General features: G+C 37.5%; 6 protein-coding genes across 13 annotated transcripts; 5 read left to right on the forward strand and 1 right to left on the reverse strand.

The window, feature by feature from the left end:
* Positions 1 to 684: 684 nt before the first annotated feature.
* LOC106080985 (solute carrier family 35 member F5) lies at positions 685 to 21,434 on the forward strand. Its single transcript, XM_013242640.2, has 9 exons — positions 685 to 1,454; positions 1,525 to 1,665; positions 11,489 to 11,542; positions 11,610 to 11,858; positions 12,306 to 12,488; positions 16,041 to 16,191; positions 16,258 to 16,417; positions 16,482 to 16,733; positions 20,908 to 21,434. The coding sequence occupies exons 1-9, from the start codon at positions 1,365 to 1,367 to the stop codon at positions 20,954 to 20,956; spliced, it is 1,329 nt and encodes a 442-aa protein (XP_013098094.1). The 5' UTR covers positions 685 to 1,364; the 3' UTR covers positions 20,957 to 21,434.
* A 3,066-nt stretch (positions 21,435 to 24,500) lies between these two features.
* Positions 24,501 to 28,853, forward strand: LOC106080984 (peptidyl-prolyl cis-trans isomerase 6). Its single transcript, XM_013242637.2, has 3 exons — positions 24,501 to 24,718; positions 25,033 to 25,157; positions 28,066 to 28,853. Exons 1-3 carry the CDS (start codon positions 24,629 to 24,631, stop codon positions 28,466 to 28,468), a joined length of 618 nt encoding a protein of 205 aa, XP_013098091.1. The 5' UTR covers positions 24,501 to 24,628; the 3' UTR covers positions 28,469 to 28,853.
* Positions 28,854 to 39,349: 10,496 nt separating this feature from the next.
* Positions 39,350 to 48,947, forward strand: LOC106080965 (UDP-glycosyltransferase UGT4). Its single transcript, XM_013242602.2, has 4 exons — positions 39,350 to 40,082; positions 47,049 to 47,307; positions 47,371 to 47,832; positions 48,029 to 48,947. Exons 1-4 carry the CDS (start codon positions 40,062 to 40,064, stop codon positions 48,907 to 48,909), a joined length of 1,623 nt encoding a protein of 540 aa, XP_013098056.2. The 5' UTR covers positions 39,350 to 40,061; the 3' UTR covers positions 48,910 to 48,947.
* Positions 48,948 to 53,369: 4,422 nt separating this feature from the next.
* Positions 53,370 to 53,839, forward strand: LOC106080971 (mitochondrial import receptor subunit TOM7 homolog). The gene is made up of 2 exons (XM_013242619.2): positions 53,370 to 53,576; positions 53,650 to 53,839. Exons 1-2 carry the CDS (start codon positions 53,477 to 53,479, stop codon positions 53,712 to 53,714), a joined length of 165 nt encoding a protein of 54 aa, XP_013098073.1. The 5' UTR covers positions 53,370 to 53,476; the 3' UTR covers positions 53,715 to 53,839.
* A 5,851-nt stretch (positions 53,840 to 59,690) lies between these two features.
* LOC106080969 (myosin light chain kinase, smooth muscle) lies at positions 59,691 to 231,319 on the reverse strand. Of its 8 annotated transcripts, XM_059368420.1 has the most exons (27): positions 231,079 to 231,319; positions 217,445 to 217,643; positions 177,837 to 178,128; positions 172,139 to 172,623; positions 171,966 to 172,057; positions 171,331 to 171,543; positions 148,527 to 166,622; positions 140,224 to 141,003; positions 139,095 to 139,844; positions 137,237 to 138,880; positions 132,348 to 133,058; positions 132,111 to 132,283; positions 131,520 to 131,607; positions 120,995 to 122,333; positions 118,145 to 118,277; positions 102,241 to 102,409; positions 98,486 to 98,531; positions 97,038 to 98,381; positions 96,582 to 96,945; positions 80,325 to 80,726; positions 71,245 to 71,519; positions 66,234 to 66,466; positions 65,886 to 66,168; positions 65,424 to 65,765; positions 65,079 to 65,361; positions 63,992 to 64,925; positions 59,691 to 60,251 (listed from the first exon to the last, which is right to left on the reverse strand). In XM_059368420.1, exons 1-27 carry the CDS (start codon positions 231,278 to 231,280, stop codon positions 60,043 to 60,045), a joined length of 30,081 nt encoding a protein of 10,026 aa, XP_059224403.1. In that variant the 5' UTR covers positions 231,281 to 231,319; the 3' UTR covers positions 59,691 to 60,042. The 8 variants fall into 8 exon arrangements, with proteins under 8 accessions (XP_059224403.1, XP_059224399.1, XP_059224398.1 ...); XM_059368416.1 differs by lacking the exons at positions 137,237 to 138,880; positions 139,095 to 139,844; positions 140,224 to 141,003 and adding exons at positions 135,395 to 136,147; positions 136,262 to 137,005 and having other exon boundaries at positions 59,691 to 60,248; XM_059368415.1 differs by lacking the exons at positions 137,237 to 138,880; positions 139,095 to 139,844; positions 140,224 to 141,003 and adding exons at positions 135,395 to 136,147; positions 136,262 to 137,005.
* Positions 100,410 to 102,175, forward strand: LOC106080970 (uncharacterized). The gene is made up of 3 exons (XM_013242616.2): positions 100,410 to 100,627; positions 100,686 to 100,888; positions 100,941 to 102,175. Exons 1-3 carry the CDS (start codon positions 100,497 to 100,499, stop codon positions 101,963 to 101,965), a joined length of 1,359 nt encoding a protein of 452 aa, XP_013098070.1. The 5' UTR covers positions 100,410 to 100,496; the 3' UTR covers positions 101,966 to 102,175.
* Positions 231,320 to 232,103: the final 784 nt, after the last annotated feature.

Below are 232,103 nucleotides of genomic sequence, written 5' to 3' on the forward strand. Positions count from 1 at the left end.
ACCACCCCTAAACCCAGCAATCACCAGCCTAGCGGCCTTCCCACTCCCAAAATCATAAAGGAAATATCGGGCTCAAATAATGTATTTTAAGAGTGGAGTACATTTAACATCCAAACTTAAATGGCCCTTAACCCTTCGAGCGAATTTGTAGTACAGTAAAGATAATCTGCGATTCAGATAAAGACATTTATATTGTTATGCTATTATTCAAGCGATAAAGTAAAAGAAGAAGCAGCGAAGCGAGCCCGGTTCAGCTAGTCTCTTATATCCACAAGTACTGTCGGATGGAACTTTAAGTCCAATGACAACAGAACTCCCTTTTTATAGCAAAGTCCTATATTTCCATACCTGAAGACCTCCCAAATGTCCCCAGTATTAGCTATGGTATACTTGAAGCCTTTTCAGAGTTAGGCAAAATATGAGTAAAAAAGCCTGGCCATTCGAGTACGAAACGTTTCAAAGATTTTATACAAGGCTTCAACATAATTGAGGTAACATGCATTAATTTTGGACTCTAAATTTAATTTAATCCTGGCAACACTATTACACTGACCCTTTTAAGGCATTTACAAATTGAGATGCTAATGTTTTTTAAGTGCTTTTCTCATTTCCTTCCTATGACTGTATTCTTCTTCCTTTCAGAATTCAAATGGCACATTAACTGGCAGCCTATAGTTTGTGGTGGAGGTGGTGGCAATAAAACAAAACAACGGACGACAACGACGACGACAACAGCTAAACACTTCAAAGTACATGAATACGCTATTTATCAATGACAACGGCCTTTCGTTATAATAGTACATGTCGTTCCTCGGTCTGTAACATTGCAAAGTGATAGAAACGCCAATTGACAAGCAAAACTCTGGAGTAAGCAACCAAAATAAAGCGGAACAAAGAGGAAGTTTGGGGCCCAAGAAACAAACAAACAAACAAAAAGAGTCATTTGAAAAGCGGGTGCTAATATTTACACAAAATCTAAATGCCAAAATCCATAAGGGTATACCGTTGTCATCCGTCATAGAAAACCAGCGTGGGGAGAAAAGGCCAGTGCTACAACTAATTGAAGATGATATAAAGTCGAAGCAAGGCCTGCATGAACTACAATTAATAATAGCCCCTAAGTAAAGAGTAAGAAAAAGGCAGCACAAAAACTAAATAAGAAGAAGGAAGGCGCCATTGTAACGTCTTCTTAGACTCCTAGAGAACAAACGAAAGTATTTTAGTAAGTAAGACTAACAGCAAGGACGGCCAAAACCCCCTACAATAAATCGACCGAAGGTAACACAATTATACTCCCATCTTCAACTCCCTCAAAATAGGGTAAACAAACTTCCTTGTACCAAAACTCCCCTCCCCCAACGAAGATGTTAACAAGAACCCAAAAATTAATACTCGGCGTCAGCATACTCATACTGGTAGATGTCATTTGGGTTACCTCAAGTGAATTGACTAAGGTATCTTTAAATTCTGACAATGGCTTAAATTTTGAATTTTTATTCCATTTTTGTTTGTTCTCCATTTCAGTTTCTCTACGAAGATGAACACTTTGAGAAGCCCTTCTTTTGCACCTACTTCAAAACCTCTATGTTTACAATTTATCTGCTGGTGATAGGTCTTATAGCACCCTGGAAAGAATCCTGTGAGAGGCAAAATGGCAACTATTCGGTAAGATGGCACAACAATTTTTGAACAAACCTAATCTCTTTATTCAAACTGAGTTTTTTATACCGAAATATTCCTCTAAGACCCCATATAATCTTGATCGTCATGACGCTTTAAGTCGATCTAGCCAAGTCCGTCCGTCTGTCTGTTAAAAGGCGCCGAAAATTTGGCACAAATACTTCTTATTAGTGTAGTTCGCTTGGGATTGTAAATAGGCCTTATCAGTCCATGTTTTGATATAGCTGTTATATAAACCGATCTTGGATCTTGATGTCTTGAGTCACAAGACGGCGCAATTCTTATCAGATTTGGCTAAAATTTAGCATGAGGTGGTTCAAATCGGCCGATAACCTGATATAGCTGCCATATAAACCGATTTGGGATCTTGATTTCTTGAACCTCTAGAGGGCGCAATTATTATCCGATTTGCGTAAAATATTTTGTTTTGTCTCGCAAAAAATATGCCAAGCATGGTCTAAATCGATTTATAACCTGATATAGCTTCCATACAAATCGATCTCCCGATTATATTTCTTAAGCCTCTAGAGGGCAAAGTTATCCGATTTGGCAGAATTTTGCGCAGTGTTTTGTTTTGTCTCGCAAAAACTATGCCAAGAATATATAACTCCCATACAAATCGGTCTCCCGATTATACTTCTTAAGCTTCTAGAGAGCGGAATTATTATCCGATTTGGCTGAAATTTTGTTCAACGACTTCTCCTATGTTGTTGGTGTTGTTGTAGCCATATTTTCATGTGGAGGTGGCGATCCTTGTCAAGCACTTGTAGGTGAGCAAGCTCGCAAAAACTTTACCAAGTATGGTATAAATCTTTTAATAACCTGATATATCTCCCATATAAATCGATCTCCCAATTATATTGGGTTGCCCAAAAAGTAATTGCGGATTTTTCATATAGTCGGCGTTGATAAATTTTTTCACAGCTTGTGACTCTGTAATTGCATTCTTTCTTCTGTCAGTTATCAGCTGTTACTTTTAGCTTGCTTTAGAAAAAATGTGTAAAAAAAGTATATTTGATTAAAGTTCATTCTAAGTTTTATTAAAAATGCATTTACTTTCTTTTAAAAAATCCGCAATTACTTTTTGGGCAACCCAATACTTCTTATACCTCTAGAGGGCGCAATTCTTATTCGATTTGACTGAAATTTTGTTCAACGACTCCTCCTATGTTGTTGGTCTTGTTGTAGCCATATTTTCATGTGGAGGTGGCGATCCTCGTCCAGCTCTTGTAGGTGAGCAAGCTCGTTCCGGTCCAAAGGACCGATCGCCGCGGGAATAGATTAGTCATTGCTTATTTGAAGGCGCCAATAACTCGCCTTGTTATATCGAGCATCGTAGGCACTCAGTATTTGTGCAAGAGCCGGTGCCACCCGACCTCTTACAGAGACTCTCCGCTCGATACCGCTGATTGTCCGCCACTGCAGTTACAGCTATTCCGTATGGAGCATTCCACTATCCGCAACCTGTGGATGCGTCCGCTCACAGCTAAGCCTCTCGTGACAGCAGTGAACACCACACAGATCGGACCTTAATGTTCCAACTTGTGTGGTACTCACAGCTATCCCGTGCCAGGTTCTCCTATGACCTTCAACATGCATGCCAAACATTGTCTGAATCGGTCTATAACCTGATATAGCTCCCATATAAACCAATCTGCCGATATTACTTCTTGAGCACCTATGGCACGCAATTCTTATCGTAATTGGCTGAAATTTTGCACAATGTAGAAGTCATTGTGGTTTTCAACCTCCAAATCAAATATGGTCCGGATCGGTTCATAATCTGGTATAGCTCCAATAGCATCGCAATTTTTACACATTATGCTTTGTTTGCCTACAAAGAGATACCGGCCAAAGAACTTGACAAATGTAATCCATGTTGGAGGAAATATAAGATTCGGCTCGGCCAAACTTAGCACGCTTTTACTTGTTTTTTTTATTTTTGGTCTGTGGATGAAAAAGTGCATTAACGATCGACGTCGCCTCTATCCTTATGGTGAGCTCGAGAAGCAGGATATGTAAATCGCTTCTGAACTGCTCTCGCATTACTTCGAGGTGGATCCCCTTCTTGCACTTACGCCATAATTCCCAGTGTTCCTGCGTCTAGGTGCCCTTTCCATATAGCAATCGCTATGTCAATGATGTCGCGTCAAGGTCTCTTTTCTTTGACCTGAGTATCTTTTCGGTAAAACTTGTCACGGCTCTCCAGCTTTCCTCTCTTCTGTCCATCTTAGGTTTTCCACTCTTATTTCACCGATATACTCTTCTAGTCGCGCCAGAGGTGATAGCGGAAGACTGTGTGCTCTGCATTATGCACCAACTCTTCTTCCTCGTAGATGCAGAATGGTGAGCTGCATTTTCGCATTTTGTGTAGGTACTTGCGGAAATATCCGTGACAAGATATTGCCTGCGTCACATAGAAGTTTGCGTTCCCTTTCTTTCTACAGATCCATTGCCGTATGTCGGTGACGAACTTAAAAATACAACATCTGTCTCGCATGTCATATATTCCACCTTGACCTCCAAATGCTCAGCGTGTCTTGTCGAATATCTTCCAATATGAACTCCTGTTGGGAGTTCAGTTTTGCTTCATATATTTTCATCCGCCCTAAGATCTATGGGCTTCATGCCAGCAATGACGAGAACTGCGGGTTTAAACATTGTTCGGTAAGTTTAAGTAACTCTTAAACTTACCACAATCAAAGCCTCCTCCATAAAAAAGAATACTACTGCAGGTCTCCATCATCAGTTTGCGCATGTTTGAAAGAATTCCTGAAATGTCCGTCTTTAGTCGCCCTATAGGGCCGTTATCTTCGCCGCTGGGCTTTAAGCGTGAGTTTGGTGTCGAGTCATATCCCCAGATATGTCACGTGATTTCTATTGGTTAAGACGAAGTCCTTGATCCGCATATCTATCTCTGTGGGGATGTGTTTCCTCGTGAGCAGGAGAAGTTCCGTCTTTTGCATTGCCAGCTGTAGCCCGTGAAATTCCAACCAATGTCTAGTTCTGATCATGACCTGCTGAAGTCTTCTCTGCGACTCGTCCGTATTACTTGCTCTGACGACAGCTGTAATGTTGTTGTTGTTTTAGCAGTTTGTTGTGTTCTATCTATCGTCTGCTTGATTCTGTTGATTGTCCAGATCCAGGAACTCTGCGACTAACTTGGGTTACGTCCCGAGTGATATGGGTCTGGCTGGGCAGTTAAACAGGTGACGTGTGTCGTGTGGTTCCAGGTCACAATCGGGACCCACATCCTGCACGTTGGCATCATTTCTTGCTCTGTAGTCGTTGAGGCGGTTCAAGGACTTCATACACCCGGTAGCTATTTAGTGCATCTGCGACTGTGTCTGCATGAATGTTGTCTAGACCCGCTTGATCTCTTCTTCTCTCTTGTAGTGCTGAACCTCACGCTCTAGATTATGAAGGCTTCTGGGCTTAGGATAGGCACCTTAAGGCTTCTGGGCGGTGGATACCTATCCTCAAGATGATGATTTGGATGGTCCCTGCGTTAACAGCTCGGAAGCTATTGTTAGGCAGCATGTTGTTATTGTTGTTGTAGCAGTGTGTTGTACACTGAGGCGGCAGCCCTTGCTGATAAAGAACTTCATCGGGTCAATCCGATACGTACAACCGGCTATCATGGGATGTGGTTGTGTCTTTGCACGGGTACATTTGTGTCTCCTGATGGAGGTGGTTCATATAAGAACTGAGGTGGCAGCCCGTCGCAGTCCGAAGAGCGTCATCCTGACAGATCTGAATATTTTTCCACTGCGTGTCACATAGCTGACGAGAACACATTGGCGCTGCATAACTTACCACAAATCGGCCGATTGCTTTGTACGTGGTCAACAAGGTTTCTTTGTCAGCATCCCAAGTGCTGCCGGCAGATGACTTGAGGAACTTGGCGACCACACAGATAATTCGCCAACCAGTATTTCAGGCCTGGCTGGAGAAATGCTGGTAGCCGATGTCCTCAAATAATTTGGCATAGCTGACCGTTTCGAATGCTTTCGTTAGGTCCATTTCCATAAGGACCGTCCTATCAAATGGTCTGGGCTAGCTGTGAGCACCACACAGGCTGGAACACTGAGGTCCAATCTGTGTGAAGTTCATTGCTGACACGGTAAGCTTAGCTGCGAGCTACCGAGCGCGTCCACAGGTTGCGGATGGTGGAATGCACCATACGGGGTAGCTGCAACGGCAGCCGCGGACAATCAGCGGTATCTAGCGGAGAGTCTCAGTGAGAGGCCGGGCGGCACCGGCTCTAGCACAAATACCGAGTGCCCAAGATGCTCGATATGAAAAGGCGAGTTATTGGCGCTTTAAAATAACCAATGGCCATGTTCCCGCGGCGGTCGGTCGTATAGACCGGAACGAGCCTGACGAGTATCGCCACCTCCACATGAAAATGTGACTACGACAACAACGTCAACAACAACCGGTACCTAAGTTACATTGCTCCAAGTGTTTCAGCCACAAATTCCGCTTATGTTTCTTGACTACCCTGAGTATCTCTAGATTCAGATCGTTTATTCTGGGATTAATGGGGTCCGTACAAAGAATCCCATCACGCTCGTTTGTGAGTACCACTGCCTGCGCTGGAAAATTGGGTCGTTCTTAGGGTATTCGACCGGCTGGTATAATTGGAAAACGTCTATCTCGGCAGTTCCAGATTTTAGAGCTTCTACTCTATATTCCAAGTACGGGCCTCTAGTATCAAACGATTGCGTGATAGTTCTCTACTGCACAGAATGGTGGTTTCTGGACATTTATTTAGAGACGAGATGAACTTATACGTCTCCAATTCACTCACAAGCTCCTTCTATAGAGCGGACCTGCTGACGCTGTTACCAATTCGACTAAATCGTACAAACCAAATGTAGGCCTCGTTGGACGACCTTTATGTTCATCTTGTTGTTGGTCCTTCTTGCAGACCACAGTGGTGCAGAGGTTACAATATCCGTCAATGACGTTATACGCCTCGATTTGAATCCTGGCGAGAACATCAAAAAAATGTTTCTGCCGTGATTATCTCCTCACTAAAAATGGCCACATATCTGAAGTTATCCGTTCGCACACAGCAGTAAAAGAAGGTACCTTATTTTTTAACTTAAACTTGATCCGTAGGGCACTCATTGACATAAGAGGAGTATCCCCTTTGTTCCTTAAAGAAATGTTCTTTGACAAATGGGCATGTGTAGGTCTGTTGAAATATACGAAGTACTCTGCTATAATTGTACTGTATTTACTATTAGAAATATTAGTTGTTGTTGTTGTTTTTCATTTGTACATTTTAGTCTTTAATAAAATCTCTCTAAACTAACAATAGGTTATGGACCCAGCTCCTAACTGTGTTTGAAAAGAAAAAAAAAAAGAAAATAATTTTTTGGAGCTGCAAATAGTGAAAATATAAAGAATTGGACATGTCGGGAAATGTTATGCGAATTGATCCGTTGAACTCATCAAATTACGACACATGGAAGTTGCAAATGAGAGCAATTTTGATTAAAAATGATTTGTGGTCGTATGTGGACGGTTCAACATTGTGTCCAGATGGGGATACAGCCGCGAATTGGAGAAAAATGGACCAGAAGGCATGTGTGGATTTACTTTTGTCGATTACGCCTTCAGAATTGGGGTTGATTGCCGAATGTTCAACATCGAGAGAAATATGGCTGAAATTAGAAGACACATTTCAATCAAAAGGTCCAGCAAGGAAGGCTACATTGTTGAAACGGGTTGCTCTAGCCCGTATGAAGGATGGTGACAATGTTCGAGACCATATAAATGATTTTTTCGACGCCGTAAGCAAGCTGAAGGAAATAAATGTTGCCATAGGAGACGATCTTCTTGCTATATTGCTGTTATATAGTTTGCCTGACTCGTTTGAGACATTCCGTTGTGCCCTGGAGACCAGGGACGAACTTCCGAAACCAGAAGTTCTAAGGGTAAAAATTTTGGAGGAAGACCAGTCTCGTCGTGCAAAAGTGGAGAGAGACGATCAAAACGCGTTGTACGCAAAACCAAAAAGAAATGGGGTCAGTTCAAAATTCTCATACCGGTCAACAGAAAATAGGACAGATAGAGGTAAGCAAAAGGAAGGCTGTTTCAAATGCGGAAAATTCGGGCATTACGCCCGGAATTGTCGGTCAAAGCAGAATGCCAATTTGGTTCAAGAAGGAAGTCAAGAAAATTCGATGTTCAATTGCTTCGATTCGCTGTTTAACTGTCTTGACATTTCGCATGAGTGGTGTTTGGATAGTGGGTGTACCTCCCACATGTCATCGAATAAAGAAGGATTCACAACAATGAAAAAAATTGACAAGAATTTGTGCTTAGCCAATGGTGAAATGAGCAAGATAACAGCCGTGGGTGACGTTAGAATTAAAGTTGTTGGTGATAGACAAGAGGAAAGCTTTATTGTAAGAGATGTAATGTACGTCAAGGACTTGCGAACAAATTTATTGTCTATTTCGAAGCTGGCAGACAAGGGCTATAAGGTAAAATTTAACAAAGATCATGCTCTTATCCTGAAAGAAAATAAAGTAATGTGCAAAGCTGAACGAAGAGGTAATCTTTATTTCTTGAAGCAAATATCAGATGTGGCAAACTCAGCGGTAGTGAAGCCAAACGACATGGATACGTGGCACCAAAGACTAGGTCATCTGAATGAAAGTGATCTGAAACTACTTGCGGGTAAAAAAGGTGCACATGGAATTAACATTCGTCGAGGTCATCAGTTGTCACAGTGCAAGGTATGTTTGAGTGAAAAGCAAACACGAGAACGTTTTGAAAGTGGACGTGAAAATCGCACTAGTGAAATGTTGGAGGTGGTCCACAGTGATGTTTGTGGTCCTATGAAAGTAAATTCACATTCCAATTCAAGGTATTTCGTCACATTTATTGATGACTATTCAAGATATTGCGAGGTTTATTTTCTCAAAAAGAAATCAGAAGTTTTTGACGCATTTAAGAAGTATAAGAATTCAGCTGAGCTTCTCACGGATAAGAAAATCAAACATCTACAGTCAGATAATGGAACAGAGTATATCAACAAGGACTTTAACAAGTATTTGGAACAAGCTGGAATAAAAAGAAGATTAACAGCCCCTCATACACCCCAGCAAAACGGGATTGCAGAAAGGAAGAACAGAACTCTTATTGAAATGGCTCGGTGTATGATGAAGCAGGCTGGTGTTCCGGAATCTTTTTGGGCCGAAGCTATTAATACGGCATGTTACTTGCGGAATAGATGTCCAACTAGATCTCTCAACGGACAATTGCCTATAAAAGTTTGGACAGGAAAAACACCATCAATAAAGCATTTAAGACCGTTTGGAATCCGAGCCTATGTATTGATAAAAGACAAGTCAAATGGAAAATTTGATTCTCGCTCGGAAGAATGTATATTAGTGGGATACTCAGAAGTGTCAAAGGCTTACCGTTTTTGGTCATCGCGGAAGAAAAATATAATAGTCAGCAGGGATGTCAAATTCATAAATGAATTTTACGGAAAAAGTTTAGAAAACTATATTGAGATCAATTTGGATCCGCAAGCTGAAAGCGACACGCCAGAAGACGAGCAAGTAGAAGATGTGCAAAAGGAAATAAACCTACGGTCGCAAGGTAATCAAAATGTTTTACCACAACAACAAAAAAGTAATAGAGGAAGAAAACGGATTCTTAGAACTGGCGGGCGAGGCCGACCACGGAAGTTATCAAAAATGAGTACTGAAATTGTTCCTAATAATGAACCAGAGGAGTCTGTGGATGATAATGAGGAAGCGGACTTGCTCATGGATTGTGAACACACAGATTGCTTTTACAGATGACCCAGTCACATGTGATGAAGCTATGAATTCCGAAGATGATGCGAATTGGCAAAAAGCTATTGAGGACGAATATGTTGCCCAAATTTTGAACGGAAGTTGGAAAATAACGGAAAGACCTCAAGGAAAAAATATTATTGGTAATAGATTTGTGCTTCGAACCAAAGCAAACAACAAACGGAAGGCACGTCTAGTTGCAAAACGCTGCTCCCAACGGCCAGGGGAGGATTTTTCCGACACGTATTCTCCAGTAGTAAGATCTAGCACTATTCGTATGGTGGCAGCTTTGGCAGTCGAGAAAGATTTTGAAATTCATCAGATGGATTTCGTTACTGCGTATTTGAATGGAAATCTGGATGAAGACGTATACATGGAAATTCCTGATTATCTAGAAGACGTTCTGCAAAATTTGATAAATGGTGAGATTGTTGGGACATGTGAACGAAAAAGCAAATTGGCTAAAGAAATAGCGACAAAATGGATGAAAAGTTTACAAAAATGTCGAAACCCAGTATGTAAACTCGAAAAGGCTCTTTATGGGTTGCGCCAGTCAGGTCTGAAATGGTATCAGAAGCTTAGTCAAAAGCTAAAGGAAATGGGACTGGAACCATCGAAGTTAGATCCATGTTTGTTTCTAAGCAGAAATAAAAGCATTATGGTAACAGTTTACGTGGATGATCTGCTTATAGCAACGAATGATAAAAAGCTGTTGAATCAAATAAAGAAGTCGTTGGCAGAAACGTTTGAAATGAAAGACCTTGGAAAGGTTAGCAAATACGTTGGAATTGAGTTCAAGCAAGATATGAAACAAGGAAAAATAACGATAAATCAAAAGGAGTACATTGAATCAGTTCTGAAACGTTTTTATATGCAAAATTGTAAACCGACTACGACACCAATGGAGTTACAAATTAAATTGGAGAAACCTTCAAAACCAGATCCAGAAGTTATGCAGAAGTACCCATATCAAAGTTTAATCGGTGCACTTATGTATTTGGCGGTTAATACAAGGCCAGATATAGCATATCCAGTGAATTTCTTGAGTCAATTTAATTCAAATTATAATGCTCAACACTGGCAAGCGGCTAAAAGAATTTTGCGATACTTAAAAGGAACAATTAATCAAGGCCTTCAATACAAGAAAAGCAACGTCCCACTGTATGGGGTAGTAGATGCTGATTGGGGATCAAATTTAACAGATAGACGATCGTATTCTGGGTTTTCATTTATAATGTCTGGGGCAGCAATTACATGGGAAGCTCGTAAGCAGAGAACAGTGGCTCTTTCTAGTACTGAGGCTGAACTTCTTGCAATAACAGACGCTGTTAAAGAAGCATTGTATTTAAAGCGTTTTTTCGAAGAAGTAGGAGCAACAAAAACACCAATACATATCTTCAATGATAGTCAAAGTGCTCAAAAACTAATTCAAAGTATTGGCCACCACTCACGAACAAAACATATCGACGTTCGGTACCAATTTATACAAGAAACAATACAAGGGAATGAAATCAAATTGGAATATCGAAGATCAGAAGACATGGCGGCTGATGTACTTACAAAAGGACTTGGATTTACAAAACACAAACAACACATTCAAGAACTAGGTGTTGCTGAAGTCGCATAGTCGCCGTACTTCGAGGGGAGGTGTTGAAATATACGAAGTACTCTGCTATAATTGTACTGTATTTACTATTAGAAATATTAGTATTAACATAGTATACTCTGATTGTTATGTATGTAGTTAAAATATTTTCTTGCCTGCATACATACATTTTTCATTTGTACATTTTAGTCTTTAATAAAATCTCTCTAAACTAACAATAAGGTCCTTCTCATGAACTATAGCAGTTCGACCAATGTGCAATCCACAGTCTTGGAAAATAGATTACCTGCATGAAGTCTCTCAATAATTTTTATGTCACAGCATTACCTATAAAAATATTTTAAACTTTTTTGCCTCTTTTATTATCCCATTATAGATGATGGACCAGAATTCCGAAGATGATAGTTATTATTCCCACCATCCATCTTTGGTATGTATCCATCTTATGTATAGTATCGTTTTCAATTTTTCACCTATAAACATTTTGCTATTTTCAGAGTGACCCTACCTTTGTGCCCATACGTTCGGCGGCTAGTATAGGCAATGGACCCATATCGGGAACAGAAAGTGATGATTCCAGCATACGTTCGGTGCGCTTTAGTAAATTGGCTGAGGTGCGCGAAATGTCCGCCCATGAGGCTACTGAGGCGCTAATGGCACGCCTCTCATACACGGCGAGTATGCGTATTAATCGCCAAAAATCCCATCATAAAACGGCCAAGACAGCTTTACTATTTTGTGTATTGGTAAGAAAGAGAAATTTTTATATATTAATGGGTTGCCCAAAAAGTAATTGCGGATTTTTCTGATTTCTCCATAATTGCATTCTTTCTTCTGTCAGTTATCAGCTGTTACTTTTAGCTTGCTTTAGAAAAAAAGTGTAAAAAAAGTATATTTGATTAAAGTTCATTCTAAGTTTTATAAAAATGCATTTACTTTCTTTTAAAAAATCCGCAATTACTTTTTGGGCAACCCAATACCATTCCATTGCAAAAGGATTGAAAACTTTGTTCCCACAAACATCCCATTAAAGTAAACAGGGAGAGACTTCTGTTATATTTTTAAAACTGTAAACTATTTAATGCTATCTGGTGTATCTACCAATGACTTGGAATGCTTGGTTTCGAATTTTGTGACAATATTGGCATTTTTTACCAATTATTTGTTTTTTTTTTTTCTTTTCTTTGTTGCAGTGGTTTTTGGCCAATTATTTATTTCAAGTTTCATTGCAAATGACTGAGACAGCTGTGGTGACTTTGTTAAGTTCCTCCTCATCACTTTTTACACTGGCATTGGCAGCATTCTTTCCCTCGGCGTCGGGAGATAAATTTACCATAACGAAAATTATAGCGGTCATTTTGAATATAAGCGGTGTGGTAAGTATTTTACTGTGGTATTACAATGGACCACAATTTTATAAATGATAAAAATTAAAATTTTTTTTTGTCAAGTTTGGTTTTGCCTTTTACGGTGAAGATCATTCAATTTCACAATTTTTCGTTTGTTTCTCTTTTGAGACGAGCTAAACTATCGGAGATTTTTGCAATGGAAAAGGAAAGCCAGAGATCGTAACACACATCAACCACTATGCGACGCGTTTCGTAAAGTAACCTCGTAAAAGAAAATCAATGTTAGGAATTCCGTGCTACTTACAAAAACTTTAATTGTTTTCCATGCCATTCCCCAAAATTAGTTCATGTCCGGTATAGTGTCCCCACCTAAGTGCCGTTATCTGTTAGACGCGAAAGCCGGGCAATGGCAAAGGAAATGCTCCAAGGTCTCATCATCTTCCCTGCATGCTAACACTTGCCACACATGCTATCATTTGCCACACCGATTTAACATAAGTGAGCTCGTAGTGCTATGTGTCCCGTTATGATACCGAGAGCTATAGAATCCGCCTCTTACTTCCTGTCAGTAATATCCTCGTCTTCTCACGATCTGGATCTTCCCATAGGATTTTCGCCGTCCCACCGACCGTTTCGCTGTTCCACAGGGTTGCATGCACATTCGTCGCCCATGTCCTTAATTCGGACTGCGTCAAGCCGAAAGGCTTCGGGTTAACCAAGTTTATTGACGGCAATCCTCTGGCCTTCACCGCCAAATCGTCCGCTCTTTTCTCCCTTATGATCCGGCACCCAAACGATACGAATTTTGCCATCCTCAGAGAAGGCGTTAATTTTCTTACACTGCAAGACTGTTCATGGCCTTACCGTCCTGTCTATTATTGCCCTCATGGCAATTTTACTGTCCGTAAAGATCTTCACACCCCACGTCCTCGCGTTAGTACCACACCACCTCACGCATTCTGTCAATCCCATGGCAGCCGGTTGGACGTACCGGATTGACCCGATGGAATTCTCCATCGGCAAGGGCTGCCGCCTCAGTGTACAACACACTGCTACAACAACAATATCAACGCATTCCGTGATCGCCCGGATATCTGCCTGCAGGACTGTATTATGGTCAGGCAGTCCAAAGCAGATCTCAGTTCTTGAGTTCTCACGCACTTAACTCGATTTGCATCGACGCGAAAGGCTACGGGTTAACCAAGTTTATTGATGGCAGTCCTCTCGCCAAATCGTCTGCCCTTTTATTTCTCCTTACTCCGTTATGGCCCGGCACCCATACGATGCGGATTTTGCCATCCTCAGAGAAGGCGTTAATCTACTTCTTTCACTGCAAGACTATTCGTGACCTTACCGTCCTGGTTGTAATTGCCCTTATGGCAATTTCTCTGCCGGTTAAGATGTTGACACTCGACGTCCTCGCGTTAGCACCACACCACTTCACGCATTCCGTAATCGCCTGGATCTCCGCCTGTAGGACCGTATTATGGTCTGGCAGTTTAAAACAGGTTTCAGTCCCTGGGTTCTCAATGTAGACCTCCAGGCCCACTCTGTCCTCTAGTTTTGATCCATCCGGGTAACATGATATTCCAGATGGCAAAACTACGGTTCCGTTAATCTAAGACTGTATCGATGGCAGCTGTGCCTCGCACTCGACTTCAAGGTTCATCTCAGGTATCCGATCGGAAACCTCTTCCATTTCATTCAGGTTTCTTATCGTCACCACGATTAAACCGCGATGGTATGAGCTGCTCTCATCCTCAATCCATTCTGCCATCGCCTTAAGTCTCATAGCCGTAGTGGCTGCCTCACACTTAATCTGTATGTCAATGGGTCGGATACCTAGAATAGTCTCCAGTGCCCTAGTAGGCGTGGTCCTCATTGGTCCGCCTATGCCAAGACATGTTCTCTGAACCTGGTGTATGGTCCTTATGTTGCACTTTTCCTCACATTTCGAGCCTAAGGCCCGTCTACATAGTGTCCAACATCTGTGAGCCTTCTCAGTACGCTCCAGAATGTGACACAATTCAGTTTCCTTTTCAAGATCACACCTAAGTATTTGACCTTGTCAGAATACTCATCGCAGCCGGTTGTATGTACCGGATTGACCCGATGAATTCCTTCATCGGCAAGGGCTCCCGCCTCGGTGTACCACACACTGCTACTACAACAACAACCTTGTCGGATATCGAAATCGTCTTATTGAGGAAACGTGGTGCGTTAAATTGGCTCACCTTCGTCCTCCTCGTGAATAGATATATTTCAGTCTTCTCTGGGTTAACATTAAGACCTCTGGGTTTAGGCCAGTCATATGCAAGACCAATTCAGTTTCCTGTCCAAGATCATACCTAAGTATTTGACCTTGTCGGATATCGAAATCGTCTTATTAAGGAAACGTGATGCGTTAAATTGGCCCACCTTCGTCTTCCTCGTGAGTAGGTATATTTCAGTCTTCTCTGTGTTAACATTGAGACCTCTGGGTGTAGGCCAGTCATATGTCATATACAAGACCCTTTCGGCTTTTCTGCATAGCTGGTCTACATAGTGCTCAACATCTGTGAGCCTTCTTAGTATGCTCCTGAATGTGACACTACCAATTCAGTTTCCTGCCCAAGATCATGCCTAAGTATTTGACCTTGCGGATATCGAAATCGTCTTATTGAGGAAACGTGGTGCGTTAAATTGGCACACCTTCGGCTTCTTCGTTAGTAGGTATATTTCAGTCTTCTCTGGGTTAACATTGAGACCTCTGGGTCTAGCCCAGTCATATGCCATATGCAAGAACCTTTCGGCCCTCCTGCATAGTTGGTTCAAATCCTTACCCCTTAGAAGTATTATAACATCGTCTGCGTAGCGGACAGGCTCAAATCCCTCCTCTGTCAGCATCCGTAATAGGTTATTTATGGTGGTGACCCAAAGAAGTGGCGATAAAATGCCCCCCTGTGGCGTGTCTTGTGCCACTTTCTCCCTTATATTTATGTTATGGGGCCCGAAATTTATTCACCAGTTCCTTTGGATATGGTTTTGCCAGTCTCTAAGGACCTGGTTCATCCTGTACTGGTCTAAGGATTGTTAAAATACCCCTCGATGGCAATGCATACCGACAGTGTGTACGTTTTGGCATCGAAGGATTCTTCTGTTTTATGCACAACATCGTGCAGAGCGGTCTCCTACCTTCCCTTGACATAGGCATGCTGTTTGTATTTAAGCAGTTCGCTGGATATCCTACTCTTTATCATAGTGTCCACAATACATTCCATAACTTGCCTTGCCGAGCAAGTTTTCCGATCATATTAGATGTGGAGGCTTCAAGGGCCATACATTGTGTTATTCTAACCAAATGACAAAACGCGTCCCATAGCTGTTGGTATGTGTGTAGTGATCTCTGGCTATCCTTTCCCATTGCAAAAATCTCCAATCATCAGAAACATACGAAACATGACAGCCGGTTGTACGTACCGGATTGGCTCGATGGAGTATTTCATCGGCAAGGACTGCCGCCTTAGTTTACAACACACTGCTACAACAACAACAACAACGAAGAAATTTAACTGTGTTCTTTAATATTCCCTGTTTTAGGTGACCATTACCATTTCGGATATTCATGATACAAATTTTTCACGCGGAGCTCTATTGGCTTTGTTCAGCGCATTCTTCTATGCAGCCTATTTGGTGTTTGTGAAAAGAAAAAGCGATACAGAGGAAAAAGTGGATATACCCTTATTCTTTGGTAGAATCAACATAGCAAATTTAAATTTTTGGATCCCCTTCTTCTAATTTCCTTTTCTTCTTCAAGGTTTCGTGGGTCTATGGAACTTGCTGCTTATGTGGCCGGTGTTTTTTATTTTAAATTTTACCAAAATCGAGAAATTCGAATTACCAAATCAAAATCAATTTGCCATTCTATTTTTAAATGGTCTAATTGGCACTGTAATTTCCGAAGCATTATGGTTATGGTAAGATATTTTTTTTAAATCTCGTCTATAAAAATCCTTTTAATTTATTTTGTTTTATTTTCAGGGGATGTTTCCTCACCTCCTCACTAATAGGCACCATAGCCATGACCTTGCAGATACCTTTGTCAATATTATTTGATGTCATTCTTAAACGGAAGCCCTACTCACCGCTCTTCTATATAGGCTCTTTGCCTATATTTTTTGCATTAATACTTGTGGCGTTACTAATGCGCAACGATGAATCGGATCCCTTGATGCGTTTGTGCAAGGTGATCTATAGGAAATTTTGCAGTTGTAAAAAGCCAAATATTGTTAGGTAAGTCATTAAGTATTCTTTATTTACCTTAGAAAATAAAATAGAAAATTTCATAAAAATGTTTGCATGTGTAATATATTTTACTCGTATAAACGGAAGATCTCGTCGAAATTTTTTTCCAAAGTGGTAAAAAATTTATTTTTATAAATAAAATTTTTCGTAGAATATTTTGTCAAAATTTTATTTTTATAGAATATTTTCTAAAAATTCTATTTTTAAATAAAGTTTTCTCAATATTTTTTTATAGAAAATTTCATCTAAGTTCTATCAAAATTTATTTTTAAAAAATTTTCGTTAAAATTTACTTTTAAAGAAAATTTCGTCAAATTTTCCTTTCAAAAAATTTTGCCAATTCGTGCGCCCATCTGCCACTTGAGCACAAATTTGAATGACGCACTCTACTCAAAAAATCTAACACTTGATTTCCCATTGTTTGAATGGGTCAAATAACCTCTATTGGAGGCGATTTAAGGAGCTTAGCACCACGTAGATTCTTGGACCAAAGTTTAATATCATATTCGTAATCTGCTTCCTTCTTTTTCAGTCTCTTCTAGCTACGATCGGGTAATATTCCCATTTGGGCAACTTTGTGGTTTTGGGCGACCTCCAATTACTTGGACCGCATTTTTGATATCATATTCGTAGTCTACTCCCGAATACCTTTCATTTGAGTCTTATATTGATATGTACGTCCAATATGTTTGTTTGGGCAGTTTTTGAAGTTGGGTGACCCCTTGGATACTTGAACCCAATTTTTAATGACATATTCATATTCTGATCTCCAATACTTTTCATTTGATACCCATATTGTCCATATCGGTCAACTTTTGATTTAGGTGGTGTTTTTGGGGTAACGGGGGAGGTTCCGCCCCCTTCCAATATCAATTAATTATATAGGCTATACCTTCCTGACCATATTCTTAATATACTCACAAATACCCTTCATTCAAGTCGCATATTATTTTGTCATTATCGTCCAATAAACCTATTTTATGTGGTTTTGAGTCGGGGCGGCCCCCATTTACTTGGACCCAATTTTTACTATGAAATTAATTGTCTACTCCTGAATACTTTTCATTTGAGACACATATTGTCCTGATCGGTACACTTTTATTTTTGGGTAGTACTTTTGGCATAAGGGGTAGGGTCCGCCCCCTTCCGATATCAACAAATTATATAGCCTATGTTTCCTTCCAGACCAATCTACACAATCTGTGAAAATTTCAAGGTAATCGGGTCAGCCGTTTATGAGTCTATACGGATACGCATATTGCAGGATGAGGCGTCCCCCAAACACATGGCCCCCAAATAGGTTATCAAATTCGTTTTCTAATCTCAAATACCTTTCATTTGAGCCACATATTGGCATGGTCGAAAATTTTTAACCCTTTGGGGAAGGGGTGATGCCCTAAATACATGGTCCTACATTTGGAAATCAAATTCGTATTTTGGGAAAGGGGTAGACCCCAGAAAATTGGTCCCGAAAATGGGTATCAATTCTTGCTCTACCTAGTCGGTAAATATGCCAAATTTAGGGTGTTTATATCTATACATCATTTATTTTTACCCCATATTGCCATTGCCCTCAAAATTGGGTATCAAATTCGTTTTCTAATCTCATTTAAACTCCTTATTGCAAAAGTCAGCAAATATGTCCGGTTTGGGGTATTGGCCCTAAAAACTATGAATATTTAGTTCCACTCTCTTTAATACCCAAATTGTCTTGGTGAGCAAATACGTCCTATTTGATGGTTGTTATGGTGGTGGGACGTCCGCTAGACAGTTGGCCCCTAATGTTGATATCAGATAGGTGGTCTACTCCCACATACCTTTAATTTGAGCCCCATATATCCATAGTCGGCAAACATGACCGGCTTGGGGGGTGTTTTGGGGGATGGGCAGCCACTCAGTGAGTTGCCTTGAAAATATATGTCGGATTCGTGTTCCACTTAAAAAACCCTCTTATTTGAGCCTCATATTGCAATAGTCAGAAAATACTTACTATTTGGGTGGTGTTGTGGGGATGGGGTGGCCCCATAGACACTTTTCCCGAATATTGATATCAAATTCGTGCTTTACTCCCAAAGACCTTCCATTTGAGCCCCATATTGCTATGGTCGTAAATTTGTCCCCTTTGGGGGATGTTTTTAGTGAGAGGCGGTCCCCAAAACACTTGGTCCCATATTTGGATATCAGATTCGTGTTTTACTCGCAAATACCTTTCGTTTGAGTCCCATAATGCCATGGTCGGTAAATATGTCCGATTTAGGTGTGTTTTGGGGGTTGGGGTGGTCCCCCAAACACTTGGTCCGACAATTGGATATCAGATACGTTTTCTGATCTAAAATACCTTTCATTTGAGTCCCACATTGTCGTGATTGGTCTAAATACATATTTGGTAGGCTAGGGGGGTGTAGCAGCCCCCATAGGTACCCTATCCAAATTTGGATACCAAATTTTGGTTTTTAGATTACTATAAGAGAGCACACAAAATTTGGTTTAAATCGCACCACCCATTTCCAAGATCTGGCGTTTCTGAAAACGAGTGTAAGGGGGAGGGTCCGGGCCCCTTCAGATATCAAAAAATGTAGTACCCTATTTTCACCACGGGATAATTATGCAACATCTGTGTAAATTTCAAGAAAATCGGTTCAGCCGTTTCTGAGTCTATGAGGAACACACAAACATACAAACAAACACAAATTGATTTTTATATATAAGATTTTGTCAAATTTTATAGAAATTTCATTTTTATAGAAAATTTTGTCAACATTTTATCAAAATTTTACTTTTATAAAAAATATTGGGAAATGTTATTTTTAATGTGCATTTTGTTAAAAATTTATTTTTATTAGAACATTTTATTCAAATAACTTTTATAGAAAATGTTGTCAACATTTTATTTTTTTGGGCAACTTTATTACAATTTTATTTTTATAATAGATTATATCAAAATTTTATTTTCATAGAAAATTTTATAAACATTTCAATTTTAAAAGAAATTTTGTCAAAATTTTATTTTTATAGAAATTTTGACATTTTATTTATATAAAAATTTTTTGAAAATTTTATTTTTATGTAAAAAGTATAGAAAATTTTGTTTATTGATAGAGAATTTTTTCAAAAAATTTTCAAAATTTTATTTTTTATAGAAAATTTTGTCAAAATTATATTTTTTAGAAAATTTTATCAAAGTTTTATTTTTGTAGAAAATTTTATTAAATGTACAGACAGTTGTCAAAATTTTGTTACACAATTTTTTAATAGGGATTTTTATCCATTTTTTTATAAGAAATTCTTCCAAATTTTTTATTATAGAAAATTTTTCGCAATTTAAGTTTTATAGGAATTTTTGTCAACATTTTATTTTTATAAAAAATTTTGTCAAATTCTTATTTTATAATTTTTTTTTATATAAAATCAAAATTTATAAAAAATTTTGTCAAAATTTTATTTTTATAGAAAATTTTATGTTTAAAAAAATGTTTTTAACAGAAAATTTTCGAAAATTTGTCATAATTTAAGTTTTATAGGAATTTTTGTCAACATTTTATTTTTATAAAAAATTTTGTCAAATTCTTATTTTATAATTTTTTTTTATAGAAAATCAAAATTTATAAAAAGTTTTATTTTTATAGAAAATTTTGTGTTTAAAAAAATGTTTTTAACAGAAAATTTTCCAAATTTTGTCATACAATTTTCCTGGAACTGTAGGCCGGTCAGACGGATGGCCATAGTTCACGATAATGCCGATGAGATGATGAAATCCAATTATCGAAACGCGACATGTGTCCTGCCACGTCTGAAGAACTGGCAATTTCTTTTCTTCAAGACTCTTTTAACAATCTCTTCTTTGGATGTTGCATTCGCTTGATCATTAAGCTCGACTTGAAAAAAGATGAAGCAGAAATTTTTTTTCTTAAAAAAATTTCGTTAATTTTTTGTAGCAATTTCGTTGAAATTTTTTTTTAGAAAATTTCATCAAAATTTACTTTTCCAGATATTTCCATCGACATTTTTATAGAAAATTTGTGGAAAAATATTTCGTAGATATTTTTCGTTATGTAAAAAATTTGTGGAAAAAAAATTCACCAACATTTTTATTTTACAAAAATTTTATTAAAATTTTATTCAACTGATTGTAATTATCATTGTCCTCTTTCTTCTATTTCAGAATAAATGATGAAGAACAACAAGAATCGCTTATTGGAAGCAATGACTGATCCTTATACTAAGTTCTCTTCCATGAAAAAAATGTCCATCACAACACACAATCACACAACCACACAGTGAATGCCTCCAAATTTGCTCATTTAGACGAAAAAGAAGAAAAAGTTCAAAACTTTAATTTGGCTGTATTTTTATGAATTATTTCACCTCCATGGGAGTTGGAAAACTCTAAGATTTTCTTTTATTTCATTATCGGATCTCTATCTCTTTTAGTATTTAATTTTACATATATATGCATATCTTTCTTTAAAATCTATTGAACAAATAAAAATCCTCCCCTCCTCTTCCCCTACCTAATCCTCCATGTGCACCCTTCTGTTTCGTGTTTTTTTTTATATGAAGTAGACAAACAACAAATAAAAACCATTGTACAAATTTGTAAATTTTTTAGCTTTTTTATTACTGATTTAGTGTAATTACTGTATGTATGTGTACTCATTGTGTATTTAATATAATAATGATAAATTTGTTTATTATCTTCTTACCATGTATGATGATGATGAGAACGATGTACTATGTAATTGGTAAATGTTTGAATTTAAGCTATTTTCTATTATGATTAAACTGAATTAGGCTTAGACAAATTAGCATTAGTTAATTTAAGAAAACGCAACAACAAATGCATAACATTTATATTTTATTTATATTCTTTTTTTTCGATAATAACAAAAACAAAATTTATGCTATACGAAATATACAAAACATACCCAAATACCAACAAAAACAAATATTAAGAATTTTTTGTTTGAAAATGAATAATTGCAATAAAAATAGCGATTGATTCGTTGAAAAGAAAACTTTCTGTGGGAAGAATTTATTTTCTATAAAAATTATAATTTAAAAAAAAAAAAAAAAAACATTTTATAAAAACTAAGCTAACGCATGGGGTGAGGATTAATCAGAATTTTATAGCTTAAGATGTCAGATCCGCAGATCGGTCCATATCGCAGCTTATATGCACCATACATGGTTCGGATATCCGGTAGCCTAGAGCAACTCCAAGTTCCAAATTTATATCAAAATATGGTCCAATCTGGATCAAAATAAATTTCTAAATATGGTCCGATCTGGACTTTGTTCAGGTTAGACAATGAGAGGCCTAGTGTAACACACTGTTCCAATTTAAGCGAAATCGTATAACAAATAAGGCTTTTGTGGGTTTAAGACCCTTAATTGGCAGATCACTCAGTATGGCAGCTATCTCAATTTGTGTTTATGTGTTCCTTATAGACTCAAAAACGGCTGAACCGATTTTCACAAAATTTCAACAGATGGGACATAATGCTCTCGTGGTGAAAATAGGGTACAACATTTTTTGATATTTGAAGTGGGGGGAGGGGGGACCCTTTCCCTTACCCTAATTTTCTGAAACGCCAAATTGCTCTCTTATGGTAACCTAAAAATAAAAACATAACATCCCTAAATTGGACATATTTACCGCCCATGGCAATAAGAGACTCAAAAGAAAGTCATTTGCGAGTAGAATACAAATCTGATGGCCACCGTAGCGCAGAGGTTAACATGTCCGTCTATGACGCTGAACGCCTGGGATCGAATCCTGGCGAAACCATCAGAAAAATGTTCAGCGGTGGTTTTTCCCTCCTAATGCTGACAACATTTGTGAGGTACTATGCCATGTTAAACTTTTCTCCAAAGAGGTGTCGCACTGCAGCAGGCCGTTCGGACTCGGCTATAAGAAGGAGATCCCTTATCATTGAGCTTAAACTTGAATCGGACTGAACTCATTGATATGTGAGGAGATTGCCCCTGTTCTTTAGCGGAACGTTCATGGGCAAAATTTGCAAAAATACGAATCTGATATCTAAATGTGGGACTAAGTTTCTGGGGGCTCGTCCCTTCCCCAAAACACCCCCCAAACAGGACTTATTTACTGACCATGGGACTTAAATAAAAGGCATTTGAGTATAGAATACGAATCAGATATCCAAATGTTGGACTAATTGTTTGGGGGGACGCCCCTCCCAAAAACACCCCCAAAGAGGACAAATTTACGACCATTGCAATATGGGGCTCAAATGAAAGGTCTTTGGTAATAAAGAACGAATTTGATATCAATATTCGGGGAAGTGTCCATGGGGCCACCCCACCCCCATAACACCACCCATATAGGACGTATTTGCTGAACATTGCAATATGGGGCTCGAATAAGAGGTATTTTAGAGTAAAACACGCATCTGATTTATATTTTCAGGGCCAAGTCACTGAAACACCCTTCAACCAGACATGTTTGCCGACTATGGAAATATGGGGCTCAAATGAAAGGTATTTGGGAGTAGATCACTAATCTGATATCAATATTCGGGACGAACTGTCTAGGGAAAGTCCAACCCTCTATCAACCCCGCAAATAGGACGCATTTGCTCAACATGACAATTTGGGTCTTAAAGGGAGTGGATCTCGATATTGATAGTTTTTGGGGCCCATACCCCAAACCGGACATTTTTGGGGACTTTTGCAATAAGGGGTTCAAATGAAGTTATTTGAGATTAGAAAACCAATTTGATTTCAAATTTTGAGGCCAATGGCTATATGGGGTTCAAATAAATGATATTTGAGAGTAGAGCACGATGGTGATATATTTTCAGGGCTAAGTGTTTGGGGGACCAACCCACTCCCTAAGACACCCCTAAATGGGGCATATTTACCGACCACATCAATGTGGGGCTCAAATGAAAGGTATTGGCGAGAAGTGAACGAAATTGATTTTCTCTAAAACACCCCACAAACAGCAATTTTTTACTGACCATTGGAATATGGAGCTAAAAAAAGGTATTTGGGAGTAGAATTCGAATCTGATATCCAAGTGTTGGAACCATATATTTGGGGCACCGCCCTTTTCCCAAAACACCTCCCAAAGAGTAACAATTTGGGGGCCAAGTGATTGAGGACGTCTCATCCCATAAACTCCACTCTTCCAGTTCATCGCATTTTTGTAAGGCGGTAGTGTCAGCGTTGTATACTTTTTTTGTATAAAGTTTTACATTCTTGGTGTATTCACACATCATAGTCCTTAATTTCGGTCCTAAACATTAGCAGCGTCTTTTCTTCTTCATGTTTCTGATATTTTCAAAGTATTTTGCTGAATATTTTTACATAAACGAGGGTATTTTTTCCCATCTATTGGAACCTTTGCCAATCGATGGGAGAAAAATGCCTGTACATTTGTATAAGCTGTTAAATTGCGATAACAATTTTTTATAAAATCTGGCGGCAATTGCCATTTGAAATAACGATTTTTCGCGTTTCTAATTATTGAAGAGAAATTTAAGTTTTCAGCGCCATCTTCAAAATTTCCCTTTATTTTTCGCAATTTTGCTTCATCTGTTAGCATGCTCTATCACATGCACCCAAAGAATGACGTGTAAATTTCTCACTAGTTGTCTCGCTTTTTCAGCTGGAGAGGAAAAGATTAACCTGATAAGAATGACACATATATAACACTCTTCTTCTATTTCTTTCATTCACCTACAATGATGACACATAAATTGTCAGCGTTTTTTGAAGCTAACCAACACATAAATTTACTCAGGGGGACATAATAAGCGGTTACACAAAGAGCCTTTTACTCAATCGTCAATAGCATTTTCTCCCATAAACACCTTGTGCGGGATTTCATAAACAGGGAAACAGGGAATATACTCATCATGAAATTGTTTTTAAGTTTGTGCTTAGTGGCATTAGCCGCCACTGGTATCTGTGCTGATGATAACAAAGGACCCAAAGTCACTGCAAAGGTAAGGGAAAAATTAAGGTTTTCGAAAGACCAATTAATAAAAGAGCGGATTAGACTCGTCGTAAAGAACTTTACTTTAACATTTGTGTGTGCAATGCTGTCGTCATCATTAATATAATCGCTTATTATGTGTTAAAAATAAAATATTAGCTTATATTTTGCATATTATAGCCACACAGGCATATATAGACAAACATAAATACAATTTGACAAATTTTCTAATCTGTATGTATATGGCTTTGTTTCTTTCCATGTTTTTTTTTCTCCCCGTTTCTGTGATACTGATGCCTTTTGGGCTTTTGTTGTTTCAAATAGGTCTTTTTTGACATCACTATTGGCAACGAACCGGCCGGCCGTATTGAAATTGGTTTGTTTGGCAAAACAGTGCCAAAAACTGTAGAAAACTTTAAACAATTGGCTGAAAAACCCGCTGGAGAAGGGTAAGTTTAATATGCATTATTAGCTACACCACCATCAACATAACCAAATGGTCATAAAGCATATCTCAAGAAAAAAACGGGGTCGGGGTAGGGTATACAAAAAATCAGATTCTTTGTTGTATGATTCTTGGCTTCATGTAAGCATGTATGTATGTGTGTGTTTTGGGGGATTGGGGGAAAGAGAGAGAGAGTGAGAACAATTTATGGATTTTAAAACTGAGTTGTTGGTTCTTGTGTGTTTCTTTTTAGGTTAGTTTTAATCAAGCCTGAAGTTGTTTTTGTTGGCTTTGTGTGTTTGTGTGCATTAAAAATTTTTCAGCATAGATAACTGTACAGCTATGGGCTATGAAATAGCAAAAATTACAACAATAATTTAAACGAAAGAGCTCATACGAATACATTTGCATATGTTAGGTAGAGCTTACAGTGGTTGTCAAAAAAAAATGGTCTGTAGGAGAATGATAGAATCGTAATTTCTTGTAGAAGTTGAAGTCGAAAGCTGCAAACTACCAGAGAGTGGGTCGGGTCTGAGTTCATACCTAACAAAGAGTATAGCTGCTTAAACCATAAATAGTCCATGCCGAATTGTAGTGGTACAGCAGGACTTTAAATTAGGGACGACTGTGAGAAAGCCTTTTTAGCCAATTGTAGTGCGTATAGGCTACCACCAAGTCCACGCATGAGTTATGAGATATAGAGTACCGCACTCTTTAACACTCTTGTGTGATAAGAAAGTAGTAATCCATTGAAAAATTCAGACCTAAACACGAAAGAAAGAAATGCGATAAAAACGTTTTCAGGAGATCAGAGACAACTGCATCATGCAAAAGAAGCTCGATATGTCCCTCCCTGACATAATGAATAATAACAAGTGCTTGCGGGAGCTCATAGACTATTTTCACAAAGTCGTCCAATCCCATGGCAGCCGGTTGTATGTACCGGATTGACCGGATGGAGTCCTTCATTTATCAGGGAGTAATACTTTAAGCTGGCCGTTGCGAAGAGTTCTGAGCTTTTGGAAGTACAATATTATACTTCACTCCTTTTTTCGTATTAAAAAAGGATTTTTCCAAACAAAACATACCAAAAGAGACCCGAAAATCTCACAGTACTATCGCATGAAAAAAAATAAATTTTCGATTAAAGCCCAAGCAGGACCCAAAACTATACAGTTCAATAAATAGTAGCAGGATTTTTACAGTCCTCTCTTGGTCAGCTGTTATATGCAAATAGATACAGAGAGCAAAGAGGATTAACAGTTATGCAAATTGTTATTGGGAATTGAGCGAACAGAGCAAATATTGTAAATGGTATAGCTTAGGAACGGTTCATGTACGACATATTAAAAACAACATTTGAAAACTAGAAACTTTAACTTTAAATTTAAAGAACCTTTTAATGTTGAAAATTCCATACAAAATACGATACTAAAAATTGCAGTATTTTCCCTTGCTTTTTTATACTCCTTGGTTCTATTGATTACGTTTTGAAGCACATTCTCAGAAAATCAATTTCTTTTGGTGTTAATTTTTGTTCGTATCATGAATGGTCTACCTTATCTATTTTGTTTGGTGTTTGTGCTGCTTATTTCACTTAGGTTTTTTTTTATTGTTTTTCGAATGGGCCACGTCCTCAGAGTGAATGTGTGGTGATGAAAGCTTCTATTCTATATCATTTCGAGAAGGTCGACCCTAGTGCTCATTTACAAGTTTATTGTTAAGGTCCGTTTATTATTAAAACAAACATTGAAATGCCATAGACAGTTTTCTCGTCGTTCCTAAAAATAATCTTGTATTGCACACAATTTGCATTGAAGCAAATAATCTCGGTGAACACTTGTTTGATACTCAAAGATTTTTTTAGAAAACAAGTGGCCCATATTTTAAAATATAGTATTTTGTACAATCTTTGATAGTGAAAAATAAATGGGTCAATATTTAAGAATTGTTACCACTCAAAAAAAATGTTGAATAAATTAATTAAGCTATGATCGCTTATAATGAATTTTAAAAAAGTATTTAGTTTTTTACATGTTGCAAACGATGTAAATTTTATCTTTTTTAGACATGAATGAGTAATTTTTTATTCATTTTTGAAGTGGAGTTCGGCAAACTTCAAGACAACTGCAAAAACAAAATTCCCTTAATATATTCAAATCAACCTTTATGAGTAGACCGAGTAGAGTAGAATATGGACCAGTTGCAGGAGAATAAAAACAGCCTTTACCAGGGATGGGAAATATAAAATTTCAAATGGTACTAAAAAAGTACTTTTTGGATCGAAAAAGTACTGCTTCTCTTCGTCCTGCAGCAGAAGAAATTGACCAGCTTATTCGCAGAATTACTTAAGTCCTGAAGTCGTTCGCCTACTTTTTATTTGCCAGCAGAAGAGAGCGGTAACTGAGAGCTTGCAAATTTCTACTGGAGGTTTTATTCCCCAGTTTCGAATAGCGGTTTGATGAAACAGTATCGAACGGTTGTTTGGTGAAAACCAGCTGTTTAATTCAAATAAATATCGAAAGAGAATAAAGGTTGATCTTACTCTCCTACAAAATTTTAGGGTATTTTTTTTTACTGGAAAAGTACGCGAAAAGATCTATTCACTATTTAAGGTATTTTTATCGCCATGGTATATAATTTTTATACCCACCACCATAGTCGAAATATTCAAATTCGATTTAAGTCGATCTTTAACGCTCTTTAATTCTTTTTCTACTATGTAAACTAAATGTCTATAAAAGTGTGTCATCTTCTTAATCCAATACCATATTCATCGTAGAATTACAATTTCTTTAACTCAATTTAGTATTTGACTAAATTACTAGAGAATTCTTTTGTAAACTAATCAAAGTGTAAATCCAAGCACATATCAAATCTCTATCTCTTTCGTTTTTTCTATATCTTTTTAGCTATGCTGGCAGCAAATTCCATCGTGTCATCAAAGACTTTATGATTCAAGGTGGTGATTTCACACGCGGTGATGGCACTGGTGGCCGCTCCATTTATGGTGAACGTTTCGAAGATGAGAACTTCAAGCTGAAGCATTATGGTGCCGGTTGGTTGTCCATGGCCAATGCTGGCAAGGATACCAATGGTTCACAGTTCTTCATCACCACCAAACAAACTTCCTGGTTGGATGGTCGTCATGTGGTATTTGGCAAGGTTTTGTCCGGCATGGATGTGGTGCGTAAAATTGAAGCTTCCTCCACCGACGGACGTGATCGTCCCGTCAAGGATGTTGTAATCGCTAGCAGCGGCTCATTGCCCGTTGACGAACCTTTCTCTGTGGCCAAGGCTGATGCTACTGATTAAATATCTTCACTGCTGTTTGTCCATTAGGAGATATTTATTGTAATAAGTTCCCTTATACATCTTAGTATCTCTTTTTGTTTAAAAAAAGAAACATTTTTTTTCTTCTTGTTCATTGTCACAGAGAGCATTATTAACATATATTGTAGATTTAAAATGAAAAATGAAAGAAAAAAACCCAGAGAGATAAAAGAAAAATGTTTATATTAAGTTACAAAACAGAGAGAAAAAGTTTTAACAAATTGTTGCATTTAATTCTCATTAAATTGTAGAAACCTAAAAACAAACAAAGGGTACTTCGCCCCCTCCATACAGCTTTCCATGGTGAGCTAAGCATCAAGTGATCTTTTGAAAATCTAAATAAAAAGAAAACTAATATAAAAGAAAACCAGTCTATTGTTGTTTGTATTCTATCTAGGTTTTGGGAAGGCATGGAGCAACAATCTCTGCCATCGAAGTCATTGAACTCCACTATCGTTCAATATAATAAATCATAATGATACATGTATGGGTCTATGCTCATTTATTTGCTTAACAAATCTTGTATCGACTATGGGCTTCATCATAACATTTACCCTCTGTGTTTATACTTTCATTCTTAAAGAAAACTTTAAAGGGTGCACAGAACCTGTTTGTTTCGATTAAACAAAGAACTGCAGTCTTGTTGATTGGGCCCCAAAACATCTGCCCTCCTTTATACCAGTCGATTTCGATCGACTTGTGACTTATTTTGTGTGTTCATATTTTTTGTTTGCTTTCGGTGGTATTTTTTTTTTCTTTAATTTCTTGTTTAAACTTTGATGTAGCTCTTCTGTTTTGTTTGTCTGATTGTTTAGCAGCAGTATTCAGTCCAAAAAAAAAAACAAAACAAAATTGCTAATAAATCGTGATGACAATTTCATATTGGTACAAATGCTATATACATATGTACATAGATAGCATGGTTTTGTGTGTTGTGAGTCTTACATTTTAAGGTCAATAAGACTCAATTACTTTTTTTTATTTCTACGCAAAGGAAATCTGGAAGAATTGAAAAAAAAAACAACAACAAAATTAAGGAATATTCGCCCAGGATATTAAACTGGAAGGGTCACATTCGACAGCATACTGAGAGGCTCATCGATGTTGGATACTATGCAGATAGGCGGAAATGGTGCCTGAATTAGCCACATAAGGATTATGTTGTTGTTGGTATCGTTGTACATAAATACCGGACTGACCCGATGGAGTCCTTGTTGTTGTTGTAGTATTGTGTTGTAGACTGAGGCGGCAGCCCTTACCGATGAATGATTCCATCGGATCAATCCGTTACCTATCATAGAACTGCTAGGTTGGCATTTTTCTGATTTGGGGTATACTCATAACAATTTGTTGTTAGTATCTATCGCCACCGCTGTGTGAAGTGAAGAGAATTTGTAAGAGCTGTGACACCAATTATTTTGGGACACTTGATGGTCACACTTGATGCCACAGGAATACGCAATAAAGTCAAAAGTTGAAACAAGGTCAAGTCACTTACCGGCAGCACTGACCAAGAAACCTAGTTCACCATGTACAAAGCAATTGGCCGGGCTGTGGTAAGTTATGCAGCGCCAGTGTGGTCTCTTCAGCTCTGTGACACGCAGTGGAATAAAATTCAGATCTGTCAGAATGCCGTTCTTCGTACTGCGACAGGCTGTCTCCTTAGTTCTCACGTTCACAAGACCATCCAAATCATCATCTTGTCGATAGGTATCCACCGCCCAGAAGCCTTAAGGTAGATCTACATGATCTAGAGGATAAGGTACAGCGCTACAAGATAGAACCAGATCTAGATCAAGCGGGTCAAGACAAAATTCATGCGCACACGGTAGCAGATGCGGTGAATAGCTACTGTGTGAATGTGGTCCTTGGAGAATGACCGCTTCCATTGCATCTGAAGCAAGTGACCTCCTCCGGCAACCAGAGTAGGTTGCCTCAATTACAATTCGGCAGATGCAGCCGCCTCAACTCCAACAGAGCAAGGATTGATGCCAACGTACAGAATGTATGCCCCAATTGTGACTAGGGACCACACGACATACATAACCTGTTTAACTGCCCAGCCAGACCCTCTTGCCTAGGTCCCAGATCCCTCTGGACGCACTCCATCTTAGTCGCAGAGTTCCTGGATCAGGATACTCAACAGAATTAAGCAGACGAAAGATAGAACACAACACACTGTTACACCGGCACGCGATAACGGTGAGCACCACATGGGCTAGAACATGGAGGTCCGATTTGTGTGGTGTTCATTGCTGTCACGAGAAGCTTAGCTGCGAGCTACCGGGCGCGGTGGTTATCCCTTATTAATGCTGGCGACATTTGTCAGCTACTGTACCATTTGGTATGGCAGACATGTAAAAATGTCTCCACAAAGAGGTGTCGCACTGCATCACGCCGATTGGACTCGGGTTTAAAAAGGAGGCCCCTTATGATTGAGCTTAAACTAGAATCGGATAGCACTCATTGATATGTGAGAAGTTTGCCCTTGCTCTTTAATGCAATGTTCATGGGCAAATTTGCATTTTGCATACAAATATACATCAGCACCATCGTAAAATTATTTTCGAAATGAGCGAATATCGATAGTAACTCTAATTGCGGTACACCGCAAAAATAATTGTCTTTTTGAATCAATGCAACTAATACAACCATTCAACTCCAATCAACGCAAACGCCTTGTACGAAACCACAAATAATTTTGCGGTGCTGCTGATCTGTATGTGAATGTATCTCTCGATATCACTCGATACATTCGATGTTTTCTTCTTAACTATCGATAGTATCAACATTTTTGTTAATTATATTATAAAATATTCATATTTTCAAAAAAATCACGCAAAAGCACATAAATTCGACTGGGCTGAGCTACATACCTGTACAAAAGCCAATCAGCTATACTCGACCTATATTTGAGAGATTAATTGGCCCATCTTCGATCAAGCTTTTATTAAAATCGCCTTACAAATGTCGATATATCGATGGCACTATCGATTCTATCGATAGCCTGACCATAATACAGGCGGAGATCCGGGCGATCACGGAATGAGTGGTATGGTGTTAACGCGAGGACGTCGAGTTTGAATCTTAACGGGCAGTAAACTGATGATCAGAGCTTAAACATCGCGAATGGTAAAGTCACGAAAAGTCTTGAAGTGTAAGAAGGAGATTAACGCCATCTTACTTTTTAGTATTTAGGGCGTACATTGCAACGCAAGAGATAGACTTCGGTTAGAGTTTCTCCCCGGGCCGACCGGTTTCCTACATTTTGTTCTTGTGAGTTGGTTTTGTTTTTTTTTTGTCGCCTCTACTGTCCTGCATCTTCCTGTCTTGCATTATCTGCGTTTTCTCAGAAACTCTTCTATTTTCTTCAAGGGAAACCTAAGGTCTACGAGTGAAGCGGATTGCAACCGAGGTCGCAAGTCCCGTGCCCTCTAGCCTTACGTTGCGGAAGTCATCATGCAATACATCAATAGAAACCATCATTTAAATTTCTTTGAAAACGTTTGAAAGTTGAGCTCTCTGGGACTCAAGAAGACAATAGATATGTTCCAACAACTCGTGGTCCTCATTGCACTCTCTGGGGCTCAAGAAGACAAATGGTATGTTCCAACATCTCGTGGTCCTTAGTGCATGCCTTATACATCGTCTTTGGTTTTTTTAAGTGCAATGTTTAATTATTATCCAATCATATTCCCTGTGCAGACTAGTGTAGACAATTATAACCAACGCCTTAGGTTATGCAACTTTTTCTTTTTGGTTTTTTCCCTCATTGACTACAAGAGCAAATTAACTTGAAGTAGAGTTTGAATATATTGCAAAAGTAAACAACTCTAATCACGACTTCACTACACAAATGACCCAACTCATTTTGCCCTTTGGCACTTGTGAAAGTAATTTCGTTTCATAAGAGATCATTTTGAAGTTAAAGCAAATAACCTAAAGGTTGAGGATAGCGAAAAGCAAAATATTATAAATTATGCATCAAAAGTAAAAAATATAATGATTAGCTTTGAATGTAATATTAAATTAATTAATTGTGATTTCAAATAATGCAACTATGATTTTAAATAATGTACAACAAATAAACAACGATCACATTTATAAAGTTTATTTTAAATTTTTAATTCTTTGGACGTAGTTACAGTTTAGGTCTATTTTGTAGAACAAAATATTGATCTTTTTGGTAGCCCTATCGAAATATAGACCGATCTGAACCATATACGATACGGATGACGAAGAGTCTAACATAACTCACTGTCTCAAATTTCGGCGTAATCGGACAATAAATGCGCCTTTTATGGTCCCAGAACCTTAAATTGAGAGATCGGTCTATATGACAGCTTTATCCAAATTTGGACCGATCTGAGCCAAATTGAAGAAGAACGTCGAAGGGCCTAACACAACTCACTGTCCCAAATTTCGGCGACATCGGACAATAAATGCGCGTTTTATTGGCGCAAGACCTTAAATCGAGAGATAAGTCTATATGGCAGCTATATACAAATCTGAACCGATGTCGAAGGGCCTAATACATCTCACTGTCCCCAATTTCAGCAAAATCGGATAATAAATGTGGTTTTTATGGGCCTAAGACCCTTAATCGACGGATCTGGGCCAAATTGACGAAGGATGTCGAAGGGCCTAATACAACTCACTGTCCCAAATTTCAGCAAAATTGGATAAAAAATGTGGCATTTATTGGCAGATCGGTCTATATGGGTGCTATATCAAGATATAGTCCGATATAGCCCATCTTCGAACTTAACCTGCTTATGCAAAGTTTCAACTTAATATCTCTATTTTTAAAGACTGTAGCGTGATTTCAACAGACAGACGGACGGACATGGCTAGATCGTCTTAGATTTTTATGCTGATTAAGAATATATATACTTTATAGGGTCATAAATGAATATTTCGATGTGTTGCAAACGAAATGACAAAATGAATATACCCCCATCCTTCGGTGGTGGGTATAAAAATTAATTGATTCAATAATCTTTTTAATCGAATCTTAAAGAATTTTCAAACATGGTGCTTAAGTAAACTCAATTAAATGCTACAATAAAAAGTGAAGGAGATTTCAAAGACCCAAAAGTCTCACATTTCGACAAATCCATAGTGCCGGATTAACTCGATAGTGTCCTACTTCGGCCAAGAGCTGACGCCTCAGTGCACAACACACTGCTACGACAACAAAAAAATCTAAAGGGCACCCTTACCCGACATCCCAAATATTTTTAGAGAACCCCCGCAGAGGATTTTTTATACGGCTGCCCACGGAACTTTGCCCAAACAACGCACCTCAAGTTCATGTTCTGGGAGATAAACATCTGTGTACCAAATATAGAAATTAATTGAAATTTTCAAAAAATTTCAATCATTTTTAAATTGGATCTTTAAAAAAATTAATTGATGATTTCAAAAATGTCAATCATATTTTAATTGGATCAATTAAAAAATCAATTGAAAATCATTTTCGTGATGGAAGCAGTTTCAATTAAAAACCTAATTGGATTAATTAATTTCGTGATTGAAACCGGGTTTTATTTTTATCCGTGTACATTCATATTAAAATAAGATTGATTATTTCTGAGTGCTCCATTTAAGTCATATGATTAAAAAAGGCATTTCATTGTTTTTAGCTTTTTTCACATGTTTTTAGCTTATACGTACATCGTGTTACGAAATCAGTGAGCCCTCCCCAGCGAGAGCTTCTTGGTCGGGTGGAGGCCTTCTACGACGATCGCGCGTATGAAGCGTTGCTTATCCTTGGGCTGAGGAGGCATGATTTCGGGCTGTTTATAGGGGTCGTGAGTGGTCACCGCATCGCATTGACATCGTGCTGGACGCAGGAAGAGGTAAACTTCTGCAGGGTGTGCAACGACAGGGAGTTGAAGACAGTTAACTGTAGAAGCCAAAGTTGGCTAACTCCATCATACTCTCACAGTTGAGAATTTCTTTCTCGTCCGCTTTGTTTCCTACCAAAGAACTGAAAGCTGTGGAATTTTTCTGATTTGCGGGTTACTCATTAAAATGCGGTTTGGTATCTATCTCCACTATAATTGGTGTGGTATTATGCTCAGCACGTTGATATGAGTAGCGATCGTATGAATACTTGTGTAGCACCGCCTTTAAAATCGTCTTTGTCCATAGGTGCAAGACGAGAATGGAAACAACGCACAACCCCTTTTATGTAAATAAAAATGTATTTTAATATTTGCTAATATTTAATTTCCTTGCTGAATGCTCATTTTCTCCATTTTTTTTTTGAACTTTCTTATGTTAAAATTTAAATTGCGCTGTTTGCGTTAATTTTTGTCAAACACTCATCATACTACCGCATATACAAGAGACGCATGAGTATTTGTATTTGCGGTGATAGTTTTAACTCAGGTGTCACCGTTTGCTTCATAGCGCTACATACATGCCCTTCAGAACCAAGAAAAATCATTTGTGTTTCTATACAAGTTTTTTACGTTGATTAGTGTTCAATGGTTGCCTTAGTTGCGTTGATTCAAAAAGACAAGTATTTTTGCGGTGAACTGCAAATGCGATACACCGTTGCAGATCTCTGTTTCCTACCTTTTGTGTCTTGGCTTCATTTTTTTTTTGTCGTTTCTGCTATCTTGCAACGCGGTATGGTACAGCTCTATCTGTGTTTTCTCTCTTGCCTTCTTCTAGGGAAAATAGAATGGACCTAAGGCTAGAGGTTAACGGTACACAGATTCGAACTCTATACTCAAAGAGTGTTTGACCTTTTCTTATATCTTTTGGAGTTGGTCCGACCGCCCTTATATCTTTATAGCCATAGGAAATTTATATACGCCACCACTATTGTAGTACTAAGCCGGAACGCAGCTCTAACCCAGCCGACTCTGGATAACTGTGAGCACCACACAGGCTGGAACCTGCAATCAGTAGCAATACGTCAGATGGAGGTGTCAGGAGAAATGGAGAGAGGAAAAGCGTATATTCCGCAGAAAGAACATTAAAAGCGTGCTAAGTTCCGCCGATCCAAATCTGCAAAATTTCAGCTAAATCGGATAAGAATTGCGTCTTATAGGGGGACTCAAGAAGTAATGTCGGGAGATCAGTACATATGGGAGCTATATCAGGTTATAGACCAATTCAGATCATTTTTGGCATGAATGTTGAGATCTAGTGGAAGTCATTGTACAACATTTCAGCAAAATGGGATAAGAACTGCGCCGTCTAGAGGCTCAAGAAGAATAATCGGGAAATCGGTTTCTATCAGAGCTATATCAAGTTATGAACCGATGTGGACCATAATTGTTGGAAATCAAAACAAAAGACTGTGCAAAATGTTTGACAAATCAGATAATAATTGCGCACTTTAGAGGCTCAAGAAGTTAACATCCGCGATCGGTTTATATGGCAACTATATCAAGTTATTAACCGATTTTGACCGATTGAAAGTCATAACAAAACTCCTCATACCAAATAACAGCCAAATCGGATAAGAATTGCGCCGTCTCAAGAAGTCAAGATTCAAGATCAGTTACATGGCAGCTATATCAAAACATGAACCTATTTGGCCCATTTACAATCCCAACCGACCTACAGCTTGCAAAAATTCAAGCGCCTAGCTTTACTTTTTCAAAAGTTGGGCTTTCCACAGACAAACGGACGGACATGGCTAGATCGACTTAAAATGTCATGGCGATCAAGAACATATATACTTTATGGGGTCTTAGACCAACATTTCGATATGTTACAAACGGAATGGCGATGTAAGTATACCCCCATCCTATGGTGGAGGGTACAAAAAAGAAATGGAAAGACGTGAGTGTGCGCGAATTGAGATCTACAGGAGTCAGAATGAAGTCCGAAAATGTTACCAAAGATTCAAACACCAAATCGATGGCTTTGGTGCAGGAATCAGAATGAAGTCCGAAAATTTTACCAAAGAATCAAACGTCACATCGATGGCTTTGGAGCAGGCACATCCTCCTACAGATAAAAAGAAGAAAATCTGGTAACTAATACAGATAATGTGCTTGGGATATGGAAAGAAAAATTTTCCCAGCTTCTAGTGTCCGACGATGGCGGCGAAGAGGAGAGTCAATCCCTAATGATGGTATGGAAAGTTTACCTCCTTGTCAGAATGAGGCCCTAGTAGCAGTGACCCTACTGAAGAACAACAAGGCAGCAGAAGCCGATGAATTGCCCGCCGGTCTTTTCAAGGCCGGAGTCGACACACTGATAAGGTGTATGCATCGGCTTGCCTGCGCGATCTAGCTAAAGGAATGCGTACCCGATGATTGGAAACTCAGCATACTATGCCCCGTACGCTAGAGAGGAGATAGGACGGAATGTGCCAACGACAACAACGATAAGTCTTCTCCCCATCCCATACAATATACTATAGAGCGTATTATGTAATCTTTCACCCCGGACCACCTAGGTCATTTTATAGACATTTTGCACACAATCTCGCTAACACCTCAGCTCTAACCATTATTTTTTACTATTGTAGAATGTTCAAGTGCGCAATAAACACTTATTGAGCACTGTTTCAGAACAAAAGAGTGTTCTTCACCGTACTCAATAGTCTTGGGGTATGTAGGGTACCTTTATCAATTTGACAAATGTGCTGATGAAGTTATATGGCGTAACAGAAATCATGATACACTAGCCAGTCAGTGTTTTAAATAACAACACACACTTGCTCAACTTTTATAAGTTCTTTGCTATTCTGTGAGTAGAAAGCTGGAAGAGGTTCGAAAAATCACGAAAAGATTTTAAAGGTCAAAATAAAAGAGCGCAAACAGACTAATTTAATTTTAAATAAGCATAGGAAAGTTATTTTTGTAACACCTCGAAATATGCGTCTAAGACCCCATATTATTTACATATATTCTTGATTGTCATATATATATTTAAAAGGCATTCAAAGAACTTGACAAATGCGATTCATGCTGGAGGGTATATAATTTTCGCCCCGGCCAAACTTAGCACGCTTTTACTTGTTTTAATTTATTTTTATTCCCACCATCGAAGGATGGGGGTATATTCATTTTGTCATTCCATTTGCAACACATCGAAATATGCATTTCCGACCCTATAAAGTATATATATTCTTGATCAGCGTAAAAATCTAAGACGATCTATCCATGTCCGCCGTTCTGTTGAAATCACGCTACAGTCTTTAAAAATTAAGATATTGAGTTGAAACTTTCCACAGATTCTTTTTTTGTCCATAATCAGGTTAAGTTTGAAGATGGGCTATACCGATATCTTCATATAGCCCCCATATAGACCGATCCGTCGATTTAGTGTCTTAGGCCCATAAAAGGCACACTTATTATCCGATTTTGCTGAAAGTTGGGACATTGATTTGTGTCAGGCCCTTCGACATCCTTCTTCACTTTGGCCCAGATCGGTTCAGATTTGGATATAGCTGCCATATAGACCGATCTGTCGATTTAGGGTCTTAGGCCCATAAAAGCCACATTTATTATCCGATTTTGCCAAAATTTAGGACAGTGAGTTATGTAAGGCCCTTCGAAATTCTTCTTCAATTTGGCCCAGACCGGTCCAGATTTGGATATAGCTGCCATATAGACCGATCCGCCGATTTAGGGTCTTAGGCCCATAAAAGCCACATTTATTATCCGATTTTGCTGAAATTTGGGACAGCAAGTTAAGTTAAGCCCCTCGACATATTTCTGCAGTTTGGCCTGAATCGATCAAGATTTGCATATAGCTGTCATATAGACCAATCTCTCGATTTAAGGTCTTGCCCCCATAAAAGACGCATTTATTGTCCGATTTTGCAAAAAATTGGGACAGTGAGTTGTGTTAGGCCCTTCGACAGTTTTCTTCAATTTGGCTCAGGTCGGTCCAGATTTGGATACAGCTGCCATATAGACCGATCCGCCGATTTAGGGTCTTAGGTCCATAAAAGCCACATTTATTATCCGATTTTGCTGAAAATTGGGAAAGCGAGTAAAGTTAAGCCCCTCGACATATTTCTGCAGTTTGGCCTGGATCGATCAAGATATGCATACAGCTGCCATATAGACCGATCTCTCGATTTAAGGTCTTGCGCCCATAAAAGGCGGATTTATTGTCCGATGTCGCCGAAATTTGGGACAGTGAGTTAAGTTAAGCCCCTCGACATATTTCTGCAGTTTGGCCTGGATCGATCAAGATTTGCATACAGCTGCCATATAGACCGATCTCTCGATTTAAGGTTTTGGGACCATAAAAGGCGCATTTATTGTCCGATTTCGCCGAAATTTGGGACAGTCAGTTGTGTTAGGCTTATGGACATTTTTCTGTAACTAGGTCCAAATCGGTCCAGATTTGGATGTAGCGGCTATATAGACCGATATCTCCATTTAAAGTCTTGGCCCCATAAAAAACGCATTTATAATCCGATTTCACTGAAATTTGACACAGTGACTTATGTGTCAAGTATTTCGACATCCCTGTCGTATATGGTTAAGACCGGTTTATTTTTATATATAGCTACTAAAAAGTCTAATATATTGTTATACACAATTGAACAATGACGTGTACTTATTAGTATTTGGTACAAATCGGAACATATTTTGATATAGCTGCTATAAGGTATGCATTTTTCACCGGATTTTCACGAAAGGTTGTTGACATATATACCCGAAGTGGTGGGTATCCAAAGTTCGGCCCGGCCGAACTTGACGCCTTTTTTATTTGTTTGTTTTTCAGTTTTTGGTGCAAATGTCTTGTGCGATACTGTAAATGCATCGCCCGCTTAAGGATTCTTCTTCATCGTCATATTAACTCCTCATCTCTAATTTCACATTTACAAATTCAGCATTTTTCTTTTCGAAGTTCGAATGAGCAAAACAATCACAATTGCTAGTAAATTCGCATAAATGAGTTCTCTGACGAGCCCATAAATCATATCTTCTTCCTATGTATGCTCTCAACGACATATTCTTTACTTGTTCGATTCACTTCGTTCCAGCACAGAACAGCGAGTAGCAAACCGCAAGATACTTGCACAATTTCTAGAGAGGGGGGTCCCCCCACCTCTCTGTACACTTCGTTTCGCCAGAAGCCCCAAAAGCAACAGACGATGATCAACAAAATGAAAAAAAAAAAACGCTGTAAACAAATTGATATGGGACGGCGAGCCACAGAACAAAAAAAACATGAGAATCAACAGCCAATGCTGCCATAATACAAACGTTCCAGATGGACTCCAAAGCAAGGAAAAAGATCTGAATGAAATCAGTATAGAATGCGAAACCATAAGTGAAACATGTGAAATTCAAATACATAAATACAAAAATTTAAGAAAATTTCCAACAAAAGCTTATAAAAAAAATATTGTGCAATTGTTTTTATTAAAAAAAAAAAAGAATTGTAAATAAGCAAAGAAATTTCTTGTCTAGTGAACCTAAGTGAAAAAAAATTCCAGAACATCCATTAAGGAATGTGCAATAAATAGTGCATTAAAAAGTATTCGTCATCCGGGATACCCCACAATCACTTCACACCCACCGACCCCAACAACCACCGCCAAACAAACAACAACAACAACATAAGCAGCTTCTCCACAATGCAACATAATTTTGAATTGGTATTGTATGCCGACCAAACGACCCCTTAAACGAAATGCATTTTGTTTTTAATTTTGAAACCATTAAAAATGCATTTAACGAAAAACAAATTAGAAAACACATGAACATGAATTAAATTCAAATTAGAAAATTTTGACACACAATCATGGCTGGCAGTAAGTTCAAATCTTCATCAAAGCTGATAAGAAGACTCACCCCAATTGAGTGGGTATGAGAGCGGCGGACGTGAATGAGATTACTTGCACTACATTGTAGAGTCATCCCGTAGAAGCAATGATGTGTCCCAATAGTCAAAAATTTTGTTTATATTTGGTTTGTTAGATTTGGTTATGATGTCAAGGTGCCGTCATCTTCCAATATCATGTTATCAATGAAAAGTTCAATGTTAATCGCGATTATTGGTATTTTTGGATTGGATGTAAGAGAGATGCTCATAGTGATGACACATCTAATTTAAGGGTAGCCAAACCTGTGATGGCCTTGAAAATTTATGCAAAAAGTTGCAAAGTAGCAAATAGTTCTTCGATAAAGCCATGTCCGTCCGTCTGTCAAAAGTACGCTAACTTTCGAAGGAGTGAAGCTAGGCGCCAAAAATCCTCTGGGCGATAAGAAGTTTCGACCCTTTTAAATGTCTTATAGACTGGTTCCCTGGCTTAGGGAGATATACTCTGCTTGTATCAGAATGTCATATATACCTGGAGATGGAGGGACACGAAGGTAATTTTATTCCGAAAGCAGGAAAACCCTACCACACGAAGTCGAAAGATTTCAATGTTAATCGCGATTATTGGTATTTTTGGATTGGATGTAAGAGAGATGCTCATAGTGATGACACATCTAATTTAAGGGTAGCCAAACCTGTGATGGCTTTGAAAATTTATGCAAAAAGTTGCAAAGTAGCAAATAGTTCTTCGATAAAGCCATGTCCGTCCGTCTGTCTGTCGAAAGCACGCTAACTTTCGAAGGAGTAAAGCTAGGCGCCCCTTTGGGCGATAAGAAGTTTCGACTCCTTTAAGTCGCTAGGCCCTGATGATGTATCACCGGTTGAATTACAAGCTGTGTCTGATAGACTGATTCCCTGGCTTAGGAAGATATACTCCGCTTGTATCAGAATGTCATATATACCTGTGAGATGGAGGGACACGAAGGTCATTTTCATTCCGAAAGCAGAAAAACCCTACCACACGAAGGCGAAAGATTTTCGTCCTATTAGTCTGTCATCCTTTATGGTGAAGACTCTTGAGAGATTGATAGAAACTTATTTTAGGGCAAAGATCCCTGGAGATGAGTCCACCGTAGCGCAGAGGTTAGCATGTCCGCCTATGACGTTGAACGCTTGGGTTCGAATCCTGGCGAGACCATCAGAAAAATGTTCAGCGGTGGTTTTCCCCTCCTAATGCTGGCAACATTTGTGAGGGACTATGCCATGCTAAACTTCTTTCCAAAGAGGAGTCGCACTGCGGCACGCCGTTCGGACTCGGCTATAAGAAGGAAGCCCCTTATCATTGAGCTTAAACTTGAATAGGACTGCACTCATTAATATGTGAGAAGTTTGCCCCCGTTCCTTAGCGGAATGTTCATGGGCAAAATTTGCAATCCCTGGAGATCGCCTATCGCGGCAGCAGCAAATCCACTGAAACAGCCCTTCACGACCTAGTCGGCTACATAGAGGTTTCTCTCGCTGTCAAGGAATATACAATGATAGCATTTCTTGACATTGAAGGTGCTTTCAAACCGACGTCAATAATGAAGGAGTTGGCGTTTTTAGGCATCAAATCTACTGTAACTCTCTGCTGGCAACCTTCAGTCTGTCAGCATGTTTTCCGATTAGAAAGTGACCTTTCATGACGGACACAATGACTGAGACGTCTGCTCTAGCCAATGACAGCAAAGCAGTAGACCTCTTCAAATCGAAATAAGGCCACATAGTTTTGGAATGCTCCCAGCCTCTCTTTGTGACCATCTATCATTCGTTGTCCTTCGGGCCTGGTCCTGAAAACTTAGCTTACATGTCGCTAGAGGCATACTCACAGATTCCAGTATCCCTGGAATGTGTAGGGTAGTTCCTAGTCTCGCAAGCTCGTCCGCTTTACAATTTCCTGGGTTATCTCTGTGGCCCGGCACCCAGAACAGGTGAATTTTGAACTGTCCAGTCATCTCATTGAGAGATCTGCGACAGTCGAGGGCGGTTTTTGCGTTCTCCAGGGATTTAATGGCTGTCTGGCTGTCTGAGAAGATATTTATGCCAATCGTCGTAATGACATTATATCTTAGCCATTCCACCACTTCTTTAATTGCAAGGATCTCCGCTTGATACACACTGTAGTGGTCGGATATGATCTTTAAAGTACACCCCAAAGCCCACCTTGTCGTTTAGTTTGGAACCATCCGTACAGAAGTCTATGTAACTTCTGTTACCAGGGATATCGTAGTTCCAATCGGAATAGTGGTACAGTACTTTTTATCAGAAAGCGGGTCAGGTAGTGTGTAATCCACACTTCCTGGAATATGGGATATTGTATCAAGCATAACACAGTGTTCGTAGCCGCCACATGACCAATGAGAAAGCTCCCTTAACCTCACGGCAGTGGTCGCTGCAATTTGGGTAGCCACAATGTCGAGAGGCATAAGATGTAGCATTAAATTCTGTGCATCAGATGGTGTCGTCCTCAGTGCGGCTGTGATGCGCAAACAAGCCAGCCTTTGGATCCGGTTAAGTATTGAGCAGTAGATGGACTTTTAAAGCGCCGTCCACCAGACCACAACACCATATAGCATTATAGATCTGACAACTGCAGTATATACCCAATGCATGACACGCGGTCTAAACCCCCAACTTTTGCCAATGGCTCTCTTGCAGGTGTTTAGGGCAAGAGTCGCCTTTCTTTCCCTTTCCAAAATGTTAGATTTGAAGTTGAAGTTCCTGTCCAGCAAAACACCCAGGTATTTTGCGCTTTCTGTAAACGAAACATTCTCTCCACCCAAGGAGACAGATTCCACTGTTGGCAACTTATATATCCTGCTGAAAAGAACTACTTCTGTAGTGCACAGATTTATACCTAGACCACTTTCGGTAGCCCAATTTGCTGTTGCACGTAGAGCTTCCTGAAGTATATCTCTTAGAGTGCTGGGAAACTTTCTCCTAGCCGCAATTACCACGTCATCAGCATATGCCACCACTTTTACACATTTCTCTTCCAGAGACAATAATATATTGCTAATGGCTATATTCCAAAGTAGAGGAGACAGTTCACCTCTTTGAGGTGTTCCTCTGCCGACCCATCTTTTTAGATTCACAAGGGACCAAATCGGTCCATGTTTCCATAGACCCCGGAATTCTTATCCGATTTGGCTGAAAATGTAGGAGGTGTTTTGCTATGACTTCCAACCATTGTGCTAAGTATGGTCCAAATCGGTTCAAAACTTAATATAGCTGCCATATAAACCGATCTCCCGATTTTACTTCTTGAGCCTATAGAGGGGATAATTTTTATGCGATTTTGCACGTTGAGTTTTGTTATGACTTTCAACAACTGCGCCAAGTACGATCCAAATCGGTCTATAACCAGATATAGATCCCATATTTTAGCAGAATTTAAGGTGGTGGGTTTCCAAGATTCCGCCCGGCCGAACTTAACACGCTTTTACTTGTTTCTGATGTTCTCGCCAGGATTCGAACCCTGGCATTCAGCGTCATAGGCGGACATGATAACATCTGCGCTACGGTGGCCTCCGCTGTTATGGACTTAAGACACTAATTCGGCAGATCAGTCTTTATGGCAAATATATCCAAATGTAGTCCGATTTTGCCCATTCTTGAACTTAACCTGCGCATGAAAAATACGGGTCTGTGCCAAATTTCAGTTCAATACCTCAATTTTTAAAAACTGTAGAGTGATTACAACAGACAGACAGACAAACTGATGACCAGAAATATACAGGGTACCCCAAAGAAACTTGCGAGCGGTGTGTTGAGCAGGGAGGGGGTCGAACGGCGGCGCATCTAAGGAGGGAAGTCTCCAAGTTTGTTACTCTCTCTAGTCAGTTGCCATTATGCTTTGGTCTAGGGAGCAGCGGGGCTTCGCCTTCGAGAGCTTCTTTTCGTGCACGTGCCAACATGCCTTGCGCGCTTGCTTTGAAATTCCTCCTTATAGGGCTGATCGAGGATTTTTTCTTTAAAGCCTCGAAGAAATTAACGTTAGAGACGATGGTTTCAGCAAAATGGAGCCTCAGAAAATCTCAGCCAAATCGGACAAAAATTGCGGCTTCCAGGAAGATCGGGAGATCGGTTTATGTGGGAGCTTTACCAGGTTATAGACCGATTTGTACCTTATTTGCACGGTTGTTGAAAGTCATAACAGAACACTACATGCGAAATGTCAGCCAAATCGGACAAAAATTGCGGCTTCAAATGGCTCAAGAAGTCTAATCGGGAGATCGGTTTATATGGGAGCAATACCAGGTTATAGACCGATTTGTATCGTATTTGGCATGGTTGTTGGAAGTTATAACAGAACACTATATGCAAAATGTCGAGACGATCAAAAATATATATACCTTATGGGGTCTAACACGAATATTTCAAGGTGTTACAAACGGAATGACTAGATTAGAATACCCCCATTCTATGGTGGTGGGTATAAAAATTTGCAGCGGTGGTTATCCTCTCCTAATGCTGGCGACTTTTGTGAGGTACCATTTGGTATGGCAGCAATGTATAAACTTCTCCATAAAGAGGTGTCATTCGGAATCGGCTATAAAAAGGAGGACCCTTATCGTTGAGCCTAAACTTGAATCGGACAGCACTCATCGATATGTGATGTTAATGGAATGTTCAGGGGTAAAATTTGCAAGCCCATAACAGCAGTATTTGTTGTCCGATTTTTGAGGGCAAGCCCTATCAAGCCGTCCGATATCCCAATCACTGATTCAGGCTCTTTAGCCCATAAAAGCCGCATTTGTTGACCGATTTCGCAGATATTTCGAACAGTGAGTTTTATTAGGCCCGTCGGCATCCAAATCGAATATGCTTGTGATCGGACCATATTTGAATATAGTTGCCATACGATGTTTCATATCGGTTCATATTTACATATAGCTGCTATATAGACCTATCTACCGATTCAGGGGCTTATAAAACCGATTTTATTGTTGAAATTTGAAAAAGTTTTATTAGCCCCGTTGACATTTGAAACGAATATGGTCCAGATCGGACTATATTTCAATATGTAGCTGCCATATAGACCCATCTGCCGATTAAGAGTCTTAAGCGCATAAAAGGCGCATTTATTATGCAGTTTCGGTGAATATTTCGGGTTTTGGGCCGATTTGGGCCATGTTACCGATATTGAAAGTCATAAGATACATCCTACACCACTGCTGTGGTATAGGGTCTTATAACTTAGTGAATTTGTTTGTAACACCCAGAAGGAAGAGAGATAGACCCATTGATAAATATACCGATCGACTCAGAATCACTTTCTGATTCGATTTACCTATGTCTGTCTGTCTCTCCGTCAGCCCATGTTAATTTGTGTACAAGGTATAGGTCGCAATTTTCATCCAATTGTCTTCAAATTTGGCACTTCCTTGGTCCTAAAGATAAAGTCCATTCAAATTGGAAAAAAATAGGTTCAGAATTGGTTATAGCTTCCATATTCGTCCGATTTGGACTAAAATTGCAATTATATCGTCATTTGTAAACCGATTCTCACGAAATTTTGCACGGGGGATTCTCTTATAAGTCTCGACATTATTGGCGAATATTATGGAAATCGGTTCAGATTTAGATATAGCTCCCATATATATGTTCGTTAGAGTTGGACTAAAATTACAATTAAATCGTCATTTGTAAACCGATCCCCACGAAATTTTGCACGAGGGATTTTCTTATAAGTATCGACATTATTTTGTAAATTTCATAAAAATCGGTGCAGATTTAGATATAGCTCTCATTAATATGTTCGTCCAATTTGGACTAAAATTGCAATTATATCGTCATTTGTAAAACGTTTCTCACGAAATATTGTACGAGGGATTCTCTTATAAGTCTCGACATTATTGGTGAATTTTTTAGAAATCGGTTCAGATTTAGATATAGCTCCCATATATATGTTCGTCCGATTTGGACTAAAATTGCAATTATATCGTCATTTGTAAACCGTTTCCCACGAAATTTTGCACGACGGATTCTCTTATAAGTCTCGACATTATTGGTGGATTTTATGGAAATCAGTGCGGATTTAGATATAGCTGTCATATATATATTCGTCCGATTTAGACTAAAATTGCAATTTAATCGTCATTTGTAAACCGTTTCTCACGAAATTTTGCACGAGGAATTCTCTTACAAGTTTTGATATTATTAGTGAATTTCATAAAAATCGCTTTAGATTTAGATATATGTAGCTCCCATACATATGTTCGACCGATTTGGACTTAAATTGCAATTATATCGTCATTTGTAAACCTATTCTCACGAAATTTCGCTCGAGGGATTCTCTTATAAGCATCAACATTATTTTGTAAATTTCATAGAAATCGGTGCAGATTTAGATATAGCTCCCATATATATGTTCGTTCGATTTGGACTAAAATTACAATTATATCGGCATTTGTAAACCGATTCCCACGAAATTTTGCACGAGGATTTTCTTATAAGTATCGACATTATTGGTGAATTTCATAGAAATCGCTTCAGATTTAGATATAGCTCCCATATATATGTTCGTCCGATTTGGACAAAAATTTCAATTATATCGTCATTTGTAAACCGATTCTCACGAAATATTGCATGAGGGATTCCTAGGACTTAGGAGATCAAGGCGATCGAGAATATTTATACTTTGTAGGATCTCACATAGTTATCGTGATGAGTTTGTACACCCTCTCCGACCTATGGTGAAGGTTAAAAAAACAATTAATATAAAAATGTAAAAATATATTTAAATACCTCGACATTGCAGAAAAAACCTCCCTTTCTAAAATGGCTTAAACTACTTCTGCTGCTGGGATATGTTTCAAATCAGCCTACATATGCAGCAAAAATTCTCGGATTATTTCCCCATGCCAGTGAAAGTCATTTTATGGTCATGAGAACTTTTATGATGGAACTAGCACGTCGGGATCATAATGTCACCATTTACAGTAGTCACCGTTTAGATGATCGCTTGGATAACCTCAAGGAAATTATAATAGAACCAGAATTTCCATTTTGGAAAGAAGGTATGTTCTTCAAATTCTTTATACCTCAGCAAAAATGCTAATATCGAAATTTGATTTCCTTAGTCCAGAAACAAGCGGGGGCAAAGGACCTTCTCGAGTTGAGCAAGTTAAGCGATGAGAAACTATCAAAATATTTGGCTCAAGCAGGTGCAGCGTTAATGGATAACTTTTTGGATAATTACCAAGTAAAGGATCTACTAAGTCTCCAGCCAGATGATTTCGATTATGATCTGATAATAGTGGATATGTTTTATACGGAATCTCTATTGGCGATGGGTTATTATTTCAGAACTCCCATTGTTGCCATAGTAAGCAAAGATTTTTCAGACTACATGGAACTAGTTCAGGAGATGCTGGTACCAACTGCTTGTTTGCCCTACGACTTGGAAAACTATGATGCCAATTTGGGTTTCTGGCAAAGACTGAATAACGTTAAACAATGTGTAAACAGGCGCAATAGCTTCATAGAAGACCATTATGGCAGTCAGGAGAAAATTATAAAGAAACATTTTCACAAAATTCAAGGTAAGTTCGAACTTAAAGCGTTTAGGTTAGCTTAAGTATGAGTGGCAGTGAGTGGCAAAAAAAGCGTCAGACCAAAGCCTCTGGTAAGAATTGAACCCACGACCCCGCACTTTTAATCTGAGCACACTGCCAACTCAACTACCAGGCCCTCAATATGTGCCAAAAATTGTTTTAACAGATTTTTTCATCATTCTAGGTGGCCTGCCCTCTATTATGGATCTGCAATCGAATTTAGCCTTGCTTTTGGTCAATAACTACTATCCCTTGGCTGCACCTAAACCCTTAGTGCCCAATATAATACCTGTTGGAGGTTTGCAGATCAGGGCCCCACGTGAACTACCCTGGCAGATACGCCGCTTTCTGGATGAGGCTCGTTCTGGAGTGGTCTACATTAATATGGGTGATGAACAACTATGCGGAGACATACCCAAAGAAAAACTAGAGGCCCTGCTACACGTCTTCAACAAACGAGAAGAACGTTTCCTTTGGACTTGCCATGACATACAGAAAATGGAAGGCCTTCCTAAGAACGTCATGTTGCAACATTTAGTACCACAAACCGATATTCTAGCTCATCCACATGTTAAAATTTTCATAACTAATGGAGATTTGTTGGCTCTGCAAGAATCCATAGTTCGCCATGTCCCCATAGTGGGTATTCCCATGTTCAAAAATGAATTGGAAAATGTGATAATGGCCGAAAAACTACAAATCGGCTTGCGTATAGACTATGCAAATTTAACTGAAACTTCATTGGGCTGGGCTTTGGATTCAATGGCCTATAAGGAATTTTATATACTCAACATTAGAGATATTTCCAAGATCTTTCGTGACCGACCTTTGGGTGGTTTGGCTAATGCCCTCTTTTGGCTTGACTATGTGGTACGCTATGGCAATCAACCTTTGAGGACTAATGGCATAGGAATGCCTTTGGGAGAAATGCATTTAAATGATTTAATGATTTATAATTTTATGATCACCCTACTGGTATTGGCATCTTTGGTGGGCCTTTACTTTGTGGGCCTGTTTGTGTATCGAAAAAGACAAACGGAAAAAATGTTCTCTAAATTAAATTAAAATAAGACAGTTTTGAAAAATAAAATCAATAAAAACCAGCTCCAGTGATATTCAATATCATGGCCATACAATCAGTGTCTCTCCCATTTCAGAGATTTAATTTTCATAGAAAATTTTGTCAAAATATTATTCCTATAGAAAATCTTGTCAAAATTTTATTTCTATAGAAAATTTTGTCAAAATTTTATTCCTATAGAAAATTTTGTCAAAATTTTATTTCTATAGAAAATTTTGTCAAAATATTATTTCTAAAGAAAATTTTGTCAAAATTTTATTTCAAAAGAAAATTTTGTCAAAATTTTATTCCTATAGAAAATTTTGTCAAAATTTTATTTCTATAGAAAATTTTGTCAAAATATTATTTCTAAAGAAAATTTTGTCAAAATTTTATTTCAAAAGAAAATTTTGTCAAAATTTTATTTCTATAGAAAATTTTGTCAAAATTTTATTTCTATAGAAAATTTTGTCAAAATTTTATTTCTATAGAAAATTTTGTCAAAATTTTATTTCTATAGAAAATTTTGTCAAAATTTTATTTCTATAGAAAATTTTGTCAAAATTTTATTTCTATAGAAAATTTTGTCAAAATTTTATTTCTATAGAAAATTTTGTCAAAATTTTATTTCTATAGAAAATTTTGTCAAAATTTTATTTCTATAGAAAATTTTGTCAAAATTTTATTTCTATAGAAAATTTTGTCAAAATTTTATTTCTATAGAAAATTTTGTCAAAATTTTATTTCTATAGAAAATTTTGTCAAAATTTTATTTCTATAGAAAATTTTGTCAAAATTTTATTTCTATAGAAAATTTTGTCAAAATTTTATTTCTATAGAAAATTTTGTCAAAATTTTATTTCTATAGAAAATTTTGTCAAAATTTTATTTCTATAGAAAATTTTGTCAAAATTTTATTTCTATAGAAAATTTTGTCAAAATTTTATTTCTATAGAAAATTTTGTCAAAATTTTATTTCTATAGAAAATTTTGTCAAAATTTTATTTCTATAGAAAATTTTGTCAAAATTTTATTTCTATAGAAAATTTTGTCAAAATTTTATTTCTATAGAAAATTTTGTCAAAATTTTATTTCTATAGAAAATTTTGTCAAAATTTTATTTCTATAGAAAATTTTGTCAAAATTTTATTTCTATAGAAAATTTTGTCAAAATTTTATTTCTATAGAAAATTTTGTCAAAATTTTATTTCTATAGAAAATTTTGTCAAAATTTTATTTCTATAGAAAATTTTGTCAAAATTTTATTTCTATAGAAAATTTTGTCAAAATTTTATTTCTATAGAAAATTTTGTCAAAATTTTATTTCTATAGAAAATTTTGTCAAAATTTTATTTCTATAGAAAATTTTGTCAAAATTTTATTTCTATAGAAAATTTTGTCAAAATTTTATTTCTATAGAAAATTTTGTCAAAATTTTATTTCTATAGAAAATTTTGTCAAAATTTTATTTCTATAGAAAATTTTGTCAAAATTTTATTTCTATAGAAAATTTTGTCAAAATTTTATTTCTATAGAAAATTTTGTCAAAATTTTATTTCTATAGAAAATTTTGTCAAAATTTTATTTCTATAGAAAATTTTGTCAAAATTTTATTTCTATAGAAAATTTTGTCAAAATTTTATTTCTATAGAAAATTTTGTCAAAATTTTATTTCTATAGAAAATTTTGTCAAAATTTTATTTCTATAGAAAATTTTGTCAAAATTTTATTTCTATAGAAAATTTTGTCAAAATTTTATTTCTATAGAAAATTTTGTCAAAATTTTATTTCTATAGAAAATTTTGTCAAAATTTTATTTCTATAGAAAATTTTGTCAAAATTTTATTTCTATAGAAAATTTTGTCAAAATTTTATTTCTATAGAAAATTTTGTCAAAATTTTATTTCTATAGAAAATTTTGTCAAAATTTTATTTCTATAGAAAATTTTGTCAAAATTTTATTTCTATAGAAAATTTTGTCAAAATTTTATTTCTATAGAAAATTTTGTCAAAATTTTATTTCTATAGAAAATTTTATTTCTATAGAAAATTTTGTCAAAATTTTATTTCTATAGAAAATTTTGTCAAAATTTTATTTCTATAGAAAATTTTGTCAAAATTTTATTTCTATAGAAAATTTTGTCAAAATTTTATTTCTATAGAAAATTTTGTCAAAATTTTATTTCTATAGAAAATTTTGTCAAAATTTTATTTCTATAGAAAATTTTGTCAAAATTTTATTTCTATAGAAAATTTTGTCAAAATTTTATTTCTATAGAAAATTTTGTCAAAATTTTATTTCTATAGAAAATTTTGTCAAAATTTTATTTCTATAGAAAATTTTGTCAAAATTTTATTTCTATAGAAAATTTTGTCAAAATTTTATTTCTATAGAAAATTTTGTCAAAATTTTATTTCTATAGAAAATTTTGTCAAAATTTTATTTCTATAGAAAATTTTGTCAAAATTTTATTTCTATAGAAAATTTTGTCAAAATTTTATTTCTATAGAAAATTTTGTCAAAATTTTATTTCTATAGAAAATTTTGTCAAAATTTTATTTCTATAGAAAATTTTGTCAAAATTTTATTTCTATAGAAAATTTTGTCAAAATTTTATTTCTATAGAAAATTTTGTCAAAATTTTATTTCTATAGAAAATTTTGTCAAAATTTTATTTCTATAGAAAATTTTGTCAAAATTTTATTTCTATAGAAAATTTTGTCAAAATTTTATTTCTATAGAAAATTTTGTCAAAATTTTATTTCTATAGAAAATTTTGTCAAAATTTTATTTCTATAGAAAATTTTGTCAAAATTTTATTTCTATAGAAAATTTTGTCAAAATTTTATTTCTATAGAAAATTTTGTCAAAATTTTATTTCTATAGAAAATTTTGTCAAAATTTTATTTCTATAGAAAATTTTGTCAAAATTTTATTTCTATAGAAAATTTTGTCAAAATTTTATTTCTATAGAAAATTTTGTCAAAATTTTATTTCTATAGAAAATTTTGTCAAAATTTTATTTCTATAGAAAATTTTGTCAAAATTTTATTTCTATAGAAAATTTTGTCAAAATTTTATTTCTATAGAAAATTTTGTCAAAATTTTATTTCTATAGAAAATTTTGTCAAAATTTTATTTCTATAGAAAATTTTGTCAAAATTTTATTTCTATAGAAAATTTTGTCAAAATTTTATTTCTATAGAAAATTTTGTCAAAATTTTATTTCTATAGAAAATTTTGTCAAAATTTTATTTCTATAGAAAATTTTGTCAAAATTTTATTTCTATAGAAAATTTTGTCAAAATTTTATTTCTATAGAAAATTTTGTCAAAATTTTATTTCTATAGAAAATTTTGTCAAAATTTTATTTCTATAGAAAATTTTATCAAAATTTTATTTCAATAGAAAATTTTATCAAAATTTTATTTCTATAGAAAATTTTGTCAAAATTTTATTTCTATAGAAAATTTTGTCAAAATTTTATTTCTATAGAAAATTTTGTCAAAATTTTATTTCTATAGAAAATTTTGTCAAAATTTTATTTCTATAGAAAATTTTGTCAAAATTTTATTTCTATAGAAAATTTTGTCAAAATTTTATTTCTATAGAAAATTTTTTCAAATTTTATTTCTATAGAAAATTTTGTCAAAATTTTATTTCTATAAAAAATTTGGCAAATTTTATTTCTATACACAATTTTGTCAAAATTTAATATCTATAGAAATTTTGTCAAAATTCGAAACTGGGCATACGAAGCAACAGCAAGAGCCGTTGCCATTGCCTAGCGTTCGAAACCATCAATACAACTTCCAACAGATGCACAGAATCATGTGCACCATGGAAGTAGTGTAATTGTCGCAGAAAAAAAATCTGTCATTGCAGAAAAGCACATGCATTCGGTAAAAGTACAGCTAATAGATAGGGTTGTCGAGCGTGCTTAATGAGGTAATTGTATCATAGATGCGTTTTCGTTATAAATACGATTCAAATTCAACGAGCCAAGGCACTCTCGGGCCGTGCCTTCACACATAATATGTCAAAATATTATTAAGAAAGGCTATTTATTTTGCTTTTTGTTCTAAATAGAAACAAAAAAAAAAAAACGCTATTGGTTTCAGCTGAACAAATAAATCCAATACATACGCAACTTTGCGCATTGTTTTGAGCACATAAAGGTGAAATTGGAACGTTTGAAAGAAAATGCTGCCAAAGTAGGACTGAAGGTCAAGCAAAGATGAAATTGATGAGGATAGGAACGTCAAATTTGAGACCATCAACCATCAATTTCATAGATGTTATTAATTTTTTTTTACACAAAATTTTGGTAATATTTAAATTAACATTTTGTTTCTAAGAAATTATTTCTCAAAATTAAATTTTTTAACGGTTACGGTAATACATCCCTGGAATCAAAAAACATCAATCTGGCAACATTGGTATTGTTAAACTGCATCCAACTTCACTACAATTGAAAACAGCTGATTCAGACTCGCATGTGGACAATTTCATTGTACATATTTTACTTGCCATAAGCAGATAAATAGTAAATAAAATAAATTAAATTTAAAATGGGTTTATCACCAGGAGTTAAGGAACGTTTGGAAGTTGTCTATGAAATCGCCAAAACCACATTCCATTGGGGTTTTGTGCCAATGGTTTTGTATTTGGGTAAGCACAAGTCAGCCAATAGCAATGACAGTGTTATGTATTAAACATAAACATGATTTTTTTTTGCTTGCAGGTTTCAAGAAAGGAGCTGAACCTGGTATGCCACCATTAACTATTATGAGCTTATTGTGGCAATAATTGGAAATGGCATTTATTAGTTCTTAAAATTTGGGTTCTGGGCGGGTTTATTCAATGTGTACCTAAACACTACAGTAATGTAGATCATCTGTTGGGTTAATAAATCAATTGTGATTGAAAAAACACGTATGCTTTTATTTAAATGTTAAAAACTGAAGGCAAAATAAAGTGTGTAGAAGCCATTAGAAGTCAATAGATTAAAACATTTTCGAGACTGATAGACTACTAAACTTATCAAAAAAAAAATTCTAAGTTTCAATAACTTCAGTCAAAAACATCATAGACCATCACTCTTTGGTTATAGAAAGATCCCACTGATCTATAGGTAAATTCTCCGGTAAAACTATGTGTATATTGTTGTTGTAACCACATTCTTACGTGGAGGTGGCGTTCCTCGTCAAGCTCCTGTAGGTGAGCAAGCTCGTTCCGGTCGAAAGCACCGATAGCCGCGGGAACAGAGTGGCCATTGGTTATTTAAAGGCGCCAATAACTAGCCTTATCAGCATCATAGGCACTCAGTATGTGTGTAAGAGCTGGCACCGGCTCACCTCACCTCTCACTGAGACTCTCCACTTGATACCGCTGATTGTCCGCGTCTGCTAATAAAACTATTCCGTATGGAGCATTCCACTATCTGCAGCCTGTGGACGCGCCCGGTACCTCACAGCTAAGCTTCTCGTGACAGCATTCAACACCACACAGATTTCCCGTGACGGGATGTGTTTATTGTTAACATGAGAAGCTCAAATAAGAGCTTACGGGCGCAGGCACAGATTGCAGATAATCGAATGATCCCCGGGTATGGATCGAATAATCCGCGGGCAATCAGCGGTATCAAGTGGCTCAAATAAAGTGTACCGATGTTATTCGATATGACAAGATGAGTTATTGGTGCCTTTAAATAATCAATGGTGTTACCGCGGCGATTGGTCTTTTGGACTGCAACGAGGTTGCTCACCTAAAGCAGTTTAACGAGGATCGCTACTAAAACAACAAGAAACTAGTTAAATTCTATTATGAAAGGTCGGTTATTTGAGGATCCTTAGCAACAACATCTACCGGTCTGCAGAAGAATAAGTATTTAATAATTTTTGGCGGCGTTGCAGTGACTGATTCGAAAACAAGTAACCCGGCACGGTATAACAATGAGCATCACACAGGTTGGAACTTTGAGCTACGCCCTGCGTGGTGTTCATCATTATCATTAGAAGCTCAGCTGAGGGTTACCTGGCTCGTCCACAGGTTGCGTATAGTGGGATGCTCTGTATTTATACGGAGTAGCTACAACTGCAGTGGCCGGACAATCAGCAGTATCGAGTGGAGAATCTCAGTGAAAGTCGGGCGACACCGACTGTTGCTTAAACACAGAGTGCCCATGGGACATGGTAACGAACTTGCCAACTTATAACAGCTTGATGAGGATCGATGCTTCCACATGCAAATATGTGGCTAATATAACAACAAAAACAAGAGAAGCGCTAGAATTTGTTAAGCAACTCGCGGGTGATAGCGGGAGAAGAAGAGACATATAAACTAACTCCGAGTCATAATGAGCGAAACGCACAGCCTGTTTCCCTTCTTTTGTCAGTACTTTTTACGATTAAGGCAATACTCGTCCCGGAGTAGCTCCAATGGAAAGTTTCCATGTGGTGAGCATAAGCATGCCCTACCACAGGATGGCCTTAGTGGTAAGTAAAGGTTCGTTGTCTAGAGCATAGTGTCAGACCTTTAAACATCAATCGAGTGACAATTAATTGAAACTTAGATGTGGAAAGACATCTTATAAATTGGACATACATAAATTAGTTAAAAAGGGGCTTATCAATTAAAGCGTTCGAAACAATTGTTGGGTTACAAAACCATATATTTTATCACAACCATCTAAGGGGGTCCAACAGAACTTTATCCCTCCCAAGATATCTGACTGGAGTGAGTTAAAGGAAGGGATGTGTGAAGTTATAAGTAAAATGCAAATACACTTACTAAGGATAGTACAAGCAAATATAAAAATAAATGGAACTTACCGTCTCGTGAGATTTTTTAGCTGCATATTTTTTTTTTTAAATCACTTTACTTGTATCAAATTATAACGAAAACTTGGGTCATTATAAAATCTTACCGTGATCACTGGTAAATAAGAGTATGAGGACACTACTACAAAGTTTTCTTTATATTCTCGTCAAGTATAAACGCGCCCGTTAGTAACTAACTTGTCTGCACAGATGAATTTGTATAAATATATGTATAATAAACGAATATCTTCATTGATTTTGATTTTATAGAAACTATTTGTTGCACATTTTTATTTCACATTAAACACTTGGGCCATTTTCTTCTTTTCACTTTTGGCATGACATTTTCTTTTTAACGCCCGTATAGTTCTGCGATTAATGCGATCCGTTGGTTCAATTTCACGTACATACACATTTCGATAATTTTTTGTAATCCTTTTGATTTAACAAAGAAAATCTTGATGCCTATTTACCCACAAACTTATCAATTCTGGCTGCTCACTTGTAATTGCTTTTCACTTAGGCCTTTTGCTTTATTTGACCATAAACAATTCAATCAACATTTTTATCCAATTTGGAGGGAATAAGATTTTTCCAATTAACAGTTAGAAAATTTAGTGATGCCAGATCAACAAAAATTTTGTAAATGTGGTTTTAATGATCGAAAGGGACGTTCACACCATGATTCAATACTAGGGTGGCCCGGCTCGAGATAGCTGCGAGCACCACACTGACCAAAAACAAATGACGGCATTTTGTCCCGATTTGGAGGAAATAAGATTTCTGCAATTAAAAGCTAAGAAATAAAGTGATGAAAGATCAACAAAAATGTTGTTAATACGCTTTTAATGATCAAATGGGACGTACACGCAATTTATAATTCAATATTAGAGTTTTCGTCTACTAACGTTTTCTCGTAGTTAAAGGCTGGTACAATGTTCGCCTTTTGTGAAATATTTTCGCGATTACTTTTTTTTAGATAATACATTTTAAAACAAAAAAAAACTAATTTCTTTCAGTTGGACATTACCTCATATTTTACGAATCAATTTAAAAAAAAATTATATATATCTGTCAAGTTACCTGCACACGTACGCATACGAACGCAAATTTCTTTTGTTGAGTTAAGAACAATGTCATTTTTGAAATGAGATCCTGATGACGAGTTGGAATTGCACCATACAATTTGGGATTTTTGTACAAATGAGACCACCTGCAATGGTGTAACCACGCCAAAGATCTAAATATGGAATGATAGTATATATCAATTACGCCTTTTAGATGACAGATGTCGTTATTAAAAGAAACTATATTTTAGTTAGGAGTAGTGTTCAACAGGGTCATTGGTCAAAACGGACCCCGTGTACATTTGTCATTAAATCCGGAATTAAGGCTCTGGTCAGCTGATATTATAAAGGGAAAACAAAAGATCGAGCCATTATATCCGGATTTGAAGAACAGCGTAAACGAGTTTTTATGTACGTTTTACTAAATCAAGATATTTTGTAACTAAAAGTTCTTCACATCTAAAACACAGTACCCTGTTATACAGCTGGTATGGAATACTTACGTGGGAACGATACACCACATGACTAATTTAGAAAATGCGATTGATCTGGCATTGTTTATATTTCTAACTGTAAACTAATTTAGTTGGTAAACATCCTTTTATGTATGACTCTAGAAAAAGTGGTCAATTGTGTAAAAACTGTAGTGGTTAACAATGAATGAATATATTTTTGTAGTGATCTGTGTATTTGATTTTATTTTCGGGTGATTTGTAAATATAAAATGTAATCTACACTTGCAATTCGTTATAATTGATTATAATATTCGCGATCGCACAGTTTATCAAAGTGGTGATTTCGGTAGTGAATAATTTTAATTATGGTGCTTAATGATGCAGCCTAAAATCAGCGAATAAGTTCATCAAAAAGTAAGGTATGTAAGTTTTTTTCTGTAATTGAGTAGTAAAAATAAGTGCTTAGTACGAAATGTTGCTCCAAAGACCATAATAAATATATTTTGAATACCAAATTCCGTGCTCCAAAACTTTCAGTTAAACTAAAGCAAAAAAGGAAGACTGCGACCTCGATTCCAAAAACTAGTTTACCAAAAATCGCTATACCCATATCCCTGTGTAGGTGACCGCAAAAACGAGAACAATATCATAATTTAGTGAATAGCAAAATTCCGCCCTGTATCAACAGGTCGAAACCTGTTGATACAGGTCCTTTGGACCGGAACGTGCTTGCTCACACATTAGCTTGACGAGGATCGCCACCTCCACATGAAAATGTGATGTCGAAACTAAACAAGTAGCAAAGTTTTTTCAACATTTATGACCGCTTCGGCTAACATATTCTCGTTAATGCTAGTTATATCCGCATGACACGCTGCTTGGATTATTCCTTTTGGGCGCCCCGATAGCCGAGTTGGTTGCGTGCTTGGATTATCAGTGCTTGGTCTTGGGCTCGATTCCCGCCAAAAGCCTTGGTCTGTCGCTACTGTGGTATCACAATGGACTTTAAATTGTCTAAGTGAGTTTCTAAAGGACTGCCACTCGTACCTAACCTAACCTTTGTAGCATTGAACATCTCTCTCTAGATCATAATGATACAACCTGACGTCTCTGGGATGTGGTGTCTCATCCGCAAAATCATGATGGGCGTTGCAAAATTTACCACTGACCAGTCTTATAAGGTTTATTTATACCACCAATTGGGTGACTTGAAACCTGTTTCTACTTCCGACTTTGTCACAAATTGCATTAGCAGATGCATAGAATCTGTAAAGGCTATCAAAAATTACATGTATTTTGGGACCTTTGGCGTTTGGAATCTTTATGGCTTCTACTTCCAACTGCCGACGTACTTGCGATCTTCATGCAGTGAGCAATGTGGATGATAATGAAATTTCGAAATATCAACAAAGTGATCATTTAACGTATCGCAGCTGACATCAACTAGGTGGCTCAAGCTATAATCGTACATAAGATACAATCTCCATGCCGTAGAATAGAGGCTGAATGAAAGTGAAATAATGCCTGACATATCACCATACACAGGACAACTCCATGTTTTACTCTCAAAAGCCTTTGAAAGTCAAGAACCACGAGGACCATCCAATGTCACGGTTTGATCTGGTGGAAACCTTCACTAACATGGGCACGTGGGCGTATATAGCATTCGTCGCGTCATAGAGAAGTGATCCGATCCTAATGAAATGATGAGTTCCCAGAATACGTCATTGAACAGACCGGTAGGTGAAATGAATATGTCTGGCGTGTTACTGCAATTCCACAATTCTGGTGGATGCGTCATTATTCATCGTACAAAACGTGGAGCTATCGATCTAATCTGTCAAAGTTCCGCTCCTCTATAGATTGTCATTATTATAACAGTTTCAGAAACCATTACTTCCAATCTACTCTCAGAATCGATTTCCAATCAGACAGCGGCTGGCCAGAGAAGAGAAGAATCCATCTATTCAAAGGAAATCAAAGCCGATCTATAGATACTGTCCTGCCTGTCTTCTCTTATATCGTAGGGTCTACAATTTAAACCTAAGCATGAAGGGGGCGCCGCATTTTGACACCTCTTCACAAGGTGGGTTAACATCGATGAAAGCCCAAAAAATATCACTTTGATTAGGATATGATGTTGTTGTTGTAGCAGTGTGTTGTATACTGAGGCGGCAGCCCTTGCCAAATCCATCGGGTCAATCCGTCAATCCTACTATTTAAACCTAAGCTTAACGTGGGTGCCTCATTTCGACACCTCTTCGTAGTGTGGTTTTACATGGCTGAAAGCCTCACAAATATCACCTTGATTACGACATAATAACTCATGCGACATCGTGGCATGCATATTACCTCAGTTTCTGCTAGAGTCAAATGTGTTTCTATTTACTTAACAAACTGAATTTTATACCCTAGATGACCCTTTTCAAAATAAAACTCATCTTATGTTTGATTTAGTACAAGAGTTTTTTTTGCAACTTATTTATATTCGAGTTTTTCCATTCATTTCTGTTTTTGTTTTTGATTGGAGGGATATGGGTTTAACATTTATGTTTTGTTGAAAAATAAAATATTAAATAATAAAAAAAACAATTATAGTTAAAACGATGCCAATTCGCAAAACATTTCTTAATAACAACATTTCTTAACTAAAACTATTATTTATGCATATATTATATGTATTGTATGTATATTAAAAATATAGAGAAAACAAGAAAACAAACAGTAAGAATTAAAAGCAAGCATTTAAACAAATAAAAAAATATGTATACTTTCAAGGTTTCAAGATTTTTGATTAGTATTTATTTCGATTAGAGATTTGTGTTCGTCTAGCCTCGGTGCAAACGGTCTGTTGCTGAGCCAAACGATCGGTAACTTCTCGAACTCGATCGCTTAACCGGAACGTAGTAATCGGAGACGTCTTTCGGGCTGGTATTGGAGAGCTGGGCAATGAAGTTGAGTAGTGGCTGGATGAGCAGGAAGTTGAAGTTGTTGTGGAGCCTGCTGAAATGTTGGCAAAAGTAAAAGATTTTAGTATGGGGAGGTTAAATTATTTGATAGGATTGATAAGTCTAGAATTTTTTAGAGAAAAATGCGTTTTTTATTTTTGTAGAGATGTAAAACGAAATTCGATTTAAAAAAAATCTAAATTGAATTACATAGAAAATTTGTAAAATTTTTTATAAATATTTTATTTTCAATAAAATTTTGAAGGCATATCACAGCCAAGTCCGGGAAGGCCAGTTATGCGACGCGAATCGCATACAGCAGACCCATAAGCCTTGTTTACTTCCTACAAAAAACTATGAATTGGACGCCATGGTAAAGGGTAGGATACCCAGCGAGTCCTCAAGTACATACAGCACGCCTATGTTAAGTGGAGTTCGGTCGAAACAACCCTACAGTGGAGTAAGGATTAGATGATTCATTCAATGCTAAAATGTAGACATTGGTTGTGTGCATTGGCATTCAGTAGGTCTTTAACAATGTGAAGACCGACACACTTGTCCAATCCTTAGACTAGCATAAGGTCAACCAGGCTCTCAGAGACTGTTTAAGTCACTTGCTTAGAAATATAAGGATAAGATTGAGGTCTTATACCTAAGAGGTGGGAGACAGGGTGTTAAAGGTCGCAGGGTTTTCTATCACCGGTCCTGTGGGTGATTACTATAGACAACCTCGCCAATGAGGGATTCGAAACAGGCATAAAAAAAGAATCCTTTTTTTTTGTAATGAGGTCGTAATGGTCTTAGAAATAACACTTCACTTGACCAGATCAACGTTCATCCTGAGTTAACATGGATCTACTTGCTCACTAGGAAGATGAAAATATGACAAACACTGTCAAATATCTAAGGTTGATTTTGGATAATGCTTTGGTAGTACTACATTCTGCAGCACGGGATAGCTGTGAGTAACACACAGGCTAAAACATTGAGGTCCGATCTGTGTGGTGTTCATTGCTGTTACGAGAAGCTTAGCTGCGAGCTACCGGGCGCGTCCACAGGTTGCGGATAGTGGAATGCTTCATACGGAGTAGGTGCAACAGCAGCGGCTGACACTCAGCTGTATCGAGCGGAGAGTATCAGTGAGAGACAGGGCGGCACCGGCTATTGCACGAATACTGAGTGTATATGATGCTCGATATGACAAGGCGGGTTATTGGGGTCTTTAAATAATCAGTGGCCACACAGGTCGCGGCGATCGGCCCTTTGGACCGGAACGAGATTGCTCACCTATAAAAGCTTGACGAAGATCGCCAACTCCACATGCAAATGTGGTTACAAAAACAACGAAGATCGCCACCTCCACATGCAAATGTGGTTACAACAACAACAACAATGGATTATAGATGTTGGTCACTATATAGTCAAGTCAAATAGGGACTAAATTCCAAAATGGTACAATAGTCCTACAAATGTCTGGTCAGGGCGTTTCTAATGTACGCATCGCCAGTATGATGGAACGTAACGGAAAGACGTTACAACAGTTCCGATGGACATGTTGTCTTGGTACAAGTAGAGCTATAGGAACCGCGTACACTAGGGCACTAGAGACGATATTGAACATCAGGCTAAAAGATATAAAAATATATTATGTATAAGGCAGCACTTGCCTCTTAGAGACTAAAGACGATAAGGGCATGAATTGAAGATAGGAACAGTTCGCACCAATGTCGGATAATTGGTGTGACCATAGAGGAACGGGATGGAACTGTAGAATGCTTAGGACAATTGAAACACGAATACCTGACAGCTGCTGCTACACGGATGGTTCGAAATTGGGGGAGCCAACGGTTATCTGTGCTTACTTTGACGATCAATACACCGAGCGATAACGGAATGAGTGAACTAGTGCTCTCGTTTAGTCCAATGGCTTTAGAGACGATAACAACCAGATCGGTCAAATACCAATTTAGAAAAGTGAACAACGATTGCCGATGTTAATATTGGTAATCCTAAAACCATTCGTGCCAACGCACATGTTAACATTGGAACGAAGAGACTTTCGAAAGGTCAGCAATAATCCAATGGGGGAATCGAGACCGGGACAAGACGATTCGGGTAGGAGATCGGATAGGAGATCATAAGGGACATCAGCGAGGAAAACACATTCGCAAAACTTTGTCGAATTTTTTATTTGTATGGAAGCAAATTAAAAATTTGATTTTTATGGAAAATATTGTCAAAATTTATTTTTGTCCAAATTTTCGTCAAAATTAGATTTCTATTCCATTTTTGTTTTGAAATTTCGTTTTTATACAAAATTGCGTCAAAGTTCGCTTTCTATAAAAATTCCAACCAATTATTTTATAGAAAATTTTGTTAAAATTTGTTTAAGGAAAACTTCATCCAAATTATATTGTCATAGAAAAAAAAGTTTTTTCTTAGAAAGTTTTGTCGAAATTTTATTTTTCCAATCAATTTTTTTATAGAAAATTTTGTCAAAAACTTTTTTTAAGGCAAACTTCATCCAAATTATATTACCATAGAAAAGAATTATTATCGTAGTCGAAATTTTTTTATCCATCAAAGCTTTTTTTTAGAAAGTTTTGTCGAAATTTTATTTCTATAAAAAATTTCGTCGAATTTTTTTTATAGAAACTTTTGTCGAAATGTTACTTTTATAAAAAATTTCGTCAAAATTTTATTTTTACAAAAACTTTTTTTTTAGAAAATTTTGTTAATTTTTTTCCACAGAAAATTTCCAAATTTTATTTTTTTAAAAATAATTTCGTCAAAATGTTATAAGAATAGAAAAAATTTTATTTTTAATGAAAATTTTGTCGAATTTTATTTGAATAGAAAATTTTGTCGAAATTTGATGTTTATAGAAAATTTTGCCGTAATTTTATTTTTATAGCAAATTTAGTCCAAATTTGGTTTTGAAAGAAAATCTTGTCGAAATTTGATGTTTATAGAAAATTTTGCCGTAATTTTATTTTTATAGAAAATTTAGTCCAAATTTGGTTTTGAAAAAAATTTTGTCGAAATTTGATTTTTATAGAAAATTTCTTCAAAATTTTATTTTTATAGAGAATTTCAAAATATCGTCGAAATTTGATTTTTATAGGAAATAAAAAAAAATCGTCAAAATTTGATTTTTGTAGAAAATTTCGTCGAAATGGTTTAAATAGAAAATTTCATAAAAATCTGAATTTTAAACAAAATTTCGTCGAAGTTTTTTTTAAGAAATTTTCTTCAAAATTGAGGAAATTTTTCGTTGAAAAACTTTTTATTAAAATTTCAAAGAAAAATTATATTTTTTAGAGAATTTCGCCGAAATTTCATTTCTATAAAAAATTCCGTCGAAATTTTCATACGAAATTTCGACCAAAATTGGTTTTTAAAGAAAATTTCGACAACATTGTAAAAAATTTCGTAAAAATTTAGTTTTTTAAGATAGTTTCGCTAAAATTTTATTTCAATAAAAATTTTGTCGAAATGATATTTTTTTAAAAAAATTCAATTTTTATTGAAATTTTTTTGTAAATAATTTTTCTTGGAAATTTTATTTAATTTGATGGCCTAAATAGAATTTTATGGAAAATTTCCGTAGAAGTTTTATTAAAAAAATCGTAAAAAATTGTTTGTAGAAATTTTTTGAGGTTATCTTTTACGAAAAGTTAACATAAAAACTTATTTAAAATTTTTTGCCATACACATATCATAATATGTTTTAAAAAGAAAAGAATAAGTCAAAGAATAAGAAAGCTAAAGTTAATAACAAAAAACAATAATTACTTTGTTTAGAGCAAGCATCGGTTAAAACTTTGCGTTTCAGCTTTAAAACATCCATGCAATCTTTACTCTTTGCATACCCACTGCCGCCGCTGGCTGCATGTGTACTCACTTGGTGTTCCATGCACGAGAATTTATTCCTTAGCATATTTACCTTTCCGGATTTATCGCACAAAGGAGGCTTGCTGCATGGCTTGGGCTTTTCTTTAAGTAAACTATTTTCGAGAGATTTCTTACGCATTTGTATGGTATTGGTGAAATCGGAACGCATAATCATGGGCCCCCCACTTGTCTGGGGGGTGTTGGGGTTGGTGGTGTTTGAGGATGAATTATTATTAAGTACTTCAATGTGATCTTCAATGACCGGTATGGAGGGATGATTGTCGTTAGCTGCAATATTCAGGGTTTTCAATTCATTTTGATTTGCATCGAGTTGTGGTGTCTTTGCCGTTGGCACTACCAACTCCAGTTTGACCTCTTCAATGTTATGATCTGCCTGATGGGCAATTTCTTCAAGTTTCAATTTTAACAAATCATGTGGCACAGATATGGAGAGATCTGGCAAATCCGGTGGAGCATGATCCACATTATCCTTGCTGGGACATTGACATTGCAGACCGGTGGCGCTACAATTGGAGCACTCACTATAGCCTGAATCACTGCGTTCGCTGCATTGGGATTTTGTTACCACCTTTGGGCTGCGACGGGTAATTTCGTGAACAGCATTGGGTAATTCGATGCTAAAGTCATCATCTTCTTCATGTAACGAACCCATGGGGGCAGATGTTGTATTTATAGTGGGATTAAACATTGCCATGCCCGATATCGAAGGCCTGGGGCTACTTGGCAAAGAGCCGGCCGTTGAGATTGCTGAATTACGACGCGAAGCTGATAAAGTGGCCATGCGACCTAAGGCTCTGATAGCATTGCCAGTTTTCTAAGTCATGCCACAATAAGAACAACAAAAACATAAGCAAAAACAAAAGCATATAACAAAGGAGTTAAAGGCAATAGGGGCAATAACAAGTGTTAGGTCATGCAACCAGCAAAAACTTTGCTGCGTTTTACTCTGCAAATTTCCCATACTTACTTGCCATTTACGTCGTATAATGAATTTCTTAAGTTTGTCGGTACATATTTTCTTATTGCCCAGATTTTCGTCACGATGACCCTGTTGCAGCCACGGTGACTCTAGACATTGTTCGGCGGTCCAGCGATCTTCTTTGCGGTGTACCAAAAGATTTGAAATGAAATCTTTAGCCAATTGTGAGACACAATCAAAGGCATCATCATCAAAATCGTACTCAGCACGAGTAATATTGGAAAATGTCTCAACATCAGTATCACCCATAAAAGGTGAGAGGCCAGATAAGCTGTAAGCAAAGCATCGGCGACGTTAAAAGAAGCGTTTTTTTTTTAATTTTGCAAAACTTACAGAACATAGCATATGACACCCACGCTCCACATATCGGATTGAAAGCCTATGGGTTCATAACTGATAATTTCAGGTGATATAAACTCCGGCGTACCAAACAGAACTCGCACTGGGGAACCCGTGTTAAGCCGCTGGGCCAAACCAAAGTCTATGATTTTAATTTGATGGCATGTTCTGGTCTTGCACATAATATTCTCTGGTTTCAGATCCAAATGTACTATGGACTGGCTGTGCATGTAGGCCACACCTTCACAGACTTGGCGTACAAAGAGTATGCAGTCACGTTCTGTTAAAGTGAAATCATCGGCCACCACACGCTCGAAGAGTTCGCCACCGGTAATACTAGAAAAATTGTAAAAGTTTTGAAAACAATAACGAAAGATTTTTAAGATATTTTTAAACTGATTAGTTTCTAGAGCGTAAAACCAGTATTCCAACTCGATTCTCCATATTGATACTTACTACTCCATGACCATAACAATTTCCCTGGGGGTCTCAAACGAAGCAGCCAATTGCAATAGTTTAGGATGTTTCAATGACTTCATTATGGAAATTTCTTCCTGAACCTTTACGCGATCCTTAGATTTAATGCATTTAATCATTTTAGCAGCCAATATACGATTGGATTCCTCTTTCTCTTGAACTTTGTAAACGACACCGAAACGACCTTTTCCCAATTCTTCGAGAATGTGAAAGCGATCCTTAAACTCACCGCCAGCTTTAATAGAAATTGGCCTTTGGAAGTCTGAAAAGAAAAACCATAGCCACTCTTAACCTCTGAACATATTAGAAAATTTAATTTCCCTTTACCATCTGTTGAGTCTTCTGAATCTTCTGCAATATGCACAGGATCGCTGGGTAAACCAGGTTCACTGCGACCATGTATGTTCTCAGCTCTTACGCGGAATCTGTAGGTAAATGAAGGCTTTAGATTTTTTACAGTATATGCCAAAGAATCCACCACACTGGCAATTTCCATCCATGATGATTCATTTTCTTGTTGATCAAGTGGGGAGGAGGAATCAAATTGTTGTTTTTCAATGCTGTTTAAGATAAAAATAAAATTGTGAATATATAACAAATATTGAATTTACTAGATAACGATTCTACATTCGACTATATAACGATTCTTTTATTTTATACCAAAGAATTATTAACCTCACCAGTGAAAATTTCATGGTTCCAGCAATCAAAAAAATCTTAAAAAACCACACGATGTGCTAAAAAATCTAAATAAAAATTCTTCAATTAAAAAACTTGGCCGCCCGAAAAGTCCCAATGCTTTCGCAAAGCAAATGTTCATTTTAATTTGAAAAGACAATATTTAAGAAGATACACATTTTAAGTTATTAATTTCCCTTGGGTTGATTGTTAAGGAGTACAGATATAAAATCTTTTCTGTTAAGGAGATGAAATCATTTAAGTTATTAAACATAATTGTAAAGAATTTTGCGCTTTCTGAACCAACGGCTCGAAAAAGGATCATTGCCCCGAGGACACAAAATATGGCTCGCACTAGGAAAGGAGCTTCATACCGATACTTGGGTGACAGAAACGGCACTCGTACCATTGATGGTAAGGTTGCAGAATTGAGGAAAACAATGCAGTTGCAACATGTATTGTAATGTGAAAATATCGAACAAACAAGTGAATGGAAAAACATCTCTTCCACAGAAAGAAGATAGGCACCGAAAGGAAATCCGAACATTTTATCAAAGAACAAAAATTTATCTGATAACTTTGGTACTGGAACACCTAACAGTAGATATGAATATGATAATCTTCTAACAGATACCAAGAGTATACCGAAAACATGAAAAGATCAATTTGCTAAATGATGGTGACAAGGATACTTCGAACTATTCCCTAACTATCGCATTTATTGTATACTGCATAACCAGAATGAGGTCTAAATAGCTAAAACATAAAACGGTACTGAAATTGAGCACGTTTGGTATACATTTTTCTGTGGGTGTAGTCCCTATATTTATATCTGATTTGTATTCTACAGTCAAGGCCTTTCATTAAAGTGGTGACAATTTGTTCCTAAATTGTTGTACAAAATTCGTTGTCTTCTTCCTTAGTATTTTATTTGATACCCATTTTGTGTCGATGGACATGTACATGACCGTTTTGAGGGTTTTAGGGGGTTGGACGGGAGGGTTGTACTATATGTACTTCCAAATTCCTTTCATTTGATACCCATATTGCCCCAATCGATAAATATGCTCGTTTGGGGGGTGGGGTGGCTTCCAGAAATCTGGAGCTAAAATTTTTAATCAGAGTCTTGCTGTTCTTCTAAATACATTTCATATGGGTATCAACCACTTAAAAAAACACGTTTTACAAAAAGGAATTTTCGTACGAAAAAGTTTTCTGCCAAATGTCTTGTTGATAAAATTGTTTACCATAGTTCCCAGCATTATAATTAGTTAAATATTTTAGGTGAATATCTTATCCTAACTACATTACTGTCAGTTTGCGTAAATGAAATTTATGAAAAGTTATGTAGACATATCTGTGCCACTGTATATAATTTTTAACGGGTCCTTCGAACTTTTCGGGCCAAATTTTTATGTCGTATTTTGTTATTTGTGTTACTTATAACTTCGGGGGTTTTGTGAGTGGAGAACTCCTCAGGTCATTTGACCCCTAAGTTGTTGCCAATTTTGTACTTTTGGGCGACCATTAGGACTCTTTAACACTCTTTACTTTAAAAGTAACAGTCCCCTTCTTACACTCCAATACTATCGTAACCTAACCTTACCGTGGAACAGCGAAACGGTCGGTAGGACGGCGAAAATTCTATGGGGGGATCCAGATCGTGAGAGGACGATGCTATTACTGAAAGGAAGCAAGAAGGAGGTCAGTATAGCTATTGGCATCATAGCGGGACACATAGGACTACGAGTTCACTTATGTAAAATCGGTGCTGCAAGTGATAGCATGTGTAGGGCATGTGGGGAAGATGATGAGACTTTGGAGCATTTCCTTTGTCATTGCCCGGCTTTCGCCGGGCAATGATAGTGGTACTTAGGTGGAGACACAATATCAGACATGAACCAACTTAGGGGAGTGACATTGAAAACAATTAAGGATTTTGTAAGTAGCACGGAATTCCAAACTTAAAATTTTCTTTTAAGAGGTTACTTTATAGTTTTTAGAGCGCACAACAAGCCGATTACTGGTTTAGGTGTATGCCGAAAGTGGCATGTGCGGATTAATATCTGCACCCTCTTTTCAACCTAACCTAACCCTACCATCTTGGTTGCTATTGCTCTGGTGGCCAGTTTACTGTCCTTAAAGATATTCATGCCCAACGTCCTCACGTTAACACCATACCACCTAACGCATTCCGTGACCACATGCAGGACAGATTTAAGTCCCTGGTTCTCAATGTAGACCCCCAGGCTCACTCTGCCCTGCCACTGAATCTCAAGTGTTGTTTCAGGTGTTTCCTTCGAAACCTCTTCAATTCATTCCAGGCTATACCGCGATGGTGGGACCTACTCCTATCTTATATCCATTCTCGCATCGCCTTAATTCTTATAGCCACAGTGGCTGTCCCACACTTAATCTGCATGTATATGGTCTGATGTCGAGAATAGCCCTCTCGTGGGCGTGGTTCTTATCGCCTATGCCAGGTTCTCTGAACCTGTTGTATTATCCTTATGTTGCACTTTGTCTCCAACGTAGACCACTTAACTACTGAGGCGTAAGTAGGTATTGGTTTATTCACGCACCTGTCCTATACTCGGATTCAAGTCCCATTTCATAATATCCTCGGAATAAGCCCCATTTCGTGCCTACGACCGGTGTACATAGCGCCCACATCTGTGAGCTTTCTCAGATCGACACTAAGTGTTTGACTTGGTCAGATTTCGAAGTCGCTCTGTTGAGGAAAAGTGGTTTGTCAAATTGCCCTAGCTTGGTCTTTCAGCAGCGGTTATCCCCTCCTAATGCTGGCGAAATGTGTTAGATACTGTACCTTTCGGTATGGCAGCCACGTAAAAACTTCTCCACAAAGAGGTGTTAAATGTTCATGGGCAAATTTTTAATTTCCACCCAAGGGACTGGGGATAAAATGTCCTCCTTCGGAGTGCCTTTCTCTCTTATCTTCATGCCATGGGACCCACAATTTATCCTCTCTCTAAGGCCCGGTCCACTCGGTACTGGGCTAAGGATTGGATCCTTGTGTATCGGTCCTCATATTGTTGAAACGCCACTCGATGTGAATGCATTATGCTAATGTGTACGTCTTGGCATCGAAGGATTCTCCTTTTTTATGTACAACCTCGTGCAGGACAGTCCCCACCGACCTTCCTTTGACATAGACATGTTGTTTGTACTCGACCAGTTCGCTATATGTCCTACTCTTTGTCATGGTATCCAAAATACGTTGCATGGTTTTGAGTTGAAAGGACGTAAGGTTTATATGTAGGTCTATAGGTCTTTGGTGTCGCATAACTTGCCTTTCATGGCTTGGGTATAAATACCACTCTTATATCCTACCAGGCTTTCGGAGTGTTTGCAAGACCTAGGCACTCTGGGAAAATAGAGGTCAGATGAGATTTGTAGTAATGCCGGATTCCAAAAGGTCCGTGTGACTTAAATAGTTGGAAGCTTCTCAAGACATCCTTTACCATAAATTCTGTAATGGTGGTGTTTCCGAGATACCCGTCGTATCCTATAAAAAAATGCATTTTCATCAAAAGCCTCATCATATCCTCTGTTGTCTCTGCTCTCAGGCCCATGTCGTTTACTAACGTTTCAGTTTGGACATGGGCTTATGAGAGAAAAGCTTCCAGGGGGAATCCGAACAAGCAAAGCCTTAGGAAGACCAAGACAACACTGAATGTTAATAACTATAACTTTGAAATAGTCGAAAAAGAATTAACTGCACAAGACTGTAGTACTTGGCCACATTTCGCCATCAAGTTATGGATTACGTTTTGGATTCTTATGACAAAAAGATTAAATCGATTAGATTAGATTAAAACTTTGTGGGACTTAGATTTCAGGAGCTGTAATCATTTCAAGTTATTGAAGACAGAAGATCGTTATCTTTAAGGAGATATTGGCATTATAATTTTTAAAATAAAATTTTAAAAGCTTCACTTTAAGTGACTAAATAAATGTAAGGAATTTTCCGTAATTAAAGTCGCTGTGCATAGGCTAGTGTTAAAGGCCTAATTTGTAATCACCGTCAGAAAATTAGCATACATTGACTTCCGGTCCTATTGAAATATAAATTACTCTAAATACCTAAAATTGCACTAAGCGTAGGAAAAGAAATAAAACATCTTTCGTCTCGGCATAAGGTTAAGAAATTTGGTTTTAGACGACTTTTCCAATAGCCAAAACTCAAGGGGTTTCTGCGTTTAGAGATTCAAGTACTCTGATATCTTAATAACTTTTTGCATCACCTTTAGATAGAGAAATAGGAACATAGAAACAGAAAAAAAGACTCTCTCATCTTCCCATATATTATGGATAATTATATTTGTAATCTGAATATGTTATCGTTCACCCAACTGGGTCTTTTTATAGCCCCGAGACATTTTCAAGATACTTGTCAAAGATCTACATTTTTTCATTTCCGTCCATCATGCTATATGAGTTTGATTTCATTTCCGTCCTTCATGCGATATGAATTTGAAGGAAAAAGTCCTATCACAAGTTCACCTTGGGGAAAGGTACAGAACTTAAAGCTGCACATTTTTTTAACTACAATTGGTCTTAAACCCCTTTTTGTAAAATCAAATATTACATTTTTCTCTTAGCAAAATAAAATAAATAATAAAAAAAAATCTGTACTTACATAAATCCAGTTATCATGCAACCACCATCATATGGTGGACCACACCATGCTATTGCCACACGATCTGGTCCTTGAGATATGCTCGGCTTGCCGCTTGGTGGCTCTGGTGGTCCCTCTACGGCTACCGAAGCCGAAGCAATATCGACGCCAAATTCATTCATTACCTCTACCGAATATTTGCCACTGTCATCGGTATCTATATCGGAGATCTGCAGCACAGATTTTCGTGATGATGTATTGATGATAGTATTCGAAGTCTCAACAATGGGACGGCTCTATGGTTTTGGGGTGAATAAAATCAAAATTAAAAATTATTGATAAATTAGGCCAATAATTAATCATGTTTTGTTGTAGTAATGCATGAATATAGGTGTGTATATGAATGAAGTAAAATAACACATTGTAAAATTTTTTGTTATTTGCGGTTTGCAACGAACGAAAAGCACAACAACAAGAAATACTATTACGCTGAGCTTTACCGCAACCTATGATCGCCACACGACGATGTTCAGATCTCCTCTTTTAGTATAGAAGCAGTTAGTTGCCTCTATGCAAAATAGTGTGAGATATATACACTGGGGTGGGACATTATATGTGAGCGAAAAATGTTGATGGTGTTAACTCCTTAAGATAAAACAGGAGATTGTTAGATTCCACTTAACGCGCGATAGCATATGACGTCAAGTAGATAGCGTGACTGAATTATTAGTGTCATTGTTGATTCTCACTAAAGGCTTTGATCTGTTGCTACTGTGGTCTCAGAATAGACTCGAATTGTTTGTAGGACTCACCACTACACTGAAAAAATGTTTGTCCTAATTTTAAAAATTCGAGCCAAAGATTAGCAAGCTTAATTTTCCAACTTTTGAAGCAAACATTCCGTTTGATGAAAAATATTTTCCTTCATATTAAGGATTTCTTACTTTAAATGGTAGGATAATAAATAGACAATAGATGACGTTAAAATCATGAGAGGATAATCAAGTTGATTCACTTTCTTTCAATTCTAAAAGTAGTTAATCTGGAAGATCTTACACCTGGCTGAGCCTTATCTTAAGATAGTAATAAACATTTATTTTAGCTTTCTGGTAGATGGCTCTACTTCAACAACGTTGAGGTGCCTCTCATTTGAACTAGATTAGTATTAGTACGTACTGTAGCATATTGGGCCTTGCAAAGAGTTCCTTATTCATATCTGTTTTTAATCTCCAAAATTTTAAAATAGTCACTAAACATTGCAGGCTACAGCCAATGAAATGTAGACTAAATTTTTTGACAAATGTTTACATATCATTGACTATAATTTCTGCAACACACTTGTAACCCTCTTGCCAGTTTTTATTTCGACTAATCCTAATGTTTACTCTATATTCGGCTAGTTGGTGTTGTTTATTTGTTATTCTATCGCAAACAATTGCCTGTGTACGTTTTTACGCATATATTATATGCCGTAGATCTAAACATTTAGCGTGGCTTTCATTCTAATTGCTTTTGCTGACTTGGAAACACTACCAGCTTGGAGCAACGGAATGAATGGTAGATGGATGGAGGCGACAGCAACCGCAAACTAGTTCAGTCCAGACAATTTATGAATGTAAATTGCATTCACAATAGTTTATAGGCCTAATTTGAATGTCGAACAACATTTCAACAAACTTCTCTCACGGAAGCACACCTAAAATTGCAACACGAATGAAGTTCCAAAAAAGAAGTTAACTTTTATGTGAAGGAATGAAATGCAGCTTAGACAAAACTGTATTTGGTTGGTAAAATAAGTAGGCTTAAAGATTCCCATGGCCTTCTTCAAAGTTCGGTCAACATAGACCGTTCATGACAATAATGGCCTCAAAAGGAAGGAATTTCCGACTGGGGTGGGAATCAGTTATCCAAAGTAAGGACCATGCGTTTGGGTAGCCCCATTTCTCCAAAGAAGAAACCCCCCAAGTGGACATGGAGACCTATAAGGAAAGTATGAAACTAAATTAGAGGTACTTGGGAGTAGAGTACACAATTGATATCAATAAATGAGGACTGGTATCAGGTGACCTGTTACATAAAAATAAAAGTGTTGCGTTTTGATTGTTTGTTCGTTCCGAGTAGACTCAAAAACAACTGAACCGATTTTCATGAAATTTTCACAGACGGTAGAGTTTAGAAAAAAGGGTGCTTTATTTTGCGATATGCACGATATATGTATGAAATGAAAGGCATTTGGTATGACCCCAGACATACTTAAAAAACGCCAACCGCACATAATTATCAAATGGGTAAATTTTCACATAAAACAATGTCGTTCAAGGGTTTGGGGCTTCCCATTCCCAAAAACGGTCATGTATGTCCATCGAGACAAAATGGGTATTAAATGAAATATCTTGGGAAGAAGACTGGGTTGCCCCGGCCCCTAAAATCGCAGGACTTGTAGGACGATCAGGACAATATGGGACTTGAATGAAGGGACTTTACCAGTAGAGTACTGTGCTGATATTAATAATAGGTACCAAGCAGCTGGGTCATATTCTGCCCTTCAACAGGACATGTATATTTCGACGATAAGGGACACATAAAAAGGAGACCAACTCCGAAACGTAGATGTGGACCGACCAGGACTATTAGGTACACGAATGAAAAGACTATGGGAATAGAGTACGAATCGAAAGAATCCAATCAAAGAAAACATGAAAGACGACCGGGACAAATGAAAAAATAACCATCAAATTAACACGTAGAACATTCAGGACAAATAGCATCTTTGACAATTTTATATCCCATTTGGTAGCTTTGTGATATGATTTTGAAAGTAGATGACAAATATAGAAATATCATTAAGAGTCGTTCTGAAATCGACTCATTGCCCTAAATGTCTTCTTAAGCATTTTATACATAAATACATTTTCAAAAAGTAATTTTAGGGTTTAACGAAGCGCACCGGTCAAGCTAGTTTTCTATAAAATTAAGTTACTAATGCCAGATCTTGAAGATAGGTTGTTGTTGAAGTTACTAATGTCAGATCTTGAAGATAGGTTGTTGTTGCAGCAGTGTGTTGTGCACTGAGGAAGCAGCCTTTGCCGATGAAGGAGTTCATCGGGTCAATCCAGTACGTATAATCGGCTGCCATGGGATTGCATAGGTGGGTTTGTTTTACCTCTTATACAAATAGCTACCTAAAGGCAAAAGTTTAGAATCCAAATATTGGCTTGGTTGCCAGGGGAGCCACCTTATCCCCAAAATTCACCATATGGATATACAGACCAATTACAACAATAACTTACTTTAATGAATGGTATTCGAGCCTAGAAAAAGAATCTGATATCCAGTGCCAACATGGGCCTCAAATGAAAGTTTTTGCGAGTAGAGCACGAAATCGGCATCCACTTTCGGGATCAGTATCAGAAGGTCCTCTTCACCGCCAAAAAAGGAGGTCACAAAGTGGGGGTTGTGAACACTCCAAAATTATGTGGCCTAATCTAGACTTAAAACGGTCTTCGCAGTCGCTATCTAAAACAGACGTCTCAATCATTGTGTCCGTTATGACAAGTCGCTGTGTGATCCGAAAACATGCTGCCAGACTGAAGGTTGCTTATAAAGACTTCTGCAGAAGCTTTGAGGACGTCGAAGAGACTATAGAACATCTGCTGTGTGTGTGCCTCGCACTGGCAGTCAGAGGGAACTCCACAGAAAGAGGGAGTTCCACAAGTCTACAGATAGATGTAAGGCAGTTTTATGACTGAGATATCGACCATTAAGTAAATGGAGATGTGTGCCCCTGAGAATGTTTACATTTCATGATCTATGCCGCCCACCATAGGATTGGGGTTTACTAATTTCGTCATTACGTTTGTAACACATCGAAATATTGATCTAAGATCCAACAAGCTATATATGTATGTTCTTAATCAAGTTGCTTATTTTCGGAGAAAATTTTGCATAAATACTTCCCATTAGTGTAGGTGGGTATCTGTCGATGTTTTGATATAGCTGCCATATAAACCGATTTCGGATCTTGACTTCTTGAGCCTTTAGACGGCGCAATTTGCACAAGCAGTGATTTGCAAAAACTGTGACATGTATGGTTTAAATCGGTTCAATACCTGCCATAAGTGTAAACCGATCTCGCATCTTGATTTTTGGGCCTCTATATTGCGCAATTATTGTCCGATTCCCATGAAAAGTTTTGTTTTGCCTTCCAACAACTATGCCACGTATAGTCCAAATCGGTTCATAACCTGGTATAGTTCCCATATAAACCAATATCCCGATTATACTTCTTGAGCCTCTAGAGGGTGCAGTTTTTATCTGATTTAGCTGACATTTTATACATTGACTTCTCCTACAGCCTCCAACATACGTGACAAATATGGTTTGAATTAAAGGACTGCAAATGTCACATTTTTCCCTATTAATGCCATCTGTCGAAAATAAGTGCACTGCTACGATATGCAATGATATTTATGGTACTTTTGAAATATGTACTCCATATTTCTCACTTCCGTTTCTTTGCAGAGCTCATTCGGGAATGAGACAGCCTATGGCAACAAATCACACTTGATGGCATGCTGTTTTATTTTTTATATACCTAAAATTATCGTGACCTATATGTCGCTGTTATTGCATTCCATGCCTCTCTTGAACTTGCCTGCTAACATTTATGAGTGTAGTAAGCGGGTGTGTTAGCCTGTTGTCTGTTAGCTATATTTTTTTGTCAGTTCAGTATTTTAGCAGGTTTTTGTATTGTATACAGCAGATTTTGTAAGTCAAAATAGCAGATGGTAATGTTTACTAAAACATCAGCCCTTTGTTTGATGAAACAGCAATCATGTTAGCTTTCCCATTATCAGAAGACAAAAACTGTTGTTGTAGAAAATCTTTTGTTATATTAAAAAACAAATATCATTGAGTGTATTGTTAAAAAAAAAAACAAAATCTACATCCAAAGCACACCCGTATTGCATACATAATGCATTTTGAATCCCTTCCTCTTTTCATCATTTCACATCTATAATATTCCTCCTTGTTGTTAAATTAATTAGATATTAAACTAAAAATGGGTGTGCATAAATTGAATTCGTTTGATAAGCTATTTTTTGTTTTTAATTTTGTAATCATTTAAAACGTTTTATATTAAAATTGTTTTACTACTATCAAAGTATAATACCGACAAAAAACGCGTTGATCCATTACATGGATTTACTTTCAGCATTGACATTTTAATGTTGGACCGCCGAACCTTAACATTCCAAACACTTTTAAAATATTAATCAGTTCTAAACTAGAAAATTTAGCAGGGGCAATTAATATTTGACTTTTCTTTACAAAAGGATATTGAAAGATCTTTTTGCTAGGAATTGATTCTTATAGGTCCCCAAGAAGTTAAATCAGCTACATCGGCTAAGAATTGCGCCCTCTAGAGTTTCAAGAAGTAACATTTTGTGATAGGTTTATGTTGGAGCTACATCAGGTTATGGGCCGATTTGAACCACTAGGTTAGATTTTGGAAACCATAGCATAAATTATCATCCAAAATTTTAGACAAATCGGGTAAGAATTACGCTTTCTAAGGGCTCGGGTTTTATGCTAGCTATATTAAATTATGTACAGATTCGGATGGGTGTTAAAAGTTATAACAAAGATTGTGATTGTGATGATGTGCCAAATTTCAGCCAACCCGATAAGAACTGCGTTAGTTACGGCTTCAAAACGTCTTAATCGGGAGTTCGGTTCATTTGGGAGCTACCAACAATCTCCAATGACCTCCAACGATAAGAAGTAAAAGGCAAATTTGCACATTCCATTAAGAACCAAAGGAAAACTTCTCACATATCAATGAGTGCTGTCCGATTCAAGATTAAACTCAATGATAAGGGAACCTCCTTTTTATAGTCGAGTTCGAACGGCGTGCCATAGAGCGACACTTCTTTTAGGAGAAGTTTTTAGATGTTTTCTATGCATGGCATAGCACCTCACAAATGTCACAAATTAGAAGGAGATAAACACCGCTGAAAATTTTTTCTGATGTTCTCGCCAGGATTCGAACTCAGGTACGGTTGCCTCCAATGTCAAATCGATCAAGAATAAACACATGTATTTATGAGGTGTTATATCGAAAATTCAAGGTGTTTCAATGGAAGTAGTATATCCCCATCCTAAGATGGGATTATAAAAATTTGAAAAACCTCTCAAGATTGACACTTAAATCGTGTGAATAAATTTAATTACAGCTATAAATATTCGATAATTTTTATAAAGTCATTTAATCGAAAAGAAAGTAATTGATCGATAATCCGACATAACAACAATACCAGACGATTATCTTCAATTGATGAAATATCTCTATCGATGCTATTACAATCTCAAGCTTGGGCGGATTATTTTTCAAATATGAATCGAGATGTTAATAAAAAACCCAACGCAATGACAAATATTCCAATAATAAAAAAATAAATTTGCATTGTTTCTTCCCATAACACCTATATCACATCATCATCTGTCCCCATAATCTTTACTGCTAGATAAAAACATGGATACAGATGCAATGTTAACTGTCATTGGGAGGTGCCGCCACCTTATTTCAGATGCCGCCATTACAGATGTAACCTCTTACCAAAATTGTCCAACATTTGTCTATGGTTTTGTTTATATTGGCCAAAAATGGCAAATCAACTACCCTTGAGTTTCCAGACTCTTGTCTAATGAGATAAAGATACATATTAATGAACTTTTCATTGACGTCATTGAAAAAAATATTATTATAGTGCACAAATATAGAAAAAAGTTCATACAAACACTTGGATCAATCAGTGTTTGAATGTATAAGAGAAAATATCCCATTATGGATCACAAACAATGATAGGGTTGCCACTACCAAAATAGATAAATTTGTATACTACCTTAGCCCAAGAAGATATTTTGATCTGAATTTAGGTTAGATTAGGTTTAATTGGCAGTCTGCCATCAGACTCACTTAGACGTTTTCGTCCCTTGTGATACCACATGAACAGAAGAAGGAAGATGCCTCCTAGTTCCTGCCGTTGAACCATCCAAATCGATTTAAAAAGCCCATTAACTTGCGAATGTTCACATCCGTTAAATCAGACAGGTTCCCAAAGAAATGAAAACCTAAAGTGGAACTCCTTCTAACTGCTAGTGACACACACATACAGAAGGTGCTCTATAGTCTCTTCTTCCTCGATGTCCCTACAGCTTGTGCAAAAGTCGTTGCTGGCAACCCATAGTCTGTCAGCATGTTTTCCGATTAGACAGTGACCTGTCATGACGGACACAATGATTGAGACGTCGGTTCTAGCCAATGACAGCAAAGCAGTAGACCTCTTCAAGTTTAGATGAGGGCACATAGTCTTGGAATGCTCATAGCCCCCTCTTTGTGATCATCTATCATTCGTTGCCCTTCGGGCCTGGTCCTGAAAACTTACCTTACATGTCGCTAGAGGCATACCCACAGATTCCAGTGTCCCTGGAGTGTTTAAGGTAGTTCCTAGTCTCGCAAGCTCGTCTGCTTTAGAATTCCCTGGGATATCTCTATGGCTCGGCACCCTGAACAGGTGAATTTTGAACTGTTCAGATCTGCGACAGCCGAGGGCGGTTTTTGTGTTCAGAAATACGTTCTCCAGGGATTTAATGGCTGCCTGGCTGTCTGAGAAGATATTTATGCCAATCGTCGTAATGACATTATATCTTAGCTATTCCACTACTTCCTTAATTGCAAGGATCTCTGCTTGATACAAACTGCAGTGGTCGGGTAACCTCTTCGATATGACCAGTTCTAGATCTTTAGAGTACACCCCAAAGCCCACCTGGTCGTTCAGTTTGGAACCATCCATCTATGTAACTTCTGTTACCAGGGATATGGTAGTTCCAATCGGTTCTATCAGGAATAGTGGTACAGAAATTTTTATCAAAAAGTGGCTCATGTGGGGTATTGGATATTGTATCAAGTATAACACACTGTCCGTGGCCGCCACATGACCAATGAGAAAGCTCCCTTAACCTCACGACAGTGGTCGCTGCAATTTGGGTAGCTACAATTTCCACAGGCATAAGATGTAGCATTAAATTCAGTGCATCAGATGATGTCGTCCTCAGTGCGGCTGTGATGCACAAACAAGCCATCCTTTGGATCCGGTTAAGTATTGAGCAGTAGGTTGATTTTTGAAGCGCCGTCCACCAGACCACAACACCATATAGCATAATAGGTCTGACAATGCATGACACGCGGTCTAAATCCCCAACTTTTGCCAATGGCTCTCTTGCAGGTGTATAGGGCAAGAGTGGCCTTTATTGCCCTTTCCAAAATGTTGGATTTGAAGTTCAATTTCCTGTCCAGCAAAACATTCAGGTATTTTGCGCTTTCTGTAAATGGAACATTCTCACCACCAAAGAGACAGGTTCCACCGTAGGTCACTTGTATCTTGTATGGTGTAGTAGTGTCATAATCTATATAACAAATTTGGTGAAAACTCTCTTGGTCGTTTTTTCCACATAAACCATTAACGATGAATGAGTAGAACATTTTTCTTTGAAAAAGTGCAGCTCTAGTTAGGGAAGAGGTATTCCAATAATTCGTCTCACATAAAGAACATTTTTGACAAGTAATCTTCTTTTGTGAAAAACGTTGGACTTGGTTTACAATGAAAGCACATGTTTTTTTGCGATAAATTCTTGCAAGAATTTGTGAAAAATATAAATTTTTTACCCTGCCCACACCTTTCATTCGTGACATATAAAACATTTTTTTTCAATTAAAAAATGTACTAAATATCACCAAAATCCTGCGAGGAAAACCTAGAGACTAAATGAGTTTCACAACACGTAGATCTGGCATTTTCGAACATCAAATAGGTGGGAGTGCCCTACCAACCCGAATTTTTGTTACTGTCGAATTTTGCTTCTATACAAAATCTCGAAATTTGATAGAAAAACCAATATTTTTTTAAATTGCTCTAAATATTTATTTTTTTGACGGCAACCCTATTCCCAAATTAGTAAATACGATATGTATGTAGATATGGATGATAATGCATGGAGGATGGTTTGCTTGAATGAATGACAGCTACATCAACACTTACCGCCTTATACCAGATGACTTGCGGTTTTGGTAATCCTTCATAAATGACAGACAGACGAACGCAACCTCCAATTAGCGCTGTACAATCTTGTGGACCTTCCAAAATACAGGCGGGTAGTTGTTGTTGTTGCTGTTGCTGCTGTTGGAGTAGTTGATCTTTGGCGTTTTCTTTAATGGGCACGTGTTCCTCAATTGTGTTGTGTAGGTTATGGTGCTGGTGCTGTTGTTGCTGTTGCAGCTGCTTCGTGGACGGTTTAGGTATTACGGCCAAAGTTGTGTATGCTTTAAGACTGGAGCATGGTTTACCAGGATGTGTTACGACCAATTGAACTTCTCCGCTGTGGGCCAAGGTAACATTGTTTATGTGCAAAATGCGCAAACCATCGGTGGGAGATGACTCCAGCTAAAACGACAGACAGACAGCCAGACATAAAAACACACATTAATATTGAAACTTAAACAAGAGATAATAAAATGATATGTGTGTTTTTGGTTTTCCCTGGGGAATGTTTAGTTGATTGCATAGAAGATAATAAAAATCATATTCATGATAAAGGAAGATTATTAATTTTAGATTGGTAACATTAAATTTATTTGAGTTTATTACTATTTTTAAATAATTTTTTTTTGTGTTAAGTTGAAATATTTCATTTATTGCAATTTCAAGGATAAAATTAAAAAAAAAATTGATTTATGCGTATAATTTTAGATTAAGAATTTTTTTATTTCCCTTTTAATATTTTTTATCATCTCTACTATATGAGCCAATGTTCATCAATACGTTCGTTCGTCGAAAGTCTTCTAAACCAATGACACTATTCATATTTCCGAACGATGATGCTGGGGAGCAAAAAAAAAACACCGATTTTTCTGATTTACGGATCCGATGAAAGAGGGAGAAAATAGTGTTATCAGTAAATAAAGTAAGTTCATAAAAAAGTGATAAACAATACTGATCAACGTTGGTAACTGCAATCACAACAGATTGCTTAAAGATGGTACCTTCGACAAAGCAAACAATTTAAGAACTGTCATTGGACGTTGGAGCATTACCTATGTCATTGCCCGGCTTTCGCGGGTAACAGATACCGGAACTTAGGAGAGAACACAATACCAGACATGAACATACTTAAGGAGTATGGAAAACAATTAAGGATTTTTCGAGATTACTTTTTAGTTTTTAGAGCGCACAACAAGCCGATTACTGGCTTAGGAGTATGTCTATAGTGACATGGGCGGATTAATATCTGCACCCTCTTTTCAACCTAACCTAACATGACAAACGAAGATTAAAATGTATATGATACTGTAAGGAAACAACCATCGTGGCGTGCGTTGATGTCGTAATCTCGATACATATGTTGTAAAAGTAATTATTTTGGCATTAGGTCGATTATTTAAATAGGGGATATATGTATTTATGTATCTTATGGATAGGGAATATATATACAATAAGATGAACATAGCCGCAAAACTGACCTTCAGGAAGCTTTTCAGCGAACAGGTCTATAGCGTTAATGAAACCGTCAAAGTTTCCCTCAAAAACTTATGTCAAAACTGTAACGTTAGTAGACGTCATGTTAGTTAGACCAGTGACTATCATGGGAGTATGAGTAGAGGTCATGTTCCGCGGGATACAAAGAACACCCGGAAACATTGGAATTCGGGAATAATGAGGTTGACCGGAGCTCATCATATAGGAATTTGAGCCCAAGAAAGCCTTGAGAAGCTCTGAACCATTTAAGTCACCAGGACCTGATGAATATTTCCGGCGTTACTGAAGAGAGAGGCGGACCAACTGGCGCCTCACTTGCCGCTATATTAACAACGTGCCTGAAACTTTTATTTACTCCGAAGGACTAGCAAGAAAAAGGGTGATGTTTATTCCCATGGCAAGTTATGCGTCAGTATACGTCAAAACCACGCAACGTATTGCAGATACCATGATATAAAATAGAGCATACAATTGCTAAGATATAAGCAGCATGTCTATGTCCCAGGAGTCCCAGTAGCAGTCAGGAAGATAATCGCCGAGAAAATATCAGAAATGCCTTTGAACAGCTTTAACAGATGTTTGTCAGAAGGAATATTTCCAGATGTAACAAAGGCTGGTTTTTATCAGCAATGGGAAATGTCTGTGTGTATGCTGGACATAGCGGGAAAGCTGATAGAGGAAGTCGTCGCAAGAGGCGGACTCTTAAGCCAGCAACATGTCTTCCGCCCAGGGAAGTTGGCAATAGGGCCAATTTGGCCAATTTAAGTCAAAGCTCCGAACAGTATGCCGCAGTGCGACAACTCTTTGGAGAAAAGTTTTTCTCAAATGTTTCCAGCATTAGAAGGGGAAAACCACCGCTGAAAATGGTCTTGTGAGGATTCGAACCCAGCCGTGCAGCGCCATAGGTAGACATGCTAACTTCTGCGCGACGGTGACCTCCTGCAATAGTATTCTTTTATTTGGAAGCGAGATTTGGGGTAAATCCCCACAGACCAGAAGCAGGTTTAAGGCGCTGCATTCGGTACAGAGGGCGGCCGATCTAAGAGTTACGTCATCTTACCGAACAGTGTCTGTACCCGCTGTTGTCGTCATTTCCGGAATGGAAGGCCCTAGAGCGGATGAAAATATATGTCATCAAACTGAACAGGACTCCCAACAGGAGTCGATGTTGGTACAAAGAAAGGTGACGTAAACTTCTATTTGACGCATGCAACATCTGGACACGGGTACTTCCGCAAGTACCTACATAGAATGGGAAAATACCGATCATCATTCTGCATCTACGAAAAAGAATAGGTAGTGGATGATAGCGACTACGCTCAGTCATCCGCTGGCACTACAGCCGGGCGCGACTAGAAGATCAGAAACGTGAAATAAGAGCAGAAAACCTAACAACGAAGATGTGCTGCAGAGAGGATAGCTGGAGAGCTGTGGTAACTTTTGTCGAAGTGAGGACGGACACACTGATCCAATCCTTAGACCAGTGCCAGGTGGAACGGTTTCTTAGAGACCGGATGAACTATATGCTTGTGTGTCCCATGACGTAAAGATACAGGCAAAAATGAGCCAAGGCACAGGGGGGCATTTTACCGCTACTCCAATGTGTGACTACCATAAGCGTAGAAAGGCCTTTAGGGGATGGACTAAGCATACCACAGAAAAGGTCACGCAAAAAGTCGCTTTTTCTTTAAAAATTTGTTTTCTAAAAAAATAGCCGCACAATGATTATTTATCATTTTACAAAAGAATAAAAACAACGAAGTCGGGCGAAGGCGACTTTATAAAATCCTATACCATAGTGAAGATAAGCCATGTCTGTGTTCGGTTTTGAACTTCAGCAAAAATAGAGACCATTCAGTACCAAACGAGGTTAGAAAACACGAGACAATCGATCAAGTGATCTTTTTCCTTTACCTCTTGCTTATAGAAAAATTGAGGCAAACAAATGTTGACTGGCTTTTATAAGATTCGAAGAATATGGTAGAGCCAGAGAGACATGTGAATAAACACCTGGCGGTTCACAAAGACAGGAAAAATCAAAACATGGAGCGGAGGCAGATATCTTGAAAAACAGTTTGATAGTAAAGAAGAAACCACCAGACACCTTTTGGAAATGTTTCTACGTTTAACTAAAAATAATTTTCTGGTAACTGCATAAAAGTCGGAGTTTTATTGAAAAAATCGCACATTTAAGCAACAATTTTAAGAAAGTTTCAATATCAAAAGGTTACACAAACGTCATTTGACTTTTAAAAAGGTCAGAAATTCCGCCTTTAGTCGCACAACGGTAACACCTGATTGAAGTTTAACCTCAATGATAAGGGGCCTCCTTTTTGTAGCCGAGTCCGAGCGGCGTGCTACAGGCCCGATTCCTCTTTCTGAGACAAGTCCTTACATGACAAAATACCTCACAAATGTCGCCAGTATTAGGAGGGGATAACCAACGCTGAACTATTTGGAGAGAAGTTTTTACATGACTTCTATGCATGGTATAGGACCTCACAATTTTCACAAATTATAGCGGCTTAGCCACCGCCGAAATGTTATTCTAATGTTCTCGCCAGGATTCGAACACAGTCGTTTAGCGTCATAGGCGGACATGCTAACCTTTGAGCTACGCTGGGTAACTACCATAAATAACCTATTAAGGATACTTCTACCAGCGTAGCAGACTGGTTTACTACGCAGACGATGTTATATTATTTCTAAGAAGGCGAAGGTGAACCAACTTGATGCGCCACGTTTCCTTAGGAGAATGATGTCGATATCCGATATTGTCAAATATTCAGGACAGGTTATATTTACCAAATTTCAGTTAAATCGGATGAAAACTGAGACTTTTAGAGATTCAAAAAGTCAATTATGGCGATCGGATAATGGGGTGATGTTATTGTAGCCACATTTGCATGTGAAGGTAGCAATCCTCGTCAAACTGCTTTAAACGAGCAAGCTCGTTCCGGTCCATAGGATCGATCACAGTGGGAATAAAAGGGCGATTGGTTATTTAGAGGCGCCAATAACTCGGCTTGTCGTATCGAACATCATAGGTATTTATGAACGAGCGGATCTCGACAGTCACAGATCTCTCCACGAAATGGCTTAATAGTCCAAAATGCACTCTTTTTTTTGCCGGGCCACAGTAATATCCATCCAGATATCAGGGCATTGTAGAGCATACGAGCTTGCAAGACTAGGACACAAATTAGACATTGATGGAACTGGAGTCTATGGATAAAGTGGATAAAGCTCAAAGGGCCACGAAAAACATATGGTCGCAAACTGAGTGCTAAAAACGTAGCAAGATTATGTAGCCCAATATAAAATTGAAAAGTTGTTTTCGCTTTGATTTGAAAACATGCGAATAGGCTAAAGTTTGTAAACAACGACTTCGAAATCTCCTCTTAGTAGCCGTGCCTCTGTTATGACAAACCCGTTAATTTTTTTTTCTATAGAGGCAGAGCATCCAATATTTATCCGAATTATCAGTGTCATAAGGCAATGAGTTGTTTATTAAGATTTAGTGTGAGACCTTCTCTATACATTATTCGAACGACAGAATAAACATGTTACGGTTTACAAGTATTAATTAGGCACTGATTTTATATAAATTATAGGTTGCCCAAAAAGTAATTGCGGATTTTTTAAAAGAAAGTAAATGCATTTTTAGTAAAACTTATAATGAACTTTAATCAAACATATTTTTTTTACACTTTTTTTCTAAAGCTAGCTAAAAGTAACAGCTGATAACTGACAGCAGAAAGAATGCAATTACAGAGTCACAAGCTGTGAAAAAATTTGTCAACGCCGACTATATGAAAAATCCCAAATTACTTTTTGGGTAACCCAATAATTTCGTCATTCTGTTTGTAACTCCTCGAAATATTCGTCTTAGACCCCATAAAGTATATATATTCTTGATCGTCATGATATTTTAAGTCGATCTAGCCATGTCCGTCTGTCGAATGCACGCTAACTTTGGAAGGAGTAAAGCTAGCCGCATGAAATTTGCACAAATACTTCTTATTAGTGTAGGTCGGTTGGGATTGTAAATGGAATATATCGGTCCATGTTTTGATATAGCTGCCATATAAACTGATCTTGGATCTTGAATCTTGATTTCTTGAGCCACTAGAGGGCACAATTCTTATCCGATTTGGCTGAAATTTTGCATAAGGTTTTTTATTATGACTTTCAATAACTGTGCTGAGTATGGTTGAAATCAGTCCATAACCAGATATAGCTGTCATATAAACCTATCTGGGGTCTTGACTTCTTTGGCGACAAGAGGGCACAATTCTTATCCAATTTGACTAACATTTTGCATGAAATGTTTTGTTATGACTTCCAACAACTGTGCTAAGTATGCTTTAAAACGGTCCATAACCTAATATAGCTGCCATATAAACCGAATTTGAATTTTGACTTCTTGATGCACTAGAGGGCGCAATTTTTATCCGATTTGGGTGAAATTTTGCATGAAGTGTTTGTTATGACTTTTAACAATTGTGTAAAATCGATCAAATGTTCAAATCGATCTATAACCTGATATAGTTGCCATATAAACCGATCTGGGATCTTGACTTCTTGAGCCTCCAGAGGGCGAAATTTTTATCCGATTTGGCTGAAATTTTGTACAACGGCTTCGGCCATGACCTTCAACATACTTGTCAAATATTCTTGAGCCCCAAAAGGGCACAATTCTTACTCGAATTGGCTGAAATAGTACACAGTGACTTCTACTATGGTCTCCAACATTCAATTCATTTATGGTCCCAATCGGACTATAACTTGTTAATTATACTTTTTATTTCGCTCTTTTTAAAAATTGTCGATTTTATTGAAATATTTAAAATAATGCTTTACTCAATTCAGCAGTCTTTTATACACATTTTTTTTTCAAATTTAAATCAACAAATGTTGCAATGTCACGGAATTTACATTCATAGTTTCTTGAGATTTTGTTGCACTGTGTAACATGGAGTTGTCCCTTAATGAACGTTATCAGCTTTTTAATTTTACAACTCTCTTTAGCAAAAACTGAAATTCAATTAAATTTTTTATTTTATTTCACTTGTTTCCATTATCAACCACCATATATATTTTTTTTAAATGTACGAATATATACATGTATTTTTTGTTAAAAATCCAAAATTTCAACGAATTTTTCAGCTGTATATACAAAGCGAAGACGATAAAAAACAATGTCGCGACATACATATATTTAAATAAAACCAAGGAGGGAAAGAAGGTCTTGAAACAAACGAGAGCAACAGGAGGTATAGGAGAGGTGGTGTATAACAATCATGAATCAATATAAAAATTTCACAACACTTTTTCCGAGACACCAACATACTTGAGTAATAAAGTAAATAAATTTTAATTTTTATGTAGTCTTTTGAGTTCCCAGGGACTGCACAGCCATCTAGCCTTTATTCCGAGAAAGCCGTCGGCCGTTGGGTTATTTGTTGACTTGGTTGTATTTTTTTTTCTAACACCGCAACGACTATTCGATATGAAATTAGAACACACTTAACGATTGAGAAATTGCCGCTGAACTAAGTTGGAAAACCAATTACACTTGCATTTAAAAAAGAAAAACACTCTGCTGTCAACAACGGTAGCTACACAAGCAACACAAACACTTTGCAAATTAAGGGGTTTTGTTCTTTAATAAGAGGCGCGCATACAGGTATTGTTCTCTTTATTCCCTCATAGATAGAATATAGATAAAGCAAAGTAGTAATAAGAACTGTTATTCTCGATTATGGCATGATACGGAGAGAGAGAGAGAGTGGAAGCGAAACACATCAATCATCAAGTAAAAGATTTTTTTTTAATATCACACGCTTTCTTAGGTGAGAGAAAAATAAAGAGAGTTACATTATCGCAACTGATTGTCAACAGTGTTGCCCCTTTAACATTACTAACCAATTTAGAAGAACTGATTACAAATTTTGGAGCTTAAAAAGTTGAATCTATGTAAAATACAAAAATAATCATTATTACAGCAAATATAATATACAGTCAATCAACTAAATGTACAATACGTACACTTAATTTATTCTCATGATCTAAATTTTTTTGATATGAACATTTCTACTTTGCTGAATCACATATTCATCTAGCCAATACGTATAACTAAATTTTAGATACATCAACTAAATGTACAATACGTACACTTAATTTATTCTCATGATCTAAATTTTTTTGATATTAACATTTCTACTTTGCTGAATCACATATTCATCTAGCCAATACGTATAACTAAATTTTAGATATCACCCTTAATTGCCGTCTAATATCTGTGAACAAGAAAAAAGCTAGTAAAATAAATCAAAACAAGTAAATGCGTGCTAAGTTCGGCTGAGCCGAATCTTGGGAACCCACAACCATGGATTCTGCTAAAAATGTATACAAAATAAATTTAGTTGAAGGACATAATTTTATTCTACATGCCAAACTTCAGTCAAACCAGCAAAAACTATAGCTCTAGGAACCGAACAAAGGCGATCGAGAGACCGGTTTACATGGGACCAATATCAGGTTATAGAATGATTTGGACCGTATTTGGTACAGTTGTTGGAAGTAGTAACAGAACACTGCATGAAAAATTTCAGGCAAATCGGCCAAAAATTGCGGATTGTAAGGGCTCAACAAGTGAAATCGGGAGATCGGTTTATATGGGAGTTATATCAGGTTCAAATCGACACGATCAAGAATATATATACTTTATGGGGTCTTAGACGATTATTTCGAGGTATTACAAACAGAATGACTAGATGAGTATACCCCATCCTATGGTGGTGGGTATAAATATTTGCGTACACAACCCACATCTCTATACGCTTTCACTATTTTGCGAGACTTTTGAGGAATTATATGACACTTGACATTGTCTGTACATACTGTAGTACATGTTAGGACCAGTGTTGCTGTTTTTGTTAGGATCCAGCCAAAATTGGTAGGTTTTTATTCGCTGCCCTCAATTTTTGGTAGGTTTTTCCAATATATCAATACTAAGTTATTACTGATTACTGAAAAATCACCGGGGATAACTCAAAATTGTTTCCGTTTTAGTCGTTTATGTGTATTCGTTTAAAATCCAGAATAAAACCATGGATGTCGTGTATATTGTAAATTTCAGGAAAAAAATAAGTTCGGATATTGATTTAACTGCTACGAGCGTTAAGGAATCTCTTCCATGGAAAACAGGGCTATATGTCAGCTGCACACAAATATGGTCAGACCTGGTTCATATTCAGATGTTGAGACCATGCAAATCACTGTAACAACGAAAATGCGTAATAAAAGTGCATTTCTGGGCTTAAACCCTTAAATCAAGAGATTGCTTTATCCAAACTCGGAACGTTTGTTCTTTGAAATCGGGACAAAACGTCAACTTTTATGAGCTCAAGATTTCTTATCGAAAGATCGACACAAAAGGCGCTATTTTAAGATATAGACCATCTATGATCTTGAGGCTGTAGAGTGATTTCAACCAAAAAGGCGTACGGACATTAGCTTTGGATATAACAACCATGTATTGGGTTGCCCAAAAAGTAATTGCGGATTTATTAATTAATTTTAATTTTTTAATTGAATCCGATTCGATCGTAATTTAAATTTTGGAAATTTTTAATTAAAAAATTAATTGATTCTATCATTTTTTTTTATTGAATCTGAACTTTTTTCAACTTTTTCCCCTCTATAAAATCAGCTGTTTTGATATAGCTGCTATATAAACCGATCTTGGGTGTTCAATTCTTGAGCCTGTAGAGGGTGAAATTTTCGCCTGATTTGACTGAAATTTTGCACGTGGTGTTTTGGTATCACTTCCAACAACTATGCTATGGTTAAAATCCGTTCATAACCTGGTTTAGGTGCCATATAAACCGATCTTCTTCAGCTTTTAGAGTGCGCAATTCTTATCTGATTTGTCTATTATTTTGCACGTGGTGTTTTAGTATCACTTCCAACAACTATGCTAAAAATGGTTAAAATCCGTTTATAACCTAGTATAGGTGCCATATAAACTGATCTGGGATCTTGACTTCTTGAGCCGCTAGAGGGCGCAATTCTCATCCGCTTTGGCCGAAATTTTGCATGAGGTGTTTTGTTATAATCTAAAAACTATGCTAAGTATGGCTCAAATCGGTACATAACCTGGATGTAGCTGCCATATAAACCGATTTGGGATCTTGACTTCTTAAGCCTTTAGAGGCCGCAATTCTCATCCGGTTTTGAGGAAATTTTGTACAACGGCTTCCCCCATGACTTTCACATGCGTGTCCAATATGGTCTGAATCGATCTTTAGCTTGATACAGCTCCCATATAAACCGATCTCCCGATTATGCTTCTTGAGCCCTACAAGGCACAATTCTTATCCGAATGGACCGAAATATTACCCGATGACTACTACTATGTTCTTCAACGTTCAATACACTTATGGTTCGAATCGAACTATTACTTGATATATCTCCAATAGCATAACAATTCTTATCCTTTATTCCCTGTTTGCCTATAAAGTGGTACCGCGCAAAGAACTCGACAAATGCGATCCATGGTGGAGTGTATATAAGATTCGTCCCGGCCGAACTTAGAACGCTCTTACTTGTTTTGTTTTTCTAATTTTCTCCAAATTTGATAACTTTAAGTTTATATTTGTGTATAGGAATGCTTTAATTGTTGCTTTGCAATTCAAAAAATTTTGACAGAGTACTACCATAATAAAAAATTTTAAATGTTAAATCAGCAGACACTGTTTGTTGATACATAGGTATCAGCAAACTTATGTATTTGTTCTTGTGTATACCATGTAGTGTATAAGAGCAATATTTCTGGGTTTTTCAAAAGTTAGCCATCACCCTAATTCTATGCAGGGTATAAAAAGGTTTAAAAGTTTCAAACAAAATTTAAAAACTAAAAATGACAAATGTCAATCATTCGAATTTAAGGCTTGATTATAAGCTGCTTTCAAATGCCAACTCTGAACGCAAATACGAAGAAAGGTGTAGTGGGATTTATTTATAAGTATTATTAAAGTTGGATATATTTTTATAGTTTAAATTAAAAATTTGTGGCTCCAATTCATTTTTGTCGGTTTTCAAAATAATTCCAGTCTGAAAATAAGTATTTCGCGGTAACACTGCTTGTCAATATTTTCAACACTTTTTTTCACTTTGTGTTGCCAACAACAAAAGTCAATTAATCTTCGACAGGGTCGTTATGCGCCAAAAAGATACAAAATATTTAAATTCTTGTTATCTTTATCGTCTAATTGTGATAAAAACAAATGTTAAGTATGTATATACGATAACTATATGGACACCAATAAACGTATGACGTTGCAATACAGTTAATTATTAACACCGTATTTTTTTACTTTATTGTGTGCGTTGTGTTATTTTATTTTATTTTTTTTTTGTTTTGTCAATTGTTTGCACTGTTATCTTACTTTAACCATATTGTCGATTTTAAAATTTTGCTAAGGCAATGTGTGTCCGATGAATATCGTTAGTTAAATTCAAATTCCTTTCAGCGTAATTCAATTGTCGATGCCTATCATCGAGCCGATCGCGTTACTTACTGAATACTGAATGATAAATGCTAATTTACCAAGTATGGCTAAATTTTGAGCTTGGTCTTGAGTGGCGTAGTTGTAGTAGTTGGTTGGGTGGGCTCTTTGTTTTGTTTTTTTTTTATTTACTTTCGTCTTCTTCATCTTTGACACGACAACGACACGAACGGCAACAAAAGGCCTCTCACACTTGACAATTGATGGTATGGTAGAGGGGGGATGTCGTATTTATGATCTTGATTTGCTTTTCGGCAAACTATTTGCGGCGTTTTGTTGTATTGGAAATGATGGTGGGGTTTTGGTGGGAAAGAGATTTACAACTCATTGTATTGTGTGTTTTTATTTTTATTTTGATAAATCGTTGTGGTTGTTTAGTTTATTTGAATGGTTAAAAATATGTTACTTGCTTCCCCAGTGCCCTATATTTCTGACGTATGTATGTGCGTGTTCTTGTAAAGATGTTTGTTGTGGTTGTTGGTATAGTTTGGACCAAAGTGCAAAACTTGGCTCTTGTGCGTACGTACGTATGTACGTGTTATTCTCAATGACTCATTTGGTCGTGAACAATCTGTTGCTGTAAATTGTTTGTGGGGAAGCAAAACTTAAATTTCATAATAGGTAATAATAGCAAATTTCCAGCTAAACATCTTTCTCTTGGGAATTTCTTATCTGTTCTTGAGTGTAAACAATAAGATACCACATGTTAGTGATCATATTGTGCCAATTGTTAAGGTTAATTGCAAATTGAAAAGAAAGCCTTGGTATTCCCATAAAGACTGGCTATAAAACAGAAGGGATTTTTAAAATATCGATTTTCTCGTGAATGTAGAAATCTGCGTAATCCAAAATTTGAGTTCTCAAAAGCATGGGTGTGAGTTTTATGGGGTGACATTAATAAATAAGATCATATATTGGGTCGTTCACTTGGGAAGATGCACCTAAACTTTGCTTAGGTTTTTCTAAATATTGGGTTGCCCAAAAAGTAATTGCGGATTTTTTAAAAGAAAGTAAATGCATTTTTAATAAAACTTAGAATGAACTTTAATCAAATATACTTTTTTACACTTTTTTTCTAAAGCAAGCTAAAAGTTACAGCTGATAACAGACAGAAGAAAGAATGCAATTACGAGTCACAAGCTACTTTTTGGGCAACCCAATACATATACAGCTGTATTCAAAATAATAGGAGTGCTACCTCCTAATATTTTGAAAAGTGAAATTTGTTGGCATAACAATGTCCAAATTAAGTGATATTCTACACAGATAGGAAAAATATGTTTCAAAATCATGCGCCAACGTTGCCATTATCATACACGGGCGTTGTTGGAAACATTGTCAACAAGCGTAAATGATTGACCGTTATGGACATCATCCCTTCAAAATGTGTATGTATACCAATCTTTAGCTTAAATGACTCTTAGTATGTGTATAGCCGGCCGTGGTGCAATGTGCTAAGGCGTTTGTAAACACACAATGAGATTTTGTGATCTTTAAATAAACTGTGCACTAGAAGTTGTCAGAGTGTGAACATCTGTGGACGTTTTGTTCAACATAAATGTTGTTGGTTTTTAAATATTTGTTGTTGATCTACTAACATATGTGTGTTGATTCACTTTTATGAACGAATGTGGCCATTTTGTCAACGACTTTTTCTATGGATGTAGCAATTGTATCCCTTGATTAAAATAGATTTCCTCAAGATCTGCAAAATAGTGGTTTACAACTGTAATTCCATCTTCATTTGAGGTAAACGCTTACCAGCAAGGATTTTTTTAGATTTGAGAACAGGTACATGTCACTGGGAGCTAAATCAGGAGAATAAGGTGGGTGTTCAAGCAACTCGTACATTAATTCGTTGGTTTTTAGCCATTGCTTAAACACTCTTGTGCGCTGGTGCGTTGTCTTGATTAAAAAAAAATTTTTTGTGTTGTAAGCCAGGACGTTTTTCTCGAATTTGTACATTTAAATGATCCAAAAGGTTGCAATAGTACTCTGAATTTATTGTTTTACCCTTTTGAAGATAATCAATCAATAAATACCGTTGGCACAACCTTACCAGCCGAATGAATTGTTTTTGCCTTCTTTTGGGCACTTCCTCCAGCTTCAGTCCATTGTTTGGATTGTTCTTTTGTCCATGGAGTATAGTGGTGGATCTATGTCTCATCAACAGTTGAGAAACGACGCTTAAAATAATTTTTTTTCGTTTTTTTTCCAAACAAGCTTGATAAATGTTCATTCTTTTGTGACACTCATCTTTCAGAAAGCTTTTTTGTCTGTAGTTCTTCTTGCAAAATTTAATGGACTCGATCATTTGAGATGTCCATGATATTAGCTATTTCACGCACTTTTATTCGTCGATCATTTTATACCATATGATGCACTTTGGCTAAAATTTCTGTTGTTGATGCTATTTTTTGACGTCTACAATGCTTGTACGACCACGTTTAAATTTAGCAAACCCAATTTTTTACTGTTGCATATGAAGGAGCACTTTCACCTAACACATTCACCATATCATTATGAATTTCTTGTCCCGATAAACCATTTTTATGTAAATATTTAATGACACCACGCGTTTCTAATGATTCCATTGTAAAAAAATCGCGGATGCGTCTTTTGTGAAGAACTGTTTCTTTATAAATGCGTTGCCAGATTTTTGGTTAATACATCTAAAACAAAATTTCGAAGTGAATAAACCAAAACTCTATAGAGAAATTAAGGAAATATTAGGATGCTATGATCTATTCATTACAAATGCCTCATCACATAAAAACCGTCCGAAACACTCGACCTCAAACGTAAAACATCAACTATTGATGATGGTTGTTTGTTTTTGACGGAATTTTGGAACATATAATTTTACCTTATGCAGAATGGAAAATCCTTCGGAAACTGATGTTTCAACATCGGATATATACTAGTAAATTGGCAAAGCAGTCGATAAAGGTCAATGGGGTTTAGGTAAAGTCGTCACCTAATCAGTCTCCTGACCTCAATCCCATTGAACATACATATATGGGAGGACATGGAAATTCAGGCCTGTTCGGGTTTTCGAAAATCCAAAACGAAAGATATTCTTTGCCTTATATATGGCACACCAAAAAGAAAAGAAATAAAAGAATGGAAGATACACACATTGGAAGCTACCACTACCTAAACCCTATATACGTGCGTTACGCCATAGTTTTCTTCACGGGAAAGGAAATAATGCATATTTAGAAAGAGTTCTGCGTCATGTTCTTAGATAAATCCATTTATCTATATTCACTCAAGCTCACGCAATAAGAATTTTAAATCAAATACGGTCACGCACGATCACGTGATTAGATTTGGATCTCACTCACATATCACGTGATTCACGCATTACATGACAACTCACGACTCCCGTGCACACCTCTAAATCACACCTAAACCACGGGTATTGTCCAGCACTAAACATAAGTTAAATTCGTATACTCAAGAAAATTAATTTTGAAGGTATGTCAATGGAATTTCCCCTCGATTGCTCTCCACCAGTGATGCCAACTTAGTGTTTTACGCACTAGATTTGATGCTTTTTAGTTTACCAAAAACCAGAAAAGTACCATCTAGTGCCAAACGATTTCTAGTTAGTGATTTTTACTCTTTTTGTAAAGTTTGAGTTTTTGGTTTGGATATGTACTTCTCTCAAATCAATGAAGTCCAATTAAAGTTTTATCCAATGATCAGCAACCACGACCACACCCATAGAAAAAATCAAGCACGGCGTTGACAAAATGACCACATTCGTTCATAAAAGTGAATCAACACACAGATGTTATTAGATTAACAACAAATATTTATAAACTAACAACAGTTATGTTGAACAATACGTCCACAGACGTTCACACTCTGACAACTTCTAGTGCACAGTTTATTTAAAGATCACAAAAAGATTTTGTGTGCCGATGAGTATGAGAACCTGTGTTCCATCAATCTCATTGTGTGTTTACAAACGCCTTACCACATTGCACCACGGCCAGCTATACGCAAACAAGGTTTTAAGAGTCATTTAAACTTTAGGTTCGTAAAACGGTCATTGCATGAATCAACAACGCTTGTTCACAAAATCATTCACGCTTGCTGACAATATTTCAAACAACGCCCGTGTATGATAATGGCAACGTTGGCGCATGTTTTTGAAACATATTTTTCCTATCTGTACACTTTCGACGAGTCCAAACAAAGCGCTGCTTAGACACCTTTTCGAAGAAAAGTCTCGTATGGGTGAATACATCACGAATGTTGGCAGCATTAAAAAAATTTTTCACTAAATTGGTTTCCTGGTGTTCCACCCATGATTTGAACCTCGACGTTCTGATAGGTCAATAAAATCCACAGCTGGACGATTAAAATACAAGCATTCGATGGCGACGACCCATTATTTTTTGTCAATTCGTTCACACGTCGTGATTTTCCTGTATTTTTTTACTTATTCCAAGAATAATACTAACGCTAAGCTACATTAGCAAATTTTTTTCCTTGAAATTATACACATGTTTGCAAAAATTTTCAAAAAACGAATTTAGTGCTTCTTACACACAATTTTACTCTTTTTAAAATTTTTATTGCGCTTTTTGTTGCTAAATTGTTGACATCACTTCTCTCCACACAGTTCGAAACGACCTTGCTCCCCCAAAGAGAGATTGTCAACAATTGCTAACTCCATATGGAAGTACATATGTGTTTACAACAACAACAGATCGCTCCCATTGTATTTCAAAAAGGTAAACACACACACACACAACAGTTATGAAATCCCATTTTATACTGAAGATACCTAAGCAAGCCACTTTTTTCGCACAACCCATACCGATGAAGATTTTTTTTTTGCATGTAATTCAATCAAAAATAAAGAACGAAATGACAGAGGACATCAGAATTTGACTTCAGACTCTTGATTTTTGAATTTTGCATTCAACTTACTGAAGTTATTTATACATTCGATTTAGGCCAGGTATTCGCCAAATGGTATTTTATGATAATTAAAGTCATTTGGCTCACCATAGTACTCAAAAAAATACTTAACAGGTAGGGCCGATGTTTTTTTTATTCTATTTTGAGACATGTTTGTTATTGTAACAAATTTGGGGTTTTTCTGTCTCATCTCATCAACATGCACACTCTGCGAAGTTTTGCATAAAACCCAAACGTAAAAGAAACTTACCGTAAATCCGCATGAATCATCATCATCAACGTCATTGCGAACATTTTCATTGACCACATGACCGCACACATACCATGTAACCTGAGCGTCCGAGGGATAGACGCGGCAACAAAATGTTGCCTTCGATGTTGTGCTATATGCGTCGTCATCGGTCAACAACAGTACGGGTAAAGGTGATTTGATCAATTCTAAGCCACTACAGCTTGTATTGGCTTCCGAATGGCGTTCGATGTTCAAGTTGGTTGATGTGTAACATTCGCATTCGCCATTATTTGTGGTTAGGTGGCAGGTATAGAGGCCAGAATCCAAATCGAAGGCATCGAATATTCGCAAACACAATAGACCATTGCCATGATCAATGTAGCTACATATGGAAGAGGGGTTAAAGTGAATTGTAAAGAAAGTTTGTAGAAGACATTTTGCACAGAAGGAGAGGGCCATAGTTAAACTACTCACCTAAAGTCTTCAGAGTCTTTGATGAGCTCGCCATTGCGGCTCCATGTGTACGTGTAAGGTTGATTACATTCCAATTCGAAGCACAAATCAATGGTTTCACCTTCATAGTGTTCCACCGCATCTGGCAGTGGTTTAATGATTTTACACACGCTGGGCTTAATGTTTGCATTAATGGTTTCAGTGTCATCGGCGTCGTCATCGGTGGCTTTACAGCTTGGCACAAACTCAACCACAGTCGATGTGACAATGGGGTCGTGGCCCTCACCCTCAATAAGACAAGTGTAGGTGCCCTCATCAGCCTTGGAAACATTGTCAACGAATAGGAAAACCTCATCTTCACATAGGTGCATTTGGAACCTGCTATCTGGGTGATCCATTGGGATTTCATTGCCATTGTGGTAGAACTTGCAGGAGGGCACTGAGGAACCCCTATAACCAGCAGCCAAGGCCATGCGACCTCCAATTGCCGTTGAAGGACCCATCAGTCGTCTATGCAGGGGGGCATTACGCCTTGAGGAAGAGGCTCGTATACTGCGACCGGAAGGTGACTTTGAATAGCGAGAACTCTTAATGACATCCAGGCGTGCCGTTGCCTCTATGCGCCCATAATCATTTTCCAAGGTAATGCGATACAAACCAGCATCATCGAAGGAGACATCTTCGATTTCCAAATAACGCAGATCGTCAACTTCCTTGACGGCTATGCGGCCAGTGGGTGTGATAATTAAACCATCTTTGTCCCAAGTGGCCCATGGCGTGGGATTACCCGCCATGGCACACTGGAAGCGTACATTTTCTCCTTCCTCCACGACACGGCTGTTCGGAATGGCTAAGAATTTCGGAGCAGAGGAAGGCAGATTTAGATCCTGATAGCTGCGTCTACTTTCGTTAATGTCTATGCCCGAGCTGCGATAGGAGAGTCTGCGTGTAGGCGAAAAACTGCGTATGGGTGTGGAACGCGGTGTGGACAGGGGTGTAGAAGTGGTGGATAGCAATAAACCGCTGGGTCTTGACAATTGTCTGTTCAACATATTCTCCTTTTCCTCGGGTACATCAACAATTATGCAGGCAGAAGATAAATTGCGGCCAATATTGTTCTTGGCCACACATGTGTATTCACCCTCGTCTTCGGGATAGATGCGAGGTATGCGTAGAGTGGCCTTAATGCCATCATAGGTCATATCGTAGTCTTTGCTGCCACTGGGCAATACACGTCCATCCTTCTCCCATATAATGGCGGGTTCGGGTAGACCCTCCACGTGGGCCTCTAAGGTAATGGTATCACCATCACAGCAGCGCAAATTGCGAAGGGAGCGTATAAAGCGGGGCAAAGTTTCAATGTTACTGTAGAAAAAGAAACAATTTGTAAAAAAAAAATTACATTGTACTTTTGCTTATTTTAAATTAAAAGTAAAATAAAGCAAAAACAATTCTTAAATTTTACTTACCCATGTCTTATAGATCCTTTCTCCATTTGTTTTTGATTTAAAATATCTGAAAATTAGATAATCAATAAATATTGCTCATTAAGTTGCAAATTATAAGAAAAATAAGTAAATATTAATATAATTAATAATAACCTTAACTTTAAGTTGAAATCATGCGTCAAATAACGCGAATGACAGAAATCAGTTTTTCATCTGGCGATGCTGGATCGTACAGATTATAGATAAGCTAAGACTGCCGAAACTCTTAATATGCGATTTACTCCGTAGCTTCCTTCAAAGGAAACAATGGATATTTAGAAAATTCAAACGTCGCAGCATCATGACATTGGGAGCAGAATTCTACTTGCGACATTTTCTTAGATAACTCTCGTTTATTTATATTCACAAGCGCCACCAACCAGTCTATGTGCGAACTTCAAATTCCTCATCTATACATAATTTATCTATGCATGGAAATAATTTAGTTTATACACGAACCCAAGTGATGGGTAACTCAGCAATTCTTCTGTCTAGAAAGTTGGCATCTCTATTTCCAAAGACAAAAACCCACTATTTTATAGTAGAATACAACAACGCCAAACAAAATAGAAACTGACGGCGTCGCATCTTTAAAATATTGAGCGACTAGAATTATTATGATTTATTTAAACAACAGTTGCAATTAAACCGTATGGAGCATTCCACTATTCGCAAGTGTGGGGGCGCCCGGTAGCTCCCAGCTTCTCGTGATAACGAAGAACACCACGCAGATTGAAGTTCAATGTTCCAGCCCTGGTGTTGCCATATGGCAACAGGAAATTTCTCGCTCTAAAGGACATCTAGGGACTAAAGCGTAATATTTTTGGAATATCTATTTGCACAAATACTTATTGTTATTGTAGGTTATTGGGGACTACAAATGGGCATTATCATCATTATCAGATTTGGGTATAGCTCCCATATAAAATAGTCCTTCGATTAAACTTCTTGAGACCCTAGAAGCCGCATTTGTTATCCAATGAAGTTTTGCATATTTTTTTATTATGACTCCCAATATCCACGATAAGTACTTACGATTACTTCTACGGCTCCTAAAAGACTCAAATTTGTGCCTGATTAAAAATGAGTGAGATAGATGAGTAGTGTACTTTTAGTACACATATACCCTTCAACTAAGTTTGAGTTCATTTTTCCCAGAACACTTGGTGGTGGGTCTCCAAAATTCCGCCCGGCTGTACTTAGCACACGTTTACTTATTAAAAGTATAAATAAATTGAGAAACTTGTTGTCTGTTCAGATTTGAAGGCAATTTGCTCAGTCGTAAACCATAGACAAAATTTGGCACTATCACATAAAGCAAGTTTGATGTTGGAATTTTGGAAAATTCTTCTCTTATAAAGGGTGGTTAAATTTTAATGTCTGATGTTGTTTTTGAATAACTTTAGGCGTTCGATTATGTTTATTTTCATGGTTCAAAATTTTATTTGTCTGAAAATAAGAAATGACAAATGAAACGCAGAGGTACTATGCCATGTAAAACTTCTCCCCAAAGAGGTGTTGCACTGCGGCACGCCGTTCGAACTCGGCTATAAAAGGGAGGCCCCTTATCATTGAGCTTAAACTTGAATCGGACCGCACTCTTTGATATGTAAGAAGTTTGCCCCTGTTCCTTTGTGGAATGTTCATGGGCAAAATTTGCATTTGCACTGTAACAAGTTGAATTTCCCGTTATTTTATTATAAAAAATTAAAATTGATTAGTATTCTTTACAAGTGACATCCTATTCTTACACGATTATCAATGTTGCCGCTGCTAAAGCAAATATTAACGCCGTCACAATTTCTAAAGCATGCCTTCGTTCTCTTGCCGACATATGTTGGCAACACTTTTGATTTTCTTATGTAATCGATATACTCCCATCACAACGCTCACATTGTACTCCCATCTCTAAACAAAAATAAAACAATTTTCAACATAAGAGGCATTTAATTCTTAAGAAAAATACAACTAAAATCAAATAAATCCAGCCAACATGATTATGATGCACGTTGACCTGGAACCGGGGTTCCGCAAAGCAGATATAAATAGTTTGCCCACCATAAATAGTCAAACTATTTTTGGCTTTATAGCCAAAGTAGCACCACAACAGCATGCATTGGCCAGGTAAATAGATGGTTTGGAGCACAATTGGCATGTCAATTTATTGTGGGCTTTTATTTAGACAACAGCAACAGGATGCCGATTTGCGGGTGGATTACGTGCAAATACGACGTTTGGCTGAGGTGACCGATGTAAAAGCTTTGGTATTTCCCGCCTCGGCGGCTATTATTGGTCGTGTGGAGGGCCACATTCGTGTCAGTATTAAAGTGGATACAAAAAAGCAAATAATAACAGAGTCATCATGCGATCAGTGCAAAGGAAAGGGTATGTAGAATATGAAGTGCAGGGAGCATAATTTTACTGTTGCAATTTTCAGATTCCTGCCCCCATTTATTGGCCTTGATATTCTGGCTGCATCGCAAAAGCACCGACACCGAAACTCCCATTGTCTATGACTTTTGGGGTCATGAAACTGAGTCTCTAATGGAAGAGGGACGTTGTGAATCCATGCGTATACGTGACATTTTTGCCTGCGATGAATTACGCACCGAATGTGATATAGAGGCTGCCCAAGTCACAGAAGTTGAGGGCGCCGCATTCTTAGAGGCGGTTCTAGACGAAATGGAAGGTCTAGGCATGAAAGATTCTGCTTTATACAAACACTGCCGTGGTTCTACAGATGAATTTGAGCCCATCTATATACACCACACTCTTTTGGATGCCGCAAACAATGACATTAAAGATATCAATAGCTTTTTGAATTACATGGAAGATCAATGCAAACAGGGACTTTTCGATCGTGTGGCCTCAGTGTCCAAGACCAGCTACAAAACTCCCCTATGGTTGGAGACTCAATATATGCGTCTACGTTGCTCCCTCATACATCGCATAGCTTCACGCAAAGATACCATAGAAGATGATCAGATACTGGAGACGCTTTTCTGCAAACATCGTGATCAAAATATCGAAGAGAAACAGCAAATGAAGCAGCACAAACGTTTCATATTGAAACAAACCGAAAAGTTGGAAAATAAAACCTACCATGAGTGTGGCCTGTTGATAAGTGAAAGTTATCCCTATATATGTGCCTCGCCTGATGGCATAACAGATGATCACATTGTAGAGATTAAAGCACCAAAGACTGATGAAGAATTTGAAAAGTATTTGGAGGGGCGCGAGACCATAGCTCCCAAGTATATGGCACAAATTCAAATACAAATGTACACAGCCAATGTGACTAAGGCATTGTATTGTGTACTCAGTCCTACATTTGATACCAATGGTGCCTTGCATTATGTATGGGTACAAGCCGATATGGAATTTGTGGCAAGTTTACTGAGTGCGGCGGAAGATTTTTGGAAAGAAGTGGTATTTCCTCGTTTAGCGAAAATGTACTTCTAAGCTTTTTACATGCTAAAAGATATTTTTAGTTTTTTGTACGTATAAACCCACAAAGACTTGTTATAATAAAATTGTCATTTCTATAACACCCATCCTCCACCCATTGTATGGAAGTCTGCCAACCAATCATTAGCAACGGATAGGAAACATAAATAAAATCAAACCCACCCAGGTTTTCTTTGCTGTTTTGTGTATCATAATGAATGGAAAGTTGTTTTTTGTTTCTCTTCTGGTGTGGTGTGGTGTGTTAAAACAATGTCCGCAGTACTACTTACCTTTGGCAAATATTTGTAATGAGATTACAGCCTTTGTTTCGCCATGACAATTGGTGGCTATAACAGAATATGTACCGGTGAAATCTAATTTTGCATATGGAATTTCCAAGCGATACTCAGGTCCCTCACCAACTCGACGGAAATGTGGTGCGTCTTTGTAGTATTCGGGCTGAAAATGAAAAATGAAAAATTGTTGAAAGAAAAATTTTAATGGAATAGTTAATTAAAGAAAATTATCACAATGCTACCAAAAAGATTAACAACAGCCCAATTTGATAAAGGGTTCCATACAAATTTTTAACTAAATTTTGTTTGCATATCGAATTTTGAAGAAATTTTCTATGAAAAATCAATATTTGAAGAAATTTTTTTTTAAATCAAATTTTGAGGAAATTTTCCTGGAACATTAAATTTCAACAGCACCACACAGACTGGAACATCGAGGTCCGATCTGTGTGGTGTTCATTGCTGTCACGAGAAGCTAAGCTGCGAGCTACCGGGGACGTCCAAAGGTTGCGAATAGTACAACACACTGCTTCAACAACAACAACAGTATAATGCTCCATATGAAGAAGCTGCAACAGCAGTCGTGGACAATCAATGGTATCAAGCGACAGTCTTGCACATATTCTGAGTGCTTATGATGCTCTATATGACAAGACGAGTGAAATGGCACTTTTAATTAACCAATGGCCAACCTGTTCCCGCGGCGATCGGTCCTTTGGACCGGAACAAGCTTGCTCGCCTACAAGAGCTTGACGAGGATAGCCACCTCCACATGAAAATGTGGCTAACACAACAACAAAATTTTCTAAAAATACAAATTTAGACAAAATTAAAAAAAAAGTCTAGAAATCTTATCTCGAGAAATTTTTCTAAGAAAAACAAATTTTAAATAAATTTGAAAATAAAATTACGAAGAAAGTTTTTACGAAAAAAAAAATTTTTGATAAAATTTTCTATCGAAAAAAATTATTAATTAAATTTTGACAAACATTTTATAAAAAATGGAAATTCGATGAAATTTTTGGCAAAACTGCACTTTATCGAGCCCAACTCTGATTTCGCTGAAATTTGGTGTGTAGTTGTGTACTGTTTTCCTGAAATTTTCTATGAGAATCAAATTTCTACGAAATTTTCGATAAAAATCCAATTTCGATTAAATTTTCTATGAAAATCTGATTTATGGCAAAATTTCCTATGAAGATATTTTTTATGAAAATCAAATTTAGCCGACATTTTCTATGAAAATAAAAATTCGACCAAATTTTTTTGTAACAATCAATTTTTGACAAAATTTTCAATGCTTCTAGCAACAACACACTTTTTGTTGACTTTTAAATGTTTTTTGCTGTATTATTCTTTGAACAGAAAGCATTAAACAATGGTCTAAAGCCGGACAATATCCTGCAATGGAATCTCAAAAAAATCAAATTTCGACAAAATTTTCCAAAAAAAGAAATTTCGACGAAAATTTCTATGAAAATCAAAATTTGAAAATATCGACGACGTCTTTTATGTAAATCAAATTTCGACAAAATTTTCTATAAAAATCAATTTTCGACGAAAGTTTTTTGGGCCCAAAACCTTAAATCGAGAGATCGGCCTATATGACAGCTATATCCAAATAGGGACCGGCTGAATAATCAGCCGACAATACATTCGGATCATCGGACATCAACATTCGGATCGCTAGGATTGAAGCAAATGTAGTTGTATGGAGAAGAAATCCATCACTACAATCGAAAACGCATGCGGGGGAAAACAACAGGTGGTTTTGAACACACATCGCAAACTCGTTTTCGCGGTATATTCGATATAAGTACGACCCACCCATTGGTGGGTCGTATGGTCCTTAAAGCCTACACTCCTAATGTGGTTGAATAAGCCCTTTAACCAAGGACGAAATGCGTCCCACAGTGGTCCTGGCTTTCCTTTTTCATGGCAAAAAATCTTCGATCATTAAGCTCGTCTCGATAAGAAATCGACGAAATTTTTTATGAAGTTTCGCCAAAGTTTTCAATAAAAATGTCGACGAAATTTTCCATAAGAATGTCGACAGTATTTTTTTTACAAAATTCGTCCAATTTTTCTCCCTGTAGTGTGTTCTATTTCTTAATTACCCAAACCTTTTTGTTTTAAAAGATAACAAACGGTTTCGAAACCCTTTCAACAATTTATTTTTAAATATGTACTCGTTGAACATGAGATGACCTAATCCAATGCAAATGTTTGTTCATTCGTCTAGAATTCATGTAAAATAATTTTTTGTTGTTGTTATTTTTTGCTTAACATGTTCTGTGGCTCATTTTGTTGGATTTGGTTCAAGTTCAAAATTTCTATTTTTGCATACAGCAACAACAACAACAACAAGATTTGGTGGTGGCATGAATGTCGTTCATTACACACATGGGCATATGCAAAAATTCAAAAAGCTTAAAAACAAAGAAAATAAAAAAGTTTTCCTTAAAGCGTTTATTGCAATTTTAAACAGATAATTTAAAATACATTTTGACGTTTTGTAAGGACAAAATTCAATGAATGGACAGACTGCAATCATGCATGGTTTAGCTTCGTGTGTTTCAATGCAGCACGCATGCCTATTGTCATTCCCCCTAAAGTTGTTGTTGTTTGTTGTTGTCGTTCTCTTGTTCTCTTCCTCTCTGGCGCTCTGACGCTCTCCCACCAATGTCGTTTATTTTTCGAGTTTGCTCGTACAGCATGATTCATGAAATATGTTTTTATTACAGTTAATAATTTGTTTAATGTTGATTTAATGCCATAAAAGAACAATTCAATAGTAACAACTACCATGTCTGTCTATCGGTTTGTTTGTAAGGTGGTCGCTTGATAGACAGACACATTCGTTTGCGTTACAAAATGACGTCGACCCCACAGACAGCATGATAGGCGCTTCGGTAGGTGAATGGCACAAGAGGAAATGACACTTACAAAGTGTGACGTAACGAAAAAAATAGGGTTGCACTTTTTGTTAGCATTTATGGGATTTTAATAGATTTTTATGAAGAAATTTGTTGAAATTAAATTTTTATAGAAAATATTGTTGAAATTGGATTTTCATAGTAAATTTCGTCGAAACTTTGTCGAAAGTTGATATTTCACTGAAATTTGATTTTCAAATTATTGTCTAAATAGATTTTTTTTGGAAAAATTTCATTTAATTAGCAATTTCATCAAAATTAGACTTTCTGAGAAAATTTGGTCAAAATTTAATTTTCACGCAAAATTTTAACGTAAAAATTTTCTTTGAAATTTGACTTTCATACAAAAGTGAACCAAAATAAAATTTTATAGAAAATTTTAGTTTTCGTAGAAAATTTTATTTTTATAGACGATGAATTTTTTAATACAAAATTTTGACAAAATCGATTTTTCATAGAATATTTGTAATTTCTGTCTAAATTTGATTGTTATAGAAAATTTCTTAAAAATTTATTTTTTTTTAGAAAATTTCGTCAAAATTTAATTTTTATAGAAAATTTCGTCGAAATTTGGTTCGATTTTCGTAAAAATTTCTATTTTTGTAGAAAATTTCGTCGAAATTTAATTTTTATAGGCAATTTTGCTGAAATTTAATGTTAATTAGTTTAGTTGTTTTTTCTCCAAAGTAAAGATGAGCTTAAGGACCGAAAGAACTATGTCAAGCAGAAAGATTTGATTATTGAAAAGTTACTGAAAAGAAATTGCCTGATCAACATAGGATGTTGTTTAAGTATCACAAAAATGATCTGCATAGCCTGAAGCGTCAGCAGTCATGTGGATATGAGCAAGGCGATGGTAGTGAACAAGAAAGTCTAGCCACTCTTCAAAATGGGACGTATACCAATAGCTGCTATATCTATGCCCAAGGATCTGTTGATCAGGCAAACTTTTCAATAATCAAATTTTTCTGCTTAACACAATTCTCATGGTCATTAGCTCGACTCCACTTTGGTGAAAAAAATCAACTTAAGTAATCATATACAAGAACGGTTTGTAAAAGAATTACATTCAAGAAATTTTCGTCAAAATTAGTTTTTTTTTTTAAAAACTTGGCCAAACTTTGATTTTCATAGAAAATTTCGTGGAAATTTGATGTTTATGGAAAATTTTGTCAAATTTGTTGTTTCTTTTTCATTTCTAAAAAAATCGTAAAAATTTAGTTTTCTTAGGAATTTTTTTCAAAGTCAGATTTTCACATCAAGATTCGTTAAAATTTGATTTTCACAAAAAACTATCAATTTTTTTTTATTTAGGAAATTTCATAAAAATTTGCTTAATAGTGCTAAAGTTTAAATAATTTGGCTTGTTCCTTTCTCTACCTGCCTCCTTTGAGCTTGTTAACATAGCTGGTCGCTTATATAGTTTCCCTACAACCTGCTATGGAGTTTGTTCGCTAGTTTAGATCTTAATTCCCCTATAACCTCTCCTTGGCCTTGTTCGCTCAGCCGGACTGTAGGAAGATTTCTTAAGAGCACTTTCTCTTTCTGCACGACTCTTAGAAGCTTGGTCGCCTAGTTTGGATGCAGAGAGAGGGAGTCTTCCAATATCAAAACGGCGCTTCGCAAAAACTTCGGTGCATTTTCCAATTACACTCGTCTCTAAGTCTCATACAGCAGACAAACACACTGTAAACATCACGCATATCTCACCCTTTGTCTTTAAGGTAATTATCGCCTATGAGTTGCAAAATCACACACCAATAAAGAAAATCCGTTTATAATACCAAAATAGGATGTAACACCACGAAATATTCTTCTAAGATCTCATAAAGTGTATATATTCTTGATCGCCATGGCATTTTAAGTCGGGCTTGCCATGCCCATCCTCCTGTTCATCCGCACGCTAACTTTATAGCACGTTTACATTGAGTTTTTTTAAATCTGCATTTAACCAAATTCAAAAACAAATCCTGTCCATTTACACTGCGTTTTTTGGGGATTTAAGTGACATACACAAGCGTACATGCGTAGACATCAATGTGCATATCGCACACAACCATACATACATAAGTCTTGAAAACAGTTGCATACTTTAGTACTTTTTTGAATTATTCAGCCATGAAATCGGGTTTATTTGGATTTTAAAAATAAACCTGCAAAAAACACAGGATTTAAATCTTGAAAATAAATTCGGGTTTATTGGCCAATATAAACAAACTTTTAAGAGTTAAGTTAGGCGCTTGAAATTTTGCACAAATACTTTTTATTAGTGTAGGTCGGTTGGGATTGCAAATGGGCCAAATCGATCCACCTTTTTTATATAGCTGCCATATAAACCTATCTTGGGTCTTGACTTCTTGAGCTTCTAGAGGGTGCATTTTTTTCCCAAAATGGCTGAAACTTTGCACGTGGTGTTTTGGTATGACTTCTAAAAATTGTGTCAATTATGATTCAAATCGGTTCATAACCTGATAAAGATGACATATTAACCGATCTCCCGATTAGACTTCTTGAGCGTCTAGAGGGAGCAATTCTTATCCGATTTAGCTGACATTTGGCACATATGGTTTTGGTGTGACTACCAAACAACTGTGCCAAGTATGGTCTAAATCGATTTATATCCTGATATAGCTGCTATATAAAACGATCTCCCAATTGGATTTTCGGAGCCTCTGGAGGGCGCAATTATTACTCGATTTGCCTGCAATTTTGGAGGGTGGTATTTTTCTACAATATAACTTTAAACAGCTATGACAAGTGCGGTCCATATCGGTCGATAGCTTGATATAGGTCATATATATTTGAAAAAGTCATTCAAAGATCTTGACATATACGATCCATGGTAGCGGGATATAAGATTCAGCCGGCACGATTTTTGTTATTTATTACCTTAATTTACATACACCGACCTCTCACCCCCATCCTAACACAGAAATTTCGTCAATATTAAATTTTCACATAAAATTTCGTCACAGAAGAAATTTTAATATTTATACCCACCACCAAAATATCAATTTCCGACCCAACAAAGTATATATATTTCGGATTGGTGTAAAATTCTAAAACGATTTAACGATGTCCGTGTGTCTGTCCGTCCGTCTGTTGTAAACACTCTACAACCTTCAAAAATTGAGATATTGAGCTGAAATTTTGCAAAGATACACGGTGGTTAAATTCTTGAACGGGCCAAATCGGACCATATTTGGATATAGCTGCCATGTAAAGCGATATTGCGATAAAGGGGCTGAAGTCCATACAAGCTTTATGTATTACCCGATTTAGCTGAAATTTGAAAAAGTATGTTATTTTAAGGCACCCGACAACCGACCTTAATATGGTTTATATCGGACTATATTTAGATATAACTGCCATATAGACATAAAAGCTTTATTCTTTAACCGATATCGCTGAAATTTATAACAGTGGGTAAATTTAGCCTCCCGACATCTGACCCATATATGGTTCAGATCGGACTATATTTAGATATAGCTGCCATATAGACCGACCTCCCGATAAAAGGTCTGAGGCCCATAAAATCTTTATTTTTTAACCGATTTCGCTGAAGTTTGAAAGAGTGAGTAGGTTTAGGCCTCCCAACATAGGACCAAAATATAGTTTTGATCGGACTATTTTTAGATATAGCTGCCTTTTAGACCGATCTGCCGATAAGGGGTCTGAAGTCCATTAAAGCTTTATTTATTACCTGATTTCGCTGAAATTTGAAACAGTGAGTTGTTTTGAACCCCCCGATATTCGACCTTACTATGGTTCAGATCGGTTTATATTTGGATATAGCTGCCAAGAAGACCAATATTTTGGTCTACAAAATTGAACAATTGAAATATATAAAGTGGAATTATTTTCTTTCTTGCTGCGCTACAAATGAAAATGCTCTTAAGATCATAGGTGTGATGGGACGCGTTTCGTCTTTGGTTAGAAGACTTATCAACCATATTAGGTGTGAACAAAAGAAAAAAAAAATACATGCATTGGGAAAAGTACAGCTAATAGACAGGATTGAGCATGGTTATTGTGGTAATTGTATCATAGATGCGTTTTCGCTATTAATACGATTCAAATACAACATACCAACGCACGGCCCTTGAAGCCATCACACTTAATATTGTTGGAAGTCTTCTAACCAAAGACGAAACGCATCCCATAGTGGTTGGTGTGTGTTGCTATCTTTGGCTTTCCTTTTCCATTTGCATTTTCGATCATTTAGCTCATCTCGAAAGAGAAACAAACAAAAATTGTAAAATTTAAAGATTTTCGCCCTAACAGGCAAAAAAATTGAAAAATTAAAAAAAAAAAAAATATTTTTATAGAAAATTTCGTAAAAATTTTCTTTTCATACAAAATTTCGTCGAAATTTTATTTTCATAGAAAATTTTTTCGAAATTTTATTTTCACACAAAATTTCGTCGAAAATTGATTTTCACACAAAATTTCGTCGAAAATTGATTTTCATACAAAATTTCGTCAAAATCTTGTGAAAATTTTATTTTCATAAAAAATTTTGTGAAATTTTATTTAAACACCACATTTTGTTGAAATTTAATTTTCATACAAAATTTTGTCAAAATTTATTTTAATACAAAATTTTATTTTCATACAAAATTTCGTCGAAATTTAATTTTTATACAAAATTTTGTGGAAAATTAATTTTCATACAAAATTTCGTCGAAATTTGATTTTCATAGAAAATTTCTTCGAAATTTTATTTTTGTAGAAAATTTCGTTGAAATTTAATTTTCGTACAAAATTATGTGGAAATTTTATTTTTTACCAAATTTCGTCGAAAATTTATTTTGATACGAAATTTCGTCGAAATTTGATATTCATACAAAATTTCGTCGAAATTTTATTTAACGCAAAATTTCGTTGAAATTTAATTTCCTTACAAAATTTTGTCAAAATTTATTTTCATACAAAATTTCGTCGAAATTTAATTTTCATACAAAATTTCGTGGAAAATTAATTTTCATACAAAATTTCGTCGAAATTTGATTTTCATAGAAAATTTTGTCGAAATTTTATTTTTATAGAAAATTCTGTCGATATTTAATTTTCATACAAAATTTTATTTTCACACAAAATGTCGTCGAAATTTTATTTTCATACTAAATTTCGTCGAAAATTGATTTTCATACAAAATTTTGTCGAAATTTTATTTTCATACAAAATTTCGTCGAAAATTGATTTTCATACAAAATTTCGTCAAAATTTGATTTTCATACAAAATTTCGTCGAAATTCGGTTTTCATAGAAAATTTCGTCGAAGTTTTATTTTCATAGAAAAATCATAGAATTTTCCGGCGGAACTTGATTTTGATAAAAATTTTCGTCGAAAATTTCATTTTCATAGAAAATTTCGTGGAAATTTCTTTTTTATAAAAAATTTTGTCGAAATTTGACTTTCATACAGAATTTCGTCAAAATTTGATTTTCATAAATAAATTCGTCGAAATTTGATTTTCATTGAAAATTTCATCGAAATTTGAATTTCATAGAAAATTTAGTTGAAATTTGGTTTTCATAGAAAAGTTCGTTAAAATTTGATTTTCATAGAAAATTTCATCGAAATTTGATGTTCGTAGAAAATTTCGTCACAAGAAATGTTCGTTATTAGACTTTCTTAAATTTAGAAATTTGGACAAAAAATTGTGAATGTCACGCAAAATTTTTTAAAATTTTTCTAAAAAATGGTATTTTCATAGGAACAGTTTTTTTCTGACAGGCATAACAAAACCTTTCTTGAAGCTTTTGTCTCCTAAAACATTTCGTGGAAATTTTCCATAAAATGCTGTTATAATTAACTTTCGAAATTGACAAGCCAACTGCGGCAACAAGTCTATATTAACTGCATTGCATACATATACCAAAAGAAAAAAAAATAATAAAAAATAAAATGTTGCTGCCCAACTAGCGACAAATTAAATAAAAAAAAAGTTAACAGCATTTGTAGATTTTTTGCGTTTAAGATTTTGTTTTTTGTCACTGCTGCTGCCTGTCCGTTTTGTCATTAATTCGATTTTCCTTTTATGTTCGAAATGACATTGATCGCGCTGAAATTCGCATGTACATAGTAATTGATTTTTCTATTTCTCTGTTTTTTCGGAACATTTATGCTTAAATAGTTTTATAATTGGTGTTTTTGATATGCGCGCACCATTATTTTAAACTGCTATAAAAAGGCCTAAAATATTCAATTATTTATATGGACTAATTTTTGGCGGCAACAACACAAATTATCAATTAGAACATTTGACTTTCCATACTTTATACACACTAGGAAATGAAAAAATATATGTACTTTTTATACCCACCACCGAAGTATGGGGGTATATTCATTTTGTCATTCCGTTTGCAACACATCGAAATATCCATTTCCGACCCTATAAATTGTATATATTCTTGATCGTCGTCAAAATATAAGACGATCTAGCTATGCCGGTCCGTCTGTCTGTTGAAATCAAGCTACAGTCTTTAAATATAGGGATATTGAGCTGAAACTTTGTACAGATTTTTTTGTTGTCCATAAGCAGGTTAAGTTCGAAGATGGGCTATATCGGATAATATCTTGATATAGCCCCCATATAGACCGATCCGCCGATTTAGGGTTCTAGGCCCATAAAAGTCACATTTATTATCCGATTTTGCTGAAATTTGGGACAGTGAGGCCAGTCGATATCCTTCTTCAATTTGGTTCCGATAGGTCCAGATTTGAATAAAGCTGCCATATAGACCGATCTAACGATTTAAGGTCTTGGGCCCATAAAAGGTGCATTTATTGTCCGATTATGCTAAAATTTGGGACAGTGAATTGTGTTAGACTTATCGAAATTCCTCATCAATTTGGCCCAGATCGGCCCAGATTTGAATATAGCTGCCATATAGACCGATCTAACTATTTTAAGGTCTTGGGCCCATAAAAGGTGCATTTAGTGTCCGATTTTGCTAAAATTTGAGACAGTGAGTTGTGTTAGACTTATCGAAATTCCTCATCAATTTGGCCCGAATCGGCCCAGATTTGAATATAGCTGCCATATAGATCGATCTCTCGATTTAAGGTTTTGGGGCCATAAAAGGCGCAATTATTGTCTGATTATGCCGAAATTCGGAAGAACGAGTTGTGTTAGGCCCTTCGACATCTTTTTGCAATTTGCCTCAGATCGGTCCAGATTTGGATATAGCTGCTATTGGGTTGCCCAAAAAGAAATTACGGATTTTTCATATAGTCGGCGTTGACAAATTTTTTCACAGCTTGTGACTCTGTAAATGCATTCTTTTTTCTGTCAGTTATCAGCTGTTACTCTTAGCTTGCTTTAGAAAAAAAGTGTAAAAAACGTATATTTGATTAAAGTTCATTCTAAGATTTATTAAAAATGCATTTACTTTCTTTTAAAAAATCCGCAATTACTTCTTGGGCAACCCAATATATAGAGCGATCTCTCGATTTAAGGTTTTGGGGCCATAAAAGGTGCAATTATTGTCTGATTTCGCCGAAATCTGGAAGAGCGAGTTGTGTTAGGCCCTTCGACATCTTTTTGCAATTTGGCTCAGATCGGTCCAGATTTGGATATAGCTGCTATATAGAGCGATCTCTCGATTTAAAGTCTTGGGCCCATAAAAGGCGCATGTATTGTCCGATGTCACCGAAATTTGGGACAGTGAGATGTGTTTAGCCCCTCAATAAGTATAAGTATATCTATTCTTGATCTTTATGACATTTTAAGTCGATCTAGCCATGTCCGTCCGTCTGTCTGTCCAAAGCACGCAAATTTTCAAAAGAGTAAAGCTAGACGCTTGAAATTTTGTACAACTACTTCTTAGGTTGGGATTGTAAATGGGCCAAATCAGTCCATGTTTTAATACAGCTGTCATATAAACCGATCATGGTTCCTGACTTCTTAAACTTCTAGGGGGCGCAGTTCTTATCCGATTGGACTGAAATTTTTCTTGAGCTTCTGGAGAGCGCAATTTTTATCCGATTTGGCCGAAATTTTGCATGAAGTGTTTCAATTTGACTTCCAAAACCTGTTTCAAGTATGGTCTAACTCAGTCCATAACCTGATATAGTCACCATAAAAAACCGATCTCCCGATTAGACTTCTTGGGCTTCTAGAGGGCGAAATTCTTATCCACTATGTTTAAAATTTTGCATATGTCGTTTTGGTATGACTTCCAACAACTGTTCCAAGTGTGATCTAAATCGGTGTATAACCTGATATAGCTGCCATATAAACCGATCTGGGGTCTTGACTTCTTGAGCCGCTAGAGGGCACAATTTTTATCCGATTTGGCTGACATTTTGCATGAGGTGTTTTATCATGACTTCCAACAACTATGCTGAGTATGCTTGAAATCGGTCCATAACCTGATATAGCTGTCATACAAACCTATCTGGGGTCTTGACTTCTTGAGCGTCTAGAGTACGCAATTCCTATCCAATTTGACTTCCAACAACTATGCCAAGTATACTTTAAATCGGTCCATAACCTGATATTGCTGCCATATAAACCGATCTTGAATCTTAACGTCTTGAGCCACTAGATGGCGCAATTCTTATCCAATTTGGCTGAAATTTTGCATGAGGTGTTTTGGCACGACTTCCAACAACTGTGTTAAGTATGGTTTAAATTGGACCATAACCTGATATAGCTGTCATATAAACCGATCTTGAATCTTGACTGCACAATATGTTTTTTTTATTTGATAATCTTATTGGCCATTTTCCAACAGTCATTTGGAAAATTACCTTTAACGTCAGCCCACTGTATTTAAGTTTTGTTTTTTAGCAATGCATTCTGAATTTATCCAGCTTTCTTAAAGAAAAATACTCACGGTGTCACAACGTTTAAGGTATAAATGCGTCACCAAAATTGTAATCCGATATGGTATTGTGTTTTGGAAACAAACAAAAAACAGTTTCTTTATACTTTTATTTGGCGAGTTAACAAAGCGTAAAATTTTTAAACTTTTTAACTTTTTTTCTCACTATTATGGGGTGGTGTACACTTTTTTTATTTTTTTTTCCAAAGGGAAAATTTGCAAAATGCACAATGATGATGGCAAGCAATTGTAAAATACTTTGTACGTGATTTTTGTTTTTGACTTTAGTTATATGTTAATGTATTTCTTTTTTTTAATAACTTTTTCACGATAATTTAAAAACACGCACAACTATTAACATTTGCTGTGTTTGCAGCAAAACTTATCCGATTTTGCACTCGACTAAATTTCTTTATCGATTTTCTTGCGTTTTTATAACTTTGTTTCTAATAAGAACGCCCAAATCTTTGTACTCTTGAGGCCAAAGAAAAACTCAGCCCACATAAGGTTTCAAAAATTTCAGAGCACATTTAAATTTATTTATGGCTATATTTATTGGCAATTACTGTTATGTTTTTTCTTGCTACACTTAAGCCATGTAAGTAATGAAATGAGAAAAAATTGCATAAATTCTGAACTTGACTTTGAAAAAATATTTTAAATGTTGCGGAATTCGTTGGGTTGTTCAGTTTTTTTTTTTTTACTTCAAATTAAATCAAATGACCGTTTTTATACAACCCACTTGTGTTGTGTATTCCAAAGCGTTTCCCAAGTAACTGAAACCATATTTTGTTGCACCACCAGTTGAAAACGCCGTTTAAAGCAACACACAGAGCAGGCGCAAATGTTTTTCGAAGTAGCCAACGGATGGCTACATGAATGCAAGACATTAGGGAGGAATAAAAAAAAAAAAAATTACGAATAAGCATTCAAGCTTGTATTCAATATTTCAACATATTATTGATCAAAATTATGCCATTCTTTTTACTTAAATGTATAGAAAATAACAAGGCAATTGCAAATTTCCCCATGAATATTCCTATGAGGAATATAGGCAAACTTCTCACATATCAATCAGTGCTGTCCGATTCAAGTTTTAAGCTCAATGCCGCACTGCGACACCCCCTTGAGGAGAAAATTCTACATGCCATAGTACATCACAAATGTCGCCAGATTTAGAAGGTGATAAGCATCGCCCAGTGGAATAGAATCGATAGAATCAATCGTGAAGGTGTCATATTCCACCAGGACAACGCTAGACCGCCCACATCTTTGGTCACTCGCCAAAAACTGAGTGAGCTTGGCTGGGAACTTTTGATGCATCCACCATATAGCCCTGACCTTGCACCATCAGACTACCATTTATTTCGATCTTTGCAGAACTCCTTAAATGGTAAAACTTTCGGCAATGAAGAGGCTATAAAATCGCACTTGGTTCAGTTTTTTTTTGCAGATAAAGGCCAGAAGTTCTATGAGCGTGGAATACTAAATTTGCCAGGAAGATGGCAAAAGGTTATCGAACAAAATGCCAATTATATATTTGATTAAAGTTCATTCTAAGTTTTATTAAAAATGCATTTACTTTCTTTTAAAAAATCCGCAATTACTTTTTGGGCAACCCAATAGTAAAAAAAAATGCCATATGATAACGGATAGAGATAACTCTTTGAAATTTGAAATGGTTGAAGCTGAGGTTTTTATCGATATCATGTGCAAAATTTTAAGATCCTAGATGGTCCGGGCCCTAAATCTGGTCACCTGTTCATTTCGAAATATTGTTCGTGCTGTCGAAATATTGTTCCGGCTGTTCCAAAATAATTTTTATAACCTCCACCATGGGATGGCAGTATACTAATTTCGTCATTCCGTTTGCAACACCTCAAAAGATTCGTCTAAGAACCCATAAAGTACACATATATATTCTTGATCGTCATGACATTTTAAGAAGGAGTAGGCGCTTGAAATTTTGCACAAATACTTCTTATTAGCGTAGATCGGTTGGGATTGTAAATCGGTCCATGTTTTGATATAGCTGCCATATAAACCGATCTTCGGTCTTGACTTCTTGAGCTTCTAGAGGGCGCAATTCTTATCTTATTTGGCTGAAATTTTGCATGAAGGGTTTTGTTATGACTTCCACCAACGGTGCAAAGTATGGTTTAAATTAGTCCATAACCTGATATAGTTGCCATATAAACCGATCTCACGACTAGACTTCTCGAGGTTCTAAGGAGCGCAATTATTATCCGATTTGGATGAAATTTTGCACATATAATTTTGTTATGGCTTCCAACAACTGTGCTAAGTATGGTCTTAATCAGTAAATAACCGGATATATCTGCCATGTAAACCGATCTCACGTTTAGACTTCTTGAGCTTCTAGAGGGCGCAATTCTTATCCGATTTATACTTGCCGAGGATGGTGCATATAAGAATATAATTGGCTTTTGCTGCTATATCGACCGGATATCGATGGAATTGCCTTAAAAAATTTGGATTATTTTAAACTAAAAAATCGACTTTTCCTTAGTCGAAAATATCGATAACTCGACTTTTCTATAATCGAATAAAGTCAAAAAGTCGACTTTTTTGCAACCGAAAAATGTCAAAATCGACTTTTTTTCTGACTTAAGATCCCTAGTAGCAAAAAACTAAATATGTTAGAACTGGTTATGCTCTCGCAAATGTAGAATAAATGTATCCTAAGTGTAAAGAGGCAATTATGCTTATTACAAAACGAAGCATTTGACATTTCAAACAAAACAATTTTTTTAACAAAAAAATCTTGAAGGTAGGAGAGGGTATGACGTCGAAGAACTTCAGGCATAACTCAAGGGCAGGTTGAAGTAGACGGCCCTCCACGCAGTGATGCGATAAGTTGAGACGTCTCTCCATCTAAAGGAGTACGCGATGGCGGCCTTCTCGAATATTGTGAGGGCATTTAACAAGATGGGTCGACAGTCACCGCCCTGAGCCGCACGGGGAGACAGAACATGGAAAAGGTTCCCTTCTGGACACTATAGATGCGGTGGGCAGACTGAGGATGGTTTTAGGAGACAGGGACTGGATTGGGGCTATACTTCAACACACACAATTTCAGGGAGAGCTATGTGCGATAACGATAGACACAAAAGAAATTCTGGGAAGGGATTTACACTTTTCGTAATCAGTTGTTGTTGCTGATGTGGTAGCCACATTTGTATGTGGAGGTAGCAATTCTCGTAAAGCTCGTTCCGGTTCATAGAACCGATCGCCGCGGGAACGTTATGGCCATTGGTTATTAAAAGATGCCGATAGATCGCCTTGTCATAAAGAGTATCACAGGCACTCAGTATTTAAGCAAGAGCCGTTGCCGCCCGTTCTCTCACTGAGACTCTCTCTTTGATACCGCTGATTTTCCACGACTGCAATTGCAGCTACTCCGTATACGAAACAATCCACTAACCGTAACCTGAGCTTCTCGTAATGACGATGAACACCAAACAAATTGGAGCGCAGAGTTTCAACTGATGTGGTGCCTATAATCATTTCGTGCCCGGTCGGCCTTGAAGGCCGCCATATACACATGGCCACATTGTGTGCTTCCCATTCAACCTTAATTATTAACAATTCCACAGAGAAATCGTAGAATAGGAGAATGACAGTTTTTTAAACATACATTTTTGGTTTTGAAATTTTTCTTCAAATTACAAATTTTATCAGCTGACACGAAAATGGAACTTAAAATTTTGTTTTTACTGAATTCTATTTTCTGGTTACGGTCGACAGACGTTCGGTAATCGTTTGCTTGTGTTTTCATAAAGCAAAACAAAACAGCTGACACGTTTTCCTACATTTACGTTACGTTTACGAGAGCATAACTAGGCCTTAAGTAGTTACTTCATATTTGTGTTCCACCCTAAGGTACTGTGCATGCACCTAAAATGAGTTTTATGTGTTATTTTTTGCTCGGCACAATTTGGAATATAATGAAATTTAATTCAGCTCATATATGCCTTAGAAATTGAGGGGGAAAATAAATGTTAAAAAGTACAATGATTTTAATTTAGATTATTTAAAATTTTCTGAAATCATTAAAATTTGCCCTTACATTAAAAAGTTCTATAAAACAGAAGATATTTACTTACATTTAAGAAATCTCGTAACCAGACAACTTCTGGTTTGGGGTCACCAACCACTTCACAGAAGATGATAACCGTATCACCTTCATAGGCTTCGCTAGAACGTGGTTTAACAACAAACAAAGGTTCTTTGGAGTAACTGAAATAGTGAAAAAAGGCAACAAATAGAAATTAATTAATTAAGAATATTAAGATAAAAATAATTAATACCATATGTACATTAGAGTGTCCCCAAAAAAAGTATTTTTTTCGAAACGCATACCATGAATTTTTCTATACCCACCACCCTAGGTCGGGGGTATATTAATCTAGTCATTTCGCTTGTAACACCTCGAAATATTCGTCTAAGATCCCATAAAGTATATATATTATTGATCGTCTGGTCATTCTGAATCGATCTAGCCATGTCCGTCCGTCTGTCGATATCACAATAATGGTCGAACGCGTAAAGCTAGCCGCTTGAAATTTTGAAATTGATACTTAATATCGATGTAGATCGTTGGGGATTGTAAATGGGCCATATCGGTTCAGATTTAGATATAGCTCCCGTATAAACCGATCTTCAGATTTGACTTCTTGAGCACCTGAAAGCCGCAATTTGCATGAAGTTTTCCGTTGCAAATTTTGCCCATGAATATTCCACTAAGGAACAGGGTCAAACTTCTCACATATCAATGAGTGCAGTCCGATTCAAGTTTTAAGCTCAATGATAAGAGGCCTCCTTTTTATAGCCGAGTCCGAACGGCGTGCCATAGTGCGACACCTCTTTGGAGAAAAGTTTTACATGGCATAGTACCTCACAAATGTTGCCAGCATTAGGAGGGGAAAACCATTAGGAGGGGAAAACTGATGGCTTCGCCAGGATTCGAACCCAGGCGTTCAACGTCATGAGCGGACATGCTAACCTCTGCGCTATGGTGGCCTTCCGTTATGATTTCCAACAATTGTGTCAACTACGGTCCAAATCAGTCTATAGCCTGATATAGCTCCCATATAAACCGATAAGCCAATTTGACTACTTGAGCCCCTGGAAGCCGAAATTTTTATCAGATTTGGCTGAAATTTTGCAATTTCTTTTATGACTTTCAACAACTGTGCGATGTACGGTCCTAATTCGGTCTATAACCTGGTATAGCTCCCATATAAACCGATCTCCCGATTTGACTTTCTGAGCCTTTACTAGCCGCAAATTTTGTCCGATTTGTCTGAAATTTTGCATGTAGTGTTTTGTTATGACTTCCAACAACTGTGCCAAGTACGGTTCAAATCGTTCTATAACCTGATATAGCTCCCATATAAACCGATCTCACGATTTGACTTCCTGGGCCTTTACAAGCCGCAACTTTTGTCCAATTTGTCTGAAATTTTGCATGTAGTGTTTTGTTATGACTTCCAACAACTGTGCCAAGTACGGCTAAAATCAGTCGATGATCCATGTTCGTTTCTTAGAAACTTTTATTTTTGCTGGTTTGATAGAAGTTTGATATATTGAATAAAGTTATGCCCTTAACTTAATTTATTTTGCATCAATTTTGAGCAGAATTAATGGTGGTGGGTTCCCAGGATTCGGCCCGGCGGAACTTAGCACGCTTTTACTTGTTTCTTTTGATCCCAATAAGCAAAATACGAAATATTTTGACCATCGATTAAAGATGACCCGTTTATAGACCCAGTTTATATGGAATTTAACATAAAAACACTAAATGTATGCTACACCATTAACGTGGTTGTGATAAAACGTATAGATCAACTCAGAAATTTCTCTTGATTCGTCCAAAACATGTCCGTCTGTCCGCGTATCCTTTACCGTTTGTCCGTATGTCACTTTTTTGTAATCACGGTGGAGATCGCATTTCTTACCCAATTATCATGAAATTGTTCATACATCACTTTTTCAGTTCAAATACAAGCGCTATGAATTTTCAAAAATCCGTTCAGATTTAAATATAGCACCCATATATATGCATCGGCTTATTTACACTTATAAGGGCATAGTTCCTATAATTTTAAACCCATCTGAAAACCACTGCTAAATATCATCAAAATCGGTTCAGATTTAGATATAGTGTTTCTCTATTTGCAAAAAAAATCTAATTTATAGCATGGGACTGTCTAGTACATATGTATCAAAGGCCTGCAAAAAAACCATTCATTGGTAACAGTTTTTGCTGAACTCGTGAAAGTTGAACCTACATGATGTTGTTGTATTTTGAGACTACTAAAGAGCGAGACTCTGAAGATAGAGTAAAACGAACAAGCTGCTGTTGAGTAGTTAATTTTGAAAACAACCACCATTCAGTGCTTGGTAGTATTTTTATCTCAAATTTATCACCGATACAGTGAGATGTGATAAATTACTCGCTGCACACTGAGCCATGTGAAAGCGTCTCACTGTCATTTTCAAAAAATGAACTGATCACAAAAATCGTTTGCAAACCGTTTGTTTTCTCATATAAAAACAACTACGCGTGTATGTGTGTTTACCCATGCTTTTGCCAAATCTACCATGTTACCTTCGTACGAATTTCGTACTACTAAAGCAGACTACAAGAAAAATACTTTATCTGAAGCAAAATATACCCGAATACATGCATTGTACAACGTGCACTCCCTAAAATCTGAATCAATCTTTCGTTTTGCCGAAGGTTTCTTTTTTTACATTCACTCTCGTTGTCTGGGTATCTTGTTATCTGTTTTACTCAGTTCTCTATTGTCTCATACAATGTTGTATTCTTAAACGAAGAGTTCAGTTCTTGCAATACTCTATGGTTGTTATTGTGTCTTGAAAGCAGAAATAAATGGTCTTGCGTAGGCCTTTGATATGTACGATATATCAGTATCATAATTTCAACTTACGGTAAATCAGTTCTCCATAGTCCTGGCACAGGTCTCTTCATTTCTTGTTGCCTTTGTTCATCATCCATCTCCTCCAAGGGCTCAATGCATACACGACACATACTTTCAGTCTTGCCCACGGCATTCGATGAAACGCACGTATAAATGCCGGCATCATGCAGACGAACATCGGTTATCACTAATTCCACAAAACCGGTGGCATCTAAGGTAGCTGTCAGGCGACGACTTGGTCTCAATTTAACACCATTACGATGCCAGGATACACCCACAGCAGGATAAGCTTCCACTTTGGCGGTAAGACGCATTTCTTGACCCTCCTGAACTATGTACAAAGGATCGAGAGGTACATAGAACTCTGGAGAGATATAGGCACGAATACCTTTGTCCACCACAAGAGAACAATGGCACGATACGGAGCCCAGCTCATTTTTGGCCGTACAAGTATATACACCACTATCATTTAGATTAGTGCTGGACAATTCCAGAGTATAGAATTGATTATCTTGTGATATGTGACATTGTTGGCTGGACTCTAGAAGTTGGTCATCCTTATACCAGGAAATCTCAGCCTGGGGATGGCCCACCACCTGGCAGGTCATCCTTACAGGATAGGTGACCTGTACGCGACGATCTCTAAGACGCATAGTGAATATGGGCAATGAATCGAATGGGAAGGAGCCATCAGCGCTGCGTACAATTTCCTTGAGTTTGTTATCGGCCTCGAACAGTTTCTCATCGGAGACCACCTGCAGACGGGCAAATGTGGATACACGGCCCTTGGAATTGGTGGCCTCACAGGTATAGCGGCCAGTATCGGATTCCAAAACTTGCTTGAGAGTCAGGGTGCAGGTTGAGCCAATTTTTCTTGTTCTCACGCGTTCATTTTCGGGATTATTGCCTAGGCGCAGGCCATCCTTGTACCAGATAATATCCGGGCGAGGACTGCCGCGTAACACACATTCTAAAACAAATTCCTTATTTAGCAAAGCCTTAACCTGGCCAGGCAATATGGTGGTAAACTCAGGAAGGCACTCTACACCGCCCACCTGCAATGGTTTGGAGGTTTGTACCGAAGGACCCCAACCGTAACGATTTTTCGGAGTAATACGGAAATGATATTCAACATTAGGCTTGAGATTAAATGCATCAAAGGAATTGATGGGAGACAAGCCCAATTCTTTCCAAATGGCTCCGCCTTCATGACCCACAATCCAGGCTTCAACTCGGTAGGCTATAACAGGAGCTGAATTATAAGATGGTGGTTTGCCCCAAGACAAGGAAATGTGAGTGGGACCCGAATCAACCAACAGCGGTTCAGTGGTAATGGCAGCCGGTGGATCTAAAAGGGAAGGGGGCAGGGAGAAAAAAAAACAAATTAATTTTATTAAAATGCAAATTTAAAATAAATTTTATAAATTTAAATATCTTAATTTTTATACATTTTAATTTTATGGGTTATTCTAGTTTACTTTAACTCATTAAGTGTCAGCAGTACTTATAATGCATAATTTTTTTAAATTAAAACATTTATTTTATATATATTGGGTTGCCCAAAAAGTAATTGCGGATTTTTTAAAAGAAAGTAAATGCATTTTTAATAAAACTTAGAATGAACTTTAATCAAATATACTTTTTTTACACTTTTTTTCTAAAGCAAGCTAAAAGTAACAGCTGATAACTGACAGAAGAAAGAATGCAATTACAGAGTCACAAGCTGTGAAAAAATTTGTCAACGCCGACTATATGAAAAATCCGCAATTACTTTTTGGGCAAGCCAATATAATAATATATAAGATATTTTTTATTTTATTTTAATAAGAGTAAGAGAAATGCATTAATTTAAAACCAAGAAAAAGGATGCTAAGTTTGGCCTGGACGAATCTTATATACCCTCCACCATGGATCGCATTTGTCAGTTGTACCCTATATGAACTCAAGAAGTAAAATAGTGAAATCGGATTATATGGGACCGATTGTGACCAAATTTGGCACATATGTTGGAGGTCATAAAAACAGTCACTGTGAAAAATTTCAGCCAAAATATGATAAGAACAACGCCCTCTAAAGGTCAAAGAAGTAAAATCGGGAAATTGGTTTATATTGGAGCTATATCAGGTTATGGACCCATTCAGACTATATTTGACGCGTATGATTAAGATCATAGAGAAAGTCATTGTGCAAAATTTCAGTCTAATTGTTAGGAATTGCGCTCTCTAGAGGCTAGAGAAGTATAAACGGGAGATCGGTTTATATGAATGCTATATCTTAATATGGATCGTTATGGCCCTTTTGCAATCCCAACCGACCTACTCTAATAGGAAGTATTTATACAAAATTTCAAGCGTCTAGCTTTACTACTTCAAAAGTTTGCGTGCTTTCCACAGACAAACATACGGTAGGACGGAAAGATGGACAGACGGACGGACATGGCTAGATCGACTAACAATGTCATGGCGATCAAGATTATATATACTTTATGGGGTCTTAGACCAATATTTCGATGTGTTACAATCGGAATGATGATGTTATTATACCCCATCCTATGGTGGAGGGTATAATAAATAAAAGCAATGTTAAGTTTTTCACCAAAGTGATTCATGCTATCTGACCAAAAGTAAAATGAAAGGAGACACTATTTTATATAACTTCAACTATAATCAACAAATAATTGGACCAAGCATGTGATTTTCTCGTGAGTCGTGATTTGTGCCAAGTTTTTATCTCGTAAACGTGATTCGACATCAAAAAGTCGTGCGTGAGTAAAATTCTTTTCTCGTGAGTGTGTGTGACCGTTAGTGGAAAATCACTCACGCGCACATCGCTTTCCCTGACGTCGAATTGCTAATTCAAGCTCACCCTTAAGTTGACAACAAAGGACCATGAATTGTGAAACTGTACTGTACGGACACTATATAGAAAAAGTACAGTTAACGTACTGGCGTATATAGAAGTACGAAAGTCATATTAGGTTAGGTTGGATTAGGTTTAAGTGGCAGTCTGCCATCAGACGTTTTCGTCTATTGTGATGCCAAAGGAACAGAAGAAGGAAGATGTCTTACAGTTCCTACCGTTGTATCGTCCAGATCGCATTAAAGATTTCAACAACTCGAGAATGTTCACATCCGCTACATCAGACAGGTTCTCGAAGAAATGAGAACCTAAAGTTGAACTCCTTCTGACTGCCAGTGGGGAGCACTCACACAGAAGGTGTTCTATAGTCTCTTCTTCTTCGATGTCCTCACAGCTTCCGCAAAAGTCATTACTGGCAACCTACAGTTTGTCAGCATGTTTTCCAACTAGACAGTGATGTCATGATGGGCACAATGACAGACGTCTGTTCTAGCCAGTGACAGCAAAGTGGTAGACCTCTTCAAATCTAGAAGAGTTTTGGAATGCTCACAACCCCCTCTTTGTGACCATCATCATTCGTTGTCCTTCGGGCCTGGTGCTTAGCTTACATGCCGCTAGAGGCATATCCACAGATTTCAGTTTCTCTGGAATGTGTAAGGTAGATCATAGTTTCGCAAGCTCGTCCGTTTTACAATTCCCTGGGATATCTCTGTGGTCCGGCACCCAGAACAGGTGAATTTTTAACTGTTCAGCCATCTCGCTGAGATATCCCTACTTGTCGTCTAGTTTGGAACTATCCATATAGAAGTCTATGTAACTTCTATTACCAGCGATATCTTTTTGCTAGAAAATTCCTACAAACAAGACCGCTTAAGGAATAAAATATCTCCGCTGGTTTTTCGGATAGAGTTATCTATCTTTTTCGATTCTAAGCAACTATGCGTCACCACAATCCAGAAAGGCTGAGGATTCATAGTCAGTCGGGCGCTTGAACACCTTGTCTACAGATTGGATGAGAAGCTAGATACTTTCTGTATCAATCCAATTATTTCAACGTCCATCTAAAGGTCGGGGTTATTTTCATATTGTCATTCCGTTCGGAATCATCTTTGGAAAATCCGTAGACAACTTTTTTATAATTTTCAGAATTAAAGAAAATTTGTCAGAAACAAAAGGAAATGTAATTTTTAAGGCTGTGGTAGGAAAGTAATTATCTCTCATGAATTTATGCTGAATTACCTTTTGAGTTTTTTAATTTTGGCCACTTTGTTTACATTCAACTTAAGGAGGAAAATAAACGTGCATTTTTATTGACGCGTGTTTTCCCGTTGGCTACCTGTTGGGGATGATTTTGTTACAGAACTCATAATTATGAGTGGTTATGCTAATACTCGTACACATACTAACACAGGTATATAGCGATCGCAAAATAAGATGCGCCCATTCATAAATATCTGTGTCATTCAACAAGTTCAGACAATCCTGAATAACGCCAAGGCATTTTCCATTCAAGTTATTGAATATAATACAGCATGTCATGCAAGAAGATCTCTTTTAACACGGAACAGAACAAGGAAACGGAGTCGCATGCCTCAGAAAAACCACGTCATTCGACGCTATTGCGGTTAGGGGAAAGTTTCCTTAGAGATATACTTTAGGAAGCCCTACATGCGACAACGAAGTGGTCTAGGCGTAAATCCGTATAGGACAGATGTTGTTCTTTTCAGCAGTAGATAGAAGTTAGCCACTGTGTAAAAGGCAGGAAAGGCAAGTCTTGCCTCTTACAAGAGAGCTATTGGCAAAAGTAGGGGTAAAAACCGTAAAGACCTATAATGCTATATGGTGCTGTGGTCTGGCGGACGGCGCTTCAAAAGTCCACCTACTGTTCAATACTCAGCCGGATCCAAAGGTTGGCTCGTTTATGCATCACAGTCGCGCTGAGGGCGAGACTATCAGGGGACCGGTCGCCTAGTTTGGTCTCGCCCTCAGGGCTTTAGGCTGTACTTTGAAGAAATAGGACTGGTCATATCGAGAAGATTACCCGACATCTGTAGTGTGTATCGACCGGAGATCCTAGCAATTAAAGAAGTGGTGAAATGGCTTAGTTGTAATGTTATAACGACGAGCCATTAAATCTTTGGAGAACATATTTCTGAATTCAAAAATCGCTCTCGACTTTCGCAGATCGCTCAACAGTTCAAAATTCACCTGTTCTGGGTTGGGTGTCGGGCTAAAGACATATCCCAGGGAATTGTGGAGCAGATGAACTTGCGAGACTAGGAACTACCTTACACTCAACCAAATTTGTTATTAAAGACAGCAAACATGTTTGCTTAAACCGCAGTTTTCGTCCACTGAAAATGGGAAAGCAAACATAGGACTGCATTAGCAAATATTTCTTTCTGCTATTTCAACTAACAAAATTTGCTGTTTTGAGTACACAAGTCGGCTGAAAAAAAAATTTTATGCTACTTTTTATGGTTGCCTGTTACTTGTTTTGATTACTTTAGTAATTTTTTAGAATTTTTTAAGAAATTTTGTTGGAGGAGAAGTTTTTAATTTGTGGAATATTACTGTAAGGAAGCAACCTGATCCATCCATTGGAATACATTTTGAAATGTCGCTGAGCTAGCTCGCATTTTTTGTTATTGCTCTACTAATGTGCACATGACTGTCATGGCCTTTTGTATATAATCGGCACAACTGTGCCGATTATGGATGAAACTGATGCATAACCTGATATAGCTCTCATATAAACCCATCTGGGTTCTTGATTATTTGAGCCTTTAGAGGGCGCATATCTTATCCGATTTCGCTGAAATTTTGCATGACGTGTTTCGTTATGACTTTCAACAACTGTGTAAAGTATGGTTGAAATCGGTCCATAACCTGAAATAGCAGCCATATAAACCGATCTGGGATCTTGACTTCTTGAGCCTCTATAGGACGCAATTATCTGATTTGGCTGACTCCCATGACCTTCAACATGTGTGTCAAATATGGTCTGAATCGGTCTATAGCCTAATACAGCTCCCCTAAGGGCGCAATTCTTATCCGATTTGGCTGAAATTTTACACAATGATTTCTACTATGGTCTCCAACATTCAGTCCACTATAGTCCGAATCGAACCATAACTTGATATAGCTCCAATAGCATAGCAATTCTTTTCTTTTATACTAAAAAGAGACACCGGGAAAAGAACTCGACAAATACGATCGGTGGTGGAGGGTATATAAGATTCGGCCCGGCCGAATTTAGCACACTCTTTCTTCTAACATCCCTTTCATAATTAAGCAGCAGTCATTTTCAGCAAACAACAGAGTTTCCATCAGTAAGCCTGCTACTCTGAAATTGCAGTACTACTGCTGTAATAGCAGAACTACTGCTACAATAGCAGCACTACTAATATTCACCAGACAGCGGTTGCTATTTTCAGCAAACTTTTCTATGAGTGCACACATTCCAGGGAAACTAGAATCTTTGGGCATGCTTCCAGCGACATGTAGGCTAGGCTAGGTCTGCAGGAGTTGGCCGGAAAGGCCACGAATGAAAGAAAAATTATGTAGTCTAATCTAGACTTGAAAATGTGTTCCGTTTTGTTGTCGCAAGCTAGAACAGACATCTCAGTCATTGTGTTCGTCATGACCGGTTACTGTCAGATCGGAAATTATGCTGACAGACTGATGGTTGCAAGTAAAGACTTCTGCAGAAGCTGTGAGTACATCGAAGAAGAAAAGACTATGGAACTTCTGATGTATGTGTGTCCCGATCTGGCAGTCAGAAGGAATTCCACTTTAGGTTCTCATTCCTTTGAGAACTTGTGAACATTCGCAAGTTGTTGAACTTTTTAAAGCAATCTGGAAGGTTCAATGATTAGAAGGCATCTGCTTTCTTCTGTTCCTGTGGCATCACAATGGACGAAAACGTATAAGTGAGTCTGATGGCAGACTGCCCATTTAACCTAACCTTCCTTCCGCGAAAGATTTTTTAAACTTTATATCAGAGAGTTTTACCGCAAGAAAAGTATAAACGGTTTCAAACTTTGTTTCCAAAACCATTAATTTTTAGTAATTGAAAGCCCAATTCCTACTTTTGCGTTCTCAACTTTGCTAACCAATGTTACTACTATTGAAATATCCCAGCAAACTATATGGGTAAATTTTTCAAAAATGTGAGTTGATACAAATAAAGATATTTGAATCGTATATGAAAGGTCAAGTCCAACATGTTGTACCTCGAATACGATCTTTTGAATATCCCAGCACACATAGATATGAACTATTGGAAAATATCTTTGAAGCGAATAGAACGGGGACTTCATTGATGAAATAATTAGTTTTAGTGTATAATACAATTTTTATATTAAATTAGTATTTTTTTTTTCAAAATAATAAAACTACAAGGTGGTTGTTTTTTTTTTCTTTTCCCCGGAGAAACATTTTTATTTTTTTGTTTTCATTATATATTGAGTGTGTGTTGTTATTATTATAGTAAATTTTCATTTACTGTGTGCAAGTGTGTGTGTGTGTGCATGTTAAAATTTATTTGTATGCAATACGTAAATGTAAACCTGGATTAGCGAGATATAATCCATTTTGGAAATAAAAAAAAATAATTTCAAAAAAGAAAAGAAATACAAAACAGATTTAAAAAAAAATAAAGCACAAAATTTGAAATCACGTTTATAATACAATCGTGAGCTAGGAAAATTAAGTAAATACTAAAAACGACGACAATGGAAAAATAAATAAATACAACAGTTCTAATTGTTGTTGTGGCATTTTTGGTTTGATTTTTGTTTTTGTTTTGAGTTTTTATTTTATATTTGTTGCTGTTAAATGTTGATAATCCAAGGTTAGACTTGTATTTTTGTTGATTTTATTTTTATATTTTTTTTGTTTAGTAGCATTTCGTTGTTTTGATTCGAAGATGCAGTTGAAGTTGCATTTGAATTTGAATATTTACTTTGTTGTTATGGGAAAATTTATTTAAATCATATTTTTAAGTAATTAAATGTGTCACTTTGTCTGTAAAAAAATATTCAGAAAAATGAAAGATAGGTATGAATAAGAGCTTAATTTTTCTTTTAGGAAACTTTGACACTACAAACACAACAGGAGTGCAAGACTAAGACCGGGACAAGTTACATGTAACAAAACTGTACCAAACATTTAAATACAATGGTAATAAAAAACGTCGTACACTTTATTATATTGAAATATGACAACTTCTTCTTGGACAAAGACAAGGATTAATGAATAGTTTAAGCCATGGACGTAGCCACGATTTTATTTTTTTTTTTTTCAAAATCGAACATTGTGGTTGTTGTTTTTGTTGTATCAGTGTATTGTACACTGAGTTGGCAGCCCTTGCCCATGAAGGACTTCATCGGGCCAATCCGGTACATAAAACCGGCTGCCATGGGATTGTGGCCGCTGTTGGTTGCAGGAACTGACCCATCGTCGATGATATTTGATCATAAAGCCGGAGCTGAATTTTGCACTCATTTCCAACACACTTTTTATAGGCCGAATCTAATCATTCAAAGCCTTCAATGTGTGGTTGTCTTTGCGAATATCTCTTGGAAGTTGTATGAATGGCTTCGAACGCTAGACAACGGCAACGGCTCTTACTGCAGTTTCGTGCGCCCAAGTTCGAATCCCAACCATACGAATCTCCGATCATTGAGCTCCTCTCGAAAGAGAAATAAAACGAAAAATTGAGAAATTAAATGATCTTCACCCTAACATGCAAAAACAAAAACTTGAAGATAAAAATTCGATAGAGCCTGGCCGGGATTCGAACCAGAAGCAGCAGCGAGAGTCGTTGCCGTTGTCTAGGATTAGAATCTATAGTCTCTTTTTTTTCGACATCCTCACAGCTTCAGCAAAAGTTGCTACTGGCAATCTTCAGTCTGTCAGCATGTTTTCCGATTAGACGGTGACCTGTCATGACGGACCCAATGACTGAGACGCCTGTTCTGGCCAGTGACAGCAAAGCTGTAGACCTTTTGAAGTCTAGATTAGGCCAAATATTTTTGGAATGCGCACAGTTCCCTCTTTGGGACCATCTATCATTCAATGTTCTTGTGGCCTGATCCTGAAAACCTAGCTTACATGTCCCTAGAGACATACCCACAGATTTCAGTTTCTCTAGAATGTGTAAAGTAGTTCCTAGCCTCGCAAGCTCGTCCGGTTTACAATTCCCTGGGATATCTCTATGGCTCGGCACCCAAAATAGGTGAATTTTGAACTGTTCAACCATCTAGTTCTCATCAGAATCACGTTTTCCAGGGATCTAATGGCTGTCTGAGAAGATATTTATGCCAATCGTCGTATTGACAGTATATCTTAGCCACTCTACAACTTCCTTAATTGCAAGGATCTCCGTTTGATACACACTGCAGTGGTTGGGTAACCTTTTCGATATGACCAGTTCTAGATCTTTAGAGTACACACCAAAGCCCATCTGGTCATCTAGTTTGGAACCATCCATATAGAAGTCTATGTAACTTCTGTTACCAGGGATATCTTTTTATCAAAAAGCGGCTCAGGTAGGGCGTTATCCACACTGCCTCGAATATTGGACATTCTATCAAAGATAACAGTGTTCGTAGCCGCCACATGACCAAAGAGAAAGCTCCCTTAGCCTCGCGACAGTGGTCGCAGCAATTTGTCTAGCCACAATGTCCAGAGGCATAAGATGTAGAATTAAAATAAGTTGCATCATATGGTGTCGTCCTCAGTGCGGCTGTGATGCACAAACAAGCCATCCACCAGAACACAACACCATATAGCATATAGGTCTGACGGTTGCAGTATATACCCAGTGCATGACGCGCGGTCTGAACCCAAACTTTTGCCAATGGCTCTCTTGCAGTTGTATAGGGCAATAGTTGCCTTTGCTGCCCTTTCCAAAATCTTGGATTTGAAGTTCAATTTCCTGTCCAACACCCAGGTATTTTGCGCTTTCTGTAAATGGATCATAAGTTGTAAAGCACACTCTAGTTGGAATGGTTGTAAAGCATCATGATCCATTTGACATCTCCTGCTGATGATTTTTTTTGGTCGACAATGAAATCGCGATACAGGATCGTGATTTCATTTTCGACCAAGAAAAATCATCAGCAGGAGATGTCAAATGAATCATGGGTCTTTACAACTATTCAAACTAGATTAAGTTGTAAAGTACACTCTAGTTGGAATGGTTGTAAAGCACCATGATCCATTTGACATCTCCTGTTGATGATTTTTCTTGGTCGAAAATGAAATCGCGATACAGGAAACCAGTCAAATGCTTCTTGCAACAACACGCTGTTTTGCTGACTTTTAAATGTTTTTGCTATACTATTCTTAGAATAGAAAGCATTAAACAATGTTCTAAAGCCGGGCAATATCCTGCAATGTAATTTCAATAAGATTTTAAGACCCAAAAAAGGCGCAAACAGACATTTAATTAAATTTTTATTAATATGTTTTAAAGTTCTTATTTGAAATTTTATTATAATCATTTTATATTTCTTATTATTTGATATTTTATGAGAATTGGGAATTTGTGATATGTGGAAATACAAATTTAAATTGCACACTAAACAACACTGCCACAACCAATTTCACTTAACATTACAACTACAATTACAAATCAAATACATAAGAAAAAATATTCGAAACTCACCTTTGAAGAATGAAACATCGGGATAACTCTCTACTGGTAGGCCCCATCTTGGTGCTGACGGAGTTTCAGAACGAGCTCTAGGCATAACCTAAAGTTGTGGTATAGTAGTCGAACAAATAAAAAGGTCCAATTTATGTGACAATTTTTTGTTGAACAATAATAACAATAAAAATAAAGGTTCGTTTTAAGTATGTTTATAAATTATTATATGTTTTTTATGCGTATATAGTAAATAAGAAATTAAATTAAAAAAAAATTTGTTGCGTTATAATTTAAAAGAAAAGTGAATAAACCCCTATAATGGCATAGTACAAATAAGGTTACGTTTGAAGCTAAGCATGTTTTTTTTTTCTTTCTTGTATTTGAAGCTTATAAGCGATAGAAAAGTTGTAAAGAATGAACGCAGCGGCCTAAGGTTTAATCTTTCTTTTTGGGAGTTTTAATCTATGAAGGAAAAAAGCGAAATAAAAGCCAAAAAGTTAATAAAAGGCAGTAAGCTTAATAAACACTCATGACAGCACTTAACATTGATAACGACAAATACTCCATAAATTTGTAGTAAATTATTTCTAATCTTCACTGCTGACTTACCTCAACTGTGACGAATATTCTGTCGGTGCCATTGTTATTGCGGGCTACCACAAAGTAAGTGCCAGAATCGGCAATTTGTGATTTTTGTACAGTGAAACGGGTATAATCATCGGAGACTTCTTTGCTGACGCGATCAGATTTTGTGATGTCCTTGGTGCCCTTCATGAAGGTCACTGCAATGACAAATAAAATAAAATAACATGAATAGTCCTTTAGTTTAAGCGTCATAAAACTTACATTTTGGTTTTGGATCTCCAGCAATTCTAAACGATAGAGAGAAGGGATCACCCACAGCAATCTTCATTTCCGTTTCCGGTCTGGACAAGAACAATGGCGGTCTTTCGGCCTTCTCTACGCCCACTGCTACATCAACAGTGGCATGTGATTCAATGCGACCAAAGGCATTTTGAGCTCGGCATGTGTATGAACCCTCATGTTCGGGCGAAGCATTCATAATGGCCAAAGTGTAGACTCCCTTTTCGTAGAAGGTCTTAACACCAGGTTGACCAGCCAAGGGCTCGCGACGACGGAACCATTGCACATCAATGGGTGTGGTGGTCTGCATGAATTCTGCCGTAATGGCAATGGTACCACCACCGCACACCACTTGATTGCCCAAGGGCGAAACCAAATGTGGCTTATTGGGATCACGATGATAGAAGCCCAAGGTTTTTTCCAGGGCAAAATGTTCACGTCCCTTGAAGACAACTTGATGAGTGATCTTAGTTTCGGCGGCCTCATTGCGTGCCAGACAGCCATACACTCCCGAATCCCTTTCGTTGGGATTGTGTATAATCAATTTGGAGAAACCATCATCGGTATCGATTTGAGTATATTTCTCACCAGGTATTAACATTTCCGAACCCTTAAGCCATTGAATTTCGGGACGTGGTTTACCACGTACACGGCAATCCAAAACCAACTCATTTTCAGTGAGAGAATAAGTGTCTGCAGAAGGAATTTTTGTGGGATTAGTGTGAGTTTTAAAGCTAAAAGACTGAGTGCGACAAAAGTTTTGCTGTAGCTGAGGAGATGTAATCCGTATCATGTTACAAACTTGGCAATTCAAAGAATATCAGATATGCAAAATTTCTAAAAATTGTTTGGATCCTATAAAGTATTTTTATATGCTTGATCGTTATGAGATTGTATGACGATGCATCCATAGCCGTTCGTTTGTTTATCGCTTGAAACTTGGATATTCCGAGGGATCAAACAAATTTTGGGTATTAGGAAAACTAAAGAAAAACGCGTTTTATTAGTTAAAAAATGTATTAAGTTGTTGTTAATTTTTTTATTTCCTTTAAAAAGTTTTTTTTTAATTTTTATAATATTTTTTTTAATTCTTTTTAATTTTTTGTTCAAGTCTGCCTGGCTAAAGGCCTTTTCTAAATATGGATAAAAAGGGCCGTATTTTATTTTTCAATAATATATTCTAGTTTAGATTCCTCCAAAATTTCGAAACATTCTCGGTGTTCGTTATCAGGGTTTGGGATATTGTAAGGAAGCCAACTGACTCGCAGACCAAGAAACTACTTCACAAAGTAGAAAATAGTGTTATAAGAAATCTTGTGAAAATACACTATTTTTACATACTCAAATTAATAAATTAAAAAAAATATATATAATTTATTACATTATAGATTTTTCCCATATTTCGAAAAATCTCCTATGTTTGTCCTAAGCAATTTAGATTTTGCGAGAGATGCAAAATTGACGTCTCTTAATTTAAAAAAATATCTGAATTTTTTAAAAATTTAAATAAAACAGCGAAAGTTTTCAATTTTGTTTAAATTTGTTTCAAACCCGTACGCCTAACCTTACTTTGCGGTGACCGAGTTTATTTATTCTATTTTAAGTGTTTCCAATATTTCGAATCATCTCCTATGCTCGTCTTCATGGATTGAGATATTGCGAGGAATACAACTGGCTTGCAGACCAAGTAGTTACTAAATGGAGTACATTCGTGATGACCATGTCAAGAAACTTCACGAAGTTATTTCATGTTGAGTAACTCTATGGCGAGCAAGTGTATTGTCTCCCTTGAAACATGCAAATCCCTGAGGATGAGCATTGAAGATGCTTCGAAATAAAATAAAATAAAATTAATTAAAAGAATTAAAAAAAATGATAAATATTTTAAAACAATTAGAAAAATATTTTTTAAAATTTTTTTTTAATTTAACAGGAAATGATTTTTTTTTAATTAAATTTTTTTTTATTAAATTTTTTTTTAATATAATTTCTTTTTTTAATTTAAAAAAAAATAAAATTTTTTGATTTTGAATCTTTCTCAAATTTTTGAAATTTTTGAAAAATTAAATTATTTTATTTCTTTGTTTGGATTTGAAAATTAAAAAATTAATATTATTATTAAAACTATATTTTAGATTTTTCCAACATTTTAAAATATCTCTGGTGTTCATCGTCACGGATTTGCATAAAAAATTCGATTAATAAATAAATTGTGCCAAAAATTAATAAAAAAAATTGTGGGTCATATTTAGATATGGCTTCGATCTAAATCGAACTCACGATTTGACTTCTTGATGCTATAGAGAATATAATTCTTATCCCAGTTGCTTATCATCCGAGTAAGGCAAAAATCAAGATTTCTAGGTGTTTAAAAAGTGAAATCAAAGGAAGGGACAGTATATCTAAATTTGAACCGATATGCCCCATTTGCATTCCCCTACGACCTACGTCAGTAAGAAGTATCTGTGCAAAACTTTTAGCGAATAGCGGATTGGTACCAAATCTTTGGTAATTTCGTCAGGCGGAAGGACTAACGGACAGACGAACAAGGCTAGAAAGATTTATAACAGTGTTGCGCACATGTGCCAGTGTGCGTAATATTTCCAAGCCCATGGGCTTATGTTGTGGAACACGTACACAAATATGTGTAATAGTGTGTGTGTATTTGCCCGCCACTGATTTAAAATATCATCACGATGAAGCATATACATACATATAAACTTTGCATAAGATTTGCGTTTTTATTGTTAGCAATATTCAATTAAAATTTTCCTCGTCACCCATCCTTAGCTACAGCAAAATTTCAATCAACAATCAAAGGTTAAAGAAAATTGAAAATATTAAATATAGAAACATTACAAACAGTGGACGAAAAAACGACATTAAAATTTCCATACATTCAACAAAAACAAATCATCATGATTGTGATTGTTTTTACTCTGAGTTTGTTTCTTTTTGCTATGACAATGTATGAGAACGACGCTTTTTTCGTAGAGCACTGAAACCTAGATGGGAAAATAAGAAAATACCTCGAATGGATTGAACAAAAACGGCAGGTTGTGCTGTATTCTCGTAGTGTTTATAGATGCGCAGGTTACATTGGCTAACGGTATCACCATAATCGTTAAAAGCCCGGCACACATAATGACCACTGTCATGCTCCTCGGCTCCCACAATTTCCAAAATGGCATCACCGTTGTGGAATGTAGTGTGGTAACGATCGTCCGAGGGCAATTGCCGGTTATTCTTTAGCCATTCGGTGCGAATGTTCTCATCATAGATGACACTGCAGGTAAGGCGAATATTGGAGCCCTCGCTTACCGTGCGATCATGTAGCAGGGAACTGAACAATGGCTTACGCCCTGAGGGTATGCTGCGACCCACAGATTTACGCAGGCTCAGCAGGTCAGATATGCTGCCACTGCCCGCTCTACCCATTCTTCTGGGCTGAACTTCCTCCGCCGCTCTTTGCTGTTGGTGGGTGGCAGCAAAGCCATTCACTTCGCTATCCACAGCAGTGGTCATGAGCTTCTTCAAATCATTAATGCGAATATCCCTGGTTATGGCCTCAATGCGTTCATTGGTCTCAGCAAAGCAGGAGAATGTGCCACAGTCGGCAGTTATGGGATTGCGTATGATCAGTTTACTGAAGCCACCAATCTCCTCCACAATGCGATAACGATTATTAGAAATGGTGTGGTCATCGCGTATCCAGGTGACATTGGGACGACCATGCAGTTGACAGCTTAGAATAATTTCACAGCGTTCCGCATCATAAGTTGCTGGGGGAAATGATGTAGAAATTTGCTTGAATTTGGGTTCGACCAAAGCACCTCATCCTCTTTGCAGAGTTGTGAGTTGAAAGAGCCAGTGGGGATTTTAACATGTTATCTTACCTGTTATGGGACTACTGAAACTGCTGGGCAGTCTATCTACGGCACTATCGTAAATCTTCAAATCACAAGCACAATCCACAGAATTTCGGCTATTGCGCACCACACATTTGTATACGCCCGTATCATCCGGCCGGGCATCGTAGATTTCCAGACTCAAGGCTCCATTGATGTTGTAGATCTTATGGCGGCTATCCTTGGTCACTCGCTCACCATCTCTCACCCAATAGACATCCTCAATGAAACCACTGACGTAGCAAATCAATTGGGCCTTGGTGCCGGCAGCCATGACCATGGGTTTCATGGGCGTCTCCAGGCATAGCTTGAATTTGGCGTCCTTGGAGCGTGATTTAATTTCGGCGAACTCATCTTCAATGAGTTCCTTGGTGGATTTTTCTGCTCTTGCTGAAGCCAATTCGGCTTCTTCATGAGTCGTGTGCCGCATGGGGTGAGCTGACTCCAACGTCTTTTCGCTTCGCTTGGGCTTGTAATCGCTGATATCGATAAATTTGGAGATTTTCATTTCACCACTATCGCTTTGGGCATAGCAGGTGTAGAGACCAGTATCAGCAGCCTCGGGATTCATGATCACCAGTTGATAAATACCATCCTGTAGTTCTTGGTACTTGAAATGCTTACTAGCCTCAGACAATAGGGTATTATCCTTTTGCCAGTAAACAGTGGGCTTGGGATTACCCGATACCTTACACTCCAATGTCAGATGATTTTCATGCGAATGATAGGCGTCTATATATAGTGGAGAACATACAAGAAGAGAAACATAACATACAGACAGACAGACATTATCAGGTGCTTGGAAAAATGTAAATGAGTGCGGCAAAATATGGGTTAATTGTGAGTTAAGAAAAATTGTCATGCTTTGAGTAGATTACATACCTGCACCAACAAAAACACCTCACTATGGGGTCACAGAACCACAGACGACACATCACCTTAACCTAGTTTGTTTTGGCCTACCTTTAATGCCTTTGGCGAAGACCGGAGGCGTAGCCTCTTCTTTACCCGTGGAGTAAACAAATAGAGTGCAGGAGGAGACAATTTCATTTTCGGGGCCCTTGACCCTGAGGGTGTAGGTGCCAGCATTCTCTTCGGTTACCCCTATCAAATTCAGCCAGGCAATGCCATCCTGCATGGACAACTTGCTCTTGGGTCCGAAGGCAATGGGGTTGTCGTTGTGGAACCAGCGGGCTGTGGGTTCGGGACCATCAATGTTTACCATCCATTTGACATTGGAGCCCTCCTTGACGGTGCGATTCGAAAGGAAGTTTCTAAAGTACAGTTGCTTCTTAAGATCTGGTGGGGGCATGGCCTCACGGCGACGGCCGCCACCACCGCCGTCTTCATCATCGCGCCTCTTCTTCTTTTTCTTCTCCTTGCCTTCGCCATCCTTGGAGCCACCACCATCCTTGGAGGCGGTTTCATCTTCAGTTTCGGTATCACCAGTGGGCTTGACAGGTGGCCTATCCTTGCTGGGCGAAACAGGTCGGCGTACGCGTGGCTTTACAGTGACCATATGGGAAATTTCAGCTTGGCCTTCACGATTCTCAGCTTGGCACACATACTTGCCACTGTCTGCCTGGGTGGGATCCATGATGAACAGTTCACAAGTGCCATCATCGTGGTCGATTTGTTGGTACTTTTCATTGGCCTCAATTTGCACACCATCCTTGACCCAGGTCACAGTGGGTGTGGGCAGACCACGCACATGCACATCCAATTGCAGTTCATGCAGCTTGCCATGATAGGTGTCCTTGATGTTGCGCGTGAAAGTGGGTGGCACATCGCCGGTGCCAGGATCTGAATAGACTTCTAGACGGCAGAAGGTCTCAGCCTCGCCAGTTTCATCACGGGCCCAGCATTTGTATTCGCCTGCATCTTCCAGGGCGGCATTGGGAATTTCCAAAGTACACAAACCTTCATTGTAGCGACCACGACACTTGGGAGAATTTTGCATGGGTTCGCCATTTTTGAACCATTTCACCTGGGGTTCCTTGGCCTCCAAGAAGCAGGAGATCTTGACCTTTGAGCCCTCGGCCACCACACGATCCTTCATGTTGGTGGGGAAATAAATGCCGATGACTTTTTCGCGTTTCTTCAAGCTGCCAGTTTCGGAGGCTGTTTCCATGGCAGAAACATTTGCCGAAGAGGCAACTTCCGTTTCCGATTCATCGTCCTTGCGAGGTTTGCGCGCCTTCTTACCCTTGCCTTTGCCTCCCTTGCTCTCGGTCTCGGATTCACTGTCGCCTGCCAAGACCTTGGGTTTCTCTGGCTCCACATGTTTGGGTTTGAGCAGATTCTTGTCGGCATGGAAGACACCATGAATGTTGTCGGCAATATGATGTTCCTTACCCTCAAAGTGCACCAAATGGGTGACTTCAGCCTTGCCAGCGGAATTCTCGGCACGAACAATGTATTTGCCCTTGTCCTTGATGTTGGGGCAATCGATGACCAGCTCACAGGTGCCATCCGCATGATAGAAGGTATGGAAGCGACCACCCTCCTCGATGTCAATGTTATCGCGAAGCCATTGAACTTTGGGCATGGGTTCACCGCGTACACCGGTCTCCAAAACCAATTCATTGGTGTTCAAGTGGTAGGTCTCTAAAGGGGTGGACGGGTAAGGGGGTGGAGAAAGAGAGAACGAAATGACATTGTATAGACAAGTCGTTGCATAAGAGTCTTTGTTGTGTCTGCCTGCGGTCAGCAAAGCAAGCAGGTAACCTGCTAGCCAACTACAACAGAAGATTGCACAATCTTCTAATACTCAGACACACACACACACACACACAAACATACACCGTGATATGCTTCTTACCTTTGAGGGGCCTTACAAAAACGGGTTCGGTCTCGGTGGCCGTTTTTGGATCATAAACATACAACTTGGCCTGTTGGGTAATTTTGCAGTACTCATTTTGGGCAGTGAGGGTGTAGGTTCCGGTATCTTCCGGTTGACAATTCAAGAACTCCAAAGAGGCCAAACTATCGCGATTCATGTTACGTATGCGAGGTCCATATTGAACATTTTGATCATCTTTGGTCCATTTACAGGTGGGATTGGGACCATTGACCACTGCCTGCAATTTTACCTTGGCACCAATGGCCACATAGCGGTTGGAGATGTTGGCATCGAAATACAATTGAGATCTTGGTGGTGGCTCAGGCATACGGCTGCGTCTCTCATAGTTGGCGCTACCCTCTTCGTCTTTCTTCTTGGGCAGGCGGGCAGGGCGTTCACCCTTGGCCCCCTTTTGGCTACCCTCGCCTTCACTCATAACGCTGGACAGAACACTGGAGCGTCTGGCGGTGTGTATGACATCCACTTGCACACTGTGCGTTGATTCTTGGCTGCCTAATTTGTTCTGGGCAATGCAAGTGTATTTGCCGGAATCGCTGGGTGTGGGCTTGTTAATGATTAGCTCGCAAATGCCATCCAAGTGCTCGATTTGCACAATGCGATCGTCGAGAACTACAGGCAATTGGTCTTTGGTCCATGTAATGACGGGACGAGGGTTGCCACGTACCTTGGTATCGATAACCAAATCGTTCTGAGATGAATGGTAAACATCTGAGAGTGCCAACAGCAGAGAGGAGGGAGAGAGAAAAGAAGGTTACAAAATTAAATTCGAACCCCAGAGAACACAGCTATTTTTGGCCAGTACACATACAGTTAAGACGCGCACTAACAAGTTAACCACTACCACCACCGCCATCACCACCCATACATTCTTAACAGAATCCGAAAAAAATCAGTTGCTATTTTCACATTTGCCAACGAATCAATCGAATTCCGATTCGATACAAACAGAACAAAAGAACCTTTGATTGTCTACTCTGCTTGCTGTGGGTATGGGTGGCTGAGGTGAATGCAGCTTCGGCTATGGTGGTTTCAACACATACGCAACACACACACACATACACAAACTCTGGTGGCACGTTCACCATACCTCTGATTGGTAGCGCAAAAATGGGTTCATGCTCATCGCCATCAACTTGGGCCGAATACACCTTGAAGTAACACGAAGTTTCGATTTCGCAGAAATCATTGCGAGCAATACACTTGTAGACGCCCGACGATTCGGCATTCACTTTTAGCAATTCGAGGACGCCCTTGCCCTCCTCACTGAGATTCTTGATGGTATCGCTCACTGTAACCCATTTGTCATCCTTTTGCCAACGGCAACTGGCCTGGGGTCCAATGACGTTGCACACGAAACGTACATTGGTGCCCTCCAGAGCCATGCGATCGCGCAACTGGGTGGCAAATTGCAATTTTTGTTTACCCGATACCATGGGCTCGGGAGAGGCGCGAGGAGCTCTTGCCTTTACAGCAGCAGCAGCCTCGGCTCGCTTTTGGTCAGATTCACCCTTAGATTTCATAGCCTGTTCCATGGCCTTGCGAGCTTCCTCCTCTTTGACACGGCTCAAGCGGCCACGGGCATGGAAGATACCAGGCACATGGTAATGCAAATTTTTGCCTACTTCAATGGTGTGGGAGATTTGGGCTTCGCCACTGGAGTTGATGGCCTTGCACAGATAAGCGCCGCTGTCGCGATTGTTGGGCTTGTAGATCAGCAGCTTGTAGACACCATGGGCCTCCTCCAGCTTGGTGAACTTGACATTGGGTTTGAGTTCGAACACTCCTCGCCACCAGGTGACCACAGGTCTGGGGACACCATGTACATGGACCTCAATGGTTAGCTCATCATCGCGCAGGTGATAGTACTCTTAAAGAGAAAAACAAAGATTTTTGGCTGAAACTATCTTCCACTCGCCTGAGGGGGCTATACCTACCTCTAACCAATTTAAAGGATGGGGGTGCTGGTTGATCCTTGAACACTTCATAGATGGTAACATAACAAGATGAGGTCACCTCATCGTTCATATTCGCTACGACACAGGAATATTCGCCCGAATCCAAAATGGTGGTATTCACCACTTCCAAGGCCAGCATGTTGTTGTTGTTGATAATGCGATGGGTGGAGTCGCGCTCCAATTGTTTGCCATCCTTAAACCATTTAACCGAAAGCTCAGGACCTCCCACGGCGCAAGCCAAACGTACATTGTGACCTGCCTCGACGGTACGATCCGAAAGGAAGACAATGAAGTGAGGCAGACGCTTTTGCTCACGTCTTCTCTTCCATTCCTCGTCGCGTTCTTTTTCACTGCGGCGTGCAGCAATGCTGTATTTACGCAATTGGGTGGCGAATTCTTCGCCCTCCTCCTCGGCGATTTGTTTCCAGCGTTCCTCGTCGTCGGGATCGGGACGGGTGAAGCCTTCGGAGGAGCTGCTGCTGCGGCGGGTCTCTGTGGGCAATTCGCCCAACTCATCCATTTCTTCATCCATGTGCTCCTCATCGTAGTCATCATAACGTGATTCTCCACCTTCCTCGTAGCGGGAGCTGAACTCATCTTTTTCCTCTCCCGACTCGCCCTCTTCGCCACCCTCTTCCGCCTCTTCGGCCTCCTCAGCCTCGGCTTCCTCTTGGGCTCTACGCTCGGCTTCTTCACGTTCACGTTCCTCCTGCTCGGCCTTCAAACGTTTTTGGCGTTCCTCAAATGTCTCACCCTTGGGTTTGGCTGCTTGACGTGCGGCCTCTTCTTCAGCAGCCTTGGCTGCTGCCCTGGCTTGTTCCTCCATTTGCAACACCATTTTACTTTTCTTTGGAGGAGGTTTGGGACCAGGACCGGCAGGTGCTTGATTCTTTTCCTCAAACATCTTCTTGCTGGCCTTTTGGCCGCCTCCCATTTCCAATTTAAGGGTCAATTTAGGGCTGGGGGACTTTTCTTTCTTCTCCTTCTTCTTGGGAGCGGCCTTCTTTTTGCCTTTTTTACCTTTCTCGGCGGGCTCATCGCCTTCATCGACATCGACACTGTCCTCGCGGTCTCCAGCCTCCTCGCCGCCTTCAGTCTCGGAAAGATTGCCCGAGGGACTGGTAGATTCCTTTTCGGCTGATTTGCGGGGTGTGCGAGCCTTTTTGCCACCCTTGCCCTTCTTCTTGGGCTTAACCTCTTCCACAATAACCTCCTCTTCTTCCTCATATTCTTCATATTCCTCCACAACGTAGATAACCTCAACATTGGAGACATCCATAACGGCGGCACGATCGATAACCGACATATCCGAGGTTATATAACGCACAGGTTTCTGGGCTTCCAAAGGCTCGGAGATATCCATGACCAGGGCACGATCGAAGACAGCTGTATTACAGGTAAGCAGGGTCTTCAGGTCACGGCCCAACTCAAAGGGAGTCTTTTCCTTTTCCTCCCTTTTCAAGAAGGGTGTTATGCTGCGCCATGTCGAAGGTGTGGCACTGCGACGTGTCATATACAACGTGAAGGGCGTTTGACTGCGACCCCTTATGGGAGTGGCACTGCGGCCACGCAAACTGCCTGGAGTTGGAGACTTGAGTTTACGTCGCTTCTGGGTGGGCACCTGTAGAGTTTCCTGGGCTGGTGCAGCCTCTGGCTCCTCAGATGCACGGGGCTCGGCTGCCGTTGTCTCGCCTTCGGTTTCACCCATGATTGCGGATTGACTCTCTTCAAAATAAAAGAAGGATCACAAGGTCACACCACTACAGTATGTTTGTTTTTTTGATTTTACACAAAAATATTTTTTATAAAAAAATTAATTCGAAAAATATGTTCGCTTTTCTTTTTTTTGTAAAAAAAAAGATTTCCGTTTTCGTATTTTTTTAGCTCTTGCTCTGTTCACAGACACACACACACTCTCGGTTCGTTAAATATTTCTCTTTTGGAGGACGACGTATTTTTTCTGCGACAGGACGTGATCGGCGGCGATCGGTCCGTTCGAGGCGAAGCTAATGACTCGACTGTTCCGAACGAACTGAAACGACCGTACGTTTCGAAAATTGAATTTCAAATGATCAGGCGAAGCGATTGATCAATCACTGATCTACTTGCGTCGCTTGCCAAAAATTCTATCTATAATTACACTTTATTGTCATGGACTCTCGGCAACGATTTATCTCTAACTAACTGCTGCAATCCTCACATGTCCTCCTACTGCTGCTGCTGCTGCTGCTTCTACTCCTCCCATGCACACAGCACAGAGCAGAGCAATATGCGAAGGTGAATCTTATTTTTATTTACACTTTACACTGGGCACAGACATGCAAACATACAAAGCATGGTTTTTTTTCTTCTTTCTTCGAAACGAGACAACAATCATCCATCCCACGAACCAAACGCATTCAAATTGAACTCGATCTCCCAACCGAGCGCCAATAGAAATGCTTTCGTTTCGATTTTTGCAAAACCATTTCGTATCAATGCGGCACGATCATTAAACGCTCATGTGCGAAAAATGAACTTGACCTTAGTTTTGGGAAACAAAAAAAAAAAAAAAAAATCCCAAAACACAAAAAACAGACAAAATAAAGTTTTCACTATTATCCGTTATTGAATAAGTTTTTCCTCATCATTTTCATCTACCTTGGCATCAGTATCCCTTCGACTGAGGTAGCGAAAATCCCCTGTTGGATAAACTTACCTTTGAAGTTGGACGAGGTGTTTTGTGTTGATCATAAAATTAGTATAAATTCACAACATAGAACACACAACCACTCACTTAATCTAGTGTAAAAAAAAATTTAAATTGCAAATGCTTACTTTTTGGCAAAACAATATAATTGAAAATAAGAAAACAATGTGCTGTAGTGTGTTAGTAATTTCCTTTTTGTCTTTAAATAACTTTTAATGTGGCTATTTTTAAAGGCAAAACTAAGCATTCGCATGTAAATGAGCAAGCGGCAGCTAGCAGGCATGCTATAATAATTTATTGTTTTACTTAATTAAATGTTTTATTTTTTAATTGATTATTAATTCCTTGTAACTTTTTTGTTCTATTTACAGTGGCGCCCAACGAGGGGCACTAGCATATGAACTATCTACAAGAAGAATAAACATAGAAATCGTAATACCAGTTGGCTTCTCTCAATGTGTCACACGATCCAGAGATGCCACCCTCTCAAAGTCGCTGGTAGGAACAGCTTTTGCAGGGAAAAACAAGCCCAGTTGTTGGTAGTTATGCTAATGTAATGAGGAAACTCGGTTTTTAATAAAAGGGTAAGTTAAGTCCCGGCACTGCTGCAGTTGTCCCTCTGTCATCGATATGTCGGATTTTCGGGACATACATGGCATGGTCCTTCATACCGAGGGCATGGAGAGATATCGGGTCTTTATTACCAAGGCGAGAAATTTTAACCACGCCAAAGGATTATAGCCCCATTAGCCTCTCATCTTATTTACTCAAGACACTAGAAATACTAATGGACCTAAAGGAGGGGAAGGGACTTGACAACGGAGAACTTCAGTTGGGGACAACACTCATGACCTATCTGTAGATCTTTAAAGATGACCCTCTACGAAGGGTATGAGAATTCGAGACTTCTCTCCAACTGAAGAAGTACGCCATGGCAGCCTTCCTAGATATCAAGGAAGCCGGCAAAGTACTTCACTGGAGTACTTTATACCCAAAAGCTGGGTAATTATAATTTTACAGATATCTTGGGTATAAAAACATGTTCCAAACAATTTTTGATGATTTCGTATTCTTTGACTATAAACCTGATCTTTTGATCTCATAAAATCGGATTTTAGTTATATATATATCCGCTATATAGACCGACCACCAGACTTAAAGTCTGACAATAAATTGGTAATTTTTCATCCGATTTCGATAAAATTTGGCACAGTGAGTTCTGGTAGACCCTTACCCATTCCTGTGAAGTGTGGTTCAGATCAGACTATATTTGGATATAGCTGTCCTATAGACCGACCGCCCGCTCTATGAAGCCATAAAAGATCCATTTATTACCCGAATTTGATGAAATTTGGCACAGTGTGTTCTGGTGGAACCCTACCCATTCCGGTCAAATATGGTCCAGATCGAACCAAATGGATATAGCTGCCATATATACCGATCTCCCGATAATGAGTATTGAGCCCATAAAAGGAGAATTTTTTATTCGATTTGGATAAAATTTGAAACAATGAGCTTTGGTACGCCTTTACACCTTTTTGTTGAATATCGTCCAGATCGGACCATATTTTGATATAGCTGCCATATAGACCGATCTTCCCATATAGAGTATTGAGCCCATAAAAGGAGCACTTTTCATCCGATTTGGATGAAATTTGAAACAGTGCGTTTGAAACAGTGCGTTTTGATAAACCTCTACACTTTGTTGTTGAATGTCGTCCAGATCGGACCCTATTTGGATCTAGCTGCTTTATAGACCGATCTCCCGATATAGAGAATTGAGCCCACAAAAGGAGAATTTTTCATCCGCTTTTGATGAGATTTGAAACAATGAGTATTGATAGACCTCTACACCTTTGTGTCGAACATCGTCCAGATCGGGTCATATAGGGAATGTCAACCAGATTGGACAAATATAATCCGTTCTGAACCGCTCTTTACAGAAATGGGTAGGGGTCTACCAGAACTCACTGTGCTAAATTTCATCGAAATCGGATGAAAAATTACCAATGACTATATAGTGGCTATATATAACTAAAATCCGATTTTATGAGATCAGAAGATCAGGTTTATGGACAAAGAATGCGAACAAAATCATCAAAAATTGTTTGGAAAATGTTTTAATACCCAAGATATCTGCAAAATTGTAAATACCCAAATAAATACCCAAAAAAGGTATTTATTGGGTATTTACTCAATAAATACCCAAGCGTTTGGTATTTACCCGGTAGAAACCCATCTCTATCAATGCGGATTTGAGAAATAGTGTGGTCAGAAGGCGGGTGGCAAGCTGAACGCCTCAACGGGTAGTGTTGTTGTTGTTGTAGCAGTGTGTTGTACATTGAGGCGGCAGACCTTCGGGTCAATCCAGTATGTACAACCGGCTGCCATGGGATTGCTGAATCCGTTGTATTTTCCTTGCGTTAAATTTTTTTGTCACAGCAATCCACCAAACTACTGAGACGTAAGTAATATTGTTCTAATTACGCTCCTATAGACCCAGCGGACTATCCTTGGATTCAGGCCCTATTTCGACCCTACGGTCTGTCTACAGAGCGCCCAACATCGGTTCACAGATGTTCTCTGCACGCTTCTGAATGTGACACTTCCAATTCAGTTTCCGGTTCAAGATCACTCCTAAGTGTTTAACCTTATCAGATATCGAAATCGTTCTATTGCGGAAACGTGGTGGGCTCACCTTCGTCTACCTCGTAAACAGACAGATTTCTGTAATTTTTGGGTTAACATTGAGAACCCTAGGTCTGGCCCAGTAGGCAAGACACTTTCAGCCCTTCCGCATAGCTTATTTAGATCCTTAGCTCTTAGAAGTATTATAAATCGTCTGCGTAGCAGACTGGTTTAAATCCCTCTTCAGTCAGCATCCGTAATAGGTCATTTATGGTGGTCACCCATAGGAGAGGCGATAAAATGCCCCCTGTTGAGTGCCTTGTGCCACCTTCTCCCTTATATTTGCATCCATCTGTGTCTTAGCATATGTGCCTTAGCATATGGTTTATCCAGTCTCTAAGGCCCCGGCCCACACGGTACTGATCTAATAATTGGATCAGTGTTTCGGTAAGCACATTGTTAAACGCCCCCTCGATGTTAATGCCTAGCGCCATTGTATACGTCTTGGCATCGAAGGATTCTTCTATTTTATGTGCAGCCTCGTGCAGGGTAGTCTCCAACTACCTTGACATAGTCATGCTGTTTATATCTAACCAGTTCCCTGTCCTACTCTTAACCATAAGTCAGATCCGAGTTATTTAAATGGCTGGAGGCTGCTCAATGCTTGCTTTACCATAAATTCCGTAATGGTAAGCCTTCGATCAACCTCATTAGTCCAAGATTCCGGTGGCTCCGTGAGTCCCGTCTTGTCCTGTGGAAAATGCGTTTTCATTAAAAGCCTTAACATGTCTGCAAATGGATGCCGGACTGCCAGAATATTCTGACATTAATTCGACTGAAGGAAAACGAAGGAGCTGCGTGCTTTTGAATAGAGGTTAGGTTAGCACAGAAGGAGATGATTTAGCATCGACTTTGTTTGGGGACGCGGTTCTTCTCCGATCTAGGTGAACTTGCAGAGGTCTACTCAGATACATGAACGTAAAAGGCTGATTTCAACAGGAAATCCTGCAAGCGCGAAGGTGAGTGTCGGACATCCAACGGCTTTCTTCTAACATTTCTTTTTCTCCCTATCTCGCCCTAGATCTAATCTGGGGGCTCATACGTATCTCCATTATGTTACAATGGGACAAAACTGGGCGAACCCCCGAGTAAACTCACCTTTGTGATGGATTACCTTGCAAATTTGCCCATGAACATTTCACTAAGAAACAGGGGCAAACTTCTCACATATCAATGAGTGCTGGTCGATTCATGTTTAAGCTCAATGACAAGGCACCTTCTTTTTACAGCCAAGTCTGAATGGCGTGCCGCAGTGCGACACCTCTTTGGGGAGAAGTTTTTACATGGCTGTCATACCAAATGGTACAGTACCTCACAAGCATTAGAAGGGAAAACCAACGCTGATAATTTTTTGTGTGGTGTTCTCGCCAGGATTCGAATCCAGGCTTCAGCGTCATAGGCGGACATGCTAACCTCTGCGCTACGATGGCCACCGGTGCTGAACTACATATTTAAATCAAACCTAAACCTGAGCCAAAGCCAATGGAGGAATAGAAGAAAGGGTTACTTTTTATTGGATGGGGGCACAACAAATCGATTATTGGCTAAGGTGTATGTCCACAGTGGCAACTGCGGGTCTTGCCGAGCTAACCTAACCCAAAGGTTCTCTACCTAATTTACTACAGTTGTAGAATTCCTTGAAAAAATTCGATAAACTTACTTGGTACGAAACTATTGATGTCGAATTTAAGATGGAACTCGCTAAATTTCTCAGATACAGAAGTGCCCATGTGGCTGCAGCCGCAACTATGGGCAATGTCATTTCAGGTATGAACAGGTAATATTGGATTTTTTCTTATTTTTTCAACCGTTCTATTTAAAGCCATTTCAATTGTCCTATTAAGAGCACTCATCAATTGTTTTATTTATGTGTAGCATGCAGGCATGCATGCATGTGTAGGGTATCAATGAAAATTCAATTTAAGTAAATAACCCAAGTGTGAATTGAGAAAATAATATAAAAAAACAAAATCAATTAAAAATAAAAGGCAAAAAACTACTGCAATTGAATCAAAAGCAAGAAATATAGGCGACAACACAAACAATCGATTAGCATACCTCTGATATTACGAGTGAATATGGGCGGGGTGCCAAACTTGTTGGTGGGTACATCATATAGTGTCACGAGGCAGCTAGTTTCCACTTCACCATTACGATTCGAGGCAACACATCTGTAAACGGCTGCATCTTGCTGGTCGGCTGATTTGATTTCCAAACACGATAGACCATCATTTTGGGTGATGCGATATTTCGAATTGGTGTCGATGAGTTTTTTGTCTTTATACCATTGCACTTGTAGGTCATTGCCAGAGATGCTGCAGGTCAATTTAATGTCGCTGCCCACCGACGAATTGCGATTGGTCAATTTGATATCCACCGTGGGCATACGTTTGGCACTGCGTTGTTCCTTAAGATCTTTGTATTCATTGGATTTCTTGGTGGTCGATACGGTGCCGTCGTATTTGTGGGCAATGGTATCAATTTGATCAGCAGAACGTTCAATGTCTGTGGGACGTTTGCTACGATAGTCAGTTTCAATATCCATAGGACGTTTGCTACGATAATTGGTTTCTGCTGGCTGAATGGGCTGAGTTTCTGTAACTTTAGCCAATTCTTTAGTGGGTTCGGCAGATATGGTTTTCTCAGGGCTGGTGGTGGATGCGGCAACAACTTGAGATTCCTCTTCAGCAGGCTTCTTCTTTTTCTTGGGACTTTCTTTTCCCTTGACTTTCTTGGAATCCACATCGATTTCGGTTTTCTTTTCTTCTGCAGCCTCTGTAGATTTCTTTTCTTCTGGTTTTGAGATCTTAGCATCTTTCTTAGCTTCAACTTCGGCTTGCTTTTCATCTGTAGCTGCTGATTTGGTTGCCTCCTTCTTAGTGTCGTTAGATTTGACATCTTTCTCCTCATCGGATTTTTCAACCTTGACTTGAGTTTTTTCAGACTTGGATCCTCTTTTTTTAGTATCCTTCTTGTCCTCGGATTCTTCAGCTTTGACATCTGTGATGTCTTCTTTGGATTTCTTTTTCTTAATTGCTTTTTCTTCTGGTTTCTTTTCATCCGTCTTGACATCGGTGATATCCTCTTTGGATTTTTTCTTCTTAGGTGCTGTCTCTTCAGATTTCGTTTCTTCAGCCTTGACATCGGTGATATCTTCTTTGGATTTTTTCTTCTTAGGTGCCTTTGTTTCGGCTGCTTCCTCAGTCTTTGCTTTTGCTTCAGTGGGTTGTTTCTTGGCGTCCTCTTCCTTGGATTTCTCTGTTTCAAGTTTCTTCTTTTCTGCTTCTTTCTTATCGGCCTCTTTCTTTTCCGCTTCCTTCTTTTCAGCTTCTTTCTTTTCTGCTTCCTTCTTTTCGGCTTCATTCTTTTCTGCTTCCTTCTTTTCGGCTTCTTTCTTTTCTGCTTCCTTATTTTCGGCCTCTTTCTTGTCTGCTTCCTTCTTGTCTGCTGCCTTCTTTTCTAATTCTTTCTTTTCTGCCTCTTTCTTTTCTGCTTCCTTCTTTTCTGCTTCCTTCTTTTCTGCTTCCTTCTTTTCTGCTTCCTTCTTTTCTGCTTCCTTCTTTTCTGCTTCTTTCTTTTCGGCTGATTTAATTTCAGCTTCCTTCTTTTCTACTTCCTTCTTTTCAACTTCCTTCTTTTCAACTTCCTTCTTTTCAGCTTCCTTCTTTTCAGCTTCCTTCTTTTCAGCTTCCTTCCTTTCAGCTTCCTTCTCTTCAGCTTCCTTCTTTTCAGCTTCCTTCTTTTCAGCTTCCTTCTTTTCAGTTTCCTTCTTTTCAGTTTCCTTCTTTTCTGCTTCCTTCTTTTCAGCTTCCTTCTTTTCAGCTTCCTTCTTTTCAGCTTCCTTCTTTTCAGCTTCCTTCTTTTCAGTTTCCTTCTTTTCTGCTTCCTTCTTTTCAGCTTCCCTCTTTTCAGCTTCCTTCTTTTCAGCTTCCTTCTTTTCAGCTTCCTTCTTGTCTGCCTCTTTCTTTTCGGCTTCCTTCTTTTCTGCTGCTTTCTTTTCAGCTTCCTTCTTTACCGCCTTCTTCTTTTCGGCTTCTTTCTTTTCGGCTTCCTTCTTTTCGGCTTCCTTCCTTTCAGCTTCCTTCTTTTCAGCTTCTTTCTTTTCAGCTTCTTTCTTTTCAGCTTCTTTCTTTTCAACTTCCTTCTTTTCGATAGTCTCAACCACAGCATCCATGGATTTGCACAACTTCAATATGTCATCGTAAACATTCAATGACCTTACTCGCTTCTGGGTTTGGTCTATGGAATCGTATTGCTTCAAGGCCATATTTTTTACATTTTCCAAGGCTGGTTTTACTTCTACCTCTTTGACATCCAACATATCGTCAAACGTTACAAATATCTCCATGAGATTCTTTTGCAACTCAATCATATTGGCTGCAGATTTTTCTTCATATTTCACCAACCTCAAATTATTGGCAACGCTTTGTACGCCAGAAAGTTTGGAATGTAAACCATCGAATTTGGCCTCCCAAGGGTCGACGGGCGCACTGCTTAATCTTAATTTCAAAGTTTTTATAAAGCTTTCAATGTTCTTGGCATATTCGCTGTTGACCGACTCTATCAGATCCAAATTTTCCTCTAGCAAGGCATCTACAACATCCTCGACTTCAGCGGTAAAATTGGCGTCTGCATGTTTTTGAAGCAAAATGTCTCTGATTTCAAAGATGAATTTGCGTTTTTGATCATTTGTACGGGATTTAAGCACATCCTTTAGTATATTCTTAAGGTTTTGAGTGTCAGTTTTTGCTCCAATTTTATCCAAAGCCTTCTTAACGCATTCCTCCAACAACTTATCGGTAGCTTCTTCAGCCTTAGGTGCTTCCTTCTCTTTGGTCTTTTTAGCCTCAGGTTGTTTTTCCTCTGCCTTTTCAGCCTTGACTTCAGAAACCTCAGCCTTTGAAGGTTCCTTCTGGGCATCCTTCTCTTCGACCTTCTTAGTCTTGGCATCAAGTTTCTTTTCCTCCGTTTTCTCAGCCTTGACATCGGCAACTTCAGCCTTTGATGCTTCTTTCTTGGCATCCTTTTGTTCAGACTTCTTAGCCTTAACATCAGTTGTCTTTTCTTCCAATTTTTCAGCCTTGACTTCGGAAACCTCAGCCTTTGATGGGTCTTTCGTGGCATCCTTCTCCTCGCTCTTCTTAACCTCAGCATCGAGTTTCTTTTGCTCCGCTGTTTCAACTTTCGCTTCAGTCTTTTCAGCTTTAACTTTGGCAACATCAGCCTTGGCAGTATCCTTTTTAACTTCTTTCTCTTCAATCTTCTTGGCATTGCTCTCCAGTTTCTTTTCCTCAGTTTTCTCACCCTTCTCTTCGGGTTTCTTGCTGTCAGACTGAAGCGTTTTTTCCTCGACTTTTTCCGGCTTGACTTCGGATACATCCGCCTTTGCAGCTTCTTTCTTACCATTCTGTTCTTCTACCTTTTTAGTTTTGGCCTCCAGTTTCTTTTCTTCGACCTTCTCAGCTTCCTTCTTCTCAGCTGCCTTCTTGTCAGTTTCCTTCTTCTCGGCTTCCTTCTTTTGCACTTCGTTCTTCTCAGCTTCCTTCTTTTCAGCTTCCTTCTTTTCAGCTTCTTTCTTTTCAGCTTCCTTCCTTTCAACTTCCTTCTTTTCAGCTTCCTTCTTTTCAGTTTCCTTCTTTTCAGCATCCTTCTTTTCAGCTAACTTCTTCTCAGCTTCCTTCTTCTCAGCTTCCTTCTTCTCAACTTCCTTCTTTTCAACTTCCTTCTTTTCAGCTTCCTTCTTTTCAGTTTCCTTCTTTTCAGCATCCTTCTTTTCAGCTAACTTCTTCTCAGCTTCCTTCTTCTCAGCTTCCTTCTTCTCAACTTCCTTCTTCTCAGCTTCCTTCTTCTCAACTTCCTTCTTTTCAGCTTCTTTCTTTTCAGCTAACTTCTTCTCAGCTTCCTTCTTTTCAGCTTCCTTCTTTTCAGCTTCCTTCTTCTCAGCTTCCTTCTTCTCAACTTCTTTCTTCTCAGCTTCTTTCTTTTCAGCTTCCTTCTTCTCAGCTTCCTTCTTCTCAACATCCTTCTTCTCAGCTTCCTTCTTTTCAGCTTCCTTCTTTTCAGCTTCCTTCTTTTCAGCTTCCTTCTTTTCAGCTTCCTTCTTCTCAACTTCCTTCTTCTCAACTTCTTTCTTCTCAGATTCTTTCTTTTCAGCTTTCTTCTTCTCGGCTGCCTTCTTCTCAACTTCCTTCTTCTCAGCTTCTTTCTTTTCAGCTTCCTTCTTCTCAGCTTCCTTCTTCTCAGCTTCCTTCTTGGCTTGTTTTTCGAGAGTTTTCTCTTCCACTTCCTCAAGTTCGACTTCAGATTTGTCCTTACCGCCATCCGACACTGCATTCACCACCTTGTTCATGTGCTTGCAAAGCTTCATTATATCCTCATAGACACTCAAAGTGCGAACATTATTCGTAGAATTTTCAATGGCATCGTACTGTTTAAGAGCCAAGCATTTAACCTTCTCCAAGTCTGGTTTGATATCAGAATGCTGAATTTCAAGCATATCATCGAACATAACAAAAATATCCATGAGATTCTTTTGCAATTCTATCATATTGACCGACGACTTGCCTACATCCTTCAGAGATTTCAAACCGTTGGCTACATTTTGAAGATTCGTTAGTTTGGTGTTAAGACCCTGAAATTTGGGTTGCCAAGGTTTCAGAGTGACGGATTCAACATTCTTCTTAAGAGGATTGATAAAAGCCACCAGTTGTGACAAGTTTTCGGAGTTAATGGAATCGATGAGTTCAGTATTACCTTCGAGCAAGGCATCGATGACATTGCCAATTTCGTTATTGAAGTTTCCATCGTGGTTTTGGACAATATACTCCTTTAAGTTAAGAATAGCATTATGTTTTTGATCATTCTTTGTGAATTTCAAAATATCCTCTAAAGTCTTCTTTATATCCTTAGCCTCTTTTGTGCCTGGCAAAGTTTTAAGTGCTGCTTGAATGATATCAGCAATGGAAACAGAGGGCTGTGTAATCGATTTCTTATCAGCTTCGACCTCGGCTTTTTCAGATTTCTCTTTAACGTCTTTCTCTTCTGGTTTCTTTTCTTCCAACTTTTCAGCCTTGACTTCGGAAACTTCAGCTTTTTCAGCTTCAGCCTTGACATCCTTTTTGTCTGCTTTCTTGGCTTCGTCCTCCAATTTCTTTTCTTCCGCCTTTTCAGCCTTGACCTCGGAAACTTCAACCTTTTCAGCTTCAGCCTTGACATCCTTTTTCTCTGCCTTCTTAGCTTCAGCTTCAAGTTTCTGTTCTTCCACCTTTTCAGCCTTGACCTCGGAAACTTCAGCCTTTTCAGCTTCAGCCTTGACATCCTTTTTGTCTGCCTTCTTAGCCTCAGCCTCAAGCTTCTGTTCTTCCACTTTCTCAGCCTTAACTTCGGAAACTTCAACCTTTCCAGCTTCAGCCTTGACATCCTTTTTATCCGCCTTCTTGGCTTCGTTCTCCAATTGCTTTTCTTCTGCTTTTTCAGCCTTGACTTCGGAAACTTCGGCCTTTTCGGTATCTTTTTTAATTTCCTTCTCTTCAGCCTTTCTGGCTTCTGTGCCCACTTTCTTTTCTTCCACCTTTTCAGCCTTGACTTCGGAAACTTCAGCCTTTTCAGCTTCGGGCTTGACGTCTTTTTTGTCTGCCTTTTTAGATTCAATCTTAAGTTTCTGTTCTTCAACTTTCTCAGGTTTAACTTCGGAGACTTCTGCCTTTTCAGCTTCAGCCTTAACATCTTTTTTGTCTGCCTTCTTTTTTTCTGTGTCCAGTTTCTGTTCTTCCACTTTCTCGATCTTGACTTCGGAAACTTCAGCCTTTTCAGCTTCAGCCTTGACATCCTTTTTGTCTGCCTTCTTAGCTTCAGCCTCAAGCTTCTGTTCTTCCACCTTCTCTGCCTTAACCTCGGAAATCACAGCCTTTTCAGCTTCAGCCTTGACATCCTTTTTGTCTGCCTTCTTAGCTTCAGTCTCAAGCTGCTGATCCTCCACCATCTCTGCCTTAACCTCGGAAACCTCAGCCTTTTCAGCATCAGCCTTAACATCTTTTTTGTCTGCCTTCTTAGTTTCTGTATCCAGTTTCTGTTCTTCCACTTTCTCGGCCTTGACTTCGGAAAACTCAGCCTTTGCAGCTTCAGCCTTAACTTCCTTCTCGTCTGCCTTTTTAGCTTCAACCTCAAGTTTTTGTTCTTCCACCTTCTCAGCCTTAACTTCGGAAACCTCAGCCTTTTCAGCATCAGCCTTAACATCTTTTTTGTCTGCCTTCTTTGTTTCTGTATCCAGTTTCTGTTCTTCCACTTTCTCGGCCTTGACTTCGGAAATCTCAGCCTTTGCAGCTTCAGCCTTGACATCCTTTTTGTCTGCCTTCTTAGCTTCAGCCCCAAGCTTCTGTTCTTCCACCTTCTCTGCCTTAACCTCGGAAATCTCAGCCTTTTCAGCTTCAGCCTTGACATCCTTTTTGTCTGCCTTCTTAGCTTCAGTCTCAAGCTGCTGTTCTTCCACCTTCTCTGCCTTAACCTCGGAAACCTCAGCCTTTTCAGCGTCAGCCTTAACATCCTTCTTGTCTGCCTTCTTAGCTTCAACCTCAAGTTTTTGTTCTTCCACCTTCTCAGCCTTGACTTCGGAAACCTCAGCCTTTTCAGCTTCAGCCTTGACATCCTTTTTGTCTGCCTTTTTAGCTACAACCTCAAGCTTCTGTTCTTCCACCTTCTCAGCCTTGACTTCGGAGACTTCAGCCTTTGCAGCTTCAGCCTTGACATCCTTTTTGTCTGCCTTCTTAGCTTCAGGCTCCAGTTTCTGTTCTTCCACCTTCTCAGCCTTGACTTCGGAAACTTCGGCCTTTTCAGTAACTTGTTTAGTTTCCTTCTCTTCAACCTTCTTGGTCTCTGCCTCTAGTTTCTTTTCTTCTGCTTTTTCAGCCTTGACTTCAGTAACTTCGGCTTTTCCTGGCACTTTCTGGACTTGCTTCTCTTCGGGCTTCTTGCTTTCAGCTTCCACTGTCTTTTCTTCCAATTTCTCGGCCTTAACTTCAGATATCTCGGCTTTACCGGCCTCCGATTTAACTTCTTTCTCTTCTGGCTTCTTAGCTTCAGTCTCCAGTTTCTTTTCTTCTACTTTCTCAGCCTTAACTTCAGAAACTTCAGCTTTTCCAGCATCTTGCTTGATATCCTTCTCCTCAGCCTTCTTTTCTTCAACCTTCAACTTTTGCTGCTTCACCTCTTCAGCCTTGACTTCTGAAACTTCTGCCACTACCAATGGTCCAGTTAACATGGGAGAAACTTTTTTGATGACCTCTTCCATAGATTTACAAAGTTTCAGTATATCTTCATAGACATTAAGACTTCGTAAATTATTTTCGGCATTTTCAATGGCATCATATTGGGCTAGAGCCAAGGATTTCACTTTCTCCAAATCAGGTTTCACCTCATCATGCTTCAATTCCAACATGTCGTCAAACATTACGAATAAGTCCATAAGATTCTTTTGTAATTCGATCATGTTAACCGAAGACTTCTCGGTGTCCTTTACCGGCTTCAAATTGTCAGCAACTTTTTGGATGTTGGAAAGTTTCGCATTAAGACCTTCCAGTTTGGGTTGCCACGGTTTGGTGTCGACAGAGTCAATCTTAAGTTTTAAAGATTTGATGGCATTTCCTATATTTTGGGTATATTCGGAATTTAGGGTTTCTATCAATTCAGGGCAACTGTCGAGCAGGGCATCGATAACGTTCTCTAAATCCTTGACCATGGGTCCATCGTACGTATGGACAATTTGTTCTCGCAATTTTAATATGCATTTTCGTTTTTGTTCTTCACTTTGCGATTTCACAGCTTCCTCCAAATCATTCTTAAGCTCTTGGGCTTCGGGGGTGGCGGCCAATTTTTGCAAGACATTATTGACGCAAGCTTCTACAGCTTCTGCTTTGTTTTTCACTTCAGAAATTTCAGCTTTTTGTTGTTCAGGTGAGGCACCCAATTCAATACCCTGTTGGGGCTTGTTTTCTTGGCTAACTTCCTCTGCCTGCATTTTCACCAAATTGGATTTCAAATTTTCCAAAAGTTCTGCCATTAGAGGCACATTTTTCATCTCTTCTACTTGAGTTGTTTTTGGTCCTTGGAGCTCATGTTCCACTAAGGTCAAAGTTTCTTGCAGCTGGGCCACCATTGCCTGATTCTTTTCCATGAATTTCAAGGCCATGGCATTATTTTCTACCAAACCTTCTTGAATTTCGGTCAGAAAGAGTTGGGCTTCTGCCTTCATTTCAGAAATTTCCGCCCTTTGCTTGGGAACTTGAATTTCTTGGGAAATGGCTTTTTGGGCTTCTGTTGAGGGAGAAATTTTCTCAGCTTGTAGTTGCTCCAAATTTGTTTTCAAATTTTCCAAAATTTCTGCCATCAAGGGTACATGCTGCATTTCTTGCACTTTCGTTGATGTAGGTCCTTGCAGATTATGCTCTACAAGAGTAAGAGTTTCTTTCAGCTGTGCCACCATAGCTTGATTCTTTTCCATAAACTTCAACGCTGTAGGATTATTTTCCACCAAACCTTCTTGCATTTCGCTTAAGAAGAGTTCAGCTTCTTCTTTTATTTCAGAAATCTCGGCCTTTTGACGGACCACCTGAACATCTTGGGAAATGGCCTTTTGCACTGGACTTACTTGACTAATTTCCTGAGCTTGTAACTTCTCCAAATTGGATTTGAGATTTTGCAAAAGTTCTGCCATTAAGGGTACATGCTTCATTTCTTCAACTTTAGAGGACTTGGGTCCTTGTAGCTCTTGCTCCACCAGAGTCAAGGTCTCCTTTAACTTGGCCACCATTGCTTGATTCTTTTCTATGAATTTCAAAGCTATGGGATTATTTTCAACCAGACCCTCTTGCATTTCGGCTAAGAAGAGTTGAGCCTCGGCCTTCATCTCGCTGATTTCAGCTTTTTGTCGCACTCCTTGTACATCTTGAGCAATTGGCTTTTGTGCTGAGCTTTCTTGACTCACTTCCTCGGCTTGCAGTTTTTCCAAGTCCGACTTGAGATTATGCAGAAGTTCTGCCATCAAAGGAGCATGCTTCATTTCCTCGACCTTCAAAGATTTGGGTCCTTGGAGTTCTTGCTCCACCAAAGTCAAGGTCTCCTTCAACTTTGCCACCATTGCTTGATTCTTTTTCATGAATTTCAAGGCTGTGGGATTATTTTCAACTATGCCTTCTTGCATTTCAGTTAAGAATTGTTGAGCCTCGGCCTTCATCTCGCCGATTTCAGCCTTTTGTTTCACTGCTTGAACATCTTGAGCAACAGGCTTTTGAGCTAAGCTTTCCTGGCTAACTTTCTCTGCCTGCATTTTCTCAAACTCAGATTTGAGGTTTTGCAAAAGTTCTGCCATTAAAGGAGCATGCTTCATTTCCTGTACCTTCAAAGATTTTGGTCCTTGGAGTTCTTGCTCCACCAAAGTCAAGGTCTCCTTCAACTTGGCCACAAAAGCTTGATTCTTTTCCATGAATTTCAAGGCTGTGGGGTTATTTTCAACTACACCTTCCTGCATTTCAGTTAAGAAGAGTTGGGCTTCTGCCTTCATCTCGCCGATTTCAGCCTTTTGTTTCACTGCTTGAACATCTTGAGCAACAGGCTTTTGTGCTAAGCTTTCCTGGCTAACCTCCTCTGCTTGCATTTTCTCTAATTCAGATTTGAGGTTTTGCAAAAGTTCTGCCATCAGTGGAGCATGCTTCATTTCCTGTACCTTCAAAGATTTTGGTCCTTGGAGTTCTTGCTCCACCAAGGTTAAGGTCTCCTTCAACTTGGCCACAATGGCTTGATTCTTTTCCATGAATTTCAAGGCTGTGGGGTTATTTTCAACTACACCTTCCTGCATTTCAGTTAAGAAGAGTTGGGCTTCCTCCTTCATCTCGCCGATTTCAGCCTTTTGTTTCACTGCTTGAACATCTTGAGCAACAGGCTTTTGTGCTAAGCTTTCCTGGCTAACCTCCTCTGCTTGCATTTTCTCTAACTCAGATTTAAGGTTTTGTAAAAGTTCTGCCATCAAAGGAGCATGCTTCATTTCCTGGACCTTTAAAGACTTTGGTCCTTGGAGTTCTTGCTCCACCAAGGTTAAGGTCTCCTTTAACTTGGCCACCATGGCTTGATTCTTTTCCATAAATTTCAAGGCTGTGGGGTTATTTTCAACTATACCTTCCTGCATTTCAGCTAAGAAGAGTTGAGCCTCGGCCTTCATCTCGCCTATTTCAGCCTTTTGTTTCAATGCTTGAACATCTTGAGCAACAGGCTTTTGAGCAAAGCTTTCTTGACTCACTTCCTCGACTTGCAGTTTTTCCAAGTCCGACTTGAGATTTTGCAACAGTTCTGCCATTAAGGGTGCATGCTTCATTTCTTGAACCTTTGAAGATTTTGGTTCTTGGAGTTCTTGCTCCACCAAAGTCAAAGTCTCCTTTAACTTGGCCACCATGGCTTGATTCTTTTCCATAAATTTCAGGGCTATGGGGTTATTTCCAACTACACCTTCCTGCATTTCAGCTAAGAAGGTTTGAGCTTCCGCCTTCATCTCGCCGATTTCAGCCTTTTGTTTCACTCCTTGAACATCTTGAGCAACAGGCTTTTGGGCTGCGCTTTCTTGGCAAACTTCTTCTGCCTGCATTTTCTCTAACTCAGATTTAAGATTTTGCAAAAGTTCTGCCATCAAAGGAGCATGCTTCATTTCCTGGACCTTTAAAGACTTTGGTCCTTGGAGTTCTTGCTCCACCAAGGTTAAGGTTTCCTTTAACTTGGCCACCATGGCTTGATTCTTTTCCATAAATTTCAAGGCTGTGGGGTTATTTTCAACTATACCTTCCTGCATTTCAGCTAAGAAGAGTTGAGCCTCGGCCTTCATCTCGCCTATTTCAGCCTTTTGTTTCACTCTTTGAACATCTTGAGCAACAGGCTTTTGTGCTGAGCTTTCTTGACTCACTTCCTCGGCTTGCAGTTTTTCCAAGTCCGACTTGAGATTTTGCAACAGTTCTGCCATTAAGGGTGCATGCTTCATTTCTTGAACCTTTGAAGATTTTGGTTCTTGGAGTTCTTGCTCCACCAAAGTCAAAGTCTCCCTTAACTTGGCCACCATGGCTTGATTCTTTTCCATAAATTTCAGGGCTATGGGGTTATTTTCAACTACACCTTCCTGCATTTCAGTTAAGAAGGTTTGAGCTTCCGCCTTCATCTCGCCGATTTCAGCCTTTTGTTTCACTCCTTGAACATCTTGAGCAACAGGCTTTTGTGCTAAGCTTTCCTGGCTAACTTCCTCTGCCTGCATTTTCTCAAACTCAGATTTGAGGTTTTGCAAAAGTTCTGCCATTAAGGATGCATGCTTCATTTCTTGAACCTTTGAAGATTTTGGTCCTTGGAGTTCTTGCTCCACCAAAGTCAAAGTCTCCTTTAACTTGGCCACCATGGCTTGGTTCTTTTCCATGAATTTCAAGGCTGTAGGATTATTTTCAACTACACCTTCCTGAATTTCAGTTAAGAAGAGTTGGGCTTCCGTCTTCACCTCACCGATTTCGGCTTTTTGTCGCACTCCTTGGACATCTTGAGCAATAGGCTTTTGTGCTGAAGTTTCTTGACTTACTTCCTCGGCTTGTAATTTTTCTAAATCGGCTTTGAGATTTTGCAAAAGTTCTGCCATCAAGGGAGCATGCTTCATTTCTTGAACCAATGAAGATTTTGGTCCTTGGAGTTCTTGCTCCACCAAGGTCAAGGTTTCCTTCAACTGGGCCACCATAGCTTGATTCTTTTCCACAAATTTCAGGGCCATGGGGTTATTTTGTACCAGACCTCCTTCTATTTCACTAAGGAAAAGTTCAGCTTCCGTTTTCTTCTCAATGATTTCAGCTTTTTGTTTCACTCCTTGAACATCTTGTGTGACAGCCTTTTGTGCTACGCTTTCTTGGCTAACTTGCTCTGCTTGCATCTGCTCCAACTCAACTTTGAGATTCTGCAAAAGTTCTGCCATCAAAGGAGCATGCTTCATTTCTTGCACCTTCAAAGATTTAGGTCCCTGGAGCTCTTGTTCCACCAAGGTCAAGGTATCCTTCAATTTGGCCACCATGGCTTGTTGCTTTTCCATGAATTTCAAGGCCGTGGGATTGTTTGCCACCATAGCTTCTTGCAGTTCTTTAAGGAATATTTGAGCCTCTTCCTTGAGTTGAGAAACTTCCGCCTTTTGTTTCACTGCTTGAACATCTTGTGTGGTGACTTTTTGGGCTTGTTCTTGTTGCATCACCACTTCCTCTGCCTGCATGTTCTGCAAGGTGTTCTTCAGAGTTTCCAACAAACCTTTCATGCTTTGTGCAATTTGCACCTCCTGCTCATTGTAGGCCTGTGGTTGCTGCAACTTTTTTTCCACTATGTTTAGAGTTTCCTTCAATTTGGCCACCATGGGTTGATTGACCTCCATGAATTTCTGCGTCAAGGGGTTGTTTTGCACCAGCCCCTCTTGTATCTCGGTAAGGAATTGTTGCGTTTGATTGACGTTATCCATTAGCATTAGCATTTCGGCTTCACCTATTTGGGGTTGAGCTAAAAGGCCATTTATGTCCCTAAGCTGGGGACTCAAACAGTCAACCTCCTGCAAAAGTTCAATGATTCTCAGATTTCCTTCATTGTTTTCTATAAAGTCGTAAGTGGACAATAAGGCTTTCTGCATATCGTGGAGCACAGTTTTTATTGGCACATCCTTGCTGGCCTCTGCAAGATCATTGATGGAATTGAAGGTGCTCATCAGCTGGGTTTGCAATTGCACCATAACACTGGATGAGGGTTCTATATCCAGTTTTGGGCATTTGCTGATGGCGTTTATGGTCTCCATAAGACTGCGGAAGGGCTGCATTAGAGAACCAAAATCTTCGGGCCGCTTGGTTTGCAAACAGGTCACCACGAACTCGGAGATGGCAAAATTGATTTTCTCCCTCATTTCCATGGCCAAGTGATGTTCCAAAGAGGGCATGGCTTGCAGTAGGTCCTCAAATGTTTTTTCAATTTCTTCCAATCCCACTTCCAAGCCAGCAGACTCATAGGTTTGAAAAACACATTCCTTGAGACGGAACATGGTTTTGGCCACTTGGGCTTGCTTTTCTCTCAGCTCCTTGGATTGCTCCCCTAAAGCCTGGTCGGGTGAGGCTAGCAGATAAGCCTGCATATTCTGCAGATCCTTTTTGAGATCCTGCATAACAGTCTCCAGCTCACTGACCTCAATGTCGCGTATCTGTTTGGTGGTTTGCAAACACTCTTCCAATTGTTTTATGCCACCAGCCACACCAGCTTTTAAATCGAAAACACGCACATCCTGCTGGGCGGCTATGACTGCCGGTCCTGTTTGTGATAACCCCGAGGCAGTGCGCATTTCGGCCAAACTCTTCATTTCCGATAGGTCCAGCGAAGAGAGTTCGTCTATGTTTTCGAAGATTTGTGTATCCATATGCTCGCAGTATTTGAGTAGGTCGAAGAGCATAGCGGATTGAGCCTTAACCACCTTAAAGTCGGGACACTCCTCCACTGAGTTGAAGGCATGCATCTGTTTAACATGGACAATGGCCTCCTTAAGACTCAACAAAGGTTTGGCCCAAGCCTTTAGATGCTCCAAACTTTCCTGCTCGCTGAGGGTGGATATTTGCGAGAGCAAAACCTGTTCTTCAGTGCAAATCAAGGCCTTTTCCAGTTCCCTTAGAGGCTGAACCACCTCCTTTAGTTGAGACATGGAGGACGTTTCGGCAATAGACTCCAAAGTATCCAAAGCTTGATGTTCCTGCACAGCCAATACATGAGGTGCTATGCTTCTCAACATGGCCGATGAGGACATGGAAACCTGCGACAAAGTGGCCATGGACTCGGCTTGCTCCAAGCCCTGGGTATAAAAAACCTTAACACCCTCCACAATTTCCTTCAAAGGCTTGGCCATGGCCTTCAGTTGCGATACTTCCTCCACCGGCAGGGCCTTTACATCATGATACTCCACAAATTCTTGTATTTGCAAGGCACAATATTCAAGGCTGTGCACTGCCTCGGCTATGGAACGATGATCCGAAGCTTCAGATATGGTAGAGGCCTTGCCCACGCTGGGCGATTGCAAACTCCTTTCCAGACAGTGTTGGAAATTTTCGATTTTATTCAGAGTGCTCTTCATCTGCTGAGCCGTGTCATCTTTCAAAGAGGTCACATCCACCTCCTGGCAATGGGATAATACCGAGGCTATGCTGTTCTTCAACTGCCCCAGTAGCTGATCCACTTGGGCCCTCTTCTCTTCGAATGCTTTAAGATGGCCAGAGCCCGAGGCAGCACTGGCATAGTCGGAGGGCAGAGATTCAATGGTCGAACGCATGGGAGATATTTCGTCTAAGGTGGTCAATATTTCCTCAGTATCTGCGGTGGTGCCCGAAATGCATCGAGAAATCAGATTCTCCAAAGCCACCAGAGTCTTGTCAAAGGTATCGGCCACCGAGATGGGCAAATTAATGCCAGACACACTGTCAAAGTATTCCATTTGATCTATGGCCGTTTTCAATTCCTCGAAATGGCTGCGGCAGTTCTTGGAGAAGAATTTATGGAACTCATCGCGGGTGCGCATGCCACCCAACTTCTCCAAGGACATGTTCAATTTTGAAATGGCCTTGGCTATGGTCTTTAGGGCATTCACTGAGGCCTTCAGTGACTTGACATCCACACCTTGGATTTCCTGGTGCTTAAGTTCATCCACCATGCGCCTGAGAGGGATATTCAGGTCCATCAGACTGCCCTCTAGTTTATGATCCAGGAACTTCATTTCCTGCAGCAGTATAATATTTTCCATTAGGCGTTGCAATTCCTTGACGCCATCATTCAAATCAATTTTCAGTTCCATTTCATGGCGCATGGAGGCGAACAGGCTCTGATCCTTTAAGGCCTGCTGCTCATCCAATTCTATTTCCTTCTGCAGGCTGCGGAACTCGGCCTCTTCAATGCCTATCTCAATGCGTTTGACCAAATCCCGTATCTTATAGAGAGTATCGGCGACATCCTGGTTCTGCTTCACCGGCGAGAGATCCAATATACTTTGGCTCACCTTAACCTTGTCGCTGAGGCTATGCAAGGGATCCACCAGATCGGTGAGGGAGCCCGAAATAGCCTTCTGCTCAATTTGCCTTATGCAATAGTTGAGCTCATCAATGGGCCTCTTGATGTTCTCCAGCACCGTTAAATGGTATTTGTCCATCTCCTTGTCTATGACCTGGCTAATGAGCGAGGAGATCTCCTCCTTCAGTCTTGAGAGGCTGGAGCTGACGCTGGGCGGCAAGCGGTCGGTAATATGCTCGATATTGGTTTCCAAATGCAAAACGGCCTGGGCCAGGGACTGCAACAGCTTCTTCATGTCATCGCTGTCCATGAACTGTTCCTCGGCTGCCAAATGACCTGCCACTATATCCTGGCTCAGTTGAGCCAAGCCATTCTGTATTTCCTGTAGAGGTGGAACCATTGACTCCACCGTAGACACGGTTAGCTTTCCAGCTTCAATGTCATGCGAAGGCTGGCGGTGAATGATCTCCAGGCCCTTCTTTAGCTCGAACAGGGGTGGTGAGACTATATCCAAGACCGCCATATTGATTTTATGCTCCATGCTGCTCGAACCGGCCTGGGTACTAGCCCTACTTTCTATAGTGCTGACCACAGTCTGCAATTTGTTGAAAGGCTCCACCAGATTGCTGATGATTTTCTCATGTACCTTGCGATAGATATCCTCATCACTCTCTTCCAAAGTCAATTCATTTTCCACGCGCTCCAAGGCCTCCTGGATTCTCAGCACCGGCTCACATATCATGCTGACAGCGGCCGCATCCTTGGGCAAAGTGGTATCGGAAATTTTTGTAAATGGCAGTGGTTCGGGTATTTCCTGTAGCTTGGCCACAGTTTCAGTGAAATGCGTGCTGGCCTCCAGCTCCTGGGCCTCCTGCAATAGGGCCTGTGACTTAATGGTGTCCTTGGTAATCTCCAATCCCTGCTTGATGTCGTCCAGGGTTATAACCAAATTGTTCTTTAAATGCTCACTTTCGAAGAGTTTGGACACCAATTTGACCTCATTGAGGGCTTTGATCATGTGATCAGCTATGCTGTCGATAATGCAGACACTGGTCCTTTGTATGAGTGTGGTTCCGGTCTCATCGATCTCCACACATTTCTCGATGACCTGCAAGGCCACATGCAAGTTGCGCAGATCCTCCTTCATGGTCTCGAATAGGGCATCCAAAGGAGTCTCTCCCGAATAGACCTTTAGCTTCGATTGTATCTGGGCTATGGGTTCTATGACATTTTTGATAATAGCTATGGACTGATCGGCAGAGGAGGGTGTCATTAACATCACTGACTGGGCTATGACCTCGGACTCTACGGCATTCAAATGGCCATCCAGGATTTTCAACATCTTGGCCAAAGGCAGAAGGGTCTTTAGGTTATTTTGTATCTCCTCCTCGCTGGCCACCACCTTGGGATACTTGGCTGTGGGAATTATCAAGCCATCACCCTCGGCTCCTGACAAATCTTGTAGCTGAGGCTCAGACGACTCACTCTCGGTCAAAGGTTTGCCCTTCTTGCGGGCAGGGCCTTGCAAAGACTCATCGAATGATTGATAGAACGAAGAATCAACTGGGGACTGTATGGCACTGGCAAATGTCTGCATTTCCGAGGAATCAGCCTCCTCCAAACTGCTAATGGTCTTCTCGGGACTCCTAAGGTCCTCGCCTTCTTTAACCTTGGATTTTCTACGCTTACGAGTAGGCGCAGTCATGGCAGCTACTTCCTCATCTTCGGGCATTTTTTCAACACCAGCCATATCATCTGCATCCTTCATGCGCTCTGCCATATCTTCCTTGTCATCCTTGACAGAGGAGCCATGTATGGTTATTTCGTTTAAGGAAATATCATCCATACCAGCCTCAGTGCGCAGATCTTCATCATGCTCAAAGTATTCGGGAGATATGTCGATGACAACAGCTTCCATCAGTAACTTGCCCGACTGCGAAGTCTCCTTGACAAAACGCAAGGGAGGCAATTCCACCACATTGTGTTCGGTGACATGCTCCGATATTTGATCAGCATACATCTCCACGATCTTAATGGCTTCATCTTCCGTCAAATCGGGCGTCTCATACAGTGACACCGATACCTCTTTGCCATCGAAGGAGAAGGATACCTCGGTGCCTTGAGGAGTTTCATAGAGTTGAGAAGTGCGTTCCTCCTGTATGGTGGACAAGGAGAAATTCCTTTGCAGTTCATTTTGTTTGGCACCCTCCTGTTTGGTCTGAGCATCCTCAAAGCCCAGCAAGGAAGCCGAACTGGCCACCACACCCATGCAATTGCGAGCCTCACAAGTATAGGTGCCCAGGCAACAAGTTCCATCCTGACCCGAAATAATTTTGTGTATATCTCCTGGCTTAAGCTCCACACCATCTTTGTACCACTTCAATATGGGCTGGGGCACACCAATCACCTTGCACTCCAAATTGACGGCTCCCTCTTCGGTGAGTACAGCCCTCAGGCTCTCCAGGAAACGAGGTTTCTTATAATGCCTGGGAATTTGCAACTTCAAAAAGCAGGAAGTCACACTGGTGCCAAACTCATTGACGGCCACACATTTCCATTCGGCCTGATCCAAAAATTCCACATTTGCTATATCCAAAAACCAATTGTCCTCTTCCCCCCGATAGTAGTTGTAATATTCACACACCTCAATGGGTATTTCATCACGGAACCAGGACAACAATGGCTCGGGAGTGGCCTCCAATTTCACCATGAATTGGTAGGGCTCATTGATTTTGGTCTCTGCCGTTTTTAGGCCAATCAAAAATTTCGGTGGTTGATTGTTGGCCCCGATTAAAATGCGATCTTCTTCCTTCAGTTGGTTTTGTATATCCTCTATGGTCAACACTGCCACACTGCTGCTTTCACCCATGCAATTCTTGGCCACACAACAATAGGTGCCCAATGAATTTGTGCCCGTCAGCTGGTAGACATCACCTGGCTTCAATTCTTGGCCATCTTTGAACCACTTGAGTACGGGTGTGGGGAAACCCACTACCTTACATTCGAAAGAGACCAGACCCTCATCGGTCAAAATGGCACGAAGACTTTCCATGAAACGAGGCTTGCGATAATTTTTGGGTACTGCAAAAAGAAAATTTGAAAGTTTTGTTAATATTTTTTGAATAATTGAAAGAAAATTATCGATATTTGTTTAGTTTTTTAATTTTATCATTTTTTTTGTGGTTTTAAAAACGTTTTTAGTTTTATTTCTTTGTTTTGGACTATTAACATCCATATGCCCTAAACCATAAGTTTATACACCAATACCTCTAATCTCAATACTCCATAAACTACGGTCCATAAATGCGGTCATGGTCATGGCATATTTGTGAATTCTTTGAAAATCGCAGAGCGGGATTACAAATCCCTGGCACGGCACAAATGGCACAAATCCGATCTGTGTGGTGTTCTTAGCTGTCACGAGAAGCTTAGCTTAGCTTTGGCGCGTCCACGGGCTTGCTCACCTACAGGAGCTTGACGAGGATCGCCACTTCCACATAAAAATGTGGCTACGACAACAACAACACAATTGCCTAGAGGTTCAAGAAGTCAAATGGGGTTATCGGTTTATATGAGAGCTTTATCCAAATCTGAACCGATATGGCCCATTTGGACCCACCGGTCGGTTTATATGGGAGCCTTATAAGGCCAATGACCGATTTGAACCATACTTGGCGCAGTTGTTGTAAGTCATAACAGAAAACTGTATGCAAAATTTTAGAAAAATCGGATGAAAATTGCTGCTTCCAGTGGCTCAAATTTTTGTAAAGATCGGGCCAAAATTATGGCTACTCGAGCCTAAAAATGTCATTTCCGATAAAAGATATATATGGGAGCTATATCTAAAACTGAACCGATTTTTCAAAATTGTGCAAAATTTGGTAAAGATCGGACCAAAATTATGGATATTAGAGCTTTAAAAGGCCATATCGGATGAAATATATATAAGGGAGCTAGATCTAAATCTGAACCGATTTTTTTCAAAATCAATAACGTTCGTCCTTGGACCAAAAAAGTGACTGCAACATTTTACGATAATCCGGCAACAAATATGCCCTGTACCTTGATTATAAGAATACCGAATATCGAAAGAACAGGAAACAAGTAAAAGCGTGCCGGTAAAAGTTCGGCAGGGCCGAATCTTGGCAACCCACCACCATGGGTTCTGCTAAAATGTTGTAGCTATATCTGGTTATGGACCGTATTTTGCACAGTTGTTGAAAGTCAAAACAGAACACTATATGAAAAATTTAAGACAAATCGGGAAAAAAAATGGGAATTGTAAGCGATCAAGAAGTCAAATCGGGTGATCGGTTTATATGGATGCTATATCATGTTCTTGACCGATTTGGACCGTACTTGACATGGTATTTGGAAGTCATAACAAAATAGTATGTGCAAAATTTTAAGCAAATCGGACGAAAATTGCTGCTTCCAGGGGCTCAAGAAGTCAAATCGGGAGATCGGTTTATATGGGAGCTTTATCAGGCTATAGACCGATTTGAACCATACTTGGCACAGTTGTTGGAAATCATAACAGAATAGTATGTGCAAAATTTCAGACAAATCGGGTGAAAATTGCTGTTTTCAGTGGCTCAAGAAATCAAATCGGGAGATCGATTTGTATGGGAGCTATATCAGGCTATAGACCGATTTAAACCATACTTGGCACAGTTGTTGGAAGTCATAACAGAACACTGTATGCAAGGAAAATCAAATGAAAATTTCTGCTTCAAGGGGCTCAAGAAGACTAATCGGGAGATCGGTTGATATGGGAGCTATAACGTATTGGGATCTGTGGATCTAATAAGATGGGTCAGCAGAGGAACACCTCGGGGAGGTGTACTGTTTCCTCTACTTTGGAATATGGCCATTAACAATATATTATTGTCTCTGAAAGAAAAAGGCTTAAAGTGGTCGCGTATGCTGATGACGTGGCAATTGCGGTTAGGGGAAAGTTTCCCAGCACTCTAAGAGATATACTTCAGGAAGCTCTACGTGCACCAGCAAAGTGGGTTACCTAAAGTGGTCTAGGTATTAATCCTTTCAAGACGGAAGTAGTTCTTTTCAGCAAGAGATAGAAGTTGCCTACAGTGGAAACTGTCTCCTTAGATGGAGAGAATGTTCCATTTACAGAAAGCGCAAAATACCTGAATGTTTTGCTGGACAGGAAATTGAACTTCAAATCCAACATTTTGGAAAAGGTAAGAAAAGCAACTCTTGCCCTATACACCTGCAAGAGAGCCATTGGCAAAAGTTGGGGGTTTAGACCGCGTGTCATGCATTGGATATATACTGCAGTTGTCAGACCTATAATGCTATATGGTGTTGTGGTGTGGTGGACGGCGCCTCAAAAGTCTATCTACTGCTCAATACTTAACCGGATCGAAAGGATCACTGAGGACGACACCATCCGATGCACTGAATTTAATGCTACATCTTATACCACTGGACATTGTGGCTACCCAAATTGCAGCGACCACAGCCGTGGGGTTAAGGGAGCTTTCTCATTGGTCTTGTGGCGGCTACGGACATTGTGTTATCCTTGCTACAATATCCGTTGTTCCAGGCAGTGTGGATTGCACCTGTTCAGGGTACCGGGCCGCAGAGATATCCCAGGGAATTGTAAAGCGGTTGAGTTTGCGAGACTAAGAACTACCCTACACATTCCTGGGAAACTGGAATCTGTGAGTATGCCCCTAGCGACATGTAAGCTAAGTTTTCAGGACCAGGCCCGAAGGACAACGAATGATAGATGGTCATAAAGAGGGGGAGCATTCCAAAACTATTAGGTCTTCCGCTTTGCTGTCATTGGATAGAACAGATGTTTCAGTCATTGTGTCCGTTATGAGAGGTCACTGTCTAATCGTAAAACATGCTGCAACGACTTTTGCAGAAGCTGTGAGGACATCGACGAAGAAGAGAGTATAGAACACCTTTTGTATGTGTGTCCCGCACTAGGAGTCAGAAGGAGTTCCGGTTAAGATTCTCATTTCTTTGAGAACCTGTCTGATTTAGCGGATGTGAACATTCGCAAGTTATTGCGATCTGGATAGGAACTAGAAGGCATCTTCCTTTTTCTGTTCCTGTGGTATCACAATGGACGAAAATGTCTAAGTGAGTCTGATGGCAGACTGGCACTTAAACCAAACCTAACCATAGTCTAAATCGGTTCATAATCTGATATAGCTCCCATATAAACCGATATCTCGTTTGCACTTCTTGAGACCCTGATTTAGCTGAAATGACTTCTACTAGGTCTCCAAAACGTCCGTTCGTCTGTCTGTCCGTCGAAAGCACGCCAACTTTCGAAGGAGTAAAGCTAGGCGCAAGAAATTTTGCCCAAATACTTCTTATTAGTGTAAGTCGGTTGTGATTGTAAATATTTTTATATAGCTGCCATACAAACCGATCTCGGATCTTGACTTCTTGCACCTATAGAGGGCGCTATTCTTATCCGATTTGGCTGAAGTTTTGCAAAATGGGTTTTCTTTTGTTTTTTAACAATTGTGCCATGTATGGTGGAGGCCACCGTAGCGCAGAGGTAAGCACTTCCGCCTATGACGCTCAACGCTTGGGTTCGAATCCTGGTGAGACCATCAAAAAAAATATCAGCGGTGGTTTTCCCCTCCTAATGTTGGCAACACTTGTGAGGTACTATGCCATGTGAAACTTCTCCCCAAAGAGGTGTCGCACTGTGGTACGCCGTTTGTATTCGGCTATAAAAAGGAGGCCCCTTATCATTGAGCTTAAACTTGAATCGGACTGCACTCATTGATATGTGAGAAGTTTGCCCCTGTTCCTCAGTGGAATGTTCATGGACAAAAATTTGTTTTTTGCCATTTATGATGCAAATCGGTTCATAACCTGATACAGCTGCTATATAAACCGATCTTCTGATTTAAATTCTTGAGCCCCTAGAAGGTGTAATTATGTATGCCAAGTATGGTCTTAATCGGTTTATAACCTGATACAGCTCACATATAATCCGATCCTCCGATTAAACTTCTGAAAGTGCTGTAGTCTATGGTTGTGATTATTTTGCCAGGAAGTTCTGGGGCATACGAACATGAGTACTTTCTGTCATTCGTAATCCCAGTTGTTGTGATGTGTTGATTGATCGGTAGGAGTTGAGAAGGACGATCAATTAGGATACTTTATACAAAAATAGGGATACTCTCTGCAACAAAATTTTCTTTAAAGACAAAAGTTAAATAAAAATGTCTGCAAAACAAAATTTTAACAAAATCATACCTATACTCAAAATTTCAAAGAAATTTTATCCAAAGACAACATTTCAATGAAATTTGCTCTAAAGTCAAAATTTAATTAAAATTTTTCTTAAGACAAAACTTCAATAAAAAATTTGTCTTAAGAAAAAATTTCAATAAATTTTTTTCTGAAAACAAAATATTAACGAAATTTTCAAAAAAAAATTGTGAACATTTCTCAAAAAAAATATTTTAGAAAATTTTCTAAATACAAATTTTAATGAAATTGTCTCTCAACTCAAAATTTCGAAAAATCTTTCTTAAAGGACAACATTTAAAAAAAACTTTCTTGGATTGTCTTTAGAAAAAATGTCATTAAAATTTGGTCTTTAGGAAAATGTTTAATAAAATTTTGTCTTTATGAGCAAACTGCATTGAAATTTTATTTCTTTCTTGTCTTTTTGTCGATACATTTGAGGCTACAATTTGTTTTTAATTTCGAAATATAATTTTTTAAGTATTTTTTTATTATTTTTTAATTAAAGTTTTATTTAATAGACTCTTCATAGAATACTCACTTTCCATATTTACCACACACGACGAGATGCCAACACATCCCTCATTGTTGGTCACCACACATTTCCAGTCGCCTTCATCGCAAGCCTCCGAGGGTTTTATTTCGATCATATAAACACCCAATCCATCTTCGACATGTTTATAGCGTTCGCCATCATCGACACGTCCATTTTTGTTATACCAAACCACACTCTTGGGCCATGGGGGGACGGCCACTAAATAATTAAGAGAAAAAATAAAACAAAACCATAAAAATCTCTTTATTTAAAATAAAAACAAATCATTTTCTTCTCTTTTTGTTTTGATCATGAAATTCGTGTTGACTTTGCAAATAAAAAAAATTCACTCAATTTGCGGTTGCTGTTGTCGCCGTGATGACCTGCCCCACTATGTGAGGTATTCCAAAAATGTTTGTTCTCAGTTCAAGTTTATTTACACGACAACAACGACGACGACGCCAAGAGCTCAACGTCTTTGGCTTTTTGAAATGCCGGTCTTTTTCTCAACGATTACGACGCATCAGCAGCGTTGGTGGCTGTTGTTTCTTTTTTTCTTTTTTTGCTTTTTGCACACTTTGGCTTACTGCCAGACAAGAAGATCCACAACAAATTAATTTTACCAATTTCTATAGACTCACCTTGGCATCCGAGCACCAGACTATCGCCGATGCGAACACTGGCATTTTTAAGCTCATTTGTAAATATTGGTGGTGGAGCACCATTTGCCACGCTAAACGTCAGGAAGGAGAAAGGGAGAGAAATCATATTTTTGTTTGTTATGTGTGGGAGTCTATGCCTTTTTCACACTTACCTGTCGGCAGGTTTCAATGATCCCTCTCTGCTACCTCTGCCCACTACATGCACTTTGGAACTTGAATAAGTTTTGCCCATGCAATTGACAGCCTCACATGTGTAGGTGCCCAATGATGTGGGATCATCAGCGTTTGCCGTAAGGGCAAATATATCGCCAGCCTTTATCTCTTTGGAATCCTTGAACCAACGCAATTGTGGTGTGGGCACACCCACCACCTTACACTCCAGCGAAACAGTGCCCTGTTGGGTCAAGACAGCTCTCAGCTCTTCTATGAATTCGGGGGCTTTATAGGCCTTGGGGACCATTACATTAAGATGGCAAATGCAAGAGTTGCGACCACTTAGGTTCTCGGCCATAACCATCCATTGACCACCATCTTCCAAGATGACTGGACTCACTTCCAGCCAATAATAGGTGCCCTCTTGAATTTGTTTTATGCGATCAGTTTCGCATATTCGACGGTCGTTGCGATACCATGTGAGCTGGAAAGTCAAATAAAAATAAAATAAAATTTAAATTTAAATATATAACAGCTTTAAAACTGGAAAAATTTAAATTGATCCCAAGTTTAAAGGTTTTTGTATCAATTCTACTTTTCCTGCCTTTAGAAAAAGTTTTGTTGAATTTTTTATCTCAAGAAAAAAATTTTCAGAATTTTGTCTTTAGAGAAAATTTCATTAAAATTTTGATTTGTGAGAAATTTTACGGAAATTTTGTCTTCAGAAAAAATTTTGAAGTAAATTTGGTCTTTAGAGAGAATTTCATTTTAGCCCTAGAGAAAAGTTTTATGGAAATTTTGTCTTTAGATAAATTTTCACAGAAATTTTACTAGAATTTTGTTGTTGGAAAAAATTTCACTGAAATTTTGTGGTTGGAGAAAATTTCACTGAAATTTTATCGTTAGAAAAAATTTCATGAAAATTTTGCCGTTGGAGAAGATTTTATGGAAATCTTTGGCGTAAGAGAAAACTTATGGAAATTTTGTCGTTAGAGAAAATTTCATAAAATTTTTATCTTTAGAGAACATTTTGTGGAATTTTGATTTTTGAGAAATTATTGTCCTTAGAGAAAATATTTTCCCAAGGGAAATTTTCATGGAAATTTTAGTTGTTGGAGAAATTTTCTTGGAAATCCTGTCCTTACGGATAATTTGAAGAAAATTTTATCTTAAATGAAAATTTTGTCTTTGGAGAAAAAAATTCATGATAATTTTGGTTTTTTAGAAGAAAATTACATGGTTATTTTGTCCTTAGAAAAAATTTCCTTGAAATTTTTTACTAAGAGAACATTTTATGCAAATTTTGTCGTAAGATAAATATTTATGAAAATTTTTCCTTTAGAGATATTTTCATTAATATTTTGGTTTTTAGAGATAATTTCATGGACAATTAGTCCCAAGGCAAAATTTTATGGACACATTTTTCTAAGACAAAATTTTTTATAAATTTTACTGAAATTTTCTATTTGGAGAAAATTTCTTTAAAATATTGTTTTTCAAAAAAATTTTGTCTGTGGAGAAAATTTCATGTACATTTTCTCGCTATAGAAAATTTCTTGGAAATTTTGTCTTTAAAGAAAAAGGCGTTAAAATTTTGTCTTTAGAGAAAGTTTCATGGAAATTTTGGCCTTTAGAGACAATGTTCGTGAAATTTTGCCCAAAAAGAAAATTTCAAGACAATTTTTTCTTAAAAAAAAAATTCAAGACAAATTTTCTTAAAGAAAAATTATGGAAATATTGTCTTTAGAGAAAATTAAATGGAAATTTCATGGACATTTTGAGCTAAAAGAAAATTTCATTTGTGCAAATTAAGTCTTAAGAGAACATGTCACTAAAATGTTGTCTTTAGAGAACATTTTTTAAAAAAAATTTGTCTAGAGAAAATTTCATGGAATTTTGTCCTTAGAGAAAGTTTCATGGAAATTTTGTTTTTAATGAAAATTTCATGAAAGTTTTACTTTTTTTGTGTAAATTTGGTTTTTAGAGAAAATTTCATGAAAATTTTGTCTTTAGAGAAAATTTCAGGCAAATTTTGTTTTTAGAGAAAATTTCAGGCAAATTTTGTCTTTAGTAAAAATTTTATGGAAATTTAGTGTTTAGAGAAAATTTCATTTCATTTTTTTATTAGTCGTTATGAAAAATTTTATGAAAATGTTTTCCTAAGGTGAAATTTTGTCTTTAGAGAGAATTCATGGAAATTAGAGACGACGTCACAGAAAATTTGTATTAAGAAAAAATTTTATGGAAATTTTGACTTAAGAGAAAATTTTGTGTTTAGGGAAAATTTACCATAAATTTTGTTTTTGGGAAAAATTTCCCAAAAATTTTGTCTTTCGGGAAATTTCTCGAAAATTTCGTCTGTAGGAAAAATTTTCTAGAATTTTTGTCCTACGAAAAAATTTCCCAAAAACTTTTTCTCTAGGGAAAATTTTGCAGAATTTTTGTTTTTAGAGCAATTTCCTAGAAATGTTGTTTATTAGGGAAAAATTTCCAGAAATTTTGTCCTTAGAAAGATTTTTTGGAAAATTTTACAGTAATTTTGTGTATTTGAAAAAATTACCAGAAATTTTGTCTTTAGCGAACATTTGCCAGAAATTTTTTCGTTTGAGAAAATTTTCCAAAAACTTTGTCTTTAGAGAGCATTTCTCAAAAAATTTGATCTTAGGGAAATTTTCTCAGAATTTTTGTCTTTAGAAAAAATTCGCAGAACTCTTGTCTTTTGGAAAAAATTTCCAGAAATTTTGTCTTTAAGGAAATTTGTCCAAATATTTTGTGTTAGAGGGAAATTTTTCCAGGAATTTTGACCTAAGAGAAGCTTGAAAAACATTTTGTATATAGGGAAAATTTTACAGATGTTGTCATCTTTAAAGAAAATTTCCCATAAATTTTGTCTACAAGAAATTTTGTTTTCAGAAATTTTGTCTGTAAACCGAATTTTCAAGAAATTTTTTCATAAGGAAAAATTTCCCAAAAATGTCATTTTAGGGAATATTTCTCAAAACTTTTGTCTTAAGGAAAAATTCGAAGAAATTTTGTCTTTAGAGAAAATTTCTCAGCAATTTTGTTTTTAGGGAACATTTTCCATAATTTTTGTCTTTAGGGAAAATTTTCGAGAAATTTTTTCTTTAAGGAAAATTTTCCTGAAATTTTGTCTTTGGGAAAAACTTTCAGCTATTTTCTCTTAAAGAAGCTTGGAAAGAATTTTTTTCTTTACGGAAAAACTTTCAGCAATTTTTCTTAAAGGAAGCTTTAGAAGAAATTTGTTCTTAGGAAAAATTTCGCAGAAATCTAGCATTCGGGGATAATTTCATATAAATTTTGTGTTTATATAAAAATGTTCAAAAATTTAGTCTTTAGGGAAAATTTTTCAGAAATTTTTTGTGCTTCTGGAAAATTTCCCAGAATTTTTCTGCGAATTTTTTATTAAGAGAATATTCCTTCACAGAATATTTCCCAGAAATATTGTCTTTATAGAAAATTTCCCAGAAATTTGGCGTTAAGGGAACGTTTTCAAGAAATTTTGCCTTACGGAAAATTTCCCAGAGAATTTGTCTTAAGGGGAAATTTCACGTTTTTAGGGAAATTTTCCCAGAAATTTTACGAAAAATTTTGTGTTGATAAAAAAATTTCCAGAAATTTTGTGTTTAGGGAATATTTCCCACAAATATTGTCTTTAGAGAAAAGAAATTAGTATTTAAGGAAAATTTTGCAAAAATTGGTCATTAGGAAAAATTTCCCAGAACTTTTTTGTTTATGAAAAAATTTCCAAAAATTTTGTATTTGGGGAAATTTTCGAGAAATTTTGTTTTTAAAGAAAATTTTCCAGACTGTTTGTCTTAGGGAAAATTTCCAGAAATTTTGTCTTAAAGGAAGCTTTGGAGTACATTTTTTCTTTAGGAAAAATGCACGGAAAATTTTGTGTTCATGAAAAAACTCCCAGAAATTTTGTCTTAAGGGAATATTTCCCACAAATATTGTCTTTAGAGAAAATTTCCCAGAAATTAGTATTTAGGGAAAATTTTTGCAAAAATTGGCCTTTAGGCAAAATTTCCCACAACTTTTTTGTTTATGAAAAATTTTCCAAAAATTTTGTCTTTGGGCAAATTTTCGAGAAATTTTGTCTTTAAGGAAAATTTTCCAGACAGTTTGTCTTAGGGAAAAATTTCCAGGAATTTTGTTTTAAATGAAGCTTTGGAGTACATTTTTTCTTTAGGGAAAATTTTGCCGAAATTTTGTATATAGGGACAATTTCACAGAAATTTTATGTTTATGAAAAGATTCCCAGAAATTTTGTCTTTAGACATAGTTTTCCAAACATTTTTTTAGGGAACATATCCTAAAAATATTGTCACAAGGAAAATTTTTCCAGAATTCTTGTATTTAGGTAAAATTTTCCAGAATTTTTATTAAAAAATGTCCAGAAACTTTGTCTTTAAGCAAAATTTTCCAGAAATTTCATGTTAAGGGAAATTTTTCCAGGAATTTTGTCGGTAGAAAAAAATTTTCAAATTTTTGTGTTATGGAAAATTTTACAGGAATTTTAACCTAAGGGAAGCTTTGGAAGAAATTTTTTCTTAAGGAAAATCTGGCAGATATTTTTTTAAGGTCAAATTTAAAAAAAAATTTTTTGGGAAAGTTTCCCTGATGGTTTCCCTATAGGAAAAATTTTCCAACAAATTTTTTTAAGGAAAATTACCCAGAAATTTTGTTAAGGAAACTGTTCAAGAAATTTTGGCTTTAGGGAAAAATTTCCAAAAATATTCCCTTTAAAGAAAAGTTTACAGAAATTAATACTTTAAGGAAATATTTTAAGGAATTTTGTTTAAAGAGAAGCTTAAGAGACAAAAATTTCGCATAAATTAAGCGTTTAAGGAAAATTTTGCAAACATTTTATCTTTAGAAAAATTTCCAGAATTTTTGTGTTTAGAAAAAAATTTCAGAGTTGTTATTGTTATTGTTATTTGTTTGAAATTTTGTCTTCAGAAAAGATTTAACCCAAATTTAGTCGTTTTTACCAAAATTTCCCTTTAAGAAAATTTCCGAAAAAAAATTTTCTCTTTAGAAAATAATTTCACTGAAATTTTTTCTCTAGAGAAAATTTCATTAAGATTTGTTACTAAAATTTGAAAGACATTAAAATGGAAATTTCATCTTAAGATGGAATTTCATGAAAAATTTGTCTTTAGTGAACAATGAACAAATTTTGTCTTTACAGAAAACTTCGGTGAAATTTTGCCTTTAGAGAAAATTTCAGTGAAATTTTGTCTTGGAAGAAAGTTTTAATGAAATGTTGTCTGTAGAGAAAATTTTGGGGAAATTTGGTATTTAAAAAAATTTTTGGGGAAATTTGGTCTTCACAGAATATTTCGGTAAGTTTTTTCTTAGGAAAATTTCATAGAAGTTGTGTCTATAGAGGAATTTTGTATTTAGAGAAAAGTTTGGTGAAATTTTCTCTTAAAGGAAATTTTATAAAAATCTTGATTTTAGAGAAAATTTCGTTAAAATTTTGTTTTAGAGAACATTTTATAGGCATTTGGTCTTAAAAGAAAATTTCATGGAAATTTTGTCTTTACAGAAAATTTCATGGAAATTTTGTCTTTGCAGAAAATTTCATGGAAATTTTGGCTTTAAAGAAAATTTCATACAAATTTTCATTGCTTGAGGTCACTTTTAAGTAAAATTTTTTTTTATTCTCACCTTAACCTCCGTTGAACTTCGTATTTCCAGAAGAAATCTGGTTCGTGTACCAACTTTAACTGATAAATCCATCAGACGTCTGGCAAATACAGGCGGATCTTCGCCCGCAGAACGATCTTCCACAACAAGTTCGATATTCTTTCGTATAACATCATTGGCCTTTGTTCGAGCAATGAGCGTATAGTGGCCGGCATCTTCACGTTGCACATGCTCGACGGCCAACTGAACAGCATTGCTGGTCTGTGTGACACGAAAACGATCTGAATTGTATATGGGAAGTTCGCCACGACTCCTGGAAAGACAAAAAGAAAGTAAAATTAATTAGAGACGAGAAGAATTAAACATTCAAAGATATGTAAAAAATTGAAATTCAAACAAAATTTTTTAAGAAAATCAAATGTACAATAAAAGAGGCTTTGAAATTGAAATTTGCAAACAAATAAAATCTAAGTTCAACAACATTTCTTTTTAACACTAGAAAGAGCCTGCATTTTTGCCTTCTCCGCCAAAATGACTGATATGGTATTTAGTTGGAAAACTTATAAAATTTAAATTTGATGTTTTAAAACCTACAAAATCCATCAAAAAATAATTTTTACTATTAAAAAAAATTTTAAATAAAAAAAACTCGTCACTTTGGCCGCCGGTTTGGTCTTTCTAGTATTAAAGTCAAACTTTAATAAAATTTTCTATGAACACTCAATTTTGAAAAATTTAAAAAACATATGTAATTCGAGAAAATTTTCTTCGAAATTCAAATTCCTTATTGCCATATTTTCATAAAATTTTATATGAGTATCCAATTGCATCGATTTTTTCTATGGCAGCTCATGTAGACAAAGACTAACCTTGAAGTCTAGAAATTGATTGGCATATTTTTGTTGTCCATAATAGTGTGATTGTGAGTTGCTGATGTTTATTGACACATCATTCTAATGGCCATTAAATTTACACATAAAAAACATGGTATAGTCTGTCATAAGTCTCTTAAAAAATCATCACAATTTTTAATTTTTCAAAACATAATAAATTTTTTATTTATTATTTTGTTTGTTTTTTATTGTTTTGGTGCTTGCATACCACATAGCGTATACACAACATTTAAGCGAATTTAATATTTTTCATACGTCACATGTCACCGCCAATGATTTTGTTTTTAAAAAATTGCATTCTATTTTTAGGCAATAGGCAAAGAAAATAAAAAACATATTCAAAATACATTTCAATAACAAATATATCATATTGTGCATTTTGAGAGCTTTGCCAAACATTTTAAAATTTAGTCACCTAATCTGTTTTTTGAAAAAAAATTTTAATAAGGGTGATTTTTTAAGAGTTATTGGAAAGTTTTTCAAAAAAAAACACATGAAATTCAGAAAAATGCATGAAATCTTTCTTTGAGTTGATAGTACGGTCCATATAATTTAATGTCTAAAGATTATTTCATGTCAATGATGACCTTGACTGCGCCTCAAATGGTCCATCCGTTTAGTCAAATATTGGCATATGTGTTTCCAACATTTCGGTCGGTATCCCACGAATAAACGCTTCAATGTTGTCTTCCAATGCGTCAATTGAAGGGCTTGTCTCTAAAGACATGAGCTTTAACATAGCTTCACAAAAATAGTCTAAAGGCGTTTAATCGCACGATCTAGGCGGCCAATTGACCGGTCCCGAACGTCATATAAAATGTTCACCGAACTTGCCTCTCAATAAGTCCATTGTCACGCGTGCTGTGTGGCACCGTCTAGTTGAAACCACATATCATGCTCTTGCATTTTGGGGAAAAAAAAAGTTGGATATCATCTCACAGTAGCACTCACCATTCACATCATCTTTGGAGAAGTACGGTCCAATGATGCCACCAGCCCATAAACCGCACCAAAATGTGGTTTTATTTGGATGCATTTGTAACTTTAGCTATGCTTCTATCTTTTTTTTTTTTTTTTTTTTTTAATTCATTTTTATTAATGCTTTCTATCTTAGTATAGATATTTACATTATTATCGACATTATTTTGTATATTATAATTACTAATGGTGCCAACCCAGTGGTTGGCCCACGTATAAAATTTATTTATGCATCATTAAAGTGGAGTTAAAAATTTACAGTAGGTCTTGCGGTGCTTTTCTTTTGAGCCGCTTAAATGTTTCAGTGTTCCTCATCAGGTTTGTTGCTAGTGGGTTTGGATGTTGTTGAATTCTCAATTTATAATTTTGGAGTTGTGACAATACTTCTTCCTGGACAGTTTTTATATTTAATTCCTCGTGTAGTCGCTTATTAGTTATGTAGTATGGTGCACCTGCAATTTTGCGTAATGTTTTTGATTGTAGTTGCTGTAGTAGTTTGATTGTTGTATGTGAAGCGGTTCCCCATAGCTGGATACCGTATGTCCAGATTGGTTTTATAATGCATTTGTATATAAGTATCTTATTTTCTAAGGATAACTTGGAATTTGGTCCAATCAGAAAATTCATTTTTTGTAGTTGTATATCACAAGCTTTTCTTTTTATTTTTATGTGCGTTTTCCAAGTTAGTTTCTTGTCCAAGTATAGTCCCAGATATTTCGCCTCATTCGCCTGCGGGAGTTGGACTTCATTCATTTGAACTGGAGGGCAGTTTCCGTGGTTAAGTGTGAATGTTACGTGTATAGACTTAGTTTCATTTGGTTTTATACGCCAGTGTTTCAGCCACTCGCACAAAGTATTTAGGTAGGTTTGAAGCATATTGCTTGCTATTTGTGGATTTTTATTAACAGCTAGCACAGCGGTGTCATCAGCGAATGTACCCACCACTGCGTTCTCTGTCTGTGGTAGATCAGATGTGAACAAGATATATAAGATTGGGCCCATCACACTCCCCTGTGGTACCCCAGCTCTGACAGATTTTAAATCACTCATTTCATCGGCCTCTTGGACGAAGAACATTCTTTTTTGAATATATGATTTAATTAATAGATAGTAATTTATTGGAAGAAGTTTCCTTGCCTTGTAGAGAAGACCCTCATGCCATACCTTGTCAAAGGCTTGCGAGATGTCTAAAAATGCGGAAGTACAGTACTGCTTTGATTCAAATGCAGAATTTATGGTTTCCACTAATCTGTGGATTTGTTCAGTAGTCCCGTGATTCTTTCTAAATCCGAATTGATGATTTGGTATCAAGTTATTTTCCTCAATTATTGGCATTAATCTCTTAAGAAATAGAGATTCGAATACCTTTGAAATTATTGGCAGTAGGCTTATTGGTCGATATGATTTGACTTGATCGGATGGTTTTCCAGGTTTCTGGATCATTGTGACTTGGGCAACTTTCCATTGGGGCGGAATGAAGCAGCGCTTTAAACAGGCATTGAATATGAACGTAATGAAGTCAGTACCTTCTTTAGGGAGTTCTTTGAGTATTTTAGGGGTTATTAAGTCATAGCCAGGAGCCTTACCATGTTTTAGAATCTTTATTGCATGTGAGACTTCGGCTTTTGAAATTTTCTTTATTGGCAGGTCAAGCTGATGAGGTTCATTTAAGAAAGTTTCCAAGCATTTGGGCGGTTCTTCCGAGCTATTTGGGGTGAAAACATCGTATAAATGATTGGCAAATGTGTAGGCTTTTTCTAAGTTGCTTTTTGTCCACGAGTTACCAGACTTTCGAATTGGGTAATTGATTTTTGGCTCATTTTTGAGTTTTTTCGTGATTTTCCATAGAGAATAGTCTGTTGACTTTGTTGGCCCAAGATTTTGGATTTCTTGTTCAATATGGTTATTATCTACGCATTTTAATAACTTTTGCAAATCTGCAGTTGCTTTATTAAGTTTTCGTTTGTTCTCTGGTGATTTTGTTTTTTGCCAACGTTTTTTCGCCTTGCGCTTTTCTTTAACTTTTCTCTGTATAAAGGCAGGGTATTTGTATGATTCTATGAAACTTTTCTTGGGTGTAGAGTTCCATGAAGCGCTCTGTATAGTTTGCACTAGGTGGTCTACGGCGTAAGAAATGTCTTGATCTGATTTTAAAGGTAAATTTTGATGTAATGTTTTGCTGACTAGGTAACGAAAATAATGCCAGTTAGTCTTATTATTGTGAAGTTTACATTTTTGATCTTGGGGTATATGCTGTGCGTGCAATGATAGAAAGACTGGTGTGTGATCAGAAGACAGATCGTGGCTTGAAAAACATTTTTCGGAGCCAGCCGAAATCCCTTTGGAAACGCAGAAATCTATAAGATCTGGGGTTTTATTCAGATCTGACGGCCAATATGTTGGAGAATATGGTGAAATAACCCGAAGATTAAGTTCTTTTATAGCCCAGTATAACTGTCGGCCTTTCGGCGTATTAAGACGTGATCCCCATATTGTGTGCTTGGCATTGTAGTCTCCACAAGCTATGAATTTGCTTCCTAATGTCTTAAAGAAATTAATATAATTTTCTTTTTTGATGGTATGTTTTGGTGGACTATAGATTGATGACACTGTTAAAGGTCCTTGCATGCTTTCTACTATGATGTTTGTTGCCTGAATTATATCGGAGCTGTAGTGGGTTCCTTGGTGATGCTTAATGGATTGCTTTATCAAGATTCCTGAACCACCACGTGCCATTCCAGATGGGTGCATAACGTGGTAAAAATCGTATTGGGGGATACAAAAGTGATGCTTGCTGGTAAAATGTGTCTCTGACACAAGAAGTATGTCTATTTGATTAGAAGACAAAAAGTTTTTCACTTCTAAGGTATGTTGTGCCAGACCGTTGGCATTCCAGAACACTATATTAAGAAAGTTCATTATTAGATTTGTGTTAATTTTGAAGTTAGACTCATAAGAAGGCTTGTCATCTGCTGCATAAGTGTTCCTAAATTGCTTAACATTTCATGTATTTCGGATACTTGCGGACTTCGATCCGTTTGAAGATTTTGTGGCTGAATTTGGGTGTTTTGTTGTGAGGTTTGCGGAAAATCTGTTCTTCTAGCAGCGCTTGAATATGTGGGGTTCGTCGTCAAAGTTCGGGTTTCAGGCTGTTGACTCTCTCTCGTGTTTCTAAGAGAGGGGTAATGTTGGGAGTAAATTTGCTTATAAATTGAACATCCTTTATAATTTGCTGGGTGATTACCATTACATAAGGCGCACTTTACCTCGTCTGCCCAGTTTTTGCGTTCGCATGATTTTGATTCATGGTGTCCAGCACACTTAATGCAGACTGATTTTTTCTTGCAATATGACTTTGTATGGCCGTATTGTTGACAGTTTGAGCATTGAGGGACTATTTTCTTAGGACGCGGAGGCTCAAATCTAATAACGCATGACATAAGTTTTGTTACGGAATATATATCTTTATTGTTGGGCTTGGTGCTCAATTCGACCTCAAACAGAGGAAGCGGAACCTTTGTATAACGACTTCTTATATTCCATATATTTTTGACTTCATGTCCAAGTTGGGAGAGCTCGTTTTTCAAGTCGTCTATATTTGCTGTTGAGTGCATATTTCGCAAGATTACTTTAAATCCCCTTTCAGATTTTGGTTTGTAAGTAAAGAACTCAGTGTTTTTCTTTTCTAGTTCACCAATAATTTTTTTATAAGTTTCGTGGTCTTTTGGCATTATCTTGACCTGTTCATTTCGCAGGGTTTTTATTTCAAATTGGTTTGGAACAGTTTGTTTTAGCATGGATATTAAAGGTTGTATGTTAGCAACCTTCTCAACAAATATAGGCGGAGGTTTGTAAAGAATTTGAGGCGGATTAGAGTTGGGTTGAGACCCGTCGTCATTATCCAGATCCGCATATTGGTTGGCAGTTTGAGGAGTCTTACTCAACCAATATTTTTGGGTAGTGGCTTGTTTTTTGGTGTTATTATTAATAACATGCTCTGGGCTTTCGTTTGCTCGCTTGTTTCGTCTGACTGTTTGCCATTCGTAGGGCGATGCTACTGCACTGTTGCAGTTTTCGGAAGAATTTGGAGGTTGAGAATCAAAACGACCTATTTCTTGTTGGAGCTCTTCTTCATCTGTCTCAAATGATTCAGTTTGCTTGTTGAGTTTGAACTTTAAAGATTCAACATCTCTTTGGAGTTGACCACAAAGCCTTTCATATCTTTCATTCCTTTCAGACAGTTCGGCGTTTATCTTTTCTAGTTCTTGTAATTTGTTCAAGCGGAAAGAGCCAATGCTGTTGCGGGGGGTTAATGACCCTGTATTCATAGTGTATTTGATCTAACACCGGGTGACTCACGTCGATAATTCAGTACTAGTGTATAGCAAGGACACACACCATTTATACTACATTATCCAACCGATATAGATCTCGACAACTACTTTCAGATGCAACCCTGTTAAATAAGGTGTTGGGTAAATGCAACTCGTAGCCAGTATTTGGGTAGAAGAGAACAGCTGATACCGTCAAATTTATTGACAAAGTATACTGCTGACAGACCGTGATATTTGTCTCTGTTGTTCCTTCCAGTGGATTTTATATTAATTTATTGCCTTTGGGCTTAATTTAAAACGAAGTTAATTTGTAAATTGCGTGTCACTCACCGCCGTTTACGTCTATAATTGAGTGAAGGGGTGTTCCTGAGGAATCCAGCTCCAATACAACAACCATCCACTTACAACAAAACGCCTCCAACAGTGATGTATGTTTGTTTTTGTCGCAGCAACCAGAAACACGTCCGTCCGGTAAGAAATGTATATTGCAATGATTGAGCCAAAAGTGAGCTTCGTCGTTAAATGAAAGAAGCGTGCGATGAAAAATGCAAGTCAAGCTTTTCCATTTTGTGCAAAAAAGTTGGATATCATTTCACAGTAGCGCTCACCATTCACATTTACGTTACGATTCACATCATCTTTGGAGAAGTACGGTCCAATGATGCCACCAGCCCATAAACCGCACCAAAATGTGATTTTACTTGGATGCATTTGTAGCTTTTGCTATGCATCTATCTGATTGAGCCAAAAATGAGCTTCGTCGTTAAATGAAGAAGCGTGCGATGAAAAATTCAATAATTTGCAAGCGTTGTTCGTTTGTAAGACGATTCATGGTTAAATTATAGGCCAAACTGAAGATGTTTGACAGTGAAACAAAACCCGAAATGTGCGTTAGCTGTTGAAACCAGTGTTGCCAAAAAGATAAAAGCTTAAAGATCACCCTTTGGTTGCAATCGATAGCGGCTCAGACAATGTGTAATCCACACTGCCCGGAACATCGGGCATTGTATCGATGTTCCAGGCATCCATACCGCCGCATGACTCAAGAGAAAGCTCTCTTAACCTCAACCACACTGATCGCAGCAATTTGTGTAGCCACAATCTCCAGAGACATTAGATGTAGCATTAAATTTAGTGCATCAAATGGTGTCGTCCCCAGTGCGGCTGTGATGCACAAACAAGCCATCCTTTGGATCCGGCTGAGTGATGAACAGTAGGTGGACTTTTTAAACGCCGTCCACCAGACTACAACACCATATGGCATTATACAATTACATATAACTCTTCAAAGAATTATATGTAATTGGAATTAGGAATCCCAAGTTGTGGCCAAAAGTCGATTTTTAGACTTTTCAAATGTTATCAAGATAGCAAAAGTCAATTTTTCGTCTTTATCAAAAAATAGACTTGCAAAAAGTAGAGGTTTCGATTTTTTATCAAAACTTTGCAAAATTTTCTAAATCATATGCTCCTATTTCCTACAGGTTTTAGTAGACGTTTGCCATCAATATAAAATCATTTATCCCTCTTTGTTTCTCAAGACATGATTTGATTTATCTGGCTTACAATTCCACTGTGTCATAGACAATAAGAAGTTTACGTACCGCAACTTCAAAAATTTAGACTATTTTGCCTAAAATGAAAGGATTCAGGAATGGGATATATGATCTTATATATATCGATGAGAAATGTAGCTTTCTTTAAGATAACATTGAACGTATTTATGATGCAACAGTCTCCATTGGGACTAAGATGAAGAAATCGGATACTAAACCTTGGTTTAATTCCACTATTAGGAATTTTATTCGTAACATGGACCTAGCCTACTCCAGGTGGAAACGATTTAAAACGCTTGAACTTCATGAGGAATTCCGTACGGCAAGAAGTAAAGTTAATGCCCTGATTAGTGATGCAAAATTACGATATTATTCATCCAAATATTATTCGGCGTTAGACACGAAAGGCAAGTGGAGGGTTATGAACGATATCGGGATTCGAAAACCCAATACAATTTCTAATAACCATGGTGATATAAATAAAATGAATGAAACTTTTGTTAATATTCCGACCTTAGATATAGACTCGACTTTTTACCAAGACACAATAGGCTTTCAGAAACACAAATGTTGATTGCAGTTTTGAGTTTAGATGTGTATCGCACGACGAAGTTTTACATTGTCTTAGATTAGTCAAGTCAAATGCTATTGGTCTTGATAACATTGACCTACGATTCATTAGAATATTACCTTCTACCTTATTTTACTCATCTCTTTAATTAAATTCTAATCACCAGTGCATATCCGACTATTTGGAAAAGATCAAAGATGATCCACAATCCCTATATTAGTTTTCTATATTATGTTACCTCTAGAGATTTTTATATTATGTTACCTCTCAAAAGTTTTCGAGAAGATTTTGCATAAACAAATGTCCGAATATCTCCATCATAAATCTTTGTTGTCCGTTAGACAATCCAGGTTTCGTACCCATCATAGTTGCGTTAGTGCAATGGTTGAAGTTTCGGAATCAATTAGAAGCGATATTGATGATGACAATGTTACTTTTCTCGTCCTACTAGATCATTCAAAGACTTTCGACTCGGTTGATCATCATAACTTATATATGAAGCTCAGAAGATTTTTCAATTTTAGCGATACTTCTATCAAATTGGTTCAATCATATCTTAGTAATCGAAAACAGTCAGTGTACGTAGGTGATTCAATATCAGAGCCAATTTTAGTGCCTAAGGGAGTTCCACATGGCTCAATAATTTGACCCCTCCTTTTTTCACTCTACGCAAACGATCGTTCTACCCAGCTGGTCCATAGCCAAATCCTTATGTATGCTGATGACGTTCAGTTATTCCTTAGCGGCTCTATTAATAATATTAGTGAATGCGTTGCAAAATCCCAGAAATCGAAATCGATTGTTATTCACAAAAATAAAAGATTTAGTTTCCGAGACCTGGATATCACTATAAATCAACAGAAATTTGATATTGTGTCTAGTGCTAAGAATTTAGGTGTAATTTTTAACATTTCTTAAACTTGGTAAAATCATATAAATGTTATTGCCGGGCAGACATATGCAAAGTTGCGTGCACTATGTATAGCACACTCTTATACACCAATCGAAATACGAATTCTGTTAGCAAAGACATATCTAATTCCTAGTCTGATCTATCGGTGTGAACTTTTTTCAAACCGCGTTTCACTAAGCCAACGAAAATTACATGCAGTATTCAACAGCATTATTAGGTATGTCTATGATATAAGAAGGACTCAACATGTTTGTCACTTGGCTACTTACCTTTATGGCTGTAGCTTTGACAATCTACTTAGAACTAGATCTCTGCTCTTCTTACATAAAATCATTTGGAAGCACACACCTTAATACCTCTATGATAAATTAATGTTTGCCTGATCTAGAAGGGGTAGTAAACTTGTCCCTTTTAGAAGAAGTATGACTTATTGCAAAAGTTCCCACATTCCCGTTTACCTCCCCTTTTTTGTATTTAAATTAGAGCTAGAAATGGTCTATACATCCTAGAGGACATTCAACTAGTGTTACTCTGAATGTAAAAAACCCAAGTAGAACATCACATTTTATTGCACACATGAGTTATGAGTTACAAAGACCATTTTTCAAAAATGTAAAATTTTCCACATTTTCTTGTTGTCGCCACCATCAAAACATGAACATAGACCGCCTGCACCAAATCGGAGTCTACCTTTTCTAAATTTCATCTAGATTTCGCTAAAATCGGTGCAAAAATTTCTATTTGTGAAATGTACTGCTTATATGGGAGGTACTCTAAAATATTGCTTGATTTGTCCATGGATTGGAATATAAAGGGTGATTTTTTTGAGGTTAGGATTTTCATGCATTAGTATTTGACAGATCACGTGGGATTTCAGACATGGTGTCAAAGAGAAAGATGCTCAGTATGCTTTGACATTTCATCATGAATAGACTTACTAACGAGCAACGCTTGCAAATCATTGAATTTTATTACCAAAATCAGTGTTCGGTTCGAAATGTGTTCATTCACCGTTCAGCGATGAGGCTCATTTCTGGTTGAATGGCTACGTAAATAAGCAAAATTGCCGCATTTGGAGTGAAGAGCAACCAGAAGCCGTTCAAGAACTGCCCATGCATCCCGAAAAATGCACTGTTTGGTGTGGTTTGTACGCTGGTGGAATCATTGGACCGTATTTTTTCAAAGATGCTGTTGGACGCAACGTTACGGTGAATGAACACATTTCGAACCGAACACTGATTTTGGTAATAAAATTCAATGATTTGCAAGCGTTGCTCGTTAGTAAGTCTATTCATGATGAAATGTCAAAGCATACTGAGCATCTTTCTCTTTGACACCATGTCTGAAATCCCACGTGATCTGTCAAATACTAATGCATGAAAATCCTAACCTCAAAAAAATCACCCTTTACAATCATTCATCATGCCGAGAAAATGTTGCTTGCCAAATTTTAGACAAAAATTTGGATTTCAGAACAAAAATACCGAAAATTGTTGGTACGTTAGTATGGAACCTACACCTAAAGTTGGACCCATATGGATCATAACCCCAAGTTTTTGAAGGAGCTCATACACTTTTGTCACAAGGTCGTCCAATCCCATGGCAGCCGATTGTACGTAACGGATTGAGCGGTTGAGATCCTTCACCGGCAAGGGCTGCCGCCTCAGTTTCAAACACACTACTACAACAACAACAACAACAATCATATGGCATTATAGGTCTGACAACTGCAGTAAAATTAAATTGTTTAATGTAGAAAATGGAATGAAATGGAAAAATTTACACTCTATGACTATTTTTGTCAAACAAAATTTCTTTTCAATTTTCTTTCAGTAAACAAAACAAAAACAATTTCATGCGCCTACTATATTTATATTTTAAAATATTTCTATTATTTATTGGCCTTATCAATGAAATTGAGTACGGGTACCTCTTGTATGGCCTTCATTTATATTTAAAAACACTTAAACCCTCTAATGAGTCTAATAATAAACTATTTTGATTTTGCAAATAATTTTCAAGCACGTCGCCACCTTCTATAATGAAATGTTTGTGTAAACTTGAGAAAATTCAAGTTCATGTATCGTTGAAAAAGAAATTTATGCGTTTCAATTTTGTTTATAATAATGTTAAAAAAAAAAAATAAAAAAAAAATTGCCTAAAATTCTGTTTAATGTTGAAGAAATTTTATATACATAAATAAATATATTTTCATTCAAACGATATTTGGGCATATTCAGTGTCTCATTAGGTTTGTCAGCAGCTATAAAATAAATAAACTCTGGCTATACAAATATTTATTGATATTTAAATATTGAAATTAAGTCTATTACAAGTTTCGTGAGTCAGCATATAATTTTCTTATGCCCTAATTTTATTGAATTATGACAATGACAAATGTATAAACACAAGTCTTGTAGACACATTGATTTCAAAGACATTGGTTTGGCAGAGACACGTAATTGCATGCCATAAATCTCTTCGAAGAAAAAGTAAATAAAAATTTTGCTTTTTAATAGACCTAGCTCATAAGAATTTGTTTTTATATACTTCATGAAAAATGTTAAACACCTGGTGCGTATAAGCAACGTTAATGGCAAAAATCACGTATACGCATCATATTCCAATTAGGGATTCCAAAGTAACTTTTTAATGGACTTAGCTCGTAAGAACTTGTTTTTTTTTACTCATCGTAGAAAATGTTTTAACACCTGGGGGCGTATAAGCAACGTTAATGACAAAAATCACTTATACGCATCATATTCCAATTAGGGATCCCAAAGTAGCTTTTTAATAGACGTAGCACGTAAGAACTTTTTTTTTTATTCATCGTAGAAAATGTGTTAACACCTGGGGGCGTATAAGCAACACTAATGACAAAAATCACTTATACGCATCATATTCCAATTACGGATCCCAAAGTCGGCTTTCGACTTATCGATTAGACATTTTGTGCAAAAAAGTCAAAAAGTCGAAGTCGACTTTCAGTGGTTAAAAAGTCGAGTAATCGATTTTGCAGTCGAATAGTCGAAAAGAAAGCTGCACAGAGATACAAGTTTTGCTTTGCTTATGTAGCTACTAGGTAATTCCAATTTTTCTGATATGCATTTTGGTACTTTTTTCTCAAGTCCTACATTCATTCCTCTTTGGTTCATTCTTGTTGCCATAAATATATTTTTTAAATTGAATAGTTATTTAAATGTTTCAAGATTATTTAAACGGAAGGCAAAATTTGGTAACTTCATTAAATGGTTAAATCGATTTGATAAACTTCGGCAGCGGTATTCAGATGGTAATAACAATTCGTGACATATCCAAGTAAAATTTTAGTGTTTACGTCCTTATAAGTGTAAGATTCAGCTTAATAGTTTTATGTTTATGGAAGCTGAATTTTGGCATAAATGTTTTTTTTTTATCCATTAAGCCTTTATGTTCGAGGATGGGCTGTAAAGGACCACATCTTTTCATTGCCGCCGTAAAGACTGAACACTAGATTTAAAATCTTCAGTTCCTAAAAGGAGTATTTATTGCCGAATTTTGCTGAAATTTTGAAAATTTTTTTTTAATTTACTCATACCAGTCCATATTTTGATATAGCTACCATAAAGATCGGGAGGCCACCGTAGCGCAGAGGTTAGCATGTCCGTCTATGACGCTGAACATCTGGGTTCAAATCCTGGCGAGACCATCAGAAAAAATTTTCAGCGGTGGCTTTCCCCTCCTAATGCTGGCAACATTTGTGAAGTACTATGCCATGTAAAACTTCTCTCCAAAGAGGTGTAACACTGTGGCACGCCGTTCGGATTCGGCTATAAAAAGGAGGCTCCTTATCATTGAGCTTAAACTTGAATCGGACTGCACTCATTGATAGGTGAGAAGTTTGCCCCTGTTCCTTAGTGGAATATTCATGGGCAAAATTTGCATTTACCATAAAGATCGATCTCTCGATTAAACATGTTAAGCCTATAAAATGGGGTTATGATCCATATGAGTCCAACTTTAGCTGTAGGTCCCATACTAACGTTCCAACAATTTTGGGTATTTTTGGTCTATAAGCCACATTTTTGTTCCAATTTGTCTAAAATTTGGCAAGCAACATTTTCTCGGCATGGTTAAAGGATATTCCAATCCATGGAACAATATTTTAAAGTAGCTCCCACATAAGGATACATTACACGAACTGAGATTTTTGCACCGAAGTTAGCGAAGGCTAGATGAAATTTAGAATAGTTAGACTCCGATTTGTTGCAGGCGGTCTGTTTTCATGTTTTGATGATGACGACAACAACAAAATTTAGAAAACTCAACATTTTTTTAAAAATGGTCTTTGATAATGCCGCATACATAAAATCTCATTGAATAGAGATAATTTTCTGTTCGTAACTCATATGTGCAATAAAATGTGATGTTCTACTTGGATTTTAACATTCAGAGTAACACTAGTCAAAAGTCGGTTAGGATATATAGACCATTTCAAGCTCTAATTCAAATACAAAAAAAGGGGAAGTCAACGGGAATGGCGGCCAACGTGGCGCAGAAGTTAGCATGTCCGCCCATGACGCCGAACGCCTGGGTTCAAACCCCGGTGTGAACATCGACAACATTTTCAGCGGTGATTATCCTTTTGTATGTTAAAACTTCTATACCAAGTGTTGTCGGTATGCGGCACGCCGTTCGGACTCGGCATAAAAAAGGGAGGCCCCTTAAACTTTAATTGGACTGCACTCATTGATATGAGAAAAGTATTCCCTGTTCCTTAATGGAATGTTCATTTGATATCTAGTAATTTAGAAGTAAACGGGAATGGGGAAACTTTTGCAATAAGCCATATTGGCCTTAAGATAGCGGGGTGGTTTTAATATAAAAATGAGCCAATTTTGCATTTAAAGCTCTTTTTGATACCTCCCCGTTATACAAAAAAACAAGGAAGGAAATGATTATATATTGATGGCAAACGTCTTCGAAAACTTGTAGGAAATACGAGTATATAATTAGAGCATTTTGCAAATTTTTGACAAAAAATCGAAACGTCTACTTTTTGCAAAAGTCTTTTTTCGATAAACTAAGTTGAAAAATCAACATTTGCTATATTGATAAATGTCGAAAAATCTAAAAATCCCTAGTTCCAATTACATATAACTCTTTGAAGAGTTATATGTAATTGGCAGAGGTTGGGGGATTTAAATCGCGTGTCATGCAGTGGGTATATACTGCAGTTGTCAGACCTATACTGCTATATGGTGTTGTAGTCTGGCGGACGGCACTTAAAAAGTCCACCAACTGTTCAATACTCAGCCTGATCCAAAAGATGGCTTGATTGTGCATCACAGCCGCACTGAGGACAACACCCTTTGATGCACTGAATTTAATGCTACACCTAATGCCTGCCTAGACATTGTGGCTACACAAATTGCTGCGATCAGTGCAGTGAGGTTAAGGGAGCTTTATCTTTGGTCATGCGACGGCTACGGGCACACGAGACACTCACAAGAAAATCACGACTCACAAAACACTCACGAAACGACTAAACAAAGGTTTTTGCATGAAGCGAATAATAATTTTTTCATACGTCTCAAATCATACAGCTTTTAAACTTACGAAAATTAATGTATAAAATTTATCAGCCCTGCATAACCAGTTATTTGGTCTTTTCATTTTTCTGCATCTGTAGACAGATTGGTACGCTAAAATACCGTACGATTTGAGAGCATGTAAAAAATTTTGTTTCCGCTTTTTTAAACTTTAGTCGTGATTTTCTCGTGAGTCGTGAGTGTCCCAGGAGTCGTGAGAGCCTCGTGAGTAGTGATTTTTTCGTAATTCGTAAGTGTGCAGTGAGTCGTGAGTGTCTCGCGATTTTCTCGTCAGTCGTGATTAGTGTCGTGAGCAGTGTAGCCGGTTTTGGTAGCTTCCAACCAAAATTTGTGTTCTCTTGGAAGGTTGTTAGGCTGACCATTTTTGGTAGGTTTTTCTAACAAATAAATCCCTAGTTAATTACTGACATCGCCTGGGATATCTTAAATTTCAGCGTAATATTCTCTTGTGACGAAACTTCAGCACGGGCCGGACCCCTCTCGAAATTATATTTTTTTTTAAATAAAATTTCGTAAATTTCTTTCTAAAGACAAAATTTTTATAAAAAAAAATTATTAATTTTTTTTAAGGACTTACTTTCAGCGAAAAACTCTCTAAAGACAACCTTACCGCGAGATTTTTTTAGACCCAAAATTTAAATTTTGCATAAAAATTTTAAAATCCTTTTATTATGCTTATCTGTCCCAGACAACATTTTTATAAAAATTTTTCAATAGACAAATTTCAATAAATATTTTTGAATTTTAACCCATTTATTTATTTTTTAAATTTATTTTTAAAATTTTAACCCATTTCGCCTGACCCTCGATTCCGTTGTCCGATTTTGATGAAATTTTATCTCTACATATAAAAAGGACGCGTGATTGACTTACTGACTGATCAACGTCCAGACCAAACGGCTAAAGTTGGAGTCATGAAAGTAGGTACAAATGTGGGTAGTGGGTTGTAGGCGATATGACGGGGTTTTGTGATATCCGTACGTTTAGGTACTAAAAAGTACTAAATGATAAAATTGTGCCCAGCGCGAACGGGTGGCTCTAGAATTATGATTTTGGGCTCTAATTAAAGAGCGTCTCGAAAAAAGAGCTAGAGCTTTGAATTTTGGAATTAAGGTAAACTACGACAACCTAAATTGGTATGCCAAAAGATTTTTTGGGCATTTCGAAACAAAAAGTACCAAATTGTACGAAATAGGGTGAACGGGTAGAGCCAGAACTTCGAAATTTGGCTTAAATGATTGTTGTTGCGAAATAAAGGGGGTTGATACAAAAAATATGAAAATAGTAATGAAAGCGAAAGAAGTACTGTACCGTATTTGGTACGATTTCATACTTTTACATATTTGTACAAAAAATATAACATATTAGTACCAAAAAAAAAATAAAAAGAATAAAAAGTACTTAAGTACGGACAAAGTGGAACTTTAATTAAAGACTGAGCTACATCTGTGACATTAAAGATACAGAACATCTTGGCAGTATGTAACGGATGACTAAAAGATTGTTTTAGAATTTTTACATTTAGGTACCAAAAAAAACAAGCCAATTCTCTCCCAAAACATGAGGGGGAAAATTGTTGTAACTGGTTTCAGTCGTCTACTTTACGCCAATCCAAATGTCATTACAATATCTCGTTTCTTACTCGAGCTACAATTTTTCTAAGGCAGCTCTTTTCTGGGGTATTTTTCGCCGTTAATGTGAACCTAGGCACACGTAGCAGCAGCAAGAGCCGATGCCGTTGTATACCGCTCGAAGCCATTAATACAACTTCCAAAAAATATTTGCACTGTGTTGGCATTCAGTGTAAAATTCAGCTCTGCCTTTATGACCAAATGTCATCGCCGATGTGTCAGTTCCTGCACCCAAAAGCTACCGCAATTTTCAAAAAAAAAATTGAGGTATCTTTGCCAACTTCACAGTAACAAGAATTTTGGCAATTTTCGATTTTGAAAAAATGTGTTGTGGGCCCCCTTCCCCCCAAAATAAAATCCTGGCTACGTCCCTGGCTGCCATATAAACCGATCTTGGATCTTGACTTCTTGAGCCTCTAGAGGGCGCAATTCTTATCCGATTTGGCTTAAATTTTGCACAAGGTATTTTGTTATGATTTATAACAACTGTGCTAAGTGTGGTTCAAATCGGTCTATAACCTGATATAGCTGTCATATAAACCGATCTTGGGTCTTGAGCCTATAGAGGGCGCTATTTTTTCCGATTTGGCTGGAATTTATACAGTCTGATACAGCTCCTATATAAACTGATCTCCCTATTTTATTTCTTGAGCCCCTAAAGAGCGCAATTCTTATTCGATTTGGCTGAAATTTTACACAATGGCTTTTGCTATGGTCTCTAACATTCCATTGGACCATAACTTGATAAAGCTCCAATAGCATAGCAATTATTTTCTTTTGTTCTTTGTTTGCCTAAAAAGAGATACCGCGAAAAGAACTCGACCAATGCGAACCATAGTGGTGGATATATAAGATTCGGCCCGGCCGAACTTCACGAACATCACGTTTTTACTTGTTTTTTTTTTTTTTTTTTGCTTTTGTAGCGTATTTTATTTATTTTTGTTTTCAATAAAATTGAGCAAATTTTCAAATTGTTTACAAAAAAATCTTTCAATTATTTACCTTTTGCGATATACTGAAGATGCCGAAGAGAGTGTGCCATGATGGAATTTACGATCAGTAGTGCATTGACAGCATTTGGAACAACCGTTGCCCATAATTTATAATAACAATTTTAGTTGGCTTATATTTCTTAATTTCGTATAATAATATTTTTCACAATACCAAGCTCCAATTACTTTGCGTTAGCAATTTTGTTTTTAATTTTCACTTAATTCTTACGAAAATTTTCGACATCAAGTGTGGGGATTTTAGAAATGGCGGCATATGATGATACATCAATGCTGAAGGCAATTTTTAAGCAAAGGAAACAGGAATAAAAATATTATTTCTCTTATTTATTAATTTTTATTTATTTAATTTTGATTATTTATTTATTTTATTATTTATTATTTATTTTGATTATACTTTTTATTTATTTATTTAAATGTTTTATATATTTGTTCATTATGAAAAAAATATAGATTATTGTTAATTAAAAAAAATTAAAGTGGTTTTTTAGCTAAGAACTTGCAACCGAAATAAACGATATAAATTAAATAAATTAAAAATATAAAATAACTTTTTTGTATAGTTTTTCAATTTTTTATTCTCATGATTTTCTCTTTTTCTCATTTTACTGAATTTTTTCTATTTAATTTTTCTTTTTCAATTTTTTTTTGCTTTTTTACACCGCGAGCACCATAACCAACCGCACTGATGGAATATTTAAAATATTGTAATTTTCTAGCACAACAATTTCCGATTCCCATTTTTCATCATTGACACTAAGAGTTTTATTTTTTTTTTTTCATTAACTTTTTTTTATTTCATTCAACAAAATGTTTATTTCGTTTTTTTTTTCATTTTTGTTTAGGTTCTGCCTTTGCCACAACTCTTGTATTTAATAGCATAATGCCTTTGTTCTCTTATGTGCACTAAATTTATATTTTCAATTTAAACATTCATTATAGCCCCCCAAGTTGGAGGGATTTTTTCTTATTTTCCTATTCTGCTGTAGGCGGAAAAGCTAATCACATCAACGACGACATCATCTCCCTATGCATTCTTCCTTGAATTTCAAATTTCACCCTCCCCATTGTATTGGGAAAACAAACTTTGTGGTTTTTATATTTAACTTAATTTTGTAAATTTAGCCATATTGCACTAGAATTTGTGTTTATAATTATTTACAGTGTAATAAGTGTGTGTGTGTGTGCATGTTTGCCACCACCCATGGATGTTTGCAAGGCAAATTTCCATTCCCAATACCCAATTCCCATTAAAAACTGAAACTATTTTTATGTAAATTCGGACAAAGAAAACAGACATTGTTTTGAATGATTTTTAGTCTTAGATATCGAAGTCGAATGCGTAATTTCTAAAATTAACATTCATTCCTGACACAAGCCATTAGTTATGGCGGTGAACGGAAGTGAAACAAAAGACCCATTCAAGAATAAACATTTCCAAAGGGAATTTGTCATGGAGATTTATCTATGACAGTTTCCATTTTGTTTTTAGTTAGCGTGACAAATTTATAATTGGTCCATGTGAACTTTTGGTCCAGGGCTACAAATCCAAACAAAAGTGATTGGTAAATTTCAATGTTTCACTATAGTTTTTTTTTTTTGGTAAAAATATTTGAAATGCTGATGGTGAACCGCTGGGCGGATGCCCAAAGAGTTGCATGACTGACTGACTGATCATCGGCCAGCCCAAACGGCTAAAGCTAGAATCATGAAATTTTGCACGAATGTTGGTCTTGGGTCCTAAGCCCGGGATAAGACGGGATTTGGTGACATTCGTACTAAAAAGTAAAAAATGATACAAATTTGCCCATGCAAACGGAAAGGGCTAGAATTGCCTTCTTTGGCTCTAATTAAAGAGCGTGTCGAAAAATTAAGGTTTGGTAAAAAAATGGCAAATCGTACCGGAAGTGCGAGAAATAGTACGTTTTATACCGCAATTGGTACTATTTGGTACTTTCTTTGTAAACTGAACTAGGTACACTTTGGCAACCCTAGTTGGGTGATTATTGGCAAAATTGGCAAATCGTACCGAAAGTGGGAGAGATAGTACGTTTTATACCACTATTGGTACTATTTGGTACTTTCTTTGTAAATTGAACTAGAGCTCTGAATTTTGGCACTTAGGTACACTTTGGCAACCCTAGTTGGGTGATTAGAAGAGTTTCTGGAAATTTGTACATTTAGGTACTAAAAAAAGTAACAAAAAGGTATGAATTGGTTGAACTTTGTACAGGTCGGATGGATGGAGGTAGAATTTTGAAATGATGAAAGTAAATAGCAAATATGAAAAATAGAACTGGTAATGGGAGTAAACGTACTGGTAATGGAAGTAAACACAATTGATACCATTTATTACTTTCTTTACAGTTGGAGCTAGAGGTCTGAAATTTGGCATGTAGGTACAACTAGGAAATATATGATGGGTGACTAAATTATCTATTCAAAATTAATACATTCTGGTACTATTAATATTGGTACCATTTGGTACTTGCTTTAAAGATGGAGCTAGAAGTCTCAAATTTGGCATACAGGTACAAATGCAAATTTTGTCCATGAACATTCCATCACATATCAATGAGTGCAGTCCGATTCATGTTTAAGGTCAATGATAAGGGCCGAGTCCGAACGGCGTGTCAACACCTCTTTGGAGAGATGTTTTACATGGCATAGTACCTCACAAATATTGCCAGCATTAGGAGGGGAAACGCACCGCTGAAAATTTTTTCTGATGGTCTCGCCAAGTTTCGAACTCAGGCGTTCAGCGTCATATGCGGACATGGTAACCTCTGCGCTACGATGGCCTCCAGGTGTCATGCAGGTATAACTTTGGTACCAATTTTGGTACTTTCTGTGCAGATGGAGCTAGAAGTCTGAAATTTGGTATGTAGGTAAAACTTAGAAATATATGATGGACGACTAAATGGTTTTTTCACAATTCGAACATTTTGATACCAAAATTACTTCTATTTGTTACTTTCTTATAGATGGAGCTAAATGTCTGAAATTTGGCATGACATGGCAGAGGTTCGAAATTTGGCAACTAAGAAAAAAATGATGGAGACTAAATTTTCTATTAAAAATTCGTACATTTTGATACCATTTGGTACTTTCTGTTCAAATGGAGCTTGAGGACTGAAATTTGGCATGTAGGTACAACTAAAAAAATATATGATGGGTGGCTAAATTATCTATTAAAATTTCATACATTTTGGTACCAAAATTGGTACCATTTGGTTTTTTCTTTAGATATGGAGCTAGAGATCTGAAATTTGGAATGCATGTACAAGGAAAAATATGATGGGTGACTAAATGATCTATTCACAACTCGTATATATAGATAGACCTAGAGGTCTGCAGTTTGACATGTAGGCACAATAAGGAAATATGATGATCCGTTCAAAATTCGTACAATTTGGTAGAAAAAAATGTAAAACTATACGAAATAGCTTATCTTCAACTACCGCGAAAGGCTATAAAATGGAGGTCCCTTACCATTGAGTCTGGACCACATTTGACAGGAATAGGTAGGGGTCTACCATAACTCACTGAGGCAAATTTCATCGAAATCGGTTAATAAATCGATATTGTATGACCTTAATACCTTATATCGGGAGATCGGGCGGTAGGTCTATTGGGCAGCTATATCCAAATATGGTCCGATCTGGACCAGACTTTTAAATGGGTAGGGGTCTACCAGAACTCACCGTGCCAAATTTCATCAAAATCGGATAAAAAATTTCCAATTTATTGTCTAAAGACTTGAAGTCTGGAGATCGATCTATATAGCGGCTACATAAAACTAAATTCCGATTTTATGAGATCAGAAGTTCAGGTTTATATACAAAGAATACGAAAACATCAAAAATTGTTTGGAAAGTATTTTTATATACAAGTAAACATTTTGCACAGACACTTACTATTGATGTAGGTCGTTGGGGATTGTAAATGGGCCATATCGGTCCAGATTTGGATATAGCCCCCATATAACCGATCCCCCGATTTGACTTCTTGAGCCCCTAGAAGCCTCAATTTTCATCCAATTTGGCTAAAATTTGGAACAAACACTTGAGTTATGACTTCAAACATCCATATCGGTCCAGATTTGGATATAGCCCCCATATAAACCGATCCGCCGATTTGACTTCTTGAGCCCCTAAAAGCCTCAATTTTCATCCAATTTGGAACAAACACTTGAGTTATGACTTCCAACATCCATGATATGTATGTCCCGAATCGGTCTATAAACAGATATAGCACCCATATAAACCGAACCCGAGATTTGAATTCTTGAGCCCTTAGAATCCTCAATTTGCATCCGATTTGGTTAAGATTTGGAACAAAGACATGTGTTATAACTTACAAAAACATCCATGCTTAGTATGATCCGAAATTTGGAACAAAGACTTGAGTTATGGCTTCCAACATGCATGCCGAGTATGATCCGAATCGGTCTATAAACAAATATAGCCCCCGGATTTGACTTCTTGACCCCTTAGAAGCCTCAATTATCATCTGATTGGGCTGAAATTTAGAACAAAGACTTTAATTATGACTTCCAATATCCAAGCCTAGTATGATCCCAATCGGTCTATAAAAAGATATAGCCCCCATATAAACCGATCCCCGGATTTGACTTCGTGAGCTCTTAGAAGCCTTATGACGCTTTTGACGTTTCAAACATTTTGACAGTGGGAAACCTTAAAAATCGTCATACGATCGGGTAACTTTCCTGACCTTCCTGACGACCAGTCCTAGTTCCCAAATAACCAGAGATTTTTTTCATTTTTGATTTAGTTCTCAAAGATCCAGAGAAATTATAGTTCAATTTTTTTTTAATTTTATTTTTTGCACTGAACCATCTTAATATCGGCATATGCCATATCAGCATCATCAGGCAAAATATTGCCTAGATGAAAAGAAAACTTAAGACTTTTCTAACAACAATTTAAATTGGCATGTCATCCATTCTTTCAGAGAGAACATAAATTTGGATTTAAAAGGCAGACATTCTGCCACACATCACTTGAAAATATTCATTAGTTTTTTGTTTCATTTCGCATTATAAAAAAACACTAAAATCAAAGTAAAACAAAAACACAAAAAGTAGCGAATGTTCCCAAAAAATGAATATGGCCTCAACAAATGTTTTGCGTTGCTGGAGACTGGCCTTCCTCAATGTTGGTATGGCTAGGCTAGCATTTTAATTGCTATTTTTCCTCCAAATCCTGCTCCGTTTCATCTTCCCTATTTCGTTCTTGTTTTTTTTTTTTCATAATTTTCTATTTTTGAAAAGATATTTTATATTTCTTTCTTTCCATTTGACAAATTTCCCATTCACATGACAAGATATTTTCCACCAAATTTTTTCTTTTGCTTCGGATTGTTATAGTGGGTGGCTGAGTAGTTTTGGTAATTGTTTGTGCTTTTGGGGGGTCTCTCTATCTCTACATTGTTTGGCAGACCACAACTACTGCGACAGACAACAGAACGCATAAAAACAAACATCCGATCATCACACGAAAGATCTCAACGCGTTTCCTTCTGATCATAAGTCAAGCGAAACAACGACATTTTGACGTTAACATACGACGAAAGCACAGTGGTCCCACACCTCTAAAAATTTCGACACAATCTTCAAAATTTTTTTGTATGTAAATTATATTCAAAAACGATAATTACTAATCTATAACGAAAACTGTAAACCGATTAATGTTTGAGACAACACAAACCTCTTCATTTGTGTGTAATAAGTGATAAACTATAATTAGGAATTGATAACACAAAACTATAACTATTAATCGATAACCATAAATGGCAACCGATAACTGTTTAGGGATAATTAAAAAGTCTTAACTTGTGTATAACAAGTGAAAAACAAGAATTGTTACCCGGAAACCTTAACTAATAAGTAATAACTGATATCTATAACTATTCAGAGACAACAAAAACCCTTCACCTGTATACGATAACAGATAAACGATAATTGTTAAATAATATTCGGAAATAATAATTATTATTCGATAGCGATAAATGCATAATGCATTTAATGGTATCGAAATTCCACACCATATTCAAAATTTGATTTAAATATATATCATACTCGAAAACGATAATTAATAATCGATAACGATAAATATCAACCAATAATTGTTTACAAACAACTCAAACCCCTTAACTAGAATATGTTAACTGATAAACAATAATTGATAATTGATAAATAATAACAGCAAACGATAACTATGGATCATTAACGATACATTTCAACCGCTAACTGTAAAGGGACAACTTAAAATCCTTAACTTGTGTATAGCAACTAGAGCTGACAAACGATCGATATACGCAACATTCAATATTTTCGATATTTCTAAAAATAAATATGTATAGTATCTATACTATCTTTAATTTCCCATCACCTATATGTCAAACGAAACTGAGAAGCAAAAATCAGGAGATTGATTTATAATTTATAAAGAAGCAATCTCAAGGCATAGACCATATAAAACCAACAATAATTAATAATCGATAAAAACAAAAGGGAGGGATATATGATAACTGATAAACGATAATTTATATCCGGAGACAACTCCAAACCCTTACATGTATAAATAATAATTGATATTTGAAAACGATAATTAATATTTGATAACCATAATTGATAGTCGATAACGATCATTTATATTCGATAAAGATTAATTGTTATTGATAACTATTCCTTTTTAATCAAAATCCTGAATGTATAATCGTTAAGTTGAATATAAACCGGAAACGATAATTAATTATCGAAAGCGATAAGTAATAACTGTATCAAGGCAACTCAAAACCACCGGAAAAGATAACGATAGCCGTTAATTCTAAACGATAAATATTTACAGACAACGTAAAACTAGTTTTGTTGTGTTTCCCAGAATACTGGAAAGAACAAAATCGGTATTGATAAGCAAGAGAGAGGGAGACGCACCCTCTTTCTACAAACCTCTATGCATGCTTGACACAGCCGGCAAACTACTAGAGAGACTTATTAAGTCCAGACTGGAAGAAGCTATAAACACTGGAGAAGGAGAAGCTATCCGCAAGGCAGCACCGCTTCCGCCCAGGAAAACCAACTGTCGGACAGTGGGAGAATATCGAAAAAAGTAAAGCAATATGTCATTTGAGAACTGATAAAGATAACTCTTTGAAATTTGAAATGGTTAAAGCTGTGGTGGTCCGGGCGCCTGTTGGCAGGTCCTGAAGTTTGTCACCTCGGCACTTCAAAAAACTGTTGGATCTGCCAAATCTTCATTTATGGTCCAATTTTTAAAACTTTTTTTTTGTAGATAGTGTCAAAAATCACTACAAAATAGTCCGAGGTATACAATATCTCTAGGGCCTTGAAATTTAATCCGATAATAGCTCAGCTTGAACCATTTGAAATTTTAAAAAGTTATCTCTACCCGTTTTCAAATTACATATTTTTTACTAGTTTTTTTCGACTGTGTATCGGGGCACTCAAAGATGTTGTTGACAAAGTTATACATGCACGAGAAAAAAACCATCACAGCAGAGCAATCATACTTGATGTAAAGAACGCTTTTGTCTTAGGTGGAAAGACGTGATAGACGCCCAACAAAGAATCCTTTGAAGTATAATCAAAAGTTACCTTAGACATAGGAGACCACCGCAGCGTAGAGGTTAGCAAGTCCGCCTATGACGCTGAACGCGTGGATTTGAATCCTGACGAGAACATCAAATGGTTGGTGGTGAAGAATTATGCCATTTGAAAATATGGTTGGCAGCCATGTAAAAAATTTTCCCTAAAGAGGTGTCGCACTGCGGCACACCGTTCGGACTCGGCTATAAAAAGGAGGCTCCTTATCATTGAGCATAAACTTGAACCGGACAGCACTCATTGATATGTGAAAAGTTTGCCTCTCTTCCTTAATGGAATACTCATGGTCAAATTTGCAGAGGTCCGGGCCCAGGACACTCAACAGCTCCGATGGCATCCTAAGGATAAAATTGCCTGACGAGATCTTCCACTTAGCCTACGCAAACGACATTGAGGCAGTCATACCGGCGAGAAACACGTAAGCAGCACAGCGTAAGCGCTCGTGAAACTGGCTACGCGAACGCGGACTAGAGTTGCCTATACACCAAACTGAACTAGTTCTGCTAGGCGATGAATTCGCCTGGAAATAGACATGCGAGTCGACAACGTAGTCATCACGACAAGGAAGGCAGTAAATTACCTTGGAATTCAACTGGATTCTAAACTGATGTTCTGCTCAAAAACCGATTCGAAACTTTTAATGGAAGCTTGTAACAGCATCCTCGAATACGGGTGCCAAATCTGGGCTGATAGCCTTAATGTCAAGCACAAAGCACAACAGCTAATTAGTGTTGAGCAAACCGCCGCACTAAGAGTGACATCGGCATATCGGACCGTTTCGGCTGCTTCAGTGCAGATACCAGCAGAAATGATACCGCTTGACCTACAAGCTAACGTTCTGGACTTGCCAAGGCGAGATTGAACAACAGTGAATCTACCTACCCAAGATTACGGAAATTAAATTAGAGAGGCTACAAGAAAGTGGCATATACGAAACATTCGGGAGATATAACCTATTACGGATAAAAACTAAGGAGGGATTTGAATCAGTCTGCTAAGCAGAGGATGTTATAAAACTTCTAAGAGGGAAGGATCCGAATCAGGTAGGCAGAAAGGGTCTTGCAGATGGCATACGATTAGGCAAAACCCAGGTGTCCCAATGTTAGGTCAGAGAAGACTGAAATCTGATGGTTCACGAGAAAGACGAAGGTAGGCCAATTTGATGCACCACGTTTCCACAATAGCACGATTTCGATGTCTGACGAGGTCAAATACATAGGAGTGATCTTGGACAGGAAACTGAATTGGAAGTGTCATATTCAGTAGCGTACCGAGAAGACTCACAGATGTTGGACACTATGTAGACGGCCGTAGGCTCGAAATGGGTCCTGAATACGAGGATAGTCCAATCTAAGCTCTACAGGAGCGTGATTAGACCAATATTAACATGTGCCTCAGAAGTTTAGTGGACTGTGATGTAGAAAAAGTAAGGATAATACAAAAGGTGTTCAGGCGTTCCTTGGCATAGGCGGAGCGATGAGTACTACGCCCACTAGGGCACTGGAGACTATTCTAGATAACCGGCCCATAGTCGTAGAGATTAAGTGTGAGGCAGCCACTGCGGCTATGAGACTTAAGGCGATGGGAGAATGGATAAGGGATAGGAGCAGGGCATTCCAAAGCGGTATAATCGGAGCTACGATAGGGAACTTGGAATGAATAAAAGAGATATCCAATCGAATACGCGAGATGATACTTGAGGTCGAGGCCGAGACATTGCTGACAGAGGCACAGTCATAGATTGTTATTGCCACCTGGAAGTTCTTGCTACACGGATGGATCAAAGTTAGAGGATAGAGTTAGCCTGGGGACTACATTGAGAACCCAGGGACTGAGATCTGTTTTCAACTGCTTGACCATAATAAGGTCCTGTTTTCGACTGCCTGACCATAATACGGTCACGCAGACGGAAATCAGGGCGATCAAGGAATGCGTTAGGTGATGTGGTGCTAACGCTAGAACGTCGAGTGTCAACATCATTACGGACAGTAAACTGACCTTCAGAGCAATAACAACTTGGAAGGAAAGGTCACCAAAATCGTAGAGTATAAGAATGAGATTTACGCCTTCTCTGAGGATGGCATGATCCCCATCGTTTGGGTTCCAAGCCATAGCGAAGTAAGGGGGAATGAAAGAGCTGACAATTTGGCAATGAAAGCCAGAGGACTACCGTCAATAAACTTGGTTAACCCGAAGCCTTTCGGGGCGACGCTAACCGAGGTAAGTGCGTGGGCGCCAAAGGACTACCGTCATGCTAAGTGCGTGGGCCACAAACCCGTATATGACACTGTGGAACATCGAAACGGTCGGTAGGATGAAGAAAATCCTATGGGGAGTTTTGATTCGTGAAAAGACGAGGCTATTACGGACAGGAATAAAGGAGGAGGTCAGTATAGCTTTCGGTATCATAAGGGGACACGTAGGACTATGAGCACACTTACGTATGTGTAGGGCATGAGGGGATGATGAGACGTTGGAGCATATCCTATGTCACTGTCCGGCTTTCGCGGCTAACAGACACCGGCACTTAGGTGGAAACACAATACCAGACAACAGCCAACTTAGGGGCGTAGTTTGGAAAATAAATAGGAATGTTGTAAGTAGCACGGAATTCCTAATCTAGATTTTCTCTTTCGATGTTACTTTTTAGTATTAAGAGCGCAAAACAAGCCGATCATTAGCTTGGGTTATATCTATAATGGCATGGGGCAGATTAAAATCCGCTTTCCAACCCAATCTAATCCAATTCCAGATATCAAGAACTTTGTTTATGGGAGACATGGGAACGTAAACTATTACATAAGGCAAATGCTGTCCGGACGCGGAAATGTTTTCACAAAATGGGGAAGTCCAGCACTCTTTTTTGCCTCTACGAAGATGAAGAACACCTGGATGACGCTGAGCATATTTTCTTCCATTGCACACGAAGGAAACACGCGGGTTCCTACGAGTAGAAAGTCAGATAGGGCCAATAACTGCAGAAAATATTGGAGACAAAATGATTGGAAGTATTGACAACTGGACCCTAGTAGCAAGATACTGCGAAGGCGTCGGAAGACGAAAGAAAAATTTCTCGTCGAGGCATATGTGATCTCAACAATGGAAGCTTGGACGCAAGCGACAGAATGGACGAACGTGTAGGGACTGATTTGAAAGCCAACTCCAAGTATTGCGAAAACAGTGCCGTGGTGGATTTCATTCTCAGCGGCGATAAGGTGGGTTTTTAGTTGATAAGGCGGCTTGTAAGGCCGACATGAAACATAAGTGACGACTTATGTGCATGCAGCAATGCACTTTCCCATCTTAACCAAGAAAAAAAATTAATCGATAACGATTACCATTAACTGATAACTGTTTAGAGAAAAATCATAACCCTTAACATACATATTATAACTGATAAACAATAATTAATAATCGATAAAGAAAATTTGTAATCGATAACGATAATTTGCAATCGATTAAGATAATTTGTAATCGATAACGATAAATCAAAATCGATAAATAAACAATTTTATTTTGCCAAAAACCACTTTATAGAGAAATAAATATTTATTTTATAGTTAAGTACCACTGTGCCAACTACCCATGTCTTGTTTAATGAGATATTGTGTCGTATTTTTATTTTTATTTGTTTTATTTTTTTTTGTATACACAAGTCGCGTATTTTTTCACATTTTGTTAACACCAAATGTTTATTATGCAATAAACACACAAATTATAAATTAAATATGTCGGCATTACACATATGATAAAAGATGTTTCATTTATGTTTTTCTTCTTTCGTTACATTCAAGCAGGATTGTTGTAAAGGGAGGTATGAAATGGGTCGAATCCCATAAGCATCAGCAATTCAATTAAAAGCACAAAACTAAAACAGTTTTGAAATTAGAACAATCACTATAATGACCAACAACACGAAAGCGATGGGCATGGTGATTAATGCAATCACAGCACTACAGTAGAACACATTCACTTTTCATCACTTGGCTCACTTTGCTCTATAGCAGACTTTGTTCGGGGCCCTAGGCATTGAGTGACAGGCAGAATTAAAAACAGAAAAAATTATGGGTTTTTTTAAGATGGATCCTTTGGTTTAATAGACACTTGTTGTTGTGGCTAACTTTCATTTTTGTTTAATTTTTTTTAATAATATTTTATTTTATTTCTACATTTTACACTATACCTTCAACCACAGTTTCACTTCAATCAAAAAAACTGATTATGTATATTTTTGTTAATATTTCTTTGGCAATTTTCAAAACTGACAATTATATGTACGATTTCATATATATTCGCGTTTTGATTTCGAAATCTTTTATTTTTTTTAATAATTTCCCCCTCCCTTTCTTTTGCTTTTGAATTATCACAGAACAAAAATATGAATTTTCTTTTCTTTTAAATTTTTTGCTTTTCCTCTGTATTTTCAAATTTAAAAAAATTTTCGGCGTAACGGACAACGGTTGTTTTGTTTGCTTTTCGTTCTACTTGAGGCGGTCGTCAAAGTTGGACTGGCCTTTGATTGCGTGAATGCCCACCACCAACCACCATTGGGGGTGCTCAGAGGCTGACCAAATATTTTTTGTTGTTTTTTTTCAAATTTCATTTCTCATGGCGCAGGTAATCTTTTCTTGAAAAGTATGCGCACATTGTCTAATTCTTTTCAAAAAATATAAATTTTCTCAGAATTTCTCAAAATGTTGTGAGTAGCACCAGATGATGATGAGGCTTAATGGCTTTATTGTTGAGAAATAAAATTGTTTAAACATTTTATTTTGTTCTTTTACTTTATGAATTTGGCAAAACAAATGGATTTTTGTAATTTTTTTGTTATAGTGATTTTTTTTAATTTTTTCAAATCTTGTGTACCATGTTTGTAGTTTTCTTTCATTTTGATTTTTTTGACATTCAGAGGGCCAAAGCCAATGTTGTTTTAATACATTGCTGGTGTCATGGTTCTAAAAAGTCCACTGTCTCTCTCTTATGTCGTTATCTGACATTGTTAAAATTACTGTCGGTTTTTTTAATGAAAGCTATGCGCCTTGACACAGCTGTAAGGCCGCTTGATTTATGATCCATCAATGTCTATTTTGTCTGTTTGTATGATGGCTCTTGAGCAACTGCCAGAGGGGTATAGTCGCCTAGATTATCTTTCATTAGGACAAATAATGAAAAATAGCTTTTTTAAGTTTGGGAGATATTTATTTCGTCATTAAATCCTAAGTTTTTAGAATCAAAGGAAAGACAAATGACACGTTCTGAGTATTGCTATCAACATAAAGGCAACATAATAAAAAGACGATATGCAATACGAAATTTCTGACGTGTACCGTTTTATATTTTTCCCGATATAGACATTAGAGTGTTCCAAAGAAAAGCAGTAATTTTTTTAACGCATACATTCCATTTTTTTCTGTTTTTTTTTGTTTTTTTGAAGAATCTTTAGTTTTATATAAAATTGAACTTGATTGAAATTAAATAAAATACATTTAAAAAAAAATTTTATCTAAATTTTGTGCTTATAGAAAATTTCATCGAATTTTACCGTTAACTAGCTGAACTGGCCCCGCTCAGCTGAGCCTTCTTTCATTCTCTAATACCTTTGTTTTAAGCCAATTATTGACATGGTTGGTAAATAAATCCTGTTTGGTGGTATTTTTTTGGGAAAGAGCGGCCCGTCAGTTAATTGGTCCCAAATGTGGATATCAAATTTGTGCTCTCTTCATAAAAACCTTTTCTTTCAGCCCCATAATGTCATGGTCGGTAAATTTGAACAGCTTGGGGTTTTATTGGGGGTGGGCCAGGGCCAGTCACTTGGCCCTAAAAGTTGATATAAGATTCATGCTCTTCTCTTAAATACCTTTTATTTGAACCCCATATTGCCGTGGTCATTAAATAATTCCTGTTTGGGGGGAGTTTTGGGTGTGGGGCGGACCCGCAGTGGATCCGATAGTAGATATGAATTTCGTACAGAACACATCCCAAATGTTGTTCGTATAGAAAATTTTGTCGAAATTTTAATTTAAAAAAAAATTAGCTTAACATTTTGTTTTAAACAAATTTTGCCACCATTTTTTCAAACATCTTGAAATTTTTTCATTTTCATTTTTTGTCTGTTAGGGCGTAGATTATTAAATTTCACAATTTTTGTTTGTTTCTCTTTCGAGACGAGCTAATGATTTTCTTTGCAAATGGAATAGGAAAGCCAGAGATCACAACACACAACAACCACTAAGGCACGCGTTTCGTCTTTGGTTAGAAGACTTTTCAACCATATTAGGTGTGATGATGGTATGTTGCATTTGTATCGTATTTATTGCGAAAAAGCCTTTATGATACAAATACCACATTAACCACGTTCGACAACCCTGTCTATTAGCTGTACTTTAGCCCAATGCATGTATATTCGTGTAATGATAGATTTTTTGTCTGTGACAATTACACTACTTCCATGGTGCACATGATTCTGTGCATGTGATGAATGTTGTATTGATAGCTTCGAACGCTAGACAACTGCAACAGCTCTCACTGATGTTTAATTTTCTAGTAAATTCCGTCAAAATTTTCTCTTTGAAAATTTTTAAAATTTTATTTTTACACAAAACTTTTACCCACCACCAAAGGATGGGGATATACCAATCCAGTTATTCTGTTTGTAACATCTCGAAATATTGATCTGCGATCCATAAAGAATATGTATTCTGGATCTTCTCAACATTCTGATTCGATCTAACCATGTCCGTCCGTCTGCCCGTCTATCGAAATCACGATAGTAGTCGAACGCATAAAGCTAGCCGCTTGAAATTTTGCACAGATACTTCTTATTGATGAAGAACGTTGGGGATTGCAAATGGGTCATATCTGTTCAGATTTGGATATAGCCCCCATATAAACTGATCCCTGGATTTGACTTCTTGAGCCCTTAAAAGCCGCAATTTTCATTCGACTTGGCTGAAATTTGAAACAAAGATTTGTGTCACGACTTTCAACATCCGTGCCAAGTATGATCCGAATCGGTCTATAAACAGATATAGCCCCCATATAAACCGCTGCCCGGATTTGACTTCTTGAGCCCTTAGAAGCCGCAATTTTAATCCAATTTGGCTAAAATATGGAATAAAGATTTGTACTACGCCTTCCAACATCCATGCCAAGTACGAACCGAATCGGTCTATAAACAGATATAGCCCCCATATAAACCGATCCCCTGGATTTGACTTCTTGAGCCCCTATAAGCCTCAATTTTCTGCCAATTTGGCTGAAATTTGAAACAAAGACTTGTGTTACGACTTTCAACATCCATGCCAAGTATGATCCGAATCGGTCAATAAACAGATATAGACCGATCCCCGGATTTGGCTTCGTGACGCTGAACGCGTTCGAATCCTGGCGAGAACATCGGACAAAGCGGTGTTTATTCCCTCTTAATGTTGGCGACATTTGCGAAGTACAATGCCACGCATGATAATTTAAAAAATTTTACCCGAAGAGGTGTCGCACTGCGGGACGCCATTCGGACTCGGCTATAAAAAAACTTGAATCGGAAAGCGCTCATTGATGTGTGAGAATTAGCCCCTTCTCGGTTCCTGGTGGTAATGTTCTCATTAGGGAAGGGATGGCACCTCAGACATTTCGACTCAAATATGGATATCAAATTCGTTCTTTATTCTCAATGGAAATGAAGATCAGTTTAGGAGGTGCTTTAGGGCGTACCCAAAAACACTTGGTTCCAAAATTGGATATCAAATTCGTTTCTTCTCTCAATTACCTTTCATTTGACTCCCATATTGTCATAATGGGTCAAATAACCCATTTGACGTATCTTCAGGAGGAAAAGCGACACCTAGACTTGAACGCAAATGTTAATGTCATATTCGTTATCTACTTCCTAATACCTTTCATGTGAGTCCCATATAGCCATGGTCGGCTAATATGCCCATTTGGGGGTGGGCGACCTTCAATTACTTGGACCATATTTTATGCCATATTTGTAATCTACTGCCTAATACTTTTCATTAGAGTCCCATATTGACATGAACTTCGAATATATCTGTTTAGAGGAGTTGTGTGTGAGGGGGGCCCGCTGGGCACTTGGACCCAAATTTTAATACCATATTCGTTTTCTGATCTCCAATACCATTCATTTAATACCCTTATTGTGCCCATCCGACCACTTTCGGATATGGGTGGCATTTTTTGATAAGGGGGAGGGTCCGCCTATATTTCCTTCAAGAAGAGTAAATCGGTTCAGCCATGTGTCATATAGTCATATTGAGTCTAATAGCGTTTTTGAGGGTTGTCGTGACGCCCTATACTTCGATCTGATTTTTTATGCAAGATTCGAAATCTACTCCCGAATACCTTTCATTTGATACCCATATTAAAATGAACGACCAATATGTCTGTTTGGGGGAGTTTTGGGGTTGGGGTGGCCCGGTGGGTACTTAGACTCAATTTTTAATACCATATTCGTGTTCTACTCTCCAATACCTTCCATTTGATACCTATAATGTCCCCATCTGTCCACTTTTGATTTTGCGCTGTGTTTTTGCCATGAATTTACATGCCAGATTCGTTATCTACTCCCGCATACTTTTCATTTGATACCGATATTGTCCTTATCGGTCCACTTGTGGTTTTGGATGGTGTTTTTGGGGTAACGGTGGAGGGTCCGCCCTCTTCCTTAATCAACAAATTATAAATCCTATTTCTAATTCCTGACCATATTCGAAATTCGATAGTCGAATAAACCTATTTAAAGAGGTTTTGGGGCTGGGGCGGCCACCCATGTACTTGGACCTAACTTTTATTATGAAATTCGTACTCTACTCTAGAATACCTTTCATTTAAATCCCATATTGTCCCGATCGGTCCACTTTTATTTTTGGGTAGTACTTTAGGGGTAAGGGGGAAGGTCCGCCCCCTCCCGATATCAAAAAATTATATAGCCTATGTTTCTTTCCAGACCAACCTACACAATCTGTGAAAATTTCATGATAATCGGTTCAGCCAGTTTTGGGTTAATACGGAACAAACAAACAAACCGATAAACAAAGATGAGTAGATTAGGGAGGCTTTCCCATTCGAAACATGAGGGTTTTTTTGGATAAAGAAGAGTGCCCGCAAATTGAATAATTTTAATAATACTATCATAGAAAATAGATAAGAGGATGTAGCAAGCCTGCGTAATTTAGGCATGGGAATGAGAATTGGAATAGTTTGAGAAGATAAGACGGACGGATATGATTCACTAGGCACTGGTGGAGGTCATACCAGCCCAGAAACGCGTCTACCAATGGTGTGAAATCTATGCCCGATTGTCTGGTAGCTGGCAAGTTATTTTCTTTAATTCATAAAAACAATCTTTCCTTCGACTAATGCAAGAAAGAATAAGAAATAACGTTGAAAATTTATTACAGAAATTTTCGTGAAAATTAAAAAAAAAAAATGTGTTGTTAAAATTTTATTTTTATAGAAATTTCCATCAAAATTTTATTAAATCAGAAATATTGTGCACGTTATTTCTCCCAAAGGGGGAGTGAGTCGAGCTAAGCTGAATAAATATCACCAGAAAATTAGGGATTTGATTGATTACTGTTAAGAAAGAAAAGTTTTTTTTTGTATTTTTATTTTAAAAAAAATTTCATGAAATTTTATTGTTATCAAATATGAATATTAAATTCGTGCTCCACTCTCAAATCCCTTTAATTTGAGCCCCATATTGCCATGGTCGGTAAGTAGTTTGGAGGGTGTTTGTAGCTGGGGCGGCCACTGGCACTTTGCCCTGAAAATAGATATCAAATTCGTGTTTCACTCCCAAATACTGTTGATTTGAGCGGCCCACTGGGTACTTGGATCAAAAATTTAGTACCATATTCGTTTTCTAGCCTCCAATTCCTTTCATTTGATAGGCACAATATGGTGCCTATCAGTCCACTCTTGGTTTTGTATGGCGTTATTGGGGTAAGTGGGAGGGTCCGCCACCATCCGATATCTAAAAAATATATAACCTATGTTTCCTTCCAAAAAAACCGTCTGTGAACATTTTAAGAAAATCGGTTCAGCCGTTTTTAATTCTACGGAACAAACAAACAAATCGAGTCTCATATAGTCATGAGGGGTCTTATGCCCATTTGGGGCCTTTTTTGTGGGGTGGAGTGACCCCTACACTTCGATCTGATTTTGTATGCCAGATTGGTAGTCTACTCCCGGATAGCTTTCATTTGAGCCCCATATTGATATGGACGTACAATTTGTCTGCTTTGGACCCAATTTGTAATGCCATATTCGTATTCTACTCTTCAATACCTTTCATATTGTTCTCATCGGTCCACTTTTGATTTGGGGTGGTGTTTTTGGTGTAACGGGGGAGGTGTCCGGTCCCTTCCAATATCAACAAATTATAAAGGCTATTCCTTCTTCCTGCCTATATTCGTAATCTACTCCCGAATACCTTTCATTTGAGTCACATATTGTCATGCTCGTCCTATAAACCTATTTTAGGATGTTTTGGAGTTGGGGCGGCCCCCCAGCTACTTAGACCCAATTTTTAATATGAAATTCGTAATCTACTCCTGAAAATCTTTTTTTTGAGTCCCATATTGTACACTTTTATTTTTGGGCAGGACTTTCAGGATAAGGGGGAAAGTCCGCCCCCTTCCGATATCAAAAAATTAAATAGCCTAGAACAACCTACACAATCTGTGAAAATTTCAAGGTTATCGGTTGATCCGTTTTTGAATGTAAACGCAACAAACCAACAAACAAACACAAATTCATTTTTATGTATAATGTTTGACAATATGTTATTTTTATACAAAATTTTGTCAAAATTATATTTTATTAAAAAATTTTGTATATTTTTTTTAATGGAAAGTTTAATGGAAATCATTTTTAATGAAAATTCCGTCGACAATTTTTTTATAAAATATTCATTAACTTTAGAAAGTAGAAATCGATAAAATATTTTAAAGGTACTGCCCAGAGTTTTAAGACATCTCGGATTCATATTATTTAAATTGTTTCGGATATTTGTTATATACCATCAAATTCTTGTTGCCAGGTTCGGTTGAATGGGTAACCTACAATAAAGGCTTGCTAACTCGGAGGCCAGTTTTGGCCCATGGTAATACCCTTAGAAGAAATGTGATCAAAAGACGAGATAGGAAGATGAAGAATATAAAAAGGGAGCACAGAGCAAGCGTCTAACTGACACGGCCACTTGTATATGCATCCTCGGAGGAGCGCCGGTTCAAGACCACCAAAGTGTCAACTAGGTATGTGGCAACTATTTTCCATTCACATATTCCCACCTCGCCACCGACTTCGCACCGGCCATCACCTCTGCTAAATAATTAGAAAGTTTCAGTTTCGTCTAAATTTTATCTTTATATGTAGAAAATTTTGGAAAACATTTAATTTTACATAATAAAATGTACGCCGTTACTCGGGGCGTATGTTTAATATACCCTAAGAAATGCTCACAGCAATCATACGCACTGATGGCTTGTGAGAATATATTTTGGATATATTTTTGATAATGCCACATTTGATGGGATATTTCTAATATATCCACAAAAACCCTTAGCCAATTCTCAATAATATTGAACCAATTTTTAAATTAATAATATATTATTTTGACAAATAGAAGACTATTTGCAATTTAAAAACCTTTAAAGGGTTAAACCTTAAGTCATAATCATTGGTGACCGTAACAACTAAAAATTATGCATAATATTTAAAAATGGATGATTTTTAGTCAAACTGACTCAATATTTTCCTTGGCATTGTTTCAAATCATAAATTCTTGGGGAGGACTCATATACACATATAAGTGCTCACCATTGTTGGTGCAATAGAGTAGGTTAAAGGAAACATAAAAAATTCTATAGAGATGAAAAATTGAAAAAATTTCCCACGGAATTAAAATTTTTTGCAAAATTTCTTGTAGAAATGAAATTTTGCCAATAACTCCTTTATAAATGAAATTTTGACAAAATTTCCTATAGAAATTAAAGTTTGACAAAATTTCCAATGAAAATAAAATTTTAGGAAAATTTTAAGAAAATTTCCTATAGAAATGAAATTTTTTAAATTTTGACAAAATTTCCTATTGGACTGAAAATTTGACAAAATTTCCTATAGAATTGAAATTTTGACAAAATTTCCTATAGGACTGAAATTTTGACAAATTTTCCTATGGAAATGAAATTTTGACAAAATTTCCTATGGAAATGAAATTTTGACAAAATTTCCTATAGAAATGAAATTTTGACAAAATTTCCTATAGAAATGAAATTTTGACAAAATTTCCTATAGAAATGAAATTTTGACAAAATTTCCTATAGAAATGAAATTTTGACAAAATTTCCTATAGAAATGAAATTTTGACAAAATTTCCTATAGAAATGAAATTTTGACAAAATTTCCTATAGAAATGAAATTTTGACAAAATTTCCTATAGAAATGAAATTTTGACAAAATTTCCTATAGAAATGAAATTTTGACAAAATTTCCTTAGAAATGAAATTTTGACAAAATTTCCTTAGAAATGAAATTTTGACAAAATTTCCTATAGAAAGAAATTTTGACAAAATTTCCTATAGAAATGAAATTTTGACAAAATTTCCTATAAAAATGAAATTTTGACAAAATTTCCTATAGAAATGAAATTTTGACAAAATTTCCTATAGAAATGAAATTTTGACAAAATTTCCTATAGAAATGAAATTTTGACAAAATTTCCTATAGAAATGAAATTTTGATAAAATTTCCTATAGAAATGAACTTTTGACAAAATTTCCTATAGAAATGAAATTTGACAAAATTTCCTATAGAAATGAAAATTTGACAAAATTTCCTAGAGAAATGAAATTTTGACAAAATTTCCTATAGAAATGAAATTTTGACAAAATTTCCTATAGAAATGAAATTTTGACAAAATTTCCTATAGAAATGAAATTTTGACAAAATTTCCTATAGAAATGAAATTTTGACAAAATTTCCTATAGAAATGAAATTTTGACAAAATTTCCTATAGAAATGAAATTTTGACAAAATTTCCTATAGAAATGAAATTTTGACAAAATTTCCTATAGAAATGAAATTTTGACAAAATTTCCTATAGAAATGAAATTTTGACAAAATTTCCTATAGAAATTAAATTTTGACATAATTTCCTTGGAAATGAAATTTTCACAAAATTTCCTATAGAAATGAAATTTTGATAAAATTTCCTATAGAAATGAAATTTTGATAAAATTTCCTATATAAATGAAATTTTGACAAAATTTCCTATAGAAATGAAATTTTGACAAAATTTCCTATAGAAAGGCAATTTGGACAAAATTTCCTATAGAAATGAAATGTTGACAAAATTTCTCATAAAAAAGCAATTTTGACAAAATTTGCTATAAAAATTAAATTTTGGCTAAAATATGTATAGAAATGAAATTTTGACAATATTTTTCCACAGCTTTGCCATAGGGTCCCATAACGCACCTGCTCTAGTGTTCATAAGTACATCTAATATACATTCACCTAATATGAATATGTGTATATGATGTTTTTGCTTCTTTTATTATAATTTTCTTTTTGTTCAAGCAAAAGTTAAACGAAAACGACAAAACCCAAAAACGCAAAATAACATCGAGCGAAATTTGTTTGTACTACTCCGTCATCAGTCTTAATATAACTTTTAAGGTCTTTTAGTTGCGTATGTTCCGCAACTATATTTAAATTCGAGAAATGTTAAAAGTGAATTGAAGAAATGAAAAGCAATAATTCGAGCTAATATTTTTTGATAAAGGTTTTATTTGTCAACATTAATTATCCTAGGCAATGCAAAGAACAAAAAACTACCTATATGATAGAATAACATTAATTGGGAAAAATTTGGTGCATACAAAAAATGTCAAGTGTTAATAGTTTTTTCATTAATTCTTATAAGGCATATTGTTGTATTGTTAATTGAATGAAACAATACAAAATTTTGAAATACTTGTTTGACAAAGGGCCAACGAAAATTTGGCGACAGATCTTTCTGTGTAAATAGAATATATTATCTAAATATTACAAATTTTGTTGTAAATTCTATTTGTATAAGCGTAGAGGCAATCCTAAAGACTTTGTCGTTGACTTTTCTTGTCCAGGGTCAAAATATATTTTGGAAGATGACATAAATCATTTATCTTATTTTCACAGTATTTAGGATAGCTTTTATTATTATACAGTAGCGAACAAAAAAATTAGGACAGCTACAGTGAAAAGGAAATTAAAAAAAAATCACCATATCATATGCGATTAGTGAATATAATGAATACATTAACTACACCTAATATACCCACAACTCAACCTTACGCCATTTTGGCAGATTTAAATTTTAAAAATTCATATTATTTTTGTTCTGCTATATTTTTTTTTTGAATTGTACACAAAACTTATTTAATTTAAAATACTTTTAAGGTTTTTTAGTTTTCCATAAATTCAAATAAATTATTTCCACTTACCATTCAAACTGCAGCGGCAGTATGTCGATCTCATTTTCATCGGTATCGATTTTGACAAAAAATGTCGCTCTTTCGTTCGGCAAACATCGTACTAATGAACTCGAATTTTCGCTAAATGATATATTTGGTGGATTCTTGTTACTAGAACCTTGAGAATTCTCTCCACCTTCTATAATACCCAGAGGAAAACTATGGGTTCCTGAAAAAACGAAAAAAAGTAGAAGCTTTAATAAAACAGTTATACAAAATTTAAAAAATATATAAGTGATATTTTCATACCCTACACCACTACTGTCATACAGGGTATTACAACTTAGTGAATTAGTTTGTAACACCCAAAAGGAAGAGAGATAGACCCATTGATAGGTATACCGATCAACTCAGAATCACTTCTGATTCGATTTAGCTATGTCCGTCTGTCTGTCTGTCCGTTTGTCAGTCTTTCTGTCCATGTTAATTTGTGTACAAACTACAAGTCGCAATTTTCACCGATCGTCTTCAAATTTTGTATAGGCATGTTTTTCGGCCAAGAGACGAAGTCTATTGAAATTGGAAAAAATCTGTTCAGATTTGGATATAGCTCCCATATATATGTTCGTCCGCCGCGGCAAAAAACATGGTAGTTAGTAGCACCAAATTTCAACATTAAAATATTCACAAAGCCACATGGCTGTCACCCGATCAAAACATGAGAAACCAAATTGATCACGTTTTGATAGGTGGAAGGCATTCATCCAGCGTGTTAGATGTACGATCGATCCGTGGAGCGAATATAGATTCGGATCATTACCTTGTTGCAGCAAAGGTTCGCACCTGTTTGAACATGGCGAGGAAAATATGATCGGACACTGCACGGAAGCTGGACATTGAAAAGCTGCAAACACAACAAATGCCAGCGGCATACTCCACTCGACTAACCCAACTGCTTGATGAAAGCACTCCTTGTTCCGATGATATAATGGTTCAATGGCAAACTATTGCCCACTCCATGGAAAATGCCGCGAAATCCGTACTTGGGTACCGGAAGACTCCTCCAAGAAACCCATGGTACGACCAAGAGTGTCGAGATGCTACTGAAGCCATGAATGCGGCATATAGAGCAACCCTGCAATCAGTAGCAGCGCGCCAGATGAAGGAGAGGTATCGGGAGAAAAGGAGAGAGGAGACACGGCTATTGCGCAGAAAGAAAGAGGAAATGGAAAAACGTGAGTGTGAGCGAATTGAGATGTACAGGAATCAGAAAGAATTAAACATCAAACCGATGGCTTTGGTACAGGCACATCCTCCTGCAGAGACAAAGAAGGAAATCTGGTAACTGACCCAGATAATATGCTGAGGATATGGAAAGAACATTTTACCCAACTGCTAGTGTCCGATGTTGGCGGCGAAGAGGATACCGCAGAACCAATCCCTGATGATGGTATAGAATGTTTACCTCCTTGTCAGAATGAGGTCCAAGTAGCAGTGACCCGACTAAAGAACAACAAGGCAGCAGGAGCCGATGTTTTACCCGCTAAACTATTTAAGACCGGAGATGTCACACTGATAAAGCGTATGCATCAGCTTATCTGCGCAATCTGGCTAGAAGAAGACCTCAGCATACTATGTCCTGTACACAAGAAAGGAGACAAGACGGAATGTGCCAACAACAGAGGAATAAGTCGCATACAAGATACTCTCGAGCGTAATGTGTGAAAGACTAAACCCTAAACTCAATGAGATAATTGGGCCCTATCAATGCGGCTTTGGACTTGGTAAATCCACCCTGGACCAGATATTCACACTGCCCCAAATCCTGGAAAAGACCCTAGAAGGACAAATCAACGCCTACCATCTCTTTGTTGACTGCAAAGCCGCCTTCGATACTCCTTTACGTTCAAAAGTATTTCAAGCCATGTCTAAGTTTGGTATCCCTACAAAATTAATAAGACTCTACAGGATGACACTTGCTGAACCATATCAGGCTATGGACCGCTTTCAACCATAATTGGCACAGTTATAGGAAGTCATAGCGAAACACGTCGTGCAAAATTTCATTCCAATCGGATAAGAATTGCGCCCTCTAGAGGCTGAAGAAGTCAAGACCCAAGATCGATTTATATGGCAGCTATATCAGGTTATGAACCGATTTGAACCATACTTAGCGCAATTGTTGGATATCATAACAAAACACGTCGTGCAAAATTTCATTTCGATCGGATAAGAATTGCGCACTCTAAAGGCTCAAGAAGTCAAGACCCAAGATCGGTTTATATGGCAGCTATATCAAAACATGGACCGATATGGCCCATTTACAACACCAACCGACCTACACTAATAAGAAGTATTTGTGTAAAATTTCAAGCGCCTAGCTTTACTCCTTCGAAAGTTAGAGTACTTTCGACAGACAGACGGACGGACGGACAGACGAACAGACGAACGGACGGACAGACGGACGGACAGACGGACGGACAGACGGACGGACATGGCTAGATCAACATAAAATGTCACGACGATCAAGAATATATATACTTTATGGGGTCTCAGACGAGTATTTCGAGTAGTTACAAACAGAATGACGAAATTAGAATACCCCCATCCTATGGTGGGGGGTATAAAAATGATTGAATCAATTGTTTTTTTAATTGAAAATTACAAAAATTTCAATCACTATCGTAATTTAAAGAAGTTCAGATTCAATTAAAAAATTCAATTAATTTTTTAATTAAAAATTTTCTAAATTTCAATAACGATTGCAATTGAAAAAAAATCAGGATTCAATAAAAAAATTATTGTTTCAATTAATTTTTTTATTGAAAACATTCTTGTTTTCAATTAATTTTTTATTGAAAAAATTTTCGTGATTTTTTTTTCTTTTTTGTGTAAAAATTAATTGGAATTTTCAAAAATTATTTGAAAATTAACAAAATTTCAATTTTTTAATTGAAATTTTTTTCAAAACGATGTTTAATATTATCATTTTCGTGAGTGAAGCAGTTTCAATTAAAAAATTAATTGAATCAATTTATTTCCTCATTGAAACTGACTCTTATTCTTTTCTGTGTAATTTAATAAAAATTAGAGTTTATGACTCTTTTTTTTTATCATGCTCCCATCTAGTAAACATTTAACCACAAATACTTATCCAAAAATAGATTTAGCACTTTTAACCCCATTTTGGTATCTGGGAATATGTATTTTAATGCTTCATATAGTCGCTATTCAAAGAGCCCAGTAATAACGGAATGCATACCAAAAATGTTTATGAGCCTAAATTTAGTTTTGCTTATGCGCCATTTCTTGTCTTCCATTTGCCATGGCAGCCCAAAAATGCTAAAATCATTTTAGCCATTTGGTAAATTATGCTAACTTAAAATTTATGTATCATAAAAATATGCATGGCATGATGCATACTCTCAACATTGCCTTCGCCACCATATTATGCATGCATACATACAGACATATGTACATACAAAATGATGATGATACAAATGAAATATTATTATTTAAATATTCGTTTAAATACACATACATTTGTATATACTGGCGATAATTTGACAGGCCAATAAATTTGGACAGTACCACTGGAATGCGTATGTGTATGTGTCATAAAAATGGTGGGATTTACTCAGACATTGTAGTCAATTTTCAAATAACATACAATATATATTTTGTCATTATTATTTACTGCGTCTAACATATATGCATGTGTATATACAAGGATGTACACTTAGAAAATAATATTTTAAAACGGCGGGTTAAAATTTAAAAATATTTAAAAAAAATAGTATTCTCCATTTTGGAAGCAAAACATGAGGCCGGAAATTACGCTTGAAATGCCAAGCATATACGGCTCTTCTTGTGTAATTTTTACTACACGAAACTCGTGGCGCATATCGAAGTGATATGAACGTCTCCACTCATATCACATCGGTATGCGCCACGAGTTTCGTGTAGTTTTAAGTTTGAACGCAATAGGAAGACTTATAACGACTAAAAATTAAAAAAAAGTGTAAATTAAAGCCTCAAAATAATTCGGAAGCTGTACTCAGTTGTTTTAACCATTCCGTACAATAAAAGATAGATTTTTAGCCGGTACACCATTTAGAGGCTAGGGGCAGATAGAGACGAGGGTCGGGTCTTGGAGCAAGCGGCTCGCGATATCGAGGGAAACATGTGCAATCCCACACAACACATGTGGTTCGGGCGCACCCGGAAACTCTTTACTCTGCGGATTACTCTGCGAAACAAAAGAGTAGGAACAAGTTAAACCGTTAATGCGTTTTTACTTTGGATACACACCACCATGGAGATTTTTAAAATCCTTTGCAATTATTTCTGCTATATTCTTAGTTGCAACGATATATCTGCCGATCACGATCGTATTGATTTTGGGTATAGAGGGACGTTATAAGGCAGTTTCAAATTTCAGCGAAATCAGACAATAAATCCTCTATATATCGGAAGACCGGTCTATTTGGCATATATATCTAAATATCAACAGATATTAAACATATTCAGTTAGGATAACGGGGGGCTATTACAACTCACTGTTACAAATTTCAAAAAAAAAATTATAATAAAGCGCCTTTTTACCGGCTTAAATCCCTATATCGTCAGATCAGTCTATATGGTATTAATGTCAAAATATGGTCTGATCTCGACCGTCTCCGGTACGGAGAACGGAAGGTATATTACTACTCATTGTTCTAAATTTCAGCGAAATCGAGTTATAAGGAGGATTTTATGAGCCTAATACCCTAATACCAGCAGATCGGTCTATATGACACCTATATAGACCGATGGTTCACTCTGAATCATATTTGATTCAAACAACGAGGTGCCTAGTGCAACTCACTGATCCAAATTTCAACGAACTCTGGTAATAAATGCGTCTGTTATGGGATTAAAACCCTAAATTGGCAGATCGGTCTACATGTAAATATAGCCCGATATAGACCATATTGAGTTTGAATACCGAAGGCCATAGTCCAACTCACAATGCCAAATTTCAGTGTAATTAGACACAAATGCGTCAGTTATGGTCTTAAGACCCTAAATCGGCAGATCGGTCTATATGGCAGCTATATCGAAATATTACCTGACGTAGACCAAACGAGGTGACTTGGGGATGTTGGAAACCAAGCAACGGTTCTCATTGGTTTTGGCTTGGCCAAATCCAGGATTATCTTGGTCTTCCTTCGTCTCAAATTTGGACACAAACCTCCCCGAGGCGTCATCTAACTTCTGTGAAAGGTAATGAGCTAAAATTTGCGACGAGTTCACCTATAGAACGATAAAAAAATATTGGTTGAGGCGTCGGGTTATTAGCCCATCACCCGAAAACTCTGAAGGAATTACTTTGAAAAAACAAAGAAGAAAAAAAACGGATCCCCACCATGTTGACGGTCCCCGCAAACGTTTGAAGGACCATGATTGGCGTATCTGCACCTGGAATGTCCACACTCTTTATAGAGTGCAGTGTACTGTACCACTGGCGGTTGTATTGGAGAAATACAAGACAGATATTACTGCCATACAGGAAGTGCGATGGCTCGGGAAGGGCTCCACAACTACACCGAGTTGTCCTATAGCTGCCGTGAGACGAGGCATGAAATTTGCTGTGGATTTGTGGTTATTCGGAGACTGAAACACCTTGTCTCCAATTTTACCCCGGTGGGTAAGAGACCAAAAAGCCAAATTGTTTAACATCAACCTTATTTGTGACCATGCTCCGACGGAAGACAAGGATGAGCAGACCAGGGAAATTTTCGACGAGCTCCTAGAGAGAGAATATAACCTCTGCCCCGCTCATTGTATTAAAATCGTTCTGGGAGATTTTAAATACAAAGATAGGGAAGGGAAAATATATTTGGTCCAACAGTAGGAACCAAGTTGATCACATTGCGATATATAAAAAGCATTCATCCAGCGTTTTAGATGTACAATCGATCCGAGGAGCGAACATAGATTTGGATCATTACCTTGTTGCAGCAAAGGCTCCCAACCGTTTCATCATAACGAAAAAAAGTACGATATGATCTGACACTGTACGGAAGCTGAACATTGAACATCTGCAAATACAACAGATGGCAACGGCATACTCCACTCGACTGACCCAATTGCCTGATGAAAACACTTCTTGTCCCGATGATATAACTGCGCAGTGTTAATTCAATACACACTCCATGGAAAATGCCGGAAAATCCGTAATCCCCCCAAGAAACTTATGGTACGACCAAGAGTGTCGAAAGCCAAGAATGCGGCATACAGAGAAACACGGCAATCAGTAACAACGTCAGATGAAAGAGAGGTATCTGGAGAAAACGAGAGAGAGGGGAAACTTTTATTCTACAGAAAGAAAAGGAAACGGAAAGCCGTGAGTGTGAACGAATTGAGATGTACAGGAGTTAGGATGAAGTCTGGAAATTCTACGAAAGAATTAAACATCAAACCGATGGCTTTTGGCACATACTCCTGCAGAGACAAAGAAGGAAATCGGGTAACTGATACAGAAATATGTTCAAGATATGGTAAGAACACTTTTCCCAGCTGCTAATATCCGACGATGGTGGCCATGGCCATACCCCAGAACCAATCCCTGGTGATGGTATAGAATGTTTACCTCCAAGTCAGAATGAGATACAAGTAGCAGTGACCCATCTTAAGGACAACAAGGCATCAGGAGCTGATGGGTTGCCCGCTGAAAAATTTAAGACCGGAGCCGACACGCTGATAAGACGTATGCAACAGCTCTTCTGTGCGATCTGGCTAGAAGAACGCATACCCGATGAGTGAAACCTCAGCATACGATGTCCCGTACACAAGAAATGAGAGAAATCAACTACAACTACAGAGTCTCCTCCCCATCGCATTCTACATAATCTCGAGCGTACTGTGTCAATGAATAAAACCTAAAGTAAATGAGATAATGGGCACTGATAGGGCCAGTGCCTCTTAAAACCTGGTAAATCCACCATAGACCAGATATTAACTCTGCGTCAAATCCTGGAAATGAAACAAGAAGGACAAATCCACACCTTCCATTATTTTTTTTTTTTACAACAAATCCATTTTCGACATTGAGAGAAACTTTTTTTTTTTTGACAACAAATCCACTTTCGACATTGAGAGAAACTTTTCCATGAGGTACTTTTTGCCGCTCTGATAATCTTATTGTATTCCCTGTGTAATACACATCCCAATAAACTTCAACACAAAGAACCTTCGGTTTTATGAAAGTTTTTAATCTTCACATTTATAGTAAGGAGGAGGGGAGGAGACTTGGCCATACGAATTATGAACCTGAAAACTTCCATATTAAAAGGCTTTTGAAATGTTAAACGAAAAACTTCCGCAGCTTCAAAGGAGCTCCATTTTGCACTACTGTATACAACGCCTTCTCTAAATTTTGCACGATCCGCATCGTTTGGATGCCGTGCCGTAACAGAGTAAGAGGGAATGAAAGGGCAGATGATTTGGCGGCGAAGGCCAGAGGATTGCCGTCAATAAACTTGGTTAATCCGAAGCCTTTCGGGTCGACGCTGTCCGAATTAAGGTCGTGGGCGACGCGCATGCAACCCTGTGTAACAGCGAAACGGTCGGTAGGACGGCGAAAATTCTATGGGGTTCCAGATCGTGAGAAGAAGAGGCTATTCCTGAAAGGAAGTAAGAAGGAGGTCAGTATAGCTATTGGGACATTACGGGACACATAGGACTACGAGCTCACTTATGTAAAATCTGTGCGGCAAGTGATAGCATAGGTAGGACATGCGGAGAAAATGATTAGACGTTGGAGCATTTCCTTTGACGGCCTTCGCGTCTAACATATACCGGCAATGAGGTGGTGACACTATACCAGGCATGAAACAAGTTAGGGGAGTGGCATAGAAAACAATTAAGGATTTGTAAGTAGACGGAATGCAAATGCAAATTTTGCCCATGAACATTCCACTAAAGAACAGGGGCAAACTTCTCACATATCAATGAGTGCAGTCCGATTCAAGTTTTAAGTCCAATGATAAGGGGCCTCCTTTTTATAGCCGAGTCCGACGGCGTGCCGCAGTGCGACACCTCTTTCGAAAGAAGTTTTACATGGCATAGTACCTCACAAATGTTGCCAGCATTAGGAGGGGAAAACCACCGGCAAACCATAGGCGGACATGCTAACCTCTGCGCTGCGGTGGTTTCCTAAGTAGACGGAATAGATTTTCTTTTTCGAGGTTACTTTTTTTGTATTTAGAGTTCACAACAAGTCGATTACTGGCTTAGGTGTATGTCCATAGTGGCATGGGGCGGATTCATATCTGCACCCTCTTATCAACCTAACCAAACTGTATACAATAAAAAACAACTTTTTTGTATACAGTTGGAGCAATACGCATTTAGGAAATTCTTTTGTTCTTTAGGAAACATTTACCATAGTTCTTTAAATTTCAGCATATGATAAAACATTAAACCAAAAATACTCAAATGACACTGTGTTTAGCATTCCCATTTGTTATTTGCCCATAGCCACCAAAAGTTTGATCACATGCTGTGTCTCGTTTTGTTGTGGTGCTGTGGTCATGTTGAAACATTTTGAAAAACCTCAAACATTTAAGGAAATCATTTTTAGTTCAAAAGTGGAATGAACTTTCGATTATAAAAATAACTAAAATAAAAGCTTCAAAGAAAAATTTTTAGGTAAGATTATAGTCGGCATATTTGCATAATAATCCCAAGTGTTGTAGTCTTTAAAGTAGTTTTTTTATGTTACATTTAATTCTAAAAATTATAATTTTTTATTTATTTTTTCCATATTTTTTCCTACATATCTTTAGTTTCTTTTAATAACACAATAGACTCAACATTTTATTTCTATTGAAAATGTTCAAACTGGTTTTAGGGATCTAAATGCCGATTTTCGACTAATCGATTAATGTTTTTTTTTTTTTTTGTAAAGAAGTAGAAAAGCCGATGTTAATTTTCACATATATTAAGATGAGGGTATACATCGACATCGTCATTCCGTTTTTAACTCATCCAAATAATGATCTGAGACCCAACAAAGTATATATAGTTTTGGCACTCAAAGTCTATATAGGCCCGTGCGTACGCCTATCTGTCGAAAGCACGCAAACTTTCCAAGGAGTAAAGCTAAGTGCTTGAAATTATGCTCAAAAACTTCTTATTAGTACAGATTGGGATTTAAAATGAGTCAAATCGGCCTTTGTTGTGATATAGCTGCCATATAAACCGATCTAACGCTTTGACTTCTTGCGACCCCTTAGGTCGAAATTATTATCCGATTTGGCTGAAATTTTGTCCTATGATATTTTCTATGACATTTAATAGATGTTGTATTGTAGCCGCTGAGTGAAGCGAACGTGTTTTTATTTCGCTCCTCATAGAAAAAAATATATCGGTATCTCGGAATAGGTATTACCTATTACGAAAAAATATTTAAAGCCTTTTTGGAGTAGGCTAGAAATAGACTCCAAAGATTCAACATCTGCTGTGGTGGCGTCAGACCATAGCGTGTTGTCCTCCCCTCCTATAGGTGTGGGTGCCTTGGCATCTAAAGTAGAGAGTAATGCTTCAAGCGCACAAGAGCATAACACTGCTAAAATACTGAACAAGAAAAAGAGCTCCCCGCTTTCAAGTACTCTGGTAAAACTAAGCCAGCCATACCGCAATGGAGATTCCAGGCTGAGTCTTCATAGCGGACTGTGTCTTCCAAAAGGAGGCCACAGCCATCACGGAAGGGGAAGATGGTTGCTGAGAATGGTAAGGACCCGCCCTCTTATGCCAGAGTGGCAAGAAAGCACAATAGAGATGAGCTAACTCATGCAGTCATCAATATCGGCTGTGCATCCGGTAGGATTCCACCAGATCATCGGTCCCCAGTGGAAGATCTAGTTAACGATCGGATTTTTGAACATGTCTGGAACTCTGTAGAGGGTCCACCCATGCAAATGATGAGCTGCGAGTTTAGAGGGGACATCTTTACGCTGCGTTTTGCATCGGCGGAATGTATTGATACCGTCAAACAGCTAGTCAGAGGTATTCACGCTCGCTGGGTGGGCGCAAAGCTCGACCTGGTGAGAAAGATGGATATCCCCCAGCTCACGAAGGCTACGCTTTTCATCAAGGGATGGGGCAGTAAATTTGCGACGGAACTCATGTTGGGATTCTTGGGCAGGCAAAACCAAGGTTTGGTCGCAGAGAAGTGGGAGGTCTTTCACAGGGAGGAGAAGGAGAAAGGAACTCTCTTTGTGGTTGACATAGATCAAGTCTTCGTGACAAGTTTGGCTAAGACTAAAGGCATGGCGGACTACGGGAGCAAAGCGTGCAGTAGCAGGTGACTCAACACCGCCCAACAAACAGGGGGCCTCCAACGAGACAATCACGGCATCTCTCAATATTGGAAAGACTAGAAGAAGCAAAGATCCTAATAATAAAATATCAGGCAGTGGCGAGAGACCCAACACAGCCTAACAAACAGGAACCCGACGACGGACCCCCTCACTTACTTAAAGATTCGGAATACTGGGATAGGTTAAGATCCTAATATTGAAACATTAGGCAGCGCAGCGACAAGAGACTAAATGCAACCCAACGAACAGGGAGCCGATGATGGTACCATCACCTCCTCCCAAAAAGCCCATTTACTTAAGATTTAGACGGCTAAGATAGACAAAGATCCTAGTATTGAAACATCAGGCAGTACCGGGAATGGAAACCCAATAAAGCTTAACGAACAGGGACCCGACGATGAAACCATTACCGACTTTATAAAAAGTCGGAAGACTAGACTACCAGGTAAAGAACCTACAACGATGACATCGAGCAGTGCAGTGACAGGAAAGTCAATGCAGTCTAAAGGACAGGGAGCAGACGATGAGATCATCACCTACTCTCAAGATGCCCATTTACTGGAGGACCAATGATTGAAGTAATCCAGATAAACCTTCACCGGAGCGAGATTGCTACGCTATGATGGAGAAAATCAGCAAGGGCAAGATTCATATTGCCTTAATTCAGGAGCCATGGACGACTCGGAACAAAGGTTCTGGACTGAACCATATCAACTACCAATTATTCTATGCTAACACTGGTACTCGCCCGAGGATCTGCGTCATTTGTCATAAAAATTTTAATTATATATTTTTCCCCGAAGTTGTCAACGTCGTATGCAACAGTGGTGAGACAGGGAGACGGTGGAGCATACCTGGCATCACTTTATCTGCCTTTCGACTCTCCGGCACCGCCACTCACGGCGGAGCTGCAACGACTGGTGAGGAAAGCAAAACAGGCAGGAAACGAGGTACTAATAGGGTGCGATGAGAACTCTCACCACATTTTGTGGGGGGCTAAGCCCTGGCAGAGTTCTTGAATATTAACGACCTAATAACACTTAATATTGGTAACACCGCTATATTTATTAATAGGATTAGGGAGGAGGTATTAGATGTGACGACATGTTCGGAAAATCTAATCGATGAGGTTCAGGATTGGAGGGTCTCCATGGAACACTATTTCTCTGACCATCGCTACATTAGCTTTAGAATAGCACGACAAGCGCCGAATCCGATAAGCTTCCGGAATAAGTTGAAAACCAACCAACCAACCGAAAGGCTACTCAGAAGAAGACTTGGGCAAGATAATTTAGATTGTCCAAGCATAGAAGAGATTGACGAAAATGTCAACAGGATTACGACTGCACTAGATGGATCCTTCGAAGATAGTTGTCCTCTTCGGGAAAGCAAATCAGCCCAATAAAAACCCTGGATGACCGGGGAGATTTGCAATATTGGGAAAGTGGTCCGCAGACTTTTTAACAGAGCGCGTCGTAAAAAAGCGCAAGTTTATTGGGATATGTATTACACACGGCTCAAGGTATACAATAACGTTACTAGAGCGGCAAAAAGTGCCTGCTGGAAGCTTTTCTGCGAACAGGTCGATAACGTTAATGACGCCGCCAAGATAAAAAAGTTTCTCTCAAAAACCCATGACCAAACTGAAACTTTAGTAGACGACATGGCAGTGAGAGCAGAGACAACGGAGGACATGTTGAGGCTTTTGATGAAAACCCATTTTCCACGGGATACGAAGGGACTCACGGAGACACCGTTGATCGAAGGTTTATAATTACGGAATTTATGGTGAAGGAATCCTTGAAAAGCTTCAAACCATTTAAATCACCCGGACTTGATGGAATATTTCTGGCGTTACTACAGAAAGAGGCAGACTATCTGGCGCCACCTCTGGCCAAAATTTTCACAGCGTGTCTAGGACTTTCATATACTCCGAAAGCCTGGCAGGAGGCAAGGGTGGTGTTTATACCCAAGCCCGACAAGGCAAGTTATGCGACACCAAAGGCCTACAGATCCATAAACCTTACGTCCTTTCTACTCAAAACCATGGAACGTATTATGGACACCATGATAAAGATTATGACACCCAGCGAACTGCTCAAATATAAACAGCATGTCTATGTCAAGGGAAGGCCGGTGGAGACTGCCCTACACGAGGTTGTGCATAAAATAGAAGAATCCTTCGATGCCAAAACGTACCCACTGTCGGTATGCATTGACATCCAGGGGGCTTTTAACAATATGCGGACCGACACACTGATCCAATCCTTAGACCAGTACCGGGTGGACCCGGTCCTTAGAAACTGGATTAACCATATGCTATGGAAAAGGTGCATAAATTGTGTGTCCCATGACATAAATATAAGGGAGAAAGTGGAACAGGGCACGCCACAGGGGGCATTTTATCGCCACTCCTATGGGAGACCACCATAAATGACCTATTACGGATGCTGACTGAGGAGTTATTTGAACCCGTCTGCTACGCAGACGATGTTTTAATACTTCTAAGGGGCAAGAATCCAAACGAGCTATGCAGAAGGGCCAAAAGGTTCTTGCATATGGCATATGACTGGGCTAGACCCAGAGGTCTCAATGTTAACCCAGAGAAGACTGAAATATGCCTATTCACGAGGAAGACGAAGGTGGGCCAATTTAACGCACCACGTTTCTTCAATTAGACGATTTCGATATCTGACAAGGTCAAATACTTAGGTGTGATCTTGGACAGGAAACTGAATTGGAAGTGTCACATTCAGGAGCATACTGAGAAGGCTCACAGATGTTGGGCACTATGTAGACGGGCCGTAGGCTCGAAACGAGCCCTGAATCCGAGGATTGTCCACTGGCTCTACAATTGACGCATTGGAAGACAACATTGAAGCATTTATTCTTGATATAGTGGTCGAAATGTTGGAAAGAGTATGCCAAAACTAAGCTAAGCGGATGGGCCATTTTAGGGCGCAGTCACGGTTAACATTTGCATGAAATAAATTTCAAACATTAAATTATACGGACCGTACTATCTATTCAAATAAAGATTTTATGCATTTTTCTGAATTTTATGTGAAACTTTTATGAAAAACTTTTCTATAGCTCTTAAAAAATCACCCTTTACTTTAAGCTATCACTTATGCCCATATTTTTAAATTAATGCCATAAAAAGAACCTCTTAAACAGACAGTAAAAAATATTCTTCTTACTAAAGATCACTTCTAAACTATTTTAATGGATCCTATTTTTACCATTTTCCATTAAAGGCACTTAAGAAAAATTAAAAGAATAAAAAACCATACAAACCTGATGCATTTTCATTGGATGCTGTTGTTGCAACAATATTTGTTGTAATCGTCTCCTTATGATTGTGCACCGATGATGTTGATTCTAGGCCATTGATGTTGGTGGTGGTAGTGGTTGTGGAGGTGATTTCGGTGAAATTGGTTTCACTTTTGATGATGGCTTCGGAGGGTGAAATTAAAGGATTTATATTTGAGTTCTCCATGGACACGACAATAACATGAACAATCTTTGACCAACAGCAACAACAACAACAAAACAATTGAAATGACAAGGACGAAATCAACAGACACTTGAATGACGGGATTTCTGTTCTCAATAATAATTATTTCGTATTTTTATTATTAATTTTGTATTCTTTCGTTTTCCTGTTTGGCTAAGAAAATTGTTTCGTAACTTTCTATAAATTTTAATTTAAAATAAATGGTAATATATATTTTTGTATTCATATATTTTCATACTAATAAATTTGTATATTAATATATTAAACATATATAATAATCATTCTTTTTATTCCTTTTTTTTTAGCTAAACACTCTTATTAATATCACAATTGTGGCAGTGCAGTAGTTTTTATAAAGTGGGCCAAACTTGTTCAACACTGCAATTCAATTTGGGTAAGTTTTACTTTTAGTTTCGCCTATGTTCCGAAAATTCAAACGATTTTTTAAGCTTTTAAAAAATATGTCAACACAACACTCTTTTTAATCCCATCTCCAAAGGATTTGGGTATATTCATTTGGTCATTCCGTTGGCAAGACATCGAATTACCTATTTTCGACCTTATGAAGTAGATGCATTCTTGTTCGTCGAAGAATTCTAGATCTAGCAATGTCTGTCCGTCTATCCGTTCGTCTGTCAATCCTTCTGAAACTTTGCATAGGTAATAACTTATCAATAGGCATGCTAAGTTCGAAGCTGGGCAATATCGAAGCATATCTTAATATAGCGCCCATATAGAACAATCATCCGATTAGATTTCTTTAGCTCGTAGAATATTTGTTGTGTAGTTGTAAAGATATATAAGC

The sequence above is a fragment of the Stomoxys calcitrans genome, chromosome 5, assembly GCF_963082655.1.
Source record: "Stomoxys calcitrans chromosome 5, idStoCalc2.1, whole genome shotgun sequence".
Taxonomy (NCBI): domain Eukaryota; kingdom Metazoa; phylum Arthropoda; class Insecta; order Diptera; family Muscidae; genus Stomoxys; species Stomoxys calcitrans.

Excerpts from the sequence above, each read along its gene's own strand:
- LOC106080985 (XM_013242640.2), top strand. The coding sequence starts at position 1,365 with ATGTTAACAAGAACCCAAAAATTAATACTCGGCGTCAGCATACTCATA. Across the intron at positions 11,543-11,609 it reads ATTCCCACCATCCATCTTTG|AGTGACCCTACCTTTGTGCC; the intron begins GTATGTATCCAT and ends TGCTATTTTCAG. Across the intron at positions 16,192-16,257 it reads GGATATACCCTTATTCTTTG|GTTTCGTGGGTCTATGGAAC; the intron begins GTAGAATCAACA and ends TTCTTCTTCAAG.
- LOC106080984 (XM_013242637.2), top strand. The coding sequence starts at position 24,629 with ATGAAATTGTTTTTAAGTTTGTGCTTAGTGGCATTAGCCGCCACTGGT. Across the intron at positions 24,719-25,032 it reads GACCCAAAGTCACTGCAAAG|GTCTTTTTTGACATCACTAT; the intron begins GTAAGGGAAAAA and ends TGTTTCAAATAG. Across the intron at positions 25,158-28,065 it reads GAAAAACCCGCTGGAGAAGG|CTATGCTGGCAGCAAATTCC; the intron begins GTAAGTTTAATA and ends ATATCTTTTTAG.
- LOC106080965 (XM_013242602.2), top strand. The coding sequence starts at position 40,062 with ATGCAACATAATTTTGAATTG. Across the intron at positions 40,083-47,048 it reads TGCAACATAATTTTGAATTG|AAAAAACCTCCCTTTCTAAA; the intron begins GTATTGTATGCC and ends TCGACATTGCAG. Across the intron at positions 47,833-48,028 it reads ACATTTTCACAAAATTCAAG|GTGGCCTGCCCTCTATTATG; the intron begins GTAAGTTCGAAC and ends TCATCATTCTAG.
- LOC106080971 (XM_013242619.2), top strand. The coding sequence starts at position 53,477 with ATGGGTTTATCACCAGGAGTTAAGGAACGTTTGGAAGTTGTCTATGAA. Across the intron at positions 53,577-53,649 it reads GCCAATGGTTTTGTATTTGG|GTTTCAAGAAAGGAGCTGAA; the intron begins GTAAGCACAAGT and ends TTTTGCTTGCAG.
- LOC106080970 (XM_013242616.2), top strand. The coding sequence starts at position 100,497 with ATGATTATGATGCACGTTGACCTGGAACCGGGGTTCCGCAAAGCAGAT. Across the intron at positions 100,628-100,685 it reads CAACAGCATGCATTGGCCAG|ACAACAGCAACAGGATGCCG; the intron begins GTAAATAGATGG and ends GCTTTTATTTAG. Across the intron at positions 100,889-100,940 it reads CGATCAGTGCAAAGGAAAGG|ATTCCTGCCCCCATTTATTG; the intron begins GTATGTAGAATA and ends TGCAATTTTCAG.
- LOC106080969 (XM_059368420.1), bottom strand. The coding sequence starts at position 231,280 with ATGGAGAACTCAAATATAAATCCTTTAATTTCACCCTCCGAAGCCATC. Across the intron at positions 96,946-97,037 it reads AAAGACTCTGAAGACTTTAG|CTACATTGATCATGGCAATG; the intron begins GTGAGTAGTTTA and ends TTCCATATGTAG. Across the intron at positions 65,766-65,885 it reads ATTGTTATGGTCATGGAGTA|TATTACCGGTGGCGAACTCT; the intron begins GTAAGTATCAAT and ends CAATTTTTCTAG.